The sequence below is a fragment of the Chiloscyllium punctatum genome, chromosome 48 (genome assembly GCF_047496795.1).
Source record: "Chiloscyllium punctatum isolate Juve2018m chromosome 48, sChiPun1.3, whole genome shotgun sequence".
Classification (NCBI taxonomy): Eukaryota; Metazoa; Chordata; class Chondrichthyes; order Orectolobiformes; family Hemiscylliidae; genus Chiloscyllium; species Chiloscyllium punctatum.
This window is the reverse complement of record NC_092786.1, coordinates 37,800,054-38,084,034: the sequence shown is the minus strand read 5'-3', so window position 1 is coordinate 38,084,034 and position 283,981 is coordinate 37,800,054. Positions and strand designations below refer to the sequence as shown.

General features: G+C 37.1%; 1 protein-coding gene across 4 annotated transcripts; it reads left to right on the top strand.

The window, feature by feature from the left end:
• Positions 1 to 108,712: 108,712 nt before the first annotated feature.
• On the top strand, positions 108,713 to 268,947 carry nedd4a (NEDD4 E3 ubiquitin protein ligase a). Of its 4 annotated transcripts, none has more exons than XM_072564986.1 (29): positions 108,713 to 108,998; positions 109,434 to 109,507; positions 142,679 to 142,757; positions 144,727 to 144,765; positions 170,455 to 170,508; positions 225,597 to 225,647; positions 227,396 to 227,457; positions 228,986 to 229,088; positions 230,421 to 230,578; positions 232,089 to 232,215; positions 232,348 to 232,533; positions 232,997 to 233,059; positions 235,303 to 235,422; positions 238,273 to 238,479; positions 239,800 to 239,877; positions 240,069 to 240,123; positions 240,278 to 240,336; positions 242,156 to 242,221; positions 244,898 to 245,127; positions 245,439 to 245,560; positions 250,505 to 250,575; positions 253,662 to 253,757; positions 255,676 to 255,749; positions 256,366 to 256,426; positions 260,972 to 261,031; positions 261,113 to 261,220; positions 262,820 to 262,916; positions 263,223 to 263,295; positions 264,862 to 268,947. In XM_072564986.1, the coding sequence occupies exons 1-29, from the start codon at positions 108,951 to 108,953 to the stop codon at positions 264,962 to 264,964; spliced, it is 2,724 nt and encodes a 907-aa protein (XP_072421087.1). In that variant the 5' UTR covers positions 108,713 to 108,950; the 3' UTR covers positions 264,965 to 268,947. The 4 variants fall into 4 exon arrangements, with proteins under 4 accessions (XP_072421087.1, XP_072421086.1, XP_072421084.1 ...); XM_072564985.1 differs by having other exon boundaries at positions 232,345 to 232,533; XM_072564983.1 differs by lacking the exons at positions 108,713 to 108,998; positions 109,434 to 109,507; positions 142,679 to 142,757; positions 144,727 to 144,765; positions 170,455 to 170,508 and adding an exon at positions 176,109 to 177,430 and having other exon boundaries at positions 232,345 to 232,533.
• Positions 268,948 to 283,981: the final 15,034 nt, after the last annotated feature.

The following is a 283,981-nucleotide window of genomic DNA, read 5'->3' as shown; positions in this document are numbered from 1 at the left end:
AAAAGAGAAGAGAGGAAAGAAGACAAAAGAGAAAAGAGAAAAGAAGAGGAAAGAGAAAAGTGAAAAGAGAAAAGAGTAAAGAAGATGAAAAAGAAAAGAGAAAATGAAAAGGGAAAAGAGAAAAGAAGAGAAAAGAGAAAAGAAGAGAAAAGGGAAAAGAGAAAAGAAGAGAAAGGAGAAAAGAGGGTAAAGGAAAAGAGAAAAGAAGAGAAAGTGAAAAGAGAAAGGAAGAGAAAAGAAAAAAGAGAAAAACAGAGAAACGAAGAGAAAACAGAAAAGGGAAAGAAGAGAAACGAGAAATGAGAATGAAGAGAAACGAAGAGAAAAGAGAAAAGAAGAGAAAAGAGAAAAGACAAGAGAAGAAGAGAAAGAGAAGAGAAAAGAAGAAAAAAGAGAAGAGACAAAAGAAGACAAATGAGAAAAGAGAAAAGAGAAAAGAAGAGAAAAGAGAAAAGAAGTGGAAAGAGAAAAGGGAAAAGAGAAAATAAGAGAAAAGAGAAAAGAAGAGAAAAGAAGAGAAAACAGAAAAGAGAAAAGAAGAGAAACGAGAAAAGAGAACAGAAGAGAAAAAAAGAAAACCGAAGAGAAATGAGAAAAGAAGAGAACCGAAGAGAAAAGAGAAAAGAAGGGAAAAGAGAAAAGAAGAGAAAAAAGAGAAAAGGGAAATGAGAAAAGAGAAAAGAGAAAAGTGCAAAGAAGAGAAAAGAAGAGAAAAGAAAAAGAGAAAAGAAAGAGAAAACGGAAAAGAAGAGAAATGAAGAGAAAAGAAGAGGACGGAGAAAGAAGAGCAAGGAAGAGAAAAGAGAAAAGACAAGAGAAGAAGAGAAAAGAGCAAAGAAGAGAAAAGAAGAGAAAATGGAGAAGAAGAGAAAAGAGAAAAGAGAAAGGAGAAAAGAAGACCGAGAACAGAGCAAAGGAGAGAAAAGGAGAGAAAAGAGAAAAGAAGAGAAAAAAGAGAAATGGGAAATGAGAAAAGTGAAAAGAAAAGACAAGAGAAATGAAGAGAAAAGAGAAAAGAAGAGAAAAGAGAAAAGGAGAGAAAAGACAAAAAAGAGAAAGAGAAGAGAAAAGAGAAGAGAGGAAAGAAGACAAAAGAGAAAAGAGAAAAGAAGAGGAAAGAGAAAAGTGAAAAGAGAAAAGAGAAAAGAAGAGAAAAGAGAAAAGAAGAGGAAAGAGAAAAGGGAAAAGAGAAAATAAGAGAAAAGAGAAAAGAAGAGAAAAGAAGAGAAAACAGAAAAGAGAAAAGAAGAGAAACGAGAAAAGAGAAAAGAAGAGAAAAAAGAGAAAAGGGAAATGAGAAAAGAGAAAAGAGAAAAGTGCAAAGAAGAGAAAAGAAGAGAAAAGAAAAAGAGAAAAGAAAGAGAAAACGGAAAAGAAGAGAAATGAAGAGAAAAGAAGAGGACGGAGAAAGAAGAGCAAGGAAGAGAAAAGAGAAAAGACAAGAGAAGAAGAGAAAAGAGCAAAGAACAGAAAAGAAGAGAAAATGGAGAAGAAGAGAAAAGAGAAAGGAGAAAAGAAGACCGAGAACAGAGCAAAGGAGAGAAAAGGAGAGAAAAGAGAAAAGAAGAGAAAAAAGAGAAATGGGAAATGAGAAAAGTGAAAAGAAAAGACAAGAGAAATGAAGAGAAAAGAGAAAAGAAGAGAAAAGAGAAAAGGAGAGAAAAGACAAAAAAGAGAAAGAGAAGAGAAAAGAGAAGAGAGGAAAGAAGACAAAAGAGAAAAGAGAAAAGAAGAGGAAAGAGAAAAGTGAAAAGAGAAAAGAGAAAAGAAGATGAAAAAGAAAAGAGAAAATGAAAAGGGAAAAGAGAAAAGAAGGGAAAAGAGAAAAGAAGAGAAAAGGGAAAGGAGAAAAGAAGAGACAGGAGAAAAGAGGATAAAAGAAAAAGAGAAAAGAAGAGAAAGTGAAAAGAGAAAGGAAGAGAAAAGGAGAGAAAAGAGAAAAACAGAGAAACGAAGAGAAAACAGAAAAGGGAAAGAAGAGAAACGAGAAATGAGAATGAAGAGAAACGAAGAGAAAAGAGAAAAGAAGAGAAAAGAGAAAAGACCAGAGAAGAAGAGAAAAGGAGAGAAAAGAGAAAAGAAGAGAATAGAAGAGAAAAGGGAAATGAGAAAAGAGAAAAGAGAAAACAAGAGAAATGAAGAGAAAAGAGAAAAGGAGAGAAAAGAAGAGAAAAGAGAAAAGACCAGAGAAGAAGAGAAAAGGAGAGAAAAGAGAAAAGAAGAGAATAGAAGAGAAAAGGGAAATGAGAAAAGAGAAAAGAGAAAACAAGAGAAATGAAGAGAAAAGAGAAAAGGAGAGAAAAGAGAAAATAGATAAAAGAGAAGAGAAAAGAAGAGAAAAGAGAAGAGAGAAAAGAAGACAAAAAAAAGAGAAAAGAGAAAAGAAGAGAAAAGGAGAGAAAAGAGAAAAGATGAGATAAGAGAAAAGAAGAGAAAGGTAAAGAGAAAGGAAAAGAAAAAAGAGAAAAACCGAGAAACGAAGAGAAAACAGAAAAGAGAAAGGAAGAGAAACGAGAAATTAGAAACGAAGAGAGAAGAGAAAAGAGAAAAGAAGAGAAAAGGGAATAGAGAAAAGACAAGAGAAGAAGAGAAAAGAGAAAAGAGAGAAGTAGAGAAAAGGGGAAAGAGAAAAGAAGAGAAAAGAGCAAAGAAGAGAAAAGAAGAGAAAAGGGAAAAGAAGGGAAAAGAAGAGAAAAGAAAAAAGAGAAAGGAGAAAAGAAGACAAGAAAAAAGAAAAGAGAAAAGAAGAGAAAAGGAGAGAAAAGAGAAAAGAAGAGAAAACAGAAAAGGGAAAGATGAGAAATGAGAAATGAGAATGAAGAGAAACGAAGAGAAAAGAGAAAAGAAGAGAAAAGAGAAAAGACAAGAGAAGAAGAGAAAGAGAAGAGAAAAGAAGAAAAAAGAGAAGAGACAAAAGAAGACAAATGAGAAAAGAGAAAAGAGAAAAGAAGGGAAAAGAGAAAAGAAGAGGAAAGAGAAAACAGAAAAGAGAAAAGAAGAGAAATGAGAAAAGAGAAAAGAAGAGAAAAAAAGAGAACCGAAGAGAAATGAGAAAAGAAGAGAACCGAAGAGAAAAGAGAAAAGAAGGGAAAAGAGAAAAGAAGAGAAAAGGGAAAAGAGAAAAGAAGAGAAAGGAGAAAAGAGGATGAAAGAAAAAGAGAAAAGAAGAGAAAGTGAAAAGAGAAAGGAAGAGAAAAGGAGAGAAAAGAGAAAAACAGAGAAACGAAGAGAAAACAGAAAAGGGAAAGAAGAGAAACGAGAAATGAGAATGAAGAGAAACGAAGAGAAAAGAGAAAAGAAGAGAAAAGAGAAAAGAAGAGAATAGAAGAGGAAAGGGAAATGAGAAAAGAGAAAAGAGAAAACAAGAGAAATGAAGGGAAAAGAGAAAAGGAGAGAAAAGAAGAGAAAAGAGAAAAGACCAGAGAAGAAGAGAAAAGGAGAGAAAAGAGAAAACAAGAGAAATGAAGAGAAAAGAGAAAAGGAGAGAAAAGAGAAAATAGAGAAAAGAGAAGAGAAAAGAAGAGAAAAGAGAAAGGAGAAAAGGAGACAAAAAAAGAGAAAAGAGAAAAGAAGAGAAAAGGAGAGAAAAGAGAAAAGAAGAGATAAGAGAAAAGAAGAGGAAAGAGAAAAGGGAAAAGAGAAAAGACAAGAGAAGAAGAGAAAAGAGAAAAGAAAGAAGTAGAGAAAAGGGGAGAGAGAAAAGAAGAGAAAACAGAAAAGGGAAAGAAGAGAAACGAGAAATGAGAATGAAGAGAAACGAAGAGAAAAGAGAATAGAAGAGAAAAGAGAAAAGACAAGAGAAGAAGAGAAAGAGAAGAGAAAAGAAGAAAAAAGAGAAGAGACAAAAGAAGACAAATGACAAAAGAGAAAAGAGAAAAGAAGGGAAAAGAGAAAAGAAGAGGAAAGAGAAAAGGGAAAAGAGAAAATAAGAGAAAGGAGATAACAGAAAAGAGAAAAGAAGAGAAACGAGAAAAGAGAAAAGAAGAGAAAAAAAGAGAACCGAAGAGAAATGCGAAAAGAAGAGAACCGAAGAGAAAAGAGAAAAGAAGGGAAAAGAGAAAAGAAGAGAAAAAAGAGAAAAGGGAAATGAGAAAAGAGAAAAGAGAAGAGAGAAAAGAAGACAAAAGAGAAAAGAGAAAAGAGAAAGGAGAAAAGAAGACAAAAAAAAGAGAAAACAGAAAAGGAGAGAAAAGAGAAAAGAGAAAAGAAGAGATAAGAGAAAAGAAGAGAAATGAAGAGAAAAGAGAAAAGAAGCGAAAAGAAAAAGAGAAAAGAAGAGAAAGGGAAAAGAGAATGGAAGAGAAAAGAAAAAAGAGAAAAACAGAGAAACGAAGAGAAAACAGAAAAGAGAAAGGAAGAGAAATGAGAAATTAGAAACGAAGAGAAAAGAAGAGAAAAGGAGAGAAAAGAGAAAAGACGAGATAAGAGAAAAGAAGAGAAAGGTAAAGAGAAAGGAAGAGAAAAGTGAAAAGAGAAAAGAAGACAAAAGAGAAAAGAAGAGAAAAGAAAAAGAGAAAAGAAGAGAAAGGGAAAAGAGAAAGGAAGAGAAAAATGAGGAAAAAAGAAACACGAAGAGAAAACAGAAAAGACAAAAGAAGAGAAAGGAGAAATTAGAAACGAAGAGAAATGAAGAGAGAAGAGAAAAGAAGAGAAAAGGGAAAAGAGAAAAGACAAGAGAAGAAGAGAAAGAGAAAAGAAGATAAAAGAGAAAAGAAGAGAAAAGATAAAGAGAAATGAAGGGAATGGAGAGAAAAGTTAAAAGAGAAAAGAAGAGAAAAGGGAAAAGAAAAATGCAGAGAAACGAAGATTAAAGAGAAAAGAGAAAAGAAGAGAAAATAAGAGAAAAGAGAAAAGAAGAGGAAAGAGAAAAGAAGAGAAAAGGGAAAAGAGAAAAGAAGAGAAAAGTGCAAAGAAGAGAAAAGAAGAGAAAAGAAAAAGAGAAAAGAAAGAGAAAAGGGAAAAGAAGAGAAATGAAGAGAAAAGAAAAGAACGGAGAAAGAAGAGCAAGGAAGAGAAAAGAGAAAAGAAGAGAAAAGAGAAAAGACAAGAGAAGAAGAGAAAAGAGCAAAGAACAGAAAAGAAGAGAAAATGGAGAAGAAGAGAAAAGAGAAAAGAACAGAAAAGAAGAGGAAATGGAGAAGAAGAGAAAAGAGAAAAGAGAAAGGAGAAAAGAAGACCAAGAAAAGAGAAAAGAGAAAAGGAGAGAAAAGGAGAGAAAAGAGAAAAGAAGAGAAAAAAGAGAAACGGGAAATGAGAAAAGTGAAAAGAAAAAAACAAGAGAAATGAAGAGAAAAGAGAAAAGAAGAGAAAAGAGAAAAGGAGAGAAAAGATAAAAAAGAGAAAGAGAAGAGAAAAGAAGAGAAAAGAGAAGAGAGGAAAGAAGACAAAAGAGAAAAGAGAAAAGAAGAGGAAAGAGAAAAGTGAAAAGAGAAAAGAGTAAAGAAGATGAAAAAGAAAAGAGAAAATGAAAAGGGAAAAGAGAAAAGAAGAGAAAAGAGAAAAGAAGAGAAAAGGGAAAAGAGAAAAGAAGAGAAAGGAGAAAAGAGGGTAAAGGAAAAGAGAAAAGAAGAGAAAGTGAAAAGAGAAAGGAAGAGAAAAGAAAAAAGAGAAAAACAGAGAAACGAAGAGAAAACAGAAAAGGGAAAGAAGAGAAACGAGAAATGAGAATGAAGAGAAACGAAGAGAAAAGAGAAAAGAAGAGAAAAGAGAAAAGACAAGAGAAGAAGAGAAAGAGAAGAGAAAAGAAGAAAAAAGAGAAGAGACAAAAGAAGACAAATGAGAAAAGAGAAAAGAGAAAAGAAGAGAAAAGAGAAAAGAAGTGGAAAGAGAAAAGGGAAAAGAGAAAAGAAGAGAAAAGAGAAAAGAAGAGAAAAGAAGAGAAAACAGAAAAGAGAAAAGAAGAGAAACGAGAAAAGAGAACAGAAGAGAAAAAAAGAAAACCGAAGAGAAATGAGAAAAGAAGAGAACCGAAGAGAAAAGAGAAAAGAAGGGAAAAGAGAAAAGAAGAGAAAAAAGAGAAAAGGGAAATGAGAAAAGAGAAAAGAGAAAAGTGCAAAGAAGAGAAAAGAAGAGAAAAGAAAAAGAGAAAAGAAAGAGAAAACGGAAAAGAAGAGAAATGAAGAGAAAAGAAGAGGACGGAGAAAGAAGAGCAAGGAAGAGAAAAGAGAAAAGACAAGAGAAGAAGAGAAAAGAGCAAAGAAGAGAAAAGAAGAGAAAATGGAGAAGAAGAGAAAAGAGAAAAGAGAAAGGAGAAAAGAAGACCGAGAACAGAGCAAAGGAGAGAAAAGGAGAGAAAAGAGAAAAGAAGAGAAAAAAGAGAAATGGGAAATGAGAAAAGTGAAAAGAAAAGACAAGAGAAATGAAGAGAAAAGAGAAAAGAAGAGAAAAGAGAAAAGGAGAGAAAAGACAAAAAAGAGAAAGAGAAGAGAAAAGAGAAGAGAGGAAAGAAGACAAAAGAGAAAAGAGAAAAGAAGAGGAAAGAGAAAAGTGAAAAGAGAAAAGAGAAAAGAAGAGAAAAGAGAAAAGAAGAGGAAAGAGAAAAGGGAAAAGAGAAAATAAGAGAAAAGAGAAAAGAAGAGAAAAGAAGAGAAAACAGAAAAGAGAAAAGAAGAGAAACGAGAAAAGAGAAAAGAAGAGAAAAAAGAGAAAAGGGAAATGAGAAAAGAGAAAAGAGAAAAGTGCAAAGAAGAGAAAAGAAGAGAAAAGAAAAAGAGAAAAGAAAGAGAAAACGGAAAAGAAGAGAAATGAAGAGAAAAGAAGAGGACGGAGAAAGAAGAGCAAGGAAGAGAAAAGAGAAAAGACAAGAGAAGAAGAGAAAAGAGCAAAGAACAGAAAAGAAGAGAAAATGGAGAAGAAGAGAAAAGAGAAAGGAGAAAAGAAGACCGAGAACAGAGCAAAGGAGAGAAAAGGAGAGAAAAGAGAAAAGAAGAGAAAAAAGAGAAATGGGAAATGAGAAAAGTGAAAAGAAAAGACAAGAGAAATGAAGAGAAAAGAGAAAAGAAGAGAAAAGAGAAAAGGAGAGAAAAGACAAAAAAGAGAAAGAGAAGAGAAAAGAGAAGAGAGGAAAGAAGACAAAAGAGAAAAGAGAAAAGAAGAGGAAAGAGAAAAGTGAAAAGAGAAAAGAGAAAAGAAGATGAAAAAGAAAAGAGAAAATGAAAAGGGAAAAGAGAAAAGAAGGGAAAAGAGAAAAGAAGAGAAAAGGGAAAGGAGAAAAGAAGAGACAGGAGAAAAGAGGATAAAAGAAAAAGAGAAAAGAAGAGAAAGTGAAAAGAGAAAGGAAGAGAAAAGGAGAGAAAAGAGAAAAACAGAGAAACGAAGAGAAAACAGAAAAGGGAAAGAAGAGAAACGAGAAATGAGAATGAAGAGAAACGAAGAGAAAAGAGAAAAGAAGAGAAAAGAGAAAAGACCAGAGAAGAAGAGAAAAGGAGAGAAAAGAGAAAAGAAGAGAATAGAAGAGAAAAGGGAAATGAGAAAAGAGAAAAGAGAAAACAAGAGAAATGAAGAGAAAAGAGAAAAGGAGAGAAAAGAAGAGAAAAGAGAAAAGACCAGAGAAGAAGAGAAAAGGAGAGAAAAGAGAAAAGAAGAGAATAGAAGAGAAAAGGGAAATGAGAAAAGAGAAAAGAGAAAACAAGAGAAATGAAGAGAAAAGAGAAAAGGAGAGAAAAGAGAAAATAGATAAAAGAGAAGAGAAAAGAAGAGAAAAGAGAAGAGAGAAAAGAAGACAAAAAAAAGAGAAAAGAGAAAAGAAGAGAAAGGACAGAAAAGAGAAAAGATGAGATAAGAGAAAAGAAGAGAAAGGTAAAGAGAAAGGAAAAGAAAAAAGAGAAAAACCGAGAAACGAAGAGAAAACAGAAAAGAGAAAGGAAGAGAAACGAGAAATTAGAAACGAAGAGAGAAGAGAAAAGAGAAAAGAAGAGAAAAGGGAATAGAGAAAAGACAAGAGAAGAAGAGAAAAGAGAAAAGAGAGAAGTAGAGAAAAGGGGAAAGAGAAAAGAAGAGAAAAGAGCAAAGAAGAGAAAAGAAGAGAAAAGGGAAAAGAAGGGAAAAGAAGAGAAAAGAAAAAAGAGAAAGGAGAAAAGAAGACAAGAAAAAAGAAAAGAGAAAAGAAGAGAAAAGGAGAGAAAAGAGAAAAGAAGAGAAAACAGAAAAGGGAAAGATGAGAAATGAGAAATGAGAATGAAGAGAAACGAAGAGAAAAGAGAAAAGAAGAGAAAAGAGAAAAGACAAGAGAAGAAGAGAAAGAGAAGAGAAAAGAAGAAAAAAGAGAAGAGACAAAAGAAGACAAATGAGAAAAGAGAAAAGAGAAAAGAAGGGAAAAGAGAAAAGAAGAGGAAAGAGAAAACAGAAAAGAGAAAAGAAGAGAAATGAGAAAAGAGAAAAGAAGAGAAAAAAAGAGAACCGAAGAGAAATGAGAAAAGAAGAGAACCGAAGAGAAAAGAGAAAAGAAGGGAAAAGAGAAAAGAAGAGAAAAAAGAGAAAAGGGAAATGAGAAAAGAGAAAAGAGAAAAGTGAAAACAAGAGAAATGAAGAGAAAAGAGAATAGAGAAAAGCAGAGAAAAGAAGAGAAACAGAAAAGAGAAAAGAAAAGAAACGAAGAAAGAGGAAAGAAGAGGAAAGAGAAAAGTGAAAAGAGAAAAGAGAAAAGAGAAATGAAGATGAAAAATAAAAGAGAAAAAGAAAAGGGAAAAGAGAAAAGAAGAGAAAAGAGAAAAGAAGAGAAAAGTGAAAAGAGAAAAGAAGACAAAAGAGAAAAGAAGAGAAAAGAAAAAGAGAAAAGAAGAGAAAGGGAAAAGAGAAAGGAAGAGAAAAAAGAGGAAAAAAAAGAAACACGAAGAGAAAACAGAAAAGACAAAAGAAGAGAAAGGAGAAATTAGAAACGAAGAGAAATGAAGAGAGAAGAGAAAAGAAGTGAAAAGGAAAAAGAGAAAAGACAAGAGAAGAAGAGAAAAGAGAAAAGAAGATAAAAGAGAAAAGAAGAGAAAAGATAAAGAGAAATGAAGGGAATGGAGAGAAAAGTTAAAAGAGAAAAGAAGAGAAAAGGGAAAAGAAAAATGCAGAGAAACGAAGATTAAAGAGAAAAGAGAAAATAAGAGAAAGGAGAAAAGAAGAGGAAAGAGAAAAGAAGAGAAAAGAGAAAAGTGCAAAGAAGAGAAAAGAAGAGAAAAGAAAAAGAGAAAAGAAAGAGAAAAGGGAAAAGAAGAGAAATGAAGAGAAAAGAAGTGAACGGAGAAAGAAGAGCAAGGAAGAGAAAAGAGAAAAGACAAGAGAAGAAGAGAAAAGAGCAAAGAACAGAAAAGAAGCGAAAATGGAGTAGAAGAGAAAAGAGAAAAGAACAAAAAAGAAGAGGAAATGGAGAAGAAGAGAAAAGAGAAAAGAGAAAGGAGAAAAGAAGACCACGAAAAGAGAAAAGAGAAAAGGAGAGAAAAGGAGTGAAAAGAGAAAAGAAGAGAAAAAAGAGAAACGGGAAATGAGAAAAGTGAAAAGAAAAAAACAAGAGAAATGAAGAGAAAAGAGAAAAGAAGCGAAAAGAAAAAGAGAAAAGAAGAGAAAGGGAAAAGAGAAAGGAAGAGAAAAGAAAAAAGAGAAAGGAGAAAAGAAGACCGAGAAAAGAGAAAAGGAGAGAAAAGGAGAGAAAAGAGAAAAGAAGAGAAAAAAGAGAAATGGGAAATGAGAAAAGTGAAAAGAAAAGACAAGAGAAATGAAGAGAAAAGAGAAAAGAAGAGAAAAGAGAAAAGGAGAGAAAAGACAAAAAAGAGAAAGAGAAGAGAAAAGAGAAGAGAGGAAAGAAGACAAAAGAGAAAAGAAGAGGAAAGAGAAAAGTGAAAAGAGAAAAGAGAAAAGAAGATGAAAAAGAAAAGAGAAAATGAAAAGGGAAAAGAGAAAAGAAGAGAAAAGAGAAAAGAAGACAAAAGGGAAAAGAGAAAAGAAGAGAAAGGAGAAAAGAGGATAAAAGAAAAAGAGAAAAGAAGAGAAAGTGAAAAGAGAAAGGAAGAGAAAAGAAAAAAGAGAAAAACAGAGAAACTAAGAGAAAACAGAAAAGGGAAAGAAGAGAAACGAGAAATGAGAATGAAGAGAAACGAAGTGAAATGAGAAAAGAAGAGAAAAGAGAAAAGACAAGAAAAGAAGAGAAAAGAGAAAAGAAGAGAAAAGAAGAGAAAAGAGAAAAGACCAGAGAAGAAGAGAAAAGGAGAGAAAAGAGAAAAGAAGAGAATAGAAGAGAAAAGGGAAATGAGAAAAGAGAAAAGAGAAAACAAGAGAAATGAAGAGAAAACAGAAAAGGAGAGAAAAGAGAAAATAGAGAAAAGAGAAGAGAAAAGAGAAGAGAGAAAAGAAGACAAAAGAGAAAAGAGAAAAGAGAAAGGTGAAAAGAAGACAAAAAAAAGAGAAAAGAGAAAAGGAGAGAAAAGAGAAAAGAGAAAAGAAGAGATAAGAGAAAAGAAGAGAAATGAAGAGAAAAGAGAAAAGAAGCGAAAAGAAAAAGAGAAAAGAAGAGAAAGGGAAAAGAGAATGGAAGAGAAAAGAAAAAGAGAAAAACAGAGAAACGAAGAGAATACAGAAAAGAGAAAGGAAGAGAAACGAGAAATTAGAAACGAAGAGAAACGAAGAGAGAAGAGAAGAGGGAAAAGAGAAAAGACAAGAGAAGAAGAGAAAAGAGAAAAGAGAAAAGTAGAGAAAAGGGGAAAGAGAAAAGAAGAGAAAAGAGCAAAGAAGAGAAAAGAAGAGAAAAGGGAAAAGAAGGGAAAATAAGAGAAAAGAGAAAAGAGAAAGGAGAAAAGAAGACAAAAAAAAGAGAAAAGAGAAAAGAAGAGAAAAGGAGAGAAAAGAGAAAAGATGAGATAAGAGAAAAGAAGAGAAAGGTAAAGAGAAAGGAAGAGAAAAGAAAAAAGAGAAAAACCGAGAAACGAAGAGAAAACTGAAAAGAGAAAGGAAGAGAAACGAGAAATTAGAAACGAAGAGAGAAGAGAAAAGAGAAAAGAAGAGAAAAGGGAAAAGAGAAAAGACAAGAGAAGAAGAGAAAAGAGAAAAGGAGAGAAAAGAAGAGAAACAGAAAAGAGAAAAGAAAAGAAACGAAGAAAGAGGAAGGAAGAGAAAAGAAGAGAAAAGAGAAAAGAAGAGGAAAGTGAAAAGTGAAAAGAGAAAAGAGAAAAGAGAAATGAAGATGATAAAGAAAAGAGAAAAAGAAAAGGGAAAAGAGAAAGAAGAGAAAAGAGAAAAGAAGAGAAAAGTGAAAAGAGAAAAGAAGACAAAAGAGAAAAGAAGAGAAAAGAAAAAGAGAAAAGAAGAGAAAGGGAAAAGAGAAAAGAAGAGAAAAGAGCAAAGAAGAGAAAAGAAGAGAAAAGGGAAAAGAAGGGAAAATAAGAGAAAAGAGAAAAGAGAAAGGAGAAAAGAAGACAAGAAAAAAGAAAAGAGAAAAGAAGAGAAAAGGAGAGAAAAGAAGAGAAAAGGAGAGAAAAGAGAAAAGAAGAGAATAGAAGAGAAAAGGGAAATGAGAAAAGAGAAAACAACAGAAATGAAGAGAAAAGAGAAAAGAAGAGAAAAGAGAAAATGAGAGAAAAGAAAAAAGAAGAGAAAGAGAAGAGAAAAGAAGAAAAAAGAGAAGAGACAAAAGAAGGCAAATGAGAAAAGAGAAAAGAGAAAAGAGAAAAGGAGAGAAAAGGAGAGAAAAGAGAAAAGAAGAGAAAAAAGAGAAACAGGAAATGAGAAAAGTGAAAAGAGAAAACAAGAGAAATGAAGAGAAAAGAGAAAAGAAGAGAAAAGAGAAAAGGAGAGAAAAGAGAAAAAAGAGAAAGAGAAGAGAAAAGAAGAGAAAAGAGAAGAGAGGAAAGAAGACAAAAGAGAAAAGAGAAATGAAGAGAAAAGAGAAAAGACGAGGAAAGAGAAAAGAGAAAAGAGGAAAGAGAAAAGAAGATGAAAAAGAAAAGAGAAAAAGAAAAGGGAAAAGAGAAAAGAAGAGAAAAGGGAAAAGAGAAAAGAAGAGAAAAGTCAAAACAGGATAAAAGAAAAAGAGAAAAGAAGAGAAAGTGAAAAGAGAAAGGAAGAGAAAAGAAAAAAGAGAAAAACAGAGAAACGAAGACAAAACAGAAAAGGGAAGAGAAGAGAAACAAGAAATGAGAATGAAGAGAAACGAAGAGGAAAGAAGAGTAAAGAAGAGAAAGGGAAAAGAGAAAGGAAGAGAAAAGAAAAAAGAGAAAAACAGAGAAACAAAGAGAAAACATAAAAGGGAAGAGAAGAGAAACGAGAAATGAGAATGAAGAGAAACGAAGAGAAAATAAGAGAAAAGAAGAGAAAAGAGAAAAGACAAGAGAAGAAGAGAAAAGGGGAAAGAGAAAAGAAGCAAAAAGAGCAAAGAACAGAAAAGAAGAGAAAATGGAGAAGAAGAGAAAAGAGAAAGGAGAAAGGAGAAAAGAAGACAAGAAAAAAGAAAAGAGAAAAGAAGAGAAAAGGAGAGAAAAGAGAAAACAAGAGAAATGAAGAGAAAAGAGAACCGAAGAGAAAAGAGAAAAGGAGAGAAAAGGAGAGAAAAAGAGAAAAGAGAAGAGAAAAGAAGAGAAACGAGAAGAGAGAAACGAAGACAAAAGAGAAAAGATAAAAGAGAAAAGAGAAAAGAAGAGAAAAGAAGAGAAAAGAGAAAAGAAGAGGAAAGAGAAAAGAAGAGAAAAAAGAGAAACGGGAAATGAGAAAAGTGAAAAGAAAAAAACAAGAGAAATGAAGAGAAAAGAGAAAAGAAGCGAAAAGAAAAAGAGAAAAGAAGAGAAAGGGAAAAGAGAAAGGAAGAGAAAAGAAAAAAGAGAAAGGAGAAAAGAAGACCGAGAAAAGAGAAAAGGAGAGAAAAGGAGAGAAAAGAGAAAAGAAGAGAAAAAAGAGAAATGGGAAATGAGAAAAGTGAAAAGAAAAGACAAGAGAAATGAAGAGAAAAGAGAAAAGAAGAGAAAAGAGAAAAGGAGAGAAAAGACAAAAAAGAGAAAGAGAAGAGAAAAGAGAAGAGAGGAAAGAAGACAAAAGAGAAAAGAAGAGGAAAGAGAAAAGTGAAAAGAGAAAAGAGAAAAGAAGATGAAAAAGAAAAGAGAAAATGAAAAGGGAAAAGAGAAAAGAAGAGAAAAGAGAAAAGAAGACAAAAGGGAAAAGAGAAAAGAAGAGAAAGGAGAAAAGAGGATAAAAGAAAAAGAGAAAAGAAGAGAAAGTGAAAAGAGAAAGGAAGAGAAAAGAAAAAAGAGAAAAACAGAGAAACTAAGAGAAAACAGAAAAGGGAAAGAAGAGAAACGAGAAATGAGAATGAAGAGAAACGAAGTGAAATGAGAAAAGAAGAGAAAAGAGAAAAGACAAGAAAAGAAGAGAAAAGAGAAAAGAAGAGAAAAGAAGAGAAAAGAGAAAAGACCAGAGAAGAAGAGAAAAGGAGAGAAAAGAGAAAAGAAGAGAATAGAAGAGAAAAGGGAAATGAGAAAAGAGAAAAGAGAAAACAAGAGAAATGAAGAGAAAACAGAAAAGGAGAGAAAAGAGAAAATAGAGAAAAGAGAAGAGAAAAGAGAAGAGAGAAAAGAAGACAAAAGAGAAAAGAGAAAAGAGAAAGGTGAAAAGAAGACAAAAAAAAGAGAAAAGAGAAAAGGAGAGAAAAGAGAAAAGAGAAAAGAAGAGATAAGAGAAAAGAAGAGAAATGAAGAGAAAAGAGAAAAGAAGCGAAAAGAAAAAGAGAAAAGAAGAGAAAGGGAAAAGAGAATGGAAGAGAAAAGAAAAAGAGAAAAACAGAGAAACGAAGAGAATACAGAAAAGAGAAAGGAAGAGAAACGAGAAATTAGAAACGAAGAGAAACGAAGAGAGAAGAGAAGAGGGAAAAGAGAAAAGACAAGAGAAGAAGAGAAAAGAGAAAAGAGAAAAGTAGAGAAAAGGGGAAAGAGAAAAGAAGAGAAAAGAGCAAAGAAGAGAAAAGAAGAGAAAAGGGAAAAGAAGGGAAAATAAGAGAAAAGAGAAAAGAGAAAGGAGAAAAGAAGACAAAAAAAAGAGAAAAGAGAAAAGAAGAGAAAAGGAGAGAAAAGAGAAAAGATGAGATAAGAGAAAAGAAGAGAAAGGTAAAGAGAAAGGAAGAGAAAAGAAAAAAGAGAAAAACCGAGAAACGAAGAGAAAACTGAAAAGAGAAAGGAAGAGAAACGAGAAATTAGAAACGAAGAGAGAAGAGAAAAGAGAAAAGAAGAGAAAAGGGAAAAGAGAAAAGACAAGAGAAGAAGAGAAAAGAGAAAAGGAGAGAAAAGAAGAGAAACAGAAAAGAGAAAAGAAAAGAAACGAAGAAAGAGGAAGGAAGAGAAAAGAAGAGAAAAGAGAAAAGAAGAGGAAAGTGAAAAGTGAAAAGAGAAAAGAGAAAAGAGAAATGAAGATGATAAAGAAAAGAGAAAAAGAAAAGGGAAAAGAGAAAGAAGAGAAAAGAGAAAAGAAGAGAAAAGTGAAAAGAGAAAAGAAGACAAAAGAGAAAAGAAGAGAAAAGAAAAAGAGAAAAGAAGAGAAAGGGAAAAGAGAAAAGAAGAGAAAAGAGCAAAGAAGAGAAAAGAAGAGAAAAGGGAAAAGAAGGGAAAATAAGAGAAAAGAGAAAAGAGAAAGGAGAAAAGAAGACAAGAAAAAAGAAAAGAGAAAAGAAGAGAAAAGGAGAGAAAAGAAGAGAAAAGGAGAGAAAAGAGAAAAGAAGAGAATAGAAGAGAAAAGGGAAATGAGAAAAGAGAAAACAACAGAAATGAAGAGAAAAGAGAAAAGAAGAGAAAAGAGAAAATGAGAGAAAAGAAAAAAGAAGAGAAAGAGAAGAGAAAAGAAGAAAAAAGAGAAGAGACAAAAGAAGGCAAATGAGAAAAGAGAAAAGAGAAAAGAGAAAAGGAGAGAAAAGGAGAGAAAAGAGAAAAGAAGAGAAAAAAGAGAAACAGGAAATGAGAAAAGTGAAAAGAGAAAACAAGAGAAATGAAGAGAAAAGAGAAAAGAAGAGAAAAGAGAAAAGGAGAGAAAAGAGAAAAAAGAGAAAGAGAAGAGAAAAGAAGAGAAAAGAGAAGAGAGGAAAGAAGACAAAAGAGAAAAGAGAAATGAAGAGAAAAGAGAAAAGACGAGGAAAGAGAAAAGAGAAAAGAGGAAAGAGAAAAGAAGATGAAAAAGAAAAGAGAAAAAGAAAAGGGAAAAGAGAAAAGAAGAGAAAAGGGAAAAGAGAAAAGAAGAGAAAAGTCAAAACAGGATAAAAGAAAAAGAGAAAAGAAGAGAAAGTGAAAAGAGAAAGGAAGAGAAAAGAAAAAAGAGAAAAACAGAGAAACGAAGACAAAACAGAAAAGGGAAGAGAAGAGAAACAAGAAATGAGAATGAAGAGAAACGAAGAGGAAAGAAGAGTAAAGAAGAGAAAGGGAAAAGAGAAAGGAAGAGAAAAGAAAAAAGAGAAAAACAGAGAAACAAAGAGAAAACATAAAAGGGAAGAGAAGAGAAACGAGAAATGAGAATGAAGAGAAACGAAGAGAAAATAAGAGAAAAGAAGAGAAAAGAGAAAAGACAAGAGAAGAAGAGAAAAGGGGAAAGAGAAAAGAAGCAAAAAGAGCAAAGAACAGAAAAGAAGAGAAAATGGAGAAGAAGAGAAAAGAGAAAGGAGAAAGGAGAAAAGAAGACAAGAAAAAAGAAAAGAGAAAAGAAGAGAAAAGGAGAGAAAAGAGAAAACAAGAGAAATGAAGAGAAAAGAGAACCGAAGAGAAAAGAGAAAAGGAGAGAAAAGGAGAGAAAAAGAGAAAAGAGAAGAGAAAAGAAGAGAAACGAGAAGAGAGAAACGAAGACAAAAGAGAAAAGATAAAAGAGAAAAGAGAAAAGAAGAGAAAAGAAGAGAAAAGAGAAAAGAAGAGGAAAGAGAAAAGAAGAGAAAAGAGAAGAGAGGAAAGAAGACAAAAGAGAAAAGAGAAATGAAGAGAAAAGAGAAAAGACGAGGAAAGAGAAAAGAGAAAAGAGGAAAGAGAAAAGAAGATGAAAAAGAAAAGAGAAAAAGAAAAGGGAAAAGAGAAAAGAAGAGAAAAGAGAAAAGAAGAGAAAAGGGAAAAGAGAAAAGAAGAGAAAAGTCAAAACAGGATAAAAGAAAAAGAGAAAAGAAGAGAAAGTGAAAAGAGAAAGGAAGAGAAAAGAAAAAAGAGAAAAACAGAGAAACGAAGACAAAACAGAAAAGGGAAGAGAAGAGAAACAAGAAATGAGAATGAAGAGAAACGAAGAGGAAAGAAGAGTAAAGAAGAGAAAGGGAAAAGAGAAAGGAAGAGAAAAGAAAAAAGAGAAAAACAGAGAAACAAAGAGAAAACATAAAAGGGAAGAGAAGAGAAACGAGAAATGAGAATGAAGAGAAACGAAGAGAAAATAAGAGAAAAGATAAAAAAGAGAAAGAGAAGAGAAAAGAAGAGAAAAGAGAAGAGAGGAAAGAAGACAAAAGAGAAAAGAGAAAAGAAGAGGAAAGAGAAAAGTGAAAAGAGAAAAGAGTAAAGAAGATGAAAAAGAAAAGAGAAAATGAAAAGGGAAAAGAGAAAAGAAGAGAAAAGAGAAAAGAAGAGAAAAGGGAAAAGAGAAAAGAAGAGAAAGGAGAAAAGAGGGTAAAGGAAAAGAGAAAAGAAGAGAAAGTGAAAAGAGAAAGGAAGAGAAAAGAAAAAAGAGAAAAACAGAGAAACGAAGAGAAAACAGAAAAGGGAAAGAAGAGAAACGAGAAATGAGAATGAAGAGAAACGAAGAGAAAAGAGAAAAGAAGAGAAAAGAGAAAAGACAAGAGAAGAAGAGAAAGAGAAGAGAAAAGAAGAAAAAAGAGAAGAGACAAAAGAAGACAAATGAGAAAAGAGAAAAGAGAAAAGAAGAGAAAAGAGAAAAGAAGTGGAAAGAGAAAAGGGAAAAGAGAAAATAAGAGAAAAGAGAAAAGAAGAGAAAAGAAGAGAAAACAGAAAAGAGAAAAGAAGAGAAACGAGAAAAGAGAACAGAAGAGAAAAAAAGAAAACCGAAGAGAAATGAGAAAAGAAGAGAACCGAAGAGAAAAGAGAAAAGAAGGGAAAAGAGAAAAGAAGAGAAAAAAGAGAAAAGGGAAATGAGAAAAGAGAAAAGAGAAAAGTGCAAAGAAGAGAAAAGAAGAGAAAAGAAAAAGAGAAAAGAAAGAGAAAACGGAAAAGAAGAGAAATGAAGAGAAAAGAAGAGGACGGAGAAAGAAGAGCAAGGAAGAGAAAAGAGAAAAGACAAGAGAAGAAGAGAAAAGAGCAAAGAAGAGAAAAGAAGAGAAAATGGAGAAGAAGAGAAAAGAGAAAAGAGAAAGGAGAAAAGAAGACCGAGAACAGAGCAAAGGAGAGAAAAGGAGAGAAAAGAGAAAAGAAGAGAAAAAAGAGAAATGGGAAATGAGAAAAGTGAAAAGAAAAGACAAGAGAAATGAAGAGAAAAGAGAAAAGAAGAGAAAAGAGAAAAGGAGAGAAAAGACAAAAAAGAGAAAGAGAAGAGAAAAGAGAAGAGAGGAAAGAAGACAAAAGAGAAAAGAGAAAAGAAGAGGAAAGAGAAAAGTGAAAAGAGAAAAGAGAAAAGAAGAGAAAAGAGAAAAGAAGAGGAAAGAGAAAAGGGAAAAGAGAAAATAAGAGAAAAGAGAAAAGAAGAGAAAAGAAGAGAAAACAGAAAAGAGAAAAGAAGAGAAACGAGAAAAGAGAAAAGAAGAGAAAAAAGAGAAAAGGGAAATGAGAAAAGAGAAAAGAGAAAAGTGCAAAGAAGAGAAAAGAAGAGAAAAGAAAAAGAGAAAAGAAAGAGAAAACGGAAAAGAAGAGAAATGAAGAGAAAAGAAGAGGACGGAGAAAGAAGAGCAAGGAAGAGAAAAGAGAAAAGACAAGAGAAGAAGAGAAAAGAGCAAAGAACAGAAAAGAAGAGAAAATGGAGAAGAAGAGAAAAGAGAAAGGAGAAAAGAAGACCGAGAACAGAGCAAAGGAGAGAAAAGGAGAGAAAAGAGAAAAGAAGAGAAAAAAGAGAAATGGGAAATGAGAAAAGTGAAAAGAAAAGACAAGAGAAATGAAGAGAAAAGAGAAAAGAAGAGAAAAGAGAAAAGGAGAGAAAAGACAAAAAAGAGAAAGAGAAGAGAAAAGAGAAGAGAGGAAAGAAGACAAAAGAGAAAAGAGAAAAGAAGAGGAAAGAGAAAAGTGAAAAGAGAAAAGAGAAAAGAAGATGAAAAAGAAAAGAGAAAATGAAAAGGGAAAAGAGAAAAGAAGGGAAAAGAGAAAAGAAGAGAAAAGGGAAAAGAGAAAAGAAGACACAGGAGAAAAGAGGATAAAAGAAAAAGAGAAAAGAAGAGAAAGTGAAAAGAGAAAGGAAGAGAAAAGGAGAGAAAAGAGAAAAACAGAGAAACGAAGAGAAAACAGAAAAGGGAAAGAAGAGAAACGAGAAATGAGAATGAAGAGAAACGAAGAGAAAAGAGAAAAGAAGAGAAAAGAGAAAAGACCAGAGAAGAAGAGAAAAGGAGAGAAAAGAGAAAAGAAGAGAATAGAAGAGAAAAGGGAAATGAGAAAAGAGAAAAGAGAAAACAAGAGAAATGAAGAGAAAAGAGAAAAGGAGAGAAAAGAAGAGAAAAGAGAAAAGACCAGAGAAGAAGAGAAAAGGAGAGAAAAGAGAAAAGAAGAGAATAGAAGAGAAAAGGGAAATGAGAAAAGAGAAAAGAGAAAACAAGAGAAATGAAGAGAAAAGAGAAAAGGAGAGAAAAGAGAAAATAGATAAAAGAGAAGAGAAAAGAAGAGAAAAGAGAAGAGAGAAAAGAAGACAAAAAAAAGAGAAAAGAGAAAAGAAGAGAAAAGGAGAGAAAAGAGAAAAGATGAGATAAGAGAAAAGAAGAGAAAGGTAAAGAGAAAGGAAAAGAAAAAAGAGAAAAACCGAGAAACGAAGAGAAAACAGAAAAGAGAAAGGAAGAGAAACGAGAAATTAGAAACGAAGAGAGAAGAGAAAAGAGAAAAGAAGAGAAAAGGGAATAGAGAAAAGACAAGAGAAGAAGAGAAAAGAGAAAAGAGAGAAGTAGAGAAAAGGGGAAAGAGAAAAGAAGAGAAAAGAGCAAAGAAGAGAAAAGAAGAGAAAAGGGAAAAGAAGGGAAAATAAGAGAAAAGAGAAAAGAGAAAGGAGAAAAGAAGACAAGAAAAAAGAAAAGAGAAAAGAAGAGAAAAGGAGAGAAAAGAAGAGAAAAGGAGAGAAAAGAGAAAAGAAGAGAATAGAAGAGAAAAGGGAAATGAGAAAAGAGAAAACAACAGAAATGAAGAGAAAAGAGAAAAGAAGAGAAAAGAGAAAATGAGAGAAAAGAAAAAAGAAGAGAAAGAGAAGAGAAAAGAAGAAAAAAGAGAAGAGACAAAAGAAGGCAAATGAGAAAAGAGAAAAGAGAAAAGAGAAAAGGAGAGAAAAGGAGAGAAAAGAGAAAAGAAGAGAAAAAAGAGAAACAGGAAATGAGAAAAGTGAAAAGAGAAAACAAGAGAAATGAAGAGAAAAGAGAAAAGAAGAGAAAAGAGAAAAGAAGAGAAAAGAGAAAAGAAGAGGAAAGAGAAAAGAAGAGAAAAGAGAAGAGAGGAAAGAAGACAAAAGAGAAAAGAGAAATGAAGAGAAAAGAGAAAAGACGAGGAAAGAGAAAAGAGAAAAGAGGAAAGAGAAAAGAAGATGAAAAAGAAAAGAGAAAAAGAAAAGGGAAAAGAGAAAAGAAGAGAAAAGAGAAAAGAAGAGAAAAGGGAAAAGAGAAAAGAAGAGAAAAGTCAAAACAGGATAAAAGAAAAAGAGAAAAGAAGAGAAAGTGAAAAGAGAAAGGAAGAGAAAAGAAAAAAGAGAAAAACAGAGAAACGAAGACAAAACAGAAAAGGGAAGAGAAGAGAAACAAGAAATGAGAATGAAGAGAAACGAAGAGGAAAGAAGAGTAAAGAAGAGAAAGGGAAAAGAGAAAGGAAGAGAAAAGAAAAAAGAGAAAAACAGAGAAACAAAGAGAAAACATAAAAGGGAAGAGAAGAGAAACGAGAAATGAGAATGAAGAGAAACGAAGAGAAAATAAGAGAAAAGAAGAGAAAAGAGAAAAGACAAGAGAAGAAGAGAAAAGGGGAAAGAGAAAAGAAGCAAAAAGAGCAAAGAACAGAAAAGAAGAGAAAATGGAGAAGAAGAGAAAAGAGAAAGGAGAAAGGAGAAAAGAAGACAAGAAAAAAGAAAAGAGAAAAGAAGAGAAAAGGAGAGAAAAGAGAAAACAAGAGAAATGAAGAGAAAAGAGAAACGAAGAGAAAAGAGAAAAGGAGAGAAAAGAGAAAAAGAGAAAAGAGAAGAGAAAAGAAGAGAAACGAGAAGAGAGAAAAGAAGACAAAAGAGAAAAGATAAAAGAGAAAAGAGAAAAGAAGAGAAAAGAAGAGAAAAGTGAAAAGAAGAGGAAAGAGAAAAGAAGAGAAAAGAGAAGAGAGGAAAGAAGACAAAAGAGAAAAGAGAAATGAAGAGAAAAGAGAAAAGACGAGGAAAGAGAAAAGAGAAAAGAGGAAAGAGAAAAGAAGATGAAAAAGAAAAGAGAAAAAGAAAAGGGAAAAGAGAAAAGAAGAGAAAAGAGAAAAGAAGAGAAAAGGGAAAAGAGAAAAGAAGAGAAAAGTCAAAACAGGATAAAAGAAAAAGAGAAAAGAAGAGAAAGTGAAAAGAGAAAGGAAGAGAAAAGAAAAAAGAGAAAAACAGAGAAACGAAGACAAAACAGAAAAGGGAAGAGAAGAGAAACAAGAAATGAGAATGAAGAGAAACGAAGAGGAAAGAAGAGTAAAGAAGAGAAAGGGAAAAGAGAAAGGAAGAGAAAAGAAAAAAGAGAAAAACAGAGAAACAAAGAGAAAACATAAAAGGGAAGAGAAGAGAAACGAGAAATGAGAATGAAGAGAAACGAAGAGAAAATAAGAGAAAAGAAGAGAAAAGAGAAAAGACAAGAGAAGAAGAGAAAAGGGGAAAGAGAAAAGAAGCAAAAAGAGCAAAGAACAGAAAAGAAGAGAAAATGGAGAAGAAGAGAAAAGAGAAAAGACAAGAGAAGAAGAGAAAAGAGAAAAGAAGAGAAAAGAGAAAAGATCAGAGAAGAAGAGAAAAGGAGAGAAAAGAGAAAAGAAGAGAATAGAAGAGAAAAGAGAAAAGGAGAGAAAAGAGAAAATAGAGAAAAGAGAGGAGAAAAGAAGAGAAAAGAGAAGAGAGAAAAGAAGACGAAAGAGAAAAGAGAAAAGAGAAAGGAGAATAGAAGACAAAAAAAAGAGATAAGAGAAAAGGAGAGAAAAGAGAAAAGAGAAAAGAAGAGATAAGAGAAAAGAAGAGAAATGAAGAGAAAAGAGAAAAGAAGCGAAAAGAAAAAGAGAAAAGAAGAGAAAGGGAAAAGAGAAAGGAAGAGAAAAGAAAAAAGAGAAAAACAGAGAAACGAAGAGAAAACAGAAAAGAGAAAGGAAGAGAAACGAGAAATTAGAAACGAAGAGAAACGAAGAGAGAAGAGAAAAGAAGAGAAAACAGAAAAGAGAAAAGAAGAGAAACGAGAAAAGAGAAAAGAAGAGAAACGAGAAAAGAGAAAAGAAGAGAAAAGAAGAGAAAAGAGTAAAGAGAAAAGAATGGAAAAGGGAGAAGAGAAAAGAAGAGAAAAGGGAAAAGAGAAAAGAAGAGAAAAGTGCAAAGAAGAGAAAAGAAGAGAAAAGAAAAAGAGAAAAGAAAGGGAAAAGGGAAAATAAGAGAAATGAAGAGAAAAGAAGAGAACGGAGAAAGAAGAGCAAGGAAGAGAAAAGAGAAAAGAAGAGAAAAGAGAAAAGATAAGAGAAGAAGAGAAAAGGAGAGAAAAGAGAAAAGAAGAGAATAGAAGAGAAAAGAGAAAAGGAGAGAAAAGAGAAAAGAAGAGAAAACAGAAAAGAGAAAAGAAGAGAAACGAGAAAAGAGAAAAGAAGAGAGAAAAAAGAACCGAAGAGAAATGAGAAAAGAAGAGAACCGAAGAGAAAAGAGAAAAGAAGGGAAAAGAGAAAAGAAGAGAAAAAAGAGAAAAGGGAAATGAGAAAAGAGAAAAGAGAAAAGTGAAAACAAGAGAAATGAAGAGAAAAGAGAAAAGAGAAAAGGAGAGAAAAGAAGAGAAACAGAAAAGAGAAGAGAAAAGAAACGAAGAAAGAGGAAAGAAGAGGAAAGAGAAAAGTGAAAAGAGAAAAGATAAAAGAGAAATGAAGATGAAAAAGAAAAGAGAAAAAGAAAAGGGAAAAGAGAAAAGAAGAGAAACGAGAAAAGAAGAGAAAAGTGAAAAGAGAAAAGAAGACAAAAGAGAAAAGAAGAGAAAAGAAAAAGAGAAAAGAAGAGAAAGGAAGAGAAAAAAGAGGAAAAAAAAGAAACACGAAGAGAAAACAGAAAAGACAAAAGAAGAGAAAGGAGAAATTAGAAACGAAGAGAAATGAAGAGAGAAGAGAAAAGAAGAGAAAAGGGAAAAGAGAAAAGACAAGAGAAGAAGAGAAAAGAGAAAAGAAGATAAAAGAGAAAAGAAGAGAAAAGATAAAGAGAAATGAAGGGAATGGAGAGAAAAGTTAAAAGAGAAAAGAAGAGAAAAGGGAAAAGAAAAAAGCAGAGAAACGAAGATTAAAGAGAAAAGAGAAAAGAAGAGAAAAGAAGAGAAAAGAGAAAAGAAGAGGAAAGAGAAAAGAAGAGAAAAGGGAAAAGAGAAAAGAAGAGAAAAGTGCAAAGAAGAGAAAAGAAGAGAAAAGAAAAAGAGAAAAGAAAGAGAAAAGGGAAAAGAAGAGAAATGAAGAGAAAAGAAGAGAACGGAGAAAGAAGAGCAAGGAAGAGAAAAGAGAAAAGACAAGAGAAGAAGAGAAAAGAGCAAAGAACAGAAAAGAAGAGAAAATGGAGAAGAAGAGAAAAGGGAAAAGAACAGAAAAGAAGAGGAAATGGAGAAGTAGAGAAAAAAGAAAAGAGAAAGGAGAAAAGAAGACCAAGAAAAGAGAAAAGAGAAAAGGAGAGAAAAGGAGAGAAAAGAGAAAAGAAGAGAAAAAAGAGAAACGGGAAATGAGAAAAGTGAAAAGAAAAAAACAAGAGAAATGAAGACAAAAGAGAAAAGAAGAGAAAAGAGAAAAGGAGAGAAAAGACAAAAAAGAGAAAGAGAAGAGAAAAGAAGAGAAAAGAGAAGAGAGGAAAGAAGACAAAAGAGAAAAGTGAAAACAAGAGGAAAGAGAAAAGTGAAAAGAGAAAAGAGAAAAGAAGATGAAAAAGAAAAGAGAAAATGAAAAGGGAAAAGAGAAAAGAAGAGAAAAGAGAAAAGAAGAGAAAAGGGAAAAGAGAAAAGAAGAGAAAGGAGAAAAGAGGATAAAGGAAAAGAGAAAAGAAGAGAAAGTGAAAAGAGAAAGGAAGAGAAAAGAAAAAAGAGAAAAACAGAGAAACTAAGAGAAATCAGAAAAGGGAAAGAAGAGAAACGAGAAATGAGAATGAAGAGAAACGAAGAGAAAAGAGAAAAGAAGAGAAAAGAGAAAAGACAAGAGAAGAAGAGAAAAGAGAAAAGAAGAGAAAAGATAAAAGACCAGAGAAGAAGAGAAAAGGAGAGAAAAGAGAAAAGAAGGGAATAGAAGAGAAAAGGGAAATGAGAAAAGAGAAAAGAGAAAAGGAGAGAAAAGAGAAAATAGAGAAAAGAGAAGAGAAAAGAAGAGAAAAGAGTAGAGAGAAAAGAAGACAAAAGAGAAAAGACAAAAGAGAAAGGAGAAAAGAAGACAAAAAAAAGAGAAAAGAGAAAAGGAGAGAAAAGAGAAAAGAGAAAAGAAGCGAAAAGAAAAAGAGAAAAGAAGAGAAAGGGAAAAGAGAAAGGAAGAGAAAAGAAAAAAGAGAAAGGAGAAAAGAAGACCGAGAAAAGAGAAAATGAGAGAAAAGGAGAGAAAAGAGGAGAAAAAAGAGAAATGGGAAAAGAGAAAAGTGAAAAGAAAAGACAAGAGAAATGAAGAGAAAAGAGAAAAGAAGAGAAAAGAGAAAAGGAGAGAAAAGACAAAAAAGAGAAAGAGAAGAGAAAAGAGAAGAGTGGAAAGAAGACAAAAGAGAAAAGAGAAAAGAAGAGGAAAGAGAAAAGTGAAAAGAGAAAAGAGAAAAGAAGATGAAAAAGAAAAGAGAAAATGAAAAGGGAAAAGAGAAAGAAGAGAAAAGAGAACAGAAGAGAAAAGGGAAAAGAGAAAAGAAGAGAAAGGAGAAAAGAGGATAAAAGAAAAAGAGAAAAGAAGAGAAAGTGAAAAGAGAAAGGAAGAGAAAAGGAGAGAAAAGAGAAAAACAGAGAAATGAAGAGAAAACAGAAAAGGGAAAGTAGAGAAACAAGAAATGAGAATGAAGAGAAACTAAGAGAAAAGAGAAAAGAAGAGAAAAGAGAAAAGACAAGAGAAGAAGAGAAAAGGAGAGAAAAGAGAAAAGAAGAGAATAGAAGAGAAAAGGGAAATGAGAAAAGAGAAAAGAGAAAACAAGAGAAATGAAGAGAAAAGAAAAAGGAGAGAAAAGAGAAAATAGAGAAAAGAGAAGAGAAAAGAAGAGAAAGGTAAAGAGAAAGGAAGAGAAAAGAAAAAAGAGAAAAACCGAGAAACGAAGAGAAAACAGAAAAGAGAAAGGAAGAGAAACGAGAAATTAGAAATGAAGAGAGAAGAGAAAAGAGAAAAGAAGAGAAAAGGGAAAAGAGAAAAGACAAGAGAAGAAGAGAAAAGAGAAAAGGAGAGAAAAGACAAAAAAGAGAAAGAGAAGAGAAAAGAGAAGAGAGGAAAGAAGACAAAAGAGAAAAGAGAAAAGAAGAGGAAAGAGAAAAGTGAAAAGAGAAAAGAGAAAAGAAGATGAAAAAGAAAAGAGAAAATGAAAAGGGAAAAGAGAAAAGAAGAGAAAAGAGAAAAGAAGAGAAAAGGGAAAAGAGAAAAGAAGAGAAAGGAGAAAAGAGGATAAAAGAAAAAGAGAAAAGAAGAGAAAGTGAAAAGAGAAAGGAAGAGAAAAGGAGAGAAAAGAGAAAAACAGAGAAACGAAGAGAAAACAGAAAAGGGAAAGTAGAGAAACAAGAAATGAGAATGAAGAGAAACGAAGAGAAAAGAGAAAAGAAGAGAAAAGAGAAAAGACAAGAGAAGGAGAGAAAAGGAGAGAAAAGAGAAAAGAAGAGAATAGAAGAGAAAAGGAAAATGAGAAAAGAGAAAAGAGAAAACAAGAGAAATGAAGAGAAAAGAGAAAAGGAGAGAAAAGAAGAGAAAAGAGAAAAGACCAGAGAAGAAGAGAAAAGGAGAGAAAAGAGAAAAGAAGAGAATAGAAGAGAAAAGGGAAATGAGAAAACAGAAAAGAGAAAACAAGAGAAATGAAGAGAAAAGAGAAAAGGAGAGAAAAGAGAAAATAGAGAAAAGAGAAGAGAAAAGAAGAGAAAAGAGAAGAGAGTAAAGAAGACAAAAGAGAAAAGAGAAAAGAGAAAGGAGAAAAGAAGACAAAAAAAAGAGAAAAGAGAAAAGAAGAGAAAAGGAGAGAAAAGAGAAAAGATGAGATAAGAGAAAAGAAGAGAAAGGTAAAGAGAAAGGAAGAGAAAAGAAAAAAGAGAAAAACCGAGAAACGAAGAGAAAACAGAAAAGAGAAAGGAAGAGAAACGAGAAATTAGAAACGAAGAGAGAAGAGAAAAGAGAAAAGAAGAGAAAAGGGAAAAGAGAAAAGACAAGAGAAGAAGAGAAAAGAGAAAAGGAGAGAAAAGAAGAGAAACAGAAAAGAGAAAAGAAAAGAAACGAAGAAAGAGGAAGGAAGAGAAAAGAAGAGAAAAGAGAAAAGAAGAGGAAAGTGAAAAGTGAAAAGAGAAATGAGAAAAGAGAAATGAAGATGATAAAGAAAAGAGAAAAAGAAAAGGGAAAAGAGAAAGAAGAGAAAAGAGAAAAGAAGAGAAAAGTGAAAAGAGAAATGAAGACAAAAGAGAAAAGAAGAGAAAAGAAAAAGAGAAAAGAAGAGAAAGGGAAAAGAGAAAAGAAGAGAAAAGAGCAAAGAAGAGAAAAGAAGAGAAAAGGGAAAAGAAGGGAAAATAAGAGAAAAGAGAAAAGAGAAAGGAGAAAAGAAGACAAGAAAAAAGAAAAGAGAAAAGAAGAGAAAAGGAGAGAAAAGAAGAGAAAAGGAGAGAAAAGAGAAAAGAAGAGAATAGAAGAGAAAAGGGAAATGAGAAAAGAGAAAACAACAGAAATGAAGAGAAAAGAGAAAAGAAGAGAAAAGAGAAAATGAGGGAAAAGAAAAAAGAAGAGAAAGAGAAGAGAAAAGAAGAAAAAAGAGAAGAGACAAAAGAAGGCAAATGAGAAAAGAGAAAAGAGAAAAGAAGAGAAAAGAGAAAAGAAGACGAAAGAGAAAAGGGAAAAGAGAAAATAAGAGAAAAGAGAAAAGAAGAGAAAAGAAGAGAAAACAGAAAAGAGAAAAGAAGAGAAACGAGAAAAGAGCAAAGAAGAGAAAAGAAGATAAAAGAGAAAAGAAGAAAAAAGTGAAAAGAGAAAAGAAGAGAAAAGAGAAAAGACAAGAGAAGAAGAGAAAAGAGCAAAGAACAGAAAAGAAGAGAAAATGGAGAAGAAGAGAAAAGAGAAAAGAGAAAGGAGAAAAGAAGACCGAGAAAAGAGCAAAGGAGAGAAAAGAGAAAAGAAGAGAAAAAAGAGAAATGGGAAATGAGAAAAGTGAAAAGAAAAGAGAAGAGAAATGAAGAGAAAAGAAAAAAGAGAAAAGAGAAAAGGAGAGAAAAGACAAAAAAGAGAAAGAGAAGAGAAAAGAGAAGAGAGGAAAGAAGACAAAAGAGAAAAGAGAAAAGAAGAGGAAAGAGAAAAGTGAAAAGAGAAAAGAGAAAAGAAGATGAAAAAGAAAAGAGAAAATGAAAAGGGAAAAGAGAAAAGAAGAGAAAAGAGAAAAGAAGAGAAAAGGGAAAAGAGAAAAGAAGAGAAAGGAGAAAAGAGGATGAAAGAAAAAGAGAAAAGAAGAGAAAGTGAAAAGAGAAAGGAAGAGAAAAGGAGAGAAAAGAGAAAAACAGAGAAACGAAGAGAAAACAGAAAAGGGAAAGAAGAGAAACGAGAAATGAGAATGAAGAGAAACGAAGAGAAAAGAGAAAAGAAGAGAAAAGAGAAAAGAAGAGAATAGAAGAGGAAAGGGAAATGAGAAAAGAGAAAAGAGAAAACAAGAGAAATGAAGGGAAAAGAGAAAAGGAGAGAAAAGAAGAGAAAAGAGAAAAGACCAGAGAAGAAGAGAAAAGGAGAGAAAAGAGAAAAGAAGAGAATAGAAGAGAAAAGGGAAATGAGAAAAGAGAAAAGAGAAAACAAGAGAAATGAAGAGAAAAGAGAAAAGGAGAGAAAAGAGAAAATAGAGAAAAGAGAAGAGAAAAGAAGAGAAAAGAGAAAGGAGAAAAGGAGACAAAAAAAGAGAAAAGAGAAAAGAAGAGAAAAGGAGAGAAAAGAGAAAAGAAGAGATAAGAGAAAAGAAGAGGAAAGAGAAAAGGGAAAAGAGAAAATAAGAGAAAGGAGAAAACAGAAAAGAGAAAAGAAGAGAAACGAGAAAAGAAAAAAGAAGAGAAAAAAAGAGAACCGAAGAGAAATGAGAAAAGAAGAGAAAAGGGAAAAGAGAAAAGACAAGAGAAGAAGAGAAAAGAGAAAAGAAAGAAGTAGAGAAAAGGGGAGAGAGAAAAGAAGAGAAAACAGAAAAGGGAAAGAAGAGAAACGAGAAATGAGAATGAAGAGAAACGAAGAGAAAAGAGAATAGAAGAGAAAAGAGAAAAGACAAGAGAAGAAGAGAAAGAGAAGAGAAAAGAAGAAAAAAGAGAAGAGACAAAAGAAGACAAATGACAAAAGAGAAAAGAGAAAAGAAGGGAAAAGAGAAAAGAAGAGGAAAGAGAAAAGGGAAAAGAGAAAATAAGAGAAAGGAGATAACAGAAAAGAGAAAAGAAGAGAAACGAGAAAAGAGAAAAGAAGAGAAAAAAAGAGAACCGAAGAGAAATGCGAAAAGAAGAGAACCGAAGAGAAAAGAGAAAAGAAGGGAAAAGAGAAAAGAAGAGAAAAAAGAGAAAAGGGAAATGAGAAAAGAGAAAAGAGAAGAGAGAAAAGAAGACAAAAGTGAAAAGAGAAAAGAGAAAGGAGAAAAGAAGACAAAAAAAAGAGAAAACAGAAAAGGAGAGAAAAGAGAAAAGAGAAAAGAAGAGATAAGAGAAAAGAAGAGAAATGAAGAGAAAAGAGAAAAGAAGCGAAAAGAAAAAGAGAAAAGAAGAGAAAGGGAAAAGAGAATGGAAGAGAAAAGAAAAAAGAGAAAAACAGAGAAACGAAGAGAAAACAGAAAAGAGAAAGGAAGAGAAATGAGAAATTAGAAACGAAGAGAAAAGAAGAGAAAAGGAGAGAAAAGAGAAAAGACGAGATAAGAGAAAAGAAGAGAAAGGTAAAGAGAAAGGAAGAGAAAAGTGAAAAGAGAAAAGAAGACAAAAGAGAAAAGAAGAGAAAAGAAAAAGAGAAAAGAAGAGAAAGGGAAAAGAGAAAGGAAGAGAAAAATGAGGAAAAAAGAAACACGAAGAGAAAACAGAAAAGACAAAAGAAGAGAAAGGAGAAATTAGAAACGAAGAGAAATGAAGAGAGAAGAGAAAAGAAGAGAAAAGGGAAAAGAGAAAAGACAAGAGAAGAAGAGAAAAGAGAAAAGAAGATAAAAGAGAAAAGAAGAGAAAAGATAAAGAGAAATGAAGGGAATGGAGAGAAAAGTTAAAAGAGAAAAGAAGAGAAAAGCGAAAAGAAAAATGCAGAGAAACGAAGATTAAAGAGAAAAGAGAAAAGAAGAGAAAATAAGAGAAAAGAGAAAAGAAGAGGAAAGAGAAAAGAAGAGAAAAGGGAAAAGAGAAAAGAAGAGAAAAGTGCAAAGAAGAGAAAAGAAGAGAAAAGAAAAAGAGAAAAGAAAGAGAAAAGGGAAAAGAAGAGAAATGAAGAGAAAAGAAAAGAACGGAGAAAGAAGAGCAAGGAAGAGAAAAGAGAAAAGAAGAGAAAAGAGAAAAGACAAGAGAAGAAGAGAAAAGAGCAAAGAACAGAAAAGAAGAGAAAATGGAGAAGAAGAGAAAAGAGAAAAGAACAGAAAAGAAGAGGAAATGGAGAAGAAGAGAAAAGAGAAAAGAGAAAGGAGAAAAGAAGACCAAGAAAAGAGAAAAGAGAAAAGGAGAGAAAAGGAGAGAAAAGAGAAAAGAAGAGAAAAAAGAGAAACGGGAAATGAGAAAAGTGAAAAGAAAAAAACAAGAGAAATGAAGAGAAAAGAGAAAAGAAGAGAAAAGAGAAAAGGAGAGAAAAGATAAAAAAGAGAAAGAGAAGAGAAAAGAAGAGAAAAGAGAAGAGAGGAAAGAAGACAAAAGAGAAAAGAGAAAAGAAGAGGAAAGAGAAAAGTGAAAAGAGAAAAGAGTAAAGAAGATGAAAAAGAAAAGAGAAAATGAAAAGGGAAAAGAGAAAAGAAGAGAAAAGAGAAAAGAAGAGAAAAGGGAAAAGAGAAAAGAAGAGAAAGGAGAAAAGAGGGTAAAGGAAAAGAGAAAAGAAGAGAAAGTGAAAAGAGAAAGGAAGAGAAAAGAAAAAAGAGAAAAACAGAGAAACGAAGAGAAAACAGAAAAGGGAAAGAAGAGAAACGAGAAATGAGAATGAAGAGAAACGAAGAGAAAAGAGAAAAGAAGAGAAAAGAGAAAAGACAAGAGAAGAAGAGAAAGAGAAGAGAAAAGAAGAAAAAAGAGAAAAGAAGTGGAAAGAGAAAAGGGAAAAGAGAAAATAAGAGAAAAGAGAAAAGAAGAGAAAAGAAGAGAAAACAGAAAAGAGAAAAGAAGAGAAACGAGAAAAGAGAACAGAAGAGAAAAAAAGAAAACCGAAGAGAAATGAGAAAAGAAGAGAACCGAAGAGAAAAGAGAAAAGAAGGGAAAAGAGAAAAGAAGAGAAAAAAGAGAAAAGGGAAATGAGAAAAGAGAAAAGAGAAAAGTGCACAGAAGAGAAAAGAAGAGAAAAGAAAAAGAGAAAAGAAAGAGAAAACGGAAAAGAAGAGAAATGAAGAGAAAAGAAGAGGACGGAGAAAGAAGAGCAAGGAAGAGAAAAGAGAAAAGACAAGAGAAGAAGAGAAAAGAGCAAAGAACAGAAAAGAAGAGAAAATGGAGAAGAAGAGAAAAGAGAAAAGAGAAAGGAGAAAAGAAGACCGAGAACAGAGCAAAGGAGAGAATAGGAGAGAAAAGAGAAAAGAAGAGAAAAAAGAGAAATGGGAAATGAGAAAAGTGAAAAGAAAAGACAAGAGAAATGAAGAGAAAAGAGAAAAGAAGAGAAAAGAGAAAAGGAGAGAAAAGACAAAAAAGAGAAAGAGAAGAGAAAAGAGAAGAGAGGAAAGAAGACAAAAGAGAAAAGAGAAAAGAAGAGGAAAGAGAAAAGTGAAAAGAGAAAAGAGAAAAGAAGATGAAAAAGAAAAGAGAAAATGAAAAGGGAAAAGAGAAACGAAGAGAAAAGAGAAAAGAAGAGAAAAGAGAAAAGACAAGAGAAGAAGAGAAAAGGAGAGAAAAGAGAAAAGAAGAGAAAAGGGAAAAGAGAAAAGAAGAGAAAGGAGAAAAGAGGATAAAAGAAAAAGAGAAAAGAAGAGAAAGTGAAAAGAGAAAGGAAGAGAAAAGGAGAGAAAAGAGAAAAACAGAGAAACGAAGAGAAAACAGAAAAGGGAAAGTAGAGAAACAAGAAATGAGAATGAAGAGAAACGAAGAGAAAAGAGAAAAGAAGAGAAAAGAGAAAAGACAAGAGAAGAAGAGAAAAGGAGAGAAAAGAGAAAAGAAGAGAATAGAAGAGAAAAGGGAAATGAGAAAAGAGAAAAGAGAAAACAAGAGAAATGAAGAGAAAAGAGAAAAGGAGAGAAAAGAGAAAATAGAGAAAAGAGTAGAGAAAAGAAGAGAAAGGTAAAGAGAAAGGAAGAGAAAAGAAAAAAGACAAAAACCGAGAAACGAAGAGAAAACAGAAAAGAGAAAGGAAGAGAAACGAGAAATTAGAAATGAAGAGAGAAGAGAAAAGAGAAAAGAAGAGAAAAGGGAAAAGAGAAAAGACAAGAGAAGAAGAGAAAAGAGCAAAGGAGAGAAAAGACAAAAAAGAGAAAGAGAAGAGAAAAGAGAAGAGAGGAAAGAAGACAAAAGAGAAAAGAGAAAAGAAGAGGAAAGAGAAAAGTGAAAAGAGAAAAGAGAAAAGAAGATGAAAAAGAAAAGAGAAAATGAAAAGGGAAAAGAGAAAAGAAGAGAAAAGAGAAAAGAAGAGAAAAGGGAAAAGAGAAAAGAAGAGAAAGGAGAAAAGAGGATAAAAGAAAAAGAGAAAAGAAGAGAAAGTGAAAAGAGAAAGGAAGAGAAAAGGAGAGAAAAGAGAAAAACAGAGAAACGAAGAGAAAACAGAAAAGGGAAAGAAGAGAAACGAGAAATGAGAATGAAGAGAAACGAAGAGAAAAGAGAAAAGAAGAGAAAAGAGAAAACAAGAGAATAGAAGAGGAAAGGGAAATGAGAAAAGAGAAAAGAGAAAACAAGAGAAATGAAGGGAAAAGAGAAAAGGAGAGAAAAGAAGAGAAAAGAGAAAAGACCAGAGAAGAAGAGAAAAGGAGAGAAAAGAGAAAAGAAGAGAATAGAAGAGAAAAGGGAAATGAGAAAAGAGAAAACAACAGAAATGAAGAGAAAAGAGAAAAGAAGAGAAAAGAGAAAACAGAAAAGAGAAAAGAAGAGAAACGAGAAAAGAAAAAAGAAGAGAAAAAAAGAGAACCGAAGAGAAATGAGAAAAGAAGAGAAAAGGGAAAAGAGAAAAGACAAGAGAAGAAGAGAAAAGAGAAAAGAAAGAAGTAGAGAAAAGGGGAGAGAGAAAAGAAGAGAAAACAGAAAAGGGAAAGAAGAGAAACGAGAAATGAGAATGAAGAGAAACGAAGAGAAAAGAGAATAGAAGAGAAAAGAGAAAAGACAAGAGAAGAAGAGAAAGAGAAGAGAAAAGAAGAAAAAAGAGAAGAGACAAAAGAAGACAAATGACAAAAGAGAAAAGAGAAAAGAAGGGAAAAGAGAAAAGAAGAGGAAAGAGAAAAGGGAAAAGAGAAAATAAGAGAAAGGAGATAACAGAAAAGAGAAAAGAAGAGAAACGAGAAAAGAGAAAAGAAGAGAAAAAAAGAGAACCGAAGAGAAATGCGAAAAGAAGAGAACCGAAGAGAAAAGAGAAAAGAAGGGAAAAGAGAAAAGAAGAGAAAAAAGAGAAAAGGGAAATGAGAAAAGAGAAAAGAGAAGAGAGAAAAGAAGACAAAAGTGAAAAGAGAAAAGAGAAAGGAGAAAAGAAGACAAAAAAAAGAGAAAACAGAAAAGGAGAGAAAAGAGAAAAGAGAAAAGAAGAGATAAGAGAAAAGAAGAGAAATGAAGAGAAAAGAGAAAAGAAGCGAAAAGAAAAAGAGAAAAGAAGAGAAAGGGAAAAGAGAATGGAAGAGAAAAGAAAAAAGAGAAAAACAGAGAAACGAAGAGAAAACAGAAAAGAGAAAGGAAGAGAAATGAGAAATTAGAAACGAAGAGAAAAGAAGAGAAAAGGAGAGAAAAGAGAAAAGACGAGATAAGAGAAAAGAAGAGAAAGGTAAAGAGAAAGGAAGAGAAAAGTGAAAAGAGAAAAGAAGACAAAAGAGAAAAGAAGAGAAAAGAAAAAGAGAAAAGAAGAGAAAGGGAAAAGAGAAAGGAAGAGAAAAATGAGGAAAAAAGAAACACGAAGAGAAAACAGAAAAGACAAAAGAAGAGAAAGGAGAAATTAGAAACGAAGAGAAATGAAGAGAGAAGAGAAAAGAAGAGAAAAGGGAAAAGAGAAAAGACAAGAGAAGAAGAGAAAAGAGAAAAGAAGATAAAAGAGAAAAGAAGAGAAAAGATAAAGAGAAATGAAGGGAATGGAGAGAAAAGTTAAAAGAGAAAAGAAGAGAAAAGCGAAAAGAAAAATGCAGAGAAACGAAGATTAAAGAGAAAAGAGAAAAGAAGAGAAAATAAGAGAAAAGAGAAAAGAAGAGGAAAGAGAAAAGAAGAGAAAAGGGAAAAGAGAAAAGAAGAGAAAAGTGCAAAGAAGAGAAAAGAAGAGAAAAGAAAAAGAGAAAAGAAAGAGAAAAGGGAAAAGAAGAGAAATGAAGAGAAAAGAAAAGAACGGAGAAAGAAGAGCAAGGAAGAGAAAAGAGAAAAGAAGAGAAAAGAGAAAAGACAAGAGAAGAAGAGAAAAGAGCAAAGAACAGAAAAGAAGAGAAAATGGAGAAGAAGAGAAAAGAGAAAAGAACAGAAAAGAAGAGGAAATGGAGAAGAAGAGAAAAGAGAAAAGAGAAAGGAGAAAAGAAGACCAAGAAAAGAGAAAAGAGAAAAGGAGAGAAAAGGAGAGAAAAGAGAAAAGAAGAGAAAAAAGAGAAACGGGAAATGAGAAAAGTGAAAAGAAAAAAACAAGAGAAATGAAGAGAAAAGAGAAAAGAAGAGAAAAGAGAAAAGGAGAGAAAAGATAAAAAAGAGAAAGAGAAGAGAAAAGAAGAGAAAAGAGAAGAGAGGAAAGAAGACAAAAGAGAAAAGAGAAAAGAAGAGGAAAGTGAAAAGTGAAAAGAGAAAAGAGTAAAGAAGATGAAAAAGAAAAGAGAAAATGAAAAGGGAAAAGAGAAAAGAAGAGAAAAGAGAAAAGAAGAGAAAAGGGAAAAGAGAAAAGAAGAGAAAGGAGAAAAGAGGGTAAAGGAAAAGAGAAAAGAAGAGAAAGTGAAAAGAGAAAGGAAGAGAAAAGAAAAAAGAGAAAAACAGAGAAACGAAGAGAAAACAGAAAAGGGAAAGAAGAGAAACGAGAAATGAGAATGAAGAGAAACGAAGAGAAAAGAGAAAAGAAGAGAAAAGAGAAAAGACAAGAGAAGAAGAGAAAGAGAAGAGAAAAGAAGAAAAAAGAGAAAAGAAGTGGAAAGAGAAAAGGGAAAAGAGAAAATAAGAGAAAAGAGAAAAGATGAGAAAAGAAGAGAAAACAGAAAAGAGAAAAGAAGAGAAACGAGAAAAGAGAACAGAAGAGAAAAAAAGAAAACCGAAGAGAAATGAGAAAAGAAGAGAACCGAAGAGAAAAGAGAAAAGAAGGGAAAAGAGAAAAGAAGAGAAAAAAGAGAAAAGGGAAATGAGAAAAGAGAAAAGAGAAAAGTGCACAGAAGAGAAAAGAAGAGAAAAGAAAAAGAGAAAAGAAAGAGAAAACGGAAAAGAAGAGAAATGAAGAGAAAAGAAGAGGACGGAGAAAGAAGAGCAAGGAAGAGAAAAGAGAAAAGACAAGAGAAGAAGAGAAAAGAGCAAAGAACAGAAAAGAAGAGAAAATGGAGAAGAAGAGAAAAGAGAAAAGAGAAAGGAGAAAAGAAGACCGAGAACAGAGCAAAGGAGAGAATAGGAGAGAAAAGAGAAAAGAAGAGAAAAAAGAGAAATGGGAAATGAGAAAAGTGAAAAGAAAAGACAAGAGAAATGAAGAGAAAAGAGAAAAGAAGAGAAAAGAGAAAAGGAGAGAAAAGACAAAAAAGAGAAAGAGAAGAGAAAAGAGAAGAGAGGAAAGAAGACAAAAGAGAAAAGAGAAAAGAAGAGGAAAGAGAAAAGTGAAAAGAGAAAAGAGAAAAGAAGATGAAAAAGAAAAGAGAAAATGAAAAGGGAAAAGAGAAACGAAGAGAAAAGAGAAAAGAAGAGAAAAGAGAAAAGACAAGAGAAGAAGAGAAAAGGAGAGAAAAGAGAAAAGAAGAGAAAAGGGAAAAGAGAAAAGAAGAGAAAGGAGAAAAGAGGATAAAAGAAAAAGAGAAAAGAAGAGAAAGTGAAAAGAGAAAGGAAGAGAAAAGGAGAGAAAAGAGAAAAACAGAGAAACGAAGAGAAAACAGAAAAGGGAAAGTAGAGAAACAAGAAATGAGAATGAAGAGAAACTAAGAGAAAAGAGAAAAGAAAAGAGAAAAGACAAGAGAAGAAGAGAAAAGGAGAGAAAAGAGAAAAGAAGAGAATAGAAGAGAAAAGGGAAATGAGAAAAGAGAAAAGAGAAAACAAGAGAAATGAAGAGAAAAGAGAAAAGGAGAGAAAAGAGAAAATAGAGAAAAGAGAAGAGAAAAGAAGAGAAAGGTAAAGAGAAAGGAAGAGAAAAGAAAAAAGACAAAAACCGAGAAACGAAGAGAAAACAGAAAAGAGAAAGGAAGAGAAACGAGAAATTAGAAATGAAGAGAGAAGAGAAAAGAGAAAAGAAGAGAAAAGGGAAAAGAGAAAAGACAAGAGAAGAAGAGAAAAGAGCAAAGGAGAGAAAAGACAAAAAAGAGAAAGAGAAGAGAAAAGAGAAGAGAGGAAAGAAGACAAAAGAGAAAAGAGAAAAGAAGAGGAAAGAGAAAAGTGAAAAGAGAAAAGAGAAAAGAAGATGAAAAAGAAAAGAGAAAATGAAAAGGGAAAAGAGAAAAGAAGAGAAAAGAGAAAAGAAGAGAAAAGGGAAAAGAGAAAAGAAGAGAAAGGAGAAAAGAGGATAAAAGAAAAAGAGAAAAGAAGAGAAAGTGAAAAGAGAAAGGAAGAGAAAAGGAGAGAAAAGAGAAAAACAGAGAAACGAAGAGAAAACAGAAAAGGGAAAGTAGAGAAACAAGAAATGAGAATGAAGAGAAACGAAGAGAAAAGAGAAAAGAAGAGAAAAGAGAAAAGACAAGAGAAGAAGAGAAAAGGAGAGAAAAGAGAAAAGAAGAGAATAGAAGAGAAAAGGGAAATGAGAAAAGAGAAAAGAGAAAACAAGAGAAATGAAGAGAAAAGAGAAAAGGAGAGAAAAGAGAAAATAGAGAAAAGAGAAGAGAAAAGAAGAGAAAGGTAAAGAGAAAGGAAGAGAAAAGAAAAAAGAGAAAAACCGAGAAACGAAGAGAAAACAGAAAAGAGAAAGGAAGAGAAATGAGAAATTAGAAATGAAGAGAGAAGAGAAAAGAGAAAAGAAGAGAAAAGGGAAAAGAGAAAAGACAAGAGAAGAAGAGAAAAGAGAAAAGGAGAGAAAAGACAAAAAAGAGAAAGAGAAGAGAAAAGAGAAGAGAGGAAAGAAGACAAAAGAGAAAAGAGAAAAGAAGAGGAAAGAGAAAAGTGAAAAGAGAAAAGAGAAAAGAAGATGAAAAAGAAAAGAGAAAATGAAAAGGGAAAAGAGAAAAGAAGAGAAAAGGGAAAAGAGAAAAGAAGAGAAAGGAGAAAAGAGGATAAAAGAAAAAGAGAAAAGAAGAGAAAGGAGAAAAGAGGATGAAAGAAAAAGAGAAAAGAAGAGAAAGTGAAAAGAGAAAGGAAGAGAAAAGGAGAGAAAAGAGAAAAACAGAGAAACGAAGAGAAAACAGAAAAGGGAAAGAAGAGAAACGAGAAATGAGAATGAAGAGAAACGAAGAGAAAAGAGAAAAGAAGAGAAAAGAGAAAAGAAGAGAATAGAAGAGGAAAGGGAAATGAGAAAAGAGAAAAGAGAAAACAAGAGAAATGAAGGGAAAAGAGAAAAGGAGAGAAAAGAAGAGAAAAGAGAAAAGACCAGAGAAGAAGAGAAAAGGAGAGAAAAGAGAAAAGAAGAGAATAGAAGAGAAAAGGGAAATGAGAAAACAGAAAAGAGAAAACAAGAGAAATGAAGAGAAAAGAGAAAAGAAGAGAAAAGAGAAAACAGAAAAGAGAAAAGAAGAGAAACGAGAAAAGAAAAAAGAAGAGAAAAAAAGAGAACCGAAGAGAAATGAGAAAAGAAGAGAAAAGGGAAAAGAGAAAAGACAAGAGAAGAAGAGAAAAGAGAAAAGAAAGAAGTAGAGAAAAGGGGAGAGAGAAAAGAAGAGAAAACAGAAAAGGGAAAGAAGAGAAACGAGAAATGAGAATGAAGAGAAACGAAGAGAAAAGAGAAAAGAAGAGAAAAGAGAAAAGACAAGAGAAGAAGAGAAAGAGAAGAGAAAAGAAGAAAAAAGAGAAGAGACAAAAGAAGACAAATGAGAAAAGAGAAAAGAGAAAAGAAGAGAAAAGAGAAAAGAAGTGGAAAGAGAAAAGGGAAAAGAGAAAATAAGAGAAAAGAGAAAAGAAGAGAAAAGAAGAGAAAACAGAAAAGAGAAAAGAAGAGAAACGAGAAAAGAGAACAGAAGAGAAAAAAAGAAAACCGAAGAGAAATGAGAAAAGAAGAGAACCGAAGAGAAAAGAGAAAAGAAGGGAAAAGAGAAAAGAAGAGAAAAAAGAGAAAAGGGAAATGAGAAAAGAGAAAAGAGAAAAGTGCAAAGAAGAGAAAAGAAGAGAAAAGAAAAAGAGAAAAGAAAGAGAAAACGGAAAAGAAGAGAAATGAAGAGAAAAGAAGAGGACGGAGAAAGAAGAGCAAGGAAGAGAAAAGAGAAAAGACAAGAGAAGAAGAGAAAAGAGCAAAGAACAGAAAAGAAGAGAAAATGGAGAAGAAGAGAAAAGAGAAAAGAGAAAGGAGAAAAGAAGACCGAGAACAGAGCAAAGGAGAGAATAGGAGAGAAAAGAGAAAAGAAGAGAAAAAAGAGAAATGGGAAATGAGAAAAGTGAAAAGAAAAGACAAGAGAAATGAAGAGAAAAGAGAAAAGAAGAGAAAAGAGAAAAGGAGAGAAAAGACAAAAAAGAGAAAGAGAAGAGAAAAGAGAAGAGAGGAAAGAAGACAAAAGAGAAAAGAGAAAAGAAGAGGAAAGAGAAAAGTGAAAAGAGAAAAGAGAAAAGAAGAGAAAAGAGAAAAGAAGAGGAAAGAGAAAAGGGAAAAGAGAAAATAAGAGAAAAGAGAAAAGAAGAGAAAAGAAGAGAAAACAGAAAAGAGAAAAGAAGAGAAACGAGAAAAGAGAAAAGAAGAGAAAAAAAGAGAACCGAAGAGAAATGAGAAAAGAAGAGAACCGAAGAGAAAAGAGAAAAGAAGGGAAAAGAGAAAAGAAGAGAAAATAAGAGAAAAGGGAAATGAGAAAAGAGAAAAGAGAAAAGTGCAAAGAAGAGAAAAGAAGAGAAAAGAAAAAGAGAAAAGAAAGAGAAAACGGAAAAGAAGAGAAATGAAGAGAAAAGAAGAGGACGGAGAAAGAAGAGCAAGGAAGAGAAAAGAGAAAAGACAAGAGAAGAAGAGAAAAGAGCAAAGAACAGAAAAGAAGAGAAAATGGAGAAGAAGAGAAAAGAGAAAGGAGAAAAGAAGACCGAGAACAGAGCAAAGGAGAGAAAAGGAGAGAAAAGAGAAAAGAAGAGAAAAAAGAGAAATGGGAAATGAGAAAAGTGAAAAGAAAAGACAAGAGAAATGAAGAGAAAAGAGAAAAGAAGAGAAAAGAGAAAAGGAGAGAAAAGACAAAAAAGAGAAAGAGAAGAGAAAAGAGAAGAGAGGAAAGAAGACAAAAGAGAAAAGAGAAAAGAAGAGGAAAGAGAAAAGTGAAAAGAGAAAAGAGAAAAGAAGATGAAAAAGAAAAGAGAAAATGAAAAGGGAAAAGAGAAAAGAAGGGAAAAGAGAAAAGAAGAGAAAAGGGAAAAGAGAAACGAAGAGAAAAGGAGAGAAAAGAGAAAAACAGAGAAACGAAGAGAAAACAGAAAAGGGAAAGAAGAGAAACGAGAAATGAGAATGAAGAGAAACGAAGAGAAAAGAGAAAAGAAGAGAAAAGAGAAAAGACCAGAGAAGAAGAGAAAAGGAGAGAAAAGAGAAAAGAAGAGAATAGAAGAGAAAAGGGAAATGAGAAAAGAGAAAAGAGAAAACAAGAGAAATGAAGAGAAAAGAGAAAAGAGAAAAGAAGAGAAACGAGAAAAGAGAAAAGAAGAGAAAAGAAGAGAAAAGAAGATAAAAGAGAAAAGAAGAGAAAAGTGAAAAAAGAAAAGAAGAGAAAAGAGAAAAGACAAGAGAAGAAGAGAAAAGAGCAAAGAACAGAAAAGAAGAGAAAATGGAGAAGAAGAGAAAAGAGAAAAGAGAAAGGAGAAAAGAAGACCGAGAAAAGAGCAAAGGAGAGAAAAGGAGAGAAAAGAGAAAAGAAGAGAAAAAAGAGAAATGGGAAATGAGAAAAGTGAAAAGAAAAGACAAGAGAAATGAAGAGAAAAGAGAAAAGAAGAGAAAAGAGAAAAGGAGAGAAAAGACAAAAAAGAGAAAGAGAAGAGAAAAGAGAAGAGAGGAAAGAAGACAAAAGAGAAAAGAGAAAATAAGAGGAAAGAGAAAAGTGAAAAGAGAAAAGAGAAAAGAAGATGAAAAAGAAAAGAGAAAATGAAAAGGGAAAAGAGAAAAGAAGAGAAAAGAGAAAAGAAGAGAAAAGGGAAAAGAGAAAAGAAGAGAAAGGAGAAAAGAGGATGAAAGAAAAAGAGAAAAGAAGAGAAAGTGAAAAGAGAAAGGAAGAGAAAAGGAGAGAAAAGAGAAAAACAGAGAAACGAAGAGAAAACAGAAAAGGGAAAGAAGAGAAACGAGAAATGAGAATGAAGAGAAACGAAGAGAAAAGAGAAAAGAAGAGAAAAGAGAAAAGACAAGAGAAGAAGAGAAACGGAGAGAAAAGAGAAAAGAAGAGAATAGAAGAGGAAAGGGAAATGAGAAAAGAGAAAAGAGAAAACAAGAGAAATGAAGGGAAAAGAGAAAAGGAGAGAAAAGAAGAGAAAAGAGAAAAGACCAGAGAAGAAGAGAAAAGGAGAGAAAAGAGAAAAGAAGAGAATAGAAGAGAAAAGGGAAATGAGAAAACAGAAAAGAGAAAACAAGAGAAATGAAGAGAAAAGAGAAAAGGAGAGAAAAGAGAAAATAGAGAAAAGAGAAGAGAAAAGAAGAGAAAAGAAAAAGGAGAAAAGAAGACAAAAAAAAGAGAAAAGAGAAAAGAAGAGAAAAGGAGAGAAAAGAGAAAAGAAGAGATAAGAGAAAAGAAGAGAAAGGTAAAGAGAAAGGAAGAGAAAAGAAAAAAGAGAAAAACCGAGAAACGAAGAGAAAACAGAAAAGAGAAAGGAAGAGAAACGAGAAATTAGAAACGAAGAGAGAAGTGAAAAGAGAAAAGAAGAGAAAAGGGAAAAGAGAAAAGACAAGAGAAGAAGAGAAAAGAGAAAAGAGAGAAGTAGAGAAAAGGGGAAAGAGAAAAGAAGAGAAAAGAGCAAAGAAGAGAAAAGAAGAGAAAAGGGAAAAGAAGGGAAAATAAGAGAAAGGAGAAAAGAGAAAGGAGAAAAGAAGACAAGAAAAAAGAAAAGAGAAAAGAAGAGAAAAGGAGAGAAAAGAAGAGAAAAGGAGAGAAAAGAGAAAAGAAGAGAATAGAAGAGAAAAGGGAAATGAGAAAAGAGAAAACAACAGAAATGAAGAGAAAAGAGAAAAGAAGAGAAAAGAGAAAATGAGAGAAAAGAAAAAAGAAGAGAAACAGAAGAGAAAAGAAGAAAAAAGAGAAGAGACAAAAGAAGACGAATGAGAAAAGAGAAAAGAAGAGAAAAGCGAAAAGAAGAGGAAAGAGAAAAGGGAAAAGAGAAAATAAGAGAAAAGAGAAAAGAAGAGAAAAGAAGAGAAAACAGAAAAGAGAAAAGAAGAGAAACGAAGAAAGAGGAAAGAAGAGGAAAGAGAAAAGTGAAAAGAGAAACGAGAAAAGAGAATAGAAGAGAAAAAAAGAGAACCGAAGAGAAATGAGAAAAGAAGAGAACCGAAGAGAAAAGAGAAAAGAAGGGAAAAGAGAAAAGAAGAGAAAAAAGAGAAAAGGGAAATGAGAAAAGAGAAAGAGAAAAGTGAAAACAAGAGAAATGAAGAGAAAAGAGAAAAGAGAAAAGGAGAGAAAAGAAGAGAAACAGAAAAGAGAAAAAAAAGAAACGAAGAAAGAGGAAAGAAGAGGAAAGAGAAAAGTGAAAAGAGAAAAGAGAAAAGAGAAATGAAGATGAAAAAGAAAAGAGAAAAAGAAAAGGGAAAAGAGAAAATAAGAGAAAAGAGAAAAGAAGAGAAAAGTGAAAAGAAGAGGAAAGTGAAAAGTGAAAAGAGAAAAGAGAAAAGAGAAATGAAGATGATAAAGAAAAGAGAAAAAGAAAAGGGAAAAGAGAAAGAAGAGAAAAGAGAAAAGAAGAGGAAAGTGAAAAGTGAAAAGAGAAAAGAGAAAAGAGAAATGAAGATGATAAAGAAAAGAGAAAAAGAAAAGGGAAAAGAGAAAAGAAGAGAAAAGAGAAAAGACAAAAGGGAAAAGAGAAAAGAAGAGAAAGGAGAAAAGAGGATAAAAGAAAAAGAGAAAAGAAGAGAAAGTGAAAAGAGAAAGGAAGAGAAAAGAAAAAAGAGAAAAACAGAGAAACTAAGAGAAAACAGAACAGGGAAAGAAGAGAAACGAGAAATGAGAATGAAGAGAAACGAAGAGAAAAGAGAAAAGAAGAGAAAAGAGAAAAGACAAGAAAAGAAGAGAAAAGAGAAAAGAAGAGAAAAGAAGAGAAAAGACCAGAGAAGAAGAGAAAAGGAGAGAAAAGAGAAAAGAAGAGAATAGAAGAGAAAAGGGAAATGAGAAAAGAGAAAAGAGAAAACAAGAGAAATGAAGAGAAAACAGAAAAGGAGAGAAAAGAGAAAAGAGAAAAGAGAAAAGAGAAATGAAAATGATAAAGAAAAGAGAAAAAGAAAAGGGAAAAGAGAAAGAAGAGAAAAGAGAAAAGAAGAGAAAAGTGAAAAGAGAAAAGAAGACAAAAGAGAAAAGAAGAGAAAAGAAAAAGAGAAAAGAAGAGAAAGGGAAAAGAGAAAAGAAGAGAAAAGAGCAAAGAAGAGAAAAGAAGAGAAAAGGGAAAAGAAGGGAAAATAAGAGAAAAGAGAAAAGAGAAATGAGAAAAGAGAAAACAACAGAAATGAAGAGAAAAGAGAAAAGAAGAGAAAAGAGAAAATGAGAGAAAAGAAAAAAGAAGAGAAAGAGAAGAGAAAAGAAGAAAAAAGAGAAGAGACAAAAGAAGGCAAATGAGAAAAGAGAAAAGAGAAAAGAAGAGAAAAGAGAAAAGAAGACGAAAGAGAAAAGGGAAAAGAGAAAATAAGAGAAAAGAGAAAAGAAGAGAAAAGAAGAGAAAACAGAAAAGAGAAAAGAAGATAAAAGAGAAAAGAAGAGAAAAGTGAAAAGAGAAAAGAAGAGAAAAGAGAAAAGACAAGAGAAGAAGAGAAAAGAGCAAAGAACAGAAAAGAAGAGAAAATGGAGAAGAAGAGAAAAGAGAAAAGAGAAAGGAGAAAAGAAGACCGAGAAAAGAGCAAAGGAGAGAAAAGGAGAGAAAAGAGAAAAGAAGAGAAAAAAGAGAAATGGGAAATGAGAAAAGTGAAAAGAAAAGACAAGAGAAATGAAGAGAAAAGAGAAAAGAAGAGAAAAGAGAAAAGGAGAGAAAAGACAAAAAAGAGAAAGAGAAGAGAAAAGAGAAGAGAGGAAAGAAGACAAAAGAGAAAAGAGAAAAGAAGAGGAAAGAGAAAAGTGAAAAGAGAAAAGAGAAAAGAAGATGAAAAAGAAAAGAGAAAATGAAAAGGGAAAAGAGAAAAGAAGAGAAAAGAGAAAAGAAGAGAAAAGGGAAAAGAGAAAAGAAGAGAAAGGAGAAAAGAGGATGAAAGAAAAAGAGAAAAGAAGAGAAAGTGAAAAGAGAAAGGAAGAGAAAAGGAGAGAAAAGAGAAAAACAGAGAAACGAAGAGAAAACAGAAAAGGGAAAGAAGAGAAACGAGAAATGAGAATGAAGAGAAACGAAGAGAAAAGAGAAAAGAAGAGAAAAGAGAAAAGAAGAGAATAGAAGAGGAAAGGGAAATGAGAAAAGAGAAAAGAGAAAACAAGAGAAATGAAGGGAAAAGAGAAAAGGAGAGAAAAGAAGAGAAAAGAGAAAAGACCAGAGAAGAAGAGAAAAGGAGAGAAAAGAGAAAAGAAGAGAATAGAAGAGAAAAGGGAAATGAGAAAAGAGAAAAGAGAAAACAAGAGAAATGAAGAGAAAAGAGAAAAGGAGAGAAAAGAGAAAATAGAGAAAAGAGAAGAGAAAAGAAGAGAAAAGAGAAAGGAGAAAAGGAGACAAAAAAAGAGAAAAGAGAAAAGAAGAGAAAAGGAGAGAAAAGAGAAAAGAAGAGATAAGAGAAAAGAAGAGGAAAGAGAAAAGGGAAAAGAGAAAATAAGAGAAAGGAGAAAACAGAAAAGAGAAAAGAAGAGAAACGAGAAAAGAAAAAAGAAGAGAAAAAAAGAGAACCGAAGAGAAATGAGAAAAGAAGAGAAAAGGGAAAAGAGAAAAGACAAGAGAAGAAGAGAAAAGAGAAAAGAAAGAAGTAGAGAAAAGGGGAGAGAGAAAAGAAGAGAAAACAGAAAAGGGAAAGAAGAGAAACGAGAAATGAGAATGAAGAGAAACGAAGAGAAAAGAGAATAGAAGAGAAAAGAGAAAAGACAAGAGAAGAAGAGAAAGAGAAGAGAAAAGAAGAAAAAAGAGAAGAGACAAAAGAAGACAAATGACAAAAGAGAAAAGAGAAAAGAAGGGAAAAGAGAAAAGAAGAGGAAAGAGAAAAGGGAAAAGAGAAAATAAGAGAAAGGAGATAACAGAAAAGGGAAAAGAAGAGAAACGAGAAAAGAGAAAAGAAGAGAAAAAAAGAGAACCGAAGAGAAATGCGAAAAGAAGAGAACCGAAGAGAAAAGAGAAAAGAAGGGAAAAGAGAAAAGAAGAGAAAAAAGAGAAAAGGGAAATGAGAAAAGAGAAAAGAGAAGAGAGAAAAGAAGACAAAAGAGAAAAGAGAAAAGAGAAAGGAGAAAAGAAGACAAAAAAAAGAGAAAACAGAAAAGGAGAGAAAAGAGAAAAGAGAAAAGAAGAGATAAGAGAAAAGAAGAGAAATGAAGAGAAAAGAGAAAAGAAGCGAAAAGAAAAAGAGAAAAGAAGAGAAAGGGAAAAGAGAATGGAAGAGAAAAGAAAAAAGAGAAAAACAGAGAAACGAAGAGAAAACAGAAAAGAGAAAGGAAGAGAAATGAGAAATTAGAAACGAAGAGAAAAGAAGAGAAAAGGAGAGAAAAGAGAAAAGACGAGATAAGAGAAAAGAAGAGAAAGGTAAAGAGAAAGGAAGAGAAAAGTGAAAAGAGAAAAGAAGACAAAAGAGAAAAGAAGAGAAAAGAAAAAGAGAAAAGAAGAGAAAATAAGAGAAAAGGGAAATGAGAAAAGAGAAAAGAGAAAAGTGCAAAGAAGAGAAAAGAAGAGAAAAGAAAAAGAGAAAAGAAAGAGAAAACGGAAAAGAAGAGAAATGAAGAGAAAAGAAGAGGACGGAGAAAGAAGAGCAAGGAAGAGAAAAGAGAAAAGACAAGAGAAGAAGAGAAAAGAGCAAAGAACAGAAAAGAAGAGAAAATGGAGAAGAAGAGAAAAGAGAAAGGAGAAAAGAAGACCGAGAACAGAGCAAAGGAGAGAAAAGGAGAGAAAAGAGAAAAGAAGAGAAAAAAGAGAAATGGGAAATGAGAAAAGTGAAAAGAAAAGACAAGAGAAATGAAGAGAAAAGAGAAAAGAAGAGAAAAGAGAAAAGGAGAGAAAAGACAAAAAAGAGAAAGAGAAGAGAAAAGAGAAGAGAGGAAAGAAGACAAAAGAGAAAAGAGAAAAGAAGAGGAAAGAGAAAAGTGAAAAGAGAAAAGAGAAAAGAAGATGAAAAAGAAAAGAGAAAATGAAAAGGGAAAAGAGAAAAGAAGGGAAAAGAGAAAAGAAGAGAAAAGGGAAAAGAGAAACGAAGAGAAAAGGAGAGAAAAGAGAAAAACAGAGAAACGAAGAGAAAACAGAAAAGGGAAAGAAGAGAAACGAGAAATGAGAATGAAGAGAAACGAAGAGAAAAGAGAAAAGAAGAGAAAAGAGAAAAGACCAGAGAAGAAGAGAAAAGGAGAGAAAAGAGAAAAGAAGAGAATAGAAGAGAAAAGGGAAATGAGAAAAGAGAAAAGAGAAAACAAGAGAAATGAAGAGAAAAGAGAAAAGAGAAAAGAAGAGAAACGAGAAAAGAGAAAAGAAGAGAAAAGAAGAGAAAAGAAGATAAAAGAGAAAAGAAGAGAAAAGTGAAAAAAGAAAAGAAGAGAAAAGAGAAAAGACAAGAGAAGAAGAGAAAAGAGCAAAGAACAGAAAAGAAGAGAAAATGGAGAAGAAGAGAAAAGAGAAAAGAGAAAGGAGAAAAGAAGACCGAGAAAAGAGCAAAGGAGAGAAAAGGAGAGAAAAGAGAAAAGAAGAGAAAAAAGAGAAATGGGAAATGAGAAAAGTGAAAAGAAAAGACAAGAGAAATGAAGAGAAAAGAGAAAAGAAGAGAAAAGAGAAAAGGAGAGAAAAGACAAAAAAGAGAAAGAGAAGAGAAAAGAGAAGAGAGGAAAGGAGACAAAAGAGAAAAGAGAAAATAAGAGGAAAGAGAAAAGTGAAAAGAGAAAAGAGAAAAGAAGATGAAAAAGAAAAGAGAAAATGAAAAGGGAAAAGAGAAAAGAAGAGAAAAGAGAAAAGAAGAGAAAAGGGAAAAGAGAAAAGAAGAGAAAGGAGAAAAGAGGATGAAAGAAAAAGAGAAAAGAAGAGAAAGTGAAAAGAGAAAAGAAGAGAAAAGGAGAGAAAAGAGAAAAACAGAGAAACGAAGAGAAAACAGAAAAGGGAAAGAAGAGAAACGAGAAATGAGAATGAAGAGAAACGAAGAGAAAAGAGAAAAGAAGAGAAAAGAGAAAAGACAAGAGAAGAAGAGAAACGGAGAGAAAAGAGAAAAGAAGAGAATAGAAGAGGAAAGGGAAATGAGAAAAGAGAAAAGAGAAAACAAGAGAAATGAAGGGAAAAGAGAAAAGGAGAGAAAAGAAGAGAAAAGAGAAAAGACCAGAGAAGAAGAGAAAAGGAGAGAAAAGAGAAAAGAAGAGAATAGAAGAGAAAAGGGAAATGAGAAAACAGAAAAGAGAAAACAAGAGAAATGAAGAGAAAAGAGAAAAGGAGAGAAAAGAGAAAATAGAGAAAAGAGAAGAGAAAAGAAGAGAAAAGAAAAAGGAGAAAAGAAGACAAAAAAAAGAGAAAAGAGAAAAGAAGAGAAAAGGAGAGAAAAGAGAAAAGAAGAGATAAGAGAAAAGAAGAGAAAGGTAAAGAGAAAGGAAGAGAAAAGAAAAAAGAGAAAAACCGAGAAACGAAGAGAAAACAGAAAAGAGAAAGGAAGAGAAACGAGAAATTAGAAACGAAGAGAGAAGTGAAAAGAGAAAAGAAGAGAAAAGGGAAAAGAGAAAAGACAAGAGAAGAAGAGAAAAGAGAAAAGAGAGAAGTAGAGAAAAGGGGAAAGAGAAAAGAAGAGAAAAGAGCAAAGAAGAGAAAAGAAGAGAAAAGGGAAAAGAAGGGAAAATAAGAGAAAGGAGAAAAGAGAAAGGAGAAAAGAAGACAAGAAAAAAGAAAAGAGAAAAGAAGAGAAAAGGAGAGAAAAGAAGAGAAAAGGAGAGAAAAGAGAAAAGAAGAGAATAGAAGAGAAAAGGGAAATGAGAAAAGAGAAAACAACAGAAATGAAGAGAAAAGAGAAAAGAAGAGAAAAGAGAAAATGAGAGAAAAGAAAAAAGAAGAGAAACAGAAGAGAAAAGAAGAAAAAAGAGAAGAGACAAAAGAAGACGAATGAGAAAAGAGAAAAGAGAAAAGAAGAGAAAAGCGAAAAGAAGAGGAAAGAGAAAAGGGAAAAGAGGAAATAAGAGAAAAGAGAAAAGAAGAGAAAAGAACAGAAAAGAGAAAAGAAGAGAAACGAAGAAAGAGGAAAGAAGAGGAAAGAGAAAAGTGAAAAGAGAAACGAGAAAAGAGAATAGAAGAGAAAAAAAGAGAACCGAAGAGAAATGAGAAAAGAAGAGAACCGAAGAGAAAAGAGAAAAGAAGGGAAAAGAGAAAAGAAGAGAAAAAAGAGAAAAGGGAAATGAGAAAAGAGAAAGAGAAAAGTGAAAACAAGAGAAATGAAGAGAAAAGAGAAAAGAGAAAAGGAGAGAAAAGAAGAGAAACAGAAAAGAGAAAAAAAAGAAACGAAGAAAGAGGAAAGAAGAGGAAAGAGAAAAGTGAAAAGAGAAAAGAGAAAAGAGAAATGAAGATGAAAAAGAAAAGAGAAAAAGAAAAGGGAAAAGAGAAAATAAGAGAAAAGAGAAAAGAAGAGAAAAGTGAAAAGAAGAGGAAAGTGAAAAGTGAAAAGAGAAAAGAGAAAAGAGAAATGAAGATGATAAAGAAAAGAGAAAAAGAAAAGGGAAAAGAGAAAGAAGAGAAAAGAGAAAAGAAGAGGAAAGTGAAAAGTGAAAAGAGAAAAGAGAAGAGAGAAATGAAGATGATAAAGAAAAGAGAAAAAGAAAAGGGAAAAGAGAAAAGAAGAGAAAAGAGAAAAGACAAAAGGGAAAAGAGAAAAGAAGAGAAAGGAGAAAAGAGGATAAAAGAAAAAGAGAAAAGAAGAGAAAGTGAAAAGAGAAAGGAAGAGAAAAGAAAAAAGAGAAAAACAGAGAAACTAAGAGAAAACAGAACAGGGAAAGAAGAGAAACGAGAAATGAGAATGAAGAGAAACGAAGAGAAAAGAGAAAAGAAGAGAAAAGAGAAAAGACAAGAAAAGAAGAGAAAAGAGAAAAGAAGAGAAAAGAAGAGAAAAGACCAGAGAAGAAGAGAAACGAGAGAAAAGAGAAAAGAAGAGAATAGAAGAGAAAAGGGAAATGAGAAAAGAGAAAAGAGAAAACAAGAGAAATGAAGAGAAAACAGAAAAGGAGAGAAAAGAGAAAATAGAGAAAAGAGAAGAGAAAAGAGAAGAGAGAAAAGAAGACAAAAGAGAAAAGAGAAAAGAGAAAGGTGAAAAGAAGACAAAAAAAAGAGAAAAGAGAAAAGGAGAGAAAAGAGAAAAGAGAAAAGAAGAGATAAGAGAAAAGAAGAGAAATGAAGAGAAAAGAGAAAAGAAGCGAAAAGAAAAAGAGAAAAGAAGAGAAAGGGAAAAGAGAATGGAAGAGAACAGAAAAAAGAGAAAAACAGAGAAACGAAGAGAAAACAGAAAAGAGAAAGGAAGAGAAACGAGAAATTAGAAACGAAGAGAAACGAAGAGAAAAGAAGAGAAAAGACGAGAAAACAGAAAAGTGAAAACAGAAAAGGAGAGAAAAGAGAAAAGAAGAGAATAGAAGAGAAAAGGGAAATGAGAAAAGAGAAAAGAGAAAACAAGAGAAATGAAGAGAAAAGAGAAAAGGAGAGAAAAGAAGAGAAAAGAGAAAAGACCAGAGAAGAAGAGAAAAGAAGAGAAAAGAGAAAAGAAGAGGAAAGTGAAAAGTGAAAAGAGAAAAGAGAAAAGAGAAATGAAGATGATAAAGAAAAGAGAAAAAGAAAAGGGAAAAGAGAATGAAGAGAAAAGAGAAAAGAAGAGAAAAGTGAAAAGAGAAAAGAAGACAAAAGAGAAAAGAAGAGAAAAGAAAAAGAGAAAAGAAGAGAAAGGGAAAAGAGAAAAGAAGAGAAAAGAGCAAAGAAGAGAAAAGAAGAGAAAAGGGAAAAGAAGGGAAAATAAGAGAAAAGAGAAAAGAGAAAGGAGAAAAGAAGACAAGAAAAAAGAAAAGAGAAAAGAAGAGAAAAGGAGAGAAAAGAAGAGAAAAGGAGAGAAAAGAGAAAAGAAGAGAATAGAAGAGAAAAGGGAAATGAGAAAAGAGAAAACAACAGAAATGAAGAGAAAAGAGAAAAGAAGAGAAAAGAGAAAATGAGAGAAAAGAAAAAAGAAGAGAAAGAGAAGAGAAAAGAAGAAAAAAGAGAAGAGACAAAAGAAGGCAAATGAGAAAAGAGAAAAGAGAAAAGAGAAAAGAAGACGAAAGAGAAAAGGGAAAAGAGAAAATAAGAGAAAAGAGACAAGAAGAGAAAACAGAAAAGAGAAAAGAAGATAAAAGAGAAAAGAAGAGAAAAGGGAAAAGAGAAAAGAAGAGAAAGGAGAAAAGAGGATGAAAGAAAAAGAGAAAAGAAGAGAAAGTGAAAAGAGAAAGGAAGAGAAAAGGAGAGAAAAGAGAAAAACAGAGAAACGAAGAGAAAACAGAAAAGGGAAAGAAGAGAAACGAGAAATGAGAATGAAGAGAAACGAAGAGAAAAGAGAAAAGAAGAGAAAAGAGAAAAGAAGAGAATAGAAGAGGAAAGGGAAATGAGAAAAGAGAAAAGAGAAAACAAGAGAAATGAAGGGAAAAGAGAAAAGGAGAGAAAAGAAGAGAAAAGAGAAAAGACCAGAGAAGAAGAGAAAAGGAGAGAAAAGAGAAAAGAAGAGAATAGAAGAGAAAAGGGAAATGAGAAAAGAGAAAAGAGAAAACAAGAGAAATGAAGAGAAAAGAGAAAAGGAGAGAAAAGAGAAAATAGAGAAAAGAGAAGAGAAAAGAAGAGAAAAGAGAAAGGAGAAAAGGAGACAAAAAAAGAGAAAAGAGAAAAGAAGAGAAAAGGAGAGAAAAGAGAAAAGAAGAGATAAGAGAAAAGAAGAGGAAAGAGAAAAGGGAAAAGAGAAAATAAGAGAAAGGAGAAAACAGAAAAGAGAAAAGAAGAGAAACGAGAAAAGAAAAAAGAAGAGAAAAAAAGAGAACCGAAGAGAAATGAGAAAAGAAGAGAAAAGGGAAAAGAGAAAAGACAAGAGAAGAAGAGAAAAGAGAAAAGAAAGAAGTAGAGAAAAGGGGAGAGAGAAAAGAAGAGAAAACAGAAAAGGGAAAGAAGAGAAACGAGAAATGAGAATGAAGAGAAACGAAGAGAAAAGAGAATAGAAGAGAAAAGAGAAAAGACAAGAGAAGAAGAGAAAGAGAAGAGAAAAGAAGAAAAAAGAGAAGAGACAAAAGAAGACAAATGACAAAAGAGAAAAGAGAAAAGAAGGGAAAAGAGAAAAGAAGAGGAAAGAGAAAAGGGAAAAGAGAAAATAAGAGAAAGGAGATAACAGAAAAGAGAAAAGAAGAGAAACGAGAAAAGAGAAAAGAAGAGAAAAAAAGAGAACCGAAGAGAAATGCGAAAAGAAGAGAACCGAAGAGAAAAGAGAAAAGAAGGGAAAAGAGAAAAGAAGAGAAAAAAGAGAAAAGGGAAATGAGAAAAGAGAAAAGAGAAGAGAGAAAAGAAGACAAAAGAGAAAAGAGAAAAGAGAAAGGAGAAAAGAAGACAAAAAAAAGAGAAAACAGAAAAGGAGAGAAAAGAGAAAAGAGAAAAGAAGAGATAAGAGAAAAGAAGAGAAATGAAGAGAAAAGAGAAAAGAAGCGAAAAGAAAAAGAGAAAAGAAGAGAAAGGGAAAAGAGAATGGAAGAGAAAAGAAAAAAGAGAAAAACAGAGAAACGAAGAGAAAACAGAAAAGAGAAAGGAAGAGAAATGAGAAATTAGAAATGAAGAGAAAAGAAGAGAAAAGGAGAGAAAAGAGAAAAGACGAGATAAGAGAAAAGAAGAGAAAGGTAAAGAGAAAGGAAGAGAAAAGTGAAAAGAGAAAAGAAGACAAAAGAGAAAAGAAGAGAAAAGAAAAAGAGAAAAGAAGAGAAAGGGAAAAGAGAAAGGAAGAGAAAAATGAGGAAAAAAGAAACACGAAGAGAAAACAGAAAAGACAAAAGAAGAGAAAGGAGAAATTAGAAACGAAGAGAAATGAAGAGAGAAGAGAAAAGAAGAGAAAAGGGAAAAGAGAAAAGACAAGAGAAGAAGAGAAAAGAGAAAAGAAGATAAAAGAGAAAAGAAGAGAAAAGATAAAGAGAAATGAAGGGAATGGAGAGAAAAGTTAAAAGAGAAAAGAAGAGAAAAGGGAAAAGAAAAATGCAGAGAAACGAAGATTAAAGAGAAAAGAGAAAAGAAGAGAAAATAAGAGAAAAGAGAAAAGAAGAGGAAAGAGAAAAGAAGAGAAAAGGGAAAAGAGAAAAGAAGAGAAAAGTGCAAAGAAGAGAAAAGAAGAGAAAAGAAAAAGAGAAAAGAAAGAGAAAAGGGAAAAGAAGAGAAATGAAGAGAAAAGAAAAGAACGGAGAAAGAAGAGCAAGGAAGAGAAAAGAGAAAAGAAGAGAAAAGAGAAAAGACAAGAGAAGAAGAGAAAAGAGCAAAGAACAGAAAAGAAGAGAAAATGGAGAAGAAGAGAAAAGAGAAAAGAACAGAAAAGAAGAGGAAATGGAGAAGAAGAGAAAAGAGAAAAGAGAAAGGAGAAAAGAAGACCAAGAAAAGAGAAAAGAGAAAAGGAGAGAAAAGGAGAGAAAAGAGAAAAGAAGAGAAAAAAGAGAAACGGGAAATGAGAAAAGTGAAAAGAAAAAAACAAGAGAAATGAAGAGAAAAGAGAAAAGAAGAGAAAAGAGAAAAGGAGAGAAAAGATAAAAAAGAGAAAGAGAAGAGAAAAGAAGAGAAAAGAGAAGAGAGGAAAGAAGACAAAAGAGAAAAGAGAAAAGAAGAGGAAAGAGAAAAGTGAAAAGAGAAAAGAGTAAAGAAGATGAAAAAGAAAAGAGAAAATGAAAAGGGAAAAGAGAAAAGAAGAGAAAAGAGAAAAGAAGAGAAAAGGGAAAAGAGAAAAGAAGAGAAAGGAGAAAAGAGGGTAAAGGAAAAGAGAAAAGAAGAGAAAGTGAAAAGAGAAAGGAAGAGAAAAGAAAAAAGAGAAAAACAGAGAAACGAAGAGAAAACAGAAAAGGGAAAGAAGAGAAACGAGAAATGAGAATGAAGAGAAACGAAGAGAAAAGAGAAAAGAAGAGAAAAGAGAAAAGACAAGAGAAGAAGAGAAAGAGAAGAGAAAAGAAGAAAAAAGAGAAGAGACAAAAGAAGACAAATGAGAAAAGAGAAAAGAGAAAAGAAGAGAAAAGAGAAAAGAGAACAGAAGAGAAAAAAAGAAAACCGAAGAGAAATGAGAAAAGAAGAGAACCGAAGAGAAAAGAGAAAAGAAGGGAAAAGAGAAAAGAAGAGAAAAAAGAGAAAAGGGAAATGAGAAAAGAGAAAAGAGAAAAGTGCAAAGAAGAGAAAAGAAGAGAAAAGAAAAAGAGAAAAGAAAGAGAAAACGGAAAAGAAGAGAAATGAAGAGAAAAGAAGAGGACGGAGAAAGAAGAGCAAGGAAGAGAAAAGAGAAAAGACAAGAGAAGAAGAGAAAAGAGCAAAGAACAGAAAAGAAGAGAAAATGGAGAAGAAGAGAAAAGAGAAAAGAGAAAGGAGAAAAGAAGACCGAGAACAGAGCAAAGGAGAGAAAAGGAGAGAAAAGAGAAAAGAAGAGAAAAAAGAGAAATGGGAAATGAGAAAAGTGAAAAGAAAAGACAAGAGAAATGAAGAGAAAAGAGAAAAGAAGAGAAAAGAGAAAAGGAGAGAAAAGACAAAAAAGAGAAAGAGAAGAGAAAAGAGAAGAGAGGAAAGAAGACAAAAGAGAAAAGAGAAAAGAAGAGGAAAGAGAAAAGTGAAAAGAGAAAAGAGAAAAGAAGATGAAAAAGAAAAGAGAAAATGAAAAGGGAAAAGAGAAAAGAAGAGAAAGGAGAAAAGAGGGTAAAGGAAAAGAGAAAAGAAGAGAAAGTGAAAAGAGAAAGGAAGAGAAAAGAAAAAAGAGAAAAACAGAGAAACGAAGAGAAAACAGAAAAGGGAAAGAAGAGAAACGAGAAATGAGAATGAAGAGAAACGAAGAGAAAAGAGAAAAGAAGAGAAAAGAGAAAAGACAAGAGAAGAAGAGAAAGAGAAGAGAAAAGAAGAAAAAAGAGAAGAGACAAAAGAAGACAAATGAGAAAAGAGAAAAGAGAAAAGAGAAAAGAAGTGGAAAGAGAAAAGGGAAAAGAGAAAATAAGAGAAAAGAGAAAAGAAGAGAAAAGAAGAGAAAACAGAAAAGAGAAAAGAAGAGAAACGAGAAAAGAGAACAGAAGAGAAAAAAAGAAAACCGAAGAGAAATGAGAAAAGAAGAGAACCGAAGAGAAAAGAGAAAAGAAGGGAAAAGAGAAAAGAAGAGAAAAAAGAGAAAAGGGAAATGAGAAAAGAGAAAAGAGAAAAGTTCAAAGAAGAGAAAAGAAGAGAAAAGAAAAAGAGAAAAGAAAGAGAAAACGGAAAAGAAGAGAAATGAAGAGAAAAGAAGAGGACGGAGAAAGAAGAGCAAGGAAGAGAAAAGAGAAAAGACAAGAGAAGAAGAGAAAAGAGCAAAGAACAGAAAAGAAGAGAAAATGGAGAAGAAGAGAAAAGAGAAAAGAGAAAGGAGAAAAGAAGACCGAGAACAGAGCAAAGGAGAGAAAAGGAGAGAAAAGAGAAAAGAAGAGAAAAAAGAGAAATGGGAAATGAGAAAAGTGAAAAGAAAAGACAAGAGAAATGAAGAGAAAAGAGAAAAGAAGAGAAAAGAGAAAAGGAGAGAAAAGACAAAAAAGAGAAAGAGAAGAGAAAAGAGAAGAGAGGAAAGAAGACAAAAGAGAAAAGAGAAAAGAAGAGGAAAGAGAAAAGTGAAAAGAGAAAAGAGAAAAGAAGAGAAAAGAGAAAAGAAGAGGAAAGAGAAAAGGGAAAAGAGAAAATAAGAGAAAAGAGAAAAGAAGAGAAAAGAAGAGAAAACAGAAAAGAGAAAAGAAGAGAAACGAGAAAAGAGAAAAGAAGAGAAAAAAAGAGAACCGAAGAGAAATGAGAAAAGAAGAGAACCGAAGAGAAAAGAGAAAAGAAGGGAAAAGAGAAAAGAAGAGAAAATAAGAGAAAAGGGAAATGAGAAAAGAGAAAAGAGAAAAGTGCAAAGAAGAGAAAAGAAGAGAAAAGAAAAAGAGAAAAGAAAGAGAAAACGGAAAAGAAGAGAAATGAAGAGAAAAGAAGAGGACGGAGAAAGAAGAGCAAGGAAGAGAGAAGAGAAAAGACAAGAGAAGAAGAGAAAAGAGCAAAGAACAGAAAAGAAGAGAAAATGGAGAAGAAGAGAAAAGAGAAAGGAGAAAAGAAGACCGAGAACAGAGCAAAGGAGAGAAAAGGAGAGAAAAGAGAAAAGAAGAGAAAAAAGAGAAATGGGAAATGAGAAAAGTGAAAAGAAAAGACAAGAGAAATGAAGAGAAAAGAGAAAAGAAGAGAAAAGAGAAAAGGAGAGAAAAGACAAAAAAGAGAAAGAGAAGAGAAAAGAGAAGAGAGGAAAGAAGACAAAAGAGAAAAGAGAAAAGAAGAGGAAAGAGAAAAGTGAAAAGAGAAAAGAGAAAAGAAGATGAAAAAGAAAAGAGAAAATGAAAAGGGAAAAGAGAAAAGAAGGGAAAAGAGAAAAGAAGAGAAAAGGGAAAAGAGAAAAGAAGAGACAGGAGAAAAGAGGATAAAAGAAAAAGAGAAAAGAAGAGAAAGTGAAAAGAGAAAGGAAGAGAAAAGGAGAGAAAAGAGAAAAACAGAGAAACGAAGAGAAAACAGAAAAGGGAAAGAAGAGAAACGAGAAATGAGAATGAAGAGAAACGAAGAGAAAAGAGAAAAGAAGAGAAAAGAGAAAAGACCAGAGAAGAAGAGAAAAGGAGAGAAAAGAGAAAAGAAGAGAATAGAAGAGAAAAGGGAAATGAGAAAAGAGAAAAGAGAAAACAAGAGAAATGAAGAGAAAAGAGAAAAGAGAAAAGAAGAGAAACGAGAAAAGAGAAAAGAAGAGAAAAGAAGAGAAAAGAAGATAAAAGAGAAAAGAAGAGAAAAGTGAAAAAAGAAAAGAAGAGAAAAGAGAAAAGACAAGAGAAGAAGAGAAAAGAGCAAAGAACAGAAAAGAAGAGAAAATGGAGAAGAAGAGAAAAGAGAAAAGAGAAAGGAGAAAAGAAGACCGAGAAAAGAGCAAAGGAGAGAAAAGGAGAGAAAAGAGAAAAGAAGAGAAAAAAGAGAAATGGGAAATGAGAAAAGTGAAAAGAAAAGACAAGAGAAATGAAGAGAAAAGAGAAAAGAAGAGAAAAGAGAAAAGGAGAGAAAAGACAAAAAAGAGAAAGAGAAGAGAAAAGAGAAGAGAGGAAAGAAGACAAAAGAGAAAAGAGAAAAGAAGAGGAAAGAGAAAAGTGAAAAGAGAAAAGAGAAAAGAAGATGAAAAAGAAAAGAGAAAATGAAAAGGGAAAAGAGAAAAGAAGAGAAAAGAGAAAAGAAGAGAAAAGGGAAAAGAGAAAAGAAGAGAAAGGAGAAAAGAGGATGAAAGAAAAAGAGAAAAGAAGAGAAAGTGAAAAGAGAAAAGAAGAGAAAAGGAGAGAAAAGAGAAAAACAGAGAAACGAAGAGAAAACAGAAAAGGGAAAGAAGAGAAACGAGAAATGAGAATGAAGAGAAACGAAGAGAAAAGAGAAAAGAAGAGAAAAGAGAAAAGACAAGAGAAGAAGAGAAAAGGAGAGAAAAGAGAAAAGAAGAGAATAGAAGAGGAAAGGGAAATGAGAAAAGAGAAAAGAGAAAACAAGAGAAATGAAGGGAAAAGAGAAAAGGAGAGAAAAGAAGAGAAAAGAGAAAAGACCAGAGAAGAAGAGAAAAGGAGAGAAAAGAGAAAAGAAGAGAATAGAAGAGAAAAGGGAAATGAGAAAACAGAAAAGAGAAAACAAGAGAAATGAAGAGAAAAGAGAAAAGGAGAGAAAAGAGAAAATAGAGAAAAGAGAAGAGAAAAGAAGAGAAAAGAAAAAGGAGAAAAGAAGACAAAAAAAAGAGAAAAGAGAAAAGAAGAGAAAAGGAGAGAAAAGAGAAAAGAAGAGATAAGAGAAAAGAAGAGAAAGGTAAAGAGAAAGGAAGAGAAAAGAAAAAAGAGAAAAACCGAGAAACGAAGAGAAAACAGAAAAGAGAAAGGAAGAGAAACGAGAAATTAGAAACGAAGAGAGAAGTGAAAAGAGAAAAGAAGAGAAAAGGGAAAAGAGAAAAGACAAGAGAAGAAGAGAAAAGAGAAAAGAGAGAAGTAGAGAAAAGGGGAAAGAGAAAAGAAGAGAAAAGAGCAAAGAAGAGAAAAGAAGAGAAAAGGGAAAAGAAGGGAAAATAAGAGAAAGGAGAAAAGAGAAAGGAGAAAAGAAGACAAGAAAAAAGAAAAGAGAAAAGAAGAGAAAAGGAGAGAAAAGAAGAGAAAAGGAGAGAAAAGAGAAAAGAAGAGAATAGAAGAGAAAAGGGAAATGAGAAAAGAGAAAACAACAGAAATGAAGAGAAAAGAGAAAAGAAGAGAAATGAGAAAATGAGAGAAAAGAAAAAAGAAGAGAAACAGAAGAGAAAAGAAGAAAAAAGAGAAGAGACAAAAGAAGACGAATGAGAAAAGAGAAAAGAGAAAAGAAGAGAAAAGCGAAAAGAAGAGGAAAGAGAAAAGGGAAAAGAGAAAATAAGAGAAAAGAGAAAAGAAGAGAAAAGAAGAGAAAACAGAAAAGAGAAAAGAAGAGAAACGAAGAAAGAGGAAAGAAGAGGAAAGAGAAAAGTGAAAAGAGAAACGAGAAAAGAGAATAGAAGAGAAAAAAAGAGAACCGAAGAGAAATGAGAAAAGAAGAGAACCGAAGAGAAAAGAGAAAAGAAGGGAAAAGAGAAAAGAAGAGAAAAAAGAGAAAAGGGAAATGAGAAAAGAGAAAGAGAAAAGTGAAAACAAGAGAAATGAAGAGAAAAGAGAAAAGAGAAAAGGAGAGAAAAGAAGAGAAACAGAAAAGAGAAAAAAAAGAAACGAAGAAAGAGGAAAGAAGAGGAAAGAGAAAAGTGAAAAGAGAAAAGAGAAAAGAGAAATGAAGATGAAAAAGAAAAGAGAAAAAGAAAAGGGAAAAGAGAAAATAAGAGAAAAGAGAAAAGAAGAGAAAAGTGAAAAGAAGAGGAAAGTGAAAAGTGAAAAGAGAAAAGAGAAAAGAGAAATGAAGATGATAAAGAAAAGAGAAAAAGAAAAGGGAAAAGAGAAAAGAAGAGAAAAGAGAAAAGACAAAAGGGAAAAGAGAAAAGAAGAGAAAGTGAAAAGAGAAAGGAAGAGAAAAGAAAAAAGAGAAAAACAGAGAAACTAAGAGAAAACAGAACAGGGAAAGAAGAGAAACGAGAAATGAGAATGAAGAGAAACGAAGAGAAAAGAGAAAAGAAGAGAAAAGAGAAAAGACAAGAAAAGAAGAGAAAAGAGAAAAGAAGAGAAAAGAAGAGAAAAGACCAGAGAAGAAGAGAAAAGGAGAGAAAAGAGAAAAGAAGAGAATAGAAGAGAAAAGGGAAATGAGAAAAGAGAAAAGAGAAAACAAGAGAAATGAAGAGAAAACAGAAAAGGAGAGAAAAGAGAAAATAGAGAAAAGAGAAGAGAAAAGAGAAGAGAGAAAAGAAGACAAAAGAGAAAAGAGAAAAGAGAAAGGTGAAAAGAAGACAAAAAAAAGAGAAAAGAGAAAAGGAGAGAAAAGAGAAAAGAGAAAAGAAGAGATAAGAGAAAAGAAGAGAAATGAAGAGAAAAGAGAAAAGAAGCGAAAAGAAAAAGAGAAAAGAAGAGAAAGGGAAAAGAGAATGGAAGAGAACAGAAAAAAGAGAAAAACAGAGAAAGGAAGAGAAAACAGAAAAGAGAAAGGAAGAGAAACGAGAAATTAGAAACGAAGAGAAACGAAGAGAAAAGAAGAGAAAAGACGAGAAAACAGAAAAGTGAAAACAGAAAAGGAGAGAAAAGAGAAAAGAAGAGAATAGAAGAGAAAAGGGAAATGAGAAAAGAGAAAAGAGAAAACAAGAGAAATGAAGAGAAAAGAGAAAAGGAGAGAAAAGAAGAGAAAAGAGAAAAGACCAGAGAAGAAGAGAAAAGGAGAGAAAAGAGAAAAGAAGAGAATAGAAGAGAAAAGGGAAATGAGAAAACAGAAAAGAGAAAACAAGAGAAATGAAGAGAAAAGAGAAAAGGAGAGAAAAGAGAAAATAGATAAAAGAGAAGAGAAAAGAAGAGAAAAGAGAAGAGAGAAAAGAAGACAAAAAAAAGAGAAAAGAGAAAAGAAGAGAAAAGGAGAGAAAAGAGAAAAGATGAGATAAGAGAAAAGAAGAGAAAGGTAAAGAGAAAGGAAGAGAAAAGAAAAAAGAGAAAAACCGAGAAACGAAGAGAAAACAGAAAAGAGAAAGGAAGAGAAACGAGAAATTAGAAACGAAGAGAGAAGAGAAAAGAGAAAAGAAGAGAAAAGGGAATAGAGAAAAGACAAGAGAAGAAGAGAAAAGAGAAAAGAGAGAAGTAGAGAAAAGGGGAAAGAGAAAAGAAGAGAAAAGAGCAAAGAAGAGAAAAGAAGAGAAAAGGGAAAATAAGGGAAAAGAAGAGAAAAGAAAAAAGAGAAAGGAGAAAAGAAGACAAGAAAAAAGAAAAGAGAAAAGAAGAGAAAAGGAGAGAAAAGAGAAAAGAAGAGAAAACAGAAAAGGGAAAGAAGAGAAATGAGAAATGAGAATGAAGAGAAACGAAGAGAAAAGAGAAAAGAAGAGAAAAGAGAAAAGACAAGAGAAGAAGAGAAAGAGAAGAGAAAAGAAGAAAAAAGAGAAGAGACAAAAGAAGACAAATGAGAAAAGAGAAAAGAGAAAAGAAGGGAATAGAGAAAAGAAGAGGAAAGAGAAAACAGAAAAGAGAAAAGAAGAGAAATGAGAAAAGAGAAAAGAAGAGAAAAAAAGAGAACCGAAGAGAAATGAGAAAAGAAGAGAACCGAAGAGAAAAGAGAAAAGAAGGGAAAAGAGAAAAGAAGAGAAAAAAGAGAAAAGGGAAATGAGAAAAGAGAAAAGAGAAAAGTGAAAACAAGAGAAATGAAGAGAAAAGAGAATAGAGAAAAGCAGAGAAAAGAAGAGAAACAGAAAAGAGAAAAGAAAAGAAACGAAGAAAGAGGAAAGAAGAGGAAAGAGAAAAGTGAAAAGAGAAAAGAGAAAAGAGAAATGAAGATGAAAAATAAAAGAGAAAAAGAAAAGGGAAAAGAGAAAAGAAGAGAAAAGAGAAAAGAAGAGAAAAGTGAAAAGAGAAAAGAAGACAAAAGAGAAAAGAAGAGAAAAGAAAAAGAGAAAAGAAGAGAAAGGGAAAAGAGAAGGGAAGAGAAAAAAGAGGAAAAAAAAGAAACACGAAGAGAAAACAGAAAAGACAAAAGAAGAGAAAGGAGAAATTAGAAACGAAGAGAAATGAAGAGAGAAGAGAAAAGAAGCGAAAAGGAAAAAGAGAAAAGACAAGAGAAGAAGAGAAAAGAGAAAAGAAGATAAAAGAGAAAAGAAGAGAAAAGATAAAGAGAAATGAAGGGAATGGAGAGAAAAGTTAAAAGAGAAAAGAAGAGAAAAGGGAAAAGAAAAATGCAGAGAAACGAAGATTAAAGAGAAAAGAAGAGAAAATAAGAGAAAGGAGCAAAGAAGAGGAAAGAGAAAAGAAGAGAAAAGGGAAAAGAGAAAAGAAGAGAAAAGTGCAAAGAAGAGAAAAGAAGAGTAAAGAAAAAGAGAAAAGAAAGAGAAAAGGGAAAAGAAGAGAAATGAAGAGAAAAGAAGAGAACGGAGAAAGAAGAGCAAGGAAGAGAAAAGAGAAAAGACAAGAGAAGAAGAGAAAAGAGCAAAGAACAGAAAAGAAGCGAAAATGGAGTAGAAGAGAAAAGAGAAAAGAACAAAAAAGAAGAGGAAATGGAGAAGAAGAGAAAAGAGAAAAGAGAAAGGAGAAAAGAAGACCACGAAAAGAGAAAAGAGAAAAGGAGAGAAAAGGAGAGAAAAGAGAAAAGAAGAGAAAAAAGAGAAACGGGAAATGAGAAAAGTGAAAAGAAAAAAACAAGAGAAATGAAGAGAAAAGAGAAAAGAAGCGAAAAGAAAAAGAGAAAAGAAGAGAAAGGGAAAAGAGAAAGGAAGAGAAAAGAAAAAAGAGAAAGGAGAAAAGAAGACCGAGAAAAGAGAAAAGGAGAGAAAAGGAGAGAAAAGAGAAAAGAAGAGAAAAAAGAGAAATGGGAAATGAGAAAAGTGAAAAGAAAAGACAAGAGAAATGAAGAGAAAAGAGAAAAGAAGAGAAAAGAGAAAAGGAGAGAAAAGACAAAAAAGAGAAAGAGAAGAGAAAAGAGAAGAGAGGAAAGAAGACAAAAGAGAAAAGAAGAGGAAAGAGAAAAGTGAAAAGAGAAAAGAGAAAAGAAGATGAAAAAGAAAAGAGAAAATGAAAAGGGAAAAGAGAAAAGAAGAGAAAAGAGAAAAGAAGACAAAAGGGAAAAGAGAAAAGAAGAGAAAGGAGAAAAGAGGATAAAAGAAAAAGAGAAAAGAAGAGAAAGTGAAAAGAGAAAGGAAGAGAAAAAAAAAGAGAAAAACAGAGAAACTAAGAGAAAACAGAAAAGGGAAAGAAGAGAAACGAGAAATGAGAATGAAGAGAAACGAAGTGAAATGAGAAAAGAAGAGAAAAGAGAAAAGACAAGAAAAGAAGAGAAAAGAAGAGAAAAGAAGAGAAAAGAGAAAAGACCAGAGAAGAAGAGAAAAGGAGAGAAAAGAGAAAAGAAGAGAATAGAAGAGAAAAGGGAAATGAGAAAAGAGAAAAGAGAAAACAAGAGAAATGAAGAGAAAACAGAAAAGGAGAGAAAAGAGAAAATAGAGAAAAGAGAAGAGAAAAGAAGAGAAAAGAGAAGAGAGAAAAGAAGACAAAAGAGAAAAGAGAAAAGAGAAAGGAGAAAAGAAGACAAAAAAAAGAGAAAACAGAAAAGGAGAGAAAAGAGAAAAGAGAAAAGAAGAGATAAGAGAAAAGAAGAGAAATGAAGAGAAAAGAGAAAAGAAGCGAAAAGAAAAAGAGAAAAGAAGAGAAAGGGAAAAGAGAATGGAAGAGAAAAGAAAAAAGAGAAAAACAGAGAAACGAAGAGAATACAGAAAAGAGAAAGGAAGAGAAACGAGAAATTAGAAACGAAGAGAAACGAAGAGAGAAGAGAAGAGGGAAAAGAGAAAAGACAAGAGAAGAAGAGAAAAGAGAAAAGAGAAAAGTAGAGAAAAGGGGAAAGAGAAAAGAAGAGAAAAGAGCAAAGAAGAGAAAAGGGAAAAGAAGGGAAAATAAGAGAAAAGAGAAAAGAGAAAGGAGAAAAGAAGACAAGAAAAAAGAAAAGAGAAAAGAAGAGAAAAGGAGAGAAAAGAAGAGAAAAGGAGAGAAAAGAGAAAAGAAGAGAATAGAAGAGAAAAGGGAAATGAGAAAAGAGAAAACAACAGAAATGAAGAAAAAAGAGAAAAGAAGAGAAAAGAGAAAATAAGAGAAAAGAAAAAAGAAGAGAAAGAGAAGAGAAAAGAAGAAAAAAGAGAAGAGACAAAAGAAGGCAAATGAGAAAAGAGAAAAGAGAAAAGAAGAGAAAAGAGAAAAGGGAAAAGAGAAAATAAGAGAAAAAAAGAGAACCGAAGAGAAATGAGAAAAGAAGAGAACCAAAGAGAAAAGAGAAAAGAAGGGAAAAGAGAAAAGAAGAGAAAAAAGAGAAAAGGGAAATGAGAAAAGAGAAAAGTGAAAACAAGAGAAATGAAGAGAAAAGAGAAAAGAGAAAAGGAGAGAAAAGAAGAGAAACAGAAAAGAGAAAAGAAAAGAAACGAAGAAAGAGGAAGGAAGAGAAAAGAAGAGAAAAGAGAAAAGAAGAGGAAAGTGAAAAGTGAAAAGAGAAAAGAGAAAAGAGAAATGAAGATGATAAAGAAAAGAGAAAAAGAAAAGGGAAAAGAGAAAGAAGAGAAAAGAGAAAAGAAGAGAAAAGTGAAAAGAGAAAAGAAGACAAAAGAGAAAAGAAGAGAAAAGAAAAAGAGAAAAGAAGAGAAAGGGAAAAGAGAAAGGAAGAGAAAAAAGAGGAAAAAAAAGAAACACGAAGAGAAAACAGAAAAGACAAAAGAAGAGAAAGGAGAAATTAGAAACGAAGAGAAATGAAGAGAGAAGAGAAAAGAAGAGAATAGAAGAGAAAAGGGAAATGAGAAAAGAGAAAAGAGAAAACAAGAGAAATGACGAGAAAAGAGAAAAGGAGAGAAAAGAGAAAATAGAGAAAAGAGAAGAGAAAAGAAGAGAAAAGAGAAGACAGAAAAGAAGACAAAAGAGAAAAGAGAAAAGAGAAAGGAGAAAAGAAGACAAAAAAAGAGAAAAGAGAAAAGAAGAGAAAAGGACAGAAAAGAGAAAAGAGAAAAGAAGAGATAAGAGAAAAGAAGAGAAATGAAGAGAAAAGAAAAAAGACGCGAAAAGAAAAAGAGAAAAGAAGAGAAAGGGAAAAGAGAAAGGAAGAGAAAAGAAAAAAGAAAAACAGAGAAATGAAGAGAATACAGAAAAGAGAAAGGAAGAGAAACGAGAAATTAGAAATGAAGAGAAACGAAGAGAGAAGAGAAAAGAGAAAAGAAGAGAAAAGGGAAAAGAGAAAAGACAAGAGAAGAAGAGAAAAGAGAAAAGAGAGAAGTAGAGAAAAGGGGAAAGAGAAAAGAAGAAAAAAGAGAAAAGAAGAGAAAACAGAAAAGAGGATAAAAGAAAAAGAGAAAAGAAGAGAAAGTGAAAAGAGAAAGGAAGAGAAAAAAAAAAGAGAAAAACAGAGAAACTAAGAGAAAACAGAAAAGGGAAAGAAGAGAAACGAGAAATGAGAATGAAGAGAAACGAAGTGAAATGAGAAAAGAAGAGAAAAGAGAAAAGACAAGAAAAGAAGAGAAAAGAGAAAAGAAGAGAAAAGAAGAGAAAAGAGAAAAGACCAGAGAAGAAGAGAAAAGGAGAGAAAAGAGAAAAGAAGAGAATAGAAGAGAAAAGGGAAATGAGAAAAGAGAAAAGAGAAAACAAGAGAAATGAAGAGAAAACAGAAAAGGAGAGAAAAGAGAAAATAGAGAAAAGGGAAGAGAAAAGAAGAGAAAAGAGAAGAGAGAAAAGAAGACAAAAGAGAAAAGAGAAAAGAGAAAGGAGAAAAGAAGACAAAAAAAAGAGAAAACAGAAAAGGAGAGAAAAGAGAAAAGAGAAAAGAAGAGATAAGAGAAAAGAAGAGAAATGAAGAGAAAAGAGAAAAGAAGCGAAAAGAAAAAGAGAAAAGAAGAGAAAGGGAAAAGAGAATGGAAGAGAAAAGAAAAAAGAGAAAAACAGAGAAACGAAGAGAATACAGAAAAGAGAAAGGAAGAGAAACGAGAAATTAGAAACGAAGAGAAACGAAGAGAGAAGAGAAGAGGGAAAAGAGAAAAGACAAGAGAAGAAGAGAAAAGAGAAAAGAGAAAAGTAGAGAAAAGGGGAAAGAGAAAAGAAGAGAAAAGAGCAAAGAAGAGAAAAGGGAAAAGAAGGGAAAATAAGAGAAAAGAGAAAAGAGAAAGGAGAAAAGAAGACAAGAAAAAAGAAAAGAGAAAAGAAGAGAAAAGGAGAGAAAAGAAGAGAAAAGGAGAGAAAAGAGAAAAGAAGAGAATAGAAGAGAAAAGGGAAATGAGAAAAGAGAAAACAACAGAAATGAAGAAAAAAGAGAAAAGAAGAGAAAAGAGAAAATAAGAGAAAAGAAAAAAGAAGAGAAAGAGAAGAGAAAAGAAGAAAAAAGAGAAGAGACAAAAGAAGGCAAATGAGAAAAGAGAAAAGAGAAAAGAAGAGAAAAGAGAAAAGGGAAAAGAGAAAATAAGAGAAAAAAAGAGAACCGAAGAGAAATGAGAAAAGAAGAGAACCAAAGAGAAAAGAGAAAAGAAGGGAAAAGAGAAAAGAAGAGAAAAAAGAGAAAAGGGAAATGAGAAAAGAGAAAAGTGAAAACAAGAGAAATGAAGAGAAAAGAGAAAAGGAGAGAAAAGAAGAGAAACAGAAAAGAGAAAAGAAAAGAAACGAAGAAAGAGGAAGGAAGAGAAAAGAAGAGAAAAGAGAAAAGAAGAGGAAAGTGAAAAGTGAAAAGAGAAAAGAGAAAAGAGAAATGAAGATGATAAAGAAAAGAGAAAAAGAAAAGGGAAAAGAGAAAGAAGAGAAAAGAGAAAAGAAGAGAAAAGTGAAAAGAGAAAAGAAGACAAAAGAGAAAAGAAGAGAAAAGAAAAAGAGAAAAGAAGAGAAAGGGAAAAGAGAAAGGAAGAGAAAAAAGAGGAAAAAAAAGAAACACGAAGAGAAAACAGAAAAGACAAAAGAAGAGAAAGGAGAAATTAGAAACGAAGAGAAATGAAGAGAGAAGAGAAAAGAAGAGAATAGAAGAGAAAAGAGAAAAGACCAGAGAAGAAGAGAAAAGGAGAGAAAAGAGAAAAGAAGAGAATAGAAGAGAAAAGGGAAATGAGAAAAGAGAAAAGAGAAAACAAGAGAAATGACGAGAAAAGAGAAAAGGAGAGAAAAGAGAAAATAGAGAAAAGAGAAGAGAAAAGAAGAGAAAAGAGAAGACAGAAAAGAAGACAAAAGAGAAAAGAGAAAAGAGAAAGGAGAAAAGAAGACAAAAAAAGAGAAAAGAGAAAAGAAGAGAAAAGGACAGAAAAGAGAAAAGAGAAAAGAAGAGATAAGAGAAAAGAAGAGAAATGAAGAGAAAAGAAAAAAGACGCGAAAAGAAAAAGAGAAAAGAAGAGAAAGGGAAAAGAGAAAGGAAGAGAAAAGAAAAAAGAAAAACAGAGAAATGAAGAGAATACAGAAAAGAGAAAGGAAGAGAAACGAGAAATTAGAAATGAAGAGAAACGAAGAGAGAAGAGAAAAGAGAAAAGAAGAGAAAAGGGAAAAGAGAAAAGACAAGAGAAGAAGAGAAAAGAGAAAAGAGAGAAGTAGAGAAAAGGGGAAAGAGAAAAGAAGAAAAAAGAGAAAAGAAGAGAAAACAGAAAAGAAAAGGAAGAGAAACGAGAAAAGAGAAAAGAAGAAAAACGAAGAGAAAACAGAAAAGAGAAAAGAAGATAAAAGAATAGAAAAGAGAAAAGAAGAGAAAAGGGAAAAGAGAAAAGACAAGAGAAGAAGAGAAAAGAAGAGAAAAGGGAAAAGAAGAGAAAAGAGAAAGGAGAAAAGAAGACAAGAAAAAAGAAAAGAGAAAAGAAGAGAATAGAAGAGAAAAGAGAAAAGAAGAGAAAAGAGAAATGAAGAGAAAACAGAAAAGGAGATAAAAGAGAAAAGGAGAGAAAAGAGAAAAAAGGGAAAAGAGAAGAGAAAAGAAAAGAGAAGAGAGAAAAGAAGACAAAAGAGAAAAGAGAAAAGAAGAGAAAAGAGAAACGAAGAGGAAAGAGGAAAGTGAAAAGAGAAAAGGGAAAAGAGAAAAGACGAAGAGAAAAGGGAAAAGAGAAAAGAAGAGAAAAGAAAAAGAGAAAAGAGAAAAGAAGAGAAAGGGAAAAGAAAAAGGAAGAGAAAAGAAGAGAAAAGAGTCAAGAGAAAAGAAGAGAAAAGTGAAAAGAGAAAAGAAGATTAAAGAAGAGAAAAGAGAAATGAAGAGAAAAGGGAAAAGAGAAAAGAAGAGAAAATTGCAAAGAAGAGAAAAGAAGAGAAAATGGAGAAGAAGAGAAAAGAGAAAAGAACAGAAAAGAAGAGAAAATGGAGAAGAAGAGAAAAGAGAAAAGAGAAAGGAGAAAATAAGACCAAAAAAAGAGAAAAGAGAAAAGAGAAAAGGAGAGGAAAGGAGGGAAAAGAGAAAAGAAGATAAAAAAGAGAAACGGGAAATGACAAAAGTGAAAAGAAAAAACAAGAGAAATGAAGAGAAAAGAGAAAAGAGAAATGGAGAGAAAAGACAAAAAAGAGAAAGAGAAGAGAAAAGAAGAGAAAAGAGAAGAGAGGAAAGAAGACAAAAGAGAAAAGAGAAAAGAAGAGGAAAGAGAAAAGTGAAAAGAGAAAAGAGAAAAGAAGATGAAAAAGAAAAGAGAAAATGAAAAGGGAAAAGAGAAAAGAAGAGAAAAGAGAAAAGAAGAGAAAAGGGAAAAGAGAAAAGAAGAGAAAAGGGAAAAGAAGAGAAAAGAGAAAGGAGAATAGAAGACAAGAAAAAAGAAAAGAGAAAACAAGAGAAAACAAGAGAAAAGAGAAGAGAATAGAAGAGAAAAGAGAAAAGAAGAGAAAAGAGAAAAGAAGAGAAAACAGAAAAGGAGAGAAAAGAGAAAAAAGGGAAAAAGGAAGAGAAAAGAAAAGAGAAGAGAGAAAAGAAGAGAAAAGGGAAACGAAGAGGAAAGAGGAAAGTGAAAAGAGAAAAGGGAAAAGAGAAAAGAAGAGGAAAGAAGAAGAGAAAAGGGAAAAGAGAAAAGAAGAGAAAGGAAAAAGAGAAAAGAGAAAAGAAGAGAAAGGGAAAAGAGAAAAGAAAAAAGAGAAAAGAGAAAACAGAAAAGAGAAAAGAAGAGAAATGAGAAAAGAGAAAAGAAGAGAAAAGAGTAAAGAGAAAAGAAGAGAAAAGTGAAAAGAGAAAAGAAGATAAAAGAAGAGAAAAGAGAAAAGAAGAGAAAAGGGAAAAGAGAAAAGAAGAGAAAAGTGCAAAGAAGAGAAAAGAGAAAAGGGAAAAGAAGAGAAATGAAGAGAAAAGAAGAGAACGGAGAAAGAAGAGCAAGGAAGAGAAAAGAGAAAAGAAGAGAAAAGAGAAAAGACAAGAGAAGAAGAGAAAAGAGCAAAGAACAGAAAAGAAGAGAAAATGGAGAAGAAGAGAAAAGAGAAAAGAGAAAGGAGAAAAGAAGAGAAAAGAAGAGAAAAGAAGAGAAAAGAAGAGAAAAGGGAAAAGAAGAGAAAAGAGAATGGAGACAAGAAGACAAGAAAAAAGAAAAGAGAAAAGAAGAGAAAAGAAGAGAATAGAAGAGAATAGAGAAAAGAAGAGAAAAGAGAAAAGAAGAGAAAACAGAAAAGGAGAGAAAAGAGAAAAGGAGAGAAAAGAGAAAAAAGAGAAAAGAGAAGAGTTTAGAAAACAGAAAAGGAGAGAAAAGAGAAAAGAAGACAAAAGAGAAAAGAAGAGAAAAGAGAAAAGAGGATAAAAGAAGAAGAGAAAAGAAGAGAAAGGGAAAACAGAAAGGAAGAGAAAAGAAAAAAGAGAAAAAAAGAGGAACGAAGAGAAAACAGAAAAGGGAAAAGAAGAGAAACGAGAAATGAGAATGAAGAGAAACGAAGAGAAAAGAGAAAAGAAGAGAAAAGAAGAGAAAAGGGGAAAGAAGAGAAAAGAAGAGAACCGTAGAGAAATGAGAAAAGAAGAGAAAAGAGAAAAGAAGAGAAAAAAGTGAAAAGGGAAATGAGAAAAGAGAAAAGAGAAAACAAGAGAAATGAAGAGAAAAGAGAAAAGAAGAGAAAAGAGAAAATGAGAGAAAAGAAAAAAGAAGACAAAGAGAAGAGAAAGAAGAGAAAAGAGAAGAGAGAAAAGAAGACAAAAGAGAAAAGTTAAAAGAGACAAGAGAAAAGAAGAGAAAACTGAAAAGAAGAGGAAAGAGAAAAGTGAAAAGAGAAAGGAGAAAAGAAGTTGAAAAAGAAAAGAGAAAAGAGAAAAGGGAAAAGAGAAAAGAAGAGAAAAGAAGAGAAAAGAGAAAAGAAGTGAAAAGAAGGGGAAAAGGGAAAAGTGAAAAGAAGAGAAAAGGGGAAAGAAGAGAAAAGAAGAGAACCGTAGAGAAATGAGAAAAGAAGAGAAAAGAGAAAAGAAGAGAAAAAAGTGAAAAGGGAAATGAGAAAAGAGAAAAGAGAAAACAAGAGAAATGAAGAGAAAAGAGAAAAGAAGAGAAAAGAGAAAATGAGAGAAAAGAAAAAAGAAGACAAAGAGAAGAGAAAGAAGAGAAAAGAGAAGAGAGAAAAGAAGACAAAAGAGAAAAGTTAAAAGAGAAAAGAGAAAAGAAGAGAAAACTGAAAAGAAGAGGAAAGAGAAAAGTGAAAAGAGAAAGGAGAAAAGAAGTTGGAAAAGAAAAGAGAAAAGAGAAAAGGGAAAAGAGAAAAGAAGAGAAAAGAGAAAAGAAGTGAAAAGAAGGGGAAAGGGAAAAGTGAAAAGCAGAGAAAAGAAGAGAAAGGGAAAAGAGAAAGTAAGAGAAAAGAAAAAAGAGAAAAGAAGAGAAAACAGAAAAGAGAAAGGAAGAGAAACGAGAAAAGAAGAAAAACGAAGAGAAAACAGAAAAGAGAAAAGAAGATAAAAGAATAGAAAAGAGAAAAGAAGAGAAAAGGGAAAAGAGAAAAGACAAGAGAAGAAGAGAAAAGAGAAAAGAATAGAAAGGAAGAGAAAAAGGGAAAAGAGAAAAGAGAAAAGAAGAGCAAACAGAAAAGGAGAGAAAAGAGAAAAGGAGAGAAAAGAGAAAAAAGGGAAAAGAGAAGAGAGAAAAGAAGACAAAAGAGAAGAGAAAACAGAAAAGGAGAGAAAAGAGAAAAGGAGAGAAAAGAGAAAAAAGGGAAAAGAGAAAAGAAAAGAAGAGAAAAGAGAAAAGAAGTGAAAAGAAGAGAAAAAGGGAAAAGAGAAAAGAAAAGAAAAAGAGAAAAGAACTGAAAGGGAAAAGAGAAAGGAAGAGAAAAGAAAAAAGAGAAAAGAAGAGAAAACAGAAAAGAAAAGGAAGAGAAACGAGAAAAGAGAAAAGAAGAAAAACGAAGAGAAAACAGAAAAGAGAAAAGAAGATAAAAGAATAGAAAAGAGAAAAGAAGAGAAAAGGGAAAAGAGAAAAGACAAGAGAAGAAGAGAAAAGAAGAGAAAAGAAGAGAAAAGGGAAAAGAAGAGAAAAGAGAAAGGAGAAAAGAAGACAAGAAAAAAGAAAAGAGAAAAGAAGAGAATAGAAGAGAAAAGAGAAAAGAAGAGAAAAGAGAAATGAAGAGAAAACAGAAAAGGAGAGAAAAGAGAAAAAAGGGAAAAGAGAAGAGAAAAGAAAAGAGAAGAGAGAAAAGAAGACAAAAGAGAAAAGAGAAAAGAAGAGAAAAGAGAAACGAAGAGGAAAGAGGAAAGTGAAAAGAGAAAAGGGAAAAGAGAAAAGAAGAGAAAAGAAAAAGAGAAAAGAGAAAAGAAGAGAAAGGGAAAAGAAAAAGGAAGAGAAAAGAAGAGAAAAGAGTAAAGAGAAAAGAAGAGAAAAGTGAAAAGAGAAAAGAAGATAAAAGAAGAGAAAAGAGAAATGAAGAGAAAAGAAGAGAACCGTAGAGAAATGAGAAAAGAAGAGAAAAAAGTGAAAAGGGAAATGAGAAAAGAGAAAAGAGAAAACAAGAGAAATGAAGAGAAAAGAGAAAAGAAGAGAAAAGAGAAAATGAGAGAAAAGAAAAAAGAAGACAAAGAGAAGAGAAAGAAGAGAAAAGAGAAGAGAGAAAAGAAGACAAAAGAGAAAAGTTAAAAGAGAAAAGAGAAAAGAAGAGAAAACTGAAAAGAAGAGGAAAGAGAAAAGTGAAAAGAGAAAGGAGAAAAGAAGTTGGAAAAGAAAAGAGAAAAGAGAAAAGGGAAAAGAGAAAAGAAGAGAAAAGAGAAAAGAAGTGAAAAGAAGGGGAAAGGGAAAAGTGAAAAGCAGAGAAAAGAAGAGAAAGGGAAAAGAGAAAGTAAGAGAAAAGAAAAAAGAGAAAAGAAGAGAAAACAGAAAAGAGAAAGGAAGAGAAACGAGAAAAGAAGAAAAACGAAGAGAAAACAGAAAAGAGAAAAGAAGATAAAAGAATAGAAAAGAGAAAAGAAGAGAAAAGGGAAAAGAGAAAAGACAAGAGAAGAAGAGAAAAGAGAAAAGAATAGAAAGGAAGAGAAAAAGGGAAAAGAGAAAAGAGAAAAGAAGAGCAAACAGAATAGGAGAGAAAAGAGAAAAGGAGAGAAAAGAGAAAAAAGGGAAAAGAGAAGAGAGAAAAGAAGACAAAAGAGAAGAGAAAACAGAAAAGGAGAGAAAAGAGAAAAGGAGAGAAAAGAGAAAAAAGGGAAAAGAGAAAAGAAAAGAAGAGAAAAGAGAAAAGAAGTGAAAAGAAGAGAAAAAGGGAAAAGAGAAAAGAAAAGAAAAAGAGAAAAGAACTGAAAGGGAAAAGAGAAAGGAAGAGAAAAGAAAAAAGAGAAAAGAAGAGAAAACAGAAAAGAAAAGGAAGAGAAACGAGAAAAGAGAAAAGAAGAAAAACGAAGAGAAAACAGAAAAGAGAAAAGAAGATAAAAGAATAGAAAAGAGAAAAGAAGAGAAAAGGGAAAAGAGAAAAGACAAGAGAAGAAGAGAAAAGAAGAGAAAAGAAGAGAAAAGGGAAAAGAAGAGAAAAGAGAAAGGAGAAAAGAAGACAAGAAAAAAGAAAAGAGAAAAGAAGAGAATAGAAGAGAAAAGAGAAAAGAAGAGAAAAGAGAAATGAAGAGAAAACAGAAAAGGAGAGAAAAGAGAAAAAAGGGAAAAGAGAAGAGAAAAGAAAAGAGAAGAGAGAAAAGAAGACAAAAGAGAAAAGAGAAAAGAAGAGAAAAGAGAAACGAAGAGGAAAGAGGAAAGTGAAAAGAGAAAAGGGAAAAGAGAAAAGAAGAGAAAAGAAAAAGAGAAAAGAGAAAAGAAGAGAAAGGGAAAAGAAAAAGGAAGAGAAAAGAAGAGAAAAGAGTAAAGAGAAAAGAAGAGAAAAGTGAAAAGAGAAAAGAAGATAAAAGAAGAGAAAAGAGAAATGAAGAGAAAAGAAGAGAACCGTAGAGAAATGAGAAAAGAAGAGAAAAAAGTGAAAAGGGAAATGAGAAAAGAGAAAAGAGAAAACAAGAGAAATGAAGAGAAAAGAGAAAAGAAGAGAAAAGAGAAAATGAGAGAAAAGAAAAAAGAAGACAAAGAGAAGAGAAAGAAGAGAAAAGAGAAGAGAGAAAAGAAGACAAAAGAGAAAAGTTAAAAGAGAAAAGAGAAAAGAAGAGAAAACTGAAAAGAAGAGGAAAGAGAAAAGTGAAAAGAGAAAGGAGAAAAGAAGTTGAAAAAGAAAAGAGAAAAGAGAAAAGGGAAAAGAGAAAAGAAGAGAAAAGAAGAGAAAAGAGAAATGAAGTGAAAAGAAGGGGAAAGGGAAAAGTGAAAAGCAGAGAAAAGAGAAAAGAAGAGAAAGGGAAAAGAGAAAGTAAGAGAAAAGAAAAAAGAGAAAAGAAGAGAAAACAGAAAAGAGAAAGGAAGAGAAACGAGAAAAGAAGAAAAACGAAGAGAAAACAGAAAAGAGAAAAGAAGATAAAAGAATAGAAAAGAGAAAAGAAGAGAAAAGGGAAAAGAAGAGAAAAGAGAAAGGAGAATAGAAGACAAGAAAAAAGAAAAGAGAAAACAAGAGAAAACAAGAGAAAAGAGAAGAGAATAGAAGAGAAAAGAGAAAAGAAGAGAAAAGAGAAAAGAAGAGAAAACAGAAAAGGAGAGAAAAGAGAAAAAAGGGAAAAAGGAAGAGAAAAGAAAAGAGAAGAGAGAAAAGAAGAGAAAAGGGAAACGAAGAGGAAAGAGGAAAGTGAAAAGAGAAAAGGGAAAAGAGAAAAGAAGAGAAAAGAAGAAGAGAAAAGGGAAAAGAGAAAAGAGAAAAGAAGAGAAAGGAAAAAGAGAAAAGAGAAAAGAAGAGAAAGGGAAAAGAGAAAAGAAAAAAGAGAAAAGAGAAAACAGAAAAGAGAAAAGAAGAGAAATGAGAAAAGAGAAAAGAAGAGAAAAGAGTAAAGAGAAAAGAAGAGAAAAGTGAAAAGAGAAAAGAAGATAAAAGAAGAGAAAAGAGAAAAGAAGAGAAAAGGGAAAAGAGAAAAGAAGAGAAAAGTGCAAAGAAGAGAAAAGAGAAAAGGGAAAAGAAGAGAAATGAAGAGAAAAGAAGAGAACGGAGAAAGAAGAGCAAGGAAGAGAAAAGAGAAAAGAAGAGAAAAGAGAAAAGACAAGAGAAGAAGAGAAAAGAGCAAAGAACAGAAAAGAAGAGAAAATGGAGAAGAAGAGAAAAGAGAAAAGAGAAAGGAGAAAAGAAGAGAAAAGAAGAGAAAAGAAGAGAAAAGAAGAGAAAAGGGAAAAGAAGAGAAAAGAGAATGGAGACAAGAAGACAAGAAAAAAGAAAAGAGAAAAGAAGAGAAAAGAAGAGAATAGAAGAGAAAAGAGAAAAGAAGAGAAAAGAGAAAAGAAGAGAAAACAGAAAAGGAGAGAAAAGAGAAAAGGAGAGAAAAGAGAAAAAAGAGAAAAGAGAAGAGAAAAGAAAAGAGATGAGAGAAAAGAAGACAAAAGAGAAAAGAAGAGAAAAGAGAAAAGAGGATAAAAGAAGAAGAGAAAAGAAGAGAAAGGGAAAACAGAAAGGAAGAGAAAAGAAAAAAGAGAAAAAAAGAGGAACGAAGAGAAAACAGAAAAGGGAAAAGAAGAGAAACGAGAAATGAGAATGAAGAGAAACGAAGAGAAAAGAGAAAAGAAGAGAAAAGGGGAAAGAAGAGAAAAGAAGAGAACCGTAGAGAAATGAGAAAAGAAGAGAAAAGAGAAAAGAAGAGAAAAAAGTGAAAAGGGAAATGAGAAAAGAGAAAAGAGAAAACAAGAGAAATGAAGAGAAAAGAGAAAAGAAGAGAAAAGAGAAAATGAGAGAAAAGAAAAAAGAAGACAAAGAGAAGAGAAAGAAGAGAAAAGAGAAGAGAGAAAAGAAGACAAAAGAGAAAAGTTAAAAGAGACAAGAGAAAAGAAGAGAAAACTGAAAAGAAGAGGAAAGAGAAAAGTGAAAAGAGAAAGGAGAAAAGAAGTTGAAAAAGAAAAGAGAAAAGAGAAAAGGGAAAAGAGAAAAGAAGAGAAAAGAAGAGAAAAGAGAAAAGAAGTGAAAAGAAGGGGAAAAGGGAAAAGTGAAAAGAAGAGAAAAGGGGAAAGAAGAGAAAAGAAGAGAACCGTAGAGAAATGAGAAAAGAAGAGAAAAGAGAAAAGAAGAGAAAAAAGAGAAAAGGGAAATGAGAAAAGAGAAAGAGAAAAGTGAAAACAAGAGAAATGAAGAGAAAAGAGAAAAGAGAAAAGGAGAGAAAAGAAGAGAAACAGAAAAGAGAAAAAAAAGAAACGAAGAAAGAGGAAAGAAGAGGAAAGAGAAAAGTGAAAAGAGAAAAGAGAAAAGAGAAATGAAGATGAAAAAGAAAAGAGAAAAAGAAAAGGGAAAAGAGAAAATAAGAGAAAAGAGAAAAGAAGAGAAAAGTGAAAAGAAGAGGAAAGTGAAAAGTGAAAAGAGAAAAGAGAAAAGAGAAATGAAGATGATAAAGAAAAGAGAAAAAGAAAAGGGAAAAGAGAAAAGAAGAGAAAAGAGAAAAGAGAAAAGGGAAAAGAGAAAAGAAGAGAAAGGAGAAAAGAGGATAAAAGAAAAAGAGAAAAGAAGAGAAAGTGAAAAGAGAAAGGAAGAGAAAAGAAAAAAGAGAAAAACAGAGAAACTAAGAGAAAACAGAACAGGGAAAGAAGAGAAACGAGAAATGAGAATGAAGAGAAACGAAGAGAAAAGAGAAAAGAAGAGAAAAGAGAAAAGACAAGAAAAGAAGAGAAAAGAGAAAAGAAGAGAAAAGAAGAGAAAAGACCAGAGAAGAAGAGAAAAGGAGAGAAAAGAGAAAAGAAGAGAATAGAAGAGAAAAGGGAAATGAGAAAAGAGAAAAGAGAAAACAAGAGAAATGAAGAGAAAACAGAAAAGGAGAGAAAAGAGAAAATAGAGAAAAGAGAAGAGAAAAGAGAAGAGAGAAAAGAAGACAAAAGAGAAAAGAGAAAAGAGAAAGGTGAAAAGAAGACAAAAAAAAGAGAAAAGAGAAAAGGAGAGAAAAGAGAAAAGAGAAAAGAAGAGATAAGAGAAAAGAAGAGAAATGAAGAGAAAACAGAAAAGAAGCGAAAAGAAAAAGAGAAAAGAAGAGAAAGGGAAAAGAGAATGGAAGAGAACAGAAAAAAGAGAAAAACAGAGAAAGGAAGAGAAAACAGAAAAGAGAAAGGAAGAGAAACGAGAAATTAGAAACGAAGAGAAACGAAGAGAAAAGAAGAGAAAAGACGAGAAAACAGAAAAGTGAAAACAGAAAAGGAGAGAAAAGAGAAAAGAAGAGAATAGAAGAGAAAAGGGAAATGAGAAAAGAGAAAAGAGAAAACAAGAGAAATGAAGAGAAAAGAGAAAAGGAGAGAAAAGAAGAGAAAAGAGAAAAGACCAGAGAAGAAGAGAAAAGGAGAGAAAAGAGAAAAGAAGAGAATAGAAGAGAAAAGGGAAATGAGAAAAGAGAAAAGAGAAAACAAGAGAAATGAAGAGAAAAGAGAAAAGGAGAGAAAAGAGAAAATAGATAAAAGAGAAGAGAAAAGAAGAGAAAAGAGAAGAGAGAAAAGAAGACAAAAAAAAGAGAAAAGAGAAAAGAAGAGAAAAGGAGAGAAAAGAGAAAAGATGAGATAAGAGAAAAGAAGAGAAAGGTAAAGAGAAAGGAAGAGAAAAGAAAAAAGAGAAAAACCGAGAAACGAAGAGAAAACAGAAAAGAGAAAGGAAGAGAAACGAGAAATTAGAAACGAAGAGAGAAGAGAAAAGAGAAAAGAAGAGAAAAGGGAATAGAGAAAAGACAAGAGAAGAAGAGAAAAGAGAAAAGAGAGAAGTAGAGAAAAGGGGAAAGAGAAAAGAAGAGAAAAGAGCAAAGAAGAGAAAAGAAGAGAAAAGGGAAAAGAAGGGAAAAGAAGAGAAAAGAAAAAAGAGAAAGGAGAAAAGAAGACAAGAAAAAAGAAAAGAGAAAAGAAGAGAAAAGGAGAGAAAAGAGAAAAGAAGAGAAAACAGAAAAGGGAAAGAAGAGAAATGAGAAATGAGAATGAAGAGAAACGAAGAGAAAAGAGAAAAGAAGAGAAAAGAGAAAAGACAAGAGAAGAAGAGAAAGAGAAGAGAAAAGAAGAAAAAAGAGAAGAGACAAAAGAAGACAAATGAGAAAAGAGAAAAGAGAAAAGAAGGGAAAAGAGAAAAGAAGAGGAAAGAGAAAACAGAAAAGAGAAAAGAAGAGAAATGAGAAAAGAGAAAAGAAGAGAAAAAAAGAGAACCGAAGAGAAATGAGAAAAGAAGAGAACCGAAGAGAAAAGAGAAAAGAAGGGAAAAGAGAAAAGAAGAGGAAAAAGAGAAAAGGGAAATGAGAAAAGAGAAAAGAGAAAAGTGAAAACAAGAGAAATGAAGAGAAAAGAGAATAGAGAAAAGCAGAGAAAAGAAGAGAAACAGAAAAGAGAAAAGAAAAGAAACGAAGAAAGAGGAAAGAAGAGGAAAGAGAAAAGTGAAAAGAGAAAAGAGAAAAGAGAAATGAAGATGAAAAATAAAAGAGAAAAAGAAAAGGGAAAAGAGAAAAGAAGAGAAAAGAGAAAAGAAGAGAAAAGTGAAAAGAGAAAAGAAGACAAAAGAGAAAAGAAGAGAAAAGAAAAAGAGAAAAGAAGAGAAAGGGAAAAGAGAAAGGAAGAGAAAAAAGAGGAAAAAAAAGAAACACGAAGAGAAAACAGAAAAGACAAAAGAAGAGAAAGGAGAAATTAGAAATGAAGAGAAATGAAGAGAGAAGAGAAAAGAAGCGAAAAGGAAAAAGAGAAAAGACAAGAGAAGAAGAGAAAAGAGAAAAGAAGATAAAAGAGAAAAGAAGAGAAAAGATAAAGAGAAATGAAGGGAATGGAGAGAAAAGTTAAAAGAGAAAAGAAGAGAAAAGGGAAAAGAAAAATGCAGAGAAACGAAGATTAAAGAGAAAAGAGAAAAGAAGAGAAAATAAGAGAAAGGAGAAAAGAAGAGGAAAGAGAAAAGAAGAGAAAAGAGAAAAGTGCAAAGAAGAGAAAAGAAGAGAAAAGAAAAAGAGAAAAGAAAGAGAAAAGGGAAAAGAAGAGAAATGAAGAGAAAAGAAGTGAACGGAGAAAGAAGAGCAAGGAAGAGAAAAGAGAAAAGACTAGAGAAGAAGAGAAAAGAGCAAAGAACAGAAAAGAAGCGAAAATGGAGTAGAAGAGAAAAGAGAAAAGAACAAAAAAGAAGAGGAAATGGAGAAGAAGAGAAAAGAGAAAAGAGAAAGGAGAAAAGAAGACCACGAAAAGAGAAAAGAGAAAAGGAGAGAAAAGGAGAGAAAAGAGAAAAGAAGAGAAAAAAGAGAAACGGGAAATGAGAAAAGTGAAAAGAAAAAAACAAGAGAAATGAAGAGAAAAGAGAAAAGAAGCGAAAAGAAAAAGAGAAAAGAAGAGAAAGGGAAAAGAGAAAGGAAGAGAAAAGAAAAAAGAGAAAGGAGAAAAGAAGACCGAGAAAAGAGAAAAGGAGAGAAAAGGAGAGAAAAGAGAAAAGAAGAGAAAAAAGAGAAATGGGAAATGAGAAAAGTGAAAAGAAAAGACAAGAGAAATGAAGAGAAAAGAGAAAAGAAGAGAAAAGAGAAAAGGAGAGAAAAGACAAAAAAGAGAAAGAGAAGAGAAAAGAGAAGAGAGGAAAGAAGACAAAAGAGAAAAGAAGAGGAAAGAGAAAAGTGAAAAGAGAAAAGAGAAAAGAAGATGAAAAAGAAAAGAGAAAATGAAAAGGGAAAAGAGAAAAGAAGAGAAAAGAGAAAAGAAGACAAAAGGGAAAAGAGAAAAGAAGAGAAAAGAGAAAAGAGGATAAAAGAAAAAGAGAAAAGAAGAGAAAGTGAAAAGAGAAAGGAAGAGAAAAAAAAAGAGAAAAACAGAGAAACTAAGAGAAAACAGAAAAGGGAAAGAAGAGAAACGAGAAATGAGAATGAAGAGAAACGAAGTGAAATGAGAAAAGAAGAGAAAAGAGAAAAGACAAGAAAAGAAGAGAAAAGAAGAGAAAAGAAGAGAAAAGAGAAAAGACCAGAGAAGAAGAGAAAAGGAGAGAAAAGAGAAAAGAAGAGAATAGAAGAGAAAAGGGAAATGAGAAAAGAGAAAAGAGAAAACAAGAGAAATGAAGAGAAAACAGAAAAGGAGAGAAAAGAGAAAATAGAGAAAAGAGAAGAGAAAAGAAGAGAAAAGAGAAGAGAGAAAAGAAGACAAAAGAGAAAAGAGAAAAGAGAAAGGAGAAAAGAAGACAAAAAAAAGAGAAAACAGAAAAGGAGAGAAAAGAGAAAAGAGAAAAGAAGAGATAAGAGAAAAGAAGAGAAATGAAGAGAAAAGAGAAAAGAAGCGAAAAGAAAAAGAGAAAAGAAGAGAAAGGGAAAAGAGAATGGAAGAGAAAAGAAAAAAGAGAAAAACAGAGAAACGAAGAGAATACAGAAAAGAGAAAGGAAGAGAAACGAGAAATTAGAAACGAAGAGAAATGAAGAGAGAAGAGAAAAGAAGAGAATAGAAGAGAAAAGGGAAATGAGAAAAGAGAAAAGAGAAAACAAGAGAAATGACGAGAAAAGAGAAAAGGAGAGAAAAGAGAAAATAGAGAAAAGAGAAGAGAAAAGAAGAGAAAAGAGAAGACAGAAAAGAAGACAAAAGAGAAAAGAGAAAAGAGAAAGGAGAAAAGAAGACAAAAAAAGAGAAAAGAGAAAAGAAGAGAAAAGGACAGAAAAGAGAAAAGAGAAAAGAAGAGATAAGAGAAAAGAAGAGAAATGAAGAGAAAAGAAAAAAGACGCGAAAAGAAAAAGAGAAAAGAAGAGAAAGGGAAAAGAGAAAGGAAGAGAAAAGAAAAAAGAAAAACAGAGAAATGAAGAGAATACAGAAAAGAGAAAGGAAGAGAAACGAGAAATTAGAAATGAAGAGAAACGAAGAGAGAAGAGAAAAGAGAAAAGAAGAGAAAAGGGAAAAGAGAAAAGACAAGAGAAGAAGAGAAAAGAGAAAAGAGAGAAGTAGAGAAAAGGGGAAAGAGAAAAGAAGAAAAAAGAGAAAAGAAGAGAAAACAGAAAAGAGGATAAAAGAAAAAGAGAAAAGAAGAGAAAGTGAAAAGAGAAAGGAAGAGAAAAAAAAAAGAGAAAAACAGAGAAACTAAGAGAAAACAGAAAAGGGAAAGAAGAGAAACGAGAAATGAGAATGAAGAGAAACGAAGTGAAATGAGAAAAGAAGAGAAAAGAGAAAAGACAAGAAAAGAAGAGAAAAGAGAAAAGAAGAGAAAAGAAGAGAAAAGAGAAAAGACCAGAGAAGAAGAGAAAAGGAGAGAAAAGAGAAAAGAAGAGAATAGAAGAGAAAAGGGAAATGAGAAAAGAGAAAAGAGAAAACAAGAGAAATGAAGAGAAAACAGAAAAGGAGAGAAAAGAGAAAATAGAGAAAAGAGAAGAGAAAAGAGAAGAGAGAAAAGAAGACAAAAGAGAAAAGAGAAAAGAGAAAGGTGAAAAGAAGACAAAAAAAAGAGAAAAGAGAAAAGGAGAGAAAAGAGAAAAGAGAAAAGAAGAGATAAGAGAAAAGAAGAGAAATGAAGAGAAAAGAGAAAAGAAGCGAAAAGAAAAAGAGAAAAGAAGAGAAAGGGAAAAGAGAATGGAAGAGAAAAGAAAAAAGAGAAAAACAGAGAAACGAAGAGAATACAGAAAAGAGAAAGGAAGAGAAACGAGAAATTAGAAACGAAGAGAAACGAAGAGAGAAGAGAAGAGGGAAAAGAGAAAAGACAAGAGAAGAAGAGAAAAGAGAAAAGAGAAAAGTAGAGAAAAGGGGAAAGAGAAAAGAAGAGAAAAGAGCAAAGAAGAGAAAAGAAGAGAAAAGGGAAAAGAAGGGAAAATAAGAGAAAAGAGAAAAGAGAAAGGAGAAAAGAAGACAAAAAAAAGAGAAAAGAGAAAAGAAGAGAAAAGGAGAGAAAAGAGAAAAGATGAGATAAGAGAAAAGAAGAGAAAGGTAAAGAGAAAGGAAGAGAAAAGAAAAAAGAGAAAAACCGAGAAACGAAGAGAAAACAGAAAAGAGAAAGGAAGAGAAACGAGAAATTAGAAACGAAGAGAGAAGAGAAAAGAGAAAAGAAGAGAAAAGGGAAAAGAGAAAAGACAAGAGAAGAAGAGAAAAGAGAAAAGGAGAGAAAAGAAGAGAAACAGAAAAGAGAAAAGAAAAGAAACGAAGAAAGAGGAAGGAAGAGAAAAGAAGAGAAAAGAGAAAAGAAGAGGAAAGTGAAAAGTGAAAAGAGAAAAGAGAAAAGAGAAATGAAGATGATAAAGAAAAGAGAAAAAGAAAAGGGAAAAGAGAAAGAAGAGAAAAGAGAAAAGAAGAGAAAAGTGAAAAGAGAAAAGAAGACAAAAGAGAAAAGAAGAGAAAAGAAAAAGAGAAAAGAAGAGAAAGGGAAAAGAGAAAAGAAGAGAAAAGAGCAAAGAAGAGAAAAGAAGAGAAAAGGGAAAAGAAGGGAAAATAAGAGAAAAGAGAAAAGAGAAAGGAGAAAAGAAGACAAGAAAAAAGAAAAGAGAAAAGAAGAGAAAAGGAGAGAAAAGAAGAGCAAAGGAGAGAAAAGAGAAAAGAAGAGAATAGAAGAGAAAAGGGAAATGAGAAAAGAGAAAACAACAGAAATGAAGAGAAAAGAGAAAAGAAGAGAAAAGAGAAAATGAGAGAAAAGAAAAAAGAAGAGAAAGAGAAGAGAAAAGAAGAAAAAAGAGAAGAGACAAAAGAAGGCAAATGAGAAAAGAGAAAAGAGAAAAGGAGAGAAAAGGAGAGAAAAGAGAAAAGAAGAGAAAAAAGAGAAACGGGAAATGAGAAAAGTGAAAAGAGAAAACAAGAGAAATGAAGAGAAAAGAGAAAAGAAGAGAAAAGAGAAAAGGAGAGAAAAGAGAAAAAAGAGAAAGAGAAGAGAAAAGAAGAGAAAAGAGAAGAGAGGAAAGAAGACAAAAGAGAAAAGAGAAATGAAGAGAAAAGAGAAAAGACGAGGAAAGAGAAAAGAGAAAAGAGGAAAGAGAAAAGAAGATGAAAAAGAAAAGAGAAAAAGAAAAGGGAAAAGAGAAAAGAAGAGAAAAGGGAAAAGAGAAAAGAAGAGAAAAGTCAAAACAGGATAAAAGAAAAAGAGAAAAGAAGAGAAAGTGAAAAGAGAAAGGAAGAGAAAAGAAAAAAGAGAAAAACAGAGAAACGAAGACAAAACAGAAAAGGGAAGAGAAGAGAAACAAGAAATGAGAATGAAGAGAAACGAAGAGGAAAGAAGAGTAAAGAAGAGAAAGGGAAAAGAGAAAGGAAGAGAAAAGAAAAAAGAGAAAAACAGAGAAACAAAGAGAAAACATAAAAGGGAAGAGAAGAGAAACGAGAAATGAGAATGAAGAGAAACGAAGAGAAAATAAGAGAAAAGAAGAGAAAAGAGAAAAGACAAGAGAAGAAGAGAAAAGGGGAAAGAGAAAAGAAGCAAAAAGAGCAAAGAACAGAAAAGAAGAGAAAATGGAGAAGAAGAGAAAAGAGAAAGGAGAAAGGAGAAAAGAATACAAGAAAAAAGAAAAGAGAAAAGAAGAGAAAAGGAGAGAAAAGAGAAAACAAGAGAAATGAAGAGAAAAGAGAACCGAAGAGAAAAGAGAAAAGGAGAGAAAAGGAGAGAAAAAGAGAAAAGAGAAGAGAAAAGAAGAGAAACGAGAAGAGAGAAACGAAGACAAAAGAGAAAAGATAAAAGAGAAAAGAGAAAAGAAGAGAAAAGAAGAGAAAAGAGAAAAGAAGAGGAAAGAGAAAAGAAGAGAAAAGAGAAGAGAGGAAAGAAGACAAAAGAGAAAAGAGAAATGAAGAGAAAAGAGAAAAGACGAGGAAAGAGAAAAGAGAAAAGAGGAAAGAGAAAAGAAGATGAAAAAGAAAAGAGAAAAAGAAAAGGGAAAAGAGAAAAGAAGAGAAAAGAGAAAAGAAGAGAAAAGGGAAAAGAGAAAAGAAGAGAAAAGTCAAAACAGGATAAAAGAAAAAGAGAAAAGAAGAGAAAGTGAAAAGAGAAAGGAAGAGAAAAGAAAAAAGAGAAAAACAGAGAAACGAAGACAAAACAGAAAAGGGAAGAGAAGAGAAACAAGAAATGAGAATGAAGAGAAACGAAGAGGAAAGAAGAGTAAAGAAGAGAAAGGGAAAAGAGAAAGGAAGAGAAAAGAAAAAAGAGAAAAACAGAGAAACAAAGAGAAAACATAAAAGGGAAGAGAAGAGAAACGAGAAATGAGAATGAAGAGAAACGAAGAGAAAATAAGAGAAAAGAAGAGAAAAGAGAAAAGACAAGAGAAGAAGAGAAAAGGGGAAAGAGAAAAGAAGCAAAAAGAGCAAAGAACAGAAAAGAAGAGAAAATGGAGAAGAAGAGAAAAGAGAAAGGAGAAAGGAGAAAAGAAGACAAGAAAAAAGAAAAGAGAAAAGAAGAGAAAAGGAGAGAAAAGAGAAAACAAGAGAAATGAAGAGAAAAGAGAAACGAAGAGAAAAGAGAAAAGGAGAGAAAAGAGAAAAAGAGAAAAGAGAAGAGAAAAGAAGAGAAACGAGAAGAGAGAAAAGAAGACAAAAGAGAAAAGATAAAAGAGAAAAGAGAAAAGAAGAGAAAAGTGAAAAGAAGAGGAAAGAGAAAAGAAGAGAAAAGAGAAGAGAGGAAAGAAGACAAAAGAGAAAAGAGAAATGAAGAGAAAAGAGAAAAGACGAGGAAAGAGAAAAGAGAAAAGAGGAAAGAGAAAAGAAGATGAAAAAGAAAAGAGAAAAAGAAAAGGGAAAAGAGAAAAGAAGAGAAAAGAAGAGAAAAGGGAAAAGAGAAAAGAAGAGAAAAGTCAAAACAGGATAAAAGAAAAAGAGAAAAGAAGAGAAAGTGAAAAGAGAAAGGAAGAGAAAAGAAAAAAGAGAAAAACAGAGAAACGAAGACAAAACAGAAAAGGGAAGAGAAGAGAAACAAGAAATGAGAATGAAGAGAAACGAAGAGGAAAGAAGAGTAAAGAAGAGAAAGGGAAAAGAGAAAGGAAGAGAAAAGAAAAAAGAGAAAAACAGAGAAACAAAGAGAAAACATAAAAGGGAAGAGAAGAGAAACGAGAAATGAGAATGAAGAGAAACGAAGAGAAAATAAGAGAAAAGAAGAGAAAAGAGAAAAGACAAGAGAAGAAGAGAAAAGGGGAAAGAGAAAAGAAGCAAAAAGAGCAAAGAACAGAAAAGAAGAGAAAATGGAGAAGAAGAGAAAAGAGAAAAGACAAGAGAAGAAGAGAAAAGAGAAAAGAAGAGAAAAGAGAAAAGATCAGAGAAGAAGAGAAAAGGAGAGAAAAGAGAAAAGAAGAGAATAGAAGAGAAAAGAGAAAAGGAGAGAAAAGAGAAAATAGAGAAAAGAGAGGAGAAAAGAAGAGAAAAGAGAAGAGAGAAAAGAAGACGAAAGAGAAAAGAGAAAAGAGAAAGGAGAATAGAAGACAAAAAAAAGAGATAAGAGAAAAGGAGAGAAAAGAGAAAAGAGAAAAGAAGAGATAAGAGAAAAGAAGAGAAATGAAGAGAAAAGAGAAAAGAAGCGAAAAGAAAAAGAGAAAAGAAGAGAAAGGGAAAAGAGAAAGGAAGAGAAAAGAAAAAAGAGAAAAACAGAGAAACGAAGAGAAAACAGAAAAGAGAAAGGAAGAGAAACGAGAAATTAGAAACGAAGAGAAACGAAGAGAGAAGAGAAAAGAGAAAAGAAGAGAAAAGAAGAGAAAACAGAAAAGAGAAAAGAAGAGAAACGAGAAAAGAGAAAAGAAGAGAAACGAGAAAAGAGAAAAGAAGAGAAAAGAGTAAAGAGAAAAGAATGGAAAAGGGAGAAGAGAAAAGAAGAGAAAAGGGAAAAGAGAAAAGAAGAGAAAAGTGCAAAGAAGAGAAAAGAAGAGAAAAGAAAAAGAGAAAAGAAAGAGAAAAGGGAAAAGAAGAGAAATGAAGAGAAAAGAAGAGAACGGAGAAAGAAGAGCAAGGAAGAGAAAAGAGAAAAGAAGAGAAAAGAGAAAAGATAAGAGAAGAAGAGAAAAGGAGAGAAAAGAGAAAAGAAGAGAATAGAAGAGAAAAGAGAAAAGGAGAGAAAAGAGAAAAGAAGAGAAAACAGAAAAGAGAAAAGAAGAGAAACGAGAAAAGAGAAAAGAAGAGAGAAAAAAGAACCGAAGAGAAATGAGAAAAGAAGAGAACCGAAGAGAAAAGAGAAAAGAAGGGAAAAGAGAAAAGAAGAGAAAAAAGAGAAAAGGGAAATGAGAAAAGAGAAAAGAGAAAAGTGAAAACAAGAGAAATGAAGAGAAAAGAGAAAAGAGAAAAGGAGAGAAAAGAAGAGAAACAGAAAAGAGAAGAGAAAAGAAACGAAGAAAGAGGAAAGAAGAGGAAAGAGAAAACTGATAAGAGAAAAGATAAAAGAGAAATGAAGATGAAAAAGAAAAGAGAAAAAGAAAAGGGAAAAGAGAAAAGAAGAGAAACGAGAAAAGAAGAGAAAAGTGAAAAGAGAAAAGAAGACAAAAGAGAAAAGAAGAGAAAAGAAAAAGAGAAAAGAAGAGAAAGGAAGAGAAAAAAGAGGAAAAAAAAGAAACACGAAGAGAAAACAGAAAAGACAAAAGAAGAGAAAGGAGAAATTAGAAACGAAGAGAAATGAAGAGAGAAGAGAAAAGAAGAGAAAAGGGAAAAGAGAAAAGACAAGAGAAGAAGAGAAAAGAGAAAAGAAGATAAAAGAGAAAAGAAGAGAAAAGATAAAGAGAAATGAAGGGAATGGAGAGAAAAGTTAAAAGAGAAAAGAAGAGAAAAGGGAAAAGAAAAAAGCAGAGAAACGAAGATTAAAGAGAAAAGAAGAGAAAAGAGAAAAGAAGAGGAAAGAGAAAAGAAGAGAAAAGGGAAAAGAGAAAAGAAGAGAAAAGTGCAAAGAAGAGAAAAGAAGAGAAAAGAAAAAGAGAAAAGAAAGAGAAAAGGGAAAAGAAGAGAAATGAAGAGAAAAGAAGAGAACAGAGAAAGAAGAGCAAGGAAGAGAAAAGAGAAAAGACAAGAGAAGAAGAGAAAAGAGCAAAGAACAGAAAAGAAGAGAAAATGGAGAAGAAGAGAAAAAAGAAAAGAGAAAGGAGAAAAGAAGACCAAGAAAAGAGAAAAGAGAAAAGGAGAGAAAAGGAGAGAAAAGAGAAAAGAAGAGAAAAAAGAGAAACGGGATATGAGAAAAGTGAAAAGAAAAAAACAAGAGAAATGAAGAGAAAAGAGAAAAGAAGAGAAAAGAGAAAAGGAGAGAAAAGACAACAAAGAGAAAGAGAAGAGAAAAGAAGAGAAAAGAGAAGAGAGGAAAGAAGACAAAAGAGAAAAGTGAAAACAAGAGGAAAGAGAAAAGTGAAAAGAGAAAAGAGAAAAGAAGATGAAAAAGAAAAGAGAAAATGAAAAGGGAAAAGAGAAAAGAAGAGAAAAGAGAAAAGAAGAGAAAAGGGAAAAGAGAAAAGAAGAGAAAGGAGAAAAGAGGATAAAAGAAAAGAGAAAAGAAGAGAAAGTGAAAAGAGAAAGGAAGAGAAAAGAAAAAAGAGAAAAACAGAGAAACTAAGAGAAATCAGAAAAGGGAAAGAAGAGAAACGAGAAATGAGAATGAAGAGAAACGAAGAGAAAAGAGAAAAGAAGAGAAAAGAGAAAAGACAAGAGAAGAAGAGAAAAGAGAAAAGAAGAGAAAAGATAAAAGACCAGAGAAGAAGAGAAAAGGAGAGAAAAGAGAAAAGAAGGGAATAGAAGAGAAAAGGGAAATGAGAAAAGAGAAAAGAGAAAAGGAGAGAAAAGAGAAAATAGAGAAAAGAGAAGAGAAAAGAAGAGAAAAGAGTAGAGAGAAAAGAAGACAAAAGAGAAAAGACAAAAGAGAAAGGAGAAAAGAAGACAAAAAAAAGAGAAAAGAGAAAAGGAGAGAAAAGAGAAAAGAGAAAAGAAGAGATAAGAGAAAACAAGAGAAATGAAGAGAAAAGAGAAAAGAAGCGAAAAGAAAAAGAGAAAAGAAGAGAAAGGGAAAAGAGAAAGGAAGAGAAAAGAAAAAAGAGAAAGGAGAAAAGAAGACCGAGAAAAGAGAAAATGAGAGAAAAGGAGAGAAAAGAGGAGAAAAAAGAGAAATGGGAAATGAGAAAAGTGAAAAGAAAAGACAAGAGAAATGAAGAGAAAAGAGAAAAGAAGAGAAAAGAGAAAAGGAGAGAAAAGACAAAAAAGAGAAAGAGAAGAGAAAAGAGAAGAGAGGAAAGAAGACAAAAGAGAAAAGAGAAAAGAAGAGGAAAGAGAAAAGTGAAAAGAGAAAAGAGAAAAGAAGATGAAAAAGAAAAGAGAAAATGAAAAGGGAAAAGAGAAAGAAGAGAAAAGAGAAAAGAAGAGAAAAGGGAAAAGAGAAAAGAAGAGAAAGGAGAAAAGAGGATAAAAGAAAAAGAGAAAAGAAGAGAAAGTGAAAAGAGAAAGGAAGAGAAAAGGAGAGAAAAGAGAAAAACAGAGAAACGAAGAGAAAACAGAAAAGGGAAAGTAGAGAAACAAGAAATGAGAATGAAGAGAAACGAAGAGAAAAGAGAAAAGAAGAGAAAAGAGAAAAGACAAGAGAAGAAGAGAAAAGGAGAGAAAAGAGAAAAGAAGAGAATAGAAGAGAAAAGGGAAATGAGAAAAGAGAAAAGAGAAAACAAGAGAAATGAAGAGAAAAGAGAAAAGGAGAGAAAAGAGAAAATAGAGAAAAGAGAAGAGAAAAGAAGAGAAAGGTAAAGAGAAAGGAAGAGAAAAGAAAAAAGAGAAAAACCGAGAAACGAAGAGAAAACAGAAAAGAGAAAGGAAGAGAAACGAGAAATTAGAAATGAAGAGAGAAGAGAAAAGAGAAAAGAAGAGAAAAGGGAAAAGAGAAAAGACAAGAGAAGAAGAGAAAAGAGAAAAGGAGAGAAAAGACAAAAAAGAGAAAGAGAAGAGAAAAGAGAAGAGAGGAAAGAAGACAAAAGAGAAAAGAGAAAAGAAGAGGAAAGAGAAAAGTGAAAAGAGAAAAGAGAAAAGAAGATGAAAAAGAAAAGAGAAAATGAAAAGGGAAAAGAGAAAAGAAGAGAAAAGAGAAAAGAAGAGAAAAGGGAAAAGAGAAAAGAAGAGAAAGGAGAAAAGAGGATAAAAGAAATAGAGAAAAGAAGAGAAAGTGAAAAGAGAAAAGAAGAGAAAAGGAGAGAAAAAACAGAGAAACGAAGAGAAAACAGAAAAGGGAAAGAAGAGAAACGAGAAATGAGAATGAAGAGAAACGAAGAGAAAAGAGAAAAGAAGAGAAAAGAGAAAAGACAAGAGAAGAAGAGAAAAGGAGAGAAAAGAGAAAAGAAGAGAATAGAAGAGGAAAGGGAAATGAGAAAAGAGAAAAGAGAAAACAAGAGAAATGAAGAGAAAAGAGAAAAGAAGCGAAAAGAAGAGAAAAGAGAAAAGACCAGAGAAGAAGAGAAAAGGAGAGAAAAGAGAAAAGAAGAGAATAGAAGAGAAAAGGGAAATGAGAAAACAGAAAAGAGAAAACAAGAGAAATGAAGAGAAAAGAGAAAAGGAGAGAAAAGAGAAAATAGAGAAAAGAGAAGAGAAAAGAAGAGAAAAGAGAAGAGAGTAAAGAAGACAAAAGAGAAAAGAGAAAAGAGAAAGGAGAAAAGAAGACAAAAAAAAAGAGAAAAGAGAAAAGAAGAGAAAAGGAGAGAAAAGAGAAAAGATGAGATAAGAGAAAAGAAGAGAAAGGTAAAGAGAAAGGAAGAGAAAAGAAAAAAGAGAAAAACCGAGAAACGAAGAGAAAACAGAAAAGAGAAAGGAAGAGAAACGAGAAATTAGAAACGAAGAGAGAAGAGAAAAGAGAAAAGAAGAGAAAAGGGAAAAGAGAAAAGACAAGAGAAGAAGAGAAAAGAGAAAAGGAGAGAAAAGAAGAGAAACAGAAAAGAGAAAAGAAAAGAAACGAAGAAAGAGGAAGGAAGAGAAAAGAAGAGAAAAGAGAAAAGAAGAGGAAAGTGAAAAGTGAAAAGAGAAAAGAGAAAAGAGAAATGAAGATGATAAAGAAAAGAGAAAAAGAAAAGGGAAAAGAGAAAGAAGAGAAAAGAGAAAAGAAGAGAAAAGTGAAAAGAGAAAAGAAGACAAAAGAGAAAAGAAGAGAAAAGAAAAAGAGAAAAGAAGAGAAAGGGAAAAGAGAAAAGAAGAGAAAAGAGCAAAGAAGAGAAAAGAAGAGAAAAGGGAAAAGAAGGGAAAATAAGAGAAAAGAGAAAGGAGAAAAGAAGACAAGAAAAAAGAAAAGAGAAAAGAAGAGAAAAGGAGAGAAAAGAAGAGAAAAGGAGAGAAAAGAGAAAAGAAGAGAATAGAAGAGAAAAGGGAAATGAGAAAAGAGAAAACAACAGAAATGAAGAGAAAAGAGAAAAGAAGAGAAAAGAGAAAATGAGAGAAAAGAAAAAAGAAGAGAAAGAGAAGAGAAAAGAAGAAAAAAGAGAAGAGACAAAAGAAGGCAAATGAGAAAAGAGAAAAGAGAAAAGAAGAGAAAAGAGAAAAGAAGACGAAAGAGAAAAGGGAAAAGAGAAAATAAGAGAAAAGAGAAAAGAAGAGAAAAGAAGAGAAAACAGAAAAGAGAAAAGAAGAGAAACGAGAAAAGAGCAAAGAAGAGAAAAGAAGATAAAAGAGAAAAGAAGAGAAAAGTGAAAAGGGAAAAGAAGAGAAAAGAGAAAAGACAAGAGAAGAAGAGAAAAGAGCAAAGAACAGAAAAGAAGAGAAAATGGAGAAGAAGAGAAAAGAGAAAAGAGAAAGGAGAAAAGAAGACCGAGAAAAGAGCAAAGGAGAGAAAAGGAGAGAAAAGAGAAAAGAAGAGAAAAAAGAGAAATGGGAAATGAGAAAAGTGAAAAGAAAAGACAAGAGAAATGAAGAGAAAAGAAAAAAGAAGAGAAAAGAGAAAAGGAGAGAAAAGACAAAAAAGAGAAAGAGAAGAGAAAAGAGAAGAGAGGAAAGAAGACAAAAGAGAAAAGAGAAAAGAAGAGAAAGGAGAAAAGAGGATGAAAGAAAAAGAGAAAAGAAGAGAAAGTGAAAAGAGAAAGGAAGAGAAAAGGAGAGAAAAGAGAAAAACAGAGAAACGAAGAGAAAACAGAAAAGGGAAAGAAGAGAAACGAGAAATGAGAATGAAGAGAAACGAAGAGAAAAGAGAAAAGAAGAGAAAAGAGAAAAGAAGAGAATAGAAGAGGAAAGGGAAATGAGAAAAGAGAAAAGAGAAAACAAGAGAAATGAAGGGAAAAGAGAAAAGGAGAGAAAAGAGAAAATAGAGAAAAGAGAAGAGAAAAGAAGAGAAAAGAGAAAGGAGAAAAGGAGACAAAAAAAGAGAAAAGAGAAAAGAAGAGAAAAGGAGAGAAAAGAGAAAAGAAGAGATAAGAGAAAAGAAGAGGAAAGAGAAAAGGGAAAAGAGAAAATAAGAGAAAGGAGAAAACAGAAAAGAGAAAAGAAGAGAAACGAGAAAAGAAAAAAGAAGAGAAAAAAAGAGAACCGAAGAGAAATGAGAAAAGAAGAGAAAAGGGAAAAGAGAAAAGACAAGAGAAGAAGAGAAAAGAGAAAAGAAAGAAGTAGAGAAAAGGGGAGAGAGAAAAGAAGAGAAAACAGAAAAGGGAAAGAAGAGAAACGAGAAATGAGAATGAAGAGAAACGAAGAGAAAAGAGAATAGAAGAGAAAAGAGAAAAGACAAGAGAAGAAGAGAAAGAGAAGAGAAAAGAAGAAAAAAGAGAAGAGACAAAAGAAGACAAATGACAAAAGAGAAAAGAGAAAAGAAGGGAAAAGAGAAAAGAAGAGGAAAGAGAAAAGGGAAAAGAGAAAATAAGAGAAAGGAGATAACAGAAAAGAGAAAAGAAGAGAAACGAGAAAAGAGAAAAGAAGAGAAAAAAAGAGAACCGAAGAGAAATGCGAAAAGAAGAGAACCGAAGAGAAAAGAGAAAAGAAGGGAAAAGAGAAAAGAAGAGAAAAAAGAGAAAAGGGAAATGAGAAAAGAGAAAAGAGAAGAGAGAAAAGAAGACAAAAGAGAAAAGAGAAAAGAGAAAGGAGAAAAGAAGACAAAAAAAAGAGAAAACAGAAAAGGAGAGAAAAGAGAAAAGAGAAAAGAAGAGATAAGAGAAAAGAAGAGAAATGAAGAGAAAAGAGAAAAGAAGCGAAAAGAAAAAGAGAAAAGAAGAGAAAGGGAAAAGAGAATGGAAGAGAAAAGAAAAAAGAGAAAAACAGAGAAACGAAGAGAAAACAGAAAAGAGAAAGGAAGAGAAATGAGAAATTAGAAACGAAGAGAAAAGAAGAGAAAAGGAGAGAAAAGAGAAAAGACGAGATAAGAGAAAAGAAGAGAAAGGTAAAGAGAAAGGAAGAGAAAAGTGAAAAGAGAAAAGAAGACAAAAGAGAAAAGAAGAGAAAAGAAAAAGAGAAAAGAAGAGAAAGGGAAAAGAGAAAGGAAGAGAAAAATGAGGAAAAAAGAAACACGAAGAGAAAACAGAAAAGACAAAAGAAGAGAAAGGAGAAATTAGAAACGAAGAGAAATGAAGAGAGAAGAGAAAAGAAGAGAAAAGGGAAAAGAGAAAAGACAAGAGAAGAAGAGAAAAGAGAAAAGAAGATAAAAGAGAAAAGAAGAGAAAAGATAAAGAGAAATGAAGGGAATGGAGAGAAAAGTTAAAAGAGAAAAGAAGAGAAAAGCGAAAAGAAAAATGCAGAGAAACGAAGATTAAAGAGAAAAGAGAAAAGAAGAGAAAATAAGAGAAAAGAGAAAAGAAGAGGAAAGAGAAAAGAAGAGAAAAGGGAAAAGAGAAAAGAAGAGAAAAGTGCAAAGAAGAGAAAAGAAGAGAAAAGAAAAAGAGAAAAGAAAGAGAAAAGGGAAAAGAAGAGAAATGAAGAGAAAAGAAAAGAACGGAGAAAGAAGAGCAAGGAAGAGAAAAGAGAAAAGAAGAGAAAAGAGAAAAGACAAGAGAAGAAGAGAAAAGAGCAAAGAACAGAAAAGAAGAGAAAATGGAGAAGAAGAGAAAAGAGAAAAGAACAGAAAAGAAGAGGAAATGGACAAGAAGAGAAAAGAGAAAAGAGAAAGGAGAAAAGAAGACCAAGAAAAGAGAAAAGAGAAAAGGAGAGAAAAGGAGAGAAAAGAGAAAAGAAGAGAAAAAAGAGAAACGGGAAATGAGAAAAGTGAAAAGAAAAAAACAAGAGAAATGAAGAGAAAAGAGAAAAGAAGAGAAAAGAGAAAAGGAGAGAAAAGATAAAAAAGAGAAAGAGAAGAGAAAAGAAGAGAAAAGAGAAGAGAGGAAAGAAGACAAAAGAGAAAAGAGAAAAGAAGAGGAAAGAGAAAAGTGAAAAGAGAAAAGAGTAAAGAAGATGAAAAAGAAAAGAGAAAATGAAAAGGGAAAAGAGAAAAGAAGAGAAAAGAGAAAAGAAGAGAAAAGGGAAAAGAGAAAAGAAGAGAAAGGAGAAAAGAGGGTAAAGGAAAAGAGAAAAGAAGAGAAAGTGAAAAGAGAAAGGAAGAGAAAAGAAAAAAGAGAAAAACAGAAACGAAGAGAAAACAGAAAAGGGAAAGAAGAGAAACGAGAAATGAGAATGAAGAGAAATGAAGAGAAAAGAGAAAAGAAAAGAAAAGAGAAAAGACAAGAGAAGAAGAGAAAGAGAAGAGAAAAGAAGAAAAAAGAGAAGAGACAAAAGAAGACAAATGAGAAAAGAGAAAAGAGAAAAGAAGAGAAAAGAGAAAAGAAGTGGAAAGAGAAAAGGGAAAAGAGAAAATAAGAGAAAAGAGAAAAGAAGAGAAAAGAAGAGAAAACAGAAAAGAGAAAAGAAGAGAAACGAGAAAAGAGAACAGAAGAGAAAAAAAGAAAACCGAAGAGAAATGAGAAAAGAAGAGAACCGAAGAGAAAAGAGAAAAGAAGGGAAAAGAGAAAAGAAGAGAAAAAAGAGAAAAGGGAAATGAGAAAAGAGAAAAGAGAAAAGTGCACAGAAGAGAAAAGAAGAGAAAAGAAAAAGAGAAAAGAAAGAGAAAACGGAAAAGAAGAGAAATGAAGAGAAAAGAAGAGGACGGAGAAAGAAGAGCAAGGAAGAGAAAAGAGAAAAGACAAGAGAAGAAGAGAAAAGAGCAAAGAACAGAAAAGAAGAGAAAATGGAGAAGAAGAGAAAAGAGAAAAGAGAAAGGAGAAAAGAAGACCGAGAACAGAGCAAAGGAGAGAAAAGGAGAGAAAAGAGAAAAGAAGAGAAAAAAGAGAAATGGGAAATGAGAAAAGTGAAAAGAAAAGACAAGAGAAATGAAGAGAAAAGAGAAAAGAAGAGAAAAGAGAAAAGGAGAGAAAAGACAAAAAAGAGAAAGAGAAGAGAAAAGAGAAGAGAGGAAAGAAGACAAAAGAGAAAAGAGAAAAGAAGAGGAAAGAGAAAAGTGAAAAGAGAAAAGAGAAAAGAAGAGAAAAGAGAAAAGAAGAGGAAAGAGAAAAGGGAAAAGAGAAAATAAGAGAAAAGAGAAAAGAAGAGAAAAGAAGAGAAAACAGAAAAGAGAAAAGAAGAGAAACGAGAAAAGAGAAAAGAAGAGAAAAAAAGAGAACCGAAGAGAAATGAGAAAAGAAGAGAACCGAAGAGAAAAGAGAAAAGAAGGGAAAAGAGAAAAGAAGAGAAAAAAGAGAAAAGGGAAATGAGAAAAGAGAAAAGAGAAAAGTGCAAAGAAGAGAAAAGAAGAGAAAAGAAAAAGAGAAAAGAAAGAGAAAACGGAAAAGAAGAGAAATGAAGAGAAAAGAAGAGGACGGAGAAAGAAGAGCAAGGAAGAGAAAAGAGAAAAGACAAGAGAAGAAGAGAAAAGAGCAAAGAACAGAAAAGAAGAGAAAATGGAGAAGAAGAGAAAAGAGAAAGGAGAAAAGAAGACCGAGAACAGAGCAAAGGAGAGAAAAGGAGAGAAAAGAGAAAAGAAGAGAAAAAAGAGAAATGGGAAATGAGAAAAGTGAAAAGAAAAGACAAGAGAAATGAAGAGAAAAGAGAAAAGAAGAGAAAAGAGAAAAGGAGAGAAAAGACAAAAAAGAGAAAGAGAAGAGAAAAGAGAAGAGAGGAAAGAAGACAAAAGAGAAAAGAGAAAAGAAGAGGAAAGAGAAAAGTGAATAGAGAAAAGAGAAAAGAAGATGAAAAAGAAAAGAGAAAATGAAAAGGGAAAAGAGAAAAGAAGGGAAAAGAGAAAAGAAGAGAAAAGGGAAAAGAGAAAAGAAGAGACAGGAGAAAAGAGGATAAAAGAAAAAGAGAAAAGAAGAGAAAGTGAAAAGAGAAAGGAAGAGAAAAGGAGAGAAAAGAGAAAAACAGAGAAACGAAGAGAAAACAGAAAAGGGAAAGAAGAGAAATGAGAAATGAGAATGAAGAGAAACGAAGAGAAAAGAGACAAGAAGAGAAAAGAGAAAAGACCAGAGAAGAAGAGAAAAGGAGAGAAAAGAGAAAAGAAGAGAATAGAAGAGAAAAGGGAAATGAGAAAAGAGAAAAGAGAAAACAAGAGAAATGAAGAGAAAAGAGAAAAGAGAAAAGAAGAGAAACGAGAAAAGAGAAAAGAAGAGAAAAGAAGAGAAAAGAAGATAAAAGAGAAAAGAAGAGAAAAGTGAAAAAAGAAAAGAAGAGAAAAGAGAAAAGACAAGAGAAGAAGAGAAAAGGGCAAAGAACAGAAAAGAAGAGAAAATGGAGAAGAAGAGAAAAGAGAAAAGAGAAAGGAGAAAAGAAGACCGAGAAAAGAGCAAAGGAGAGAAAAGGAGAGAAAAGAGAAAAGAAGAGAAAAAAGAGAAATGGGAAATGAGAAAAGTGAAAAGAAAAGACAAGAGAAATGAAGAGAAAAGAGAAAAGAAGAGAAAAGAGAAAAGGAGAGAAAAGACAAAAAAGAGAAAGAGAAGAGAAAAGAGAAGAGAGGAAAGAAGACAAAAGAGAAAAGAGAAAATAAGAGGAAAGAGAAAAGTGAAAAGAGAAAAGAGAAAAGAAGATGAAAAAGAAAAGAGAAAATGAAAAGGGAAAAGAGAAAAGAAGAGAAAAGAGAAAAGAAGAGAAAAGGGAAAAGAGAAAAGAAGAGAAAGGAGAAAAGAGGATGAAAGAAAAAGAGAAAAGAAGAGAAAGTGAAAAGAGAAAGGAAGAGAAAAGGAGAGAAAAGAGAAATACAGAGAAACGAAGAGAAAACAGAAAAGGGAAAGAAGAGAAACGAGAAATGAGAATGAAGAGAAACGAAGAGAAAAGAGAAAAGAAGAGAAAAGAGAAAAGACAAGAGAAGAAGAGAAAAGGAGAGAAAAGAGAAAAGAAGAGAATAGAAGAGGAAAGGGAAATGAGAAAAGAGAAAAGAGAAAACAAGAGAAATGAAGGGAAAAGAGAAAAGGAGAGAAAAGAAGAGAAAAGAGAAAAGACCAGAGAAGAAGAGAAAAGGAGAGAAAAGAGAAAAGAAGAGAATAGAAGAGAAAAGGGAAATGAGAAAAGAGAAAAGAGAAAACAAGAGAAATGAAGAGAAAAGAGAAAAGGAGAGAAAAGAGAAAATAGAGAAAAGAGAAGAGAAAAGAAGAGAAAAGAAAAAGGAGAAAAGAAGACAAAAAAAAGAGAAAAGAGAAAAGAAGAGAAAAGGAGAGAAAAGAGAAAAGAAGAGATAAGAGAAAAGAAGAGAAAGGTAAAGAGAAAGGAAGAGAAAAGAAAAAAGAGAAAAACCGAGAAACGAAGAGAAAACAGAAAAGAGAAAGGAAGAGAAACGAGAAATTAGAAACGAAGAGAGAAGTGAAAAGAGAAAAGAAGAGAAAAGGGAAAAGAGAAAAGACAAGAGAAGAAGAGAAAAGAGAAAAGAGAGAAGTAGAGAAAAGGGGAAAGAGAAAAGAAGAGAAAAGAGCAAAGAAGAGAAAAGAAGAGAAAAGAGCAAAGAAGAGAAAAGAAGAGAAAAGGGAAAAGAAGGGAAAATAAGAGAAAGGAGAAAAGAAGACAAGAAAAAAGAAAAGAGAAAAGAAGAGAAAAGGAGAGAAAAGAAGAGAAAAGGAGAGAAAAGAGAAAAGAAGAGAATAGAAGAGAAAAGGGAAATGAGAAAAGAGAAAACAACAGAAATGAAGAGAAAAGAGAAAAGAAGAGAAAAGAGAAAATGAGAGAAAAGAAAAAAGAAGAGAAACAGAAGAGAAAAGAAGAAAAAAGAGAAGAGACAAAAGAAGACGAATGAGAAAAGAGAAAAGAGAAAAGAAGAGAAAAGCGAAAAGAAGAGGAAAGAGAAAAGGGAAAAGAGAAAATAAGAGAAAAGAGAAAAGAAGAGAAAAGAAGAGAAAACAGAAAAGAGAAAAGAAGAGAAACGAAGAAAGAGGAAAGAAGAGGAAATAGAAAAGTGAAAAGAGAAACGAGAAAAGAGAATAGAAGAGAAAAAAAGAGAACCGAAGAGAAATGAGAAAAGAAGAGAACCGAAGAGAAAAGAGAAAAGAAGGGAAAAGAGAAAAGAAGAGAAAAAAGAGAAAAGGGAAATGAGAAAAGAGAAAGAGAAAAGTGAAAACAAGAGAAATGAAGAGAAAAGAGAAAAGGAGAGAAAAGAAGAGAAACAGAAAAGAGAAAAAAAAGAAACGAAGAAAGAGGAAAGAAGAGGAAAGAGAAAAGTGAAAAGAGAAAAGAGAAAAGAGAAATGAAGATGAAAAAGAAAAGAGAAAAAGAAAAGGGAAAAGAGAAAATAAGAGAAAAGAGAAAAGAAGAGAAAAGTGAAAAGAAGAGGAAAGTGAAAAGTGAAAAGAGAAAAGAGAAAAGAGAAATGAAGATGATAAAGAAAAGAGAAAAAGAAAAGGGAAAAGAGAAAGAAGAGAAAAGAGAAAAGAAGAGGAAAGTGAAAAGTGAAAAGAGAAAAGAGAAAAGAGAAATGAAGATGATAAAGAAAAGAGAAAAAGAAAAGGGAAAAGAGAAAAGAAGAGAAAAGAGAAAAGAGAAAAGGGAAAAGAGAAAAGAAGAGAAAGGAGAAAAGAGGATAAAAGAAAAAGAGAAAAGAAGAGAAAGTGAAAAGAGAAAGGAAGAGAAAAGAAAAAAGAGAAAAACAGAGAAACTAAGAGAAAACAGAACAGGGAAAGAAGAGAAACGAGAAATGAGAATGAAGAGAAAAGAGAAAAGAAGAGAAAAGAGAAAAGACAAGAAAAGAAGAGAAAAGAGAAAAGAAGAGAAAAGAAGAGAAAAGACCAGAGAAGAAGAGAAAAGGAGAGAAAAGAGAAAAGAAGAGAATAGAAGAGAAAAGGGAAATGAGAAAAGAGAAAAGAGAAAACAAGAGAAATGAAGAGAAAACAGAAAAGGAGAGAAAAGAGAAAATAGAGAAAAGAGAAGAGAAAAGAGAAGAGAGAAAAGAAGACAAAAGAGAAAAGAGAAAAGAGAAAGGTGAAAAGAAGACAAAAAAAAGAGAAAAGAGAAAAGGAGAGAAAAGAGAAAAGAGAAAAGAAGAGATAAGAGAAAAGAAGAGAAATGAAGAGAAAAGAGAAAAGAAGCGAAAAGAAAAAGAGAAAAGAAGAGAAAGGGAAAAGAGAATGGAAGAGAACAGAAAAAAGAGAAAAACAGAGAAACGAAGAGAAAACAGAAAAGAGAAAGGAAGAGAAACGAGAAATTAGAAACGAAGAGAAACGAAGAGAAAAGAAGAGAAAAGACGAGAAAACAGAAAAGTGAAAACAGAAAAGGAGAGAAAAGAGAAAAGAAGAGAATAGAAGAGAAAAGGGAAATGAGAAAAGAGAAAAGAGAAAACAAGAGAAATGAAGAGAAAAGAGAAAAGGAGAGAAAAGAAGAGAAAAGAGAAAAGACCAGAGAAGAAGAGAAAAGGAGAGAAAAGAGAAAAGAAGAGAATAGAAGAGAAAAGGGAAATGAGAAAACAGAAAAGAGAAAACAAGAGAAATGAAGAGAAAAGAGAAAAGGAGAGAAAAGAGAAAATAGATAAAAGAGAAGAGAAAAGAAGAGAAAAGAGAAGAGAGAAAAGAAGACAAAAAAAGAGAAAAGAGAAAAGAAGAGAAAAGGAGAGAAAAGAGAAAAGATGAGATAAGAGAAAAGAAGAGAAAGGTAAAGAGAAAGGAAGAGAAAAGAAAAAAGAGAAAAACCGAGAAACGAAGAGAAAACAGAAAAGAGAAAGGAAGAGAAACGAGAAATTAGAAACGAAGAGAGAAGAGAAAAGAGAAAAGAAGAGAAAAGGGAATAGAGAAAAGACAAGAGAAGAAGAGAAAAGAGAAAAGAGAGAAGTAGAGAAAAGGGGAAAGAGAAAAGAAGAGAAAAGAGCAAAGAAGAGAAAAGAAGAGAAAAGGGAAAAGAAGGGAAAAGAAGAGAAAAGAAAAAAGAGAAAGGAGAAAAGAAGACAAGAAAAAAGAAAAGAGAAAAGAAGAGAAAAGGAGAGAAAAGAGAAAAGAAGAGAAAACAGAAAAGGGAAAGAAGAGAAATGAGAAATGAGAATGAAGAGAAACGAAGAGAAAAGAGAAAAGAAGAGAAAAGAGAAAAGACAAGAGAAGAAGAGAAAGAGAAGAGAAAAGAAGAAAAAAGAGAAGAGACAAAAGAAGACAAATGAGAAAAGAGAAAAGAGAAAAGAAGGGAATAGAGAAAAGAAGAGGAAAGAGAAAACAGAAAAGAGAAAAGAAGAGAAAAAAAGAGAACCGAAGAGAAATGAGAAAAGAAGAGAACCGAAGAGAAAAGAGAAAAGAAGGGAAAAGAGAAAATAAGAGAAAAAAGAGAAAAGGGAAATGAGAAAAGAGAAAAGAGAAAAGTGAAAACAAGAGAAATGAAGAGAAAAGAGAATAGAGAAAAGCAGAGAAAAGAAGAGAAACAGAAAAGAGAAAAGAAAAGAAACGAAGAAAGAGGAAAGAAGAGGAAAGAGAAAAGTGAAAAGAGAAAAGAGAAAAGAGAAATGAAGATGAAAAATAAAAGAGAAAAAGAAAAGGGAAAAGAGAAAAGAAGAGAAAAGAGAAAAGAAGAGAAAAGTGAAAAGAGAAAAGAAGACAAAAGAGAAAAGAAGAGAAAAGAAAAAGAGAAAAGAAGAGAAAGGGAAAAGAGAAAGGAAGAGAAAAAAGAGGAAAAAAAAGAAACACGAAGAGAAAACAGAAAAGACAAAAGAAGAGAAAGGAGAAATTAGAAACGAAGAGAAATGAAGAGAGAAGAGAAAAGAAGCGAAAAGGAAAAAGAGAAAAGACAAGAGAAGAAGAGAAAAGAGAAAAGAAGATAAAAGAGAAAAGAAGAGAAAAGATAAAGAGAAATGAAGGGAATGGAGAGAAAAGTTAAAAGAGAAAAGAAGAGAAAAGGGAAAAGAGAAAAGAAGAGAAAAGTGCAAAAAAGAGAAAAGAAGAGAAAAGAAAAAGAGAAAAGAAAGAGAAATGGGAAAAGAAGAGAAATGAAGAGAAAAGAAGAGAACGGAGAAAGAAGAGCAAGGAAGAGAAAAGAGAAAAGACAAGAGAAGAAGAGAAAAGAGCAAAGAACAGAAAAGAAGCGAAAATGGAGTAGAAGAGAAAAGAGAAAAGAACAAAAAAGAAGAGGAAATGGAGAAGAAGAGAAAAGAGAAAAGAGAAAGGAGAAAAGAAGACCACGAAAAGAGAAAAGAGAAAAGGAGAGAAAAGGAGAGAAAAGAGAAAAGAAGAGAAAAAAGAGAAACGGGAAATGAGAAAAGTGAAAAGAAAAAAACAAGAGAAATGAAGAGAAAAGAGAAAAGAAGCGAAAAGAAAAAGAGAAAAGAAGAGAAAGGGAAAAGAGAAAGGAAGAGAAAAGAAAAAAGAGAAAGGAGAAAAGAAGACCGAGAAAAGAGAAAAGGAGAGAAAAGGAGAGAAAAGAGAAAAGAAGAGAAAAAAGAGAAATGGGAAATGAGAAAAGTGAAAAGAAAAGACAAGAGAAATGAAGAGAAAAGAGAAAAGAAGAGAAAAGAGAAAAGGAGAGAAAAGACAAAAAAGAGAAAGAGAAGAGAAAAGAGAAGAGAGGAAAGAAGACAAAAGAGAAAAGAAGAGGAAAGAGAAAAGTGAAAAGAGAAAAGAGAAAAGAAGATGAAAAAGAAAAGAGAAAATGAAAAGGGAAAAGAGAAAAGAAGAGAAATGAGAAAAGAAGACAAAAGGGAAAAGAGAAAAGAAGAGAAAGGAGAAAAGAGGATAAAAGAAAAAGAGAAAAGAAGAGAAAGTGAAAAGAGAAAGGAAGAGAAAAAAAAAAGAGAAAAACAGAGAAACTAAGAGAAAACAGAAAAGGGAAAGAAGAGAAACGAGAAATGAGAATGAAGAGAAACGAAGTGAAATGAGAAAAGAAGAGAAAAGAGAAAAGACAAGAAAAGAAGAGAAAAGAGAAAAGAAGAGAAAAGAAGAGAAAAGAGAAAAGACCAGAGAAGAAGAGAAAAGGAGAGAAAAGAGAAAAGAAGAGAATAGAAGAGAAAAGGGAAATGAGAAAAGAGAAAAGAGAAAACAAGAGAAATGAAGAGAAAACAGAAAAGGAGAGAAAAGAGAAAATAGAGAAAAGGGAAGAGAAAAGAAGAGAAAAGAGAAGAGAGAAAAGAAGACAAAAGAGAAAAGAGAAAAGAGAAAGGAGAAAAGAAGACAAAAAAAAGAGAAAACAGAAAAGGAGAGAAAAGAGAAAAGAGAAAAGAAGAGATAAGAGAAAAGAAGAGAAATGAAGAGAAAAGAGAAAAGAAGCGAAAAGAAAAAGAGAAAAGAAGAGAAAGGGAAAAGAGAATGGAAGAGAAAAGAAAAAAGAGAAAAACAGAGAAACGAAGAGAATACAGAAAAGAGAAAGGAAGAGAAACGAGAAATTAGAAACGAAGAGAAACGAAGAGAGAAGAGAAGAGGGAAAAGAGAAAAGACAAGAGAAGAAGAGAAAAGAGAAAAGAGAAAAGTAGAGAAAAGGGGAAAGAGAAAAGAAGAGAAAAGAGCAAAGAAGAGAAAAGAAGAGAAAAGGGAAAAGAAGGGAAAATAAGAGAAAAGAGAAAAGAGAAAGGAGAAAAGAAGACAAGAAAAAAGAAAAGAGAAAAGAAGAGAAAAGGAGAGAAAAGAAGAGAAAAGGAGAGAAAAGAGAAAAGAAGAGAATAGAAGAGAAAAGGGAAATGAGAAAAGAGAAAACAACAGAAATGAAGAAAAAAGAGAAAAGAAGAGAAAAGAGAAAATAAGAGAAAAGAAAAAAGAAGAGAAAGAGAAGAGAAAAGAAGAAAAAAGAGAAGAGACAAAAGAAGGCAAATGAGAAAAGAGAAAAGAGAAAAGAAGAGAAAAGAGAAAAGGGAAAAGAGAAAATAAGAGAAAAAAAGAGAACCGAAGAGAAATGAGAAAAGAAGAGAACCAAAGAGAAAAGAGAAAAGAAGGGAAAAGAGAAAAGAAGAGAAAAAAGAGAAAAGGGAAATGAGAAAAGAGAAAAGTGAAAACAAGAGAAATGAAGAGAAAAGAGAAAAGAGAAAAGGAGAGAAAAGAAGAGAAACAGAAAAGAGAAAAGAAAAGAAACGAAGAAAGAGGAAGGAAGAGAAAAGAAGAGAAAAGAGAAAAGAAGAGGAAAGTGAAAAGTGAAAAGTGAAAAGAGAAAAGAGAAAAGAGAAATGAAGATGATAAAGAAAAGAGAAAAAGAAAAGGGAAAAGAGAAAGAAGAGAAAAGAGAAAAGAAGAGAAAAGTGAAAAGAGAAAAGAAGACAAAAGAGAAAAGAAGAGAAAAGAAAAAGAGAAAAGAAGAGAAAGGGAAAAGAGAAAGGAAGAGAAAAAAGAGGAAAAAAAAGAAACACGAAGAGAAAACAGAAAAGACAAAAGAAGAGAAAGGAGAAATTAGAAACGAAGAGAAATGAAGAGAGAAGAGAAAAGAAGAGAATAGAAGAGAAAAGGGAAATGAGAAAAGAGAAAAGAGAAAACGAGAAATGACGAAAAAAGAGAAAAGGAGAGAAAAGAGAAAATAGAGAAAAGAGAAGAGAAAAGAAGAGAAAAGAGAAGACAGAAAAGAAGACAAAAGAGAAAAGAGAAAAGAGAAAGGAGAAAAGAAGACAAAAAAAGAGAAAAGAGAAAAGAAGAGAAAAGGACAGAAAAGAGAAAAGAGAAAAGAAGAGATAAGAGAAAAGAAGAGAAATGAAGAGAAAAGAAAAAAGACGCGAAAAGAAAAAGAGAAAGGGAAAAGAGAAAGGAAGAGAAAAGAAAAAAGAAAAACAGAGAAATGAAGAGAATACAGAAAAGAGAAAGGAAGAGAAACGAGAAATTAGAAATGAAGAGAAACGAAGAGAGAAGAGAAAAGAGAAAAGAAGAGAAAAGGGAAAAGAGAAAAGACAAGAGAAGAAGAGAAAAGAGAAAAGAGAGAAGTAGAGAAAAGGGGAAAGAGAAAAGAAGAAAAAAGAGAAAAGAAGAGAAAACAGAAAAGAAAAGGAAGAGAAACGAGAAAAGAGAAAAGAAGAAAAACGAAGAGAAAACAGAAAAGAGAAAAGAAGATAAAAGAATAGAAAAGAGAAAAGAAGAGAAAAGGGAAAAGAGAAAAGACAAGAGAAGAAGAGAAAAGAAGAGAAAAGGGAAAAGAAGAGAAAAGAGAAAGGAGAAAAGAAGACAAGAAAAAAGAAAAGAGAAAAGAAGAGAATAGAAGAGAAAAGAGAAAAGAAGAGAAAAGAGAAATGAAGAGAAAACAGAAAAGGAGAGAAAAGAGAAAAGGAGAGAAAAGAGAAAAAAGGGAAAAGAGAAGAGAAAAGAAAAGAGAAGAGAGAAAAGAAGACAAAAGAGAAAAGAGAAAAGAAGAGAAAAGAGAAACGAAGAGGAAAGAGGAAAGTGAAAAGAGAAAAGGGAAAAGAGAAAAGACGAAGAGAAAAGGGAAAAGAGAAAAGAAGAGAAAAGAAAAAGAGAAAAGAGAAAAGAAGAGAAAGGGAAAAGAAAAAGGAAGAGAAAAGAAGAGAAAAGAGTCAAGAGAAAAGAAGAGAAAAGTGAAAAGAGAAAAGAAGATTAAAGAAGAGAAAAGAGAAATGAAGAGAAAAGGGAAAAGAGAAAAGAAGAGAAAATTGCAAAGAAGAGAAAAGAAGAGAAAATGGAGAAGAAGAGAAAAGAGAAAAGAACAGAAAAGAAGAGAAAATGGAGAAGAAGAGAAAAGAGAAAAGAGAAAGGAGAAAATAAGAGCAAAAAAAGAGAAAAGAGAAAAGAGAAAAGGAGAGGAAAGGAGGGAAAAGAGAAAAGAAGATAAAAAAGAGAAACGGGAAATGACAAAAGTGAAAAGAAAAAACAAGAGAAATGAAGAGAAAAGAGAAAAGAGAAATGGAGAGAAAAGACAAAAAAGAGAAAGAGAAGAGAAAAGAAGAGAAAAGAGAAGAGAGGAAAGAAGACAAATGAGAAAAGAGAAAAGAAGAGGAAAGAGAAAAGTGAAAAGAGAAAAGAGAAAAGAAGATGAAAAAGAAAAGAGAAAATGAAAAGGGAAAAGAGAAAAGAAGAGAAAAGAGAAAAGAAGAGAAAAGGGAAAAGAGAAAAGAAGAGAAAAGGGAAAAGAAGAGAAAAGAGAAAGGAGAATAGAAGACAAGAAAAAAGAAAAGAGAAAACAAGAGAAAACAAGAGAAAAGAGAAGAGAATAGAAGAGAAAAGAGAAAAGAAGAGAAAAGAGAAAAGAAGAGAAAACAGAAAAGGAGAGAAAAGAGAAAAAAGGGAAAAAGGAAGAGAAAAGAAAAGAGAAGAGAGAAAAGAAGAGAAAAGGGAAACGAAGAGGAAAGAGGAAAGTGAAAAGAGAAAAGGGAAAAGAGAAAAGAAGAGAAAAGAAGAAGAGAAAAGGGAAAAGAGAAAAGAGAAAAGAAGAGAAAGGAAAAAGAGAAAAGAGAAAAGAAGAGAAAGGGAAAAGAGAAAAGAAAAAAGAGAAAAGAGAAAACAGAAAAGAGAAAAGAAGAGAAATGAGAAAAGAGAAAAGAAGAGAAAAGAGTAAAGAGAAAAGAAGAGAAAAGTGAAAAGAGAAAAGAAGATAAAAGAAGAGAAAAGAGAAAAGAAGAGAAAAGGGAAAAGAGAAAAGAAGAGAAAAGTGCAAAGAAGAGAAAAGAGAAAAGGGAAAAGAAGAGAAATGAAGAGAAAAGAAGAGAACGGAGAAAGAAGAGCAAGGAAGAGAAAAGAGAAAAGAAGAGAAAAGAGAAAAGACAAGAGAAGAAGAGAAAAGAGCAAAGAACAGAAAAGAAGAGAAAATGGAGAAGAAGAGAAAAGAGAAAAGAGAAAGGAGAAAAGAAGAGAAAAGAAGAGAAAAGAAGAGAAAAGGGAAAAGAAGAGAAAAGAGAATGGAGAAAAGAAGACAAGAAAAAAGAAAAGAGAAAAGAAGAGAAAAGAAGAGAATAGAAGAGAAAAGAGAAAAGAAGAGAAAAGAGAAAAGAAGAGAAAACAGAAAAGGAGAGAAAAGAGAAAAGGAGAGAAAAGAGAAAAAAGAGAAAAGAGAAGAGAAAAGAAAAGAGATGAGAGAAAAGAAGACAAAAGAGAAAAGAAGAGAAAAGAGAAAAGAGGATAAAAGAAGAAGAGAAAAGAAGAGAAAGGGAAAACAGAAAGGAAGAGAAAAGAAAAAAGAGAAAAAAGAGGAACGAAGAGAAAACAGAAAAGGGAAAAGAAGAGAAACGAGAAATGAGAATGAAGAGAAACGAAGAGAAAAGAGAAAAGAAGAGAAAAGAAGAGAAAAGGGGAAAGAAGAGAAAAGAAGAGAACCGTAGAGAAATGAGAAAAGAAGAGAAAAGAGAAAAGAAGAGAAAAAAGTGAAAAGGGAAATGAGAAAAGAGAAAAGAGAAAACAAGAGAAATGAAGAGAAAAGAGAAAAGAAGAGAAAAGAGAAAATGAGAGAAAAGAAAAAAGAAGACAAAGAGAAGAGAAAGAAGAGAAAAGAGAAGAGAGAAAAGAAGACAAAAGAGAAAAGTTAAAAGAGACAAGAGAAAAGAAGAGAAAACTGAAAAGAAGAGGAAAGAGAAAAGTGAAAAGAGAAAGGAGAAAAGAAGTTGAAAAAGAAAAGAGAAAAGAGAAAAGGGAAAAGAGAAAAGAAGAGAAAAGAAGAGAAAAGAGAAAAGAAGTGAAAAGAAGGGGAAAAGGGAAAAGTGAAAAGAAGAGAAAAGGGGAAAGAAGAGAAAAGAAGAGAACCGTAGAGAAATGAGAAAAGAAGAGAAAAGAGAAAAGAAGAGAAAAAAGTGAAAGGGGAAATGAGAAAAGAGAAAAGAGAAAACAAGAGAAATGAAGAGAAAAGAGAAAAGAAGAGAAAAGAGAAAATGAGAGAAAAGAAAAAAGAAGACAAAGAGAAGAGAAAGAAGAGAAAAGAGAAGAGAGAAAAGAAGACAAAAGAGAAAAGTTAAAAGAGAAAAGAGAAAAGAAGAGAAAACTGAAAAGAAGAGGAAAGAGAAAAGTGAAAAGAGAAAGGAGAAAAGAAGTTGGAAAAGAAAAGAGAAAAGAGAAAAGGGAAAAGAGAAAAGAAGAGAAAAGAGAAAAGAAGTGAAAAGAAGGGGAAAGGGAAAAGTGAAAAGCAGAGAAAAGAAGAGAAAGGGAAAAGAGAAAGTAAGAGAAAAGAAAAAAGAGAAAAGAAGAGAAAACAGAAAAGAGAAAGGAAGAGAAACGAGAAAAGAAGAAAAACGAAGAGAAAACAGAAAAGAGAAAAGAAGATAAAAGAATAGAAAAGAGAAAAGAAGAGAAAAGGGAAAAGAGAAAAGACAAGAGAAGAAGAGAAAAGAGAAAAGAATAGAAAGGAAGAGAAAAAGGGAAAAGAGAAAAGAGAAAAGAAGAGAAAACAGAAAAGGAGAGAAAAGAGAAAAGGAGAGAAAAGAGAAAAAAGGGAAAAGAGAAGAGAGAAAAGAAGACAAAAGAGAAGAGAAAACAGAAAAGGAGAGAAAAGAGAAAAGGAGAGAAAAGAGAAAAAAGGGAAAAGAGAAAAGAAAAGAAGAGAAAAGAGAAAAGAAGTGAAAAGAAGAGAAAAAGGGAAAAGAGAAAAGAAAAGAAAAAGAGAAAAGAACTGAAAGGGAAAAGAGAAAGGAAGAGAAAAGAAAAAAGAGAAAAGAAGAGAAAACAGAAAAGAAAAGGAAGAGAAACGAGAAAAGAGAAAAGAAGAAAAACGAAGAGAAAACAGAAAAGAGAAAAGAAGATAAAAGAATAGAAAAGAGAAAAGAAGAGAAAAGGGAAAAGAGAAAAGACAAGAGAAGAAGAGAAAAGAAGAGAAAAGAAGAGAAAAGGGAAAAGAAGAGAAAAGAGAAAGGAGAAAAGAAGACAAGAAAAAAGAAAAGAGAAAAGAAGAGAATAGAAGAGAAAAGAGAAAAGAAGAGAAAAGAGAAATGAAGAGAAAACAGAAAAGGAGAGAAAAGAGAAAAAAGGGAAAAGAGAAGAGAAAAGAAAAGAGAAGAGAGAAAAGAAGACAAAAGAGAAAAGAGAAAAGAAGAGAAAAGAGAAACGAAGAGGAAAGAGGAAAGTGAAAAGAGAAAAGGGAAAAGAGAAAAGAAGAGAAAAGAAAAAGAGAAAAGAGAAAAGAAGAGAAAGGGAAAAGAAAAAGGAAGAGAAAAGAAGAGAAAAGAGTAAAGAGAAAAGAAGAGAAAAGTGAAAAGAGAAAAGAAGATAAAAGAAGAGAAAAGAGAAATGAAGAGAAAAGAAGAGAACCGTAGAGAAATGAGAAAAGAAGAGAAAAAAGTGAAAAGGGAAATGAGAAAAGAGAAAAGAGAAAACAAGAGAAATGAAGAGAAAAGAGAAAAGAAGAGAAAAGAGAAAATGAGAGAAAAGAAAAAAGAAGACAAAGAGAAGAGAAAGAAGAGAAAAGAGAAGAGAGAAAAGAAGACAAAAGAGAAAAGTTAAAAGAGAAAAGAGAAAAGAAGAGAAAACTGAAAAGAAGAGGAAAGAGAAAAGTGAAAAGAGAAAGGAGAAAAGAAGTTGAAAAAGAAAAGAGAAAAGAGAAAAGGGAAAAGAGAAAAGAAGAGAAAAGAGAAATGAAGTGAAAAGAAGGGGAAAGGGAAAAGTGAAAAGCAGAGAAAAGAGAAAAGAAGAGAAAGGGAAAAGAGAAAGTAAGAGAAAAGAAAAAAGAGAAAAGAAGAGAAAACAGAAAAGAGAAAGGAAGAGAAACGAGAAAAGAAGAAAAACGAAGAGAAAACAGAAAAGAGAAAAGAAGATAAAAGAATAGAAAAGAGAAAAGAAGAGAAAAGGGAAAAGAAGAGAAAACAGAAAAGGAGAGAAAAGAGAAAAAAGGGAAAAAGGAAGAGAAAAGAAAAGAGAAGACAGAAAAGAAGAGAAAAGGGAAACGAAGAAGAAAGAGGAAAGTGAAAAGAGAAAAGGGAAAAGGGAAAAGAAGAGAAAAGAAAAAGAGAAAAGAGAAAAGAAGAGAAAGGGAAAAGAGAAAAGAAAAAAGAGAAAAGAGAAAACAGAAAAGAGAAAAGAAGAGAAATGAGAAAAGAGAAAAGAAGAGAAAAGTGAAAAGAGAAAAGAAGATAAAAGAAGAGAAAAGAGAAAAGAAGAGAAAAGGGAAAAGAGAAAAGAACAGAAAAGTGCAAAGAACAGAAAAGAGAAAAGAAAAAGAGAAAAGGGAAAAGAAGAGAAATGAAGAGAAAAGAAGAGAACGGAGAAAGAAGAGCAAGGAAGAGAAAAGAGAAAAGAAGAGAAAAGAGAAAAGACAAGAGAAGAAGAGAAAAGAGCAAAGAACAGAAAAGGAGAGAAAATGGAGAAGAAGAGAAAAGAGAAAAGAGAAAGGAGAAAAGAAGAGAAAAGAAGAGAAAAGAAGAGAAAAGGGAAAAGAAGAGAAAAGAGAAAGGAGAAAAGAAGACAAGAAAAAAGAAAAGAGAAAAGAAGAGAAAAGAAGAGAATAGAAGAGAAAAGAGAAAAGAAGAGAAAAGAGAAAAGAAGAGAAAACAGAAAAGGAGAGAAAAGAGAAAAGGAGAGAAAAGAGAAAAAAGAGAAAAGAGAAGAGAAAAGAAAAGAGATGAGAGAAAAGAAGACAAAAGAGAAAAGGGAAAAGAGAAAAGAAGAGAAAAGAGAAACGAAGAGGAAAGAAGAGAACCGTAGAGAAATGAGAAAAGAAGAGAAAAAAGTGAAAAGGGAAATGAGAAAAGAGGAAAGAGAAAACAAGAGAAATGAAGAGAAAAGAGAAAAGAAGAGAAAAGAGAAAATGAGAGAAAAGAAAAAAGAAGACAAAGAGAAGAGAAAGAAGAGAAAAGAGAAGAGAGAAAAGAAGACAAAAGAGAAAAGTTAAAAGAGAAAAGAGAAAAGAAGAGAAAACTGAAAAGAAGAGGAAAGAGAAAAGTGAAAAGAGAAAGGAGAAAAGAAGTTGAAAAAGAAAAGAGAAAAGAGAAAAGGGAAAAGAGAAAAGAAGAGAAAAGAAGAGAAAAGAGAAATGAAGTGAAAAGAAGGGGAAAGGGAAAAGTGAAAAGCAGAGAAAAGAGAAAAGAAGAGAAAGGGAAAAGAGAAAGTAAGAGAAAAGAAAAAAGAGAAAAGAAGAGAAAACAGAAAAGAGAAAGGAAGAGAAACGAGAAAAGAAGAAAAACGAAGAGAAAACAGAAAAGAGAAAAGAAGATAAAAGAATAGAAAAGAGAAAAGAAGAGAAAAGGGAAAAGAAGAGAAAACAGAAAAGGAGAGAAAAGAGAAAAAAGGGAAAAAGGAAGAGAAAAGAAAAGAGAAGAGAGAAAAGAAGAGAAAAGGGAAACGAAGAGGAAAGAGGAAAGTGAAAAGAGAAAAGGGAAAAGAGAAAAGAAGAGAAAAGAAAAAGAGAAAAGAGAAAAGAAGAGAAAGGGAAAAGAGAAAAGAAAAAAGAGAAAAGAGAAAACAGAAAAGAGAAAAGAAGAGAAATGAGAAAAGAGAAAAGAAGAGAAAAGAGTAAAGAGAAAAGAAGAGAAAAGTGAAAAGAGAAAAGAAGATAAAAGAAGAGAAAAGAGAAAAGAAGAGAAAAGGGAAAAGAGAAAAGAAGAGAAAAGTGCAAAGAAGAGAAAAGAGAAAAGAAAAAGAGAAAAGGGAAAAGAAGAGAAATGAAGAGAAAAGAAGAGAACGGAGAAAGAAGAGCAAGGAAGAGAAAAGAGAAAAGAAGAGAAAAGAGAAAAGACAAGAGAAGAAGAGAAAAGAGCAAAAGAACAGAAAAGGAGAGAAAATGGAGAAGAAGAGAAAAGAGAAAAGAGAAAGGAGAAAAGAAGAGAAAAGAAGAGAAAAGAAGAGAAAAGAAGAGAAAAGGGAAAAGAAGAGAAAAGAGAAAGGAGAAAAGAAGACAAGAAAAAAGAAAAGAGAAAAGAAGAGAAAAGAAGAGAATAGAAGAGAAAAGAGAAAAGAAGAGAAAAGAGAAAAGAAGAGAAAACAGAAAAGGAGAGAAAAGAGAAAAGGAGAGAAAAGAGAAAAAAGAGAAAAGAAAAGAGATGAGAGAAAAGAAGACAAAAGAGAAAAGGGAAAAGAGAAAAGAAGAGAAAAGAGAAACGAAGAGGAAAGAGGAAAGTGAAAAGAGAAAAGGGAAAAGAGAAAAGAAGAGAAAAGAAGCAGAGAAAAGGGAAAAGAGAAAAGAAGAGAAAAGAGAAAAGAAGAGAAAAGAAAATGAGAAAAGAGAAAAGAAGAGAAAGGGAAAAGAGAAAGGAAGAGAAAAGAAAAAAGGGGAAAGAAGAGAAAAGAAGAGAAAACAGAAAAGAGAAAAGAAGAGAAACGAGAAGAGAAAAGAAGAGAAATGAAGAGAACCAAAGAGAAAAGAGAAAAGAAGAGAAAAGAGAAAAGAGAGAAGAAGAGAAAAGGGAAAAGAGAAAAGAAGATAAAAGTAGAGAAAAGAGAAAAGAAGAGAAAAGGGAAAAGAGAAAAGAAGAGAAAAGGGCAAAGAAGAGAAAAGCAGAGAAAAGCAAAAAAAGAGAAAAGAAAGAGAAAAGGGAAAAGAAGAGAAATGAAGAGAAAAGAATAGAACGGAGTAAGAAGAGCAAGGAAGAGAAAAGGGAAAAGAAGAGAAAAGAAGAGAAAAGAGAAAAGAGAAAAGAAGAGAAAAGAGAAAGAGAAAAGAAGAGAAAAGAGAAAGAGAAAAGAAGAGAAAAGAAAGGAGAAAAGAAGAGAAAAGAAGAGAAAACAAGAGAAAAGATATGGTTAGGTTTAGGGGTAGGGTTAGGGTTGGGGTTAGGAGTTAGGGTTAGGGTTCCTACCATACCAGGCGACATCCTGGTAAACCTCCTCCTCACCCGTTCCAGTGCCTCCACATCCTTCCTATAGTATGGCGACCAAAACTGCACACAATACTCCAGATGCAGCCACACCAGCGTCTTATACAACTGCAACATGACCTCAGGACTCCGGAACTCAATTCCTCTACCAATTATAAGCCAGTACACCATATGCCTTCTTCACCGCACTATTTATCTGGGTGGCAACTTTCAAAGATCTGTGTACATGGACACCAAGATCCCTCTGCTCATCCATACTACCAAGTATCTGATCATTAGCCCAGTACCCCATCTTTTTGTTACTCTTACCAAAGTGAATCACCTCACACTTAGCTACATTTGCCACCTTTCTGCCCAGCTCTGCAGCTTATCTATTTCCCGCTGTCACCTGCCACATCCTTCCTCACTGTCAACAGCTCCTCCGACTTTCGTATCATCTGCAAACTTGCTCACCCAACCTTCTAACCCCTCCTCCAGGTCATTTATAAAAATGACAAACAGCAATGGTCCCAAAACAGATCCTTGCGGAACACCGCTAGTAACAGCACTCCAAGATAAACCTTTACCATCAACTACTACCCTCTGTCTTCTTCCAGCCAGCCAATTCCTAATCCAAACCTCCAACTCACCCTCAATGCCATATCTCTGTATTTTCTGCAGTAGCCTACCATGGGGGACCTTATCAAACGCCTTACTAAAATCCATACACACCACATCTACCGCTTTCGCCTCATCCACCTCCTTAGTCACCTTCTCAAAGAATTCAATAAGGTTTGTGAGGCACGACCTGCCCTTCACAAAACCATGCTGACTATCCTTGATCACATTATTCCTATCCAGATGTTCATAAATCCTATTCCTTACAATTCTCTCTAAGACTTTGCCCACAACAGAAGTGAGACTCACCGGCCTATAGTTACTAGGGTTATCCCTACTCCCCTTCTTGAACAAGGGGTGACTTGATAGAGGTGTACAAGATGATTAGGGGTTTAGATAGGGTTGACCGTGAGAACCTTTTTCCACATATGGAGTCAGCTATTACAAGGGGGCATAGCTTTAAATTAAGGGGTGGTAGGTTTAGGACAGATGTTAGGGGTAGGTTCTTTACTCAGCGAGTTGTGAGTTCATGGAATGCCCTGCCAGTAGCAGTGGTGGACTCTCCCTCTTTATGGGCAATTAAGCGGGCATTGGATAGGCATATGGAGGATAGTGGGCTAGTGTAGGTTAGGTGGGCTTGGATCGGCGCAACATCGAGGGCCAAAGGGCCTGTACTGCGCTGTATTCTTCTATGTTCTATGTTCTAAAGCGTCGAGTTGGGGGGAAGAGGTGTGATATACTGGCATGGGTTTTAGAACCAGAAACACAGGCTCAGAATAAGTGGTACAGCATTTCCGACTGAAAGTAATTTTTTAAAATGCGGAGCATAGTGAATCTTCAACATTGTGTTTTTTTTTGGGGGGGGGGGGATCTCTGCCCACCACTTGGTGTCTAAACAGGTTCCCATCAAAGTTTCTTTGTGTTTGGTGCCTCTGCCTTCCTCATTTAAAAGACTTAAAACTTACATCTTTGACGAAGCTTTTGGCTCCTCTGGCCTCCGATATGCCCCTGTATCATAACGCCCCCTGGAAGAGCGCCAACTAAAGCATTTCATTATGTTAAATGTCTGTCTAAGACGATCTGGAGTTCCCCAGTGTTAAAAAGTGAATATTCAATAGGTAAGAGTTACAATGTATCCTCTGAGGGGTTACAATGTATCCTGAAAGAACAGAGGCTACTGTAATTTTCCATCAAAGTACCAAAAAGTAACTTTGTTCCTTTGATGTTGCTATCACTGAAGTAACCAAATGTGCGCCATGTGATGTGCGCGAGCCTGTTTGAGTGGCTGCTTTTTGACACTGATGTCACTGTATTTCCACCCCCCGCCCCCCAACCACCGGGTGAGCTCCACTCAGGAAGTTTTCCTCAGAACGGAACTGAAGCCTGTGGCGTGGATATAGAAGTGAAATTCCAGATTTGTTCCCCCATCCCCTTTATCTCTCTCTCTCTCTGAGTGGGAGGAAACAGCGAGTTTTGCGTAATCACCATTCCAGCAGCGGGACGCATCTGCAGACGAGTTAACCTTTTAAAAACCATCGAGTGTTTCTCAACGCCCAGAAACACTCCCCTCACTCATGGCGATGGCATCGCTCCCTGAAGTGCGTGGACTGCCCACAGAGGAGGTAAGTTCGTCGCTACCGTGTGTGTATTTTCTTTTACATGGAGGAGCAGATAATCTCTGCAATTGGTTTCTGGACGTGGCGGCCACGTTCGGAAAAGTGCCCTCCACCGTCCTGTCCCTTCCCTCAAATTCAGGAGCTTTCCCCGTGCCCTGGTTGTGGATGTTTGGGGGGGGGAATCACTGATGCTAAAAGGGGGGCCGAATCAGGGGAGGGGACATTCGCGACCCGTGCCCCGTGCCCCTGCTGCATGATGACTTCCGCGGGGAGAGAGAGCACTCTCGTCTCCTTCCAGAACTTAGGCCTTAACATCGGCAATTGCTTCCCAGATTCCTGACACTTCAGGATCCGAGGCAGCTGAGCCCTTTGCATATATTTGTCCAGTCAGGCCTCGCTAGGAGCTCCGTGTTTTCACCCTGTATGTTCGTGATTTTGCAGGAAGGTTGTCGGATTCTGCGAGTGAAAATTATCGCTGGAATCGGCCTCGCGAAGAAAGATATCTTGGGAGCCAGGTAGGTTCGGGGATTGCCTGTGGGAACGGGACTGGAGCCTAATCGTCTTGGTGACCGGGTCAAAACACCAGAAACTCCTGCGGCCCCGTGTTTCTGACGGGAGAATTGCAACCAGTGGTGGGCGGGGACGGGCAGACAGACATCAGTTCATCAAGGAGTAGAACAAGTTAACAGGAGCTTTAAAATTTAAAAAAATCCCGAGGTTTGAATTTACTCAGCACCCTTTCTCTCTTCTTTCTCCCCCCCCCCCCCCCCCCCCAACTGGGCAACGCTGAAATTTTTTTGGGAAATGCATAATTCAATACTGTAATTATCTATGCTTTCTCTTTTATTGACTTATTTCACAATTGTGTTACAGTAAACTTCATTAACGTCACTCACTGATACTGGATGACTAATTTATGTCATGTGAATCTGAGGCATTTGAAAATTTAAATAATGTGGGTGGGCAAGTAAATACTGCCAGGTATGTTCTATATGTCATCCTCAGATACCAGCTATCTAACATTGAATCAGGAAGTATCAAATACTCTTGAGAATTCTTGGTGACATGTCAGAAGGTAATATCTTGACTGTTCCTGTTGCCTTTAATATGTAAAGGCTATCTTCAGGATATCTTACCCTCCCCCTTTACCTCTGCCCATGGACTGAAGAGATTGTTTGCCTAATCATGATTCTCTGTCATTGAATTTTGTCATCTTGGATGTCGCATTCTAAATCAAGCTTCAAGATCTTTACTAGTTTGTGTGTCCACTTTGGTGACTGAGTTTTGAAATGTGGCCCAGTTATCAGATATCTGATGTTCTTTTTTCCCAATTGGTTATTGGTTTGAACAACCATTTAACAGGTGTTGTGCCTTTAGAAGTGAACCTGAGCTAACTTCTTCGAAAGGCGCTTGTCATTATTCTACCAGTTCTGATCGTTCATAATCCAGCTGTGTCTCTCTCTATAAGCATTGCCAGAATATAAAGACAATTTAATTCACCTACCATTATGATGTTAAGGTACAATGATAATGGAGTTGTATTATTATAACAATTATTCTCTCAATTACCTTGTAAAATACCTCAAGGATGAGGAAAGCATTGGAAGGCATTGGGCTAAAGTCACTTGTTCCTCCGAGGAAAGCTGCACTTGACATATGTTATGGCTAAAATTGCTGTACTTGTACAATAGCATTTTCTGAAAAAAAAATCCTACCTCCTTTTTTGTCTTATCTAATGTTAAATAGTGAGTGAAGAATGAATAACAACTTCTTTCAGTAAGCCCATAGTCACACATAATTGTCCTTCCTGGAACTCAACATGCAGCCTTGACATTCTGTTGAACCTTGAGCTGAACATTTGGTTCACAGCTCATCACTAACACAGCTTATACTTTATTATTGTGCCACAGGAACACCTCCAAAACAATTTGTTTCTACCTTGGTTACTTGCCTGCATCTGCTCTTGCCTCAGCATGTTAATTGCAAAAATTAATTTGTTGTCTTTATATTCAAACACTCCAATTCTTTTTCCTTTGACTTTCTGATCTGCAGGATCTGAAATTGTCATCCTTGATATGTTCTCCCTCACGCTCCGCTCTCATCCTCACTAACCAACATTGCATTCTTGCACTCCCTTATATTGTATTTAAATATGAATTTCCCCTGTACTGGTGCTTTCATGCTCATCCCATTTTACATTTGCACCTGCTCTTCCCATAAATTTCATTCTTTAGCCTGGTATGGCTTTATATTGTATCTAGTGGTAGACCTTCAGTTACCCTGACCTTTCAGGAACTCAATCTTAAATTTTCATTATTTTAACAAAATATTCAATTTACCTCAGTCCTAGCTTCCTATTTTGCCCCATTTGTCCTACTGATCTTTTTGAGTCATACAGCACAGAAACAGACCCTTCGGTCCAACATATTATGCCAAATATAATCCCAAGCTAAACTGCTGTTGCTCGCCCATATCCTTTCAACCATTTCCTATATATGTACTTATCCAAATGTATTTTTGAACATTGTACTTATACCCACCTCTGCTACTTCCTTGGAAGGTCATACCACCACAGACCACTCTGTGTAAAACATTTGCCCCTCGATTTTTAAATCTCTCTCCTCGCACCTTAAAAATGTGGCCTATAGTCTTGAAATCCTTCATCCTAGGAAAAAGACAACTACCCTATCCATACCCCTCATGATTTTATAAACTTCTATAAGACCATCTCTCAGTCTCCTACACTCTAATGAAATAAATCCCAGCCTATCCAGCCTGACTTTATAACTCAAATCTTCCATATCTAGCAACATCCAATAAATTCCTTCTGAACCATCTATAGCTTAATATCCTTCCTATAACTAGGCAACCCGAACTAGACACAGTATTCCAGAGAGGCCTCATCAATGTCTAGTACAGCCTCAATGTGACGTTTCAAATCTTATACTCAAAGGACTGAGCAATGAAGGCAAGCATGCTAAAGGCCTTTTTAACTTCCCTGTCTATATGTGATGCAAACTTCAAAGCATTATGTACCTGAACCCCTAGGTTCCTCTGTTCTACAGCACTACTCAGGGCCAGACCATTAATTTTATAAGCTCTACCCATTTATTGTACCAAAATGCAATACCTTACATTTATCCAGATTGAACTCCATCTGCCATTTTTCAGCTCATTGATTCACTTGATCAAGATTTCTTTGTTATCATTGAAAACCTTCTTCACTGTCTACTATGCCACCAATTTTAGTGTTGTCCCCAAACTTACTAACCATGTCTTTTTATATTCTCATCCAAATCTTTATATAAATGACAAACAAAAGAGGATCCAGAACTGATTCCTGTGGAATACTGCTGGTGACACACCTCCAGTCAGAAAAACAGCCCTCCATTACTACTTTCTCCTGCCATTAAGCCAATTATGTATCCAATTGGCATGCTCACCCTGAATCCCATGTGACCTAACTTCACTAATTAATCTACCACTGCTTTTGAAAAATTAATCTTTTTAATGTTGTCTAGACAATCAGAAAGTTATGTCTTTTCTGTACTGTTGGATGTCTTTACAGTTTGCTGTTGATAACCCATGAACCTGCTAACATTTCTAAGAGTTATCAAAACCTTTTGGCATTATTGGCCCTTGTGGTGAGTGTATTGTCTGTTCTACCTGAAACCATCAGCATATCCATTGTAAATCCATGTAAATATACATAAGTAACAGATTGATAAGGACCAACTGTCACATCTAACATGCAAATGTCTTTGTACTCCATACATACTCGTACAGGAATACTACCCACTTGAAAAGTCTTGGCATGTAAAAAGGGAAAGCCAGATTGTGAAAACAGACCAATTAAAAAGAGGAAAATTGATTCACAGCTCCCTTAAGTGATGGGAGCTCATTCAGGAGATGTTTTAATGATCCTGATTTTATATTACAGGCTACCTCTCTTGCATAAGATGATCCCTGGTCCAATCATAAATACACAAGCTCATGCTTGCTCTTTTGCTCTTGCCTCTCTTTAGCTCAAATTTAGCATTTATTTTACTACTGTCTTTAAAGATAATGACAGATATGATTCATATTATGCCTTGACTGTCATAAAGCATCTCAATACACTTCACCTGAATGTTATCAACGAAATTTAGCAACATTCAAGGGGATAATAGGGGCCAGCTCTCCATAATCTTGGCCAATGAAGTAGGCTTTAAGGTGTGACCTAGCAAATGAGATGTAGAAATCCGGGGAGGATTGAGGAAAGAATTCCAGATTTGAAGGCTTAGGCACAGTAGGAATGGCCATCAGAGTGCTGAAAATTTGAGGATGCGCAAGAGGCTAGATTTTGGAAGTTTGTAGGTCTACCGAGATGGGGAAAATAACAAGTGCTTCAAAAGTAAATTTTGAATGAAAGCAGGAAAAATCAATCTGTGGCTGCAGGGATAGGACATAATTGCCATGAACATCTTTTTTACTTCACTGGTACCTGTTGATCCATCTGTAGACTTGACAGTGATCTTGCTGGTGTATAGATTTATTTCTACACCATTGTTTTTTCACTTTATTGATTTCCACAGTTCTTTTTTACACAAAAATTACCATTGTGGCAACTGCTGTCTTCATTTAATTCCTGGTGCACCCTGCTGTGGGGATGTATCAATCTAACTGTGGCTTGTGCTTTAAGTTCCTGGTGTTCAGTCAATTGTGCTACACTATGCCTTAGTAATCTTTTGTTATCAGTATTTTGTAGGAGTGATGACACATTCGGTTTTCATTTTATTCTAGGGCTTGTGACTTCCTATTATGATTGTACTCATGCACGTTTTCTTCACCATTATGGGCGGCACAGTGGTTAGCACTGCTGCCTCACAGCGCGAAAGACTCAGGTTCAGTTTCCCCCCTCAGGCGACTCTCTGTGTGGAGTTTGCACATTCTCCCCGTGTCTGCGTGGGTTTCCTCTGGGTGCTCCGGTTTCCTCCAACAATCCAAAAATGTGCAGGTTAGGTGAATTGGCCATGCTAAATTGCCCGTAGTGTTAGGTGAAGGGGTAAATGTAGGGGAATGGGTCTGGGTGGGTTGTGCTTCGGCAGGCCGGTGTGGACTTGTTTGGCCAAAGGGCCTGTTTCCACACTGTAAGTAATCTAATCTGATCTAATTTCTGCAGTTTAGTAATTTAGTGCAAAGATTAAGACTGAATGTTGGTTGCCTACAGTTTAGGGTAATCAGTCTTTGCCAACAGCTTTCAACACCATGCAGCTCCTATCTCCCCAGGTATAAAGCCATAGGAAGTTGCCTAGTAATTTAGTGAATGTAACCTTATCACGAAGAATAGATTGAGTGACATTTGAATTGCTTGCAGATCAACACCTGTTGAGACAGAGGAATATGGATGGTAATAGCAGTACTTAGCAGTGAAGCAGTAACAACGTAGCAATGTGCAGAATCTCCTTTCCAGATTCTAATGTGGCATTGCTTCCCATCATTCATATTACAGTTTCATTCGTGAAACTGACAAGTACAAATTTAAAATATGATGGGAAACTCATAATTGTACTTCCAAAAATTGATAATGAAAAGCAAGATATATGAAGAAAGGAGGAACACGTTCAATGTTTTGTGTTCTTTTGTTAAAACGTCTGTTGCCAATGATATTATCAGATGATGTTATTGTCTGACAACCCCATGCATAAATTCAAAACAAAAGTAATGATAGCTAAACAGACTGATCATTATGTACTGTCATAATATATTGATCACAATATCTGGATCTGCATGGCCCAAGTCCTAAAAGCAGGACATTTTAGAATCGCACTTCAGGTCAGTGAAGAAAGGGAAGCAATTAATAGTTCACATGGAGAAACTTGAATTTGCCACAAAATTACAGCATTTACAAACTGTTCTCTCATCTAATCGATCAAAATTTGGAAATGTTTTACAATCTGTTCGTGCAAATCGTTGACCAATATCATTATAGCACATCAGACTTATCCTCAAGAATATTAACCATAGAGTCATAGAGATGTACAGCATGGAAACAGACCCTTCGGTCCAACTCATCCATGCAGACCAGATATCCCAACCTAATCTAGTCCCATTTGCCAACACTTGGCCCATATCCATCTTAACTCTTCCTATTCATATACCCATCCAGTTGCCTTTTAAATGCTGTAATTTTACCAGCCTCCATCACTTCCTCTGGTAGCTCATTCCATGCATGCACCACCCTCTGTGAAAAAGTTGCCCCTTATGTCCCTTTTATATTTAAACCTATACCCTCTAGTTCTGGACTCCCCCACCCTAGGGTAAAGACCTAATCTATTTCTCATATCCATTGCCTCTCATGACTTTTATAAACCTCTATAAGGTCACCCCTCAGCCTCAGACATTCCAGGGAAAATAGCCCCAGCCTATTCAGCCTATCCTTATAGCTCAAATCCTCCAACCCTGGCAATATGTTTGTAAATCTTTTCTGAACCCTTTCAAGTTTCACAACATCCTTCCTTCTGATAGGAAGGAGACCAGAAATGTGCACAATATTCCAAAAATGGCCTAACCAATGTCCTGTACAGCAGCAACATCACCTCCCAATTCCTATACTCATTGCTCTGATCAATAAAGAAAAGCATACTAAATGCCTTCTTCACTATCCTATCTACCTATGACTCTCAAGGAGCTATGAACCTGCACTCCAAGGTCTCTTTATTCAGTAACTCTCCCCAGGACCTTACCATTAAGTGTATGAGTCCTGCTCTGATTTGCTTTTCCAAAATGCAGCACCTCACATTTATCAAAATTAAATTCCATCTGCCAGTACAGAGGATACTAATGTTTGAATTTGTGGTCAAATGTTGAATTGCAGCATGAATGAATAAGGGAGTTTTGTGCATGTAAATTATGGTGTTCAGTTTCCTGAGAGAGTCTGTCTATCAATAAATATGTGGTGGAGGAACTGGTGTTAGACTCGGGTGGACAAAGTTGAAAATCGCACAACATCAGGTTATAGTCCAACAGGTTTATTTGAAAGTACAAGCTTTTGGAGTGCTGCTATTTCATCACGTAGTTAATGGGGCAGGATATAAAGGACACAGAATTTCTGAGTAAAAGATCAAAGTGTCATACAACTGTTCCAATGTATCAGACAAACCTAGATGGCTGTGAAGTCTTTAATCACCTCATAATCCACATTATAAGTGATTAAAGACTTAACAGCCATCTAGATTTGTCTAATATATCATATCAGTTGTATGGCAGTTTGATCTTTTTACATAGAAATTCTGTGTCCTATGTATCCTGCTCCACTAGCTACCTGATGAAGGAGCAGCGCTCTGAAACCTTTATAGTTTCAAATACACCTGTTGGACAAAACCTGGTGTCATGTGATTTTCAACTTTACCAATAAACAGTTCTGGCTCCAGTTGTGAAGTAGTTCAACAAGAGAATTATCTCTTCTCTTGATGATGAACCTTAAGATTTTCAGTCTTGATTTCAAATTCCTTCTTTGACTAAACTTTTCCTTGTTTCCAAAATCTCCTGAGCTTTATTTTATTGCATGAACCCTTGTTTATCCAATGCAAGATGACTAGTCTTTCTCTGCTCAAATATTGACAGCAGTTCCTTGTGTCTCTGGAACCTGTTTAGCAAGTCTGCCCTCTCTCCTGATTTTTGAGATATTCTTAGAGTTCCTACATATTGCTATTCAATAATACAATGTTATATTGTATTCTAGTTTGAAAATCCATTGTTTGAGTTCTTAAATAATCAAAGCATACTTCCGTAATGGCTGATTGGTAGATGCTGAGGTTCACACAAAGTCTGTGTTTGATCTTAAGGAGCTAGTAAACCTGAGTTAGTCCTGAGGCATTACGTGAGCTTTCATCCCCTGAAACCACTTTGTTTTTGAGTTAGTGAGCAGACGGCAAGATGCTAAGGAAGGCATTGCCTCAAATTTACATGGATAAGTATGTTTTTGGAGCACAATACACTCATCATTGGAGGGTCTCTATTCAAGAGATAAATGGGTAGTGCAGCATCTGTGACTGAACAGATTTACAACTGGTCTGTAGAAGAAACTAACTCCATACTCTTAGCCTAGAATGAAAAAAGACAGTTTGAGTGTTAGATAGATGCCTGTCATAGAGTCATACAGTATAGAAATAGACCCCTTGGTCCATGCAAACCATAATCCCAAACTCACCTAGTCCCACCTGCCTGTGCTTGACCATATCTCTCCAAACCTTTCCTATTCATATATGTACTTAAGTGCCTTTTAAATATTCCCTGTGCCCACATCCACCACTTGGTCAGGGAGTTCATTCTACACATGTGTTCACACCTGTGTTTTAAAAAAAAATGCCCTTTTTTTTAATCTCTCTACCCTCACCTGAAAAAAAATGCTCCCCTAATCTTGAAATCCCACATCCTAAGGAAAAGACACCTAACATTAAACCTGTCTATAACCCTCGTGATTTTATAAACCTCTATAAGGTCATCTCTCAACCTCCTACACTCCAGTGGAAAAAGTCCCAGCCTTTCCACCCTCTGTTCCCAGCAAAATCATGGTAAATCCTCTGAACCATCTTTATCTTAATATCATTCCTAGAACTGGACTCAGTACTCTAGAAGAGGCCTCACCAATGTCCTGTAAACCCAACCCCATGACTTCCCAACTCTTACATTCAAAGGTCTGAACAATGAAGAGGCAAGTGTGCTAAATGCTTTTTTTTTAAACACCCTGTTTATATGTGACTCAAACCGCAAAGGATTATGTACCTGAACCCCAAGGTCCCTCTTTCTGCAACACTACCCAAGGACCTACCATTAATTGCATGTCCTATCCCCCTTGCATTTATCCAGATTGAACTCCATCTGCCATTTTTCAGCCCATTGACCCATTTGGTCAAGATCCCTACGTAATCTTAGAAAACCTTCTTCACTATTTGCTTTGCCACCAATTTTGGTGTCATCCGCAAATTTATGAACTATGCCTTTTATAATCTCATAAATCATTTATATAAATGACAAACAAAACATTTTAATTGTCTTCAGACTGATGTCAGCTGAAAATGGTGACAAACTAGGGCCGAGAGAATAAAAAATGTGATATGTCAAATTATCCTCAACCACATAGGTCATCGTCCCTAGGCTTCAGTCTTTGGATTGAAGAACCAAAGCTGATTCTCTGGTCCAGGTACTTTGATTGCATTTATATCAATGATTGTTTGCCTGCTTCCTGATCAGCGGTCAAATGTTATGTTTTGTTGTTATAAGTTGCTCTGCTAGTCTTATGAGAAAAGTCGACATTTTTTTAATGGAGAATATCTATTGTCTTGAAACTATCTATTACACAATTTTGAGAATGTGCCACGGTTGGGTATAAAAGCAAGTTTGGAAGATTAAGTATCTTTTATCAGTTAGGTGGGTAGATTATGGTGATGCATTAAAATCCCCTTTTGATAAAATCCTAAATATAGTCCATTCTCAGTTCTTTTTTGGTTGCAAACAACATGTTGATGCTAGTATTTCTGAAGATGGTTATTTATTTAATTGCATTGTTGATAAATGTAAATTTGTTCCATTATCCATATTTCTTATTGTCTGTGTCAACCAAAGCTGCCTAATTGAATGCAATTGCATGCAGATGAAATTTGTGCAAAGGGCTTATGTTCCTATTGATTCATGGTCTCCTTATTTATGCTGTTCAGATGAGATGAAACCCTCTCCCTTCTCTGCTTACTTGAGAGAAGACAAGATTATTCATATTTTGCAAACCACAGTAAAATTGAAATGGAGTTCTTGTTTTCCACTCAATATATTTGCAAGTGAAGTGAATGGAGCACTGAATAGAGTACATACCTTCTGCCACTCACACCCTTCTTTGGTTAATGCCCGGTAACTACAAAGCTGAAAAAAAATTCTTTTGAGAGCTTTAATTTCACTGGCCAAGTCACATCCAACTACCTGCTCTGAAAACTGATTACATTTTGACAGCAGTGACAAATTCCACCAAAGCAGCTGAGACAATTCACAACATTTTAGAACCACCTGCTCCACTGAGAAAGGTCAGTTTGGTCTGTTTCTCAGTGTTAGTGGATGCTTTCATAATTTACATCACTCACATCTACCATTTATTTTTGTTCTAAAAACTAATCAGTTCTTCCTTGGGCCATACCTTGTCTATGTACCAATTTTTCATTGAAATTTGTATATTAGCTTTTGGGAGAATCTGATGATCTGCGAATAACAGGGGCAAAAACATTACTTCTACCACTGAAGGTGTGCGGATGTAACATTTCAGCCCTGTTTTGTTATATTGTTCACAGACCAAACCAGTCCCCTTCCGTGGAAGAGGTAATTAGTCAAAATATCACCATGTGAGTAGGAGGGCACAGCATTTGACTGAGAATGACAATCACTCAGGATGGGGAAAAGCACTTTCTGCTTTTGCAGGAACATTGATTAATTGGAAGCAAACCTACATTCCTTCTAAAAAATCATTCTGCTCAAAACATCAATAAAAGTGAAGATTTTTGTTTAGAATTGTTCTACATTTCAGTCATGATGTGAAGGTGCTGGACTGGGGTGGACGAAGTTTTAAAAATCACACAACACCAGGTCATAGCACCACAGGTTTATTTGGAAGTACGAGCTTTCGGAGCGCTGTTTCTCCATCAGGTAGCCAGTTGGGCAGGATCATAGGACAGAAATTCTGTGTGCTGTGATCCTGACCCACTAGCTACTTGATGAAGGAACAGTGCTCCGAAAGCTCGTACTTCCAAATAAACATGTTGTGCTATGATCTGGTGTTGTGTGATTTTTAACTTTGCACTTTAGTCACTAAAATGTAGACAAATATTTATTCTGTAGTTTCATTAGTTTCGTGTGCTTTAAACCTACCTAAAGCAATTGAAAGGTCACTGTGTTTATTTTCTCAAAATCTTAACAATAAAAAAAAGAAACAGTTCTAAAGATTTTCTCTATTATAAGTTAAAATAAAGAAAAACCGTCTTGATTCCATGGTGCCCCAGAATGGGGAGCTGCAACCTTGCTAATCATTTGCAGAGATGTATGGAATCTGACTCTAGGTGCAGAACAAATGAACTTGTCATTTGGTGATGTGCTCACTCAGTTTAATAACACTATTTTTATTTGGAATGGAGAAAGATTGATAGGGAAAATATTCCCAATTTCTATCAGGAGATAGGGATTGGCAGAGATAGGGAACTCACTAAGCAAATTAGTTCAAGAGCTAAAACAGAAGCAGTAAGTCAGTGGTTTATGGGAGAAGTGAGGAGCTGCTTGAATGTAAAATGGCAAGGTGATGATTGATTAATAGTTATATAAGTTTAGTTAATATTTCTGTGATGGAGAGCATGCCTGAGAAGTGTGGATGTGGGTTTGTTGGTTCTTGGGAAGAATGTGTAGTGCTGTAGGAAGAAGGTCAGGGAGTAGCACAAGGAAATTGATGAGGCCATGTTGTTTCCTTCTATCCTGTGACAGTTGTGTGATTAGGTCATCATGGTTTGTGAAGCGGTTTATATTCACTGAACCAAAATTTTGATTCTCTGGGTTTCATTCTCACTCTAACTTTTCCATCAGTAAGCTCCAACCTTGCTTTTATTTTTCTGACAACTAGAAAATACATATTCTAATCCATGTTTCATATACAGCACTGCACAGTTATTCCTCCCAATCCCCCAGTATTTAATGTCTTAATTGACCTTCAAATCTATTGGGAGCCATTCAATTAAAAACATCAACCCCTTTTGAATTTTTAACCCAGTGTCTTTTTCCATCTGCCTTTTAGTTTAGTCATGTCATTACTTGTTAACCTTTTACAAGGTGTTTCTTCAGCTTTGCTTCTAACTCGTTATCCCCCTATTTTTCCAGACGCTTGCTAAATCGAACTGCTTTGTTCTGCCAGTTTTGGTTTCCCTTCCACTTAGCTCAGCTTTGTGTTTTTCTTACATTAAATTGCAACCCAAATCACTCATTTAGAAACAATAACAACAGGAAGTTAAGCCTCTTTATTTTCAGAATTCAGGATTAAGCATTTAGCTGGAAAGTATTGATTTTGACCGTTGATGTTCAAAGCTTTGGAATGTTTCTTGACCCTAATGTGAAAATGTGTTGGCTATTATTCTTGTATCTATTATACAATCATGTGGACATGCATGTTGAGTCACAGAACAGGAATGCCACAATTAGACAGTCCAAACAAAAATACCAAGAAAGGTTGTAACTACCAACTGGTTTTGATAACTTGGCCTCTTCCCAAAGGGAGGAGATGGAAATTTACAGGTATTTGCCAATTTGGGAAGTTTCTTGAACAATGTTAATTAAACTTTAGTTGATCTCTAGTGGTATCTGTTCAATCCTTGCAGGGAGTAGCTAAGCTGTAGCGTTACAGGATCAGGTCAGCAATACTTCAATTAAATGTAACAAGCAAGCATTACACACCTTAAGGGTTCTTGTGGCACAGTGGTAGTGGCTCTGCCTTCTGGGGCAGAAGGCCTGAGTTCAAGTCCCACCTGCTCTAGAGGTGTGTAATGACATCTTTGAACAGGTTTATTATAAAATACCTACACTGCAAATCTTGGGGTGCAATGGTAGTGGCCTTACCTCTGAGCTAGAAAATCTGGGTGCAGGACCCACATGCTCAAGAGATGTATCACAGCATGTTTTATTTATGGGATTAGATTAGATTACTTAGTGTGGAAACAGGCCCTTCGGCCCAACAAGTCCACACCGCCCCGCCGAAGCGCAACCCACCCATACCCCTATATTTACCCCTTACCTAACACTACAGGCAATTTAGCATGGCCAATTCACCTGCACATCTTTGGACTGTGGGAGGAAACCGGAGCACCCAGAGGAAACCCACGCAGACACGGGGAGAATGTGCAAACTCCATACAGTCAGTCGCCTGAGGCGGGAAATGAACCTGGGTCTCTGGCGCTGAGGCAGCAGTGCTATCCACCGTGCCGCCCACAAACATGTGCGAACATATTGTATAAAATAACTGCAGTACAGGTCTTGGGTCCACCCATGAGTAGTTCCACAAGAGATTTGCTGTATCAAAGTAACTTTGTTGTTCCTTAAACTGTGCATGGAGCAGTATTGTTAACCTTAAATTGTCTTGTACCATTAATCTGCCCTTTTAATCTGTCTAGGTTTGCTATTTGCACCTGTAGAGCCAAACATTAACGACCTAACTGGTTTAGATGTTGGACACACCTCACCTTGTGAGGGTGTGGAGTTCAAGACAGATATTTTGCGTTCTGTTCACCCAGTTAAAAAGAACTTGAATAGTGCCTTTATAAAGTCAAATTTGTTCTTTTCAAATCCAAGTATGTTGAGCAGCGTAGAACTCAGCCTTGCAGTTCTGATGCTGTCCTTTAGTGACTATTGAGAATTTTGACCAGGAGATGAAGGGACAGCAGTTGACACCGATAGTACAGTGTCTGGATACTGAAAAAGACCACTGCTGCATTTGTAATAGAGCAAGTTGGGATATGTTTAGGGAATGCAGGTGTCTTCAGGAAAGGCAGTCTATTTGATAGAACAGGAGAGTGGTGCAGAAATCGTAGCTTTTATTTTTGCTGGTTTCTTCTTACCCATTGTATTTCTGTCATTCTGGTTTGAAGTAGCCATAAGAATAGCAGAAGGTGGTTAATCCAAAAAAATTCTTCACTGAAAATTTGCAGAATGGCACTCCCTACAATCCTGTTCATTTGTTTACCATCTCTCCCACCCAGTGCACAAAATCTTGTTTAATCAGACACTGTACTCATACTGCCTTTAGTATATTAAGAATTGAACCTTTTTTTTAAATCCTAGAATTTCAAATGTATAAAAAGATTTGGCCTTGAACATATTTAAAAGGAATGATAATATGTGGGGATCATCCTTTTCAGCTGCAGGCAGTTTTCAATATAAAGCCTTTTCCCTTCCCTTCCCTTCCCTTCCGTTTTGCATGCACCCATTAGCCTCAGGGTCTGGTTGTTGTGCAATTTTGACCCAATCCCTCCCACAGGAAGATGACACCTCAGTTGCCTGGAGCACATTCAACACTGATCATCTGTATGGGCAATACTGTCAAAATGAAACTGTTTCCTTTGCTCAATTCTATTCCTCCCCCGATTTTAAAAAACACACCAAATATAATGATAAAAGAATCTAACTAGTTTATTATGAAAGGTCAGATATCCAAGATCTTGCTTATTGCTGGTTAGATTGAAAAGCAGTGTAGTGCTGGTGACCTATCTTCCTGTGGAGGCACAGGCCACCATCTATTTTCCACATTTTCACTTTATTATGCAGTTGCACAATAACATGAGTGTTCTGAAATATCATTCCTTTATAGTGTCATTTTTGAAATCCTACATTGTGTGAAGGGGCTAAAAGTTACTTGTGCTTATGTTATGCTTAATAACATACTTTTATTTGAAATAAACTAGATGATTTAATTCTGCAGTTGTCATGTCAGGCAATGATGATTTTAATTCCAGCAATTTAACTTCGAGATACTGTTCCTCCTTACATTTCATTAACTTATTTTGATAATTGCTATTAGAAGTTGCAATGTTTCTTGAATGCTTGACATCAGACTGCCAAAGCAATTGCTTTCCTCTGAACTAACTGAGTAGAAGTCTCTTGAGGAGACACTTTAGTAATTGTTCCCAAAGCATCCCTAAAGAGGTCAGATATACCCACAGGTTCATGCAAGACCCTGTCTTGCGATCACTGGAATGGAGAAGGCTGATTCAGGAAGGCACCGACAACATTGCGAAATATTGGGAGCACGCAGAGACACAGTCTCTGAGGCAATCCACAAACCTCCAAACAGCCCATCTACCCAAACCTTCAGGCACGAGCTGCTCCACGTATGGTAGAGTCTGCAGATTGCACATTGTACTTTATTAATCATTTCAAAAAGTATCCAAGCAGAGTGGAAGCAAATAAGTTACAATTCTGAGGGACTGCCAAAGGAGGGAGGGGGAGAAGGTGAGGTGTGCAGGCATAGATATTGGCATTCTCATCCATTGTGTGCCAGCATCAGTGGCCTTTGAATGTGTACCTACAGCAAAAGCTTTAGATTAGAGGATTGGAAAACTCATAGAAGACAGAGTTGGAATAAAGGAGACATTCTCAGGATGCCAATCTGTAACTAGCGGAGTGCCGCAGGGATCAGTGCTGCGGTGATAATGTTTTGCAATATAAAAATGATTTGGATAATGGAAATGAGTGTATTATCACCAAGTTTGCAGATGACACAAAATCAGTGGAAGGGTAAGTAATGGGGATGACAGAGTTTTCAGAGAGATATAAATGGGTAGGTCACTATTTTGTTTATTCATAGGATGTGAGCATTGCTGGCTGGGCCAGCACTTATTACCCACCCTGTTGCATTCCCTTGCTATGCATGGACCCACAATGCTGTCAGCAAAGGAGTTCCAGGATTCTGACCAATGTTGAAAAAGTGGCATGATGGCTCAGTGGTTAGCACCACAGCGCCAGAGACACTGGATCGATTCCAACCTCAGCCAGCTGTCTGTGTGGAGTCTGTACATTCTCCCCGTGTCTGCATAGTTTCCTCCGGGTGCTCTGGTTTCTTCCCACAGTCGAAAGAGGAGCAGGTTAGGTGAATTGCCCATGCTAAATTGCCCATTGTATCTAGAAATTTGGAGGCTATGTGGATTAGGATGGGTATGCAGGCTTACAGGGATAGGGTAGGGTGTTGGTTTGGGTGAGGTGCTCTTCAGAGGTTTGCTGTTGGCTTGATGGCTGAGTGGTCTGCTTCCACACTGTAGGGATTCTGTGACACATTTCCAAGTCAGGATAGTAATTGGCTTGGAGGTGAACTTGGTGGTTTTCCCATGTATATGATGCCCTCGTTCTTCAAGATGAAAGTGATCATTGACTTGGAATATGCTGTTTAAAAAACCTTAGTGAATATCATCTCGTAGATGGTACACATTGCTGCTATCAAATGAGCTTGGTAGAGGGAGAGTGTGTTTGTGCAGTGGTGTCACACTTGTTGGGTGTTAGAGCTAACTCGACCCAGACAGGTGGGCCCTATTTCAGCACACTCCTGGCTTGTGCCTTGTAGGTGGTGAACATGCTTTGGGGAATCAGAAGATGAGTGATTTATTGCAGGATTCCTCTGACCTGCTCTCGTAGCCTCTGAATTTCAGTGACCAGTCCAGTTCAGCTTCTGGTTAGTTGCAATTCCCTCTGAACCTCCCTCTCTCAGGTGGGGGGAGGGATTCAGTGATGATAACACCATTGAATGTCAAGGGGCAATGGTCTGGCCACTTCCCCACAGTCACATGCCATTCGAGACAACCCCCAGCCACACTCTCAGTCACATGTTACTTCTGGTACAATGGTGGGATGTGATCATCCTCTGAGATAATGTAAATGCTGATGCCCTAATCCTGGGGAATCATTACGCAGATGATTTCCTGACTCAGTGATTCCCCAAGACAATGTAGGTGTGATATGTCCTAGCTTCAGGGGATGACCATGAAAGCATTTCTGGATGGAAGAGATTGAATGATAGTTTAATTTGATAATAGTAGGGGAGTAGTAGCAAATGACTGTCTAAATGGGGTCAGAGTCATTCGCATTCCTGCATGAATGTCATCCCTACTCACTTCAAGAATGTTTAGTCAGTACAATTTAACCCTTTAATATTACATTAATGTCCAGAGAGATTCCAGTTTAATCTTTCAACATTACATGGAGGCCAGGTCTTCAGTAATATTGCTGGAATGTTTTTGGGGGCCACAAAACTGCAGTTTCTAGTGCCTTAAGCAACTTCTTGATATTACATGGACTGTTGTGAATGCTTAGCCAGAGTGGGCAAAAAACTTGGCAGATGGAATATAATGTGGGAAAATTGTGTTATACACTTTTTGGTTGGAAGAATATAAGACCTGAATATTATTCAAATGAGAGAGAGAGACTACAGAAAGGTACAACTCAGAGGGACATGGGAGTTCTTGTGCATGAATCACAAAAGGTTAGCCTACAAATTCAGTGGGTAATAAGGAAGGCACATGGTCTAACGGCCTTTCAATGGGAATGGAGTATAACACTAGCCAAGTCTTCATAAAATATGAGGCATTGGTTACACCACACATAGATAACTGTCCAGAATTGTTAACAGTACTCGAAGGAAATGTATCCTGGCATTGGAGGCAGTCCGGTGAGGATTCATTCGGTTGATCATAGGTACAATAGGATTTATATATGAGGAGATGTTGAGTAATTTGGGCCTTGATTCACTGGAGTTCAGAGAATGAGAGAAGACCTTACTGAAACATGCAGGATTCTTAGAAGGCTTGGCAGGGTAGATGCAGAAAGATTGTTTTCCCCATTTTGGGAGTGTCTAGGATCAGAGGGCATAATATCAGAATAATGGATCTCCCATTAAAACATGATGAGAAATTTCTTCTCTGAGGGTAGTGTTTCTGTGGAATTCTTCACTGCAGATGGCTATTGAGGCTGGCTTGTTAAATATATTCAAGGCTGAGGTAGACACTTTAAAGCAGTAAATGGATCAAGGCTTATGGAGAAAAGGTAGGAACATGGAATTGAGGAAAATCTGCAAATCTAAGCAAAGGTGAGGTCTGTAGATGCTGGAAACCAGAGTTTTTAGATTAGAGTGGTGCTGGAAAAGCACAGCAGGTCAGGCAGCATCTGAAGAGCAGGAAAATCGACGTTTCGGGCAAAAGCCCTTCATCAGGAATGCTCCATTCTTATGAAGGGCTTTTGCCCGAATAATCAATTTTCCTGCTCAGATGCTGCCTGAACTGCTGTCCTTTTCGAATATCTGCAGACCAGTGTCTACAGGAAAACAATATATGTGGACCAAATATTGAACTGCAGAAGCAATCAGAAAACAACAACAAACTGCCATTCCTAGATGTCACAGTAGAGCAAACAGCCAATGGGGAACTTCAAACCAGCATCTACAGGAAAACAACATATAAGGACCAAATATTGAACTACAGAAGCAATCACCCCAACACCCACAAACGAAGCTGCTTCAGAACATTGTTTCAACGAGCCACCACACACTGCAGCACAAAGGAACTAAGCAGAGCAGAGGAAAGTCACCTGTACAGCATATTCAAAAAGAATGGGTACCAAATGAACACAGTCAGCAGATTTCTCAGCAACAAACCCAAACAAGCAGATGAAACACGATCAGAAACCTTAGCCACTCTCCCTTACGTCAAAGACATCTCAGAAATGACTGCCAGACTACTCAGACCTCTTGGCATCATAGCCCACAAACCCACCAACCCACTAAATTAGCAGCTAATGAACTTGAAAGACCCTATACAGACAACAAGCAAAACTAATGTCTTATTTGGAATCATAGGTGGCCCCTTATTAAATTAAAGAAGCTGCAGCTCCCACAAGCAAGGGGAGGACTGGATTTTCCAGACTTTAGTAAGCATCAGCTGAGTTCTCTATTAAGCTACATAGCCAACTGGGTTTCGTGTGACCCACAATCAATCTGGCTGGACATTGAGGCTTCTCAAGCGAAGTGTCCCCTCATCAATCTCTTATTTTTAGATAAGATGAAAGTCATTATGGACCATTGTAAAAACCCTACTGTATTAAATAGAATTAAAGCTTGGAAGATAATGCAGCAAGACAAGGGTAATTCACAAAAAATCTCTCCTTGTACTCCTATAGTGGGAGCATGGGATTTTCAACCGGGGCACACAGACGCCACATTTAAAACCTGGAGGTCCAGGGGTATTTCTTGCTTAGGGAATCTGTTCGATAGGGAGGTGGTGATTTCTTTTGAACAGCTACACCAGAAATTTGAACTACCTAATGGAGACCTTTTTTGATATTTCCAAATTCGAGATTATATACAGAAGAAGAACACCTTATTGGATAGCTGATATAAATCGGATAGGGAAAGAGAGTATTATGGCCAATGGGTCCACCCTCAGTCAGCACTCTTTATCACTCATTACAGAACAAAGTATTGAAAGACATGGAACAGTTGTTTAAAACATGGAATCAGAAATTGGGGTTGGAAATCCCTTTCGAAATGTGGGATGACATCTGGGAAAATGCCAGAAAGATCTCCGTTTTGTAATAGAACACAAGCCAACTAAAGATACTCCATGTAGCACCGGAACGATTGGAGATGTTCCTGCCCTAAATTTTGCCAATGTGTCCTAAATGTAAAATAGAAGTGGCCACTCTCGCACTGCTTATGGACATGTCATAAGATCCGTAAATACTGGACCAGAGTAGCAAATGCGCTGGCAGAAATCTTTGGGAGCGGAAATTGGCATAGATTCAGTATCTCTTCTCCTGGGCTTTCCAAACCTGCCTTTCCTGGATGTGCACGGGAGGAAATTATTTTCCATTTTCTCCTTTTGTGCGAGGAAAAATATCTTCGTGAATTGGCTAGCTGAGGGCCCTCCAGGACTTTCGAATTGGCACAGGTTAATCATGGAATGTATTCCCCTTGACTTCCTTACAAATATGGTGCACCAAAAAACTGAACTATTCTGAATATGGCAGCCCTTCCTGAACTATATCGATATAGATATTTCTGCCATATTGTCCAGGGCTTTTATCTAGTTGTGGTAGCGGTTCTGGCTGGTCCGGGGGCCCCCGGAGGTAGTAATCCCGTATGAATATATACGTTTTTATGTCTTTATGCTAATTCACTCTGAGCATATACTTCATTATTTACTTAGTATGTTATCTCTTTTTTTAATAATGTAACATAGTCTATTATATGCTTTGGTTATTTGTAGGTTAGATTAGTTCTTAGGTCCGTGTTTGTTTCCTTGTGTCTGTTGTGTTGTTATTATCTGTTGAATATTTAATGGTATATTAGTGTTTACATTTGTGTTATTTTGTAAGTTTGTAAAAAATGTACAAAAAAATTTCCTTCAATAAAAGTATGTATTCAAAAAAACGTCACTTACAAAATACCATGCAAGGACTGTAACAAACACTACATTGGACAAACAGGCAGAAAGCTAGCCAAAAGGATATATGAACATCAACTAGCCACAAAACGACATGACCCTCTCTCACTAATATCCTTACATACAGATGAGGAAGGACACTACTTCGACTTGGACAACACAAGTCAAGGACTTGGAAAGTCCTAGGACAAGTCAAACAGAGACTAGAATTCCTAGAAGCATGGCATTCCAACCGGAACTCTGTCAACAAACACATTGACTTGGACCCGATTTACCACCCCCTGAGAAAAAGAACAGGAAATGACATCACCACAGGAAATGACATTACCAACCCCGAGAAACCCAAACATATAAATAGAAAGCAGGGATCATCGGTAGTGCTTCATCCGGAGGCTCACTGAAGATGTTACCTAGTAGTGTGACGAAATGTCTGGAAATGAGCTTTCCAGCTCAGCGAGCAAACCTACATCCAGAACCTCAAGCTGAGCTACAAATCTTCTCAAAACTCGCTACGTCCTCACTTTCTCTAAATATCAGATCAGTCTGACAAAGCAGACTTGTTGGGTTGAATAGCCTATTTCTGTTCCTACGTCTTACCATACCAGTTCTTCTCTAAAGCTTTACGTTGTTCTTTCTTTGCTTGTAAGTTGGAGGAAGGAAAACAGTAATGTTAAACATCACTATCTTTGGCCAACATTGCTTCCTGATCTGTCAACCCCTCGACTTTTATCATTTACAACCTTGTTTTCCAATCACTGTGATTTTCTACTTCCTCTGACAGAGTGACTCTCAGACTTCTGGACTCCTTCCGTTCCATTTTTTTTACTGGTTTGAACACTGTTCAAATCTTGCTGGACAGAGAGAGCTGTTGCTGAAGTTTGTCATTTTGTCCTCATTGGGACAAATGCAAGAGTTCTGAATTCCAACTGAGTTTTATCTCAGGAGAAGAGGGGTGCTGATTGGGAAGTTGATGCTGATTGGATTTTCCTTACAATGCATTAGCCAATGCCCCAAGTTTCCACATAAGTAGATAAAAGTGCAAAGCTTGAACATATTATTTTGTTTGCAGAGAATGGGTCCTTGTATAGAAGTTATGTCACTTCCAGCAGGCATAAATAAGCCAGCTGACTAAGAAGTCAGAGTGTGGTGTTGGAAAAGCACAGCATCTGAGGAGCAGGAGAGTGGAAGTTTCGAGTATAGGGCTGAGGGGTAAATGGGAGGGGGTACCTGGGAATGCGATAGGTTATTGAAGGTGATAGATCAGAGAGGAGGGTGGAGTGGATAGATGGGAAGAGAGATGGGCAGGTAGGACAATTCAAGAGGGCATTGCCGCATTGGAAGGTTGGATCTGGGATAAGGTCTGTGGGGGCGGGGGATGGGAAATGGGAAAACTGGTGAAATCCACTATGATCTCATATGGTTGGAGGTCCCAAGGCGGAATATGAGACATTCTTCCTCCAGGCATCGGGTGGCTAGAGTTTTCTTGTTCGAATCCTCCCAATTCCTCCAGACCAGAGGGGTCGCCATGGGCACCTGCATGGGCCCCAGCTATGCCTGCCTCTTTTTGGGTACGTGGAACGTCCATCTTCCTCAGCTGCACTGGCACCGTTCGCCACCTTTTCCTCTGCTACGTCGTTTGCTGTATGGGTACCACCTTGTACTCCCACGAGGAGGTTGAACAGTTCATCACCTTTCACGGACATCTTCCACCCCAACCTCAAGTTCACCTGGACCATCTTGGACATGTCCCTCTCCTTCCTGAATCTCTCCATCTCCACTTCTGGGGACCAACTCCACATGGGCATCTACTTCAAACCTACTGACTCCCACAGCTGCTGTACTACACCACCTCCTACCCTACCTTCTGTAAAAACGATATCCCTTATTCCCAATTCCTTTACCACCACCTCATCTACTCCAAGGAGGACCATTTGAACATTCCAGATGACCTCCTTCAAGGAATGCAATTTCCCCTCCCATGTGGTCGACGATGCCCTGCAGCACATCTCCTCCACTTCCCGCACCTCCACTCTTAAATCCCACCTCTCCAATCGCAACAAGGACAGAACCCCCCTGGTCCTCACCTTTCACTCCATCAACCTCCGGATACAATGCATCATTCGCTACCATTTCCGCCACTCGCAAACAGACCCCACCACCAGGGATATATTTCCCTCCTGGTCTCTCCGTCTCTCCGTGTCTCTCTTCCATAGAGACCATTCCCTCTGCAAATTCATTGTTAGATCCATGCCCCTCCCACCCTCCACTCCTGGTATTTTCCCCTGCCTACACCTCCATCCAAGTCCCCAAAGGATCCTTCCACATCCAACAGAGATTTACCTGTATTTACACTTGTCAGCTACTGTGTCTGTTGCACTCGATGTGGTTTCCTCGACATTGGGAAGACAGGACGCCAACTTGTGGAATGTTTCGGAGAATGTCTCTGGGACACATCATGCACTAAACAACCCCACTGCCCTGTGGCTGAACACTTCAACTCCCTCTCCCACTGTGCCAAGGAGACACTAGTCCTGGGCCGCCTCTACTCCCAAACTGTAGCCACCCGATGCCTGGAGGAAGAATGCCTCGTCTTCAACCTTTGATCCCACGTTGTTGGAGGGTCCCATGCTAGATTTCACCCTCTTTCCCCGCGCTTCCCCCCCCCCACAACTTTATCCCAGATCCAACCTTCCAACTCGGCACCACCATCTTGAACTGTCCTAGCTATCCATCTTCCTTCCCACCTATCCACTCTACCCTTCTTTCTGACCTATCACCTTCACCCCGCCTCCATCTATCTATTGCATTGCCAGCTACCTATCCCCCAGCCCCACCCTCTCCATTTATCTCTCCATCCCCTTGGGCTGCTTCCCCTTCACTGATAAAGAACTTATGCTTGAAATGTTGACTCTCCTCCTCAGATGCTGCCTGACTGGCTGCATTTTTCCGGCACTGCATTCTTTGATTCTGATCTCCAGGATCTGCAGTCCTCAATTTTTCTCCCTGGTGACTAAGAATCAAGGGTTTGAGTAGGGGGTGGAGTAGAGATAGAAGGTCAGCTATAACCTTATTGAATGGTAGATCAGACTCTTGATGCAGTATGGTCTATTCCTATTTATAGGATAAAGAATGATTACACAGGGAAAGAGACTAGATAACCAGCTGATCACTGTGGGCTATTTGCAAAAGCAACTCCACTAGTCCCCTTTCTCCTTGTAGCCATGCAACTTTTTTTTTATTCCCCTTCAGATATCTATCCAATTCTCTTTTGAATACCAGTATTGAGTCAGCCTCCACCACACTTAGGCAATGCATTACAGACTCTAATAATGTACTGCATCTTTTCAAAGGAAAGAACAATATTTCTTCATGTCAAGTTTGATCCACTCACTCTTAAATCAATGTCCTCTGGTTCTCTACCCTCCTGTCGAAGGGAATAGTTTCTCTGCTCCTGGTCTATCCAGACTGTTCCTGGATTCTGAATTCATCCATCAAATTTCCTCTCTCTTTAAGGAAAACTGCTATGACTTCTCTAATTTTTAGTCTCCTTTTCCTAATTTTCTTTATTTCATCTTGGCCTGTTCCTTTGGTCACCTGGGCTAGCTGTTCAAAGTAACAATGTCAATTTCATAGCTGCCGTAATGGGATTTGAAATCCTGTCTGTCGCATCAAACTTAGTCCATGAATTACTGTTCCAGCAGGCTAATTATGTTACCATTCCTATTGACTTATTACACCTGCAACAAATGAAATGATTCTGTCTCCAACCAGTAGCACCAACATATTATGACAATCTTGCTACAGAGTCTGTGTATCTTTTTAGGGCTGAGAGTGTCACTGGCAAAATCAGCATTTGATGTGGGTTCCTTTTATTGTTCTTGAATAGAGGCTTGCAGTTGAGTTGACACACTGCTATAGGTCTGGAATCACATGACGAGCAGACGGGACACTAGTGAACCAGGTCAGCTTTTACAATAATCAATGCTAGCTTCAACTTCATATTTAATGGGGTTAGTTTTCAGTTCTGGATTTATTAATGAATTAATTGAATTCCAGTTTCATTAGTTGCTGTGATTGGATTTGAACCTATGTTTCCAGGCCTTGTGTTTCTGGATTACTCTCCAGTCCCATTACCAATATGCCACTGTCTCTCTATACAGGGTATAGGGAGTAGTCATTTATACAAAGTCATGAAACCCATGTATCATTCCAGTACATTGTATGGCATTGTGATGTATTTGTATCAAAATACATTTCTGTACAATCTACTTAATTGTCTTAGTGATATCCAAGATATCTCTGATTTATTAAGCTGCTTTCAGAGCACAACTTCATGGTGTATTTTAAGCAACTTGTTATATGTGCGCCATGTTGCACATTCTCAGTGTAGAGTCTTTGAGAAATCATGATTTCTGAAGATTACAGAGACTAAAGACACTTAAGACTAACCTCTTGCACCTTAAGTGCTGCTGAATGATGTCTGTGTTGGATCTCCAGTTGCTGTGTAATAGCCAGCACTTTGGCATTTTTGTTTAGCCCTTCATGCAGTGGTTCTTGTTTTTAGGCCCTTCAAGTGGGCTGCATTTGTGATGATTGATTCCTTTTGTGCTTGATATTCCATCAAACTTACAACATGATAATTGCAGAACTGAGGGACTGTCTAAAGTAAGCAAAGAATTGAGAATGCTGCAAATCTGAAAGAAAAACAGAAATTTCTGGAGACTCTGTGGAATGTTTCAGTCAATGTTTCAGGTCCATGATTTAGGATCATTAGCTGCCAGTAGACACACATTCCCTTCCCTGTCAGCCTTCCAGAGGGATTGTTCACTCTGGGCACCCTGTTCCACACTGAACACTTTCCCACACCACCTCCCAGTGCAATCGCAGAATCACCTGCTCATTTACTTCCTCCCTCCTCACTATTCAAGGTCCCAGAGACACCTTCCTGGTGAAACCGCAGTATACCTGTACTTGATTCAATCTAGTCTACTGAATTCGCTATTCAGAATGCGGTCTTCTCTACATTGGGGAGGTGAAATGCAGACTGGGTAAATACTTTAGAGAACACATGTCTTCCATTTGCAAAAATAACCCTACGCTTCCAGTTGTCTGCCACTTCAACACAGCACTGTGTTCCCTTGCTAACATCTATGTTTCAGGCCTGGTGCAGTGCTCCATCGAGGCTCAGTTTAAACTGGAAGAACAGCACCTCATTTCTGTTTGGTGTCTCTGCAGTGTTCAGGACTCAATTGCAAGTTCAATAATTTTAGAATCTGACCACCACCTTCCATGTCCTGAACACATCCCCACACCCAAGTCCCTGAGATGACATGGGCTACTTTCAGCACAGCCAGCCCCCTTTCCCATAATTATAGTCACAATTAGCAGCTCTTCCGTCTGCCTGTCTTACAACTATCCATCCCTTTTGTTTGCCTAACTGTCTGTCACTCCCTCTAGGCTTCATCTCCACCTATTATTAATTCCTTTACATCCCAGCCTCTGTCTTCAGCATAAATACCACCTTTTTCTTCGCAACTGTCTACCTCTGAAGAAGGATCACTGGACCCAAAGTGTTAATTTTGTTTTTTTCTCCATTGATGCTGCCAGACCTGCTGAGTTTCTTCAGCAATTTCTGTTATGAGGGACTGCTTAATTAGGTTACACCCAATTATACTATTATGAAAATCAAATTTCCTTCTCCAATTCAATACATTTAGGGTGCATTTCAAGTAAGTTTGAAAAGTACAACTTTGTTTTCACCAGGATAATTTTAAAGTGATCATCACTTATAATCAATTATAATTTGCTGCCAGATGGATCATTAAGTCCAAGGTATAGAGAGGGATGTGTGTTGTTTGGTGAAGATGGCTTGATCTGTGACCTGCAGATGGCGCTGTGTGGTTTCTTTGACCATTCACCAGATTTCCAATTTACCTTGTAACATGTTTAAAATCTCACAACACCAGGTTATAGTCCAACACCGGCACCACCAAACTGTATAACATGTTACAATTGTGAGAATTGTATCCAAATTTCTAATCAGTCAGATGACTAGCTTTTTTATTATTATTTCATGGAATATGGTTGTTACTGGGAAGATCAACATTTTGCTGCTTGTCCTTGATTTAAAAGTGAATAGGTCAGAATTGCAACATTAGTGAATCAGATAGGTCTTTACAATTAATAGATTTCTGGTCACCATTCATTGAGGCTAGTTTTCATTTCCAGATTCCAGCAACTGTTATGGTGTTTTAAACCCATGTGCCTATAGCATTAGCCTTTCAAATGATAGTCCAGTGACATTACCGCTTTGCCAAAACTTCCTGACTATGGGTCAAGTTGATTTTTGTGTTTTTTGTGTTTGTCAAAAAAAAAGTTTTAATTGTATTCAGTTGAAATAGCTGTAATAAGTTAATCCATTGTTGGGGAAATATTCTGTTTGCTAATTTAAGCTACTGTCTGAGGTATGGCAAGAATGTAGGCCTAAATCAGATTATGGGGTGCAGAGCTGTTAAATTAAATAACTATCAAAATCCTGGAGGATTGTTATGAGATTTCTAGGCTTTAGGCAGTCCTGTGGAATTGAGAATTGTTCACTTTGGGTCATGAGATGCCTGATAATACCAATGTATGCAAGGCAGGTGATGCTTGGTGGAGTGAGTAGATTTGATGTTTTACAGATTTGAGTCCTCCGCTTTGATCCTACCTGGTCCCAGTTATGTGACTCGATATGGTTTCTGATTGGACTTTCTCCAAGTTGGTTAGTTGTATGCCAGAGACAAAAGGTAAAAACAATGACTGCAGATGCTGGAAACCAGATTAGTAGTGCTGGAAGAGCACAGCAGTTCAGGCAGCATCCAAGTAACTTCGAAATTGACGTTTCGGGCAAAAGCCCTTCATCAGGAATAAAGGCAGTGAGCCTGAAGCGTGGAGAGATAAGCTAGAGGAGGGTGGGGGTGGGGAGAAAGTAGCATGGAGTACAATGGGTGAGTAGGGGAGGGGATGAAGGTGATCGGTGAGGGTGGAGTGGGTAGGTGGAAAAGAAGATAGGCAGGTAGGACAAGTCCAGACAAGTTATGGGGACAGTAACTGAGCTGGAAGTTTAGAACTAGGCTGAGGTTGGGGAAGGGGAAATGAGGAAACTGTTGAAGTCCACATTGATGCCCTGGGGTTGAAGTGTTCCGAGGCAGAAGATGAGGCGTTCTTCCTCCAGGCGTCTGGTGGTGAGGGAGCAGCGGTGAAGGAGGCCCAGGACCTCCATGTCCTCGGCAGAGTGGGAGGGGGAGTTGAAATGTTGGGCCAGGGGCGGTGTGGTTGATTGGTGCGGGTGTCCCGGAGATGTTCCCTAAAGCGCTCTGCTAGGAGGCGCCCAGTCTCCCCAATGTAGAGGAGACCGCGTCGGGAGCAATGGATACAATAAATGATATTAGTGGATGTGCAAGTAAAACTTTGATGGATGTGGAAGGCTCCTTTTAGGGCCTTGGTTAGAGGTGAGGGAGGAGGTGTGGGCACAGGTTTTACAGTTCCTGCGGTGGCAGGGGAAAGTGCCAGGATTGGAGGGTGGGTTGTTTGGGGGCGTGGACCTGACCAGGTATTGCGGAGGGAACAGTCTTTGCGGAAAGGGGTGGGGAGGGAAATATATCCCTGGTAGTGGGGTCTATTTGGAGGTGGCGGAAATGTCGGTGGATGATTTGGTTTATGCGAAGGTTGGTAGGGTGGAAGTTGAGCACCGGTTGGAGGGGTGGGGTCTGAGGGCGGATGTGCGGGATGTAGACTAGATGCGTTGGAGGGCATCTTTAACCACGTGGGAAGGGAAATTGCGGTCTCTAAAGAAGGAGGCCATCTGGTGTATTAGCCAGAAGATATGTTTGACTTCTTCAGGAATTCCTTGAGGACATCTGTAATGCATTTTCTGGGCATCTCCAGCCATGACAGACTTCCAATTGGAACAGTTGTTTCAAGAAGATGGTGTCAGACATATAAGTAACAACTTCAAGCTAGTTTTGAATGATTAGGATCTTGATGTTGCCTTCAGAGAGGATGATGCTGTTAGATTGCTGCTGTTATCACTGGATTTGATATCATCCTACCTACTATTACTATTAAGATCTTTATAAATGTGGCTTTGTTAAAGTTATATGGTGTGGGTTGCGCTCACACCTTTTCTCTTCTATGAGTGGGAATCTAATCTCAGCCAAACTAGAGAGACAAAGGATTCCTCTTGACTGGCATTGGAGTTTGGCAGACTGGGTCTGTCCCACATGTGTGTTTGGACCCACAATGCTAAACTACTCAACAAATCTTGAATTTAGCTATTTGGCTCAATACAGGTCTTATACAAGAAATTATCAGATTGGCTTATCTGAGGAGAAAGAAATCATGCTGATCCATTAGAAGTAGTTCTTCAATTAATGGTAATTTACTACATTTCAGAATACAAGAGGCTTATTGGAGATTTGTAATCTCTTCGGTTTAGGAGACTGACTCTGTGCTGGTTGGGCTATAGTCGGTGTGTTATTGCTGCTGTTTCAACTGCTTTTTTTTTTGGGACAACCTGATTCCTAAACTGGCTGGTTCCGAAAGCCGGTTTTGTTAACTGGTATTCCTTTTTTTTTAATCGAGGATGGATTTCTAAACTGCCTGATTTACACAGTCAATTTGTTTTGGGTGTAATTCAGTCCTCATTAGGGAACTGTTGTTTCACTGGCTGGTGTTACTCTTTTCTCTTTTTACTTTAAGGAAAGCATGTGCTGATCTTGTGGCAAGGCTGAGCCCTTGCATTCTGATTTTCTAAAGAAAAAGAGGAAATAAAGGAAAATACAAGAGACTTATGCTCCTGTACTTGGTGGTGCTTGATCCTGAATGTGAGGCATTTTAGGACAGATCAAATTTATCATACATTTTTTGGAAAAAACAGTATGAGGTATAGTTAAGTGCCTGTTGTAGTTAAGTAAGACTTACTAACTGGACAGATGTCAACTCTAGAATCATACAGTATTATGGACCAGGCTGGACACGCTGAAAACATTTCGAGAAGGTAGCCCAGACCCTAAGTTCTTTTCTAGTTGTTTTAAGCAGGTATAGAGTGGATATTCCAGGAGTGATGCAACTGGCCTAATCACTTTGTTTTAAACAGAACAGAATTTATTTATACGTGAACAAAAGAAAACCATGTTTAGACTAATGTAACTATTTGAAAACCCAATCAACACAAAATGCGATTTAACGACGCTGTTGCAGCATCCCAAAAACAACACCTTGGCAAAAAAAGGTTAAAAATCAAATGCAGCGAGGGGGTGTTGGGCGAGGGTGGAAATCAGCATGGAGCTGTTTCGTTGGCCACAGCTTTGAATAGCCAGACTGCTAAAACCAAAACAAACCAGACAAAAGCTGAGCTGGGAGAACTGGCCACTCGCCTTCTCATTGTACAACTGTTTCTTTAAAAACACTTAAAAGATTCTTCAAGTAGATAAACCTAGACATGTCAGAACCTCTGCCTTTACGTCCCCTCTGGGAAAAAAAAATCCAAGGACAACATAACCTTATTAAAGGAGCAGTGTTGTCACAAGCGTCTTACAGCACAGATACAGACCCTCTGGTCCATCTTGTTGTTGCTGACCAGATATCCTAAATTGCCTGCGTTTGCCTTAAATTCCTCTAAACCTTTCCTATTCATGTACCCATCCAAATATCTTTTAGATGTTTTAAATGTACCTGTCTCTACCACTTCCATTGGCAGCTTGCTCCATGCACGCACCACCTTCTGTGAAAAGTTGTCCCTCAGGTCCCTTTTTAAATCTTTCCCCTCTCAACTTAAACTTGTGCCGTCTGGTTCTGGACTCGCCTACCCTTGGAAAAAGACCTTGGCTATTCACCTTAACTATGCCCCTTGTGATTTTAGAAGGTCACCCCTCAGCTTCTGACTCTTTTAGGGATAATGGTCCCAGCCGATCCAATTTCTTCCCTACAGCTCAAACCCTCCAGTCCCAGCAATATCCTGGTAAATCTTTTCTGAATTCTTTCAAGTTTAACAACATCCTTCCTGTGGCAGGGCACTGGAATTGTATACAATATTATAAAGTGGCCTCACCAATGTATGGTGCAGCCACCACATGGCATCTCAAAGCCTACACTCAATACTCTGGCCAATGAAGGCAAGCGTGCCAAATGCTGCCTTCAGTCAAGATATGGATTTACTTCTTCCACTTAAAAGTAATATCAATCTGTTAGAGATTAGTCAAGCTGCAAATTATTATGTAACCTGTTCAATCAAATGCAACAGTTTTTTTTTGTTATTAGAGAACAGACATTTTCAGGGGTTGTTTTATGAAGTTCTGTTCTTGTTTCATGTATAATCATTTAACAGTGTAAGTGAGTTTATTATCTGCACCATCCCAATGTGTGTTGCCTTTATTGAAAAGGAAGAATCTGAATTGGGAGGAGAAAACATCCTTATCTGTACCAATGGTCCAACAGGATGTCTGTCTTCTGAAAATTTAACAGAAATTACCTTTGAAAATCTGGCAATTACCTTTGAAAATCTGGCAGAAATTTGATGTGATTTATTATTGTTAAATGTACCGAGATACAGTGAAAAGTATTGTATTGCATGCTAATCAGACAAATCATACATAAGCATATCAGGGTTCTGGAACAGAATGCAGAATATAGTGTTACAGTTCCAGAAAAGATGCAGGGAGATTAACTCTATTATGAGAGGTCTGTTCATAAGTACGAAAACAGTGGGTAAGAAGCTGTTCTTAAATTTGGTGGTACGTGTTTTAAAATCTTTAGTATTTTCTGCCCAATAGAGGGGGGGAAGTGAATATAGCTGGGCTGGGAGGGATCTTTGATAATGTTGGCTGCTTTGCCGAGGCAGCGGAAGTGTAGACAGAGTCAATGGAAGAAAGGCTGGGTTTCATGATGGATTGGGCTATGTTCTATAATCTCTTGCAATCTTGGGCACAGCAATTTTCAACCATCTCAACCTTAGCACCATTGATACAGAAAGGTGTGTGCCCTCCATTCCTCTTCCTGAAGTTGATGACCAGCTGCTTTGTTTTGCAGACATTGAGGGGGATGTTGTCTTTACTCCACACCACTAAGTTGTCTCTCTCTTTCCCATACTCTGTCTCATTGTTTTTTGATTTCCTAACCACTATGCTGGTATTATCAGCAAATTTGTAAATAGAGTTAAAATAGCTCCAGAGGGGAGAGCAGAGTCCTAGATCTTGGTGTTTGGAGATGAGTTTTGTTGGAATTATGGTGTTGAAGGTGAAGCTAAAGTCAATAAATAGAAGTCTGATGTAGGTGTCCTTGTTATCCCGATGTTCCAGCGATGAGTGTCAGATTGTTCCAGGTATCATTTGTCAGTGCATTGAGTATTGGAGTTGGGTTGTCATGAAGCCGTTGTACAGGACATTGGTTAGGCCACTTTTTGAATATTGTGTGCAATTCTGGTCTCCCTCCTATCGGAAGGATGTTGTGAAACTTGAAAGTGTTCAGAAAAGGTTTACTAGAATGCTGCCAAGGTTGGAGGGCTTGAGCTATAGGAAAAGGCTGAATAGGCTGGGGCTGTTTTCCCTGGAGCATCGGAGGCTGAGGGGTGACCTCATAGAGATTTATAAAATCATGAGGGATATAGATCAGATGAATAGCCAAGATCTTTTCCTGAGGGTAGAGAGTCCAAAACTAGAAGGCATAGATATTAGGTTGAGAGGGGAAAGATTTAAAAGGGATATGAGGGACAACATTTTCAGAGGGTGGTGCGTGGATGTAACAAGCTGCCAGAGGAAGTAGTGGAGGCAGGTACAATTACAATTCCAACATGTAAAAGGCATCTAGATGGATACATGAATAGGAACGGATATGAGCCAAATGCTGACAAATGGCACGAGATCAGTTTAAGCTATCTGGTCAATACGGATGAGTAAGGCTGAAGGATCTGTTTCAGTGCTGTGTAGTTGAGTGTATGGTCTGTGAGATGGTGTCAGCTATGGACTTATTGTAGTGATAAGCAAATTTATAGTGAATCAATGCAATCTGGAAGGCTGGAGTTGATGTGTGTTGTTACTAACCGCTCAAAGGACTTCATAATGGATGTCAGAGCCAATGAGCAGCAGTCATTAAGATCATAGAGTACAGCATGGAAACAGACCCTTCGGTCCAACTCATCCATGCTGACCAGATATCCTAAGTTAATCTAGTCCCATTTGCCAGCACTTAGCCCATATCCCTCTAAACCCTTGCTATTCACGTACCGATCCAGATGCCTTTTAAATGTTGTAGTTGTAATTGTAACTGTACCTGCCTCCACCACTTCCTCTCAGATGGACCCCAGCTACACCTGCCTCTTTGTCGGCTATGTCAACCAGTCCCTCTCCAGTACCTACACAGGCACTTTGCCCCAGTTGTTCCGTCATTACATCAATGACTACATTGGTGCTGCGTCCTGCACCCAGGCTAAACTGGAGCAGTTCATCGACTTCATTCCCAATTCTACCCTGCCCTCAAATTCACTTGATCCACCTCGGACACCTCTCTCACAACGTGCTTTCCCCGTGTCTGTCATCCAGACAGCTCTCCGCACCACCTCCATTCCCCGTTCCACTGCACCTTCTATCTATGCCCTCTAGTTTTGGACACCCCTACCCTGGGAAAAGAGACCTTGGCTATTCACCCTATCTATGATTTATAAACCTGTTTAAGGTCACCCCTCAGCCTCCGACATCCAGGGAAAATAGCCCTAGCCTATTCAGCCTCTCCCTATAGTTCAAACACACCAACCTGGCAACGTCCTTGTAAATCTTTTCTGAACCCTTTCAAGTTTCACAACATCCTTTCAATAGAAAGGAGATAGAATTGCACACAATATTCAAGAAGTGGCCTAACCAATGTCCTGTAGAGCCACAACATGACTACCTAATTCTTATACTCAATGCTCTGACCGATAAAGGAAAGCCATCTTCACTATCCTATATACCTGGCACTCCATTTTTAAGGAACTATGGACCTGTACTCTTAGGTGTTTTTGTACAGCAACATTCCCCACTTACCATTAGGTGTATAAATCCTGTTCTGATTTGTTTTTCCAAAACGCAGCACCTCACATTTATCTAAATTAAACTCCATCTGCCATTCCTCAGCCCATTGGCCCATCTGATCAAGATCCCATTGTATTCTGAGGTGAACTTCGCTGTCCGTTACACCTCCAATTATGGTGTCATCTGCAAGCTTATCAACTATACCTCCTGCGTTTGCATGCAAAATCACTTATATTAATGATGGAAAGCAGTAGACCCAGCACTGATCCTTGTGGCACACTGCTGGTCACAGGCCTCCGGTCTGAAAACAACCCTCCACCTCCACCCTCTGTCTTCTAGTCCGTTGCCTGATTTTTGTTTTTTGGCACTGGGATGATGGAGATCTTATTGAAGCAGGTGGGAATCTCGCACCAGCATGAGGTCAAAGATGTCTGCAAATACTCCTGCAAACTGGTCCACGCAGCATCTGAGTGCACAGCCAGGGACTTCATCTGGGCCTGTTACTTTCTGTAGTTCACTCTCAAAAAGCTGATCTGCCATCTGTGGCTGTCACTGGTTGCAGGTACATCTGAGGCTGTCTGGACAGATGATATAATTTCACTAGTTATGACTGTTCTTATCTAAACTGTCAACAGAGATTGTAACGCATTTTCTCTTTCTTTTTGCATAGTGATCCATATGCTAAAGTGACTTTGTATGACCCAATAAATGGAGAGCTGACCAGTGTTCAAACCAAGACAATCAAGAAGGTCAGTAATATATTATCCAGACTTTCTTCACCTTTTTTAATTTCAAAATATCCAAGATAAGTATAGGAATGAATTTCTGTACAGAAATTATTGTATAAAACTCCATGAGATTGCAATTTTAATATGACTATACGCAGTTGACTGAAGCACTAAAAAGAAAGTCTTATAACAGTATTGCACTGAACAAGGGAATCTCTGAAGAATTCTGTAAATCAGAGGCCTGTGGATACTTATGTCTAAGTGAGATCTTTGGGAACTAAAAGTGAGACACTCCAATTTATACAACTGAAACGTATCCTCTTATTCCTACTCTCTCTCTTTTAATCCATTAACTATTTTGAAATCCAGGCTAATATATAATCCACATCCTTTAGTGCTCGTTTTGTATGTTAACATCTTGTGCAGCACTTTATCAAATGCTTTTTGAAAATTCAGTGCAGTACGTAGATTGGTTTCCCATTATCCATCTTCCTGCTTATATCCTCAAAAAAACTCTTAAGAAAATTTTCTGTGTAGTTTCCTTTTCATAAATCTCTTTTGTTCTCTTTAGTTGACTATCTAGGGGCCCTTTTAAAAATCCCTAATAGAGTCTAGCATTTTCCCCATTATCGATGTTCTACTAATTTCTAGTTTCCCATTTTCTCTCTACCTCTTTTCTTAAATAATGACGTTATGCTCATGTTTCTAATGCTTGGGAACTAATCTAGAAACCTGAAGAAATTTGCTATCTCGGTATCTAACTCTTAAAACTCTAGGACGAAGGCAACCAAGACTAGGGGATCTGTCACCACTTGGTTCTATTCATTTCTCCTATGTTTTCTCTTCTTTTGATTTTTTGAAATTTCTCACTTTTTCACTGAATTTATTGGTCCCCAGTTATTTTGGAATGGTTCTTGGTGTCTTCCACAGATTAATGTAACTGGCAATCCCTCAATATAAATTTCATTGGTATCTGCCTCTAATGCATCCATATTTATTTTTACCAAGCTTGTCCTCTTTACCTACCTTTTGGAAATGTTTACAATCTATCTTTGTCTCTTTCTTGTCTTCTCATTTTTCTTTTTTATTATTCACTTCTTGGTCCACCTTTGTTGGATGATGACTATGGTAACCAAATTGTAAAAGCAAAACTGATGGTCTATGAAGTCAGGTTTCACTTTGGGATCTGACTTGTCCAGCATTCTCATCAGCTGAGTTTGTAACTGCATAAATGAACAAAATATACAGAGGCAGGAATCTATCTCCTGTGGAAAAGTCTAAAAGTCCCAGAGATCACTGTATGACAATCGTAAGGAATATGCAGCTCAACCAATTACTGAAATGTTGAGGACCAGCCTTGGACATTTTTGAGGCCAGCTACCAGCCTGTTATTTCTGAAAAGTAGTCAAACCGGCACCCTTGTTTACCAGAGGCATACAAGAAACCATTATTACCAATTTTTAAATGAAACAGAGGCCGTTTTTACTGAAACTGGTTTGATCTTTGTCAATGAGTGTGTCTGTGCAGTTTCATTCTTTGAAACGCTAACATATTTGCTACTTTGCATCTTTGTGCACTGTATCACTGACAGCTTCTTTCTCACCCCATTAAACATTCCCAAGTCCACATTTACAGTGATAACTGTCTCTGTAAACACATCAGGGTCAATCTTTCATCTGTGATAACATTATCAGATCTTGTCTGTTAAAATGACTGAAAGACTTTGCTGCTTCAATTAACCCAACCTCTTTGTTTTCTGAACATCTGTGATTCTGCTTGTTTAATATAAAATGAAAGTATATAAAAATTCAGCCCAACCTGAATAATGACTTTATACATAATTTCACCAGAATGGACTTCTGTTAAATGTAAGCATGGTATCCAACTGGAATATAACAATTGCTCATTATGTATAATTATGTCATTTTGTTTTATTGTGAAATTTAAATTTATTTAGTAATCTACAGCAGCTCTTCCTTTTTTTTTTCAGACCTTAGATCCAAAGTGGAATGAAGAATTTTTCTTCAGAGTAAGTATACATACTTTGCTTTGGGCTTTTGTAGTTCATTAATATTTTGCATTAAATATTTTAAAAGTGGCATGTTCTATTTGCTGTATTTTGAACAAAAGTAAGATTATTGTATGCAAGACTTCTTTAATCCTTCAGTTAGACTGGCATCAACCTGCTCATGAGCTATAAACCCACACAGGAATTCCAATCTTTGCAGACTTTACATAAAAGTAGATTCTGCATATTTTTGCACTACCACATGTTCCATATGCTTAATGATAATGCCAGAAATCAAAAAAGTTTGGTTCACCTAATTCAGTCCTTCTGAATCAGATTGTTTACATTGATTTCCACAGGCTACTTTAAAATTTGGCTGCAGTTTCAAATACTGCTAATCTCATCACCCCAACAGTAGTGACTGATAAAATACTTGCTTCTGTCAAGCGCATCTCAACTGTGGATTCCCAGGGGCAAAGCATTCTATAAATTTTAGTTTTTCTTTTATCATTTATAAATATCTGTCTAAACTCTGAGCAATTTTAACTTAATTAATAACAGCCATTGAATTTTGTAATTTGCAATCACTAAGTATTTTAACCAAAGAGCAAGTCGAACTGTGTAGCATGGAAACCTGTAGCACTGTTCACTGGTGTATTCTATTCCAACAAATCAGCTTGTGAAGGTTAGAACTGGAGTGAATCTTTACAGCTTTGTAATTTTGTAAATAAATTACGCATTTAGAAGTGTACACTTCTAAGCCAACAAAGTTTTTTAGTCTGTCTCTCATTATAGAGCGCTTGTGCTCATGTTGATCAACCTGTTCAGACAGGGCACTCATGAATGTCCAGTTAATAAACACCACATGCTTACAATGAAATACAATATGCAATTAACAGGGAGTCTGCAGTTAAGTGTATCTATCTCCTGACCAGGTGGCATGAGTTCAAGTCCCACCTGCTCCAGAGGTGTGTAATAACATCTCTGAGCAGGTTGATTAGAAAAAATAGGTTAAAGTTTTAAAATTAAGTGTGTTCAGCTGGTTGGTTAGCAGAGAATGTCTGGGGTAGTGTTAATGTTCCCTTACTATTGATTGAAACAGCATTATTGTAGACGGTCCAGTCATGTAAATTACCCACTGAAGCCTAAAATCCCCAAGCATCAGGTCTTTCACACCCAGCCTCCATCTGACAAACTGGCAGACAATCGTGGAATTTGTGCGTGTGTTTAATTAACACGTGCACATTTTCTTTCACGCCATCAGCATGTTTTAAGAATATAGAAGTTTAAAAACTAAGTCGTTTAGAGTTGTTTAATTCCATTGCAGAATTGTTTCAGAACTAGTGGTCATAGTTTAAGGATGAGGGCTAAACCTTTTAGGATCGAAGTGAGGAGAATTTTTTTCACCCAGAGTGGTGAGCCTGTGGAATTCACGACCATGGAAAGTGGTCGAGGCTAAAACATTGTGTTTTCAAGAAATTTGTGTGATGATACTATGGTTTTAAGTGGTGGATTTTGTCTTGCCTTTTCTGTTTGGAGAGAAGTTTTGAGCAATAGGTGCCAAGATGATAAAATAAACAGCTTGTGAGGCTTTGGAGTTTTCTTTAAAGTTGGAACAATAAAAGCAGCATGAATGGGTGGAGTCAGGCTCCCAAAGAACCAGGGTTTCAGTTTAGCTTTGAGTATTTGTTGGGGATTTTGAAGCTGCATACATCTCTGTTGCAGCAAAACACTAGAGTTTTCTCTCTCCTGATGAAGGGCTTTTGCCCGAAACGTCGATTTCGCTGCTCGTTGGATGCTGCCTGACCTGCTGTGCTCTTCCAGCACCACTAATCCAGTATTTTCTCTCTCTCTGCCAGAATTTTCTGTTCAGGGTCTTTCCTCCTGGACTGGAAAAACATTGCATGTGAGATGGTCTATTATACTGTATGCTTAGAAGTGTGTGGTAAAATAGGGCAAAGTCAGCATGGTTTCATCAAGGGAAAGTCATGCCTGACAAACCTGCTAAAATTCTTTGAGGAAGTAATGACCAGATTAGACCAAAGAGAGCCAATGGATGTTATCTACCTGGACTTCAGATGGCCTTTGACAAGGTGGTGTAGGGAGGCTACTGAGTAAGATAAGGGCCAATGGTGTTAGAGGCAAGGTGCTGGCATGGAAAAAGATTGTTTTCTGTTAGACAGCCAGAGTGGGGATAAAAGGGTCTTTCTCAGGATGGCAGCTGGTGACAAGTGGTGTTCCACAAGGCTCAGAGTTGGGACCACAACTTTTCACGTTATACATTAACGATCTAGATGAAGGAACTGAGGATATTCTGGCTACGTTTGCATATAATATAAAGACCGGTAGAGGGACAGGTAGCTTTGAGAAGATGGGAAGGCTGGAGAAGGATTTGGACAAGTTAGGACTGTGGGCAAAGAAGTGGCAGATGGAGTACAATGTGTGAAAGTGTGAGGTCATGCATTTTGATAGGAAGAATAGAGGCATGGACTATCTTCTAAATGGGGAGAAGATTCAGAAGTCTGAAGTGCAAAGAGATGTGGGAGTTCTAATCCAGGATCCTCCCAAGGTGAACTCAGGTTGAGTTAGTAGTTAGGAAGGCAAATACAATGATGGCATTTATGTTGAGACAAATTGAATATAAAATCAAGGATGTACTTCTGAGGCTCTATAAGACTGTAGTCAGTCCACATTTGGAGTATTGTGCACAGTTTTGGGCCCCATATCTCAGGAAGGATGTCCTGGCCCTGGAGCATGCTCAGAGGAGGTTGACAAGAATGGTCCCAGAAATTAAAAGCTTAACACATGAGGAATGTTTGAGGACTCTGGGTTTATACTCTATGGAGAAGGATGAGGGGGGTTCTAATTGAGACATAAGAATACTGAATGGCCTGGACAGACTGGATGTTGGGAAGATGTTTCCATTGGTAGGAGAGATTAGGACCTGAGGGTACAGCCTTAGAGTAAAGGGAAGACCTTATTTAGAATGAGATAAGGAGAGACTTCTTCAGCCAGAGAGTGGGGAATTGATGGCATTCATTGCCACAGAGGCTTTGGAGGCCAGATCATGGAGTACATTTAAGATTGAGATAGGTTCTTGATTGTCAAGAGGATCAAGGGTAATGGGGAGAATGTGATTGTGAAACTTATTACCCATAATTGAATGGCGGAGCAGACTCTACTTGCTGAATAGCCTAATTTCTGCTACTATGTCTTATGAATTTTCCCTTGCCAAGTTTGTTTATGGGATGTTTCTATCTTGAAATACTTACTGTTCAGTAGTTAAATAGTCTATCATTTTGAAAGGTTTCCAATAGACTTAAAGTTGGACTAATTCTTCTTTCTTTTGTTTATATTTTGAGTGCAGAGTAAGAATAAAGTGTGTTTTTCTTAAAGATGAGTAGTGTAACCAATCGAATTACATCTGGAACACAGCAACTTCCACTTGTCTTTAAATAAGAAAATGTTAGGATTTCAGCTCCTTCATATATTTGAAGGGGGTTTGGTCTGGTCAATAACGTTTGCAAATGATAATTGGGAATTATATTCATTTTGACTGAGAAGAAGTCAATAAAGGTCAACAGAAGTGAAGAGAAAATAATATCCAGAAAATTGAAAATTTAGTGCAATGCAATACTGACATTGTGTTGACATGGTTTCTGTGGATTCACAAATCTACAGCACTTCAGAAACAGTAATTTACTTGGGTTAATAGTGCCCTTTCAAAAGGCAATTGGTTATGTCTTGCATGTGAAGGTTTTAAAGGTTGCTGCTCATAAAATGAATGACAGATGGACTAGTATTATGAAGCAGTTAACAAATGTTCTCTGTGTGGGCGTGATTATGAGTGGAATTTGGCTTGCATCCTTTGTGGCGTATTTGCAACATTAAGAAGAAAAACAGTGGGTGTACTTGTACATCTTGATGCTGTGAAACCTGGATACTGCTACTCCAAAAAAATTCAAAAATGCAGTATATAGACAAAAGAATTCTGGATGGGTTTCAATGTAGCTAATTGTAAAGAGTTGAAAATTTGAATGCAATTGAATCTGGTGTACAATGAAGGTTATCTGTTAATAAATTTGGAAATAGTTTTGGCTATTATTGGTAATTAACTGATATTACTGAGTCATGACAAGGTGTCACTAAAGGATATTTGAATTATCATCTCAGAGAAACACACTTGGAATGCTCTTTGTAATCTTTGGAACTCCATAAGGACAGATCTTGTGCCTTTTAGGTTGCATTTGGTTTTGTCCTTACAATTGTACATTTTCACAACATTTTTCAACTTTTGTAACAAATAGCTAAAGGGGAAATGGATGGATTGACGAATGATTAGTGTATTTGCTCTGTTATGTTTGCTTTCTGGAAAGGCACATTGTGATTGCAAAAGAGTGATTAAAGCTAAAATACAAATCTGCTACTTTTGACAGTGGGAGAAAAGGTCTTTCCAGAATGATGGATTGGAACTGATAAAGTGAAATTCTGGAGAAGCTAGTGTACAGTCCTCTGAATTTGTTGCATGCCACAAGATTCAGTCTCATTTCATCCTTAATTAGACAAATTTGATTTGGGACTTTGAAGCAGGAGTAGACCATTTGGCCCTTTTTCAGTCTGTTCTATCAATCAGTAATATCATGATTACCTGGTTGTGGTCTCACTACGCTAACCGGGCAACACTCTGTGTAACCCTTGATTTTTTTTTGTCTTATCAATATTCTATCCAATTCAATCCTGAATAAATTTAAAGACCCAGCCTCCATTACTACCTGGGGAAGGGAATTCTACATTCTAATACTCTGAGATTTAAAACTGAGCAGAGGGGGAATATTTAAGAGGGTAATCTGTTCTTCTTTACCTGTGTCTCCATGTTTTAGTCAACTCTACAAGAGGAAATATCCTTTTGGGTATCGACCCTATCCAGTCCCCCCTTGGTCTTTTGTATTTCAGTAAGATCACCTCTTAATCTTCTAAACCTCAGTGAATATAAGCCTAACCTATTCAATCTCTCCTTATAAAGTAGTCTCCTTAAAGCAGGACTGAGTCAACTTCAAGTGAACCCCAAATTGTTCTCTCAAAGGCCCTGTCAAGCTGCAATCCCTGAGTCAATGATGAGCCAAATGATCCTCTTATTCCTCTGTGTTTGATAATATAGACACTGACTTCATGCAAATTTCAGATCATTGCTGCATCATGCACCTTTATCTACAGTGAAAGAAAGAGGAAAAAATAAAATTCATATCCTTTGGGAGCCCCAAAGACACTTCATAGCCGGTTAATGGTTCTTAAATAGCATGATCACTAGTGAAAAGCAGACAAAGTATTGCATCATAGATATAGTATGATAAATCCAGTGAGCTAGGTTTTCAGACTCAATTCCTGTGTTGGCCTATTTGCTTTAATTGATCACTAATCATATGACAGGAAAGCGTCAACCTGTGTAATCAACTTTTGAAAATTTGGATTATGGGAATACAATGTACAATATTATTAGATTTCTTTGCAGGACAGCTTACTTTCTTGAATCGTCCATGGTTTTTAAAAGCCACTGTCCAAGATAGTTTTGAACTGTGAAAAATAATTTGTTCTTGTTTCTTTCATAATTGAGGTCTTGTTTTTCATCATATTATTTGCTTTCAAGTTGAATAATAAGATTAATTCATGCAATTCAATGTGATAACCCAATTGGGCATTAGAAGTTTGAGCTTCTCATCAATTACTATCTTACTCGTTGGTCAACTGCCTCTGAATTCCTGCTGTATTGTTTGAATTTTGCAGTGACTCAAGTGATTTTGTTTTCTGCACTGGGGTAAATTACCTTTTATTACAATAGGTTTTTGCATGCTTGAATCAAACCTTTTGCCCCATTAGTACCTGAACTGAATTCCTGCTACCTGGCCCTGGACTTGAATCCTTGCATCTGTCTGGCAAGATATTAAACTGACATCCTAGACTTATTGAAATTTGTGGGATTTTGCAGAGTGTAAATTGACTGATAGGTTTCTTAGATTAATTTTTTAACAAAAGTAGCTACAATTCAAAAAGTACCACATTGGGGCATCAGTTGCAAAACAGTCAATGAAAGATGCTGTATATAAGTAAGTCTTCCATTTCAATGTTGTTGACCTGTCCACATAAACAGCCTTGTGTTAATGGATCCCTTGTGCACCCAATTGTGACCAGCTGCCCCCTCACTGATAGTTTTGTTTTCCCTTCATTCACCATACAATTTTGATTTAAGCAGTGTAAAAATGAATCATGTATTGCAAATGTTCCTTTGCTCAAGCCCTATAGAATGTTCATGATATGGAAAGGAAATCATTTTCCAGAACAGAACCTTTCAGCTGGGCCCATGGCAGAGCAAAATATACAGATCAAGCTGCTGGAGCAGCAAGATTAAGTCTTGATTGTATTAAGTCTTGATTGTATAAAGTCTTGAATAAGCTTTCATACTTGGATCAAGAAGTGAACTGAATGGCACCACCATGTAAATGTCATGGCTGCAAGAGGAGATCAGAAGCTTCGAGGTCAATGTGTGAATGACCAACTTCCCGACTCTCCAAAGGCCATCCACCCACCTGCAAACCAGAAGTCACTTTATTTGGGTGACTTCAGTTCCAACAGTGTTTAGATTAGATTCTCTACAGTGTAGAAACAGGCCCTTTGGCCCAACAAGTCCACACTGACCTTCCAAAGAGTAACTCACCCAGACCTATTTCCCTATGACTAATGCACCTAACACTATGGGCAATTTAGCATGGCCAATTCACCTGACTTGCACATGTTTGGACTTTCTGAGGAAACTAGAGCACCCAGAGAAAACCCATGCAAATACTGGGACAATGTGCGAACTCCAAACGGCCAGTCACCAGAGGCTAGAATCGAACCCGGGTCCCTGGCGCTGTGAGGCAGCAGTGCTAATCACTGAGCCACTGTGTCGCTCAACAGGTCATTCAGCCCATTGAGTCCACACTGACCCTCTGAAGGCCATTCCACTCAACCCCCGTAACCGTGCATTCCCCATTGCTAATGCATCAAATTTACATGTCCCTGGACTTTATGGGAAATTAGCATGGCCAATCCATCTAACCTGCACCTCTTTGGACTGTGGGAGAAAGCCTACATAATCATGGGGGGAATGTGCAAACTCCACACAAACAGTCACCTGAGGGTGGAATTGAACCTGGGTCCCTGGCACTGTGAGGTAGTAGTGTTAACCATTGAGCCACTGTGCCATCTTGTGTTAAAGGAACTCCATACCATCCAAGGTAAAGAAGCTCACTTGACCGGAGTTCCAGTTGCCACTTTAATCATTCACCATCACTGCATCACATCTGCAGTGTGTACCTTCCATGAGATGCACTGCAGAAATTCACCAAGGCTTTTTCAACAGCACCTTCCAAGTGTGTGATTCTTACTGTCTAGCAGATGGAAACCCCAGCCCCCGGAGGTTTCCCCCCAAGTCACTCACTTGAAACTATAATCTCTGTTCCTTCACTTGCTGAGCCAAAAATCTTGAAATCCCTCTTAAACAGTATTGCTGGGAGCATTTTCATTATGCAGGCTGCACTGGTCCATCCTCGAGAGTAATTAGAGATACCCAGTAATTGCTGGTCCTGCTAGCAATATCTACATTAATAATTTTTTAAACATGTTTGAAACATTTGTATTCCAGTATTGCCTTGATTGAGTGTGCAAATCTGAAATAAATTGTTGAGCTTTCCAACTTGTTCCAGTGAATATCTTACTCACATTGACTACTTTTGAAAAAAGAAATGTGGCAGATGCTGGAAATCTTAAATAAAAAGCAGGAAAATCTGGAAAAAAAATTCAGCTTCTTTTTTCATAGAAAGGAATTGAATATGTTTTAATCTTGAACAGGGAGTTTGTCAAAATTAAAAATCTTCCAACCACTTCAGTACAATATGCATATTGTCCCTTTAATGTGGTCAGACATCCCCCAGGTGGTTCACAGTATTTCAAACAAATTTGGTGTGAAGTCATCTAAGGAGATAGGGCATCAGGTGAAGAAGGATAATGAGATACAGGTTTATGGAAGAAATAGTGAAAGGCCTCAATAGCTGAAGGTGCATCTGTTCCACAGTTTCCATTCCCTACTTGCTTGTATATATTCCCAGAGAATATGATGAGCTAAAATTCACGAAATTTAATTAATGCACCCAGGCCTTTAGAGTCCACAAGTCATTTATACAACGGTGTTCAAGGTAAGTTCTCAGTTTCCTTCATGATGCAGACACTTGGGCAAAGAAGGGTTTGATATGTTAAAGACCCAAGCACTGAAAATGATTGGGGATAGTTGGGGATGAGTTATCTCATCCAAGATAATCCCTGCAAACCTTTGCATTCTAAGTGATTGAAATATTGCCTCCTGTTGAGCTTTGTATGAAGTTGCAGTTGAAAGGAAGGGCTAAGGAAAGTTGAATCTGAACCCACTCTGCCCAGGTTTCAAGTAAGGTTATGGACATGGAAATGAAACAACCAGCCTCCAATGGAACTGGATTGAGGCTGTGTGTGTTGCAACCCACTTTGTGAGGTCTATGGGAGAAGACAAGTCTATTTTCACAGATTTACTTGAAAAAAGTCTTCCTGGCCCAAAAATGATGTGGACAGATTTTATTGTGGTGATGGATAAAAAGTCAAAATTAGTCCTCTAACTAGGGCAGATTGGCCCATTTATTACTTTATAAAGAGATACACAAGTGTTCTTACAAAATCATGTTTTGTATGTTCACTTGTTAGTGTTTTAAATTAAACAAATTAGTAACGTTTGCCTTGCTTCAGCTTACCAAAGTGTTGATCAATCTGCATATTGAAGTGCATGTGCCAAGGGCATATTTAGTTCAGATCACAAGGGGCTCCTACTATTACATCTCTAGATTACTTTATTGTATAATTAGATATTGGCCAGTAAGGGTGAATCCTGATATAAAATCTGGGGCCCATTTGCAGGAGTGATCAAGGATACTGAAGTAAGAGAAGAACAACATATCTAAGATTCGTAATGGTGCCATTTCCTTCCCCCATTACTCCCTCCACAATGAAGTTGAAAGTCTGTGGGGAAGGACAAGCCTGCACTTTCCTGTTGCTGGTCATTGTTCTGGTTTCTGAACAGGTTCTTGTCTGTGAATTACTTTGGTGCTGGTTAAGATGGGGCAAATGTCATCTTGCCCACAAGAGGCAAATATGTCCCTTAACAGGCCAATTAAGGCCACTATTCTGCAGTCAAATTCATATCATATTAAAGAAAAAACCAGGATATGTTACTGCTTGTAAATACTTTGGCCTCTTTTATTGCTGAACCCATTTATTTTCAGAAGAACTGTATTTATTGTATTTTACATTAATGAATACACTTCAAAAGTGTTTGATTACATTTAAAAGTACTTTTAAGCCATTAAATAAATGCACGTTTCTCTCATTTTCTCTGTTGCGCAAGCTGATTTTTAAAATTCTGTCATACCTCTTTATAGAGGTATGCAAAATGTGGTTTTTCATCAGTGATGAGTATTATTGACACTTGGCTCTTGCAGGATGGAGAAGGTGGTTGGGTTCTGCACTAATAATGTAGCTGAATAAATGATATGCAAGAATAGCTAGGGGAACAACTAATTAATTGATTTTTATTTTTAATGTAACCTGTCTTATCTAATCAACCTGTTCAGAGAAATTCTTACACACCTCTGTAGCAAGTGAGATTTGAACCCCGACTCCTGGCCCAGGGATAGGGACACTACCATTGTGCCACGAAAGTGGCTTCCCTAATTTGTTGAATATTCATCCACTTTGAAAAAGATATGCAGCTGGTTTTCTGGGTGTCATTTTGTTGGGTAAAATATATAGAGTCATACAAGACGGAAACCCACCCTTCAGTCCAACCAGTCTATGACCAACTAAACTAGTCCCACCTGCCTGCTCCTGACCAATATCCCTCCAATCATTTCCTATTCATGTACTTATCCAAATGTCTTAAACATTGTAATTGTACCCACATCCACCAATGCCTCAGGAAGTTCATTCCACATGCAAAACATTCTGTGTAATAGATTTGAACCTCATGTCTTTTCTAAATCTCTCTCCTCTCACCTTAAAATTATGTCCCCCAGTCTTGGGAAAAGACAACTACCGTTAACTCTATCTATACTTCATTATTTTATAAATTTTAATAAAGTTGCCTCTCAATCTCCTACGCTCCAGTTAAAAAAAACCTGCCACCAATCCAGCCTTTCTTTATAACTCGAGCCTTCCATACCTGGCACTGTCCTGGTAAATCTCTTCTCCAGCTTAATAATATCCTTCCTATAACAGGGTGACCAGAACTGACACAGTATTCCAGAAGAGGCCTTATCCAATGTCCTGCATAAAACTAATCACAAACATGTTAGAGAAACAGAAATAAAATGTAAAGCAGACTAAAAATTAAAGGCTGTTAATTCAATAAATGAACCCACGTGATAAGATTAGAGCGCTGGTAAATGTAAGCTGTCGACCATTAAAGAATAATTATTGTATTATTCAGACCAAGCAAGCTACTAATAATGTGTATAACCTCTGGTTATGACTTTTAAAGCCATTCACAAGTGTTGGTATATTTTTTGATGGAATGAAGTTAAAAATATTTATAAAAATGTGTGCTGAAGAGATTGGAATGCTTTATTACTCTGAACGGTAGTGACTTGTAGATTTTTGATCAGATGTGTTTATTATTAGTTGATAGTTAGTCCTCAATAGATTTTCTGTGGAATGGTGTTATGACCAGCTGAGAGAGGATAAATCAACTCCCTTGTTTATAATGGCTTTATTTTGCCACATCAGTGATTTTGCATTATTTTCAGCGTGCTGCTAAATCATACTTCAATTAATTCAAAAATTAAGGAGCCAATTACAAGGGTGCCTTAAGTGAAAGGAAGAAGAATTTATTGCTTCCTAATGCAGAGGAAAACCAATGGCACCTGACGTCAAACGCACAGGCAGGTATGAAGTTTAAAAAATGAGAGAGCATCTGGAACAAAGGAAAGCCAAGAATATGCAGTTGAAGAAATCCTGAGTGTCTTTGAAGTGCTAGGATTAATGATTGTTAAGTTTAATTTTTCTTGATTGTTTAATTTATATCTTGTATCCTCCATAGTGAAATTCATAAATATGTTTGAGTTCTTTGTGAATGAATGTTTCTCCAGTTTTCTTTTCACTGGGTATTGTCTTCCAAGAGGCTGAGAAACGAAAAGAGAAAGCACACCTTCTGTTATGCTGTTGAGAATCCATCATTTTTCTCCCTATACTACTTGGCTGAAATAGTTAATTGTACATTCCCAAGTCTGGCTTCATTATTTTTTTCCAGACTAGATGGTTTGCATGAAAGTCTTTCATTCTGATGTGTAAAACTTCCAGAGGATGTACATCAAACAAGAAACACAGATCTGAGATGCTGGTTTCAGTCGTTTTGATGACAGGTTAATTCCAGCACAGAGTGGCTCTTGTTTATTGATAGTTTCATGAGTTTGGCACAACTAGATCAGGTGACCATTAGTCATCTGATACCTGGGTCCTTCCATTTTTAAAGCCTTTTTAGTCCATGAAAAACCAGACCATGGAAATCAAAGTTTGATGGTCCATTTTTACCACTGATGTGATAAATGGTACAATCTAGACTTGAATAAAATATTCATAGTTATTTTCTGTTTAATTGTTAATGATTTTTGGATGAATGACTTCCACTTCATGAAGTCATGCTGACTCTGTTCAATTATATTATATATTTCTAAATGCTCTGTTATTGCGTTGAATCATAGAAATGTACAGCGCGGAAGCAGACTCTTCAGTCCAACTTGTCCATGCCGACCAGATATCCTAACCTAATCTAATCCCATTTGCCAGCACTTGACCCATATCTCGCTCAACCCTTCCTATTCATCTATCTATCCAGGTGTCTTTTTAAATGCTGTAGTTGTACATCTTAACATTTTCCAAATGACATACAACTATAGGTTGCTTAGCTTAACCAATTTTTTATGTCACACTAACCTTTTGAACAAAAATGTTATATTGATAGTTTCTAACCTTCCGGGACTTTCCCAGAATCTAAGGATTCTTGGAACATTAATTAAAGTTCATCCACTAACTCTAGCAACTTCCTTAGTATGCAGCCCATCAAGTCCAGGTGACATTTTTGTTTTCAGCACCATCACTTTCCATCATATGTTTTCTCTAATGAAAGTTATTGTATTTAACTATCCTCTCCTTTATTATTTAGTATTTTCGTGATGTCATTAGTGTCCTCTACTCTGAAGAGTGATGCAAAGTATTTTTTTCAACTCTTCTGCCATTTCCTTGCTCCCCATTGTTATTTCCTCAAGCCCCTTCTCTAAGGTGTCTGTTCACGGGTGCCTCACTCTTTTTTTTCACATTTTTTTAAAAAGCTTTTACTGTCCATTTTTTTTTGTTACTTGCTCCCCATTTAAAATTATGAGACAGGATTGATTGGAATGAATCATTTCCCGTAGTGCAGAACAGGGAATAGAAGATTCCTAGGAAAAGGAATACACAAGTGTACAGATTCTGTATACACATCCACAACACAATTCCATCCGTTCATAAGAATAACAATTAGGACAGGATTAGGCCATTCAGCCCCTCAGGTCTGCCGTTTGATAACATCGTGGCTGTTCCAATTATAGCCTTATCTTGACTTTCTTGTCTACCCTCAACCCCTCAAAATCTTTGACTCCTTTCACAATAAAAAAAATAATAGTTTCATTTTATTCATAAATAAAATATTACAAAACTCCATAAAATACTACATTTTTTTCTGTCAGCAGTCTTTATCTGCAAGTACGTAGGTGCTGCTCTGCTTCGTGGTTTAACTCTGGTTTGTGAGGTTAAACACTTTTCTGATGTGGATCCCCTGATTAGCTGCCCTTCTGTTTTTTTTACTTCTGTATGCACACAGTTTCCATAGTACAAGTATGAACTTGAACCAGTGGAAACTCTGGCCTAGAAAATCTGCACCAGACTGGAATGATATGGGTTGGCACAATGTATAATTGCAACTTGTAGAGCAGGTCAAAGCAGATGGATATTGAATTTAACATGGTGCATGTTTTCAGCTTAGTGATCTGGTTAGACCACTTTGCATTTCATTTGGAGATAAGCTAAAGAGTGAAAATTGAGATGAGAGAAATTATTCGTAAGTATATATGTAAGTGCTCAATGGTGAGATTTGTGACAAGTACAGTAACGTGAGCTACACTGTCACAATCATTTTATGTAATAGTGTAGGAAATTAAGTAGGTCCTGGCAGCATTGAAATAAAATCCAAATAAATAATAAAACAGTGTGTACTAAGACCGCATTTTTTTGCCTCCAGTATAGATTTATTGTGTACTTCAGAGTCTGTTAAACGATCTGCTTCACAATTTAATATTTATTCCTCTGCCAAGACAGTCCCAAATACCCGTAAGCGCTGAGAGGAAGGAATTCTCTGACCGAGCTTGTTCCAAAAACGCCCTATGGTATGTTCATTTATAAAGGGCTGCAGCTAATATTCAGAAACTCTGTATTCTTAATTCTGATTGAAGAAGCTGTGTGAAAGAGGGAAATATATTCGAACTAAAGTGCCCATAAGAAATCAAAGTCTATAACTATCACAGTTGGTCTCTTGACTCTGGAATGGGGAATAAATTAAAGTGACTTGTGACTTGTAGAAACAGTAACAAGAAAGTACCATACCCTGAAACAATGAAGTCATTTTATTTTTATACATTTCGTAAGTGAGATGTTTTATGCTATGCCCCATGGTGTTAGGGGGTTGGGATTTGATTTCTTAATGGTACTAAAACCCAACAGGTCTCTATTTTGTATTTGAAAATATTTTTCAGGGTAGTGGCATTTCATTTGGTAATTGTAAATATGCTAACATAGTTTTTAATCAATGAAAATATTATAACTGCTTTCCAAATTCCAGCTTATGTACAAATATTTATTCTGTTTCCACCAAAACATGTAATCTTGAGGAAAAAATATACTCTAAATCTTAAATAATTTTGATTACTTTTCTAAAGTGATTTAGATTCCCATGGTGTAGAAACAGGCCCTTTGGCCTAACAAGTCTTCACTGACCCTCCAAAGAGTAACCTGTCAGACCCATTCCTCGATATTTACCCCTGAGTAATGCACCTAACACTGTGGGCAATTTAGCATGGCCAATTCTTCTAATAGTGTAGTCAGTGTTTCCTTGGCCAGGTTGATGTTGATGGATGTGAATAGTGACGTCACGTCAAAAGAGACCATTATTTCATCCTTTTCTATCTTGGTATCTTTGGTCTTCAGGAATTCTTGGGTTGAGTGGATGAAGTGGCATGAGTCTTATAATAAGCGTTTTAGTCTTGGGTGTAGCGCCTTGGCTAATCTGTAAGTTGGTGTTCCAGATAGTGAGACTATGGGTCTGAGGAGGGACTCCTGGTTTGTGAATTTTGGGTAACCTATAGAAGGATGGTGTGTTGGATCTGTCTGCTTTCATTTTTTTGGAAGTCGGTCTTATTTAGTGAATGATTTAGTGAATAGTGAATGATTATGATGTAGTAGGCATCACAGAGACTTGGTTACAGGGGGGTCAGGACTGGCAGTTAAACCTCCATGGTTTTTCAACTTATCGAAAAGACAGAGAGGTGGGCAGAGGGGGTGGGGTTGCCTTGTTAGTTAAGAACAAAATTAAATCTATGGTATTGAATGACATAGCATCGGATGATGTGGAATCTGTGTGGGTGGAATTGAGGAACCACAAAGGCAAAAAAAACATAATTGGAGTTGTGTATAGACCTCCTAACAGTGGTCAGGACCAGGGACTCAACATGTACCGGGAAATAGAGAAGGCATGTCAGAAAGGCAAGGTTACATTGATCATGGGAGACTTCATTATGCAGGTGGACTGGGTAAATAATGTTGCTAGTGGATCTAAAGAAAGGGAATTCATGGAATGCTTACAGGATGGCTTTTTGGAACAGCTTGTCATGGAGCCCACAAGGGAGCAGGCTATTCTGGACCTAGTGCTTTGCAATGAACCAGACTCTATAAAAGATCTTAAAGTAAGGGAACCCTTAGGAAGTAGCAACCATAATATGGTAGAGTTCAGCCTGGAGTTTGAAAGGGAGAAGGCAAAATCGGATGTAATGGTGTTACAGTTGAATAAAGGTAATTATGAGGGTATGAGAGAGGAACTGACTAAAATAGACTGGAAGCAGAGGCTAACCAGGAAGACAGTAGAGCAAAAATGGCAGGAGTTTGTAGGTATAATTGAGGACACTGTACAGAGGTTCATTCCCAAGAAAAGAAAGATTAACCGGGGAGGGATTAGACAACCTTGGCTGACAAAGGAAGTCAGGAAATGTATTAAAGAAAAAGAGAAATCCTATAAAGTGGCTTAGAACAGTGGGAAATCAGAAGCAAACAGAGGATAACAGAGTGTAATAAGAAATGAGAGGATCAAATATGAAGGTAGGCTAGCCAGTAATATTAGAAATAATAGTAAAAGTTTCTTTCAGTACATAAGAAACAAACAACAGGCAAAAGTAGACATTGGGCCACTTCAAACTGATGCAGGAAGCCTAGTGATGGGAGATAAGGAAATAGCAGGAAAACTTAACAAGTACTTTGCGTCAGTTTTCACAGTGGAAGACATGAGTAATATCCCAAAAATTAAAGGGTGTCACGGGGCTGAGTTGAGTATGGTTGCCATTACGAAAGAGATAGTGCTAGAAAAGTTAAAAATTCTTAAAATTGATAAATCTCCTGGCCCCGATGGGATACACCCTAGAGTTCTGAGAGAGGTGGCTGAGGAAATAGCAGAGGCATTGGTTGAGATCTTTCAAGAGTCACTGGAGTCAGGAAAGGTCCCGGATGATTGGAAGATGGCTGTTGTAACCCCCTTGTTCAAGAAAGGATCAAGGCAAAAGATGGAAAATTATAGGCCAATTAGCTTAACCTCGGTTGTTGGTAAAATTCTAGAATCCATCATTAAGGATGAGGTTTCTAAATTCTTAGAAGAGCAGAGTCTGATTAGAACAAGTCAACATTGATTTAGTAAAGGGAGGTCATGCCTGACAAACCCATTGGAATTTTTTGAAGAGGTAACAAGTAGGTTAGACCAGGGAAACCCAGTGGATGTGGTCTATCTAGACTTTCAAAAGGCCTTTGATAAGGTGCCACACGGGAGGCTGCTGAGCAAGGTGAGGGCCCATGGTGTTCGAGGTGAGCTGCTGGGATGGATTGAGGATTGGCTGTCTAACAGAAGGCAGAGAGTTGGGATAAAAGGTTCTTTTTCAGAATGGCAGCCGGTGACGAGCGGTGTCCCGCAGGGTTCGGTGCTGGAGCCACAGCTGTTCGCATTATATATTAATGATTTGGATGAGGGAACCGGGGGCATTCTAGCGAAGTTTGCCGATGATACGAAGTTAGGTGGACAGGCAGGTAGTACTGAGGAAGTGGGGAGGCTACAGAAGGATCTAGACAGGTTGGGAGAGTGGTCTAGGAAATGGCTGATGGAATTTAATGTGAGCAAGTGCGAGGTCTTGCACTTTGGCAAAAAGAATAAAAGCATGGGTTACTTTCTAAATGGCAAGAAAATTAATAAAGCCAAAGCACAAAGGGATCTGGGAGTGCTAGTCGAGGATTCTCCAAAGGTTGAGTCTGTGATTAAGAAAGCGAATGCAATGTTGCCTCTTATCTCAAGAGGGTTGGAATATAAAAGCAGAGATGTACTACTAAGACTTTATAAAGCTCTGGTTAGGCCCCATTTGGAGTACTGTGTCCAGTACTGGGATTGTATTCGTTGGAGTTTAGAAGATTAAGGGGAGACTTAATAGAGACGTACAAAATAATACATGGCTTAGAAAAGGTGGATGCTAGGAAGTTGTTTCCGTTAGACGAGGAGACTAGGACCTGTGGACACAGCCTTAGAATTAGAGGGGGTCATTTCAGAACAGAAATGCGGAGACATTTCTTCAGCCAGAGAGTGGTGGGCCTGTGGAATTCATTGCCACGGAGTGCAGTGGAAGCCGGGACGCTAAATGTCTTCAAGGCCGCGATTGATAGATTCTTGTTGTCTAGAGGAATTAAGGGCTACGGGGAGAACGCTGGTAAGTGGAGCTGAAATGCGCATCAGCCATGATTGAATGGCGGAGTGGACTCGATGGGCCGAATGGCCTTACTTCCACTCCTATGTCTTATGGTCTTCTTTATTTCTCCCAATTTCTGAAGTTTTTTGAGTAGGGTTGTGATTTGGTTCTCTAGTTGTGCAGTCAGGTCTATCGCCACTTGTTAGTAAGTGTTGGCATCTGCAAGCAGTGCGTTCACTTTCTCAATGTAGTCTCTTTGATTTAGAATGACTGTCAAGCATCGTTTGTCTGCAGGTAGGATAACTATTTTTATCTTTTAGTTCTTCTAAGTCTTTTTTTTCTTGTGTATTGAGTATGTTTCCTTTTTTCCTACTTAATGTTGGTGCACCTGTCTGTCTGATGGTTTGCTGGGTTTCTTCTATGAGTTCGATGTCTTTCAGTGTTGTTACTAATGCTGCTAATACATCTTTTTTGTCTGCATCCTGGAAGTCATAATTTAATACTCTTACTAAGACGGCTTTTTCAGTGTCTGTTAAGGGTCGGTCAGATAAGTTTTATTTTTATCCATGCTTCTGTGTTGTCAGTGTTGTTATTTTGTGTAAGTTTGTCAAATTTTTTTCTGCAAGTCTAGTTTTTTCATTTTCTGTGTTTGTCACTGTCTAGGACTCGTTGTCCAATGTCTGTTCTTTCATAGTCTATTGCATTAGTGAGTAAAGTATTTTGGCACAAAATTTCCTGATTTTATTTGGAGTCTATTGTGGGCATCATTACTCCTTTCTCTAAGCATTCTGCAGCCATTTTACTCTGCTATTCTTTTGGCTAGTGGGGTGTTAAGGAGAGGTTCGCATTTAAGACATTTAGGTAGTACATGTTTCCTTAGGCATTCGTGCAGAAGTACAGCTGTTCACAGGTAGCATTGGTTTGGTATTTTCGGCCCAGTTTCAGTCTGTTAGAAGAACCAAAGACACATACATCAAACACCACCAACTTCATCCGCAAGGACAATATCATCAAGCTAGTGAACCTATACCTTATCACCCATTCACCTTCTAACAACAAAACCTACAGACAAACTAACGGAACACCCATGGGAACTCCGATATCGGGGTTCTTGGCAGTAATGCAGAGACTCGAACAAACAGCTCTGCCAACCATCCAACCCAAACTTTGGATTCACTACATGGATGACACCTTTTGTCATCACTAAACAAAACAAATTAGAGGAAACTTTCAAGTCCATCAATAATAGCCTTACTGGCATAAAATGCACTGTAGAGGAGGAAAACAACAACAAACTGCCATTCCAAATGTCACAGTAGAGCGAACTTCAAGCCAGCATCTACAGGAAAACAACACACACTGAACAAATACTGAACTACAGAAGCAATCACCCCAACATCCACAAATGAAGTTGCATTAGAACATTACTTCAACAAGCCAACACACAATGAAGCTCAGAGGAACTATGCAGAGCAGAGGAAAATCACCTATACAGTGTATTCAAAATGAATGCGTACCCAGTGAACACAGTCCACCAATTTCTCAGCAACAAACCTTAACAAGCAGACAAAACTCATCAAGAAACCCTAGCCACTTCCTCTCCTACATCAAAGACATCTCAGAAATGACTGCCAGACATGTAGGGCGGCATGGTGGCACAGTGGTTAGCACTGCTGCCTCACAGCGCCGGAGACCCGGGTTCAATTCCCGCCTCAGGCGACTGACTGTGTGGAGTTTGCACATTCTCCCCGTGTCTGCATGGGTTTCCTCCGGGTGCTCCGGTTTCCTCCCACAGTCCAAAGATGTGCAGGTCAGGTGAATTGGCCATGCTAAATTGCCCGTAGTGTTAGGTAAGGGGTTGATGTAGATGTAGGGGTATGGGTGGGTACGCTTCGGCGGGGCGGTGTGGACTTGTTGGGCCGAAGGGCCTGTTTCCACACTGTAAGTAATCTAATCTAATCTAATCTAATCTACTCAGACCCTTTGGCATCATGGTAGCCCACAAACCCACCAACACACTAAAACAGCAGCTAATGAACTTGAAGGACCCTAGACAGTAAACAAGCAAAACTAATGACATTTACAAAATACCTTGCAAGAATGTAACAAACACTACATTAACAAACAGCCAGAAAACTAGCCACCAGGGAACATGAACATCAACTAGCCACAAAAAGATATCACCCACTGTCTCTAGTATCTTTACAAAAAAGGAGGAGGGACACCACTTCGCCTGGGACAATACATCCATCCAAGGACAAACCAAATAGAGACACGCACAAGACTTCCTAGAAGCATGTCATACCAACCGGAACTCGATTAGCAAACATGTTGACATGGATCCCATTTACCACCCCCTGAGAAAAAGCAGAAAATTACATCACTACAGGAAATGACATCACCAACCCAAGGAAACCTAAACACACACAAAACGGACCATACCACCAGTGATTCACCGAAGGCTCACTGATGATGTTACCTAGTAGGTAATGAAACGTCTGAAAGCAAACCTTCCAGCTCAGTGAGCAAATGTAATTCAGAAATGAGCCGTTTGGCACCTCCAGCTTATTCCACCATTGATCAAGATGGGTTGCTGATCTGTTTATTTGTGTTACAAATTCCAAAACTGTCTACCCCAATGATCCTCAATTCCCCTGCCTTATAAGAAGCTATTTGCCTCTGCCTTCAATGTATTCCATAATCCTCTCTCCACGGTCTTCTGAAGCATTCTGTACCAAAGTTGCACAACCCTCGGAATGTGACCCCTAATTTTAAAGCAGTGCTCCCTCATGCTGGACTCGCCCACAAGAGGAAACATCCTTTTCAAGTCCACCTTGTCAAGACCTTTGAGGATCTTACACATTTTAAGCCTCCCCTCCGTCTTCTAAACTCCAAATGAAACAAATCCAGGCTCCTAAAACAACCTACTCATTCAACATATCAATGTAGCAAAGCTCTTTTGAACTGCCTCCGTGTTAACATCCTTCTTTAAACAAAGAAACCAAAACTGTGAGATATGGTCTCACCAATGTCCTATATAATTGAAGCATAACATTCTCATTTTTATATTCAATTCCTCTCATAATAAAAGATAGCATCCCATTAGCCACCTTGATTGTGTGCAGTACTTGCATACTACCCTTTTGTTACTCGTGAATGCGAATACCTAAATCCCTTCACACCTGGAGTTCTGCAATCATTCTTCGTTCAAGTAGTAGTCTTTTTCGTTCTTCCTGCAAAAAGTGAAAAGTTCACATTTTCCCAGATTATACATCTGCTACGTTTTGCCCACTCACTCGACCTATCTACATTTATCTGCAATTCCTTCTATTTCTTCGCAACATAATTTCCTACTTTTCTTGGTGTCGTCATGCAAATTTAGTTACAATGTATTGGCTTCTCTCATTTAAGTCATGACCTAAATTGTAAGTTGAAGCTCCTGCAGGACTCTACTTGTCACATTCTGTTAATTCGGGTGCCAATCTGTGCATACTTTGTTTTTTTTCCAGCCAGGCAATTTTCTCACCATGCTAATGTTACCACCTGTACTGTGAGCTTTTATTTCTGCAATAACCTTTGGTGTGGCACTTTATGAAATGCCTTCTGGGTATCCAAGTATAATATATTTAGCAGGCTTTCCTTTATCCACACTGCATTTTACTTCTTTAAGGAATATGAATAAGTTGTTTAAACATGATTTTCCTTTGACAAAACCTTGCCAACTCTTCCTGATTACCTTGAGATTTCCTACGTGCATGGCTATCATCGTTTCTAACACTTTTCTTTGGATGCAAAGCAAGCTGCTCTATAGTTTCCTATTTTCTATCTCCCTCCCTTACTGAATAAATGGGTTATTTTGGATACTTTCCAGTGTGATAAAACCTTTCATGAATCTAGGAAAATTTGGAAAATTAACACCAACACATCCACCGCCTCTTTGAAGACTCTAGCATAATGCCCGTCTGGACTTGGAGACCTATCAGCCTGCAACTGCATTAATTTGCTTAGTATCATATCCATCACCCTTGTAGTTTTGCTCCTGTCTCCCTTCTATTTCTTGATTTATGCTTATTCTTCTCTCTCCTCTGCCCAGAAGACTGAAGGGGATGAGATAGCCTAGTGGTATTAAATCTGTTCTGTTAATCCAGAAACCCAGGAAATTGGAGGGAAGGAAACTGCCATCCTTTAGCTGGTATGGCCTATATGTGACTCCAGACACACAGCAATGTGGTTGACCCTTAACTGCCCCCTGGGAAATTAGAGATGGGAAATAAATGCTAAAGACAGCCACATCCTGTAAATGAATGATAATGAAAAAAAAGCAAAATATTTATTTCATTTGCCTATTCTCTACTATTTTATTGTACATTTTCATTCTCTAGAGGACCAACACTTCTGACCCATTGAACTAACTGTGACATTTGATAATATCATAGCTGATCTGACTGTGGGCTCAACACCACTGTCTTGTCTCTCCTTCATAATTCTCAACTTCCTTGTTGATGAAAAATCTGTGCAACTCAGTCATGAATATGTTCCGTGACATCCTCCACTGCTGTCTGGGATAGAGAATTCCAAAGACAGTTTCTTCCTCCTCTCTTTCTTAAGGCAAGCCCCTTAATTTTATAATGTGCCCCTCTAGTTCTGCCAGGAAGGAACACTCTCTATCGAGCCATCTCCAATCTTTTTGTTCAACGTGATCACCTCTAAACAGGAATGAGTGTAGGCCTGATCAGCTCAACCTATCCTCATAAGATCACAGCTGTATCCCAGAAATCAAACTAATGAGCATTTTCTGACCTGATCTTCCTAAGTACCAACATCACAACTCTACACAGTAATCCAGGCATGGCCTCACCCGTTCCCTGTACAGGATGTAGCAAGACTTCCCTACTTTTTTCACCCTTGCAATGAAGGCTAACATTCCATTTGGCTTCCAAATTACATGCTGTGCTGCATGCCAACTTTTGTGTTTGCCTTCTCTCTCTCTCTCTCTCTCTCTCTCTCTCTCTCTCTCTCTCTCTCTCTCTCTCTCTCTCTCTCTCTATTGCAGCACACTGCAATTTTTGTCCATTTAAATATAAAACATTAAACCTTTCACACATGTAACCACTACCACTGAGAAAGATAAGGGCAGCAGATGCGTGGGACAACCATCACCTGCATGTTCCCTCCAGGCCACTCACCATCCTGACTTGAAAATATATCACTATTCCTTCACTGTGTCACAATTCTCAAACTCCAATCTAATTGCACTGTGTGCATACCTACTCCCATGGATTGCAAAAGCTCAGAAAGGTGACTCACTACTACTTTCTCAAGGACAATGAGTGATGGCAATAAACATTGGCCTAGTCAATGGTGCATCCACTATGTGAACAAATATTAAAATAAAGTCTGCCCTTTTATTCTTCCTGCCAAAGTGAATACTTTGAATTTTCGACGTTATTTCTACATTATACTCCATTGCCTTTTTATTTTGGCTATTGATTTAATCTACTTTTCATAGATTCTTTGTATCCTCCTCAACTTAATTTCCCATCTATCTTTGTACATTCAAGTTAACCTTAGCGCTGTCTGTCCCTTCTTCCAAGTCATTAATTTAGTTTGTAAATATTGGAGGCATCAGCCTGTGGCATTCTATTAATTAGTTAGTCAATCTGATAATCCATTTATTACATGTGTCTTTCCTGTTGGTTAAGCAATATTCTAACCATGCCAATATATAAACCCCCAACATCATGAATCTTTGCAGTACCCTTTATGAGAAACTTTGAATGCCCTTTGGAAATCCACGTAGATTACACCTGTTGGTTCCCCTTTATTCACCCTGCTTGATACATCCTAAAGAGATTGAAAATAAATTTGTGAAATACCTTATAATGGATTGTAGCATTCTCTGAATGACTGCCATAGGGCAAACTGGAATATAGTTTTGTGCTTCTTTCTCCTTCCTTTCTTGAATAATGGTGTTAAATTTGTGGCTTTCCAATCCCTCAGACCTTTCCTGAATGTCGGCATTTTTAAAAAAAAATTGAAATCAATACCTCTGCACCCATTTTCAGTCTTTATATTCCCCTTCATTATTTTTTGAGTCACCCTTTTCTGGTAACTAAATATTTATCCGTCATCTTGGCTACCACTAAGATTTGTTAAAAGTCACAACACCAAGTTGTTGCCCAACAGGTTTATTTGGGAGCACTAGCTTTCAGAGTGCTGCTCCTTTATCAGATTGCTGTGGACCATATTCTGTGTCTTATGCTCCACAACCACCTGATGAAGGAGCAGTGCTCCAAAAGCTAGTGCTTCCAAATATACCTGTTGGACTATAACCTGGTGTAGTGATTTTTTTTTTACTTTGCATACCCCAGTCCAACACTGGCACCTCCAAATCATGACTAATATTTGTAGCAGTGTACAGTCTTTTTTGTTCAATTTGATGCCATCCTTACATAGTTTAACCAAGGATAGTGCATCCTACTCATAATACCTTACTTTCTCAGTGGAATATCTTGGAGAAGTGTGAAATAGTTCCTTAAGCATCTGCTGTTACTTATCTTTCTTTCTTAATCTATTTTCCCATTTTGTTTCAGTCAACTCTGTCTTCTTACTCTTGTAATTACCTTTATTTAAGTTTAAGGCACTAGTTTAAGAAATACATTTTTCATCCTCATATTGAATGTGAAATTCTGTGTTGTTAAGAACACTCTCTTGTTTAGTTGATCTTTTACTATGGGATCATTAATTATATCTCATTGGACATTAGCATTGAATACTTTGAAGCAAAGTATGTGTTTGTCTGTTTCTATAGCTTTTCTTTTTCTGGAACAGTTTGGTGGCCTGCCTTTAGAGGCTGTAGCTTGAAGAGCATCTTGTTGCATCAAGCATGGTTGACCAGAACAATTTGTTGCTTTTTGCCATTAAACTTATGGCAGAGAAAATCAACCTGTTTTGTCAACCGTATGGCCATTAAGTCCTAAACTGGGTCTCAAATCTACAGCTTCTGGCTCAGAGACAAGAATGTCACTTAATGCACCATAACACCCAGCTGGTTAGACATTACTGGGTCTAAAATAACTTTTTTTCTTAACTGTGACAGTTCCAGAAAGTTAGTTCTAGGTATGGATTACACTCTGAGAACTTGTGCTTCAGGCTAATTTGATTTGTCCAGTCGCTGAACAGAACCTTCCTTTAATATAAGCCCTCATTATTTGTTGACTTACACTTTGACTTAAAGTGACCGTGCATAAACTATTTCAAACAGTGACTTATGTACTTTACTTTTACTTACTTTTACCCAAACTGATTTAACAATTTAATTCTCTGAATCAATATCATTTCTTGTTTTTAAATTTTGGCTTTTATTAGTAAAGTCACCTCACCTCCTTTTCCTTGCTCAATTTCTGAAATGTCAAATACACTGAAGTTTTCAGGTCCAGTCATGGTCACTTTGCAGGTATACATTTGAATTTTTCAAAGTGGAGGAAAGCACCTCAGAAGGCTACTTGAAATTGAAATAAAGCAATTCAAAAGGACAGTCAAAAATGCATTTGAGATTAGTATCAAGAAGTTTCTAAACCTAAGGTGACCAACATTTAGAATGAATTTGGGGATTTGATAATGGAAGAAAAACAGTGGAATAATTAGAAACAATTGGAAATTGTCATGAGATAATGGAGGATGTATGAGCTAAAATAGTTCTTGACACGATCTTCATTGCATCTGTGATTCAAATCTTGGTCAGCATATTTTTTATGCTGGCCATGTGAGATGTTGGACAGATTCATCAAAGCAATGAGTAGGAAACTGAGTCCACACAAGCTTCAATACTGAGAATGAAACTATAAATTTTAAAATTAGATTAAACGTTGACTATGAGAACAGACAGTGTGTTTTTTATATGCTACATTAGCCAATTAGGATTTTCATTTTCTCATATAACTCTTCCTAGATTTTTGGTATTTATGGAGTGATTTTAATTTTGTAATCTGCTACCTAATAGACAGGCATGATATGAGTCCCAATGGATTTGTCAGTTTTTGTTTTGGGACTTTGGTTCTTATCTGCTTCAGATTAAGAGTTAAAATGTTGCATGGCATTTTCTAACTAATTTGGCCCACTTCCTGAAACCTGGCAGTGCCAGTGTTGAAGTGGGGTGGACAAAGTTAAAAATCACACAACTCCAGGTTCTTTAATATCAAAGAACAGAAACCAACACATCCCATTCTAAAAGATGAAAGACTTGATCTAAAATTGTTTAATGTATCATCACATCTCCATGACACTGTACTCATTTGGCTATAAATTCTGTGTCATCTTATCTTATTCGCCACAACCACCTGATGAAGGAGCAGTGCTTTGAAAGCTAGTGTTTTCAACTAAACCTGTTGGACTATAACCTGGTGTTGTGTACTTTCTGAGAAACAGTTAAAACTACTTTGAGAAGTTTCACCATTGATTACTTGCATGGCAAGGTTAAAGGCGCATTTACGTTCTGTTAAATTACAACTTGGGTGGGTGTCATATGAAAATCTCCTGTGTCCTTTCTAATGAGCATACTTTTATATTTGTCTTTTCCTAGGTTCAACCAATGCAGCATCGAATTCTTTTTGAAGTGTTTGATGAAAACCGTTTGGTGAGTATAATGAAGTTGCCACTGAAGTGGATAAACCCAACTCTTATTTTTATTTGTAGCTTCTGAATACAAAGGAAGGATGTCATTGTCTCACTTTTGCATGGTATGTTCTGATTAAGGTAATAATTCTGATTAAGATGATAATTGTGTCACAAGTTCTGTAGCTATACAGTATTTCTGACTCAATGTTTCAGATTAATTTACATCTCTAATTACCATGGTGTTTTGATTTGTCCATGGGATGTGGGCATCATTGGTTATGCCAGTGTTGATTGCTCATTGCTTGTTGTCCTGGAGAAGCTACTGGTGAGCTAGTGGTCCACCCACATGGTGTTGGGATGAGAGTTTTAGGATTTTGACCCAATGATAGTGAAATAAAGGCAATATGTTTACAAGTCAAGATAGCATTTTCCTTGATGGGGACTTTGCAGGTGCTGATGTTCCCATATTTTTGCTGTCCTTCTCCTTCTTGGTGGCAGAGGTTGTGGGTTTATAAACTGCTGTTGAAGAATCCTCGGTAAGTTACTGTAATTTGTGGTACTGCTGCCACTGTGTGAGTGGTAGAGGGAGTGAAGATGGTGGCTGGGTTCTTGAGTAGTGTTGAAGCTGCACCGATCCAAGCAAGTGGAGAGCAATCATGTGCCTTGTGGATGGTGGATAAAGGTTGTCTGTTACTCACTATTAACTAGCCTCTCACCTTCTCTTGTAGTCAAAATATTTATATGGCCCCTAACCAGCTTTTGTAGCCACTCTAATTATATGGCTACTCCAGTTCAGTTTCTGGTCATTGGTAATCAACAGGATGTTGATTGTGGAGGATTCAGCAATGGTAAAGCCATTGAATGTCATGGGGCAATGATTAGATTTTCTCTTGTTAGAGATAATTATTGACTGACACTTCTGATGCATAAATATTAGTCACCATGTATCAGCCCAGGCCGGATGTGACTCTGTATGGGCACAGAATCTTTCAGTAACAAAAACAGATATTGCTGAAAAAGCTCAGCGGGTCTGGCAGCATCTGTGGAGAGAAACCAGAGTTAACGTTTCGGGTTGAGTGACCCTTCCTCAGATTTACAGCATCCACAGTTCTTTTTATTTTTATTTTTATTCAGAATGTTTCAGTATCTGAGGAATCACAAATTCCCACCTCTAATCTTTATGATGGAGACTTATTGATGAGGAAGTTGAAGATGCTTAGTTCCTTGCAGAACTCGTGCAGTGATATCCTTGAACTGAGGTGATTGACCACCATCAATCATGGCCATTTTTCTTTGTGCTAGGTATGACTCCAAGAGTGGAGATTATTTTCCCGATTCCCAATGACTTCAGTTTTATGAGGATTCTTTGATGCCACATTCGGTCAAATGCTACCTTGACATCAAGGACAGTCACCTCACCTCACCTCTGGAGTTTAGGTCTTTTGAGGGCTTGTAGAGTCTATTGTGGGTCTGGAATCATATGTAGGCCAGACTGGTGAAGACTGCTGATTTCCTTCCTAAATGGACATTGGTGATCCAGATAGTTTTTTTTTTACAACAACCAAGAATGATTGCATAGTTACCATTGAATTAACTTTTAATTCAATATTTTGTTGAATTCAGATTTCATTATTTGCTATGGTAGGATTTGGACCCATAAGCCTGGGCATGGATTACAATCGGAGTGACATTACCATCATGCTTCCCAGTTATTTTCCTCCAAGCTTGAGTCATAATGGCATGACATAGCGGTGTATGGCTTAGCATAGTTTATTTTTTCGTAAACAATGAAAATTTGTTAATTATGTTGATCCCTTTCCTATGATAACAAGGATGTTAAAGTTCTACAGGCCTGTGACAGTCTACAGGTAAGTAGAATGCAGGATTTGACTGGTGACTGACCCTCCAGTTTTGCTTGTTTTTCTGTGAGGATGCATTCAGCATCCACTTTGTTTCCTCATGATGGGTAACACTGCAAATCCACAAATTGACATTGTCAAGCATAGCAATGCATGGCAACAGAGCTGATTTTCAAATGTACTGCTACAACAATTTTGCAAGTTTTAACTTCAACTTGGCACTCCGAGTAGTTACAGAATAATGTAACAAAGGAGGAGGCCATTTGACCCATCATTTCTCCGCCAGTTCTTTTGAGAAGCAATCCAGTTCATCTCACTTCCCAGTATTTCCATTTAAATCCCTGTAATCATTTCTTGTTAAATATTTATCCAGTTCATTTTTGAGAACTACTATTGAATTTGTTTCCACCACCCTGTCACACTTCTGAAGTTACCGGTTATCTATTAACAATTAGAGTGCCATCAACTGCAGTTACATAGAGACATAGAAACAAAGAAAATAGGTGCAAATATAGGCCATTCAGCCCTTCGAGCCTGCACCATCATTCAGTACAGTCATGGCTGATCATGTAATCTCAGCATCCCATTCCTGTCCTCTCCCACAAGGGCCACATCCAGCTCCCTCTTGAATATATCTAATGAACTAGCCCCAACAGCTTCCTGTGGGAGAGAATTCTTCTGAGTGAAGGAATTCTTCTTTTCAGTCCTGAATAGCTTACCCCTTATTTTTGGAGTGTGACCTCTAGTTCTGGACTTCCCCCAACATCGGGGATATTCTTCCCGCATCTAGCTTGTCCAGTCCCAACAAGATTTTATATACTTCCATGAGATCCTCCTTCATTCTTCTAAATTCCAGAAAATACAAGCCCATTCTATCCAATTCTTCCTCATATGTCAGTCCTGCCATCCTGGGAATCAGTCAGGTGAACCTTCCCTCTACTCCCTCAGTTGCAAGAATGTCAGTCCTCAGACTAGTTCCCAATGTCTATGCTCACGTCAGCACTCCTCAAACAGCGTCACTTTTTCAGGGTGCCCTCATTAACATTGCTGGTCCCCCCCCCCACTCCAGCACACCCAGAGCTTTTGAACAACCGCTCACCATTTCCTTCTTTTTCCTTCAGCCTGACGTTGTTCTTCATTTAATTAAACAACAAGTGTTTTCTTTTGGAGACTGATTCTGTGGGCTGCTTGGATCTTCTAGGAGAAAGTGAGACTGCACATGCTGGAGATCAGAGCTGAAAATGTATTGCTGGAAAAGCGCAGCAGGTCAGGCAGCATCCAAGGAGCAGGAGAATTGACGTTTTGGTCATGAGCCCTTCTTCAGGGAGAAGGGCTCATACCCGAAACGTCGATTCTCCTGCTCCTTGGATGCTGCCTGACCTGCTGCACTTTTCCAGCAACACATTTTCAGCTCTGTGGGCTGTTTCACTACTTCCTCCGGCATATATTGTTACCAGAACAAGGCTAATAAAATTGCTTCTGAGTTGTGTCAATTTAAAGAAACTCCAGACAGTAAGCATTTCTGCACAGACAATTCTTTTACTGTTGACATTTTTACATTTGTAGAATTTCTGTTGATATTGTAAGATAGTTGTTCAGGTGTGTGCTCCCAAAAGTTTGGGATTTAATTTGGTATATTAAGATTTTGTTTCCATTTGAGAAGCTTGGTACTTTTCTTCAAATCAGACATTCTAGTGTTTAGAGCAGTGTATTTTGTCATTAGTAATACTGAATCTAGAATGCAGAGTGAGACTGAGAAACTGCAAAGGCTGTAAGTATTCCAGTTCAATGCAATGTTGAAAAAGCTGAGCTGGTGTGTAACAAAAATTCCTATGCCTTTGGCTGTCTGGAACTTTATTTAGGGAAAAAAAAAGTCCTGGAATCGAAAAGCATGATGCTAATTTTTTTTCTACAAAGAGGGCATTGTTCTATCCAGATGCATTTTTTATGGAAATGTTTTTGCAATAAAAAAAGGAGTTTGACCAAGCATTTATTTCTGTACAAAGAAACTACCTATGGCTCTGGTGCACGCTGTTTAGTTAGGTTAGCTATTTTGTTTGCTTTTTGACTAAGTGCAAATTGAAATGCTCAAAGGGCCATTTTTAGTTTTATTTGCAGTTCAGAATAACTTTCTCACTTCTGTGCAGTGGTAGAAAATTTTCGTAAAAGGCATCTGTTAAAATGCCAGCAGAAAATGGTGTAGTTGTTACAGCTTTTGATTGTAAGCAGTACATTTTTCCATTGTGCAGCCACTTTTAGCTCCTAAGGGCATTAAGATGGCCATTATACAGTTACCAAACACTTGCTGTTTGACTCGTGGAAAAATATTGCACGTTTTATTTCATCAATCCAGCTGAATGGTCTACTATTCCTGCGTAGCAACTTGCAAACTGTTGAGTGTTTGGTTAATAAAGTATTATGTTAAGGTTTTAACTGGAATGTGTGAAGTGGCTAGTCATCTTATGTCATGGTTCCACACACTAAAATGTCAAATAACTTTACATCTTGCAAGGCTTGGAACGTAAAATCTGTGTGACTTCACTCAAAGGAAATTTTCTCTTGCTTGTAAAGTGTATGCAGTATCATAGCCTGAAATGTTGGTGCAAAGCTGTCATCATTGAGGAACAATTTCTGATGTGTTAAGATTGTACCTTTATTACATGATTACAAGATGAAGAGGAAAGTATTTGAAAAATGTTTCCACTTAAAAATAAATTACTTATTCAGTGCTTTTGAATCTGTGCAGCTGATCGGAAAGCCACAGGAAGAAAAGAATGTAACTCCTTTGGCACAGCCACGAGTTTCAAATGTCAGAATGTGGCATTTCTGTGTATGAAGAGAGAGGTTTTTCCCAGTTAGCTACACTGAACAGTCTTGACAAGCAGCAGCCCAGTACTAGCAGGATTTCAGTCCAATGGGAGTCTAATAATAGTTCTGTTTTTATTTTTTTTTAAGCAAGGATTTACTTTTTTTAAATGGTTTCTTCTTTTATACGGTTGGATTTCAATGTGTTTGGTTAAAGCAGGACTGAAAATGTGAGTTCAGAACTACTGTCTGCCAAAAAAAATGTTCTTATCACATTGAGGAACTGATGAAGGCAAATTGTATTTGACTGTAAATGCAAAACTATGGAGTGCTCTCGTAGTTATTAACAGTCGCTTCCTGTCTATTTCTCATATCCCTGAGGTTTTAACATTGTGGGTAATACTCAGAAAGCCTTTTGATTCTGAATTATGCTGGATGTCGCTCTTTAAAATTTCCTGTAATGCAATACTATGGGGTAAAAATACGATGTTGGTTCAGTGTAGGAGAAATGTTTGAAACTCCACTGCCTAAAGCAGTGCCACATATTTAGCTTGCTTGCCGGGGACGAGATGTAATATATGAAACCGAAATGCAAGAAGATGTTGATTTTGGGTTGGATTCAGTCATTCATGCAAGTAAAGGAGATTTAATTGAAGCAAGGTTGGCTAGAATTCAAACAGTGTGCAGCAGCTGAGCTTCTTGTAAAGGTTGCTGAGTTTTCAGTGCTGTGGAAGAGCGTCTGCCTTTATTTCTCACCGTTAGAGACACTCATGGCTATTCAGACTTGCGGGAGGTATTCCTGCGATCATGATTTTTGCTGCTGGACATTTCTAACTTCCTAGGCTTAATAGCCTTGGTGCACTAATGACTGGAATGCTGCTTGTCACTTCAGCTATTTCTGCTTATCTACAGCTCCTGATGGTGACCGTATCGCATGTGGCAGTGCTTGCTATGATTGCCTTAAGCTTTCTCTGCAGAATGTGAGTTTTTAACCAGCTCAGATTCATTCCAACCTAGGACCACTTTATTGTATTTCAAAAAGGAAGAATGGCCCGTCGTTTGCGATTGCATTTTGCAACCAGGAGGAGCAACACTGACCCACTGTCTGAAACTTCGGGAGAAGGCTTGGAGAGTAACATTTGTATGACAGTTGAGACTGTACCAGTAAATGTGATAAAGAATGTTCACCAAGTGACTACACATGAACCTGTGGTCGTGCAGACAGCATCACAGGGTGAACGTATCCTACAGCGAAGTTCTTCATTGTTTATACCACAGGTTAGTAACAGTGATCATCACCGCAAAAAAAGCTCCACGTTGCAAATATCACTGCAGTCCAAACAATCCAGAGGACAATGTGAACCTAGTACTCGTACAAGCAACAGTGGCAGTGAGGGTGGTTCATGCAATCCTGATATTTCTTTTGACCAAGAGCTTTTAGAATGTGCGGTGGGGTCCACCAAAGCATCGGTAAAGTTGAGGAAATCGAAGGTGCCGTTGAGACGTTGTTCATCACTGGTGATATTTCCTCAGAGTCCATGTAGCACTCCGCCAGCTACACCAACAAGCCCAGATCCTTTTACAAGTGCAAGTAACAATCCCACATTAAATAGATTCCTTCCTTGCCCCCATGAACCAAATCAAGATGAAGATCAGGCTGTGTCTAAATTCAAAGAAGCAAGTGCATGTTTTGTTGCAACAGCAGTTAATGGACTGCGTTTGTCTAACCCAATTTGTGCTTCTACTGAAATTAGAGACATTAAGTCACTTCATTGTAATGGACAGCAACCTGGCAAAAATCGAGCAATAGATTATGGTGAGGACGAAGCAGAGTCTTGGGGGAAGGTGAAGAAACTGCAAAGACCTTTGAATCACATTCTGCACTTAAATTACCAAAGAGCTCATGTATTTGGAACAGAGACCAAGGAAGGACAAATTCAGCCTGAGTCGTTCATGAAGGAGTTTAAGCAGAGTTCTTTAAATGCTGGACGTACACATCATCCTAACAAGTTAATAAGGAGCACCTCTGTATGTTTACCTTCATTCAATGGTGTGATAGAAAGGGAAATTATAAATGATCAAAATAAACGTCCGATTTTTCAAAGGAGCCATTCGCTTGAAGTTCCCTGTCAGTTGGTTTCCAGTTATCACTCGAAACCTAAGCAATCAAAGGTTGGAATCCCTCATTTACAAATCCATGTAGCCCCCAGATCAGAGCAAAAGAGCTTTAATTCTGTGGAGGAAGTGACTGGAACTGTTTGGGGACAAAAGTGCAAGGTAAGCTAATTCAATGAATTGGTCAGACAGGTTGCAACATTGAATTGTAAAAATTAAACTTATTTTGTAGGTCTCTCCCTGTCTCAAAGACTTTGAATTAAAATAACATCAATTTATCTTATTTTCCTTCTACTTTTAGTACAAATCGTGGGTTGTTCTTTAGAATTTAGTAACAGTTTTTCGTTAAACAGGGTGATTACTGTTCAACAAAATGGCAGAAGTCCAAAAATTAAATTTCCTAGAGTTTTTAATTGTTTTAAAATTTATTAGCAATGATTGCAGACAGCTGTGTCCCAGTGTTGATTTATACTCTAGTTTCTAATTAAGGACAATTTAATGATTTATTAATCTATTTAGTGATACTGCTCAGATCTGAAGGTATAGACTGTATGTCTGCGAGTCTAAAGAATATTTGAAGCATGTTGTATATTCTATAGATATCCGTAATATAAAATTGTTTTCTGGCTGAAGAATACCTTTTACAGGTGTTTGTTAATGCAGAAGAAATGTTCTTGTCCTTTAACTTCTCTGTTGGATGTTTTCACTAGCTTCCTGTAAGGAAAGTGATTCAGTTTAGGTAGGTGGCTCTACAAAACTTAGTGTTCTAGGCAAGCACTTACGCGCAAAAGATTTTTGCACATTTGATCTGCACAATCTATCAAATGTTAATATTGATATAATCTAAATCAAATATCACGTTTTACTGCTAATAAGTTACATTTTTGGATGAAAAGTTATTTATTCAGTAAATGTGAATTTGAAATGTTTAGATTTTGCCACTTTGCAGGATAGTATACTTTGAAAGCAGATTAGCTAAATCTAACTTATAATGAGATAACTGTAACCATGTTGTCTTAACACAACATTGTAACATTAATAACATACTTTAGCTAAGAACATCACCTTTCAATTTTTAAAATTTAGACCAGTTGCACTTGAAACTGCATATACCATTTACTCTGGTAAATTTATCTTGGCTTTCAAGGTAGCAGAAAGGGGTATCCTTTGCAAATTACCTTTAGACATGCAAATTTGTTTCCTGCTGTTTAAAATGTTAGTTGTTTCATAAATAGGTGTAGGACTAACTAATGATTTCCCTTTCAGTGCCTCAGTTGTCTCCTCTAACCTCATTAAGCTCCGTTCCATTTAAAATGCATGTTACTTACCATACTCAAAATTGTTAGAATTGGAGTAGAAGTAAAAGTCAGTTACACATGATCATGTTTGGAGTAAAAGCAAGTCTGTATTTCCAGATGGTAGCTGTGTTAGAGCTGGTTGAATCTGTTTTGATTTATTTTAATTCTTCACTTTAATTTCCACATTGATGCACTGAGTGCACATGTGTTGACTTTGATTTGTAAGGAATTATTTGGATTGTTGAAATACACAGACAGCTAGGTTGTCCATTTGTTTCACATACTGAATTAAAGCTTGGTTGCCTAAACATAGCAGAGTGTAAACCTGATTTAAATATATTGCGCCCAGAATATTTCATCAGACTCCAGATAGTCTGGCCTGGAATACTGTTATGGAAGGTCTGAGTTCAAATATAACAACCTGATATGAGAGTAGTGGTGGTCACTGCAGCCATCTGTACACAGCAGACATGAAATTGGATCAGACCATGGTTGAGTTTTGTTGTGCTTGCAGACGTGAAAGGTCCACATGTTCCTCTTTCACTTGGGTGCTGCACTTCAGCAACAAGGTATCAGATATCCCACTGTCTATAATTAACATCTTGTTAAAGGGAACTTTTGAAATCCATGCAAAAAGATTTGACTCCTTTTTTGTGACAAATCTGTTGCGCTTGGATCCTATAATTGTCTGAATCCTAATTATCATTTCTATAACAATAATACTAAACTGGAGGAAAAGTAAAGACTCATCCACAGCAAGGCTATCAATTGTCATTTCAGAAGTGCAGTGTTTAAGGATTGCCAGCAAGTTTCTGGGTTTAACCCTTGTAGATAAATTGACTGTTATCATTACCTTGCAGGGAGCAACGATACTATCCAATCACCTTGCGACAATTCCTGTCCAAAGTAATCAAACGGTACCTTTTTACACGTGCTCCCACCATGCTATGGTTTTACTTATTTTGAGTATTTCCTCCTTCTTTTGGAATAAGATTAATTGCTTTATTTGAAGTAGTTTTAAATGGCATCCCTGTGCAAATTAATGCATCAGCCAGACTACTTTTGGCTAGGCATTGGCCAATGCTGGTTTTTGATTTTAAACCTGTTAACTTGCCACAGAATATACTTAATAAATCATACTACCTATGTGTGGTTCAGCAGTGCCATGATATTGGAGTTTGAAGTCCGCTTCTACTTCAGCCCAAGGTTTCAGGGTGATAGTTTCTTTAGTTTCGCTTCTGCTTTTTCCTGGCACACATTTAGGTCCAGTTAGGACATAGGCCATGCTGGGGTCAGGCATAAATTCTGATATGGGTAGGGAATATTCTGGGGGCATTATCCATAAAGATGCACCTGTCAAGTTATGTTCCATGCCAGCACTGCTAGAAATCGTGTGAGATGTCTGAGCCCCTCGGCAATGTCCATCAACATTGGATATGACTGTTCAATGTCTGGATGTAAACGAGCATCTATATTGGGGGAATGATAATAACTCCCTTAATGCTCATGCATCATCAACCCCACAATTAAAGCATTACTCTCTGTCTGGTGTCAGTCCATGTCATTTCTGTCCCTGAGCTCCAAAGAATATGATTGTAATGACAGAACTTGACCCACTGACACTAGCATTCCTCCGTTAAGAGAAAGAGCAAAGAACCATTTACAGGGTTTCCTTCGTGATTATATTTAATCCTGATTTTAATCATTAAGAACACATTCCATTTCCCAGTCAACTTTCTGAGATGTTTGATTTATAATTCCTGGAATGGCAGGATTGCCTTGCGTGGAAAGACTGAAGCGACTGGGCTTGTATACCCTTGAGTTTAGAAGACTGAGAGGGGATCTGATTGAAACGTATAGGCTTATGAAAGACTGGACACTCTGGCAGGAGGGAACATATTTCCGTTGATGGGGGAGTGCCGAACCAGAGGACACAACTTAAAAATACGGGGTAGACCATTTAGGACAGAGATGAGGAGAAACTACTTCACCCAGAGAGTGGTGGCTGTGTGGAATGCTCTGCCCCAGAGGGCAGTGGAGGCCCAGTCTCTGGATTCTTTTAAGAAAGAATTGGATAGAGCTCTTAAAGATAGTGGAATCAAGGGGTATGGAGATAAGGCTGGAACAGGATACTGATTAGGAATGATCAGCCATGATCATATTGAATGGCGGTGCAGGCTCGAAGGGCAGAATGGCCTACTCCTGCATCTATTGTCTATTGTCTATTGTCTATTGTCTATAAGGAGAGGCTGGGCAAGCTGGGACTTTTTTTCTCTGGAGTGTAGGAGATTGAGAGGTGACCTGATATTCTAAAATAATGAGAGGTTTAGTTAAGATGAATTTGGGTGCCATTTCCCTCAGGTGGGGGATTTCAAGACTAAGCGGCATATTTTTAAGATGAGAGGAGAAAGATTTTAAAAAGTGAAGGGCCTTTTTTTTAACAGGTTGATTCGTGTGGAATGAACTGCCTGAGGAAGTGGTGGATATGGGTATAGTTAAAATATTTTAAAGACATTTGGGTAAATACATGAATATCATGTTTGGAGGGATATGGGCCAAGCTCAGACAGGTGAGACTGGTCAGCACGGACTGGTTGGGCTGAATGGTCTGTTCCCATGCTTTATATCATTATGACGACTTTTTGTTCCAGTTGTTTCACTGTGTAAGAAACCTTGTTTTGGTAACCTTTTGAGTTCAATGGATTTCTGACTGCACTTTTTTGTTACTGATGACTCTTAGCAACACCATGGCAACGTGTGAGAATGAATACACACTTCATGCACAGATGCTGTATTCCATTTCATTTCCATATCAGGGAACTTAATTTCTAAGTCGAATCAATCCTCGGCTTCTAATTGTAATACATTCAATTTCTGATGCTTTATCCACCAACTTTTTTTTTGTTCAATTGAACTATATCATTTAATTGGGAATTGGTTTAGCTCAGTTGGCTGGATTGTTGGTTTATAGAGCAGTGTGATGCCAACAGAAGGACTCTCCTTCTCAATCTCTTCCCTCACCTAAGGTCTGCTGGCCCACAGGTTAAATCACCGCCAGTCAATTCACTCTAATGAGAAAGCAGCCCCAATGTTCTGGTAAGACTATGGTGACACAACACAAAACACATCATTTGATTAGTGAACTAAGCTTTCTATGCAGATAGAATGAAAGAGTTTTGTTAATCTAAACAATTCATTCTGCAAGATCCTGCTGTCTTCAGGTCATCATCAATGACCATCTGTCCAATAGAAGGTGAGAAGTGGAAATGATTCGCAATGCTCAACGTCATTTGTGACTCCTTAGACACTGAACCATTCTGTGTCTCTATGGAGCAAGACCTAGACAACTTAAAAACATATGTAATAAGTTGCAAGTAACAATTGAACCATAAGTACCAGACCGAGCATTTCCAACAAGGAAGAATGTAATCATCACTCCTTGACATTCAATGGCATTACCATCATTGAATCTCCCATCATCGAATCTCCCATCATCGACATCCTGGAGGTTACCATTGAGCAGAAACTTTACTGGACCAGTCATAAAAATATGGTGGCAGCAAGAGTTACTAAGAAGCTAGGAATTCTGTGATGGGTAACTCATAAAGCCTGTCCACCATCTGCATGGCACAAGTCAGCAGTGCGATGGAATTCTCCCCACTTCTCTGGATGAGTTGAGCTCCAACATTACCCAAACGCAACAGTGGGTTAATTTGTGCTTCTGACATTATACTCACCCATTTGTATGTGTGGAACTGAGCCTTTAATAAGGAGATTTTTTTTAAAAATCGCAACCTTATAAATTGCTGCGTGATTTTGATTTTGAGTAATCACTTGACCGACTGAAGCACTGTGAGTAGTTGATATGCACTCTCAATTTTACACCAAGCAATTGAATACAATAGGCAGTATCCAGTACTAAACAGTCCACTTGGTAGACACCCCATTCACTTCTGCATTTTTGCAGATGACATGCTACTAACTTTCTTCTAGTCTGAAATACATCATTCCTTCTGACTATATAACTGAGCAACACTTTAAGACTTGTGAGAGATGTAATATTTATTTTAGGGTGACATCAAATCTTTTCCAAATCACCAACTGAGGATACTTGCTATGCATCTCCAGCCCATCTGTGTTTTGAACCCCATTTTCTAGGGCACAAGTCCTACAGGGAGTTGAGAGTGTGTTGCTGGAAAAGCACAGCAGGTGAGGCAGCAACCGAGAAGCAGAATTGACGTTTCGGGCATAAGCCCTTCATCAGGATTCCTAATGAAGGACTTATGCCCAAAACGTCAATTCTCATGTTGCTCGGATGTTACCTGACCTGCTGTGCTTTTCCAGCAATACATTCACGACTCTGATCTCCAGCACTTGCAGTCCTCACCTTCTGCTATGTCCTACAAGAATACTGATGATGGGCTGTATGTTTAAGTCTGTTACTGCTGCTGATGTAGCAACTGAGTAGACTGCAATTTAGGCAAAGAACAATGCTGGCTGTATAAGATGTGAGATTTTCTCTTGGTTATGAAGTGCTGTGAGGATAGTTTGTGGTTCATCAGGTAGAATAGAAATAAAGAAGACCATGGAAATATTTTAACAAAATAAATGCAAGGTTAACTTTTGACGATCATTGGTCAAAAGCATAAATTCTACAAGTGTCTTTCAGGCAATATTAACCATGTTAACTCAGGCTGGTTGCAATGAGATGCACTTTAAGCATCAACACAAGTGCCTGCATTTTCCTGTAACAGGAATAATTTAATTTTACTGAATTACCATTGCAAAGGGTTTAATATAGTCTATATATTGCTTGATTTATATGCATTCGCACTTTCTGTTAATGAATATTTAAATGAGCATTAGTAAATTGTTACTGAGCTAGTAGTTTATTAATTTAAAAGGAATTAATGGTCTACAAAGAATATTTAGTAAACAAAGCAGTAATGCAGTGATCCCAGTTACCACATAATCATGTGGTCACCTATTAAGTTGTTTGGTGCCACAGCTGTTTGGAAGTTTTCACGAAGAAAAGCTATGCTATTCCAATTTAAAGCTGCTCATTATGTGGATTTCCCTTCTCTTTCTGATTTATTTATATGCAAGATTATCTTGTCATTACTGAAATTGCACATTAAATTTGTGGTAAAACTGCCATTTCAAATTAACTGATTTATTGTAAAATCGCACAAGGCTGAAATACATGGGCAATTAGTTAATTTGAGGAAAAATTTGTAATGAAAATGTTACAAACCCAGCCAACAGAAAACACTTTGAGACCAGAGAATATTTTTTTCCCTTCCAATAGCAATTGGAATTTATTTGAATCCAAGTTAATTGGGATTATTTTTGAATGCTGTTTCTTTGAGCTGCTTTTTTTTTAATCCTATCAAGTTATGCATTTTTTTTCGTTTTAAAAATGTCAGGTATATTAATAGTTTAGTATCTTGAATAAAGGGAAAGTGTGCACCTTAATTTTGATTCTCCATTTTGACTCTTCTGACTTATTTGCTATTTCAGCAGTTGATGTTCGCCTGTAAAAGAAACAAATGTTTTTATGGAACTTGAAATGTGACTAAGTAGGGAATTATTTTTGCTAGTATTGCACATTACTATAAACAGCTCACCAAAACCTTTTACTTAAAAAAAATTGTTTATTGTTGAGATATCTTTGTCACCATAGGGGAGTGAGTTAAGTCCGTGCAGCCCTGGGTCCATGTCAAATACGCAAAGGAGTCTTTGCAGCTTGAATCTAAAAACTGGCCAGATCCTCTTCTCTTGCGGCTTTTCAGGCATTTAAGGAATATTGATTTCTTAGATATCTGGGCTTCTTTGAAAAAGTCTATTCGCTTTTTCTTTTTGGTTATGTTAGTTGAGATTGTGATTTTATTTTCCCCAGTAAAAATTGTGTTGTAACTTTCATGGAGTTGCAGTCTCATGTTTGATAACAGCTGAACTCACATTTGATCAAACGAATAATTGTGTTCCATGCAAACAAGTGCTGTTTGCTGTCTTCATTCAAAATACCTCTTGAAGAGGTGCATTTTATTCACTTGTCTCTTCATTGTAAAGGAGAATCAGTGGAACCTATTTTATTTCACAACTATCGTTCTGTAGGAGACAACTTTTCTAAATGATTTGTTTCAGGATACTTCAATGTGTTATATAGTACACTACAACCTTGTGAGGAAAACCATTTTCATCCAGAGGGTGGTGGGAATCTGGAGCTCACTGCCTGTAAGGACGGTAGAGGCAGAAACCCTCATAACATTTAAGGAGTAATATGCATGTGCAATGCTAATGGCATACAAGGCTATGGGTCAAGTGCTGAAAAATGGGATTGGAATCGTTAGGTGATTGTATTTGACTGGCGCAGGTGAGATGGGGTGAAGCCCCTTTTTTTTTGTTAGCTGTAGATCTCCATGACTTTCTGACCTCTTGGGGTTGTCTGTGAAATGATTTATGTAGTTTCAGTATAAATTATTTTAAATTAGTGACTAGATGAAAAATGAGTCAGGTACAAAGTTATTCTTAGAGTATTTGCATGTAGTTCTGATTCCGTATTATGAAGAGGATACAGAGGTACTGGAGAAGATGCAGAAAAGATTTAAACGAATGATACCAGATATACGTCCGGAAAGACTTGACAGGCTGGCTCCCTTTTCCTTTGGAAAACAGGAAGAGGACTGACCTAATACAGGACTTTAAAATTAAGGAAGGCTTTAATTGAGTTGATAGTTGATTGATGGTTCCTCTTCGGGCCAAGAGAATAACTAAAGGCTTTTGTGTGTGTATATATATGTATGATAGCAAGAAATCAAGTAGAGATTTCAAAAGAAGTTTCTTTGCCAAAGAGTGGAGAGCATATGAAAATCTAATAGAGATGTATTTAGGAGAACCTGGCCACACACGTGATGGGACTGGAATTGAGGGTTCCACTGATAGCTTTTGATAAGGAAAGATGCAAAGAGGCTCAAGAGTAACATAAATGGACTGGTTGGGTCAAAAGGTCTGTTTCTGTGCCAAGCATCTAATAAATGTCATCCTAATGTGTGTAATAATAATGTGTAAAAGGACTGGAAGATCAAAATATCACTGAGGTGGTTATATCCAAATGCAGCAAGACCTGGTCAGTCCCAGACTGGGACTAACAAATGGTAAGTAACATTTGGGCCATTTAAGTGCCCAGCAACAATCACCTCCAACAAGAGAATCTTAACTGTCACTCCTTGATATTCAGTGGCATTATTATCACTGGATTCTCAACGATCAACTTCCTGAAGGTTACCATTCAGTGGTTAGCACTGCTGCCCACAGCACCAGGGTCCCAGGTTCGATTCCAGCCTTGGGTAACTGACTGTGTGGAGTTTGCACATTCTCCCCGTGTCTACGTGGATTTCCTCTGGGTGCTCCCGTTTCCTCCCACAGTCCAGAAATGTGCAGGTCAGGTGAATTAGCCATGCTAAATTGCCCATACTGTCAGGGGTGAATATAGCGTAAGGGAATGGGTCTGGGTGGGTTACTCTTTGGAGGGTCTGTGTGGACTTGTTGGGCTTAAGGGCCTGTTCCCATACTGTAGGGAATCTAATTCCATCTGAACTGTAACAGTTATATACATACTGTGGCTGCAACAGCAAGTCAAAGTTTAGGAATCTTACAGCATGTAGTTTGCGTCTTGACCCCTCAAAGCCTGTTCACTATCTACAAGGCACAAGTTGGGAATGTGATGGAATACTCCCACTTACTTTGATGGGTGCAGCTCCAACAACACTCAATAAGTTTGACCTCATCCAGGACAAAGCAGCCCACTTTCCTGGCATGTCATCCACACCCTCTCCACCACTTATACTCAGTAGCAGCAGCATGTACCATTTGCATGATGCATTGCAGAAATACAGCAGGGCTGCTGAGACAGCATCTTCTAAATCCACAGCCTGTTACAATCTAGAAGGACAAGGGCAGCAGATATATGGGAACTCCATCACCTGCAAGTTCCCTTCCAAGCCTCTCCTCTTCCTGACTAGGAAGTATATTGCCGTTCCATCAGTATCACTAGCTCAAAATCTTGGAACTCCCTCCCTAATGGCATTGTGGGCGTATCTGCATCAAACAGCTCGCCACCACCTTCTCAAAGGCAACTAAGGATGGTCCAGCCATCAACACCTTCATTCCCTGAGTAAATAATTTTTAAAATTAGCAGAGATTTACAATTTGGTTATATTCCCATTGAGTGTAATCAGATTGTGGCATTCACAGATAGAGGGAACCTAAGCTGTTTTTACTACCCCTGATTATTCACTGCCACTTTCTTACATAACTTGAGTCAAAGATTGTGGATTTCCAGTCTAGTCCTAGATTTGAGCATATAATCTGAGTACTTAATTGTAGTACCAGATTGTCAGATAGTGCTGTCTCTGGGATATGTGTTAAACTTGCATTCTGAAATGCATGTAGAATATTTTGTGCATTGACATTGCTCCAACTTTCCAGTGACCTGGCCAACATTCTTCCTGAAGCCAACAACACCGAAAAATATGTGATCTGGCCATTCGTTTCTTTGTTTTGTGCAAACTTGGTACTTTGTTTGCCTTCATAACAACAACAGCTTTTCAGTTGTTCATAAAGCACTCTGTAATGTCTTGAGGATTGAATAAGGCACGTTTGAAATGTTTGTCCTTTCCATCCTTCCTTTTCTTTCTTTGCTCCTTTTCCTTTCCTTTCTCCCAGGATTCCCCGATCCTTTTAAGTCAGCCTAATGTCGATCCAGATAGTGCCAACGTCTCGTCCAGGAAAGCAATGAAGGATGTCAGTCCACACGATCTGCATATAACCCTGTCGATGCTGTTCTTAGTGACATTACAAGATAACCTCTGACTACAGACCGCTATTTGTGAACAACTGGGTGCCTTCATTAATTTGTGTAGCTTGAAGTGAACCGGTGTGATCCTGAAAGCTACTGTTCAGACTTAAAATAAAATGAGTCATAAATGTGTTGCATTTTAAAATAACCTTTTGACCATCTGACTAAATTAACATGTATTCTGTTTTGGCCAGGTGGCAAAACAGTGTTGTTGGTGGAATGTGACTGCAGGATAATTGGAACAAAGAAGAAACATTTCAGCACTGAAGCAGTACTAGAGATAAGCTGAGAGTCAACTTAAATAGAATTTGAATCCACAAAACCATGTTCCCTGAGCGATGACTGAAGGGGAATTTTGTTAAAGCTTGTGCGCTTAATTTACTACATATTCTCTTGACAGCTGTTGTCGCAGTATTTTGGTGTAAATGTAAGTGATAAGGCATTTATCATGAGAAACACTTGCGTACATGTGATTCAAAGGTTCAAAATGCCAAATATCAAGTGTTTGGAGTGTAGATATTTGAAACTAGCCCAGTAATTGCAGATTTTTGTTGCAGATCATTTTACATTTGTCAAATGCCCATATCCATTCGAGACTAATTTTGTGTTAACTTAGTGCATTGGATAGATATAATGACTGGATTCTGTGGAATATTTTGTTGTAAAACATTAGAGTTTGTATTGTTTAGCCCAGAGACAACACATTTAATGTGGTCCAATGCCAAAGTTACAACTACTATTTGCAGTTGTCTTTTGAGAATGGATGTAGCTTTTATTTCCCTAAAGCAAAACATCTGAGCGTTAATGAAGCACCACAGGCAAAGCATGTTATTTAGGAAACAACATAATATGAGGACTTTGAACCTCTTGAGGTATCAACCTAAAATTTCAGGTTTGTTCTTGTCTGCAATGTCTCTGATAAAAGAAGCAATGACTTAAAATGCTGGTTTGAATAACTTTGTAAATGTGCCCATACAACTGTATTAAAGAATGTTGCATACTTTTAAATTATGTTTTCATATTTGACAAAATTTTCAGTATATATTCTGAAAGTAATTCATTGTATTTCATAAAATTGGGGTGAACATTTGAATGACTGAAACAGTGGATCCTTGACTTGGATCTGTCCTTATTGGCTATTAGATGTCATAATTGCACTCTTTTTAAGCTTCAGTTCAACCAAAATAATACCATGCATTTATTTCTCCATGTTTACTGATCAACATTGATTTCTGGCAGGCAATGCCTTGATTTTTAAAATATGCATTCCTGCTTTTAAGTTCAACCATGCCTAACCTTTTCAGCTCTACATTCCTCTAAAATCTGTCCATTCCTTTAATTTTAAATTTCTTGTGCATTCTTGATGTTCAAAACTTCATCAGTGATGACTTCAATCGCTCTTTCAACTAACAAACCCTCTCTCTTTTAATTAAGCTTTTAGCAACCTGTCTTTGTATCTCTTTATGAAGCAAAAACAGTTGTTTGAGAACATTTCTGTCAAACACTTCTCTGAAGGTTTTAGCATGTTATGTAAAACCCATGTGGAGTAAGACATTTCTGAGGAGATTTAAGGTTTCGGCTTGGACTGAGATTAGATTGCTCATCAGGTATGATTCACTAAACTCATAATGGATGGATCATAAATGGACAATGAATAGTTTGACCATTTAGAATTCATCTATTTCTCATGGAGAAATAAAACCTAAACTTTTCTGAGCAGGGTTTTCTGACAACGTTCTAAGCTTTATTAATTTTCTCTGAAAATGAGTAAGTTATGCCAGTGCCTTCACTCTACCTGGGTCAGCTTGATGGTGGAGTTTTAACTAGCTGGACTAGAAACCTATTATTGCTCCAGTATCCAAGTTTCATTAACCTACGTATTGAACAATGGAATATATGTGATAACTACTGTATATCTGTGAAGGGTTGGTTAGCTGGATAGCTCGTTTTTAATGCAAAGTGATGCCAACAGAGTGAATTCAGTCCCCACACAGCCTAATGTTAGCGCACTCCTCCTCAACCTTTCCCCTCACTTGAGGCATAGTTATCCTCGAGGCATAGTTATCCTCAAGTCAAACTACCCCAATCAGCTCTCGCTGAGAGAATGGCCCAATGGTCCTTTGGGATAATGTTGACTTTTTAATCTGTGATGCAGATTTCAATCAGCCCTAAGCCCTGATCATGGCATCTCTATTCACTCAATAGGATATGGGCATTGTTGACTGGCCTAACATTTTTTGCCCACCCCTAATTGTCAGAGGGCAGTTAGGAATCAATGATTTTACTGTGCGTCTGGAGTTCCATGTATGCCAGATCAGGTAAGGATGACAGATTTGCTTCCCTGAAGGACTTTAGTGAACCAGATTGATCTTTACAACAATCAGCCACCGTAACATGGTTGCCATTAGACTAGACTCTTTTTTTTTCCAAATTTCAAATTTCAGCATGGTGTGATTCAATCTAATGTCCTCAAAGTATTAGACTGGGTTTTGCATTCTTAGTCCAGTGACAGTTACCACTACACCACCATCTCCCCTATTAGTGTGTTTTACTGATTAGCATCTTACACTGATCAGAGAAAGACACATCCATGATACATGTCGTCAAAGTTTGTGAGAAGATTTGTAGCTCAGGTGCTCGTTGTTGTGGTTCTGTTCGCTGAGCTGGGAATTTGTGTTGCAGACATTTCGTCCCCTGTCTAGAAGACATCCTCCGTGCTTGAGAGCCTCCTGTGAAGCACTTCTGTGATATTCCCTCTGGCATTTATAGTGGCTTGTCTCTGCCGCTTCCGGTTGTCAGTTCCAGCTGTCCGTTGCAGTGGTCGGTATATTGGGTCCAGGTCGATGTGCTTATTGATTGAATCTGTGGCACTCATCCACAGATTCAATCAATAAGACATCGACCTGGACCCAATATACCCGACCACTGCAACGGACAGCTGGAACTGACAACCGGAAGCGGCAGAAACAAACCACTATAAATGCCGGAGGGAATATCACAGAAGTGCTTCACAGGAGGCTCTCAAGCACTGAGGATGTCACTTAGACAGGGGACGAAACGTAATCAACACAAATTCCCAGCTCGGCGAACAGAACCACAACACATCGTCATTTGTCCAATGCATTCATCAATGGAAGGTCTGAAACACATGGGGAAAAAAATCTTGTTTTTGTCACCTTTCATCAATTTTTCATTTGCAATTTCTAGTGTAAACACTTTTATAGTGGGACTGCCTCTCTAATTTGACCTCTTCTCATGGTTATGCTGCCATGCCTCAGTTTTGTTTCTGATAATATCCAATAAAAATAAAAGCAGAGGATATTCCTTTAAAAAGGGCATCACATTTGGCTGAATATCCTCCCATTTAGCCCTGCGTCCTGAGAAGAGTGTCACTTCGATTTAGTATCTTTTGAGATCAACAATCATAGAATGGAATCCCTACAGTGTGGGAGCAGGCGATTCAGCCCATTGAGTACGCACTGACCCTCTGAAGAGTGACCAATCCCCCCACTATACCTTTAGCTCTGCATTACTCATAGCTAATACACCTAGCCTATACATCCCTGGACACTATGAGGCAATTCTGCATGGCCAATCCACCTAATGTGCAAATTTTTGGACTGTGGGAGGAAACCAGAGCACCTGGAGGAAACCCATGCAAACATTGAGAGAATGTGCAGTCTCCACACAGTCGCCTGAAGGTGGAACTGAATGCAGGTCCCTGGTGCTGAGAGGCAGCAGTGCTAACTACCCTGCCACCCACATCTACATGCTGTACTTAGTTGCTGATCCTTGAATAGTTGCAAAATTATACGACGGACAAAAGTTATTACTTGCCAGAATACCACACTTAGTGAATGTCAGCAAAAGGGGGAGATAGAGTGAAAAATAACTTGAGTAATGAGCTAATTATGGAAAATATTCAGCTCAGAAACATGCCTTTAATACCAGTATTGATACTCCACTCTTCTGATTTCTAATGTAAATCTATCATCCTAGCCCTCTATTTCCTCCCCTTCAAAGCATCTATATGACTCATTTTAACCACTCCACATGGCTGTGAGGTCCACATTCTCACCACTCTTTAGGTAATTTCTTAATTTCCTATTGGATTTCTTGATGGCAATCTGATATTGATGATTTCCAGTTTTGTTCTTCCATATGAAAGGAAACATTGATCAAATTGAGGTTGCAAAGACAATGTTACCATTTTAAAGACCTCGATTAGATCATGGTCACCTATCCAAGAGAAAAGAGACCTGGGCTGTTGGTCCTTCCCCAGTATCCAATGTATTTCTGGGATAATCACGTCTTTCCCACAATTTCATTTATCTCTCTGGTGCAACAAATTAGTCTAGGGAAGTGTTTTTTTTTCCATGTACGTGTAGGATATGAACATTTCTAACAGTGTGAGTTTTTATTGCCCACCCCTAATTCCCATGGAAAGGTCGCCATGAACTACAGCCTTGAATCAGCAGAGTTCATCTGGTACAGATAAAATCACCATAGTCCCAGAGGACCATGTGGCTGTGCCTACAATAGAGAGAGGTGACTGGTGGTGTTTTAACCGGAGAGTCACCACATCTCAGGTAAGGAGTGAAGGTGAGAAAGAGAGTCCTTCATGCTGACCTCAGCCAGTGTGGGGATTGAACTCTCACTGTTGGCATCACTCTGATTCTTGGTGCAGTCATCCAGCCAACTGAGCTTTCATATAGTAACTCACTGACCAAAGGAGAGTCTAAATGTTCAGCTTGTACGTTGATTAGAGCAGTGAGTAGTCTATCTAAAGAGAAGAGTACATTGCTTTTGTTAGTAAGGTCATCAATCATTTATATGACATGGATCCCTCGGTGGCACTACATTGGAGCAGGTACTGCACTTTCTGTAATCTTTTCTCTTCCCACATCTAATGCCATATAGAGTCAGAGTCATACAACATCGAAACCTTTCGGTCCAATCAGTCCACACTGACCATGTTCCAAAACTAAGCTAATCCTACCTGCCACTGCTTGGCCCATATCCCTTAAAACCTTTTCAAATCATGAACTTCTCTAAATGTCTTTTAATGTTGTAACTGTATCTGCGTGCACTACTTCCTCTGGCAGTTAATTCCCAGAACTAGAGGGCATAGGATTAGGGTGAGAGGGGAAAGAGACCTAAGGGGCAACTTTTTCATGCAGAGGGTGGTTCTTGTATGGAATGAGCTGCCAGAGGAAGTGGTGGAGGCTGGTACAATTGCAACATTAAAAAGGCATCTGGATGGGTTTATGAATAGGAAGGGTGAGGAGGGATATGGTCTGGGTGCTAGCAGATGGGACTAGATTGGGTTGGGATAGCTGGTTGGCATGAACGAGTTGGACTGAAGGGTCTGTTTCTGTGTTGTACATCTCTATGACTGAATGTTTTTAAGTCTTTCTCATCTATAAAATATGCCCCCCTAGTTTTGAACTTGTCCACCCTAGGGGCAAAACTCTTGTCATTCACCTTATCCATGCCTCTCATGACTTTCTAAATCTCAGTAAGGTCATGCTCAACCTCCTATGCTCCAGTGGAAAAAGCTCCCAGTCTTTTCAGCCTATTTTTAGATCTCCATGTACCTCTATTCACCAGCAACATCTTGGTAAATCTTCTCTGAATCCTCTCCAGTTTAATAATAATATCCTTCCAGTGATAAAATGACCAGAATTGCATACAGTACTCCAGAAGGGGTCTCACCAATGACCTGTAAAACCTCAACATGACATCTCAACTCCAATACTCAAAGGTTTGAGCAATGAAGGCAAGCACATTTAAAACACTTTCTTAATCACCCTCTCTACTTGTGACATAAATTATGCTTCTTTCTGTTTCCATTGCCAGATTTTCCTGAAGAAGGTCATTAGTTTATCATTAGAAGCCATATCCTGAGGGATAATGCCCCATAATAAATATGTCTGACCAGGGGAAGCTCCTCTAATTGGAGTATCAGAAGCATTTACAGATTTATCATCAGCCTGTTTGCCATAATATGTGTGCAGCTTCCATGGGCACCAAGAGCTGGAGAGAAACCCAAAGCTTCTGACTCAAAGACCAGTGCACCACATGATCTCCACTTTCTGTAATATAAACAGAAAATTGTGATAACACAAAGCTGGGTGTAGGCAGCTGTGATGGAGATTGGCAGGAGAGAGAAGGTAGTTAACAGCCTTGATTGATGCCATTACTGATTGACTAAGATAAAAACATATCTTTCTAGACCTTCTAGAATTTTCCTACATGCTAATAACCTGCTTGCTTGTGCTGTCCCTTTCTCATTATATCGGATGGAACTATATGTTCATAGTTTAGACAGAAAACCAAAAAAAAATGTGTAAACAGTTTTACACAGCAAGATATAATTGTTGCCTTTCAGATGTGTATAGAGTTTTTTAAAAAAAAAGAAATGACCGTAAATTGATAATTGTTTGTAAAGGTCTCAAAAGTGTAACTTGAGTTAAAATACTTAAGTAATCAAATCTGAGCTCTCTGATCGTAGAAGGAAGATTTGTATGATGTCAGTTAGAATTGACACTAATTTATGAAATACTTCTAGTTTTTCAGGACTCCCAAAAGGGCATTAAAACCAATGAACTGCTTTTGAAAAGTAATTGTTGTTATAATGTGGGCAAATATTCTGCACTGAAGTCACACAAACAGGAATGAGAGGATTAATTGCACAATTGGTTTTAGAGTTGTTTGAGTGAAACTAATTTGCCCAGAAAACTGGGAAAAGTCATCTCATCTTCAGGATAGTACTGTGGGATCTTGCAAGACAACCTGAGCTGTCAAATGGGCCTAAATTGAACATCAAAATGAGAGCCCCCTTCTCCCCCTTCAAAAAAAAATTGCTCAGTGGTGCACTGACTGTTCATTTAGGTTTATGTTTGGATTTGCTTGAATCCACAACCTCTTAAGGCTCAAAGGCCATAAAAACTATTATTTCCACTAACTGTCCAGCAAAATAGAGAAAGGTACAACTGTTTGTTACACGTTGATTTAAGAATTAGGCCCATGACAAGTTAAATTTAACTCCTAATAAACTTTTATTCTTAAAAGTTTTAAATCAATAATGTTTTGAACAAAAAATCTGTAGTGTTTTTAATTTCTATTTTGTCTCAAACTGAAACACTTGTTTCATATAAAAAGTGTACAAATGTGTGTTTATGGCACACCACTTACATTCTTTGTGCTCCAAATTGCTTCACAGCTAATTAATTACTTTGATTTTCCAGTGTTATGCCAGCAAGTGGTTGTACAGCAGCCATTTTTTTTGAAAAGCAAGTTCCTATGAAAACGCAAAGCAGAGTCTGACCAGTAGTTTGATGGATATGCTTGTTGACAGACAATTGGACAGTAAATTCCTTCATATTCAAATAATGCAAGGATATCTTATATGTCCACCTGAATAGGTAGATGGGAGTCTCAGTGTTGATCAAAATAATAACACTTTTGACAGAGCAATACTTCCAAGCATATTTTAGCCGAGATTACACCCTCAAGGTCTGTATGTTGGCTTGAACTCTCAACTTGACTCTTGAGTGCAAATGCTATATTTAATCCAAACTGACATTACTTTCACAACTAATCTTGGAGGAACTGTTGGGCACAACACCGAATCAGATAAGTTAATTGTAGTTTTAAGTCTGTCCGAGAGAGACTGCAGTAGTGAGTATAGTGGATTTTTTCTTGATTATGTTTTTGGAGCTAAGTCTCTTGATTAAACTTAAAATATAAGCCATAGCTATTAATTTAACCTGGGGCAGCATTTGTAGAGGAATAAGACTGTGTTATTTTCTGGGTCTGTAGATTGTGAAGGAGCAAAAATGGCCTTTGCAGTGATATGTACTACTTGTCAGATGTGAGAGTTTAAAGAGAGTTTAAGGGTTACTGTGGATTATATCTGCCATAAATGCTGTTGGATGCAAATCTTAACAGATTGAGTGGATCGGTTGGAGAGACAGAAGCGATGAGGAATTTGCAACAGCAGAAGTATGTGATGGATGGCAGATATAGGAGGGGGGGGGGGGGGGTGGAAATGTCTCAGATACAGTCACATAGATGGGTTAACTCCAGGAAGGGTAAGAGAGGTAGGCGGCTAGTGCAGGAGTCTTTTGTGGATATACCCATTTCAAACAGGTATGCTGTTTTGGAAAATGTCGGGGGTGATGGATTCTCAGGGGAATGTAGCACAAACAGCCAAGCTTCTGGTGTTGAGACTGGCTCTAATGCAATGAGGGGTACGTCGGCTTCCAAGAGATCAATTATGTTTGTGGATTCTGTAGTCAGAGGTACAGACATACGTTTCTGTGGCCAGTGGAGAAAAAGCAGAATGGTGTGTTGTTTCCCTGGTGCCAGGATCAAGGATGTCTCAGAGAGGGTGCAGAATGTTCTCACGGGGGAGAGGGGCCAGCAGGAGGTTGTTGTCCACATTGGAACCAATGACATTGGAAGGGAAAAGGCTGAGATTCTGAAGGGAGATTACAGAGAGTTAGGCAGAAATTTAAAAAGGAGGTGCTACGAGCTAGTAAGGGCAGGAATAGGAGGATAGAGCAGATGAATGCATGGCTGAGGAGCTGGTGTATGGGAGAAGGATTCACATTTTTGGATCATTGGAATCTCTTTTGGAGTAGAAAGTGAACTGTACAAGAAGGACGGATTGCACCTAAATTGGAAGGGGACTGATATACTGGCAGGGAAATTTGCTAGAACTGCTCAGGAGGATTTAAACTAGTAAGGTGGGGGGTGGGATCCAGGGAGATAGTGAGGAAAGATAGCAATCTGAGACGGGTACAGCTGAGAACAGAAGTGAGTCAAACAGTCAGGGCAGGCAGGGACAAGGCAGGACTAATAAATTCAACTGCATTTATTCAATGTAAGGGGCCTAATAGGGAAGGCAGATGAACTCACGGCATGGTTAGGAACATGGGACTGGGATAGCATAGCTATTTTGGAAACATGGCTCAGGGATGGGCAGGACTGGCAGCTTAATGTTCCAGAATACAAATGCTACAGGAAGGATGGAAAGGGAGGCAAGAGAGGAGGGGGAGTGGCATTTTTGATAAGGGATAGCATTACAGTTGTGCTGAGGGAGGATATTCCTGGAAATACATCCAGAGAAGTTATTTGGGTGGAACTGAGAAGTAAGAAAGGAATGATCACCTTATTGGGATTGTATTATAGACCCCCCAATAGTCAGAGGGAAATTGAGAAACAAGCTTGTAAAGCGATCTCAGTTATCTGTAAGTATAATAGGATAGTTATGGTAGGGGATTTTAACTTTCCAAACATCGACTAGGGCTGCCATAGTGTTAAAGGTTTAGATAGAGATGAATTTCTTAACTGTGTACAAGACAATTTTCTGATTCAGTATGTGGATGTACCTACTAGAGAAGGTGCAAAACTTGACCTACTCTTGGGAAATAAGGCAGGGCAGGTGAGTGAGGTGTCAGTGGGGGAGCACTTTGGGGCTCGCGACCATAATTCTATTTATTTTAAAATAGCGATGGAAAAGGATAGACCAGATTTAAAAGTTGAAGTTCTAAATTGGAGAAAGGCCAATTTTGACAGTATTAGGCAAGAACTTTCGAAAGCTGATTGGAGGCAGATGTCCGCAGGTAAAGGGACAGCTGGAAAATGGGAAGCCTTCAGAAATGAGATAACAAGAATCCAGAGAAAATATATTCCTGTCAGGGTGAAAGGGAAGGTTGGTCGTTATAGGGAATGCTGGATGACTAAAGAAATTGAGGGTTTGGTTAAGAAAAAGAAGGAAGCATATGTCAGGTATAGACAGGATAGATCGAGTGAATCGTTAGAAGAGTTATAAAGAAAGTAGGAGTATACTTAAGAGGGAAATCAGGAGGGCACAACGGGGACATGAGATAGCGTTGGCAAATAGAATTAAGGAGAATCCAAAGGGGTTTTACAAATATATTAAGGACAAAAGGGTAAGTAGGGAGAGAATAGGGCCCCTCAAAGATCAGTAAGGCGGCCTTTGTGTGGAGCCATAGAAAATGGGGGAGATACTAAATGAATATTTTGCATCAGTATTTACTGTGGAAAAGGATATGAAAGATATAGACTGTAGGGAAATATATGGTGACATCTTGCAAAATGTCCAGATTACAGAGGAGGAAGTGCTGGATGTCTTGAAACGGTTAAAAGTGTATAAATCCCCAGAACCTGAGCAGGTGTACCCGAGAACTCTGTGGGAAGCTAGAGAAGTGATTGCTGGGCCTCTTTCTGAGATATTTGTATCATCAATAGTCACAGGTGAGGTGCCTGAAAACTGGAAGTTGACAAAAGCGGTGCCACTGTTTTAGAAGGGAGGTAAAGACAAGCCAGGGAACTATAGACCGGTGAACCTGACCTCTGTGTTGGGCAAGTTGTTGGAGGGAATCCTGGACAGAATGTAGATGTATTTGGAAAGGCAAGGACTGATTAGGGATAGTCAACATGGCTTTGTGCATGGGAAATCATGTCTCACAAGCTTGATTGAGTTTTTTGAAAAAGTAACAAAGAAAATTGAGGGCAGAGCAGTAGATGTGATCTATATGGACTTCAGTAAGGCGTTTGAAAGGTTCCCTACAGGAGACTGATTAGCAAGGTTAGATCTCATGGAATATAGGGAGAACTAGCCATTTGGATACAGAACTGGCTCAAAGGTAGAAGACAGAGGGTGGTGGTGGAGTGTTGTTTTTCAGACTGAAGGCCTGTGACCAGTGGAGTGCCACAAGGATTGGTGCTGGGCCCTCTACTTTTTGTCATTTACATTAAATGATGTTCCTTGGTTCTGTGTTATCAAATTAGCATTTAGTACCACACCGTCATGGGCTGCATATGATTTGATTCGAACTATTTTAGCCCCATGTCTCCCATTCATTCTAATTTTAATGCTGAATGCTCTGACAGTCAGACATATTTTCAAAGCTAATGAATCTCGAAGGAGGCTCCGGAGAGAGGGCAATGCAGTTAGTAAGTTTGCAGATGACGCCGAAATTGGAGGTGTAGTGGACAGCGAAGAGGGTTACCTCAGATTACAACAGGATCTGGACCAGATGGGCCAATGGGCTGAGAAGTGGCAGATGAAGTTTAATTCAGATAAATGCAAGGAGCTGCATTTTGTGAAAGCAAATCTTAGTGGGACTTATGCACTTAATGGTAAGATCCTAGGGAGTGTTTCTGAACAAAGAGACCTTGGAGTGCAGGTTCATAGCTCCTTGAAAGTGGAGTCGTAGGTAGATAGGATAGTGAAGGAGGCATTTGGTATGCTTTCCTTTTATCGGTCAGGTATTGAGTACAGGAGTTGGGAGATCATGTTGCGGCTGTACAGGACTTTGGTTAGGCTACTGTTGGAATATTGCGTGCAATTCTGGTCTCCTTCCTATCGGAAAGATGTTGTGAAACTTGAAAGGGTTCAGAAAAGATTTACAAGGATGTTGCCAGGGTTGGAGGATCTGAGCTACAGGGAGAGACTGAACAGGCTGGGGGGTGACCTTAGAGGTTTACAAAATTATGAGGGGCATAGATAGGGTAAAGAGACAAAGTCTTTTCCCTGGTGTGGGGGAGTCCAGAACTAGAGGGCATAGGTTTAGGGTGAGAGGGGAAAGATATAAAAGAGACCTAAGGGGCAACATTTTCATGCAGAGGGTGGTTACGTGTATGGAATGAGCTGCCAGAGGATGTGGTAGAGGCTGGTGCAATTGCAACATTTAAGAGGATTTGAATGGGTATATGAATAGGAAGGGTTTGGAGGGATATGGGCTGAGTGCTGGCAGATGGGACTAGATTGGGTTGAGATATCTGGTCAGCATAGACGTGTTGGACCGAAGGGTCTGTTTCCATGCTGTACATTTCCATAACTCTATGACTCTATCTTGCTGAGTCTTTTATACTTTCACCAGGACTCTTTTACTTGGCTATTATTGTTGGAAAAACCCTTGTGGCTTCCAATCACAACAGTAATAAGTTTAGAGAGCAAGTCACCAATGATAAACACCCCGAGGCTAAATGTTTCTCTGGGCCAAATGGAAAGTTTTGACTATTAAAAAGAGCAAAGTGTTACTGGAAGCAGCTAGATTCTATAATTCTCAACATCATCTTCCAGCTATCAGTGAGTTCTGCATTATGTGCTCATAATATTCCGCTCATTAAAATCAATTATTGGACAATCAGGGTCTGCATCAGAATGAGCCCAGTGACACCGTGCCTAGGTAATTCTGTGTGTCTCATACAGAACCACACAGCAATTTAAACAAATCTTAGCCCACCTTGCACGTTGAAATACTAACATGTTCATAGTTTTTTTAAAATGAAACGGCAGCAACATTTTTAATTGCTATGTTCCAGATTAAAAAAGATACCATTGAGAATGAAATCAATGTATTTATTCTGTATTTCCCAGTTTACATCTGCTCAGTTTGCTCATTTTATGACTAATTACTGGAGCCAGCTTGCATCCAGGTTTTGCTACAATTGCAACATGTATTTCTTTCCTTACATTACTCCATTATATAATACTGTGATATTGTTCAGGGGATTAATTCGAAGGCGGCTTGCAAGGCACTTTTGTGTGCGTTATTTTCTAGAAGTTGTAATTCTGGGCAGTAAAGAGTGACTAAAATTTCCAAAATTCTTTCTCTCAAAATCATATTCCATTAATTCAAGAATGTACATCACTGTTTGAATTGGCAATTACTGTTAGATTTTCCTTTTAAACTTCCCAAGACCAAACACAATTAAATTAAAAGTATTTTGTGGAATGCATGGTTTCAGGATGCAGTTTGTGCAAAGTGGTTAGGTTATTCGGAGCTGCATTTATTTGCTGACAGGATTTGAGAAACTGCTAAGTGCCTTAGGGCATTTTTCTGCCTAGCAGGCACTATTTAAATCAAAGTGGTTGTCTGACACAGGGATGAAATAAATAAGTCAGAGTTAAAGGAGTCCATCTCACATTATAAGTCCATTAGCACTGCGCATGGCACTGACAGGCAAGAGGGAATTGTTCTAATGCATTAGCCAACAGACAGGGAAGAACTGAAATGGAGGAAGGCTTGTCCTTTCTGCAGTAATTTGTGTCAGCAGGTGCTGACCAAGGCCCTGAAATGCTGCCTATTGGCACATACGATGATTCTGGATGAGCCTTGTCGCCTCTCTTTACAGTTACTTTACACTAAAACTAAAATTGAGCTGTACTCAAATTACCATGTGTATTGCACACTGCCAAGTTTGAAGAATTTGATTATAATCCTATCTTCATTATGCATGCTGCATGTATAAAACCATTGTGCCCTTCACATAGTGAAGCTGCCATGCCCCTTACAGCTTGAGTCCACTTAAATGGCATCTGTGAAATCCTCTGGGTTGCAGCATTTTCTAGTTGTGTGCGCTTCCCAGTATTCAGGAAGGGTTGTCTGTAGTATGAAGGCATCCTGCCAAATTGGAGTTGCTTAAGGCATTCCAGGCAGCCTCAGCCATTTGAAAACAAGTACACTGAGTACAGCACTCTGGTTGTATGTTGGCTTCAGTTTGGCCTACAGAGTAAGGGGTGCTCTCGTTAAAAGAGAACTTTCACTACAGCTTGATTTTTGTTTCACCTCAAGTTTTTTTTTATTGACTATAACTATTGTACGTGAAAGAGAAATAAATGCTGTTGTTTGTTGTAAAGAGACACATGTAGCTATTTTAAAAAAGTTATTAAGTAAATAGTGAGAATAGAAATTGCTGTTTAATAATTTCCAGTGTTTTAAGCACAAACCTGATAGCCATCAATCAGGTGAAAGACATTTAGGCTTTCGGACAAATCCAAGTCCAGAAATAAAACACAGATCTTGACACAGCTATGAATGGATCAAAATAAATGTCAACGCACCAGAGAATAAAGGAGCTTTATAAAGTATGCTCATCACTTTTTTTTTGAAAGGACAATTCTCTGATTGGCTTGAAGCAATTGTGGTGCCTCTGATTCTGCAGAGTAATGAATCTGTTGTCATCGGAGATTGTTTACGTTCGCCACATTACAACTTCAAGAATATTTAATTCTGGCTCTGAAACATTGTGGATAAGGTCAGAAGTCAAACAACACCAGGTCATAGTCCAACAGGTTTATTTAAAATCACAAACTTTCAGAGCACTGCTCCTTAATCAGGTGAAGTGATGAAGTAGTGGCACTCCAAAAGCTTGTAATTTCAAATAAACCTGTGAGACTATAACCTGGTGTCATGTGACTGCGACCTTGTCGACCCCAGTTAAACAGTGGCATCTCCACAGAATGTCCTTAGATTGTGAAGTGCACTGTAAAAATGCACCATCTTTCTTTATGAAGCAGATAAGATTAGACACTTTAAGAGTTTTTAGAATATAAAGTGACCCGTTTTAAAATAGACAGTTCAATGGAATAGGAAACGTTGTAAGGAAGGGGTCACTATGAACTAACACCCAAAACTGCACCAGTGCAGTTTTAAATATTTTCATGTACATACCAGATGAAAATAAAGATTAAGAGCTGATAAACAGATTTAACAGCAAAGAAGTTTTACCTACGCTCTGGTGTTTGAATTTCTAAATCTAAACTATTGAGCTGTTTCAGGAAACAGCACACTGAACAAGGTCCCCCAGATTAGTAATTATTTGAAACGGAATATATAATTACATCTTATCAGTAGACCAGTTAAGACTTCCAAGGCATCCAGTCAAAGTACATTTGAGGGTAAGGATGAGCCAACTGTTTCAAGCAGGCAGAGACTTGTGAGCTAGTTTAACTTGACAATATTTGATATTAGGAGCTTTGTAAATGCTGAAGCTCTGTGCAATGTCTCTGTACTAATGTATTGAGGTGGGAGTGAGGAACAGTATGTACCATTTCACAGGTCAGTCATTTACAGGACTACGTTCCTCTTAGATATTTTAAATCAACCTGGTCAGAAGTGTTATGACACACCTCTAGAGCTGTTGGGACTTGAAAACCCAGGCCTCTTCGCTTAGCAGATTGGATGCTACTGCTGTTCCACATAAGCTCTCAGAGGCATTCTGGTACATTTTAGATCAACTTGCTCGGTCCTGTATGAAATGATGGTTTTCATTCTGGGGAGAGCTGTGGCTGGAGCTTTTTTAAACTGCTTCAGTATGGTTCTTACACAGCTTCAACCAAGTCAGCTTGAATAATTAAATAGCACCATCATCCACATAGCCAGGAATTGCAACAAAATTCACAATTTTGCATTTTCTTTTACTTCAAGGGCTGGTTTATAGCAGTTGATGTGATATATTTGTTGTCAAGACTTGGGTTTGTATACAGTATTGTTGGGTGGATAATAATTTCCGTTCTGCTACATCCAGTTGCAAACTATGCAAAATACCCATTCAACCCAACAAGTCCACATCACTGTTTGTGTGCCATTTCACCCTACCTCTGTTGTTGTGGTTCTGTTCGCCGAGCTGGGAATTTCTGGTGCAGACGTTTTGTCCTCTGTCTAGGTGACATCCTCAGTGCTTGGGAGCCTCCTGTGAAACACTTCTGTGATCTTTCCTCCGGCATTTGTAGTGGTTTGAATCTGCCACTTCCGGTTGTCAGTTCCAGCTGTCCGCTGCAGTGGTCGGTATATAGGGTCCAGGTCAATGTGCTTATTGATTGAATCTGTGGATGAGTGCCATGCCTCTAGGAATTCCCTGGCTGTTCTCTGTTTGACTTGGCCTATAATAGTAGTGTTTCACAGAAGCGCTTCACAGGAGGCTCCCAAGCACTGAGGATGTCACCTAGACAGGGGACGAAACGTCTGCAACACAAATTCCCAGCTCGGTGAACAGAACCACAACAACGAGCACCCAAGCTACAAATCTTCGCACAAGCTTTGATCACCCTACTTCTCTCCCCACCCTCATTTTTAATCTGACATATCAACATATATTTCTTCCTTCTGTTTCCTGTTTGTATGAGGTTGTAGTTCTGAAAAAGTCAATGTTCACAAATAATAAAATCAAAGTGCTGGAGAAACTCAGCAGGACTGGCAACATTTGTGGTAAAAGTTAATGTTTCGAGTCTAACATGACTTTTTGGAACACCATTCTGTTCTGTTGATGTCAGTGAGTGGAGGCTTGAAGTTGTCCACTACTTTTCATGTGGAGCAGATGTATTCTGTATAGCTTCTGAGAGTTCTAGTAATTATGCCTGACTTGTCATGTAGTTGTCTTATTGCTGTCATGTAATAGACCATTTTGTTAATTTGAAACAACAACACTTTGATAGAGGATATATTGCTGTACAGTAATTACTGACCTCTTGACAGACCCTAGACAAAGTACAAGCAGAAGCAGATTGGTGGCAGCAACCTACCTCCAACAACCCTTAATGTGAGCCACATACCAGCAAAAGTGCCACAATCAGCACCTCATACTATTTGACAATCAGCTTAAGTACAACAATTAGCTACCTTCTTCTGAAAATACCAGTGCTATTCATCACAATGATTCCTTTATAACCAGTTCTACATTCAGTGGTGTCTGATAAAGATTTTTCTCTGATTTATTCATAAGCATCTTACCTTTGTGATCCCTTACACAGGTCTTGCCAGCAAATAGAAACATCTCTTATCATCGATATCAACATTTTCATAATCTTGGACACCTCTATCAGACAACTCCTCAGTCTTGCTTTTAGACAACAGAGATTTAGCTTAGATTCATAGAATTCCTACAATGCTGAAAGAGGCTATTTGGCCATCAGGACTGCACTAACCTTCCGATGAGCATCCCATCCAAACCAAGCCACCTCCCATCTATCCCTGTAATGCCCACATTGCTCATGGCTAATTCACCTAGCTTGCACATGCCTAGACACTACGGGATAATGTTTAGTGTGGCCAATTCATAACCTGCACATCTTTGGACTGTGGGAGGAAACCATAAAACCCAGAGGAAACCCACACAGTCACAGGGAAAATCTGCAAACTCTATCCAAGACTGGAACTGAACCCAGGCCCCTGTGAGGCAGCAATGTTAACCACTGAGCCACTGTGCTGTCCTATGTCATGCTGATTTGTTCAATTTTTTGTGGTTCAGGGCATTCTGATATAACACAACAGTTTGTTCCTCTGCAACATCACACTATTAAAAAAATCACGCTTATGGAAAACCACTATAGGAAATCGTGATTGTAGAAGATGGCCATAGAAAGTCCCTGTAACCGTTCAGTAGAAAGTTTGCATTATCGAAACAGTGCCCACAATTTGTCAATCGCGTTACAACCAAGTTAAAAATTACACAACACCAGATTATAGTCCACCAGGTGGTTGAAGGAGCGGTGCTCCAAAAGCAAGTGCTTCCAATTAAACCTGTTGGACTATAACCTGGTGTTGTGTGATTTTTGACTTTGTACACCCCAGTCCAACACCAGTATCTCCAAATCAGCGTTACAGCCAATTAGTGTTGACGACACGTGCATTATACCGGAATGATCTGTACATACTACTTCTTGTGTCTGGTATCATGGCAGTAAATCTTGATTGTCAATTAAGGATAGGACAACGCACAACTAGAACTTCTCACTTTTACTAGTGGCTAAGTGTTCATCAATATAAAAGTTGGTTAGAGACAAAAAAAAACTGCAGATGCTGGAATCCAAAGTATGTAGGCAGGAGGCAACATCAGGAGATGGAAAAGTTGATGTTTCATGTATAACCCTACTTCAGGACTGCAGATGGGTGTGGAGGGAAACAGCAGATAAAAGGGGTGGCGGGGACAGGGTGGTGAAGTGGGGATAGGTGAAGACAGGCAGAGGGTATGATCTGGTTGGTCAATGGGATGAATGAATCTGGTTGGTTGAAGGGAGGGGAGGGGCTGGGAGTTGGCAGGATGAAGAGGAAGGCTATTTGAAATTGGAGAACTGTGTTCAGTTCTCCAGGCTGTGTAGGCTGCCCAGAGGGAAGATAAGGTGTTGTTCCTCCAGTAGGAGGTGTGGCTTGTTTTGGAAATGGAGGACGCCAAAGGTGGTCATGTTGATGCCCTTCCTATCTCGTCCCCTCTCTTCCACCAACCAGATTCATTCCTCCCATTGAGCAACCAGGTCATACCCTCTACCTGTCTTCACCTATCCCCACTTCACTACCCTGCCCCTGCCTCCCACTTTATCTGCAGCTCCCCCTACACCCACCCCTAGTTCTGAAGAAGGTTTATTCCCAAAACTTTGGCTTCTCCACCTCCTGATGCTGCCTGGAGTGCTGTGTTCTTCCAGCCTCCTGCTTGTCAACATCAATATAAAAGTGCCAGTGTCACTTAGCAGATAATGTAGTGCAATAAAAACCCACGGTGAAAATCTTGTGGGCGGCCTGATAGCTGGGTGGTTTTCATTGCAGCCTCACAGTGCCAGGGACCCAGGTTTGCTTCCAACATTGGGCTACTGTCTGTGTGGAGTTTGCACATTCTCCCACTGTCTGTGTGGGTTTCTGCTGGGTGCTCCTGTTACCTCCCACAATCCAAAGATGTGCAGGTTAGGTGAATTGGCCATACTAAATTGCCCACAGTGCTCAGGGATGTGTAGGTTAAGTGTGTTAGTCAGGGGTAAATGTAGAGTAATAGGGGAGGGAAATGGGTTTAGGTCAGTTACCCTTCAGAGGGTCGGTGTGGACTTGTTAGGCAAAAAGGTCTGTTTCCACACTATAGGGAATCTATGATTCTACCTTGAGATTTCCTGTGATTTTCATTTTCGAAATGTACCATTGCTCCAAACGAAAGGGTCTAATACAGAGCAAGTATCCTGTAATGGATAAGGTTGTTGTACATTTTATTGTATTATTGGATTGGTTCAACTACTCTATCAGCTTCAGCCATTGCCCAAGGCAATTTTTGACATTTCAAGAAAATGCCTTTCTCATAAGATGTTGATGAGCCAAGAAGCAAATGAGTGAACTTCTCTGTCAAATGTACTCATGTCATTTCTGCAAAGGATGCTGAAACCATAACGCGGACCATTGTCGCATTGAACAGAAGGAAGTTTGTTTTCTATTTTGCTAGGATCCTCCAAGTGGTGACTTTGAAATTTAGTACAATTTCAGATTCATACTTTTGTGGATCCAAGTGATTGTAGCTAGAATGGTCTGTCAAAGCTTGTCGAACTTTTACAAGTGCAAGAACAGGTTGCTGCGTAGATCCAGTTCTGTCCCAGGATGAATTGCTCCATGAGTACAGTAATATAATTGATCTGCCCTGTCTTTAAAATTACACTTATTTCTGCAAATGCATTTTCAGTGTGGCTTCTGTAATACAGTTTTAGAAATACAATGATCACTATGTTTTCTGAATGTTTGCAGGCTGTCTCTTAGCACAAAAAATTAAACAAAGAACTCTGGGTGCTGGAAGTCTGAAACAAAAATAGAAATTGCTGAAGAAACGCAACAAGTCTGGCAGTGTCTGTGCAGAGAAAGCAGAGTTAATATTTTGTGTCCAGTGACCCTACTTAAGAGCTAGTTCTGCTTTCTCTCCGTAGATGCTGCCACCGCTGCTGAGTTCTTCCCAGCAGTTTCTGTTTTTGTTGGCAGGTGCTTTAATGTTTGGTCTAAATGAAATAAGGGTGTGTGATATTTGTGTTCTGCGTAATAACTTTCAGTAGCATCCTTTGTGTTTGCTTACTAACCACGTAAAAGAATTCAGTCAACAAAATATACTTTACTATTCTGATTTCTAAAATGCCTTCATTGGTCCAGATTAGCAGAGACTGATTCTGTCTTTGATTCTACATACAGTACTTTTTGCAATTAACTCTTGCACTTTTTAACTTGGCAGTGTTTCTATGAATGTGTGCTAACATTTTGTTAAAATATGAAATCCAGACAGAGTAGTAAATACATAGACAGAAATCAAACAAGGTCAGGAGAAAAAAACTAAATTATTTTGCAATAGTGTTTTATATCAGCAACTTGCTTGATTAATGTTAACATTGAGAGCAACCACACAGTCCAGTAGTTTAATTACTAGTGTGAACTCAACAGCCCATGGATGCAGACTCGAGTTCCAGGGATGCCTGTTCCTCAAACCTGTCAACAATATATCTTCCCATATGTACTGTTTGCTCATTTTGAGGAGGGGATGAAGGAATGCTGACATTGCCTGTTATCTCCTGCGTGCTAATAATAGTAATGCAGATGGCTGCCTGTGACTGTACATGCTCCTGGCTGAAGGTGGACGTGTGGTGATGGAAAAAAAACAGAAAATCTAGTGAAAACACAGATTATTTCCAAACTCTGACTTCTCTGAAAGCCTTAAGTCAGCCTTCTAAACAATCCAGGTTTTAGTTTAAGAGTAATAATTAATTTAGAAGATCATTGAAAAGTAGAGCCAATTGTTTTGAGGCTTTAACATTTGTTTGTAGAGTTGTATTTCGATTACCTTGTTCCCTGAGCCCAATCTGACTTTCCAATTTACTCTTTTTTTTGTTTGTTTGTTTTGTTTCTAAACCCCCTTTTCTGTCCATCGTCCCCCTCAATCCCTACCCCCCCTCCTTCCCCATTCTGCCAAGCAAACTCTAATCTTAGTATTGGAGTACAAAAATGTTTTTCATATGGTAAAATACTGTGAAAGGTTTTGTGGATTGGAGGCCTGTTAAATTGATTAAATGCTGAATTTTTCAGAGTGTTGGAGTAGATTGCTGGCCAGTTCTTCAATAATATTGTGCTGCTGTCATGATAGAAATACCAGCCTGCAACTTGAGCTGGATCATTGCTTGTGCATGTTTCTGGGAATATGACTGATTGCAGTAATCACGAGTTTTTTTAAGCGCCTTACAGTATGAAGGTTCTTTTCATAAAACCCACATAAACCTGAGTGCAGCCTGTGTAAGCTATAAGGAGACTTAGTGTTTAAATAGATTTTTATTTGAGACAAATTGGGTAATAGTGTTAAAACTGGAACTTGTTCACAGTCCACCCAATGCATGTTTTGAAAATTGGACTAATAATATCATGATGGAAAGGCGCAATGCACAACATATCTTTGCAGTTTGTTAGAGTTTGTGGACAAAATAGTCTTTATCTTAAGTCCTTATGGAAATTTATAAAATGAATGTAATACTATCTCATGAGACTGCACAAACTTAGAAGGCTCTGGCTCTTTGCTGATCTCGGGTGCTGGTGGTCTGGGAACTAGAACAAGACTCAACGCATCGGGGCTCAGGTAGTTTCTCATTCCCTACCAATGTCCCTGTAGGAAACAGATATTTAAATTGGGCGATGAGGTGTTCTTAAGAGAATATTTCTGTATTTCTATAATTCACTCACACATTAATTTTGCTGTAGATATACTGTACTACAAAGTAGTTTCTGAAATAATAGACATTTTTCCTTTTGAGTTTCACAAATTGAGCCCAGGGTTCTCTGAAAGGGTTAATATTTCTTTAGAATTCTGTGAATCGTAGACACAAACTGAGACTTGGACGAGAACCATAACCAGTATGTAGTTTATATTGTACCTGTCGGTAGTTTGCAGCTTTTCGATGTCAGCAAACTTTGCAAAAATAGCATGTTTGTACTTTTAGCTTGTTCAATTTATAAAGCACAGTGAAACAAAAACGGCAGTTGTTGTTGGAGAAACTCTGCAGGTCTGGCAGCATCTGTGGAGAGAAAACAACTAGAATTAATGCTTCAAATCCAGTGACTCCCCGTCAGACCGGAAGATTCTGAATAGTTCTGAAGAAGGATCACTGGGCTCGAAATGTTAACTTTGCTTTCTCTTTACATATTCTGCCAGACCTGCTGAGTTTTTCCAGGAATATCTGTTTTTGTTTCAGATGTGTAATAGCAGTGTGTAGTAGAGGGGAGGATGACTGAATGTGCTTCAGGTTACTTGATGGATCACTGAAATAATGACTGTTCCCCCAGACCCCTCTGTTTTGCAGTTTGACTTTCGAAGAGTGATTAGTTGGACAAGATTGTTCACTGGGATTTTGTAGTCAACAGTAACATAATTTTTAGTCAAGTGACACCTAACCAGCACATCATCTTTTGTTTTGTTTCATTCGGATAAGATTACTGTAATTTTTTTATGTGAATCTTATTGTGAAATTCTTGTTAGAAAATTGTGATGCTTGGTCTGGCAAACTCTTATCCCACTAAAACCTCCCCTGCGCAATAAAAATAAATGCTGCCCACACATTGAGCAACGACTCCACAGGGAAAATAAAACTTCACCTCAAAGTGGCTTTTTAATTCGTGTGTCTGGTCTTTATCTTGGCACATAGTTGAGGATAATGTGGAATTTGAGTATTTCAAAATCCTGGGCTCGTCAATTCACTCATTGATAGATACTTAGGCTGTCCCAGACACTCTCCCCACTCTTTCTGCCCCTCCCCCCACCACTCCCATTTTTTAAGTTGCCTTTTTAAAAACCTAACTATGTGCTTATCCTAATATCAATTTGGCCAGGTGTCAAACTTTGATTGCGCTTCTTGGGGATGCATTGGAGTGTTTTCCATAGTTAAAGGTGCTATATAAATATTATAAGTTAAGTCCTTAAAGCTGTACAGCTAATTTTTTGAAATTATAATACAGATAATTTGGCATGGTCATGTAACCATGGTTTTATTCTTACCCAGTGAATGTGCCCATCTTCAATAATCAGCCCTTCTGATCAAAAATTAAAAGCAAAAGTTATAATCAACTGATTCTCCTCTTCTGAACTGGAATTCTGTAGTAAATAATTCATCTGTTGAGTCTCTAAAGGGCTGTCCACCAAATGTCACAAGTCAGTTGTGGTAGAAAATCTCCATTTGCTTGGATGAATACAGCTGCAGTGACACTTTGGAAGCTTGAACTCATCAAAAATGAGCAGCCCATTTTATTAGCTCCTTCTTTGATATCTGAGTGCTATACAGTCTGACAGATTTGGTTTGCAGTAGTATTCTACTCACCTCTCCTTCCATTTGCTCACATCTGTTTCTATCAGGATTGATATTGCCTTGCAAATGAATTGCACTTTTTAGTTGCTTCCTCTTAATGTATTGAGCAAACTTTATTGTAGTAGGTTCAAGTCGCACTTCAGAGACCTCAGCACAAAAGCAAAGTTGACCGATCAGTGCAGTACTGAGGGACTGCTGCACTCTCTGAAGGGCTGCTTTTAAACTGAGATGTTAAACCAAGAACCCATTTATCCCCTCAAATTGATGCAGAAGATTTAATGCTGCTCTTTCTAGGTAGGGTAAGGAAGTTCTCTCCTCCAACCAACATCATTAAAAATAGACGATCAAGTTACTATTACATCACTGTCTGTGGGGGAAATGGTTGCTGTGTTTCCTGCATCAAAGTATTGATTCCAGGATGCTTTGAAATTGTGAGATGCAAATCTATTTATTCGGTAAGCGAGATTTAATTTGACTGATGTCACATGCACAGAGGTATCGTGAAAAGTGCTGTTTTGCCTGCTATACAGGCAGATCATGCCATACAAAGTGCAAAGGCAAGATCTGTACATATAATTTTTTGCAACAACAACATTTCTGAAAGTAGAACGATTTCCAACATTTGATACTGAATATGCCAAGCACGCTCTCTCAAAGACAATACACCCTTTATCCTGAGATGAAACTATAGAGAGGACGTGGCTATCTTGATTTAAATGAAGAGTATGTGTTTTCAAAATATTATAACTATTTCTGCTTTTTGAGCTGAGCAGTTGGAAGTTTTCTGTTTTGTTATTGAAACCAGTCCATTAGAATTGTAATTTCATCAGTGAAGAATGAATTGTAGCAATTGGAAGTAAAATATAGTTATCATTGGAATCTGTCTGTGTCTCTAACTATTCAGATTGTCCAGTGGGCCACACCTCTTGCAGTGTTCCCATCGAGTTGAATAAAGATTCAGGGGAGGAGGCAAGGTTGTGGGGGGAGAGAGAGAAGAACAGCATGCATTTTTGTAACCAGTACCACCAAGTTCATCCAGAGATCACAAGCCCCCAGCACACCCTTGTTTAAGACAATATCAGGAGTTGTACATAATTGCTGACCTTGCCTTTACTGAATGGACACGCAGTTTTCTAGAGCTTGTTCATGGTGTACACTTGGGGCCTGGGGAGTCCGCTGTTGGCTATGAGCCCTGCTAATTCACCAGGCAGAAAGTGTTCAATTACACAGAACGGAAAATGTTTGCACTTGGAGCCAATTCATTCCAGCCACAGTCAAGGCACTTGGTGCAGAGCAGCAAGATTTAATGGGTCAAGCAAACCTGTTTAGGGTTCTCTAAAAAATAATGTTGTGTTGGCGCTCCCATGATGTAGAAAGCACACTCCACAACCTGAATGTTCTGGCTGAATTTGTTGACTTTTGGCAACTACACAGCATAGAAATCAATCGCAGTTTGGTAACCGCATGGAAATGGTGACTGAAGGGGATGACACTTCAGTGCAGTTCAGGGTAACAACATTTATTTTGTCTTTTTTTAAAATGAGGCTTTGCAGTGGTTTCAAGCAGAGGTGAAGTCTCCCAACAGCATAACTTCGTATCCCTGAGAATACATCATGAGGTCATTTACTCCTGTGTACATGAAGTGGTTGGGATCTTTTTAGCATTTTCTCTGGTGACCTCATTGAAATTGGAACTTAGAGCCCACCATTCAAAGTGCAACTATTAGGGCCTGCAGTGTATAACTGTGCCAACACATCTCTATAAAATAACTTGTTCTGTAATTATGAAAAGAATGTCAACTGATTTACTTGGCATTAATGGAAGCAGAAAGCTGATTTGGTTTTGGACTCCACATATGGCATCTGAAGACTATGTTGTTTCACCAAACTCAATATCATTTCCAGGCTTGATAACCATGATGTGAAAGCCATTTACTGGTCTTAATTTACTCTCTTTAAACAAAACATAGAATCTGTACTATATGTAATTCATCCCATTTGAATCTTCCCTTCTCAAACAAGCATACACTATTGTTCAATGACATCAGGATCTTTCAAAGTGATTTTTGGGTGACTTTTGATGCAATGAATGGTACTTTGCCGAGTGTGAAGACAGGAAATTCAAAGGTGAAAATGTGTTGCTGGAAAAGCGCAGCAGGTCAGGCAGCATCCAAGGAGTAGGAGAATAGATGTGTCGGGCATGAGCCCTTCTTCAGGAATGTCTGACCTGATGTGCTTTTCCAGCAACACATTTTCAGCTCTGATCTCCAGCATCTGCAGTCCTCACTTTCTCGTAGGAAATTCAAAGGGTCAAGAATACCAAGTGTAGACCCACAAATTTTCTTCCGTTCTTTCACAAATTATGGGCATTGCTGGCACAGTCAGGATTTGTTGCCCTTGAACTGAATGGCTTGCTCAGCCAAGTCAGAGGGCAATTAGCAGTCAATTAGTTTGCAGTGTGTTTGCAGGGAGTCACATGTAGGCCAGACCCAGGAAGGGTGACAAATTTCTTTCCCTAAAGGCCGATAGTGAACTAGATAGTTTGGGGAAAACAGTGGTAGTTTCTTCAAAGATTGAACTCTGTGTGCTGCTCTTTAGTGTTTCCTCCTGTCCAAATAGAAGACTATATTTGAACATGTTCATCCCATTGTACTCCCATTGAAACATGTTGAATTTGTTTTTTTGGAATGTGAAATGCTAAAACGTAATATTGTAATCCAGTGTGGAGTAAAGGTAGCATGTTTCTGTCGTTTTGAAACAATGGTGATGGTCATAGATCTTCCTTCAGCACTTTTCAGTGTTTTATTTTTTGTTGATTCTTGTCAGCTTTTTGGATGCTTTGTTCACTCTCCTGAATTTGTCAGCATTGCCAAGTTCTGGAGATTGGCAGGTGCATGGTAGGATACAATGAGGTTCTGTTGAAACTGGGCCTTAGGTATGGGATAGTGGCCATGTTAACTAACATTGCAAGTTTACGTAGAGTGTGTGCCAGGCTTGATAATGGTGGGAACTCCACACACAATTTGGAATAAATAAAATATAACAAGACAGGTCCATGTTGTTCTGCAAAGTTTAAGATGTTTAAATTGGCAAACAAAAGCCAAATTGTTTGCTTATTTTTAAGAGACTTGGCTTTGTTGCATCGTGCCAGGATTATAATAACATGTAAGAAGAATGCTGCACTGCATTTTTTAATTTAATGCTGATGTCTCTGTGTGCCATTCACAAAGAGTTTCTTGCTTGGTATTAAAATCCTGGCATGACCCAGTGCTTGTCAAGGGTAATAACGATTGTAAAACTATATCCTTTTCCCTACAAATTAAAAGTATTGTTTTGTATTCAGAATGCATGTTTGTACTTTGAAATACTTCAACACAGACTGGTCTTTTGTTGAATTGACTTTGAAAAACTTTGGAGTGTACAAATATGGAATAAGACATAAGTTTTCAGTTGGAAAGTCCTAGTTCATTCTTTTCTATGCATTAGTAACCAGAGTAATCTGCTATTAGACTTCCTCCCTACTTCTATGCCATTATCTATGGTGTTCCCTGTGGAATCTATTCCTGCCTTACCCCTTCCTGGTTCTCATCTACATACGGCTCCCGGGACATCATTAAAAGTCCGACTTCAGTTTCCACATGTATTGTGGCACTCAAAACAAGTTCATGATCACTTGTCTGGACCCTGCCACTATGTCCAAATGGTTAGGTTGCTTATCTGATGAATATGCAGAAATCTCTTCCACAGAAGTATTAGGAAGACAGCAACCATAGTCTGTGGTTGCAAACCACTGACCTCATGTGCTCCCTGAGGCTGAATCTCAGTGCCCTACGTAATACTTGGATGACCTTCTGACCATGTTTCCATATCATCATTAACAATTGTCATTTCCAACTTAATAATGTTCCTGATTCTGCCTCTGCCTCAATTCATCTGCTGCTGGAATTCTTGTCTTTGTGCAAGTTACCACAATCCATTTGCTAAAAACTAGTTGTGTATCTGTATGGATGGTTAGAAACTACAGTGTGATCTTCCACTGAGTGATTCTAGATTGGATTTCCTCCTTTCTTTAACACTTCACTCAAAAAGCAGCAAAGGTCAAAACAAGAAACAATGCATTAACTAAACTATGTGAGACGCTGCTACTTCAACACTGGACCTCAACGCTTGGCCCATCGTACTCAATGAGAGAGTACAGTGCACCTATCTGATAATCTCACACTAATCTTGTTGATACTGAATTAGATGTTAAAATATGCATCATAGCTGAAACTCTCTGCTTGATCGCTTTCTCCAGGCTTCCTGCCCATGCAAACATCAATTACCCACACTGGCGAAAACCCACAAGCTGCATTTCAATCATTCAATGATGTTCAGTTCACATACTTCACCACCCTCCAACCCCAGCCACTTCCCTTTCGGGTGGGCAACAGACTTCATGAGCATGATCTACCAGTAGATGTCCTTTGATGAAAGGAATGGAAAACTCCACAAGTCACCAACTTGTTATGGACCCCATCTGTTGAATGCCAAGGTTTGAATTGCCAATGTGAGACACAAGAGGTAAAGTTTTGCACAACCTAATGTTTATGCAGTCTATTTCCATTTGAACAGTCAATTCAAGAAATAAGAGAGACACTCGCTTGTTTAGTAAACCGATTCAGGGCAAAGCAGGGCTCCTGTGCCATCAGCTTCCATCACTGGAGACTCAACAGAAATCCCTCACGCACTTACGGAGAGGCACAAATAATATGACGCCTCCCCGAGGATGGCACCTTCCTGAGGACTGCCTCTTTTACAGATAAGTGACAAACTAATTACTTTCCACTCAACAAATAAGGAGGTGATCACTTGACTCTGCAAATTTGCATTTACTGCATGTAACAGTCTCTGTTAGCTCCAGAATTGACTATGCAAATGCATCTATACTCCATAAACATGAGTTTGTGCAAACCTTTGCCTCCTGTGTCTTAACTCATTCAGTATCCTGTTGGGCCATCACTGCTGTGGTTACTGACCTATACTTAATGTCAAATGAAGCTGTGAGTCAGTTTTAAAATTCTCGTCCTTGTTTTCAATTCCTTTTGTGGCCGCGCTACTCAGTATGTCTGTAATCTTGCCCAGACCCAAAACCCATCCCTGTATTTCTCCAGCTCTGACCTCTCAAGTATCTTGGGTTTAGTCACTGCACCCCTTTATGGCTATATTTTCAGTTGCCCAAACCCTGAACACTGGAATCTCGTCCTGACACAGAAATCTCGTTCTTGCTAACTACTTTATCATCCTTTTTAAGATGCTCAAAACCTACTACTTTGATCAAACATTTGATCGTTACACTAATTGCAACACTCCCACATGTGACTTCAGGGTCAAACTTTGTTTTGTAATGCTACTGTAGAAATGTTTTTGGATATGCAAGGTGCTGCATAAATGCAAGTTTTTGTGAGAGTGGAATAAAGCTGCTTTCTAAGCACCAGTTACCATGTTTATGTTTAAATCAAAGTGGATAATCAATTTACTTTAGCATCTCAGAATTTGGGGTCTTAACCTTTTATGCGTAAGCAACAAGCTTTTACCTCATTAAATTGGATCAATAATTTGCTCCAGTGTTATTTAACCAAGATTTGGAAGTATGGCAGTAGTGTTTTTTGTATAGTCAATGGGTGCTGCTGTTATGATTTAATGTACACACAGTGCACTGGCATCCTCTGTTGGTGGGAAAAGTTACTGTGGTCAGATCCATGCATGTATTTTTAAGTTCAGCATTACAATGTGCAAGCACCACTACGTTACTGAAACTGGGAGCACGGTTTTCATCCACATCGTTCAAGAGTGGCTCAATGTCAGAATGACTTCTAATCTGTTGATTATGTGAAGAAATGAAGCTTGTGTGAAGCCACAAATTCAGAGCCTGGAACAATAGGCAAGAGTGGACACAGGAATGATTAAAACCACAGGCTGGGAGCAAGGATTTATCATGCACCTAGCAAGAGCATGGAGAGCACACAAATTGTAGCTGGTACATACTGTATTTCATCCCAGCCAGTAAATCCTTGTCCCTCTGTTGTTCTCAATTAATTTGGTTACTAATATGATCTGACTAATGTGATCCATTACTAATATAATGGAATAAGTGACAGTTCCCTTAGAGACACTCTGGTTAACATGCTCTTGCAAATAAGAAAACAAATGAACACACTGCAGTTCCTGTGGCTGCTGCTGGAACAGGGAAGCATACATTTACAGGCAAATACTTTTATGCTTTTCGTTTTGTCTTTTTTTTTCAACTAAGTGCATGTCCTTCAGCAATGGTTTCTGATGGCATTGGACCAAATGATCTGATTTCTACTGCCATGTGTCAACTTGGAGAAAGTGAGGACTGCGGATCTGAAGATCAGAGTCCTACAAGCCTCATTTCTGATGAAGGGCTTACACCCAAAATGCTCGGCTCCTGCTCCTCGGATGTTGCCCTACTGGCTGTGCTTTCCTAGCTGTGTCGAAAATGAAGACTGCAGCTGCTGGAGATCAGAGAGGTGCTAGAAAAGCACAGCATCCCAGGAGCAGGAAAATCAAAGTTTTGAGCAAATGCCCTTCATCAGGAATGAGCCAAGGAGCCTCCGGAGTGGAGCGATAAATCAGAGAGGTGGGGCTGTGGAGAAGGTGGTGAAGTGTGCACTAAGTGGATGGAGGTGGGGATGAAGGTGATAGGTCAGAGAGGAGGGTGGAGTGGATAGGTGGGAAGGAAGATTGGCAGGTAGGACAGGTCATGGGGATGGTGCTGAGCTGGCAGGTTGGAACTAGTGTAAGGCGGGGGGAGGGGAAATGAGGAAACTGGTGAAGTCCACATGCCCTGGAGTTGAAGCATCCCGAGGCAGAAGATGAGGTGTTCCTCCAGGTGTTGAGTGGTGGGTGGAGGAGGCCCAGGACCTGCGTGTCCTCTGCAGAGTGGGAGGGGGAGTTTAAATGTTTTGGCTACGGGGCAGTGGGGTTGATTAGTGCGGGTGTCCTGGAGATGTTCCCTGAAGCGCTCTGCGAGAAGGTGTCCAGTCTCCCCAGTGTAAAGGAGACCGCATCGGGAGCAACGGATACAATAAGTGATATTTGTGGATGTACAGGTAAAACTTTGGATGTGGAAGGGTTGGGGCCTTGGATAGTGGTGAGGGAGGAGGTGCGGGATCAGGTTTTGCAATTTCTGCAGTGACCGGGGAAGGAGCTGGGAGGGGGTGGGTTGTTTTGTTGGGGGAGGGTAAAGAGGAGGCACGTGTACCTGACCAGGTAGTTATGGAGGGGAGAGTCTTTGCAGATAGGGGTGGGGAAGGAAATCTATCCCCTGGTCATGGGGTCCATTTGTAAGTGGCGCAAATGTTGGCAGATGATGCGGTTTATGCAGAGATTGGCGGGGTTGGAAGGTGAGGGGCGGGGGTGGGTTCTGTCCTTATTGCGGTCGGAGGGGTGGGGTTTGAGGGCAGAGGTGCAGGATGTGGATGAGATGAATTGGAAGGCATCTTCAACCACGTGGGATGGGAAATTATAGTCTTTAAAGAAGGAGGCCATCTGGTGTTTTCTGTGGTGGAACTGGTCCTCCTGGAAGCAGATATGGTGGAGGTGGAGGGATTGGGAATATGGGCTAGCATTTTTGCAGGAGGTAGGGTGGGAAGAGGTGTAATCCAGGTAGCTGTGGGAGTTAGTGGGTTTGTAAAAAATGTCTGTGTTGAGTCAGTTGTCATTGATGGAGATGGAGGTCCAGGAAGAGGAGGGAGGTGTCAGAGATGGTCCAAGTGAATTTAAGGTCGGGATGCAATGTGTTGAAATTGATGAACTGCTCAACCTCTTCACGGGAGTACGAGGTGGCACCGATGCAGTCATTGATGTAGCGAAGGAAGAGGTGGGGAGTGGTGTCGGTGTAACTATGGAAGATCTACATAGCCAACAAAGAGGCAGGCATAGCTGGGGCCCATGCGGGTGCCCATGGCTACGCCTTTCGCCTGGAGGAAGTGGGAGGATTGTGTCAACTGCAAATGTTCTGCTATTCCAGTAATTCACCATCTCCTGCACATGGTGCCATCTTGTGGTGGGTCGCTGCAATGGACAATCTGTCTTGATTGAAGCCATTTTACTTTGATTCATGATTTCATCACCAAGCCAACTTGCTCAATTTCTGATTCATTGTGTGCGATAGGAAGCAACATTTCTATCCACTTAATAAATTGTTAACATTTGCTATAACTTGATCTCCGATGCACTAATTTAGTTCTCTGACTGTGAAACATCATAGTGATTTAGTAATGTGGACTGTTTTTGCATTAATTATTTATTATGTAGGTAGCCTCATGGACTGACTACCAACTGGAGGTTATGTGCAGGCTGTTTTATGTGCAAGCTTTGCAATTTTATTTCTTATTGAACTTAATGAAATGGATCAACTGTGTGCAGCACTAAAAACACACTCCTTTAGGCTAAAAGGCAAAGGTTGATGAAATAATGTGTTTTTGTTATTGGTTTATTGTAATATTGACCAGGCATGAAAAGCAGGATCGTTTTGTTAAACTTTCAGTGATTCACATTAAAAGGTAGTCAATTTCTTTTAATGTTTATTTTAAAATGACCAATTTCAAAATGTCAAGTCTAGAATATACCTCCACTGTGACTTCTGTCTTATTATCCTGTTGCACGAATTTGATTTTAATTTTAACGTTGCTACTCATTTTGCAGCAAATGCTGTCACTTGAGGCAGTTATAAAATTGACAATGTCCATCTTGCTACATTGACAACCAAAGTATCAAAGCCACTGTCAATTTTATTTTAGATATTTGAGCAAGTGAGCAAACATTAACATGTTGGGATATATTTTCTGATTGACTGACTCTGATAGACATTACTTCATATGTGAATAAAAGAATATTTGTGTTTTTATCGAACTGATGATACTTTTCAATTGAAATTCTAAACCTTGTTAGATAATTCTACTTGTTCTGCTGAAGGACGGTAACTGAGATTATGGTTGTGCGTGTCCAAAGGGGAAAATCTTTACCCATCCTGCCCATCAGGAAACTGCAATGGGTTGAGCTGCTTTTACAACCTTACGATTTCACTGTACCATCAATTAACTTTATTGACTGAAGTTTACAACCATAAGACTTAGGTACAAAAACAGACCATTCAGCCCATTGAGTCAGCTCCACCAATCAGTGAGATCATGGCTGACCAAGTAGTCCTCAAACATATTTCCTTGCCCTTTCCGTGTAACCTTTGATTCTCCTTACTGTTTAAAAATCTATCTAAGTTAGCCTCAAGTATCAAGTCACTATATTCTTACCAGACCATATGGGTGCTCTCTCATTAGAGAGAGATAACTGGTGGTGATGTAACCTGAGGGCCGCCATGCCTTAGGCGAGAGAGGAAGTTGAGAAGAAGAGTCCTTCATGGTAACCTCAGCCGGTGCAGGGATTGAACCCATACTTGGTATTGCACTGCTTCAAAAACCAACCATCCAGTCAACTGAAGTAAACCACCACCACCCCCGAACCTCACGTATGCTTAATGACACCATCTCAATAGCCTTCTGTGGTTAGGCATTCCACAAATTCACTATCTTCTTGGAGAAGAAATTTCTTCTTATATCGGTATTTTAAAAGGACAGTGCCTTATTCTGAGATTACATGCTCGGGTGAAAGATTCGAATTCTTTCTGATCCCTGGGTATCCTGCCCAGTAAGGTTTAGGTTTCCTAATGAGGTGATGTTTTCATTTCAGAGTTAAGATACTTTCTGATAAAGCTCAAAGAGTTCAGCATCTTGGATGGAATAATGCTGCTGTTATGTAATTTTGAATCTTTAAGAGTTGTTTGCTCTAAAATGTTTATCACACACAATTCACTTCCGTGTATATTTCAGTGTAGAATAAGTATTTGAGTTTCATGGGATCAGTGTTTATGACATACAGTTATCACAAAGCTGGTCCCTTTTTTCTAAAAGCTGCTCCTTTTCTCAAGGAGACTGTGTCCTTGGTTTTCTTTCAGAGGGGTCTTAAAAAGCTCCCGGTTCCGATCAGACTGGTTTGGTCCAGAGATTAAAGGGTATTGAGAGGCCTTTCTGTTTATATGTAATCAGATGAGACTTCCGGCTAAAGTGGTCATATTTTAGAAGTCACCTGTATAATGTTTTGAGTGGTCTGGCCTAGTCCATAACAGATTGGGAGCTCTTGTGGGATTTTAAACAGCAAGTAGTAGGTGCAAGTGTCTTTATTTCGGGTGTTGGTTTGGTTGGGTAGACAAAGTTTGGGATGGTAATGGCACTTTCAGTCGGATGGTAATGGCTGTTTCAGTCGCCAAGAGTTTTCTGGAAGTGGATGTGGTGACTTTGGAAGTTGTGCAAAAGGTGAGTAAGACCAAGCTGCAGGAATTAGTAGAGAAGCTGGAATTGGAACTGCCTGCTTCTGTGAGGAAAAGAGAGATAATTATAGCAGTAGCTCAGCATTTAAACTTGCTGGAGAAACGTTCAGAATCTATAGAGATGGCAAGAATTCAATTACAAATGAAGCAGCTTGAGTTAGAGGCAAGAGGTAAAGAAAGGCAGCAGAAATGAAACCGTTTGAGTTACAATTAAAAGCAGAAGAGAGAGCTTTTGAACTTCAAAAACTGACACTGAAAAGGAAAGTCAGCTTAAAAGGCTGAAGGTAACCTTAGTGAGGAAGAGTGTGAGAAGGAGCAATCCCCTGGTAGTCAGAAGAATGTGGAAGCCTTTTTCATCTCTTTTGAACAGGTGGCTAAACAAATACAGTGGCCAGTGGCAATATGGGTTTTGTTGAACCAAATTAAACTTGTAGGTAGGGCTAGTAAGGTATTCACATCCCAATCAGAGGAGATATCTAGGGAGTATGAGGAGGTTTAAAAAGCCATTTTAAGTGCATATGAGCTTGTACTAGAAGCCTATAGACGATGTTTCAGGAATCCAAGGAGAGACCCAGGTCAAACCTACATTGAGTTTAAAAGGCTCAAACAGAGTAATTCCGATAGATGGATAAGAGCTTAAAAATCGAGCAAACCTATGATGCCCTTAGAGAGGTAATTATTTTGGAGGAATTCAAAAATTCACTGCCTGAAGTAGTGCAAACTCATGTGGAAGAGCAGAGAGTTAAAACAGCAAGAGTAGTGGCTGGTGACTATGAACTGGTCCATAAAACTTGGTTTGGCTTCCAGAATCAATTTCAGTCCATGAGGGATAGAAATTAGGGCGAAGAGAAATCCTCACGTGGAAAGGGAAAGGTAGATCTCAGTGAAGAAATTAAGATAACTTACTACAGGATTAAAAATAAACCATTGAAGGGGACAATGAAGTTAAAAAGCTGCAGTGTTTTAATTGTAATACAATGGGCCACACAAATCAGTGTTGGTGGTCTGGGAGAAAGTCAGATCTAAGAAAACTGGACAAGCCTGTGAGTTTTGTTGGACTAGTAACAAAAAGCACAAGGGAAGTTAGACAACTGCCTCAGAGTGTACAAGATGATCAGAGGTTGATTAAGGAGGAAGTGCCAGATCTGCTTTAAAAAATATATATATACACAAGGGTAAAGTTTATTCACGAGGCCAGGAGTAGCAGGTAAAGAGGTTACAATATTAAGCGACACAGGATCCTCTCAGTCTGTGATGCTGAAAGATGAGGAGGTATGTATTTCTGAGGGACTATTGCCAGAGAAGGTACTGGTAATAGGAATTCATGGTGAGACAAAAGTGCTCAATTATATAAAGTGCGACTAGAAAGTCCAGAGAAGAGTGGAGAATTTGTGGGAGGAGTATTGGATAAACTCTCAGCTCTAGGAATACAATTTGTCTTTGCAAATGATATAGCTGATTTATTGGTAAGCATGCTGCCTACTCTAGTTGAAAAGCCAGTGGCAACGCAGGCAACTTAAGAAGTGAAGGATCTTTATTCAGGAACTTTCCCTGATTGTGTGGTCACAAGTTCACAGAGGCACAAGCTGAAGCAGGAGAGATCAAAAGGCTGATAGCTTTATCAGAAACCTTTTTTGATCAGATAAGTGGGACAGAGCAGGAGCAACTAGGTAAGCATGCAAGTATCTTTAGCTCTGCTATACTTATTGAGTTACAGCAGAAAGATGAGAGCTTAAAACAGTTATATCAAAAGGCATTTATAGAGAGGGGGTGTGAATGCATTCCTGTGTGTTATTACTTAACAAATGATGTCTTAATGAGGAAATGGAGACCATCACACATTCAAGCAAATGAGAAATGGGCAGAGGTTCATCAAATTGTTTTGCCAGTAGAGTATAGAAAGGAAGTGCTGCAAGTGGCACATGAGCTACCACTTGGAGGTCATTTAGGGGTGAGGAAAACACAGGCTAAGATACAAAGACATTTTTACTGGCCTGGACTACACAAGGATGTAGTTGAATTTTGCCGGATATGACACACGTCAGCTAATCGGAAAACCACAGGCAGTAATAAAACCTGCACCTTTTAATACCTATTCCAGCATTTGTGGAATCTTTCACAAGAGTCTTGATTGATTGCATAGGTCCCCTACCTCAAACAAAAATAAGTATTTATTAACAATAATTGAAGTGTTGACTAGATTTCCAGAAGCAATCCCATTATGCAACATCACAGCTAAAAGGGTTGTAGAAGAATTACTTAAATATTTCACTAGATATGTACTACAAATGGAGATCCAGTCAGATCAAGGATCAAACTTCACATCCAAACTATCAAGGAGGTTATGAGTAACTTGGGAATAAAGCAATTCAAATCTACTGTGGACCATCCAGAACTACAGGAAGCGCTAGAGAGATGGTATCAAACATTAAAGACCATGTTGAGGACTTATGGTCAGAATTATCCAGATGATTGGGATAAGGGAATTCCATTTGTACTTTTTGCAATCAGAGATGCACTGAATGAATTGACCAAATTCAGTCCATGTGAATTAATTTTTGGGCATGAAGTAAGAGGACTGTTAAAAATGATTAAAGAGAAATTAATAAGTCAGAATTTAAGGACCACCCATTTGGATTATGTGTCAAATTTTGGAGAATTAAATACAGCTGGAGAGTTGGCTAGACAGCATTTAAAAGTATCACAATACACAATGAAACAGGAAGCAGATAAGAAATCACAAATTTGCAATTTTGTAATTGGGGACAAGGTATTGGTGTTACTTCCAGTAACAGGTGAGCCTTTAAAAGCAAGTTTAGTGGGCCTTATCAAATCGAGAGGAAATTGAGTGAGGTGAATTACATGATAAGGACTCCAGACAGGAAGAAATCTCAGAGTGTATCATGTGAATATGCTCAAAAGGTATTTTGACAGGGAAGGAAAGCAAGAGGAGAAGGTGTTAATAAAGTTCGGAGGATTCTGAATTGGACATTTCTCAAATCAAATTAGACAATGAGGAAGTTGTCAAAAATTTGAATAAATTATTGACTTACCTTCCACAAGAAAATCGAAATGACCTGAAAGAGTTATTGCTATCACATGGGGAGAGAAGTACTAACTGTAGATATAGGAGATGCTGTTCTGATTAAGCAACATCCTTATAGGCATAACCCTCTAAAGTCAGCACAGGTTCAGAAGGAGATAGAGCACATGCTCCGAGATGGCCTAATCGAAGTGAGTTACAGTGACTAGAGCTCACCCATAGTTGTGGTGCCAAAGCCAGATGGTACCCAACAGTCATGTGTGGACTATCACAAAGTCAATGCCATTACAAAGACTGATGCATACCCTATTCCATGGTTGGAGGACTGTGTCGAAAAACTGGGACAAGCAACTTACATTTCAAAGTTGGACTTGCTCAGAGGTACTGGCATGTACCTCTGTCAGAGGCAATTTCGGCTTTTGTAATGCCAAATGGATTATATCAGTTCAAAGTTATGCCATTTGGTATGAAAAATGCTCCAGCCACATTTCAGAGACTGACTAATAAGTTCATTGCCAGGTTACCCAACTGTGTCATGTATATTGATAACCTGGGGATTTTTAGTCACTCTTGGAAGGGACATTTACAGCATTTATTGGACTTGTTCGATTGATTTCGGAAGGCAGGCTTGGTGGTAAACCTAGTTAAAAGCGAATTTGCCAAAGCCCAAGTCATCTTCCTGGGTCTTGTTTTTGGACATGGACAAGTGACCCCACAGGATGCACAAATGAAAGTAATTGAGGGATTTCCTCCACAATCGACAAAAAAAACATTATTACAGTTCCTGGGGTTGAGTAAATTTCATCGAAAGTTTCTACCAAACTTTAGAAGTGTGGCTGCTCCACTCACTGAATTGTCTAAAAAAAGGGCAAGAAGTTTGTGGACAGCAGACTGTCAAAAGGCATTTGACAGCCTAAAAGTTGTGTCAACCACTGCCCCAGTATTAGCCACGTCGGATTACACGAAGCCTTTCGAGGTGGCTGTCAATGCCAGTGATGTGGGTGTCAGTGTGGTTCTCCTGCATCGGGTATTTGTTTTCAGGAAGTTGCATGTTCACCAACAACAGTGGTGGAGAAAGAGACTTTAAACTTGGTCTTAGCATTACAACATTTTAATGTTTATATTACTAGCAATGCATCTGAGACAACAAATACACCGATCATAACCCATTGACATTTGTGGAAATATTTAAGGACAAAAGTGCCAGAGTGTTTAGATGGAGCTCATTGTTTCAGTCATTCAATTTAATAGTTGTACATGTGGCAGGTCGTGAAAATGTGATTGCCGATGCGTTATCAAGGCTTGAATGAGATACAGAGGCATTCGGTGCCAGGTGTGCCACGGCCTGAATTCACATGTGGTTGTGTATGTTTACATGTTAATAGTATAGTGTATATCTGTGTTTTGGACTACTAATCAGTTTGTTTTTGAAGTGTTTTAAAAAGGAAGCCATCTTTATATATGGATGGATTTTTTTTAAGGGGTGGGGGGGAGTTGTCACAAAGCTGGTCCCTTTTTACTAAATGCTGTTCCTTTTTCTCAAGAAGACTGTGTCCTTGGTTTTATTCAGAGGGGTTGTAAACCACTCCCTGTTCCGATTAGACTGGTTGGGTACAGAGATTACGGTATTGAGAAGCCTTTTTGCTGATATGTAAACAGATGAAACTTCAGGCCAAAGTGATCATGTTTTAGAAGTGACTTGTATAATGTTTTTGTGGTCTAGCCTAGTCCATAACACAGTGAAAGCAATCAAGTGTAGAAAGTTACAGTAGTTTTCATAATTTTAAAACAAATGATTAATTTCTTTTTTCCTTCTCCCTTTTTCTTTTGATTTTGTTTTCATAGACCAGGGATGATTTTCTGGGCTTGGTGGATATTCCCCTTCAACATATCCCGGTGAGTTTTAATTCTAGCAGACAGATGTGGTAAAATATTGTAATTTGAGAATATTTTTCACTCCAAGGATCCTGCATTCATTTGGAAGTATGATGTGAATCTATAAATTTACAGATTTTGTCATTAAATCCCATTGATACATTTTGAAGTATATCGAGGTTTTCATATTTTGTTCTTGCAGTGACCTTTATTTCCCTCCTTTCTTCTCACCCTCCTATTGTTTTCATTTCACGCTTCCATTTCTCCTGTTATTTCTCCCTTCCCAAGTTTTTCTGGCGACTGCCCAGTTTTTAACCTCCTGGATCCCAGCAGAGGGAGGGGAGGCAGCTCAAGCACATGTGGGTTTTTCATTTACACTCCATATCCAGTCAAACTCAAGTTGTATCTCAATTGCTTAAGATGGTTTTCTGCTGAATGGGGAGAAAACCTTTGATTGATTGAGGTCAGCAGCCCAGAACTTCCACAGGCAAGTGGTGGATGCGGCAACAGCCACAACATTTAAAAGGCATTTGGATAAGTACATAAATAAAAAAATGTTTGGAGGGATATGGGACTAGTTTAGTTTGGGATTATAGTTATCATAGACTGGTTGGACTGAAGGATCTGTTTCTGTGCTGAATGTCTGTGTGTGTTTTCAAACTTTTGCATCTTCTGTCCATCAGATGAGGATGGAGGAGAGTATAACTGAGTGAGATGGGTCTTCGATTATGTTGGCTGCACATTTTTATTGCAAAAATTTACTTTATTCATCGAGATCTTTATGTAGATACACAATTAATGAAACTGTTCTGATCTATACTGTCTTCACTTAGAGAAGAAAACAAACATTGGGGTTCAGCTTTCTCTATATTTACAATTAAACTCTTGGCATTTACCTGAAGCATCGGGAAGGGCCAATTACTGAATGTGACCCTGTTATGCTTTGGTAGAAAGATCTTACACAGAGATCCTCCCCCACTGCGCCTTGCGGCAGCTGCCCCAAGCTTTAGTGCATTCCTCAGCACATAGCCCTGGACCTTGGAATGTAGCAGTCTGCAACACTCACTCAGGGTCAATTCTTTCAACTGGAAAACCAACATGTTTTGGGCAGACCAAAGAGCATCTTTCACCAAATTGTTGGTCCTCCAGGTTTGGTCAATGTTTGTCTTGATGTGCGTCCCAGGAAACAAATCATAGAGCACAGAGTCCTGCGTCACAGAGCTGCTCAAGTTGGACCTCAACGCAAACTACTGCATCTCTCTCCAGACTTAGTTTGCATAGGCACATTCCAGAAGGAGGTGTGTGACAGTTTTGTCCCCTCTATAGCAGTTTTGCGGGCAGCGTGTGGTGGCTCAGAGAGTCCGGACACGTGTAAAGGATCTCACAGGCAATGTCCTGGTGCTGTTGGGGAGTTCTGTTATGTTGGCTGCTTTCCCAAAATAGCAGGAAGTATATACATTGCAGGTGCCTGACGATTCCCATATAGTTAGACTGTGCCTTGCCCTGTTAGCCTTCACTAAGTCTAAGTTACTGCACCTTGCAATTAGACACAGCCCATTGGCTGCTTCATTTCATGGTTTAATTACATCCAATTGGTCCATTGCAGTGCACTTTAACAGATTTGCTTGGAGAAAGTTGTATATATGGTCAAAACAAAATTATGTCCAAACTAGTGAGTGGATGGAAAGAAGATAAAAGAACTGGAGTAAAACATGTAATTGAAATATAAGCAAATATATCAGAATTAATATGTATCCTTTTAATTGCAGACTGAAAATCCAAACCAGGAGAGACCATATACATTCAAGGATTTCATCCTTCATCCTAGAAGGTACTGAAAATAATCAACTCAACATTGATAAAGAGCAGACCACAGCCCAACTTCTCTCCAGGAAATAATCAGTATTGCATGAATTTTGATCAACCTTCGATACCTTAATTTGGATTTGTTCGAGTTGCTGGAAAAAATGTGAACACAATAGCACTGTACCTGATGACACTGCTGGCCTAAGATTCAGTTGTCACAGTTCAAGCTGTCATACAGAATTAGTAATCATGCAATAAGGTTAATAAAGACGTTGAAAAGTTGCTGTTGCTGTTGGTGCTGGTATATTTTTCAGCATGCTCGTATTTCAGATGTATTGCTGGCAGTGTCATCAAATGAACTGAAAGCTGATCTAAAGAAATACTGGCTTACATGAGGTTAATCCTAAATAAAACATATTCAGTGGCACAAATTCACTCGCTATTGCTACTACAGATGCAGTATAACAGGTCCATAGTCTGTAGACTTGCTGCTTAACCAATAAATAACTGTCCGTCAGTGCAAGGGAGAAAATGATCCCTGTCCACAGTTTACCGGAAGAATGCATTGCAACATATCCATTGAGACACAGACAGGATCTAATCCTGATCTTGACTCAAAGCCCTATCTTTGCAAAAAAAAAGTGAATTATCTAATTATTTAAAATCAGGATGTTAGATAAAGAAGCAAAGTTTCGTGTTTGAAATGTTGAATTATATAGAAATTTATTGTCATGTGTACTTTTACATGAAAAATACAATGAAAAGTTTTATACGTTGCCCCACCCATAGCACCTATATTAATGACAGAAGTAATAATAATAAAAAATAAAAATTCAGACAAAAGGTCATCACAGTTCAGTTAACACATCCTAGGAGGAAGCCGATTAAGAAATGATGGGATAATCGGAACATGCAGCCGGGGTGAGACCGTCATTCCCTGACGAGAACACTCCAACGGGACGAAAGCACCACACCAGGCCACTGGAAAACTGGGCTAAAGCCTCCACCAAAGAAAACTGCCATGCCAGGCTGAGACCGCCACTGGGCTGCCAGAACACCGGGAGCTCATGGCGAAGACCTCCAAATGGGGAAGATACCGCCACGCCAGGAGACTGCCCCACTAGGCCAAGAACCATCAAGGTGGGAAAAGACTGCCACTCCAGACTGCTGGAAACCACCTCGTCACTGGGTCAAGAGAAGCCTTCAGCTGAAGCCATTAAAATAATTGGCAGCTGACTTCTTGAATTAAACAACCTGGAATGCGAAACTTGAAAGTCGACATTTATCTGATTTACTTCCTTGATTGTTAGCTCCCAGTTGAGTTCTGGTCCCTTAGGTGTCAGGAAGCCTCCCATAGCTAATTTCATGAGTGAATTCCTATGGTGACTGCATGGTGGTAGCAGTAATCTTATATAAACTCTTGCTTTTTTTGGAAGACAAACACCATAATGAACAACAGGATTTGTTGTGTTTTTTCTATTTGAAAATTGTCTGTTTTTGGACCAAAGTTGTCTGATTATCATCAATTTCTGCTTTTTCTGTAATTCCTGCAGCCATAAGTCTAGGGTTAAAGGACACCTTCGATTAAAGATGACCTATTTGCCAAAAAGTAATGCTTCTGAAGAAGATAGCACAGAGCAAACTGATGAATTGGAGGTAAATGTAACAAACTGAATTTTGCTGATCATTTTTGTCCGACGGCCAACTTTGATGGAATTGTGAAAAAAGCATTGCCTGGCAATTTAAGTTTCTGCAGGTGTTTTAAAATTGTTGTTTTTAATTTCTACTTTGTGTTTTCAACACACATATACACCCACAAACGTGAGCAAGTGTTGCTGGGGTGGGAGGAGTCGCCAGTTTATTTTGTTGAATGCCACAGTTTCATTTGCTATGCTTGCGCATCACTGCAAACCATCTCTCTCTAATAAATGCATTTTCCATCCGGCTGTATGCATTGGCTCAAGAGTTGCTCTTTGCATTTCTGTTTGTGAATGAAGTTTTGCAGTGAAAGTCTCACATGAATAGCAGAACAATTGATGGTTCTTATTGCAAGTTCTCTTTTGCTTCTCTTCTTCTGTCTTAGCTTCTTTCTAAAGACAAGGCGAGATTTTCTAGTTCAACCAACAGGCATTTCATGTATTTGCAAGCTTAGGATAGCTTCAAGGAAAATATACAGAAACAAGCCCGAGTGACTCTTGATATTTGAGATTCTTTTGAAGTTCAACTGCAATATGACTCAACACTCTTGCTGTGCAGAGAAACTTATTTTACTACCTTCTACTGGGCATTAAATGGACACAAAAAATACTAACTTGTAAAAATGGAGAATGTATTCAAAGGAATAGACTAAGTGTACTTTGGTCTTAAGCAAACAAATTAAATAAGCTTCATGTTCTTTCATAGTTCAGTTTTTAGGATTATAATCAACAGTGGCTTCTTATTTATAGATCGAATGGCATGGTGGGTCAGTGGTTAGCACTGCTGCCTCATGGCGCCAGGGGCACAGGTTCAGTTCCAACCTCTGGTAATGGTCTGTGTGGAGTTTGCATGTTCTCCCTGTGTCGGCGTGGGTTTGCTCTAGGTACACCGGTTTCCTCCTGTGATCCAAAGGATGTATAGATTAGGTGGATTAGCTACGCTAAAATTGCCCAAAGTGCCCAGGGATGTGCAGGTTAGATAGATTAGCCATGGGGAATACAGGGGTAGGACAGGGAGTGTGTCTGGCTGTGATGCTGTTGGGTGGGTTAGTGTGGATTCAATGAGCTAAAAGGCCTACTTCCACACTGTTGGGATTCTACGATCATGTTACTTCTTACATCTTGTAAACTGTACACTCTTACGTGACAAGACAAATAGACCCTAAATTTCTCAGGATATTTACTAATTTTAATTTGTACTCTGAATGAAAAATTACTGAATTTCTTTTTGAAAACTTGGAAATGTTACAATAGGCTTCATTTTCCACATTTAAATTTATTTTTTCTGCAGCCTGGCTGGGAACTTCTGGACCAACAGAATGTGACTGTCCATAGCCAACCTCCCCCGGCATTACCCAGTGGGTGGGAAGAGAAGCAGGATAATCTGGGAAGAACTTACTTTGTCAACCACGAAACCAGAACAACGCAGTGGATTCGACCAAGTTCTCAGTAAGTCTACAGGATTTTTCTGTGTTTATGAAGGAGGGTGCATTGAGAACAAGTCACCATACTCCCAGAGGATTATGGGGCTGCGCTGTCATTAGAGAGAGACAACTGTAGTGGTTTAACCTGAGGGTCGCCACACCTCAAGCGAGGGGAGAGGTTGAGAAGGACAGTTTTTCATGGTAACCTCAGACTTTCAAGGTATTCTGATAGTGCCATAATGAAGGAACAAACCTCCGTGCAGTCTGAGAAGTAATCCTGCTTTGCAGCCCTTCAACATTGCACTGTCTTCACTTGCAGGAAGTTAACGGTTTCCAAAAATAGCTGCTAGATTGGCCTCTATGGTGTAGAACTGAACATGTACAGTGAGACAACTGCCCTGCACATTGTGCTGTCATGGAAACTGGGTCAGCTTAGAGATGATTAAAAGATTGCTACTTGGAATAGGTAACATTTGGTTTCTGTTGACCTTGAAATCTAAAGTGCAAAATATATTTATTGTTTAATGCTAATAGCATCTAATAATTCATGATAAACTTTTCATTTGACTCCCACTCATGACTCAGTTGTACAAATGAAGTGGAAATAAGAAGGAAAAATAGTAAAAGTTTGCATTGCTGTGAATGAACTATTTTTAGAATGCGTGCCAGAGGGAAGATACTGATTTAGTGAAGCCACATTCAAAAGAGGGAGAATCTCCACTGGTGCATGAATAAGTTTGGTGATGCATTGATATTTATTTATTTGTGCTAAATACTAACAAAATGGCATCTTTCATGATGCAATAGACTATTGATTAGAATAAGGGAAGGTGGTCAGTTGAGTATTTTAAAATATTGGTGACTGAGTTGTAAAGTCTTATTGAGCTACCGTGTTTTGTAGAATTATTTGAGTTGCCTTTTTTTATTCTGTTGCTCTGGATTTTTAAAAAGATTCTGTAGTCTATAATAGATATGGGATTTGGAGTGGAGATTTCACTTGCAATATGAACCATCAGGGGTCCCATGTTGCTGTGAGGTTAAAATGCTTTGGCGCTAGCAGTGCCTAATGAGCAATGTTTACTTCATCGATTATTGCCCTGACATGTATGATGTTGTCAGACTCTCAAAGAGCTGTCTTTTGCCAGGTCCACCTAGTGGCTGGCCCCAATAAACACAGCTATTTGCTGCTTGCAGCAAGATGCCAGTTACCTGGCAACACAAACAGCAATATAAAAGCAGCTGAACTGCCAACACTGTCCACTGAAGGGAGTACTTTGCAATATGTTTTATCTCATTTACTGTGACCCTTTACAACCAACAGACTGACACCTTTCAGCCTATGTTGAATCTCTGTCTAGTGATTCAAGAAACTCGAGTATCACTTCTAATTGAAAGGTCACATTTTATGATTTTGTTGGGAGTGATTAAATCCCAAATCTGTGAAAGATTTGCTCATCAATGAGATGCGTCCTTGCAATACTTGTTAGAGAAATATGATCATGATGTTTGAAAAGTTAACTCTAATTTACTTACAGGGATACTGCATCAGACATAAATCGTTGTCGAAATAACATCCAGCTGGAGGCACAGCGTGTATATAGTACACGGAGACAGATATCAGAAGAAACAGAAACTTCTGAAAGCAACAGAGATTCTCCAGATGTGAGTTTCAATGCTTTTCACTTCAAAGAAAATCCGCAGATGAGCAGTGGGTTTAAAAGTGAACTGAAATGAAAAATTGGTGTTATTTTTAAAAAATGCAAAATCTCGAAATAAATTATTCGCTTTTAGCAGAGCTGGGAAATTATAACTGACGATGAAACTGTGTTTGGGAACTGCAACCCTCAGTCACCCCCACCTCCCCACACACCTACGGGACAGAATGCAGGGTTTGACTTGCAAAATCAGCTCGCAGAGGAACTTAGTCGGCGTTTTCAGGCATCTGGGTGCACAGTTACAGATCGTCGCAGCTCCTCCTCAGTGAGTAGAATGTCAGCTAACTGTATGTTTGGCTTCAGTCTTTACATAATTTTAAAACTTTGTGTGCTTGAATCCCTTGTGTGAAACTTCCCAGGGTCTTCCTGTACAAAGCTAGAGTTCACATTAAATGAATGCTGCATATCTACTTGTTGGATTTGAGCAGTCCTCAGCCAAGCCAGTCTTGATGTTTGATTTGTATATGCCAACAAAATATTTAAAACTTTGAAGTAAATATGTAGCATACTCCAACATTGTTCCATATTGAACCAACCGTAGATTGAATCAAAATGATTTGGTATTAATGTATTATTTTGGCTTCTGACTATGGAAAACCATTCCAGCTTGGTACATTGCCACCTATTTCTCTTTCCAGTATTCAGTTGCATTGACTAATGTTGTTTGTAAAATATTCTATCTCTGTGCAAATTATTTTGATAATTTATCTAGTCTCTTTTACTTTAAGAGTCATTCCAGTAGACGGGGAAGTTCACAAACTACTATGGAAGAACAGCCAGTGCTGCCGGTTGTGAGTTTTGTCCTTTCTCTTATTTAAGTATATCTATTATGTGCAGCTACTAAGCATTTACTTGAATATTCTCTTTCTTGAAAAGAGGAACAAAGAGCGATTCCTTCAGCATACTGTGCTGCCTGGAGTCATCCTCATGGTTTCTCGCCATCATTCTTGGTGAATTCAAGACCCATGCTGCCCACATTTCCTTTTCCTGTCTTTTGCTCTAACAATGGTTTCACTAAGTTTCAAATTAAATTCTAGTCACTAAAGTTGCAGTAATGTAGACAAATGCTACTGACTAGCATTTTTCAATATTATTTGGACAAGATTTACCCATGATTACATCTTCTCTTTAATTTCCTTCAGTATTAGCAGAAAAATGGTCAGATTTGTGGTAAGCATTAGTTACCATTCTCAATGAAATGAATTTAATTTAATGTCATGTGTACCAAGGCACAGTGAAAAGCTTTATCTTGTGAGCAATCACATTGATAAGTAAATAATAGGTAAACAGCAGCAAAAACAAAAACACATGTACAGGCGAATGTTAAGAGTTTGTGAGTCCATTCAGTATCCTAACAACCGTAGGATAGAAACTGTTTGAAACCGGCTGGTGCATGTATTCAGGCTTCTGTACCTCCCTTCCTGATGGTCGAGATTGTAGAAAAACATTGCCAGGGTGGGATGGATCTTTAATAATGCTGGCGGCCTTTCCTTGACATAGGGCCTGGTAGATGGATTCTGTAGATGAGAGATTGGCCTTTGTGATTGTCCAGGCTGAGTTCACCACTCTCTGTAACCATCTCCGATCTTGAATGGTACAGTTGCCATACCAGATAGTGATACATCCAGACAGAAGACTAATGTTCATAGCACTTAAATTAGCTATTGGCATTGGATAATTTCCAGGACTGTAAAGCTTGTTGAACTCATCTTAATAGCTGAACTTGGTACATGTCAGAAGTCCAAAGGTGTCTTGAAATATAAATTTTGATTCTAATGTTTCCAGGCCATAAAGCAATTAATAGATAGTAGACCTTTGTTTCCTATTAGTTACTGTGTCCACTTTAAAAACACTCCATTTTAAATGAAAACATTTTCATAATCTATGCACATAACTTTCTCAAAAGCTTAACAGAAGCTGTAGAGGAGTGGCTTTCAAAGAACAAGCCAAGCTCCAGTCAAACCTTGACTACCTCATGAACACTGCAGTGAATTTGACAGTATAAACATATATTGCAGTGAATGTAGGTTTGCTTGCTGAGCTGGAAGGTTCATTTTCAGATATTTTGTCACCATACTAGGTAACATCTTCACTGAGCCTCCAGATGAAGCACTGGTGATGTAGCCCACTTTCTATTTATGTGTTTGGGTATTCTTGGGCTGGTGGTGTCATTTCCTGTGGTGACATCATTTCCTATTGTGAGGTCATCTCCTGTTCTTTTTCTCAGAGGGTGGTAAATGGGATCCAAGTCAACGTGTTTGTTGACAGAGTTCCAGTTGGAATGCTATGCTTCTAGAAATTCTCATGCATGTCTCTGTTTGGCTTGTCCTAGGATGGATGTGTTGTCCCAGTCGAAGTGTTGTCCTTACTCATCTGTATGTAAGGATACTCGTGAGAGTGGGTCATGTCTTTTTGTGGCCATTCACCAACCCAAAGAAACCCAACCATATAAATTGAAAGTTGATTACACCATCAGTGCTTCATCCAGAGGCTCACTGAAGATGTTACCCAGTATGATGACGAAACATCTGAAAACAAACCTTCCAGCTCAGTGGGCAAACCTACATCTAGAACTTCAACTTGAGCTACAAATCTCCTCAAAAATCACATATAAAGCTGGTTTAAAGCAACTTGATTTTATCTGGTGTCGTAACATTGTAAAACTTCCCAATGTACTTCATGGGGTTCTTCACATAGAAGAAGTCAACGTTGTACCATGTAGAAGCTATGACATAGCTCCCTTATGAAGCTTTATTGTTGATGTTCACGTTTAGAAACCCTATTGAATTCTTTGTAAAATGAATCCTGTTCACAAACAGAATCTTAATCTTTTAAAATCAGAAGTCAGGTGACACCAGGTTATTGTCCAACAGGGTTTATTTGGAATCACAAGGTTTCAGAGCGCTGCTCATTCATCAGGTGAAGTCCTGATCTATTAAAGCATAAAAGCAAATCAAACTTCTTACCACTTAGTGATTCCTTTGTGTTGTTGGGCTTTGTTTACAATGGTAACTTTGTCTTTTGCCCACATTAGATTTTACCCACTTCAACAGGATTGCCTCCTGGCTGGGAAGTAAAGAAGGATGACAAGGGAAGAGCTTATTATGTCAACCACAATAACCGAACCACCAGTTGGACGCGACCTGTTATGCAGGCAAGTTGTATGATGGATATTTAGTGTATGTGAATGTTTTAGGTATTTTATAGTCAACCGATTCAGGAATATCATTACACACCACTAGAGCGGGTGGACTTGAAACCGGAGGTCTCCTGGCTCAGATAGGGGCAAGACCATTATACCATAACAGCCCTTACGTGAATGTTTTATACTCCTGAGGGGCCAACGTAATCATCATTTTATTAAGATGATGCAATTAAGAAAGCTTGGAAGTCATAATGATTACATATTCTGTTTGCTAAATGATAGATCAGTTGTTAGCTGAATAAAAATATTGGCTTTCTGTTAATAAATTTGAAACAGTAGCAGCTATTTTGACATTTAATGTTTGCACATCCCATCAGCAAGTATCCCAATCTGAGTCACAATCTTTATTATTATTGCTGTCAGTCAGTCCTTTAATCAGATGCTGTATCCTGGTTTCAGGGTTTAGCTTCCAAAATTCCTTGCCTCCCTCCAGCTATCTCCTCTTTCTCTACTGCTGCCCCTTTCCCCTAGTACAACCAGAAATAATAGATTGATTGTTTTGCCATTCTATTTTTTTTCTGTGAAAATGATCCAGCCAAGAATTTGTGAAATTGAGATTCAGATTTGCTGTTCTCCTGTCAGAATTACTGGGCTAGTGATGTGGACTATTTTTCATTACTCAGGATGCAATGTTGTCATGTAATCAATTGGAAGAGAGCTCAGTTAGAACTGTCTGTTCTTCAAACCCCTATCATATATTCAAGCACGTGCATTGCTCACAGTTTTGGAGAAGAGGCTATAAAGAATATGGGACTGTTTTATTGAATAAGAGACAAAAGATATTGTTTTTAAATGATACATTAGGTTTTGGTCATATCACCACAAAGTACGTGGTTTTAATAATCAGGAAATGGGTCTAAATGTTCATTCCTAGGAAGAGGCTGATTTTGAAAAGGCCACATTTCTTGCCCATTGTCTTGAACACACAGTGGTGGACTGATGTTTGAAAATGATTGTAAAAACTTATTAAGCCATTTCAGGGGCAGCATGAGACAACTAGGTGTGCAGACTTGAATCCCATGCAGACCAGGTTTGTTTCTCTAATGCTATGCCATAGATTTATTGAATTCAAATTCACAACATGGAGGGAAAAAATTGAACTTGTAAACTTTTGGGTCAGTGGTCCAAAGAAAGAGCTACTATGCTGTTCCATGCAAATGATTGCCAACAAGGACTTGACCTACTGATCAGACAAGACTTGCAAAAGTGTTTTGGTACGTTTACATTGACTAAACATGGTGCATTTTATCGAGGTCTGCGTTAAGGTTTCACTTATTATAAAAACTTGTGTAATAACTTTTTCTAAGATACCAGTTCTAATGGACCACTTCTCTTTCATTCCACTTTCATTTATGTAGTTGTGTACTGCAGCTGTATGTGCACCAAATGTCAGACCATGGTAGAACGTTACACGCATGCTGAATCTTGCACTCCTTTCCTCACCCACCTTGGCCTCACTAATCTTGTTTGTTTCTCAATCCATTTCCTTTTTATATGAATTACTTTATTTTCCTTCATCACTTCTGAGGTTTGTTATAATCTTTAAAGAGATCAACAACACTTCCTTATATTCAAATTCCCAGGGACCACTTTAAATGAATTGCAGAACAAGATTTCAAGTTTTAAGACTTCTGGGTAACAATCAATCTAATGGAAACCTTGACTAAATGTTGTTTCAAATGGCAGTGGTTACTTAATCTACAGAAAAGATCGCCACATGTAACATTCTGAAAGATCGAAAGATCATCCCTGTGCTATGGCTATACATCTCTTAGTATGAGCACTTTGTTCTCCAGGAGTGAGTCCAAAGTGATTCTTAACTCTTTTCCATTTTCAATGAAGTAACTCTATTCCATGGCAAGATTTCCACTTTATGTTATGCTGGGAACCCTTCCCTGTAGCCAAAGCTAGGTGAACATTGCAGCTTCATTTAAAACTCCATGATCTTGGTCATCTCAATCAGAGCACGAGTTTCCAACAGGAACCATCAGGGAGATCGTTAGAAAAACGTACAGCATAATGCTACAATCTAAAAACATATCTCCATTGTTATGTGAATCAAATGGGGTTGCATCCTGTCGAGCTGCTAATTAGATATCCTCTTGACCACCTCCAATTCCATCCTATCTTGGAATTGAATAAACATTATAAAGTATAACCCTTTATAAAACTTGACCTGAGGACCAGTAGTTGACCTGCCATCAACACAGCTGCGTAGTCTTTGTTTACAGGTCTGATTATCTGGCAAAACAACCTGGGCCCCTTTTGATCTTAACGACCAATGATTTCCTTCATTCCACCATCTTGCCTAAATTAAAGGCACAGTCCCAAAACACAACAATTGCATTAACCTTGTATTAGTAGTGCATTATGTCTGCGATCTGGTCCTCCTTAGTTATGGTTACTGTTGTGCCTGAGTATTGTTTTCCTGTCTTATATTCTGGATTTTTATTAAAGACCTGGTAAGTGTCCTCCAGGCAAGTGTTGAAAATGATCAATACAGATATAAGGGTTACAAAGCTTTGAGACATTTCACTTCCATCAATCCACTTCTTTTGCATAAAGTCCACCATATTTGAGAGAAATTGAAGAACCTCCTTTATAGGTATCTATCCCAAAATATTAATGAGTTTCAGACAACACAGTGCTTGAGTAACTCTTCCTTTTCCTTTGTGCATTTTACTTTTCTATATTACAAAACGATTCAGTGGTTTATATTGAAATAAGTTGTTACAATTCCATATTAATATTTTATGAACAGAAATTATTTATATATGGCTATTTTATTTTTGGGCACAGACCACTAGTGAGGCAGTACAACCAAAACCCTGTCGGAGTCCCACAGCGTATCTTCCTCCTACAGCATCTCCTCAAGACTCTCCACAAAATTCCCCAAGCCAACAAAGGAAATATGATTTTGGCTTTCTTCCCCCAGGCTGGGAAGTCCGACATGCAAACAATGGTAGACATTTCTTCATTGATCACAACACCAAAACGACAACATGGGTAAGTTCAACCGGTCCCTAACTCCATGCTGGTTGCTTTGGGTAAAGGCTGATTAGTAATTCTTTTCTGCTGAGGAGATGAGCATTATTGGTAATGAGTATTAATGCGCATATTCTAGTACATTGAAATCAATTGTTTTGAATAATTTTTAATTGTATTGAATTCAATAAAGATGTGGTATTTTATTAATATGTTCCAAGTCAGGATAGGTGTTATCACAAACTTCAATTCTTGTTTCTACAACTAGAGTAGAAAGACAAGTTGAGGCAACGGAGATAAATTTATAGCTTCCCAACCACTGCGTTGGCTGAGATCAGCTGACAGTTGCAACACCTCCACCCGACCATGTGGAAAATTGCCCAGGTACACCCTGTACACAAATAACAGGACAAATCTGACCTGGCTAATTACTGCCCCATCAATCTATTCTTGATCATCAGTAAAACGAGGGAAGGTGTTATCAACAATGCTGTCAAGCAACACCTGCTCAGCAATAGCCTGCTCATTGACTGCCAGTTTGGGATCCACCAAGGCCACTCAGCTCCTGACCTCATTACAGCCTTTGTTCAAGCATGGACAAAGGAGCTGAATTCCAGAGATGAATGTGAGAATGACAGTTCTTGACGTCAAGGTTGCATTCGACCCAGTGTGGCATCAAGGAGTCCTAACAAACAAGGAATCAGGGGCAAACTCTCTGCTGGTTGGTGTTATACCTGACACATAGAATGTTGGTCTAGGTTATTTGAGGTCACTCATGTTAGCTCCAGAATATCTCTGTAGGAGTTCCTCAGGGTGGTGTACTAGGCCCAACCATCTTCAGCTGTTTCATCAATGACCTACTCTCCAACACAAGATCAGAAGTCGGAATGTTTGCTAATGATTACACAATATTCAGCACCATTTGCTACTTCTCAGATACTGAAGCAGTCCATGTTTAAATGACTCTTTATCAGAGCTGATGTGGACTGGACTCAAAACATTAGCTTGCTTTCTGTCCATGGATGTTGCCTGACTCTCTGTGATGTCTAGCAATTTTTGTTTTCAGTACAGATTCCAGCATCTGCAATTAATTTGTTCCTTCACTTCAATCGTTCTTTTTGAAATGAAGCAGTATATGAGTTTGACTGACACCCACTGTTAATCTAGCAACTATCCATTAATTAAAGATTTGCATGATAGTAGGTTTTAAAAAAAAATTCTTTGCATTGATTTAATTGCATTCATTAGACGCAGAATGAATTAGCTTTGTCTTACATTGGCTAATTCGGCGGAATATTTATTTAATGTTAATTAACTTTTCTGCTTCACATTTGTAACCAGGAGGACCCAAGATTAAAAATTCCAGTTCATATGAGGCATCGGCCATCTTTAGATCCTTCAGACCTTGGGCCACTTCCTGTAAGTCAACTAGACCTTTTTACTCTGTTGCTGTCCCTCATTTTCCCCTGATTTACACATTCATCTTTATTTCTTTTTAAAAACATCAAACAATTTCAGATATATAAAGGATAATTATCACTATTAATATTCTGTTTCATTTGATGAACTTTTCCTGTAATTCACTTTTTAAAAATTATGTTTTACTACAGCCTGGCTGGGAGGAGAGAATTCACTCAGATGGTAGAATTTTCTACATCGACCATAGTGAGTATGACATTTCTTATGGTTCTGAAATATTATTGTTCTTAAAGTAGTACCAGTTTTAATTCTGAACATTTTAAACTGACCGTTGTTTTCAATCTTTGAAGTTTTAGTCACATGAGTAAAGGGAAATTAAATTTAAAATTGTTTCTTACAGATTCTAAAGTTACCCAGTGGGAGGATCCTCGTTTACAGAATGTAGCCATCACTGGACCTGTATGTAAAACAAAATATATGAATTTAGAATTTTACAGTATATTTCAATATGTAAACTCATCTGCATTGGAATTTGCAGGTACCTGTATTTCTAGGCCACCTAATTATGAACATGCAAATTAGGAGTGGGAGGAGGTATTTGTCCTCTTGAACCTGCTCTGCCATTTGATAAGATCAAGGATGATCTGATTGTGACCTAAACTTCATCTTCCTGTCCAATCCTTTTGTTCTTTAACTGATTTGTAAATCAATAAATACGTAACTGAGCCTAAATAACATGATGACCCTGCCTCCACAGATCTCTAGGCAAAGAATTTTGCAAACTAATGGCCTCTTAGAGAGAAAAAAAATCCTGAAACTTCACTTTAAGTGGACTCATTTTTAAACTGTGTCCCTGAGTTCTAGTTTTCCCTACATCCTCTCACCCTGCCAAATCACCTGGTGATCTTTTATGTTCCATTAAGTTCACTATTCATTCTTTTAAACTTCAATGGTTACAGGTCCAACATTTCCTGACCCAAGATAACCCCTGTCCCCCCGCCATCCCAACATTGCAGGAATCTTCCCTGAACTTAAATTGCAGTAACACCCTTTCTCAAGTGAAAGGAGATCAAATCTGCATGCAGTATTGAAGATGCAATCCCCTCAGTACACTACAGTTGTAGAAAAACCGCCCAACATTTTTATTCTATTCCCCTCTCAATGACCAATAGGTGCATTTGCTGGCACCATCACATGTGCACTATGCGTCACTTCAATTTGCGCAGAAGCGGGAGATGCCTCTGCCGAGTCCTCACTCCCCAAACGTACCTTCCCCTGGCCCCATGTCCTCAGTCCCCCTGTTGAAGCTTGTTTCAAAATTGTTTTCTTCACTGTGCATATGCAGGGTAGTGTTTGTGTTTAATGTCAGTGTGATTTTCTACAATGATGTAGTGGGTTTGGAATCATGTATCTGCGCACTTTCAGATTAGCCACGTGCACAGTTGCAGTTGTCAGCAGACACTGCTTAAACAACATTCCATTTGTCTTGCTAACCTTATGCTACATCTGTGTACTAACGTTTTGTCGTACATGTACTTAGGATGTCAGATCCCTCTGTAAATCAGAGTAATGCAGTCTTTGTACATTTAAATAATATACTGCTTTTCTATTCTTCCTGCTAAGGTGGACTATTTCACATTTTTCAATATTACATACCAATCTGACAATTTTTTTTCTCCCACTCTCCCTTAAGCTATCTATATCCCACAGTAGACTCTTTGCATCCTCTCATCCTTGGAAAGTAGACTGAATCATTAAATTTAGCAACTGTACATTCATCTAAATCATTTTATTTATATATACAACCTGAAAATTACCCATTTATTCCTATCATCCGCTGTTGCCAATCAATCCTCAACGTATGACAAAATGTTACACTCTAAACCATGAGGTCTTCTGGAGTAATCTTGAATGTGCAATATTATCAAATGCTTTTTGGAATCAATGCACATCACATCCACAAACTTTGTTTTATTTATTAAAGAACGCTAATAAATTAGTCAAACATGATTTCCCTTACAAAAAAAACATGTTGACTCTGCCCAGTTTTATTAAGATATTAGGTGCCATGCTATAATCTCCTTTAATAATAGATGCTAGCCTTTTTCCTGTGACAGCAGTTGGCCTGTAGTTACCTACTTTCTGTCTCCTTCCTTTCTTGAATAGAGGTAATCTATTTTTAGTTCATGTAAATCAATAGATAGTTAAATTCAGTTGACACTGATTTAAATGTTTATCCACAAGTCTCTAACATGCTGGATTTGATCCTGTTTTCTAGGCTGTGCCTTACTCAAGAGATTACAAACAGAAATATGATTATTTCAGGAAAAAGCTGAGGAAGCCTGTGAGTATTTTCTATGTAGCTGGCAAAGAATACAGAAATACTTTAGAAATATCTGTGCTTTCCTGCTCATACCCATGAAGGCTGGAATGTTAGGGAGTCACTATCAAGAGGTTTATTATTTTTATTAGAAGCCAGTAGCTTAGTCGTAATGTCTTTAAACTAAACTTCCAGAGCTTCTGACTGTGTTCATGATACATGGTGAAATTTGAATTAAGTAAAAAGAGGAGGTCTGGAATGGAAAACTAATCTTATGGCAACCATGTGACCACCGTCAATTGATGTAGACATCCATATGATTCACTCATGTACTACAAAAGAAAAAAGGTGGACTGAGAGTAGCGTGGATCTTGCAGTTGCTTCTGAGATTCAGGCTTATTTCTAGATTTACCTCTATATTTCTTACAATTGTTACATTTCGTTAATATAACATTTTTATTTTGATTCATGTTTAGTTCTTTTATAGAGAAAAAGCAAAAAAAACCAAAGTGTTTTTTTTTTCAAACTGAATGCCGTTAACAGACTTTTTTGAGAGGCCTATACATTAGATTAGATTCCCTACAGTGTGGAAACAGGCCCTTTGGCCCAACAAGTCCACACTGACCCTCTGAAGAGTAACCCACCCAGACCCATTTCCCTCTGACTGATGCACCTAACACTATGGGCAATTTAGCATGGTCAATTCACCTAACCTGCGCATCTTTGGACTGTGGGAGGAAACCGGAGCATCCGGAGGAAACCCATGCAGACACAGGTAGGATGTGCAAACTCCACACAGACAGTCGCCTGAGGCTGGAATTGAACCTGGGAACCCTGGTGCTGTGAGGCAGCAGTGCTAACCACTGAGCCACCATGCCATGGGTGGCACTTTTTTTTTTGTATAAAATTATACATGTAGAAAAGAGATTGTTTTAAAAATCACAGAGAAGAATTTTATTTTAAACTGAGTTGTGTCTACAAAGCTTTTGGAGAGGTCTACACTTGGTTGGCTCTGGAGTGAGATTTATTTTATTAGAAGATTGAAAGCTGTCTGCTGGACCATTTGAGCAGGAGTCTTTTTTTTCTAATTTGGTTGTTCAGCTAAATAGTTGATTTTATTTAAGATTTATACATTTAATTTTTAAAATTTATTTTACATGTTTAATATTACCTCTGTATAAAGAAGGGTAGTTTACTCTATGTGATGCTGGAAAAACACAGCAGGCCAGGCAGCATCCGAGGAGCAGGAGAATCGATGTTTTGGGCATAAGCCCTTCTTCAACTCTGGTCTCCAGCATCTGCAGTCCTCACTTTCTCCTAGTTTATTCTATGACTACTTATGAGGGCAGGATTGGCAGAAATATCTGACATGGTAATAATGAGGCAATGGTAGAGAGTGAGTTTTGATCTCCGCACAATGGTGCTGGTGTAAATGTCGACCCCCCCACCCCCACTTGCTTTTTGACTTGCAATCTGATAAAAGTCTAAATTTTAAGTTAGCTCACTGAGCTGATAGGTTTATTCTCAGACATTTTGTCACTATGCTAGATAACACCATCAGTAAGCCTCCGGTAAAGCCTGGTGTTCTGTCCTGCTTTCTATTTATATGTCTTGCTCTCTTAAGGTGATATCATTTCCGGTTCTTTTTCTCAGAGGTTGGTAAATGGGGTCCAAATTAAGGTGTTTATTGATGGAGTTCCAGTTTGAATGTCAGGCCTCTAAGAATTCACGTGCATGTCTCTGTTTAGCCTGTCCTAGGATGGATGTGTTGTCCCAGTTGAAGTGATGTCCTCCTTCCTCTGTGTGTAAGGATTCTAGTGATAGTGGGTCATGTCTTTTGGTGGCTAGTTGGTGTTTGTGTATCCTGGTGGCTAGTTTTCTGCCTGTCTAACCGATCTAGTGTTTGTTATAGTCCTTGCATGGTATTTTGTAAATGACATTCGTTTTACTCGTTGTTGGTAGAGGGTCCTTAAGGTTCATCAGTAGCTGTTCCAGTGTGTTGGTAGGTTTGTGAGCTACCATAGTGCCAAGGGGGTTGGAGTAGTCTGGTAGTTATCTCTGAGATGCCTTTGATGTACAGTCATGTGGCTAGAGTTTCTGGGCGTGTTGTGTCTACTTGTTTGGGTTTGTTGGCATGGACGGGTTGGACCGAGGGGTCTGTTTCCATGCTGTACATCTCTATGACTCTATAATAGGCAGACTGTGTTTATTGGGTACCCGTTCTTCTTGAATATGCTGTCCAGGTATTCTTCTGCTGTTCATAGTATACACGTGTAAAAGACAGTAGATAGACCTGCACTATAGAATGGTTCCACATGCCTTTGTTGGGTGAGACTTTAAAGCGAGTCCCCATTTACCTGTTTGAGCAACTGTAAATCCATTATTGTGTTCTAATCAATACTTCTTATTAAAACAAGATCGTTGAAAGAAAATACCTAGTTACTTGTTTGTGGGTTGTTGCTCACAAATTAACTGCAAAAATTGGTGCCTGTATTTCAATAATTAAACTTTGGTACAAATTGTTGTGAGATAAACGGAGTGGCATAAATGGCATTATATGAATGTAGGGTGCACATTTTTAAATTTAAAGTTTCATATATTACAGAAATTCAATTTTCTGGCAGTACGTGTATCTACAAAATCAGACCATCATTGAATCAGTTAATAAACCCCTCATCCTGAATAATGTTTCTTTTGCAGTCAGATGGTCCAAATCGATTTGAAATGAAGCTACGTCGTAATGCAATCTTAGAAGATTCCTACAGAAAAATAATGTCTGTGAAGAGAGTGGAATTCCTTAAAGCCAGACTGTGGATTGAGTTTGATTCTGAAAAAGGATTGGATTATGGTGGTGTCGCCAGGGAATGGTTTTTTCTCCTCTCTAAGGAGATGTTCAATCCTTATTATGGATTGTTTGAATATTCTGCCACGTAAGTATTTGTCAGAAACCCTTAACTTTAAAGTACTGGAATTTTGAGCACTTCCTTATGAATATCTCGTTGCATAATTGCATTGTCTCTTCAGTATATAATGAGGTTTGTAGTCTCACAATGAAACAGTTAATGTAGAGCTAACGAAGATGGTTGCAGAAGCCAATGCTATTTGTAAAGGTTCAGTGTTAATGCAAATCTTCCTTCAATGTGATTTTTGATTAGATTCTATGCTTTTCCATTATTATTATAACCTGTGAGATTACAGTACTCTAATCACCTAACCCAATCCAATGTCCTCTTTCCTTTAGGGACAATTACACCTTACAGATAAATCCAAACTCTGGACTCTGCAATGAGGAGCATTTATCTTACTTCAAGTTCATAGGCCGTGTAGCTGGAATGGCCGTTTACCATGGAAAATTATTAGATGGTAGGTACATAGATCGCATTGATGGTACAGACTTGTGCAATTATTGGTGCCTGGGGAATGTTCTTTTAGAAATTGTGTGCTTTATAAACAGGACAGAAAACTTATTCTAAATATTTAAGTTAGCGTGGTTTGCTGTTGCTGGAGTCCATAGGGTCTCAGATGTACAACACAGAAACAGACCCTTCGGTCCAACTCGTCCATGCCAACTGGATATCCAGACCCAATCGAGTCCTACCTGCCAGCACCTGCCCCATATCCCTCCTCACCTTTCCTATTCATATACCCATCCAGATGATTTTTAAATGCTGTAATTGTACCAGCCTCCACCACGTCCTCTGGCAGCACATTCCATACACGTACCACCCTCTGCGTGAAAAAGTTACCCCTTAGGTCTCTTGTATCTTTCCCCTCTCACCCTAAATCTGTGCCCTCTAGTTCTGGACTCCACCACCCCAGGGAAACTCCTTGTCTATTTATCCTATTCATGCCCCTCATGATTTTATAAACCTCTATGAGGTCACCCCTCAGCCTCCGACGGTCTGGGAAAACAGCCCCCAGCCTATTCAACCTCTCCCTAAAGCTCCAATCCTCCAACCCTGGCAACATCCTTGTAAATCTTTTCTGAACCCTTTCAAGTTTCACAACATCCTTCCTTCCAATAGGATGGAAACCAGAATTGCACGCAATATCCAATAGTGGCCTAACCAATATCCTGTACAGCCATAACATGACCTCCCAACTCATGTACTCAATACTCTGACCAATAAAGGAAAGCATACCAAATGCCACCTTCACCATCCTATCTACCTGCGACTCACTTTCAAGGAGCTATGAACCTGCACTCCAAGGTCTCTTTGTTCAGCAACACTCCCTAGGACCTTACCATTAAGTGTATAAGTCCTGCTAAGACTTGCTTTCCCAGCACCTCACATTTACCTAAATTAAACTCCACCTGCCACCCATTGGCCCATCTGAGCAAAATCCCGTTGTAATTTGAGGTAACCTTCACTGCCCACTATACCTCCAATTTTGGTGTCATCTGCAAACTTACTAACTGTACCTGTTATGCTCACATCCAAATCATTTATATAAATGACTAAACGTAGTGGACCCAGCACTGAACCTTGTGACCACTCCACTGGTCACAGGCCTGCAAACTGATAAACAACCCTCCATCACCACCCTCTGTCTTCTACCTTTGAGCCACTTCTGTATCCAAATGGCGAGTTTTCCCTGTATTCCATGAGATCTAACCTTGCTAACCAGTCTCCCATAGGGAACCTTGTCGAACGCCTTACTGAAATCCACCTAGATCATGTCCACCACTCTGTCCTCATCAATGCTCTTTGTTACTTCAAAAAACTCAATCAAGTTTGTGAGACATGATTTCCCACATACAAAGCCATGTTGACTATCCCTAATCAGTCCTTTCCTTTCCAAATACATGTACATCCTGTCCCTCAGGATTCCCTCCTACAACTTGCCCACCACTGATGTCAGGCTCCCTTGTCTATAGTTCCTTGGCTTGTCTTACCACCTTTCTTAAACAGTGGCACCACGTTAGCCAACCTCCATTCTTCCGGCATCTCACCTGTGACTATCAATGATACAAATATCTCAGCAAGAGGCCCAACAATCACTTCCCTAGCTTCCCACAGAGTCCTAGGGTACACCTGATCAGGTGCTGGGGATTTATCCATTTTTAACCGTTTCAAGACAACCAGCACTTCCTCCTCTGTAATCTGGACATTTTTGCAAGATGTCACCATCTATTTCCCTACAGTCTATATCTTCCATATCCTTTTCCACAGTAAATACTGATGCAAAATATTCATTTAGTATCTCCCCCATTTTTTGTGGCTCCACACAAAGGCCGCCTTGCTGATCTTTGAGGGGCCCTATTCTCTCCCAAGTTACCCTTTTGTCCTTAGTGTATTTGTAAAAACCCTTTGGATTCTCCTTAACTCTGTTTGCCAAAGCTATCTCATGACCCCTTTTAGCCCTCCTGATTTCCCACATACTCCTACTACCTTTATAATCTTCTAAGAATTCATTCAATCTATCTTGTCTGTACCTGACATATATTTCCTTCTTGTTCTTAACCAAACCCTCAATTTCTTTAGTCATCCAGCATTCCCTATACCCACCAGTCTTTCCTTTCACCCTGACAGGAGTATGCTGTCTCTGAACTCACATTATCTCATTTCTGAAGGCTTCCCATTTTCCAGCTGTTCCTTTACCTGCAAACACCTGCCCTCAGTCAGCCTTTGAAAGTTCTTGCCTCATACCGTCAAAATTAGCCTTCCTCTAATTTAGAATTTCAGCTTTTAGATCTGGTCTATCCTTTTCCATCACTATTTTAAAACTAATAGAATTATGGTCACTGGCCCCAAAGTGCACCACCACTGACATCTGCCTTGCCTCATTACCCAAGAGTAGGTCAAAGTTTGCACCTTCTCTAGCAGGTGCATCCACATATTGAATCAGAAAATGTTCTTGTGCACACTTAACAAATTCCCCTCCATCTAAACCCTTAACACTATGGCAGTCCCAGTCAATGTTTGGAAAGTTAAAGTCCCCTACCATAACCACTCTATTATTCTTATAGATAGTGAGTTTTGAGAAGATTTGTAGCTCAGGTTGAGGTTCTGGATGTAGGTTTGCTTGCTGAACTGTAAGGTTAGTTTTCAGACGTTTCGTCACCGTACTAGGTAACATCTTCAGTGGGCCTCCAGACGAAACAGTGCTCATGATTCCTGCTTTCTATTTATATGTTTGGGTTTCTTTGGGTTGGTGATGTCATTTTCTGTGGTGATGTCATTTCCTATTCTTTATCTCAGAGGGTGGTAAATGGGGTCCAAGTCAATGTGTTTGTTGATAGAGTTTGTTGATAGTGGGCGGCACGGTGGCACAGTGGTTAGCACTGCTGCCTCACAGCACCAGAGACCCAGGTTCAATTCCTGCCTCAGACGACTGACTGTGTGGAGTTTGCACATTCTCCCCGTGTCTGCGTGGGTTTCCTCCCACAGTCCAAAGATGTGCAGGTCAGGTGAATTGGCCATGCTAAATTGCCCGTAGTGTTAGGTAAGGGGTAAATGTAGGGGTATGGGTGGGTTACGCTTCGGCGGGTCGGTGTGGACTTGTTGGGCCAAAGGGCCTGTTTCCACACTCTAATGTAATGTAATCTAGTTCAGGTTGGAATGCCATGCTTCTAGGAATTCTCGTGCATGTCTTTGTTTGGCTCGTCCTCGAAGGGATGTGTTGTCCCAGTCGAAGTGGTGTCCTTCCTTATCTGTATGGAGGGATACTGGTGAGAGTGGATCATGTCATTTTGTGGCTAGTTGATGTTCATGTATCCTGGTGAATTTTCTGTCTGTTTGTCCAATGTAGTGTTTGTTACAGTCCTTGCAAGGTATTTTGTAAATGACATTAGTTTTGCTTGTTGCCTGTATAAGGTCTTTCAAGTTCATTACCTGCTGTTTTAGTGTGTTGGTGGGTTTGTGAGCTACCAATCATGCCAAAGGGTCTGAGTCTGGCAGTCCTTTCCGAGAGGTCTTTGATGTAGGGGAGAGTGGCGAGGGTTTCTGGGCGCATTTTGTCTGCTTGTTTGAGTTTGTTGTGAAATCAGCAAACTGAGTTCAGTTGGTACCCATTCTTTTTGAATACACTGTATAGGTGATTTTCCTCTGCTCTGCGTAGGTCCTCTGTGCTGCAGTGTGTGGTGGTTCATTGAAATAATGTTCTGATGCAGCTGATACAGTTCTTGCATGGTATTTTGTAACAAACACTACATTAAACAAACAGGCAGAAAACTAGCCACCAGGGTACATGAACATCAATTAGCCACAAAACGACATGACCCCCTCTCACTAGTATCCTTACATATAGATAAGGAAGGATACCACTTCGACTGGGGCAACTCATCTATCCTAGGACCAGCCAAACAGAGACCCACACGAGAATTCCTAGAAGCATGGCATTCCAACCTGAACGCTATCAACAAACACATTGACTTGGACCCCATTTACCACCCCCTTAGAAAAGGAATAGGAAATGACATCACCAATCCAAAGAAACCCAAACATTTAAATAGAAAGCAGGAATCATCAGTAGTGCTTCGTCCAGAGGCTCACTGAAAATGTTACCTAGTATGATGCCAAAACGTCTGAAAGTGAACCTTCCAGCTCAGCGAGCAAACCTACATTCAGATTCTTACAGATAACTGAGATGTCTGAATTAGATTAGATTAGATTACTTACAGTGTGGAAACAGGCCCTTCGGCCCAACAAGTCCACACCGCCCCGCCGAAGCGTACCCACCCATACCCCTACATCTACATCTACCCCTTACCTAACACTATGGGCAATTTAGCTTGGCCAATTCACCTAACCTGCACATCTTTGGACTGTGGGAGGAAACCGGAGCACCCGGAGGAAACCCACGCAGACACGGGGAGAACGTGCAAACTCCACACAGTCAGTCGCCTGAGGCGGGAATTGAACCCGGGTCTCCGGCGCTGTGAGGCAGCAGTGCTAACCACTGTGCCACCGTGCAAATTTGTCCTTGCAAATTTGTTTCTCAATTTTCCTCCATTAGAGGTCTATATTAATAAGGTCCCTTTCTGATTTCTCAGTTCAACCAAAATAATTTCCCTGGATGTATTTCCGGGAATATCCTCCATCAGTACAGCTGTAATGCTATAATGCTATCCCTTTTCAAAAACGCCACTCCCTCTCCTCTCTTGCCTCCCTTTCATTCCTTCCTGTGGCATTTGTATCCTGGAACATTAAGCTGCAGTCCTGTCCATCCCTGAGCCACATTTCTGAAATTGCTATGATATTCCAGTCCCATGTTCCTAGCTATGTCGAGTTCATCTGTCTTCCTTATTAGACAATTATGTACGCTTGCAGAAATTGATTGGTTTTTTGTTTTTCATTTATGCAGGGTTTTTTATCAGACCATTGTATAAGATGATGCTTCAGAAGCCAATTACACTGCAAGATATGGAGTCAGTGGTAAGTGTTTCATGCTATAGATATGGGGAATAATATTTCCTTTTGTAACTGCTCTGTATGTACAGGAGTGAGACATAGAAAAAGAAGTTAACTCCTCTCTGTCAGGGTAATAGTTGGCCTGCTTGGCCTCATGACCGTGGTCTCGTCTACACTGCTCTGGGAAGAGGTTGTCAGGCTTCTGCTTTTGATAACTACCCAGAAATAGTTCTGCATCAAAGTTAAATAGGGCAACATCAGGTTTCATAGTGATGTACAATGGCCACATAGATTAAGCCTGAGGAACAGCCATAAAACATTAAAATGTTAATTGGTTGCCATGAAAGATTGCAGCAGGTTGGATGACCTTGCAATTATGCTGACTATTTGTATGTGTTACTGTAGCTTTTAAATGATATGAGAAATTGGGAGGTTAGTCAGTGATAATGGTCATTGACCAACAGTTATCATCACAGAGGGTTTTCAGGCAATGTTCAAGAGAATATAAACAGGGGAAAACAATTTAACTTGCTCAAGTACAGCAACTAATCAGTAAAACTAGCAGAATGCTGTCATATACTTTGAGAGGAATTGAATACAAAAGCAGAGAGTTTATGCTTCAGTTATATAGGGCACTGAACAGACCTCATATGGAGTAATGTGTACAGTAATTAAGGAAAAATATAAATGCTTTGGAGAAGGCAGTTCAAAGAAGGTTTACTCGACTAATAACCTGGAATGGACAGGTCATTGTAGGATGGACAGGGTACGGTGTATACTAGACTTCAAAAGAGTTATTGGTAACTTGATTAAAACACACAAAATTCTGAAGGATTTTAATAGGCTGACAGAGAGCATGTTCCCTTATGGGAAAATCTAGAATCCTGGATTTTAAAAATGCCGGGTCACCAATTTTAAACATAAAAATGAGCCAAATCTTTTTCTGTTAGAGGGCCATGAATCTTTGGAATTGTCATCCTGAAAAGGTAGTTGAAGCAGAGTTCTTGAATATTTTTCAAGCAGAGATGAAGAGATTCTTGTTGAGCAAGGGGTTAAAAGGTTATCAGGGCAGGCGGTAATGTGGATTTGAGGTCATATTCAGATCAACCACAATCATGTTGTCATTAAAGAACTGTGGTTGCCAATTTGCAAACAATAATTTGCCACAAACGGCAATTAATGATCAAATCAATTGTTTAGGTGCTAATTGAGGGATTAGAGGTGATGAAGTGAGTGTCATATTGCACTTAGCTAAGAGAAAACATTTTACTTTGTGCAGTTAAAATTTCCTAGAAAGGAAAGAGTTTCTCTGAAACTTTGAGTCACATTCTAATTTACAAAGGAGCGGGAGCAAGTAAACCCAGTTGCAACAGGGCATATAAATAATGGGCTGAAGTAGAACAACAGAAACGTTTGCACCAAGTAAGCTTTATAAAGCTTAGGGAAGGGAGTGATGGACCAGTAGTCAAGAGGTTGGGGCTGCCCAATAATATCTGAATGAGAGAATAGCAAAAGATGTCAAATATTCCCCCACGCTGCACTACCAGTTAGGTAGTGGAAGAGGAACTCACCATTCCAAAGAACTGTTGGGATGAGTTTCAGATCATAAATGGTTACTTAGAGGCATTTAACCAATGAGTACAGTAGCAGTTTAAAAAAAAGTAAAGTCGCCATAGACCAATTGGAGCATGGAGAAAGTGAGGACTGATGAAGGGCTTTTGCCTGAAACGTCGATTCTCCTGCTCCTCGGATGCTGCCTGACCTGCTGTGCTTTTCCAGCACCCCACTCTCTACCGGAGCATAGGGCTAGACTCTGGTGGTGGTTTAACCTGACAGACCTCCCGCTTCAGTTGAGGGGAGAGGTTGAGAAGGAGGAATGTTAGTGCAGGAATTGAACCCACACATCACTCTGCAACTCAAACCAGCCACCCAGCAGCAATTAATTATGTTTCTAACAGCAACTTGACTGTGTAATACAACTGTTTTGTATCAGTACTGGGAAATATATTACTGATAAATGCATGACTAATTATTGTCTTTTTGCCACAATGAACATTTCTCTGTACCAGGATCAAATTCTCATAAATATTTATTCTGTTACAAAAGCTGTACTGTTGAGTCTTTCCCTTCCCCAGCTAATTTGTAATGACTTCATATTCAGTCCCTTGTACTGTAAATTTTCTACCAAACACAAATTTTTTCAATAATCTATTCCTACATTGCAAGAGAAGAAAATTTTTCTTCCAGTGCATCGCTTTCACAATTATTACATTATCTAAAGTAATTTTTTGTTGTAAATTCTATTATTTGACATTCACATGGATCCAGTCTGGACCTAATCTTCTCTCCAGCTTTTGTCCTTGGCTCATATTTTTGCCTTAATCAAGTGCCAAGCATTTTTCTTTTAGCCTGGTAACAGCTCAGTTAGATGAATCCATTAAGCAATCAGAGTTTCCAAAGAACTTTCAAAATCTTCAGCAAAAAACCCAAATCAAAATAATTTGAACTCAACGTTAGCTTCTTGGATAATGGTATAGGAGTTGGAATTAAGCGTTCATTTCAAAGTATTAGTTTATTTTCAAAACAATCTTGGACATAATCTGGGAAAAGAAGATTGCTCCTATTTTTCAAAATTGAGAGCAGAATGCTTCCTTCCTGAGATAGTGAGAAGTGGAAATGGTTGGATAACTGTGCCATGGCAGGTTTCTCTCACCAGTTCACCCAATTACATGGAGTGGGAAGCTCCACTGGACCCTCTTGACCCACCATCAGCAAAGGCCCTTAAATTGAAAATTACAGCCAGCAGTCTCTGGTGACCTGGGCATCACTATCAAGGCTTCTGATAGGTTGATGTGGTCAAATGTTAGCTCTTTTACTGATACGTGATGGGTCACGTTTTCTAAATGGTAGGAATGGCAACTTAGTCCATACCCAGCTTGCCCACCTATATACGTAGCCTGAAAAAGAGGCAATCACACTCTGAGCATCTATAAAATATGAATGGTACAGCATTTGCACATTATGATGCAATTCCTTGAGAAACCTGCTTCCAACTGAGTGTGTCTAATTCAACCTTGTGAACCACTAACAAGTAATCTCTAATGTTACAGGACAGTGAGTATTACAACTCACTAATGTGGATTCTTGAAAATGATCCAACTGATTTGGATCTTCGATTTGTGGTTGACGAAGAGTTGTTTGGTCAGGTTAGTATGCATTTGTGCATTGATTACAATTAAATTCACTTGCAATTAAACTGTTGCATTAGATTGGTGAGTGTTTGAGTACAGATATCTACCTTGTAATGTAAATCACATTCATAATTTGTAGTTAGACCAAAATTTCTGCAAGAGTTCATTTTAAGTACAGAACAGCAACATGTAATTAGTTCTATTTGCTATATTATTCTCTGTAATGATCTTTATGGGATCTATTTATATATGTACCAAAAAGTGTATATGACATCCTGTTTGTACAGGACATAATGTAATATTAATGTACTTTGAGTTGTATTCATGTTAGAAACCTTAATTTCAAGAAGAGTGCCTTGTTTAGCACCACAAGTATTCTGGAAGTATCAATAGAACATTGTTTATATGGTATTAGGATCAGTTTTTGAACTACAGTATTTAAATGTTGTTTTGTGCATGTAGTATAGTAATGGACTAGCCCAGTTGCACTTTCACTGTACAGATATTCCAGACTAAAGATCTCAAGTGTCATTTTTTGTGTGATAAATGGAACTTTTGTTGCTCACCAATGCAGCAAGATGAACGAAGAATTGTCCCATACACAAATCACAATGAAATTAACAACTTAGGCTGCTCATTAATTAAGGTGACAGTTTATAGTGTTTGGTGCCTGTGTAGAATGGAGCCTTAATCAATCCCAATATTTGGATTATACTTTGTGATCTGTTAAATGTACAAATGAAAGATTGAGCTTTATATTGCTGAATGGTCTCATTTTCGTGAGTTGAAGAAGACCTTTATTTTTCAACATCGTTTTTTTTCCTTGGATGGGTATAAGAATAGGAAGGGTTTGGAGGGATATGGGCCAGGTGCTGACAGGTGAGACTAGATTAGGTTGGGATATCTGGTCGGCATGGACGAGTTGGACCGAAGGGTCTGCTTCCATGCTGTACATCTCTACAACTCTATGTTGGAGTACATTTGTGGATTTTTGACATCTTGAACTTGAATGATAGGAGTAGCATTTCAAGTCATTATGCAACAACAAATTCCTACCAATAACATCATGGGATACAGTCACAATATTAACTTTATTATTTAAAAAAATTTTAAATGTGATTCTTTGAAGTGTTACAGAGTAATGGGATAATGTCGGCAGGCTTTTTCTGGATCGGTCCAAAACTAAAACAGACTTTCGCCATTACGCTTGTGATTTAATTTTACAACCTTCTAAAATTTGGACTTTGGTTGAATATGTGTCCCCATAAAGTCATTCAAACTCTGCTTTCTTGTCTATTCATTCCAAATAAAGGTTATTACACTGATGTTTCAATACTTTTATAAGTGATAACAATAATTTTGCAGAATAGCTACTAGAAATTAACTGTACCGATTGCTTTGGATGTATCAGATTTCAGGGTTAAACTACTAATAGGAACAATACTGTCCATAGGGGATCTGAACAGTTAGATTGAATGACTTTTACTGAGGTAGAGCTTAAACCAGAAAGTGCAAATTAGAAAGGTTATTCCAATATAAGATAATGTACAGCAAATAAAACAAAAAGAGGAGAAAATAAGTGGAATTAAGAGACAAATAGATTAATTAACTTATTTAAAATATTCAAAAATAATTAAAATCGAATAAAATGAGACTTCAAATTAAGCTCATTTTTGGTGACCACTATCTATCTGTACTTAAGACTTACATGAACAGGCAGGGAATATGGACAATGTGCAGGCAGATGGGATTAATTTAGAATGGCATCATGGTTGGCATAGATATGGTGGGCTAAAAGGACTATACTTGTGTTATACTGTTCTACAAATGTCATGTTGCTGATGAAAGATCTTAAATGCCATTTTGTAAAACAGTATATGTGCCGTTTTGTGGTTTAAGTGAAATATTATGGATTTATTTTTCTTTTCACCAGACTCAACAACATGAACTAAAACCTGATGGATCAGAAATATTGGTTACCAACAAAAACAAGAAAGAATACATTCAGTAAGTGGTTTTGAACTTGAGAATTGTTTGTGTTGAAGATAGATATGTTTAACTCAGTTTGAAATGTTCGTGTGCAATTTATTTTTTGTTCAATATTTATCCATTCGTGAAGATAAAAGATATCCTTTTGGGGAATTTCCCTGCTTTGAAACTCATGATTTCAGTCCTAAGCAATCCCAAAAAAGTCTGTGAAATTGTTACATAGTAAATTGTTATTTTCCCAACAGTCAATTCTCCAATCCAGCAATAAAGTGCCTGCTTCCAAGTGTAGCTCCTGAAATTTGGTCAATACTCAATGTGAATTGTCTTTGAAAGTTATCTGAATGAGGTAACCAGTGGAGCCAGCTTTGTGCTGGTGACTGGTGTCAGATTATTACTCAAGGTTTTGCAGGTTTTCTTAACATGAGACTTCGAGATTGCAGAGAAATCTATTTTTATCAGTTTAGGATGACCTCAAGTTCCATTCCCAAGAATGAGAGGAAAATATCTAACATAGCTTGCATACAGTTTGTAAATGCTCCTCTAACTAAAATATTATGTTCTGAATTTAGAAACGAGTGATGTGAGGTTCAGTAAAGTGATATTTCACCACTATTTTGTTCTTCTTCTATTTTAGCCTTGTGATGCAGTGGAGGTTTGTCAATCGCATCCAGGAGCAAATGAATTCTTTTAAGGAGGTAACAAGAATGTTTTGTTTTTACTTGATCTAACTCCTTAGATTAAAGACAGATCAATACATAATCTAAGATGTTGTCTAATGAGTTTAACTTTAGTGCTGAGATTCCTTAAGACTCAAATCGTTTCAACATGGCAAAGATAAAAGGAAAAGAAAGGCAAAGTGCATTCATTGACTTAAAGCTAACATCCCAATTTAGTTTCTGATGCAAGATGCTATTTGTGTTAAATTATCTGGGCCTATGGGCATTCCTTTCCCAGGTAGTCCTAATAGTCCAGATTTTTGTAGATAAAACAAGTGATGCCAGCCATCATTGTACTTTCACCTGTCCACTTGACTTTCTATTGGAGTTTGCACTAGAACTTGCAGAAACTAGAAATAGATATTGGCACAATGTTTTCCTCAGGGTATCTGGGACCTGTCTGAGTGGGGCAGAAACCAATGTCTGTCCTTAGCCAGTCAACCTGAAGTATTCTGAATGAGGCACATAGAATCTGAAGTAGAAAATGTACATTATACTACAAAAATCAAAATCTAAAATATGTACAGAAAGTGAAATTGACAGGAGAAAAAAATGGTATTTACAGAGATGAAGGAGAAATTGGCAGGCACGATTTTGTGGGCACCGCAGAGATGTGGCCGGGAAGTAAATATCCAAGAATATGTGTCCTCTGCAAAGGACAGGCAGGTGTACAGAGGTACGGGTTGCCTTGCTAGTAAGAAATAAAATGAAATCGCTAGCAAGAAGTGATATAGGGTCTGAAGGCATATAATTTGTATAGGTAGAGTTGAGGAACTGCAAAGGAGAAAGGACCCTGATGGGAGTTATGTACAGGCCTTCTAGCAGTAGTCAGGACGTGGAGCAGAAAGTAAGTCAGGAGATGGAGGGCATGTAAGAAAAGTGCTATTAAAATAATCATTAGGGTCTTTAATGTGCAGCTGGACTGGAATAATCAGGTTGGGAGCAGATTCCAAGAAAAGAAATTTGCGGATTGCTGACAAAATGGTTTATTTTGGAGCAGCTTGTGGCACGGCCCACTAGGGAACAGGCAGTTCTGGGATTTGGTGAGGTGTAAGGAGGCAAACTTGATTAGGCAGCCTTAGGTGAAGAAACCCCCAGGGGGTAGTGACCACAGTAGGGTAGAATTTACCCTGCAGTTTGAGAATGAGAAACCTGAATCTGATGTAAGGGTATTACAATTAAGTAAAGGTAACAACAAACACATGAGAGGATCTGTCCAGAGTTTAATGGAAGGGGAGCCTAGCAGGAAACATGTTGGAGCAGCAATGGCAGGAGTATCTGAGGATAATTTGGGAGGCGCATCAGAAATCATACTAAGGAAGAGAAATATTCTAATCGGAAGATGAGGCAACCATGATAGTTGAGGGAAGACCGAGTCAGCATAAAAGCAAAAGAGCAAATGTACAATGTGGTGGAGATTAGTGGGAAGCCAGAGAATTGGGAATCCTTTTAAAAACCAGCAGTGGGTAACTATTAAAAAAAAAAGCAAGAAGGGGAGAGATGATGAAATATTAGGGTAAGTTAGCTCGTAATATGAAAGAAGATTGAAAGTCTTTTTTTTAGAATATACAAAAGTTAAGAGAGAAGCGTGAGTGGACATTAGACCGCTGGAAAAGGAGACTGGAGAAGTAATAATGGGAAACAAAGAAATGGCAAAGGAACTGAATAGATGTTTTGCATGAGTTTCATAGTGGAAGACACCACAACTTCAAGAGAATTGGGGCAGGAGTATAGTGGTCATCACTAAGGAAGATGATAATGGGGAAGCTGTAAGATCTTCAGGTGGATAAATCACCTGGACTGGATGGCCCATACCCCAGAGTTCTGAAGGAGCTAGCTGACGATATTGTGGAGACATTGGTAGTGATATTTCAGGAATCGCTGGAGTCAGAGTCCTAGAAGACTGGAAAATGGCTAATGTAATACCTGTATTTAAGGACGGAAGGAGGCAGTAGACAAGAGATTATAGACCAGTTAGTCTGATGTCAGTCATTGATAGGTTTTAGAGTATTATTAAGGATAAGATTGTAGAACATTTGGAAGTGCCATGGTAAAATAGGGTTGAGTCAGCGCAGCTTCATCAAGAGGAGGTCGTGCCTGAAAAATCTGTTAGGATTCTTTAAGGAGGTAACGAGCAAGTTAAACAAAGGAGAACCAGTATGTGTGATCTGTTTGGATTTTCAGAAGGCCTTTTACCTGGTGCTTCACAGGAGGCTGCTAAATATGTTAAGATCTCATGGTGTTAAGAGCAAGGTACTGCCATGGTTAGAGGATTGGCTGACTAGCAGAAGGGTAAAAACAATGACTGCAGATGCTGGAAACCAGATTCTGGATTAGTGATGCTGGAAGAGCACAGCAGTTCAGGCAGCATCCAAGTAGCTTCGAAATCGACGTTTCGGGCAAAAGCTCTTCATGAAGGGCTTTTGCCCGAAACGTCGATTTCGAAGCTACTTGGATGCTGCCTGAACTGCTGACTAGCAGAAGGCAGAGCATGGGGTTAAAGGAGTCTTTTGCAGGATGTCAACTGGAAAATAATGGAGTATTGCAGGGGTCCGTATTGGGACCACAACTATTCACATTCAAAATTAATCATCTGGATGAAGAAACTGAGGGCATTATTGCTAAGTTTGCGGGTGATACAAAGATAAATGGAGGGACCGGTCATGTTGAGGAAGCAGGGAGGCTGCAGAAGGATTTGAACTTTCTAAGAAGTGTCAGTTGGAAACAACGTAGAAAAGTGTGAGGTTATGTACTTTGGTAGGAAGAATACAGGCAAAGATTATTTTTTAAACAGGGAAAGGCTTTGGAAATCTGAGGCACAAAGAGATTTAGGAGTCATAGTTTGGGATTCTCATAAGGTTAACATGCAGGTTTAGTTGACTGTTAGGAAGGTAAATGCAATGCATTTTAAGAGGCGTAGGACACAGGAACTGGGATGTATTGTTGATGCTGTATAAGGTTCTGGTCAGACTGCATTTGAAGTATTGTGAGCAGTTTTGGGCTCTATCTCTAAGGAAGGATGGGCTGACCTTGGAGGAGGCCTTGTAGTTTACTTGTCTTTGAATGGGCAAATGGTATTTGTTTTTCTAGTGGGTATCCCTTAGTTAAGCACTTCAATTTTGTGTTTTTCATGTGTTTCAATCATTTGTCTCTTAATGAAGTATCAATTCAGTGGATGTTTTGTATGAGCGGAGCAGATTGAAAAGCAGCTTTTGATTTTTACTTTTAACTGTGTATGTACAGTCCAGTCATTGCTGTCTTAATTGCTTAACAATGGTCATGCTATAGGAAGGATGTTGTGAAACTTGAAAGGGTTCAGAAATGGTTTACAAAGATGTTGCCAGAGTTGGAGGGTTTGAGTTAGAGGGAGAGGCTGAATAGGTTGGGACTCTTTTGCCTGGAGAGTTGGAGGCTGAGGGGTGACCTTATAGACCTTTATAAAATCATGAGGGGCATGAATAGGGTGAGTAGACAAAGTCTTCCCCCTGGGGTGGGGGAGTCCAAAAGGAGAGAGCATAGGTTTAAGGTGAGAGGGAAAAGAGTTCAAAGAAACCTAAGAGGCAACTTTTTTTCACACAGACAGTGGTACGTATATGGAATGAGCTGTCAGAGGCAGTGGTGGAGGCTGATGCAATTACAACATTTAAAAGGCATCTGGATGCTTATATGAATAGGAAGGATTAAGAGGGATATGGGCCAAATGCAGGCAAATGGAACTGGATTTATTTGGGATATCTACTTGGCATGGTTAGTTGGACCAAAGAGTCTGTTTCCATGCTGTACAGCTCCATGACTCTATCATAGCATCCATGATTTTCCTTAAAAAAGCCCTGGCCAATGTATTGATCTGTGCATTGCTTTCTTTTCTTGGATAATGCTTCATTGACAGACGTATTGATATCAAACACTTGGGACATCAAAAGAACAAAGAAAAGTACAGCACAGAAGCAGGCCCTTGTTCCCATCAAGATTGCACTTTCTAAACTAAACACCATTTTGCCTGTACACAGTCCATATCTCTCTCTTCCCTGCTTATTCATGTATATGTCAAGATGCCTCTTAAATGTTGCTATTGTATCCGCTCCCACCACCACCTCTGGCATCACATTCCAGGTACTTACCACCCTCTGTGTAAAAAAAAAAAGTCCATGTATTTTTTTTTTAAATGCTTATCGCCATTTATATTTTTGTATGGTCAAAGTATTAATTAAGAGAATACCACAAGCTGTCCACCGAATGAAATAAATGCTTTTAAAATTAATGCCTGAACTTTGTTTTGAAATCAGCATTGAGTCACTGCAGAAAGTGCACTGAATTATTTTGACTTTTCATTGTTTTGTACTCATTAAAATAATTGCTTTGCGCCTTCGGGGCCTGATGCAGGTCTTCTGGGTTCTTGACATCCAAGGCACATGAATGTCATTAGAAAATTAGGTCAACAAAGTTTGTTGTCTGCATGACTTGACTGTTGCTGTAGTAAACATAGCTGATACCACTTACACCACACTTTCTTTCTATTTTCAGGGCTTTTTTGAACTGATTCCACAAGATCTCATAAAAATATTTGATGAGAACGAATTGGAGGTAACTTTTTTTCATTTTAACTGCAATATATATTGAATTTTTTTTAATGTGTTTTGATGATGTTTATACATTTGTTTCTAGCTATTAATGTGTGGACTAGGGGATGTAGATGTCAACGACTGGAGGGAGAACACAAAGTACAAAAATGGATACAATGCAAACCATCCGGTCATACAATGGTTTTGGAAGGTAATGCAAGACTGGAAAGTCTGACATAACATATACTTGGTGGCTGTTGTTTAAGCAGGATTTACAGCTTGTCACTGTAGTGTGACTGTTGAAACTTTGGGTTTCCATTTTCCTTGCATTTGAGTTTTCAGATATAAATGTGCTGATTTTATTGCAGGCATTTTAAAAAAGAAAATTCTTATCAGTAACAGACATCATTAAAAAATCTCCCTTGAACTATCCAAACAAAGTGCTGGCCTTCCCTTCTAAAGGAGTAGAAACTCTCGTATGGAATAAAAGGGGGTGCGTAAATGAGTAGACACCAAAAAAGGGATTATTTAGGTTAATAATTGTTTTCTGTTCCTGTTTGAACAAAAGCGGGAGTATGTTTACAATAGTCATTGTCCCAGTGGATCAGACAAGCCTGATCCCAGTCAGAAACCTGGCTTGGTAGCTAATAATTATGTATGTTTTGATTTTAGCAAAATGTTATCTTGCTAAAACGCAAGCGTGCAATGCTGCAGATTTTGATTTAAGAACAAAATGTAAATTTATTACCGAAGGAATGAAGATAAAATATGTATGTCTTTGTAATACTAAACTATGTATTTATAATATAAAGTCAATCGCAAAACATTCCTGTATAATTTCACAAGAAACAAAACAGCTTTTGTATAGTACCCAAAACCCCACTCCTGGTATACTTCTCACACACCACTTGTCATTTTTACATCAGTCTCTGTAATACCTCAATAGGTGTAAGACACTTGCAATTTCAACTTTTAAACTGAAAGTACAGATGGGCTCTTCATAGAGTTCATAGACTTGGGTGACCACTTATCTTAAGAGACCACTTCGGGGTTTTTAATCCCAACACTTCTGGTCTCGGGTGAACACTAATTTCTCACTCCAAGGTAATTTAATCCACTACCTCTATCTTTGTCTTCTCAGGAGCACTGCTGTATTCAAATATCCTGTTCCAAAATCTTCACAGGACTAACATTAACCCAAGTTATCCCTTTCTCCTTCTCTCTTCTCTTCTCTTGTGTTTCATTTAAGCTTAAAAGTAATTTCCATAACACTCTAAGAAACCTTTTGAGGTGCCATTATTTACCGTGCTGAGTCACAAGCAACCTGTAATCAACAAAGGCCTGTTCGTACACAAACCCATGTTCTCCAACCAGGCTTCAAAAACTTTTTTTTTAAAAATAATTGCCATTGTTACAGAAATGAGCTGCCAGAGAATGTGGTGGAGGCTGATACAGTTGCAGCATTTGAGAGGCATTTGGATGGGTATATGAATAGGAAGGGTTTGGAGGGATATGGGCCGGGTTCTGGCAGGTAGGACTAGATTGGATTGGGATATCTGGTCGGCATGGACAGGTTGGACCAAAGGGTCTGTTTCCATGCTGTACATCTCTATGACTCTATAAATACTTGCAATTATTAACTTCAGACACAGAAAAACTTGAGTTGCTAACTCAAAACCAGAAATTTAACCTTACAATAACTAACATACAAAATTATACATAAATCCCATAGTTTACATCCTGTCAAAATTTCACAGAAGAAATGCCCAATTGTCAAAAAAAAAACAAAATCCTTTATTCTTATCTATAGACTGTGCTGTTAATGGATTCAGAAAAGCGTATTCGATTCCTGCAGTTTGTGACTGGTACTTCACGGGTACCTATGAATGGATTTGCTGAACTGTATGGTAAGCAGAATTAGGAATATATTAAAGTTTGCTTTCTTTTAAATAGTGAAATTATCTTCTTGCTCTTCCAAAATTTGGATGATTTTCTTTGCAAGTTAAATTATGTATCCATGAATATCAAGTTAAATTATGCATCCACGAATAGATATCAAACAATGTGAAAGTAAGGGTGTGTATGTGGAGGAGGGTTATGGATCAGCATAATTAGATTCGATGTTGGAATTGGCTCAAGGGACTACTTCTATGAAAATCAACTAATTGTTTTCTGTTTTTCTTGAACTGTATTCTTGTATTTGTTATTCTTAGGATCAAATGGACCACAGTTATTTACTATTGAACAGTGGGGAACTCCAGAGAAATTACCAAGAGCTCACACATGGTAACTTTGATCTTTTGACTGTTTTGACAATTTTGGGGGAAAGCAGATTAGCTCATGTTTAGGTGAAGTGCTGAAGACTGGAGGGTGGCTAATGTTGTGCTATTAACAAAGGCTGCAGGGAAATGCCTGGGAACTACAGACTGGTGAACCGAACGACCATGGTAGGGAGTGGATTCAGACAGACGGTTTCCAGGCATTTAGAGAGGCAAGGATTCGTTTGGGACAGTCAGCATGGCTTTATGAGTGGGAAATCAAGTCTTATGCATTTGATTGAGCTTTTTGAAGGGGTGACCAAGAAAGTAGATGAGGACAATGTGATAGATATTGTCTACATGGACTTTAGCAAGGCCTTTGACAGGTCATCACATGATAGGTAGTTGAGTAAAGTTAAATCTCACTGTATTCAGGGAGAGCTAGCCAATTGGATACAAAATTGACTTGATGGTAGAAGACTGAAGGTGGTGGTAGAGGGTTGTTTTTCCATCTGGAGAACCTGTGAGCAGTGGTGTGCCACTGTTATTCATCATTTATATAAATGATTTGGACGAGAATTTAGGAAGTATGGTTAGTAAGTTTGCAAATAACACCAAAATTGGTGTTAAAGTGGACAGTGAAGATGTTTATCTGGAAATGCAATGAGATCTTGATCAACTGGGCCAGTGTGCAGATGGAGTTTAATTTAGATAAATGCAAGGTATGATATTCTGATAGGCTAACCAGGGCAGGACTTACACACTCAATGATAGGGCCCTGGGGGTGTTATGGAACAAAGAGGTCTAGTGGTACAGGTTCATAGCTCCTTGAAAATGGAGTCACAGGTAGATAGGGTGGTGAAGAAGGCTTTCGGTATGCTAGCTTTCATTGATCAGAGCATTGAGTATAGGAGTTGGGATGGCTTGTGCTGCTGGACAAGACATTGGTGAGGCCATTTGGAGGACTGTATGCAGTTCTGGTTGCCCTACAATAGAAAGAATATTATTAAACTAGAAAGAGTATGGAAAATATTTACTAGGATGCTACCTGGCCTGGAAGGTTTGAGTTATAAGGAGAGGTTGGTTAGGCTGGCACTTTTTTCCCTGGAGTATAGGAGACTGAGGGGTAACGTAATGGAGGCCTATAAAACCATGAGAGGCATTGATAAGGTAGACAGCCAATATCTTTTTCCCATGGTCGAGGAGTCTAAAACTAGAGAGCATAGCTTTAAGATGAGAGAGGAGAGAGACAAAATAGTCCAAAGGGGTATTTTTTTCACTCAGGGTGGTGAGTTTATGGAATGGGCTGCCAAAGCTAGAGGCAAGTATAATTTTGTTATTTAAGAAGCATTGAGACAGGTACACAGGTTGGATAGGTATGGAGGAATATAGACCAAATGCAAGGAACTGGACTAGTTTAAATGGTGAAACTGGACAGCATGGGCAAGTTGGGCTGAAAGGCCTGTTTCCATGCTGTAGACCTCTGTGACTCTATGTTGCTAACTCTGGAATGTAAATGCCCATATTAATTACATAGAAGTAAGAGCTTCAATTTGTTTAGCACAATTTATAAAGAAAATTGTTCATTTTTCAGTTTCAATCGTCTCGATTTGCCACCTTATGAATCATTTGAAGAATTGCGGGAGAAGCTTAACCTAGCAATTGAGAACACTGAAGGTTTTGATGGAGTCGATTGAGTGACCAAAGCTGGCTGATTTAGTGTAATCACATCATCCAGCGAGTGTGCTGAAATGTGAAGCAAAGTATCTAGAAATGGAGTTTTGAGATTAAGTCTTACTTGTAGGGAAATGTCTCTTTTTATTAAACTAATGAAGCACAAACGGACTAAGTATGCAGTAACACTACCATCAGTTCCCTGAACTCGCATTTTCAGAGCTGAGATGAGAAGTATTTTTCTTATAGACTGGCTGAATATGGCTAATTTGCCTGGACGTGCTTGTTGTACCAACTGACAAAATATGGTTTAAATGCAGGCAATGAATCAAAAATCCTGTTTAATTCAGTGATCTCACAATGCAGGCTTCTGATGTTTAATATTGTTCAGTATCTATTCTGTACAGCACTAATTATCACATCCTTAATTAGGAATGTGCATGTAAGATCTAACAACCTAGCTCCCTTGTCACTGTCACTCAATTGTGCATTTTTCCCAGTCTGTGTGCCAAGTCAGGCTGGTTTGCTGTATTGAATCACTGCAGTTTTATCACTCTGTTGTTCTTACAATTAACCGCCTGGATAAACTAATATGTAGCATAATGTTAAATTTAATCAATAGTGATTTCATATGAGAGTTAAAATTGATAGCTCAAAGAACTCTAATAAACAACTGAAAAGTTAATTCTGTAAAATAACTTGGAAGATTACTCAAATGTGAATTTAGAAGAGGGTAAACTCAAATGCATGGAAGTCAGTCTGGGTAGATGAAGCTCTAGTGCTAAATTCAAGCTTTGAAATTTAATTTTATCACACGCTATAAAATTCGCATTGAACTGTGTGTTTATTTGTGAAACTTTTTTCATTGCTATAATAGCATCTCTCAAAATGTGATCACGAATAATAAGAGTTTAATTATTAATATTTTCAGAAACCATTTCTATTCTTCACTTGACCATTAATCTTTCATTTCAAAGATTCCGAAAGCTGTACTTAATACTTCACAGATCTTGGCTTTTGAATTTATGCTTGAAAGCTTACACAATTACAATGGTTTGTCCAAATTGATACAAAGAGAATGAAAGGAGGCTGCTGAAGATTCGCTCGGTCTGCTTTGTCCACATTGTGGAAGACAGCATTTTAAAGACCCTAAAGAAATCAGAAAAGCTAACTTTTATCACTGAATGGAAAGTCTATGTTCTGACAGGCAGTATTTTTCATAGTGAAAGGTGGAACCTATAAGTTGGGTTTTTTTGAAAATGGCAATGTATATCTGTGGTGAAACAGTGAAATATACTTGCGATTTTTTTGAAAATCCCAAAACAAAAAATTAATCTTTATAAAGTGGCAGCAGTTATTGGATCTTATCTGTGAAAATATAAAAGTTTACACTTCAGGAAAGAAAGGTTTATGGTCAGCTGAATCCAATAGCAAAACTTAAATTTTCTTAAGTGTCCATTATCAAGGTGGTTATAAGGAGGAATACCCATGCAGTCAAATTGGAATTTTTGAAAAATGGTGGTTTTAACAAGGGTATTACATTGGAAGATGTTAATCCTGTTGATACCAAGAATGGACTTGAATATTGTTACAATTGATCTTCATTACTTTTTTTCTGAGAATGATAAAATTGCCTCTCTTCAACCGTAGCTTGGAATGTATGTCAGTTATTAGAGAATGTGTGTAAATATTACAAACTATAGTAATTCCAAATTGTACATATTCTTTAAATTATATTTGTGTTCTGCACAATATATATTCACTTAAGATTTGTAAATAACTTCTGAAAATAATCCACTAACTTTTATAGTTGCTATATTATAAAAGATGATGCATGCAATGTTATCTTTCATCTTTAAGGTTATAATTTAGAATTGAATTTGCAACAAGAAAGCAGACTGGGTGGAAACAATTCTGTAAATACATACAATGCACTTCTAATTAAATGAATGAAATTCATCTGAAGAAGGAATTTCGTGAGAAACACTGGGAAGTTGGCGGACAAAGCCTATTTGTAATAAAATAGCCTTTTTGGTGCAAGTTGTGGTTTGGTTCATGTAAAAAAGGTATTTGAAGTTAATTTTTTGGAAAGTGTTATATGTAAGTGCAAAATCAACAACATTAGTTGAATTTTCTGTCTCTGCATTAATTGATTTTGGAGCATTTGAAGTTATTGCACCTCTGATTTGGCCTATATCATCATTGTCAACTTCATGTTAATACAATCTGATAAACTCCACTGCACATCTCCACCAAAAAGAAATTCTAGTGCGAACACAGTGGATGGGTGATCTGCGGTCAGGTTTCTGCCATTGCCATTTATAAACTTTCCATTAAAATGTACTTGAGATAACAACTTTGCTTATTACATAATTAACTATTGCAAAGTCACCAAGCTCAATCATCAACAAGATAACTAAAGCATAACTTGCTAAAGACAGAATGAGACCGACTCAACTGAAATGATATCTGTGATTAATGCAAAGACAAAGCCTACCTGATGATCAACAGTTAAAGCACTGCAAGACCTGAAAGCAGCCAAAATAGCTGTGCAATAGACTGAGATGCAGTGCAAGCAAACACTGGATCAACTTACATCAAAAATCCAAGCTAGCTGTAATAATGAAGATCTGTGAGCCATGTGTGAAGGGATCTAAAGGGCATTTGGCCCTGCCATCACTCACATTGCTCTCCTGAAGTCAACAGCTGGTGAAGCACCATACTCACCAAAACAAACATTTTTTTTTATTATTCATTCATGGAATTGAGGGCTACGCCACATTTATTGCTCACACTAACTTGCCCAGGGGGCAGTTAGGAGTCAACCATGTTGCTTTGGGTTTGGAGTCACATAAGCCAGACCAGCCAAGTACAGCAGATTTCCTTCCCTAAAGGACATTAGTGAACCAGATGGGTTTTTTCTGACAAAAGGTTCATGGTCATCATTAGACTTTTAATTCCATCTTTTTAAAATTGAATTCAAATTCCACTATCTGCTATCGTGTGATTCAAACCCAGGTCCCTGCAACCTGATACCTAGGTCTCTGGGTTGTCAGTCCAGCGATATCACTTAGCAATTGCCTCCCCGACAATTGTCCCACTGGGCTGAACACTGCTGTGGTTGAGATTACTAGGCTCTAATTCCCCATTTAACAATTAGACTGACTTAGGATTGATTTATTAAAAAATTATATGTTCATATATACTTTAACCTTTTTAAACTTTAAACAATCAAATAACCTGTGATAAAACAACATAACTGGTTTAAATCTACAGTATTCAAGGGAAGTGCTGCCATGGTTTAAATATGTGACCCAAATATTTATTTGCAGTCCTTTGCAGTGCTCCTACCCTAAAGTTTTATATTTTGAGTTGTGTTATTGTCTGGTGGATAAATTTTCCTCAGATAACATGTTCAGGTTTTTAAAGTTCACACTTATTTTATATTTTTCCTATCACTTAATTTTCTTCCCTAAGTTTTAATACAGAAGTATTGCCAGTGTGAAATGAGGGACAGGATTTTGTGCAGCTCATTATCCGGATCTGTCCTCTCCTCTGTGCTCCACTTCAGTATAGTGACTTCTACATGAAACATCCTACATTCACAGCAGAGTGTACTGCTGTATGACTGCTTGGAAAAACTGCTCCTTCCTGTAGCCCCTGCAGTGATCATCCTGTGCTCTGCAATTTTGCCATGGTAATTTCTACAGTGTCTTCTTTAAGAAAGTTGAATTGTAAAGCTGCAGAGCCATGTCAGGCAGCACCATACGCTGTGTATGTACTCCAGGAAGAATTTATAATACTTTACCATCTCCACAGTCCTTTGAATTTGAGAATGGCTGTTCTTAGCATTGCAACACATTCAGATCCGTTGAAAGTGAATTTGTTGCAACATTATCAAGATGTATTATTTCAGTAGAATTCTCCTTTGAAACATTATATGATAATTACCAGGATTAGTACCTATACTTTTGTAATTGTATAATTGTTTTTAAATAAACTTGTGATGTGGATTGTCTTGACTGATTACTTGTAGGTCATTTTAGTACATTTAAGCCTTTACATAAATTTTGCAATTGACTGATTTAACAGTTTCTATACAGTGCAGCCTGGCTAATTTTTCAACTTTAAAAGGCATACAGTTTGCAACTGATTTATGACCTGGAGGTTGGAATCTAGTAGCCAGGGTATTAAAGAAAGAACTTGTATTTAGATAATCCAACAGTACCTTGTCTTAATGATATCTCAAATATCTTTACAACAAGCTATAACATTTGTTATATGTAGTTCCTCTTGTCACACAGGTGTGCAAGATCCTTGTAACCATTTCAGCTGTCACTGTGAATATTCCCTTAGACACAGTGGTGCAAGTCACTCTAAGAGCAGTTTGAGTCTTGTATGTTTAAAGGTGAACCAATACAGCACAATAACTTTATACTGACACAAACCAAGGGTTTTACAATAGTTGTGACACTGTGGTGGAAACTGGAAATTTTAGCTTTCCCATATGCCCACACACGTGCCCCTCTCCCTGGATATTAACCAAGAAAACTGTAAAATGAAGCTAAATATAATGCAGCTTTATTTTGCAGATGGCGCAAGTTGCATGTGCACTGAGGAACAAGTAGAATTGCATTTAATCCAAACAGAACAACTTATCTTTGTGCAGTATTTCCAAATACTGAACAGATTTTGCTTCCCTTTGCCAGTGGGTTCTCTTGCTTGACTTGAATACAATAACTGATAAGTATTCTGTTCTGCATCTTAACCAATAGGTTTTTGGCAAAAGCCAACTCAAGTAAATTAGTGTAACACCCGACTGGCAATTGTGCACTTCTATTTGTTTTCACCTCTTAGGTCCGACCTGTTAGTTGTGAACAAAGTCCAATCATTGAGGTTCAGGGACTTCCAACACAATGACTGTTTATTGATTACTTCAGAAAAGTTAACAAATTGCATTCTGCCTGTGGGGAAATTATGGAGATGTACAGCATGGAAACTGACCCTTTGGTCTAACCTGTCCACACCGATTAAATATCCCAACCCAATCTAGTCCTATCTGCCAGCACCCAGCCCATATCCCTCCAAACCCTTCCTATTCATATACTCATCCAAATGTCTCTTAAATGTTGCAATTGTACCAGCCTCCACCACATCCTTTGGCAGCTTATTCCATACAGGTATCACCCTCTTCGTGAAAACATTGCCCCTGAGATCTCTTTTATATCTTTCCCCTCTCACCCTAAATCTATGCCGTCTAGTTCTGGACTCCCCGACCCCAGGGAAAGGACTTTGCCTACTTATCCTATCCATGCCCCTCATAATTTTGTAAACCTCTATAAGGTCACCCCTCGGCCTCCGACGCTCCAGGAAAAACAGCCCCAGCCTGTTCAGCCTCTCCCTGTAGCTCAGATCCTCCAACCCTGGCAACATCCTTGTAAATCTTTTCTGAACTCTTTCAAGTTTCACAACATCTTTCCAACAGGAAGGAGACCAGAATTGCATGCAATATTCCAACAGTGGCTTAACCAATGTCCTACAGCCACAACATGATCTCCCAACTCCTGTACTCAATACTCTGACCAATAAAGGAAAGAATACCAAACACCGCCTTCACTATCCTATCTACCTGCAACTCCACTTTCAAGGAGTTATGAACCTGCACTCCAAGGTCTCTTTGTTCAGCAACACTCCCTAGCACCTTACCATTAAGTATATAAATCCTGCTAAGATTTGCTTTCCCAAAATGCAGCACCTCACATTTATCTGAATTAAACTCCATCTGCCACTTCTCAGCCCATTGGCCTATCTGGTCCAGATCCTGTTGTAACCTGAGGTAACCCTCTTCACTATCCACTACACCCCCAATTGTGGTGTCATCTGCAAACTTACTAACTGTACCTCTTTTGCTCGCATCCAAATCATTTATATAAATGACAAAAAGTGGAGGGCCCAGCATCGATCCTTGTGGCATTCCACTGGTCACAGGCCTCCAGTCTGAAAAACAACCCTCCACCACCTATATCCAAATGGCTCGTTCTCCCTGTATTCCATGAGATCTAACCTTGCTGATCAGTCTCCCATGGGGAACCTTGTCGAATGCCTTACTGAAGTCCATATACATCCCATCTACTGCTCTGCCCTTATCAATTTTCTTTGTTACTTCTTCATAAAACTCAATCAAGTTTGTGAGGCATGATTTCCCATGCACACAGCCATGTTGACTATCCCTAATCAGTCCTTGCCTTTCTAAATACATCTACATCCTGTCCCTCAGGATTGCCTCGAACAACTTGCCCACCACCGAGGTCAGGCTCACCAGTCTATAGTACCCTGGCTTGTCTTTACTGCCCTTCTTAAACAGGGGCACCGCTTTTGCCAACCTCCAGTCTTCCGGCACCTCACCTGTGACTATCGATGATACATATTTCTCAGCAAGAGGCCCAGCAATCACTTCTCTAGCTTCCCACAGAGTTCTCGGGTACACATGATCAGGTCCTGGGGATTTATCCATTTTTAACAGTTTCAAGACATCCAGCACTTCCTCCTCTGTAATCTGGACATTTTGCAAGATGTCACCATCTATTTCCCTACAGTCTATATCTTCCATATCCTTTTCCACACTAAATACTGATGCAAAATATTCATTTAATATCTCCCCCATTTTCTGTGGCTCCATACAAAGGCCACCTTGCTGATCTTTGAGGGGCTCTATTCTCTCCCTAGTTACACTTTTGTCCTTAATATATTTGTAAAACCCCTTTGGATTCTCCTTAATTCTATTTGCCAAAGCTTTCTCATGCCCCCGTTTTGCCCTCCTTATTTCCCTCTTAAGTATACTCCTACTTTCGTTATACTCTTCTAAGCATTCTATCCTGTCTATACCTGACATATGCTTCCTTCTTTTTCTTAACCAAACCCTCAATTTCTTTAGTCATCCAGCATTCCCTATAACTACCAGCCTTCCCTTTCACCCTGACAGGAATAGACTTTCTCTGGATTCTTGTTATCTCATTTCTGAAGGCTTCCCATTTTCCAGCCGTCCCTTTACCTGCGAACATCTACCTCCAATCAGCTTTCGAAAGTTCTTGCCTAATACTGTCAAAATTGGCCTTTCTCCAATTTAGAACTTCAACTTTTAGATCTGGTCTATCCTTTTCCATCACTATTTTAAAACAATTAGAATTATGGTCGCTGGCCCCAAAGTGCTCCCCCACTGACACCTCACTCACCTGCCCTGCCTTATTTCCCAAGAGTAGGTCAAGTTTTGCACCTTCTCTAGTAGGTACATCCACATACTGAATCAGAAAATTGTCTTGTACACAGTTAAGAAATTCCTCTCCATCTAAACCTTTAACACTATGGCAGTCCCAGTCGATGTTTGGAAAGTTAAAATCCCCTACCATAACTATCCTATTATTCTTACCGATAGCTGAGATCTACTTACAAGTTTGTTTCTCAATTTCCCTCTAACTATTGGGGGGTCTATAATACAATCCCAAAAAGTTGATTATTGCTTTCTTATTTCTCAGTTCCACCCAAATAGCTTCCCTAGATGTATTTTTGGGAATATCCTCCCTCAGCACAGCTGTAATGCTATCCCTTATCAAAAATGCCAGGCCCTCTCCTCTCTTGCCTCCCTTTCTATCCTTCCTGTAGTATTTGTATCCTGGAACATTAAGCTGCCAGTCCTGCCCATCCCTGAGCCATGTTTCTGTAATTGCTATGCTATCCCAGTCCCATGTGCCTAACCATGCCTTGAGGTCATCTGCCTTCCCTGTTAGGCCCCTTGCATTGAAATAAATGCAGTTTAATTTATTAGTCCTACCTTGTCCCTGCCTGCCCTGACTGTTTGACTCACTTCTGTTCTCAGCTGTACCCATCTCAGATCGATCTCGTTCCTCATTATCTCCATGGGTCCCAAACCCCCGCACCCCCCCCCCCACCTTACTAGTTTAAATCCTCCCAAGCAGTTCTAGCAAATTTCCCTGCCAGTATATCAGTCCCCTTCCAATTTAGGTGCAATCCTTCCTTCTTGTACAGGTCTCTTCTACCCCATCACTGGAATCTATTTTGGGGTAGAAGTGACCTGTACAAGAAGGGTGGATTGCACCTAAATTGGAAGGGGACTACTATACTGGCAGGGAAATTTGCTAGAACTGCTTGGGAGGATTTAAACTAGTAAGGTGGGTGAGTGGGACCCAGGGAGATAGTGAGGAAAGAGATCAATCTGAGATGGGTACAGCTGAGAACAGAAGTGAGTCAAATCGTCAGGGCAGGCCTTTAGCATTTTAACTAATTTTAATTTGTGCTTTTGTTGGGAATACATTCATGTTTTATCCACAAACATTTAAATGTAACAATTTTTAGAAATGAGATTGACCTAAAAGGTAAGAATATTTTTTACCCTGGAATACGAGTGTCACTGCAAGACCAGCATTTGTTGCCTATCTCTCATTGTCATTCAATAATTATGAAAAATGCTGGAGAAACTCAGCAAGGTCTAGTAGCATCTGTGAAGAGGGAAACAACGTTAAAGTTTTGAGTCCAAATATTTTTATTCAGAATTAAGTACCAGATTTTCCGTTTTAAAAAAAGTATTTGAACTCAATGTTTACTATTTCTGACTTCACAGATGCTACCAGACCTGCTGAGTTTCTCCAACATGTTGTTTTTATTTTGGATTCCCAGCATCTCTTGTATTTTGATTTTATTTGTGTGTCAGGTTGCTTTTGTTTCTTGAGCCACACTGCAGTCTATTAGTGCAGAAAGTGCTGGTCGGCAGAGACTGCTGAGTTTTTGATTCAGTAACAATGAAGAATTGGCAATATAGTTCCAACATGTGGGACTTGCAGCTGGTAGTGGACCGATGAGTCTGGTTCCCTTGTTCTAGGTTTTTGAGTGTAGAGATTGAAGCGGTGGAAGGTACTGTCAAAGGAGTATATCAGTGGATCACTGGACTCGGGAGCAGGATTAGGCTATTCTCCTTCAACATTAAATAAAATCATTGCTGATTCATGGTCAGAACTCCATTTTCTTTTTCACCTACCCCATCCATCTAATGTATCTCTAGGTGTAGAGACACATAGGAACATACCTTGGGTATGGTACCGTCACTACTGTGCACTGGTGATGGAGGGATTGAATATTTACATGTGGTGCAATCAACTAAGTCTGCTGTTTAGTTTTGTACAAAAAAGTTTTGTACTTATAGAGGAATGGTCGAACATTCTTCCTAACCATAATTTAGGTTGGTAACATAGCTAGCTCCTTTTCAATACCGCATTAATCAATGGGAGAATGGACCTGTGATGGAGGAGGGGTAATGTCACACTCTAACATCAGGGTTTAGTTCGAAGTTTCAGAATGAAGGTTCATTTTTTATTCAATTTCTTACATTAAAATAAATGGTGTAGTCTCAGTCTGGTGCATGTTGGCCATGAGCCAATAGCACAAAATGGTCTCTTATTTAGCACTAATTAGCTGTTCCATTCAGGGACACTACAGGGGTGGTTTGTAGTGGAAACAGAAATTTTACACGCGTACAGTGAAGGGGAGCCTCTGAGCTTGCGATGCTGGCACTGAATAGAGAGCGTTTTATGTCCTATTATTTAAATCACTGGGAAATATTTCATGCCTTGTATTTAAGATTTGGAAGTGTTCCATTTTCAGTGTTAACAACCTTCAGTTTGAATGCAAAAATTCTCCAAACTTTTTTTTTGAACTGCTTTTATTGCATGATGTATATGTATCAAAAACACTAATACAATAGTTAATAATTAGATGACAATGTTCAACCCATAGACATGCCCACACTAATTGGATACATTCCAATTTATCAAATTTCTGACTTCGGTCCAGCCAAACAAACCTCTCCACTAATATTTTTGTAATATCTGAAAATATACTTTTAAAATTTCAATTAATACTCTGACTACTTATGCTGTGGGTAGTTCTCCACAATGTCTCAGAAAATAATCTTTCATTCCTAGAGTGTTCCTGTGTGGCTTTGATTCTGATATAACGTGCCTTTGGTTTAATGTTCACTATTCTCTGAAGTGCAGCTTCTCTAAGCGAATGGAACTAATCCCATCTCTCCCCTCCCCTGAAACTGTGTGCACAGATTTTAGAATCATCTCCCCATTGTGACATTCCATTCTGTGCGTAGGGTCAGAGGTTGTGAATACTTAACTCCCCATTTGTCATGTGACAGGAGGGAGCGAGGTTCTGAATAAAGTGCTACATTTACAAACTGCAAATGACCAGTAGATTAAATCACAAAAATGGATAACAGTTCAAAGATGTTGAGTCTAGTGATATGTCCAGTCATTGCAATTAGAATTCTATTTCAATGGAATCTACCTTCCTTTTTAGATGTTATCTCCTGCTGGATTGTATCTTTAAAGATTCTGTTCACGTCTCATTTCAGGTAATTTGACACTGCTTTCTAACCTGTTTGTTTTTTCACAAATGGCCTGATTTATGTGACTAGGAAAGCTTTTCCCTGTGAATGTGTGTATAAAACAAATTCAGTGAGTTTAGTCAGAAACAGAATTAATGTATCATTAGTTTATGTAAGGATGGTTTTGCTCATCGGAGGCAAGTTGAGGACATATGGGGGGAAGGTGTGTTGCGTTCTACAATAAATAATTCTTGTAACATTTTGGATGAAAGAGGATGTTCTGTGACTTGGATTCCAACCAAAATGTTTACAACATTTTGCAGGAAAATAACTGAAGAGTTAACATCAAAAAGAGGCTGAGGAAGAAAAGTAATAAAATGAAAAACACACATTAAAAAAATGTCAGGTTCACATTTGAAATGCAAATACTAAGCATTCACTTCTTTGCTTGCACCAACAGATGTTCTCCTGTTCCATGTACATCAATGGAATGAAAACTTATCAGCCTTCTGAATTAAGTTACTCTATTACTTTGTCTTGCAATAATTAATATGACATTTTACAATTCCATGAAATGGAGTAATAAACTATTGTTTCTGAATGTATGATAAACAAAGGCATAAACATTAAAGTTTCTTTTTACATCAAAAACAGAGTTTAAATGGAATCACTGAGTTGAAGTGATCAGAAAATATCTCCAGTGTAATCATAAGGAACCAAGTACTGGATTAGTGGTGCTGGAAGAGCACAGCAGTTCAGGCAGCATCCAACGAGCAGCGAAATCGACGTTTCGGGCAAAAGCCCTTCATCAGGAATAAAGGCAGTGAGCCTGAAGCGTGGAGAGATAAGCTAGAGGAGGGTGGGGGTGGGGAGAAAGTAGCATGGAGTACAATGGGTGAGTGGGGGAGGAGATGAAGGTGATAGGTCAAGGAGGAGATGGTGGAGTGGATAGGTGGAAAAGAAGATAGGCAGGTTGGACAAGTCCGGACAAGTCAAGGAGACAGTTACTGAGCTGGAAGTTTGAAACTAGAATGAGGTGGGGGAAGGGGAAATGAGGAAGCTGTTGAAGTCCACATTGATGCCCTGGGGTTGAAGTGTTCCGAGGTGGAAGATGAGGTGTTCTTCCTCAGGCGTCTGGTGGTGAGGGAGCAGCGGTGAAGGAGGCCCAGGACCTCCATGTCCTCGGCAGAGTGGGAGGGGGAGTTGAAATGTTGGGCCACGGGGCAGTTTGGTTGATTGGTGCGGGTGTCTCGGAGATGTTCCCTAAAGCGCTCTGCTAGGAGGCGCCCAGTCTCCCCAATGTAGAAGAGACCACATCAGGAGCAACGGATACAATAAATGATATTAGTGGATGTGCAGGTGAAACTTTGATGGATGTGGAAGGCTCCTTTAGGGCCTTGGATAGAGGTGAGGGAGGAGGTGTGGGCACAGGTTTTACAGTTCCTGCGGTGGCAGGGGAAAGTGCCAGAATGGGAGGGTGGGTCGTAGGGGGGTGTGGACCTGACCAGGTAGTCACGGAGGGAACGGTCCTTGCGGAAGGGGGAAAGGGGTGGGGAGGGAAATATATCCCTGGTGGTGGGGTCTTTTTGGAGGTGGCAGAAATGTCGGCGGATGATTTGGTTGATGCGAAGGTTTGTAGGGTGGAAGGTGAGCACCAGGGGCGTTCTGTCCTTGTTATGGTTGGAGGGGTGGGGTCTGAGGGCGGAGGTGCGGGATGTGGACGAGATGCGTTGGAGGGCATCTTTAACCACGTGGGAAGGGAAATTGCGGTCTCTAAAGAAGGAGGCCATCTGGTGTGTTCTATGGTGGAACTGGTCCTCCTGGGAGCAGATACGGCGGAGGCGGAGAAATTGGGAATACGGGATGGCATTTTTGCAAGAGATAGGGTGGGAAGAGGTGTAATCCAGGTAGCTATGGGAGTCGGTGGGTTTGTAAAAAAATGTTAGTGTCAAGTCGGTCATCACTAATGGAGATGGAGAGGTCCAGGAAGGGGAGCGAGGTGTCAGAGATAGTCCAGGTAAATTTAAGGTCAGGGTGGAATGTGTTGGTGAAGTTGATGAATTGCTCAACCTCCTCGCGGGAGCACGAGGTGGCGCCAATGCAGTCATCAATGTAGCGGAGGAAGAGGTGGGGAGTGGTGCCGGTGTAATTATGGAAGATCAGCTGTTCTACATAGCCAACAAAGAGACAGGCATAGCTGGGGCCCATACGTGTGCCCATGGCTACGCCTTTGGTCTGGAGGAAGTGGGAGGATTCAAAGGAGAAATTGTTAAGGGTGAGGACCAGTTCGGCCAAATGAATGAGAGTGTCAGTGGAAGGGTACTGTTGGGGACGTCTGGAGAAGAAAAAACGGAGGGCTTGGAGGCCCTGGACATGGCGAATGGAGGTGTAGAGGGATTGGATATCCATGGTGAAGATAAGGCATTGGGGGCCGGGGAAACGGAAGTCTTGGAGGAGGTGGAGGGCGTGGGTGGTGTCTCAAACGTATGTGGGGAGTTTCTGGACTAGGGGGGATAGGACAGTGTCAAGGTAGGTAGAGATGAGTTCAGTGGGGCAGGAGCATGCTGAGACAATGGGTCGGCCAGGGTGGTCTCTCGAACGTATGTGGGGAGTTCCTGGACTCGGGGGGATAGGACAGTGTCAAGGTAGGTAGAGATGAGTTCCAGTATTTGGTTTTCAGCATCTGCAGTCATTGTTTTTACCAAAAGGAACCAAGTGACAACTTTAATTTTCTGCCAGGTCCTGTATATATTCAATGTAAACCTATTCAATTTGGACAGCAATTTATTCTTCCCACAGTTACAATTCCCTTACATTTCAACAGCAATTGCTTTTCAAAAATGTCTTATTAGCTATACTAGCCCCTTTTGTTGGAAAAGAAAATTAAAACCATTTCTTTCTAAAGGTCAAAGATTCAAATTTTGATTTGTTATGATGTCAACTGAAGTTAGTACTGGGCACATCTGATCCCAGTGTGAAACCTGCTTTGATAAAACTAATTTTGTTTTAAACTGCGTTGATCAAGTACTGAAAGTATTCCAGCAGTTTGCTGTTTTTTTCATCATAAAGAATAAAATATTTTATAAATAAGAAAAGTTTGAACTATATTACACCAGACAAAACACATTGGAAAGATTTAATTATAAACACCAGAAAAGCGTTTCTTTTTATCCCATCAATATCCTGACATACACCAAAACTATAGCTGAGATTCACCATTATCTCCTTATTAAGGCTTCTTGCTCAGGTTGGCACAGCTGCAACCAGTTTCCTTCTAGTGAACTTCTCTGCATTCACTAAATGCTTTTTCTTCAGCTGGTATACCTTCCTTGAGGCACTAAAACAAACTGAAAACTAAACTCATGATTCCTTTAACTTCAGAGCAACATGAGTTTACTAAATTCAGTTTCCAAGTTCTTGCATTTCATATGAGAGTTTTACACTCCTGATTCCACATTCTGACACATGCTTGTAGATTTTTTTTGTCTCTCTGTGTTTCCCTCAACCCTGGACACTAAGCAATAGCAGTGTTTATTTCACTACTTTTTTAATGCACGAACTACCAACCTTTCTCTTTTCACTTACATGTTCAGTCTGATTAAAAGATGTCCCAGACTTCTCAGCGTCAAGCTCACCAGAACAACTATATAAAATTAAACTAAGGCCATGTCTTCCTGTTCTTAACACACAAAATCAAAATTGAATAAAAACAAATACTGCAGCTGCTGGAAATCTGAAACAAAAATAAAGAATGCTAGAAAAACTCAGCACATCTGGAGAGAGAGAAATCGAGTTAATGTTTCAAATCAACTGATCCTTCAGGATAGGCATTTGCTTCAAACTTAGACATTGTTCCTAACACTTCTCTCAGTGATCTTGTTACATAATGTTCTGAAGCTGCATAATTTACAGGGTTTTATTCTGTATTCTTTTCTGAGCCATGTGATAGAAATGTCATGAGTTACAGTTACCTTCAAAAGAAGAGTTTCAAGCACCACGGACAAGACCTGTACAATGGTGTTAGATAATTATGCTGATTGTGCATTCTCTGTTCTACACTTGTACAGAATCTGTACTGGAGGAAATGCATATTATACCTAATCTTCCTTCCATCGTATAATTCTCTCATTTTTTAGGAAAGTATTTTTCCCAGTGTAATTCATAACACTAAGGTCCACAGCAACCTTTCTTATATTATCATCTGCTCTTTGTCTTGTTAATTATACAACCACCTCTATCGTTTCTGTCTCTTGATGTCACATGAAAGGAGGTGAAAATGCTGGAAAAAATTCATGCCTCTGGTGCCATATTTAATTTCTGATAAAGGGCTTTTGCCCAAAACGTTGATTTTCCTGCTCCTTGGATGCTGCCTGACCTGCTGGGCCATGCTCTTGACTGCCATATGTAAACCCCAGCTGCACACATCTTCAGTTGCTGTAAGCCGCAATCTGCACTTCATTCTTCACTTCCTGCCCTCTCATCCCAAAGGAAAGGCCTGGAAAGGCAAACTAGCACCTTATTCACTGGCAGAGACCTGGCAGTGCTGGAGAGGAAGGTAGTGCTTTTCCTACTGACTGACAAAGAGGGCCACACCACCAATCAGCCTGGTCTGAGACAGCAATCCATATTAGTGCGGTGCTCTGGGTGAAAGCTTTGCAATGGGAATGTGTGGAAATCTTTGGGAATGTCATTGTGTACAGACAAAGTTAAAAGTCACACAACACCAGGTTATAGTCCAATAGGTTTATTTGGAAGTACAAGCTTTCGGAGCGCTGTTCCTTCACCAGTCCAACACCGGCACATCCATGTTGTTTACGGATGTTTATTAGTAGTTCAAGATGTTTCATTGCCACAGCCAAGTCTGTTGTGGTTTCATGAATACTTCATTTAGTAGTTTTTCTGGTAACTCCACCCCATACAGATTTTGCTACTCCAGGCACCCTCTAGTCTGGTAGAGACATTGATCCTGACATCAGATCGAAAGATGAAACAGCAGGGAAAGAGTTTTTTTTTGGTTCAAGGTTCTCTATTTTCAAGTTAATTCTCAAGTAACATTACCTGGCATTTGTATAGTGTTAATGATCATCTCCAATAAGAGACAATGCAACCATCACTTCTTGCCATTCAGTGGTGTTACCATCACTACCAACATCCTGGCAGTTACCATTGATGACCAACTCAACTAGATTCACTGTATACAGAGGAACCTCAATTATCTGACTATCAATTATCCGAATTCTGGATTATGATTAGATTAGATTCCCTACATTGTGGAGACAGGCCCTTCAGCCCAACCAGTCCACACTGACCCTCCGAAGAATAACCCTACCAGACCCATTTCTCATTGTCCAAAGAAGATCTCAAAGTCCTGAGAGAAACATTTTATCAAAGAGGTGTTACCAACACTGATCATGTCTTTTGTTTACAATGATTAAAAGTGAATTTCGCTTACTGAAATGCTGACAAGAACAGTCCTGGACATTGATGGGAGCCCAAATAATGTCTCCAAATGATTGACCTCCCGCCTTCTCTCCCCACACTTTCCCTGCAGTCCGACACAGGTGTGTACCCTAAACACCACCTCCCTTCCCCAGATAACCTGTCCAACATTGTCCTGTACAGGGCAGTGGGAAATTGTCAAACTATTGTGTGACTGTATGTATGTATGTGTGTGTGTGTGTGTGTGTTTGTGTGTGTGTGTATGTATGTGCTATTTTGAGACTCACCCCCCTCCACCCCCCAAAGGCAGCAGCAATCTTGCTGCTGGTGTCCAGGTGTCCAGTGTGGTTACCATCTCCATTGTGGGGGTGAGGTTGGGGGGCGGGGCAGGGCAGAGGATGGTGTTGCGAAGTGTGCTGCTGCCTAGTCTCCTGAATGGGGAGTGAGCATAGCAAGTGTTCACTCTGTCAATCCCATTGAAGTGAAGCAGCGGCGGGGAGAGGCTTCAGCAATGCTGTATGTCCCTTACACACAAGTGTGTGTCTGCTCAGAAACAAATCCTGAGACAGAGAGAGAAGGGAGCAAGGCAGGCAGAGCGAGGAAAAAGCAAACTTCAGAAAACTCATAGTCCCAGGGGAGAGGCATTGAATCAATTAACCGAATAATCAATTATCTGAATGAGATACTGCCCGTCCATCTCGTTCAGATAATCGAGGTTCCTTTGTACAAGGAGATCAGAGGCTAGGAAATCTGCAGCAAGTAACTCACCTCCTGACACCCCAAAGCCTGTACACTATCTACAAGGTTCAAGTTCAGAGTTTGATGGAATACTCCTACTTGCCTGGATGGGTGTGGCTCCAATAACCTTCAAGAAGCTTGAAACTATCCAGGAAAAAGCAGCCCATTTGATTGCCACAAGCATCCACTCCCTCCAACACAGACACTCAGTAGTAACCGTATGTACTATGTACAAGGTGCACTGCAGAAAGCTGCCAAAGATCCTCAGACAGCACCTTCCAAATCCATACCTAATTTCCATCTTGAAGGAAAAGGGCAGCAAATATGTGGGAACACCACCAATCGTAAATCCCCCTCCATCCACTCACCATCTTGACTTGGAAATATATTGCCATTCCTTCACTGTTGGTGGGTCAAAATCCTGGAATTAACTTCCTCAGAGCATTGTGGGTCAACCTACAGCATGTGGACTGCAGCAGTTCAAGAAGGCAGCTCATCACCACCTTCTCAAGGGCAACTAGGGAGCGTTAATAAATGCTGGTCAGCCAACAATGCCCATATCTCACAATTTAATTTTTAAAATGTTGAGATAGAATCAACAACGACATACATTAATACAGGGCCGTTAAAGTTATGCAATTCACCACAGTGTTTTGCAGGTGAGATTCTCAGTCGAATTTTGACACTGAGCCATGGTAAAGAGATAGGTAAAAAGCTTGCTCAAAAAGGCAGGTTTTAGGAAGGTAGAGAGAGAGGTAAAGCGACTGAGATGTTCTGGAAATAAATTCCAGAATTTAGGATGTGGTATCTAAGGGTATAGTAACCAATGATGGAACAATTTAAATTGGAAATTCTCAAGAAGCCAGGATTAGAGCAGTGTTAAAACTTTGAAGGGTCATAGGGTTGGTAACATTAATAGAGATCAGGAGGATGAGCTTTTGAAGATATTTGTCAACAAAAATATCAATCTTACAAAGATCATTCGTCGGAAGGTACTGATTTAGCTCAAAGAGCCAATGATAAATCACATTACCTTTGATTGCAGATCATTAAACTTTGAATAAGAAAACAGGTTTTCATGTAAAAATTGAAAATGTTGTAAATATTTGACTTCCTACAGTAGTTACATTTTAAACTGTTCCTCTAATTTATGGTGAAACAGAATGTCTTGGATTGGGGAATTGTGAAATCATACTTAACCCTGCCTGGAGACGTGTGCCTGTAATTTGTTTGTCAAGGGAAAAAGGCCCAGACTGAGACATGCGGAAATTCAAAAGCTTGAGTGAAAGGAAGTACAAAGGAAGACGGTCTACATCTGAAGCAGACCGGAACCAATGTCCTTGGGGGAGTTTTTGCTACTGCTAATGGGGAGGTTTTAAACTAATGTGGCAGGGGGCTGGGAACCAGAAGAGAAAACAAGTAAGCAGTGAGGTAGAGACAGGAGACTGTAAGAATTATGACAATAGCATTAATAAAAGGAAGATTCGGCAGAGAGCAGATGAGCGCAAAAAAAAACTGGTGGCATGAAATGCATCTACTTTAATGCAAAGAGTATAGTCTGTAAGGCAGATGAACTTAGGACTTGGATTGGTGCCTGGGAGTATGATGTTATTGCAATCACAGAGACTTGGTTGAAGGAAGGGCATGATGATTGGAAATTAAATGTTCCAGGATATAGACGCTTCAGACAGGACAGGGAGGGAAGTAAAAGGTGGGGGGGGGGTAGAGTTGCATTGCTGGTCAAGGACGATATCATGGCTGTGCTAAAGGAGCACACTATGGAGGTCTTGGGTAGTGAGGCATTATGGGTGGAGCTGTGAAATAAGAAGGGTGCAGTCACACTGTTGGGGCTGTATTACAGGCCTCCCAACAGTGAGCGTGAGGTAGAAGAACAAATAGGTAAACAGATTATGGAAAGATGTAGAGGCAATAGGGTAGTGGTATTCGGAGATTTTAATTTTCCCAACATTGACTGGGATACACTTAATGTCAGAGGTCTGGATGGGGTAGAATTTGTAAGAAGCGTCCAGGAGAGTTTTCTAGAGCAGTATGTCAATAGTCCGAGGGAAGGGGCCACATTGGACCTGGTACTGGGGAATGAGCCAGGACAGGTGGTAGAAGTTTTGGTGGGGGTTTTCTTTGGGAACAGTGACCACAATTCTGTAAGTTTTAGAATACTCGTAAATAAAGAAGTGAGTGGTCCTAAGGGAAGAGTACTAAACTGAGCCAAGGCCAATTATATCAACATTAGGCAGGAGCTCAGAAATGTGGATTGGACACAGCCACTTGAAGGGAAGTCCACATTTGAGATGTGGGAGGCTTTCAAAGATAGTGCAGGATATGCATGTCCCGTTGAAGGCAAAGGATAGGAAGGGCAAGATTTGTGAACCGTGGATGGCAGGAGAAATTGTATGACTAGCCAAGAGGAAAAGGGAAGCGTACATAAAGGTCTTGGCAGCTA

What these genes read in the sequence shown, in the direction of transcription:
- nedd4a (XM_072564983.1), top strand. Translation starts at nt 176,201, where the DNA reads ATGGCCCGTCGTTTGCGATTGCATTTTGCAACCAGGAGGAGCAACACT. An exon ending in ATGTAGCCATCACTGGACCT is followed by an intron (nt 240,337 to 242,155) that starts GTATGTAAAACA and finishes CCTGTTTTCTAG; the next exon opens with GCTGTGCCTTACTCAAGAGA. An exon ending in TTGTTTGAATATTCTGCCAC is followed by an intron (nt 245,128 to 245,438) that starts GTAAGTATTTGT and finishes TCTTTCCTTTAG; the next exon opens with GGACAATTACACCTTACAGA.